This window comes from Ranitomeya imitator, chromosome 2 (genome assembly GCF_032444005.1).
Source record: "Ranitomeya imitator isolate aRanImi1 chromosome 2, aRanImi1.pri, whole genome shotgun sequence".
NCBI classification, from domain to species: domain Eukaryota; kingdom Metazoa; phylum Chordata; class Amphibia; order Anura; family Dendrobatidae; genus Ranitomeya; species Ranitomeya imitator.
The window spans coordinates 194,097,896-194,386,253 of NC_091283.1; the positions used below are offsets into that span (position 1 = coordinate 194,097,896).

Sequence of the window (288,358 nt, forward strand, 5' to 3'; positions counted from 1 at the left end):
TATACTGTATGGAGCATTGTGTGGGTTCATTATACTGTATGGCACTATGTGGGGTCATTGTACTGTATGGAGCACTTTGTGGGGTCATTATACTGTATGGAGCACTGTGTGGGGTCATTATACTGTATGGATCACTGTGTGGGGTCTTCATGCTGTATGGAACTCTATGTTGGGCCATTATACTGTAAGGAGCACTATGTGGGGCGATTTTACTGTATGGAGCACTAGTTTCGGTCATTTTACTGTATGGAACACTATTTTGGGTCATTATACTCTATTGGGTCATTACACTGTATGAAGCACTATGTTGGCCATTATTATGCTGTATGGAGCGCCAAGTGGGGCCCATTATGTTGTACAGAGCACCATGTGGGGCTCATTATGCTGCATGGAGCACCATATGAGGCTTATTATGCTGTATTGAGCACTATGTGGGGCCATTATACTGTTTGGAGCACTGTGTGGGGTTATTATACTGTATGGACCACAATGTGGGGCCATTATACTGTATGGAGCACTATATGGACCCATTATACTGTATGAAGCACTATATGGGCCCATTATTCTGTATTAAGCACTATTCGGTGTCCTTTGTACTGTATGGAGCACTATGTGGGGTCATTATGCTGTATGGAGCACTATGTGGGGTCATTATACTGTATGGATCACTGTGTGGGGTTATTATAATCTATGGAGTACTATATAGGGCCATAATACTGTATGGAGCACTGTGTCGGGAAAGTATACTGTACAGAGCACTGTCTTCCCATTATACTGTATTAAGCACTATGCAGGGTCCTTTGTAGTGTATGGAGCATTATGCAGGGTCCTTATACAGTATGGAGCACTATGTGGAGTCATTATAATTTATGGAGCACTATGTGGGGTTATTATTCTGTATGGGCACTTTGTGGATTCATTATTCTGTATGGAGCACTATGTGGGGCCATTATTCTGTATCGGGACTATGTGGGGTCATTACACTGTATGGATCACTGTGTGGCATCATTATACTGTATGGAGCACTATATGGGACTATTAAACTGTATGGAACACTATGTGCCATTATGCTGTATGGAGCACCCTGTGGTACCATTATGCTGCATGGAGCATTATATGGGGCCAATATTGTTTGGAGCACTATATGGGGTCATTATACCGTATGGAGCACTATGTGGGGCCATTATACCGTATGGAGCACTATATGCATCCCATTATGCTGTATGGAGCAATACATGGGGCCAATTATGCTGTAAGAGCAGTATTTGGGGCCATTGTATTGTGTGGAGCACCATGTGAGGTCATCACATTGTTCCATACAGTATAATGGGCCTCACATAATGTTCCATACAGCAGGGGTGTCAAACTGCATTCCTCGAGGGCTGCAAACAGGTCATGTTTTCAGGATTTCCTTGTACTCCCAACTCATTATTTGTGTAGGTGATTAAATTATCACCTGTGCAGTACAAGGAAATGCTGAAAACATGACCTGTTTGCAGCCTTAGAGGAATGCAGTTTGACACCCCTGCCATACAGTATAATGGCCCCACATGATGTGGGGCCCATTAAAGTGTTTGGAGCACTATGTGGAGCCATTATACTGAATGGATAGCTGTGTGGGGATTACAGTTGGAGAATCATACTGTGATGGTTGGGGTCAGCATTCATTGTCGGGGTGATTGAAGGAAGTGGGGTACAATAGGGTCATCATACAGTGTGTGTGGAGGGTACTGTGGGGGTATCATACTGTATTTGGGGGCACTTTTGTTTGCATCATACTTTAGTATCTGTATTTAACATTTTTTATCCTTTGTTAGTACATTTTTAAATTGAGCCATATGCTTTTTACTAGTGTTACATAACATATAATAGTATTTTTATTTTAAGATCTAGTAATTAAAATGTCCACATTTTTAATTTTGTCCCTGTGTCTTTGAGTTTGACATCTCTGCTGATTGTCTCATGCTCCATAATGGTTACAAAGGTCTTGTGGAGTTAATACCTTGACAGGTTAGAGCTATTTTTTGGGGTACAGACTTGAACCCCACAATATTAGGTGCGTCTAATATGACCGGTGTATGTATATGTATCATTAACTACTTGTCTGTCATTGATTAGATCAGTGACGAGGAATAACGTCCACATCTGTCTGCATGCAAAGCACGTCCAGCGATCAGTTATGGAGGACACTTTAGCCCGGTCTTCAGGAATTCTGCAGATGCCACAAGATCAGGTAGGGTTGTAATGATTGGATTATTCTCTTTAATTTCCATCAGTAACAGAGAAACCATCAAACGAAATGTGATCGGATCCACAAATGAAGAGTGGAGAATCCCTAGCGCAAGGTTCATAAAGCCTGTAGAAAGGGAAGCCTTCTGAGACTTAGAATAGGCGGCCTCACTGTAGCAACTCGCCGGCGGCTGAACAGCTACTGTGTGTAATTAAGACATTATGGAAGTCAGCGAGCCGCACAGCGAGGATGAGTCTGTTTTCCCCAAGCTTTCAAAACATCAACCCTCTACTCCAGAATATAGACAAAAGCCACGCCGTAGACTCCTGCCCCAGGTAATGAATGTTTTATGCACATAATCCATAGTATGGATTACCAGAACCCAGTATTTTAATGCAGTGAACAGATGCGAGCGGAGGGGTTTGCCAGATGTTCCCGTGCCCCGCAGTGTCACATCTGTAACTCTATACATTTCCTGGTAATTGTATGTGTAATGACGAACCACAAATGTTCCACTTAAATACCCCAAATTATATGGCTGGTTGAACCGACACAACACCGGTCAGAGGATACTATAGGTTTATTAAGCTGGATGTACAGGATAATGTCGATAACATGCTGGATGAATATACAGACAATCTGTTCATGGAGCGTTTCCAGATGTGCAGGAGGTGAGGTGCGTGGTTAAATCTAAAGGAAAGGACTACAAATGTTAAAAACAATATATATTAATAATAATAATTTTTATTTATATAGCGCCAACATATTCCGCAGCACTTTACAATTAAGCGGGGACATGTACAAACAATAAATTCGGTACGAGTTAAGACAATTTAAACAGTGACATTAGGGGTGAGGTCCCTGCTCGCAAGCTTACAATCTACAAGGAAATGGGACACAATAGGTGAAAAGTGATTGTTATTTCAGGTCTGGGAATTATAATAAATAGGGATTTTCATATAAAGCTGCATGATCCGGTCATCAGCCCATGTGTTTAAGTGCAATAGTCAAGTATCAAGTGCAGTTATGTGCATGGAGGGTGTGGAGACAGATGAATAGTAGGGTGCAGATTCAGAGTAATATTTGGAAGGAGGGAACAGGGCAAAGTTAGTTTACTGAGTAGTTGATGTGGTAGGCTTGTTTGAAGAGATGGGTTTTCAAAGCGTGCTTGAATAGGTCGGGGCTAGGTATCAGTCTTATCGTCTGGGGAAGTGCATTCAAGAGAGCTGGCACAGCACAAGAGAAGTCTTGGAGACGGAGGTGTGAGGTTCGGATTACGGGGGATGTTAGTCTTAGGTCATTTGTAGAACGGAGGGCATGTGTAGGGCGATAGACCGAGATGAGAGAGGAGATATAAGGCGGTGCAGAACTGTGGAGAGCTTTGTGGGTGAGAGATGAGTTTATACTGGACCCTGTAGCGAATGGGTAGCCAGTGTAATGACTGGCACAAGATGGAGGCATCGGTGAAGCGGATGGACAGAAATATCACCCTGGCTGCCGCATTCAAGATGGATTGGAGAGGAGAAAGTTTGGAAAGAGGGAGACCGATCAGAAGAGAGTTGCAGTAGTCCAGACGAAAATGAATAAGAGCGACAGTAAGAGTCTTAGGCTGGGTTCACATTGCGTTAGTGTGAGTCCGCTGACGGCATTCGTTACATAGCGGCAGTAACGCTATGTAACGGATCCGTTAGCGCACCCATTCACCGCCATTATGTAGCGCATCGCTAACGCATGTCATAATCGGCATGCGTTAGTGATGTGCCGTCATTCTGTGACGGACCATCGAACGCTGTCTGAAGCGTTTTCGGGTCCGTCACCGCTAGCGCAGATAGAGCATCTGCGCTAGCGCGATCGCATAAACGCTATCCTTTTTCGGCAATTATGTTAGCGCAGTGCAATCCGTTCAGCGCATACGGACTAACGCAATGTGAACCTAGCCTTAGCAGTTTCAAAGGTGAGAAAAGGTCGGATTCTGGAGATGTTTTTAAGATGCAGGTGACAGGAGCGAGTGAGTGATCGGATATAGGGAGTAAAGGAAAGTTCGGTGTCGAATATGACCCCAAGACAGCGGGCATGCTGCTTGGGAGTTATGGTTGAACCCTCCAGGGTAATTTCGATGTTGAGTAGAGTGAGGTTAGTAGAGGGGAGAAACACAAGAAGTTCCGTTTTGGAGAGATTTAGTTTCAGGTAGAGGGAGGACATGATGTTAGAGACAGCAGACAGACAATCCTTGGTATTTTGAATTAGGGTAGGGGTGATGTCGGGGGAAGAAGTGTATAATTGGGTGTCATCAGCATAGAGATGATACTGGAACCCAAATCTGCTGATTGTTTGTCCAATAAGGGCCGTGTAAAGAGAGAAGAAGAGGGGGCCCAGGACTGAGCCCTGCGGAACCCCGATAGTAGGGGGACGAGGAGAGGAATAGGAGCCGGCAAAAGATACAGTGAAGGAGCGGTCAGAGAGGTAGGAGGAGAACCAGGAGAGGGCTGTGTCCTTGAGGCCTATGGAGCGGAGCATAGTGAGAAGGAGCTGGTGATCCACAGTGTCAAATGCGGCAGAGAGATCCAGGAGAATCAGCAGAGAGCAATGACCTTTGGATTCAGCTGTTATTAGATCATTAGAGACTTTAGTGAGAGCAGATTCAGTGGCGTGTGAAGAGCGGAAACCAGATTGTAAGGGGTCGAGAAGAGAGTTATCCGATATATTAGGAAATTGCAAACCCAATCGGTGAAATATGTATGTTCTTAGGTGGTCATTCACATAAAAGAGGCTCTTTCGCCAATATTTACATGATGAACTGGTCACTTCATGAAGTGGCTGAAGATCTGATCAAAACTTAGATATTTTATATTGGTGTGTAAAGTTTATATGCTAATTTCCACCACCACCAAGAAGTATTAACTGATTTTTCTTCGAGGGTGTTTAATTTCTCTACAGCAGGACGTTGCCCAGTCATAAGAAGCAGCGTCATACTAGGGTGGGAGGAAGAAAACTCACCCAGAAGAGGTCAGACCCCGCTTTCTCTGTGTGATTAACCCGATCACACAGATCTCACTATGATTAAAAGTGCAGGGAGAGGACCGCTGCTATGTAATGACCTTACATACATGGCTTACATGTATCCCAGGGGAATAATGCCATGATACCTGGAATGGATGCATGGAAATTTATGTGATACTCTGCAGCTCTCATCTCACAGCAGTGACAGTGCAGGGGGAGGAGAGCAGACCCGTGTGTCATTGCATAAGCCGATCAGCATCTATCCCAGATACACAGCTCTGAGAAATCTCATTGAGAAAGCCAGTTCTGATTTCCTTGGGGGTGTTTTTCATTTTCCCCTGTATGATGCTGCCTGCTTATGATTGGTCAACATCATGCAGGAAAAAAACTGAGATTCTCTGCTAAGACCCCTGTAGTTACAGTTATATGAAAAAGTTTGGGCACCCGTATTAATCTTAATGTTTTATAAAAATTGGGTTTTTTGCAACAGCTAGTTTCATATATCTAATAACTGTTGGACACAGTAATGTTTCTGCCTTGAAATGAGGTTTATTGTACTAACAGAAAATGTGCAATCTGCATTCAAACAAAATTTGACAGGTGCATAAGTATGGGCACCCCACCAGAAAAGTGACATTAATATTTAGTAGATCCTCCTTTTGCAAAAATATCAGCCTCTAGTCGCTTCCTGTAGCTTTTAATGAGTTCCTGGATGAAGGTATTTTTGACCATTCCTCTTTGCAAAACAATTCCAGTTCAGTTAAGTTTGATGGTCGCCGAGCATGGACAGCCCTCTTCAAATGATCCCACAGATGTGTAACTTCAAACGGACTGTAACTGTACACGCAAAGAAACTGTAGACTTTACTGGAAGGGAATTGATTATTGTGTTGGTACTTCCAGCTAAGGTAAAGGAGAAAGAGCTGTATCTGGGAATATGTGCTTACATGGTTGGTATTCGAATGGTGACATCCCATGCACCTCCATTCAAGTGTAACCTAAGAAAGTTCGCAATGCTTTGGTCGGGCTAGCCTAGAGTACTAAATGTGATGCCGTACCAGGGTAGTGCAAACCGTTTTACTCATCTCTAGTGCACATCACTTATCTACCAGAACTAAATAGACTAAAACTCTCAAGTTATCAGGAAACGTCCACTGGGTCATCAAATGCTCTGATTCGGAGCAGGGAGTGATTACATGTGCAACTGCCCTATAGTAGAAATGCCTCTCCCTCCTCCTTAAAGAGGACCTGTTAGCAGGTCTAAGAAGGATAATGTTTGTTCTTCCCTTCTATATTTTTTTTTAAGGGAATCTGTCAGCAGGATCAGCCCTTATGAGCCGTCTATATGGGCATGTAGGTAATAGTAAGCTGAATAAAATGATATATTGATATCTGTGATCTGATGTCTTATTCCAGAAAAATCCACGTTTTCTTAAATGAGCCATTAGGATCTATGGGCCGGACATAGATCTCCCTGAGGATCTGCCTCCAGAGGTTATTGTAAATGAAAGGGGGGTGCTAATAGTGTGAGACATGTAGATCACGACAGCGGACTGTTAGTCATTACATGTCTCACATAAAGATAACATAAATTATTCTATGCCACCAAAAGATATAATATATATATATAATGTATAATTATTTACACCTCTGTTTTTTCGTACCATTTCCATTTGACCCAAAAAATAAAGATAAAAAAGCCGGTGATTCTGTACAACTTTAGGACAAAACATTTTATTTATTATCAGTTTAATATCATACATCCTTCACAAATGTATTTATTAATATTACAGTCTCTGTCTTCATTTAAAAGTTCTGTATTTCATCATCTACATCTCCCCTAGGACCGGAGGCTTCCTACCTCTGTGGCCAGATAAGACTTTCTATACATGGCTGTGCCTACTGGCAGTAAAAGAGTTAAGTTATCTGTAAATGAGGTAACATTTCACAGTACAATTTTCTTCAAGTTGTAAAGAACTAAATTTTGCTTTTTTTTAGGTTTGTTTTTCTTTTTTTGTTAAAATAAAAAAGTAGGAAAAAAAGGGTCTTTACAAAGAAAAATCCCACCGTCAAAGAAAATATGCTCCATCTCCGACATTCTGGACACTGTCTGGTCCAATGTGTGTGTGTTAAAAAAAGGAGTAGTGGGGAACTGGATATGCTGGAAACTTCATAACTGGTAATAGAACCATCCTCTTGGGGATACCTGAAAATAAATAATATCACAGTAAGTACACCGGCCTCACCGTACCACAGTCAGGACTTTGGACCTCTCCTCTTTTTCCTCCCAGCTGATTTTAGCTCATCTTTGTGTTGGGGAGCTTGTATCTCCTCTCTGCTGATTTATGATCACCCATCAGAGCTGAGCTCACACACTGAGTCCCACTTAACTTATATTGCAGCCAATATATTTGCAGGGAAGCAAAGGGCCAAATGGTGCAAAATTTGTAACGGAACGTACTTGAAAATACGTTTAAAAGGAAAGTGTAATCAGAAAATGACATCGATTAAATGTGTTTTTTAATATCACAATAGGTATGAAAAAAAAAATTCCCAATGATCACTGGGGCTATTTTAGACTATAATTTCCTGTCTTTTTCGGAAGAGTTTTCAGCAGTTTTGTTATCATCAGAGGCAGGTTTACAATGATAGATCACACCTCCATATATTTGGATACGTGCTCACGATCAGTGGCGGGCTTTCAAGCAGCTGAATTTCTGCTGGAATCCCGAACCTTAGGTAACTTGCGTTTTTCTTTGCGCATTTGTCTCGCTTTGGTTGGATAGATTACATGTGCAAAGATATAGATAGAGAGATGTCCATGAGATCAGTGCTGTGTGTGTAGTTTACTGTATATGTATTAACCTAATTAAAAAAATAAAATAAAATGTGCTCCCCCCTATTTTTGATAACCAGCCAAAATAAAGCAGACAGCTGCAGGATGATGATAGGATGGGAAGGTCCATGGCTATTGGCCCCCTCCCAGCCTAAAAATACCAGCAATCAGCCACCCCAGAAATTGAGCATCACATTAGATGCGCCAATTCTGGCGGTTTGCCCGGCTCTTTCTGATTACAGTAGCAATAACGGTAATGGTAGTTGGGGTTGATGACAGCTTGTGATTTGGCAAAAAAACACAGCTGTCATTAGGCCACAGGGTTAGTAATAGAGAGGTGTCTATCAGACAGCCCCATTACTAACCAAGTAACAAGAAATTAAAAAACACAGGAAAAAAAATATTCAAATAAAGGGTCCAACACTATCTCTCATTTACCAATTTACTTTAAAAACAAACAAACAAAAAAATATCCCATGATGGTCCGAAGTAATCTACCGAATACGAAGTAGCCCAAAAAAGGATAACTGAAATACCTAAAAATACAGAAAAAAAAACCCAACAGACATTAACTCATTCATCAATTTATTACCCAAAATGTTCCCACGAAGCTCCGATGTAGCCTATGTTCCCCGAATCTGTCTCCACGTATAAGAATACCAGTAGTGTGTCCACTATTCACAGGCGCCGGGTAGTGACGTCAACGCTCATCAGAGCCGCCAGGTCTTGCTGCGCACTGCAAGAGCCAGCGACGACGATGTGTTGTTGTCAGTACCCGGCACCTGTGAATAGCAGTCACCACACTGCTACTCACAGGTGCCAGAGGCAAGGAACGTAGACTACATCGGAGCTTCGTGGGAACTTTTTTGTTAATAGATTGGTGAACGAGGGACAGTCTCTTGTTTTTATTTCTGTCTTTCAGGTTTACATTTCTGGACTACTTAGGATTTGGTGGATTACGGCGGACCTGCGTGAGATATATATATATTTTTTCCAATAAATTGGTGAACGAGGGATAGTGTGGTGGCGTCTTTAGTCAAATAGTGTTTTTTCTTGTGTGGTTTTTATTTTTGTAATTACCAGGTTAGTAATGGGAGAGTCTGATAGAAACCTTCATTACTAACCCCAGGGCTTAAAGGGACTCTGTCACCTGAATTTGGCGGGACTGGTTTTGGGTCATATGGGCGGAGTTTTCGGGTGTTTGATTCACCCTTTCCTTACCCGCTGGCTGCAATATTGGATTGAAGTTCATTCTCTGTCCTCCATAGTACACGCCTGCGCAAAGCAATCTTGCCTTGTGCAGGCGTGTACTATGGAGGACAGAGAGTGAACTTCAATCCAATATTGCAGCCAGCATGCAGCCAGCGAGTAAGGAAAGGGTGAATCAAACACCCGAAAACTCCGCCCATATGACCCAAAACCAGTCCTGCCAAATTCAGGTGACAGAGTCCCTTTAATGGTAGCTGTGTTTGTTGACAAATCACAGCTGTCACCCTCCCCAATACCATTACCCCGATTGCCCTGGTGCGGTGGAAATTGGGAATAGCCGGGCAATTGGTGTATCTAATGTGATGTGCCAATTCTGGGGCGGCTGTGGGCTGGTATTTTTAGGCTGGGAAACGCTCAATACCAAAGGACCGTCCCAGTCTAATAATATCAGCCCCAAAATGTCTGCTTTACCTTGACTGGTTATCAACAATAGAGGGGGCCCACATCATTTTTTAAAATTTATTAGGTTAAACAAGGCTAAAAATGCCTGCTTAAATGCGCTTAAAAAAACACATGCGTTACAACTGCGGATTTTCAGGATCTCAAGCAAGTTTATGGGGAAATTCTGCACAAAAGACTGAGCGTTCCTGCAAGAGAAATTCACATGCTACGGCTCGGAACCTGCACCGTAGGTGATTTTACGCACCATAAAAAAGCACAATGGGCATGGGATTCCTATTCCTCCCATCCACTGTGGTTGTACTGTAAAATGCAGAATACTAGTATTACTGATCGCGGGCACGCGGTCTTAGAGGTTGTTAGAGAAGACTGCTCCTCTACAAGAGCCTTTTCACATCAATTTTCGATATTCCACTGCCTGTATGTATAACCATATATAACACATCCTGCAGGACGGACTTGCGCTCCCAATGTTCATTCTTTACGATATTCTAGAAAATAATTGGTGACAACACTATACTGACTGGGCAGCGGATACAAGAACTGCTCCGTGTACATCCAGGCCGCAGCCTCATCAAAAGACAAAATGTCATTATTCTTCTTCGTATGGCTATTGTTCTATGCTATTGTACATGGGAATAATGGCAAACCGAAGGGTGCAGTCTCCCCGCGGTGTGTACTGGCACCGCCGGGCTACGGCAAAAACAAGTGTTTATGCAACACAGCAAGGGAAATGCAAAAAGTGGAGTGTTAACCGGAGAAGCCGGCGCTGAAAAGCGGGGACACAGCATGGCGTTAGAGTAAAAGTCCACACAAATAGCAGAATTTCAAGTTTTTCTGGGCAGACATAAACACATACTTTTTAGTATATTATATGTGAACTTGTTGCCGCCGGCACCTGTAATCACCTGTAATAATGATAGCTCTTCTATTAGTAAGTGCTATGAATAAGATGCAGATTATTACTAAACCTTATCTCATTGCCGCCAGAAAGTCCATGATGATGGAGTGGGTGACTACAGACTCTCTCATGTCAGAGAAATTGTCCGATGATATAAAAGACACTTGGATCAAACTTTTGAGAATCATCTTACTGTGATCCGATTCTCTCGGCTGAGAGAATTGTATCACAGGGAAGAAGAGGGAGAACTTAATGTTTCCATCTTCTCCATTGTCTGCACTCAGATGACATCAGGGTACACTTCAATGGTTGACACGAACCCATAGACTTGTATGGACGTGCTTGATCTGATTATTAGAGACACTCACAGCATGCAGAAGAAAATAATCGCAGATCTGAACTGTTCCATAGTATAACATTGGGCAAAGTGCTGTCCGATAAAACATCAGAGAGGACTCGGCCATGTTCTACGCTCGTCTGAGTGTGGCCTAAGCGAATGCCCCCATCTACTAAGCGGAGAGTGGCCACATGCTCTTTCCTTGCACTGCTCTGTATCTGCCTTGTTTCTCCAAAATAAGACCTAACACGAAAATGAGTCCTAGCATGATTTCATAGGATTCTTGGAGTTAGCCCTAGTTATAGTTAGGGGGTGAGGATGGTGGCAATTGCCCACTCTCTCTTAGGTGACCCCAGCATTTCTATTCCAAGGTTAGGACTGTGTAAGGACCTTGGGTGACAACTTAGCAAAAGAATTGAATTTGCCTGCATTAAAATTTCAGTTTTCTTTCATCTCTTTATGTGAGGACAAGGACTGCTGAAGCAAACCGTTCTGTGTCACAGTGACACAGGACCATGTTACAGAACGGTTTGCCTTTCTTCGATGTCGTGTCCAAACCTGCACCCCTTTGGTCGTACCCCTAAGCAAATTCTGCTTCTTCCCCACCAAGCGTGTCCCACATATAAACATTAGTGGATGCTACAGTTGTCTAGTTCATCCCCCAATGGTGCCCTCCATTTAGCATAAACCCTACATTAGTACTGTGCTTCATGAATCCCATCGGAGTCTCTTGGAGGTGAGTACAAGACGGGTGAGGAGAGCTGGCAAAGGAACTCAGAAGAGGCTAGAGCCATCACGGTCCACACATAAGGAATAAAACAGAACATTTCATTTCTGTGCTACTGATTGGTGCAAATGGATTTGCAGAACCTGGTCCATTGGCCAAATCCGTGATCTCTGACTGCTGGATGGGAGCCCTGAGAGCCGGCTCTTACCGGACAGCATCCCGGGCTTCTCTTGTGACTAGCCGGCCTGGGGCAACCACATGAAGAGTCACCAGGAGGTAGGATTCAGTCCTCAGGGCTCCCGGCCAGCAACCACAGATTGCTCACATGGCCGATGGACAGAGTCCTGCGAATTGATTCGCACCAACTGGACAAGTAAATTGTACATATTAGTTTAGGTTCTCTTGCTTTAACTTATACTTTGGATTGTGAGAATAATGGATGCCGCAGCACATACGTGTACATACCGTAAGCAGGTGCAGCAGCGCTGTATCCATAGGGGGCTGCGTAACCTAAAAAGACAAACAAAGTCCTGAATATCCTATTCCATGTATATAGGGTTACATCAGTGTGGAGTAGACATAGGAGAATCAATTAGCATCGATTAGCAGGACTCCGGTCCATCGGCCAGGTCAGCGATTGCTGCACAGGACTCCTGCAAATCTCCTCGCCTCCCTGCTCTTGTGATGGGCTGGTGCGATGTGTGTAGGTCCCACTACAGTGATGATGGCGCACCAGCCCGGCTGATCAATAAGAGCAGGGAACTCCGGCAGATGAGGACATTAACAGGTCTCCTGTCCTGCAGTCACACATTACTGACCTGGCGATGGAGCGGCGTCCTGCAAATCGTCTCTTCCAGCTCTAGGGAGGACTATATAGAACGCCCATGTCTGTTAGAAATACTGGGGTCCCTGTGATCAGTACCTTGACATTGGAAAGATGAGGCTCACAAACACATTAAGGGCCTGGTTAATTAATTATGGTATTTCACTTGCAAGCGTTAATTATCGGAATCAACTACGTAAGATGCGTCCAAATAAGAAGTGCACGCCGCTTGATGAAATAGACTAGCAGAAAAACACCACCTTACAAAATATTTGTGCAACCTTTGAGTTGTGGAATTTTTTTACGACCTATGAAGGCATTTCATGCCAGAAAACTGGAGACAACACCTTCACGACCCGGGGCCCATAATATAAAAATACCCGGCATCATGTATTCTGCACCGATCAGTCACAGCCAGCAGTATAGTGCAGAGCTGCAGTTACAAAGCGTCAGCGTGGAGATACGAGGCTATCACACACCTGTACGCTCCACAGTGTGGGCGAGGGCTGTATACTTCTGCATTGTGCCTTCAGTATGTGTATATATATTTTATAAAAAATATATACACACCTAAGATTATCGGCCAATGCTGCAGACAAATGGCAACCAGCAGGACTATGAGTTCAGCTCTGCCGTATAATGCTGACTGTAACTCAGGAACAAGTAATGTAATTACAGAGTTTTGTTCAACTTTTTCACTAATATTAAATCAATATGTAAAATAGTGATCAATGGCGCAGTGAAACATTACATTTCCAGGATTTCCTCAGTATTGGAGGACATAATGCCATCATCTATACAATAGAAAGGAAATCCTGGGAACATGATCTGTTGGTGGCTCCACAGTGTTAGAAAAACAGCGATTGGGCATATGAAAGTCCAACATGCCCCATCCTTGCTTTCTCTGACAATAGACATCAAGATCTGGTCGGGCTGCACTGATACACATTCAATAGTTAATTGCATCTCTACAAAATGCCTTCATTTGATGTGTATGGCCAATTAAGACTCATTTTGAAATAGACTGTATACCTGGAGTAATGTAACCAGGAGCAGCTGCAGCGCCCACAAAAGTTCCCCGCGTCAATGCCACTCGTCCACGTCCCCGGGCTGCCTGCACGGCCGCAGATACCGCTGTGCTGACCACTCCTTTTGTCTGGGGGGATAAAAGTGAAATAATTAACCAGAGAGAGAGCAGCGCAGACTGCGGCTCACCATGGAGGGCCGGTCTGTGAAATCATTTACATCCATGTATTATTCTTGGTGAAACACTCAGAAAACAGATGTCTGTAGAGTACGGCGCTTCCTAGACTAATGCAGAAATAACCCCCGTTTCCTACCGGTCTACTTAACAGCTGCCCAGGGAGAGCGCAGAGCTTTACTTTGCTGCTTCCTGTTCAGACTGGGGACAAGTCGTACACCAGCGAAATGATCTCCCGCAACACATTAACTTCTCCATCCAAATGGAAGCGGAGCGCGCGGGGAAAGATAAAGTGGCTGAATTAATCTCCTCACTGTCTTTATAATGAAAATGAACAGTTAACTACATAATTAATGCAATGTATCTGTGCTCTATAAAAGCCCCTGTGTAACACTCGGGAAGCATCGGCCCGTTTTGGCCTCATTTACACGCCACAACACGAATGGTCGGACTCCTTAATGTGCTGCTTTATGGAGATCCTGCAGGCAAAGAAATGGCAGGATAAACGTGAGAATCGTGATTACACTCCAGAACTATACGAATATCTAATCACTGTTACTGAACATTTTATGATGCACAATTGCTGCTTGCTTGAGGGGGATTTTTACTTACAGGTTTGAGGGGCATTAATGGGGGCAAAGATCTCGCCCACTTCAGCTAATCTGTATTTATGTTAGCGGGAGGATATGTTTATTTTTTCTTTATAACAATTCTTTTGCTTCTCATATTTGCTGGTCCGGCAGATACATAGACGACATTTAGATTTTGGACGGGTGATGTATCGTCCTCTTTCCAATATTTATCTCCTATTTCAAAATAATTGTAATCTTTTTGGAACTTTTTGGGATATTATGTATAGAAAAGAAACAGCAGCCAACACATTGCTTCGAGCTACCATCCACCACATACCATTAAAGGGAATCTGTCAGCAGGTTTTTGCTATACAATGTGAGAGCAGCATAATGTTGGAGCAGAGAGCCTGATTCAAGTGATGTCAGTTGCTCAGTAGTTTGCTGTCGTTTTAATACAATCAGTGTTTTATCAGCAGGAGATTACAACTGAAGGACTAGGTGTCACATGCAGGCCAGTCAGGCTAATCTGTAACTCCACCCCTACCACTTTTTGGCAGCTTGCTGACAATGCACAGTGTATACAGAAATCGGCCAATCAGTCGCGTGGGCAGGGTTATACACAGCTCAGCATTCTGAGCACTAGCAGAGAAAATAGGGATTCTAGCAAAACTGCACCAAGCAGCCCAGTAAGTGAAAAATCACTGGAATCAGGATCTCTGCCCCTACATGATGCCGCTCTCAGATTACATGGGAAATACCTTCTGACAGACTGCCTTTAAATACATTCCTGTGGAGCCTGCTCTAACACTAACCAAAACAAGAAACATATTGTAGATACAGTGGGGAAAGTAAGTATTTGATACTCTGCCGATTTTGCAAGTTTTCCCACCTACAAAGAATGGAGAGGTCTGCAATTTTTATCGTAGGTGCATTTCAACTGTGAGAGACAAAATCTTAAAATAAAGAACAGAAAATCACATAGTATGATATTTAAATACTTAAATTGCATTTTATTCATATATTGGCCACCTCCCAGACTAAGAACATAAGCCTTCAGCCGCCCCAGAAATGGCGGATCCAGTACATGTGCCAATTCTGTAGCTTAGCCTCCACTCTTCCGACTTGCCCTGCTGGTGTGGTGGCAAGTGGGGGTAATAATAGGGTTGATGTCAGTTTTGTAATGTAAGCTGACATCAAGCCCAAGTGTTATTAATGGAGAGTCGTCTATAAGACACTCCCATTACTAACGCCGTAGTCAAATGTAATAAAAACACACAGAAAAAAAGTCCTTTATTTGATCTTACTCTGGGAGGAGGCCAATACCCATGGCCCCTTCCTGCACTCTTGCGGCTCTGCCTGCTCTGTACCTTTGTGGCTTGATCTCTACTCCGCACTCCTGAGGTTCTGCTCCATTCTGCTCTGCTCCGGTTGCTGCACTAATCTCTTGCTGCAGCTCCTTTCCGCAATCCTTGCGGTTCCACTCTGCTTAGCTTCAGCAGTATCTCTTGCTGCAGCTCCTCTCCACATTCCTTGTGGCTCCGCTCTGTTTAGCTTTTATTGCTGTGCTATCTCATGCTGCTCTACCGCTCCTATTCGCAGCCTTACAGTTCTCTTCCAGTCTGAACAGGTCCCAACCTGTTCCCTCTTACTTCTTTCATACTACATATCCATACCTGCACCTCCTGTGTGAACAGGTCCCTACCTGTTCCTTCATATTACATTTCCGTACCAGCACCTTCAGTGTGAACAGGTCCCTTCCTGTTCTTCCTAACTACATATCCGTACCTGCACCTCCAGTGTGAACAGGCCCCTACCTGTTCATTCATACACCACATCAACCAGTCCTGTGTTCTCTGCCGTGCCCTCCAATCCAGTGTTCCTGTCAGTCCTGCCGTGCCTTCCAGTCCTGTGTTCCTGCCTTCCTTGCCAGTCCTGTGTTTCCTGCCGTGTCTCTGCCAGCCCTGTGTCTCAGCCGTGCCAGCCTACTCGTCTGAGTTTCAGCCGTGCTCTTCTGCCAGTCCTGCCTGTTGCCCACACCAGTCCTGGTGTTCTTGTCTCCCAAGTGGGATGAGCAGCCACAGCCAGACACCACCCTGGAGTAGCACCTGGCAGCTGCCTGCTGCACAAGCCTGTCCTCACCATCAGAGGCTCCAGTGAGAACCCAGGCAGCTGTCATAGTCACGCCCCTTCCAGGGTAGTCTGGTTTGTGGCACAGTGGGACCACAAACCCCCCGAGCTCACGCCCACCAGTCAGGGCGTGAGCGTGACAGCCATTAATATCAGCCTGCAGCTGTCTGCCTAGCCTTTGCTAGTTATTAATTATAGGGGAGACCGCACGTCATTTTTTTTTGTAGGGGGGGATCACTCCTTGTTAATAACCAGTAAAGGCTAAGTAGACAGCTGTGAGCTGATATTAAGTGCTTGGGAAGCTCCATGTTTATTACCCACCTTCCCAGATAATAAACAGCCCCCAGCTGTTGGCTTTCCCTCAACTGGTTAAGAAAAATTACGAGGGACTCCGCACCATTTTTTTTCCTTGTATTTAATTATCTACATACATGTACAGTAAGCTACACACGCACTGCAGTGATTACCGTATATACTCGAGTATAAGCCGAGATTTTCAGCCCAAATTTTTGGGCTGAAAGTGCCCCTCTCGGCTTATACTCAAGTCACAGTCGGCGGTGGGGTCGGCGGGTGAGGGCGCTGAGGCATACTTACCTAGTCCCAGCGATCCTGGCGCTCCCCGCCTGTCCCACGGTCTTCGGTGCTGCAGTTCTTCCTCTATCAGCGGTCACGTGGGACCGCTCATTAGAGAAATGAATAGGCGGCTCCACCTCCCATAGGGGTGGAGCCGCCTATTCATTTCTCTAATCAGCGGTAACGGTGACTGCTGATAGAGGAAGAAGCTGCGGCACCGAAGACAGCTGTCCGGGGGAAGGAGCCGGACGCCAGGACCAGGTAAGTATGTAATATTCACCTGTCCGCGTTCCAGCCGCCGCTCCATCTTCCCGGCGTCTCTGCGCTCTGACTGTTCAGGTCAGAGGGCGCGATGACGCATATAGTGTGCGCGGCGCCCTCTGCCTGATCAGTCAGAGCGGAGACGCCGGGACCGGACGCTGGGAGCTGCAAGCAAGAGAGGTGAGTATGTGTTTTTTTTTTTTTTTTTTACTGCAGCAGCAGCAACAATGGCAGAGCTTTCTATGGGTCAATATGAACGGTGCAGAGCACTATATGGGGCAGAGCTTTCTATGGGGCAATATGAACGGTGCAAGAGCACTATATGGGGCAGAGCTATAGGGCAATAATGAACGGTGCAGAGCACTATATGGGGCACCGCTATAGGGCAATAATGAACGGTGCAGAGCACTATATGGGGCACAGCTATAGGGCAATAATGAACGGTGCAGAGCACTATATGGGGCACAGCTATAGGGCAATAATGAACGGCGCAGGGCACTATATGGGGCACAGCTATGGGGCAATAATGAACGGCGCAGGGCACTATATGGGGCACAGCTATAGGGCAATAATGAACGGCGCAGAGCACTATATGGCACAGCTATGGGGAAATAATGATCTATTTTTATTATTGAAATTCACCGGTAGCTGCTGCATTTCCACCCTAGACTTATACTCGAGTCAATAAGTTTTCCCAGTTTTTTGTGGCAAAATTAGGGGGGTCGGCTTAAACTCGGGTCGGCTTATACTCGAGTATATACGGTATATATCTCAATGACCTCTATCAATCCATCTCTGTATATAAGATTGTTTTATTAGCTAGTAAACTAGCTTGAAATGACAGAGAATGACTGTATGTAAAAAGCGGATGTTAAAAATGCGTTGCATACAGATGCTAGGTGAGAAAAATTGCGTTGTACTTGCATGACACTAGTCCGACTTTTCAGGAACATCGATCGGATTGTTTTAATTTAAGCTGATGTGTGTGAGCCGTAAAAATGAGAATACCGGAGCATATTGCAGACAGTTCACACTTTCAATTTTGTCTGGCCCAGAGATCTTAACAGCTCATTTACATTTTAAGAAAAACGTGTATTTCTCTGGGATAAAACATTGTATCACAGATATCAAGGCATCATATTATTCAGCTTCCTATGAGCTATATTCCCATAGACTGCTTAGGGCGGTTGATACTACTGCCAGATTCCCTTGAAAAGTTCGCTAGACTCAAAATGCGTCAGTATTTTCCTATGCTATTATTTGAGTTTTTGCTTTTAATTTGCTGACCTGGATTCAGAATCCTTTCTCCTCCCTTTGAACAGAGCTGCTTGATACCTCATAAGCCTTATCCCCAGGAACCAGACTGAACACCGCAGATATATTGGATGGGATGAGCTGTATCCACAAACCTTCTTATGCTACTATCTCAGTAAAGCCGGGATCACACACAGCGAGATACGGCCGAGTCTCGCAGGTTAAAACCAAGCTCTGGCACGGCGTGCGGCCGCATAGCAATACATGGAGCCGCACGCTCCGCTCCGGAGTGCCGGTGCCAGAGCTTGGTTTTAACCTGCGAGACTCGGCCATATCCCGCTGTAGTGTGTCTCCGGCCTAAGAGGGTTTATCCATCTGGTCGTCACCTGTGTGCACACTAGAGTTCACCATTTTAGGGGTAAACTAATATGGGGCGTTCGCTAAGGAATTCAGCAATCAAAACCACCAAGAAACATACAGATTCTGTAGTGATGGCTTCGATATTCAGAGAGGCGCCTTAACGGGGTGAACCAAGGTTTAAGAACACGGCTGCATTCTAAAAAGAAACCAACTAACCCACCGCCGGTCGACAATTGCTTGTGGTATTACAGGTCTGCAACATTTACCTTAATGGAGAGAAGATGCAATACCAGAAACAACCTGTAGGCCATTTTGGTTTTGTGTTTTTTTCCTACTCCTAAACAATCTGACGATCACGCGATCACTGGCAGTAGTGGCCGCCCTGCTGCCTTTCTTGTATGTCCAGCACTGTGTATAGAAAGATGAGTGACGCAGAGACTGTATCGTACCGTCACTGACGCGGGCGCACCCCACCTTTAGTTGCACGATTTCCCTTATAGTTGTTATTCCATGGTGTTGTAAAATGCGGCATGTTAGAAGTAAAGAACAAACTAAGATATTCTTCATTATCGCCTGGATTTAGTTTAGCTCAAGAGTAGAAAAAACAAACAAACCAGACAATATCCCTACAACTATACTCAGCAAGGCTTTGGCATAGAGAACACAGGTAGCTCCACGCTGCAAACGAGATTCCCCCAGGCAAACCGCGCAACAGCAAAGTCAATACATTCCCAGCCGGGGATCAAAGAGGAAGCAGGAGAAGAATCTGTCTCCAGACACTTCCAACTTGTAACCTCAGTATCACTATGGCGCTCTGGCTTTTAGACGACCCCTTCCCCTCTACTTTTCACATAACACTTGTCTTGAAATGTGTGATTATCCAACGCGAGAAAATTGCTGTTATAATTTATTTTTGTGTCTTTGGTCCCCATCTGTGTCCTTTTAAAAAATCCAAGGGGTAAAGTTTCTCCTTATGTAGAGTGACATGCCAAAGTGAGGAGACTTTTAGGCTGCAATGCTCCTCTGGGTAATATGCAAATTATCTCTTCAATAATGGCACATCACTAACTTTGAAGCTCTGGTGGAGGTCTACATCATCCATGACAGAAAAACCTATGCTGCTGCATCTTCCATGACTGGAGTATGAACAATGGGGGCCGTTTTACTAAGATACACGCGACAGAGGCCTAGATGATCTCCAATAATGATGATCGACCTGTAGGTAGGTCACTGATATCAGATCGGTGGCGGCAGCCCCAATATAACTGCTAGTAGCTCCGACAGCGGCCAGATGTAGACGTTGTGAAGAAGAGGACCCCAGTACTGATAATGGCCGCTCATGGGCCCTCGGTCAGCTCATATTCATTTCATTTGCAGCAGCCACTAAACAGTGTGATGGAGTGAGCGGTGGCGGTCCTCTCGGTACTCCAATTACATCTGGTCCCAGCCGGTGCTATAAACTCCTGATCGATGGAGGATGCGGGTGCCAGCTCATACAATAAGCTGACTTTGACCTATACTAAGAGCTTATGGAGACATCCGTGCAAATCGGTCAGAGTACAGACCACCAATGCACTGACTAACCGCGGGTCTTCCAGAAATGCATGAAGCTGTCATGCTTCGGTCAGGATAGCCGAGGCCAGTCTGTGTATTGTGGTCCGATTTTGCACCATTGTTCATGGACATGTGCATGATCCGTAAGGATAGATCAATGTGGTGAAAACCCCATTTAAAAGGGTTGTTCACTACTTGGACAATCCCTGGTACTATATAGACAGCCTGTACTCCCCTCCGGTGCCGACATCACTCCAATCGTGTCTCTTACTGGATGATCTCCGTCACTAACCTAAGGTGCACGGTTCCTGCTAACGTATACATATAACGTAGAAATCTGCCTTACAGTCGTCTGGCTACAGACTGTGCAGCTAAGCAGATGACTGCACTACAAATCCCCATTTGGACAACTCGTTCATAGTAAACGAGTATTTCTTACAACCGATTATTGGCTTGTGTAAAATATATAATGGCATGTCAAAGAAGAAATGACTCATTTGTCGTGTGATTGGATCGTTCTCACAGCGACATCATCCTGTGTAAACAGGCGAACTGCGGCAGAGAACAATAGCACTATGTGCACAGAACAATTGTACTCACTATTGTTCCGGTCGGCCTAAACGGGCCATTTACCAACCACCGATTAGCTTATTTATAGCTGATCGGTCGTCAGGTGCAAATGGACCTTTAGACTAAACTGTCAGAGAATAAAACCTGATTTTATTATTAATGGTAATCTCAGATTACTGGCACCTGTGGAATAATCTTTTTCTTCTTGATATTCGCTGCATTCGGCCCAGAGAATAGTTTTTCGAGAGCAGCGAGTGCAGCACTGGCTTTTGCGACTTTCTTGTTTGGACCGGCGCCTCTGAACTTCTGTGCGTCCACTTCAACCTGTGATACAAAGGAACAGAGATTCTGATTGGAATCAATTTTTAACTAATCAAAATCGGTCTATGCTGGGACCATGTGCCGAATTATTGGAAATGCTAGACTAGCACCGATATGTACAGATTAGTGTATTCTTTGCTGATGAGGTGCACATCAAGCCTGGCACAAGTTATCAGTGGCTAAAATAATGACGTAAAAATCAACTATCTGCTACAGTCCGGTGCCTCGGGCTGCAGGTATCAATCAGGTCCTTTATATTGTAATCTGGAATGGAATTAGTTTTGTCCAAAAAATGATCAGAATCAGGTGTTCGGTTGAAGGGCCTCTCCTATAAGATGTCCTAGACGTGGACTCCACCATGAACCACTGGGCAAAAAATGACCAGTACCTAAAAATATCAGCGTATTAAATAACTTAAAAGGGGTTGGTCCGAATAATAGAACAGGTCTGCTTTTTTTTCTTGTTCATGGGTCGTCTTTGGTATCACAGCTGTAATACCAAACATAGTCCTTCCACAAGGGTGGCGCTATTACTTTAAAAAAAAATCCTAGACATCCCCTTGAAACATAGGGGGTTGAAAAAAAAAAAAAAAAAAGTAGTAGATAAATCCATATCCCACAGAATCCGTAACTTACCTCCATTACGAATCGCTTATCATGACTCCCCCCACTCTCCGATATCAACTCGTATTTCAGCCCTCTTCTCTTCTCATTTAGCTCCATGACGGGATTTTTCCCGCTGGCCGTGAGAATGGGACCCTGAGTCCTGACCTGAGGGGATACATCACACATCACACGTTACCCAAGAACAATTCTAGAAATAAACCTGATCACTAATGATCGTCTGAGCGTGTACGACGCCAGAGAAGAGACATCTGGGTGCATGTTGACTATTTTAATTAAATTACTTATTCACCGGGTTAATTAGAGACTGTGATAATTTATTGTGTCGATTAGATGCAATTACTATGATTGTACAAATTGCTTCAGAACATTAGGTAACCTAACAGAAAAATGGAGCTGGTCCAGAAGAACTCTGTATGGTGCATTTCCTCTGTCATTCCTGTAACAGATAATTATATCTATTATGGAAAGGTGCCCTTGGAAGATTCCAGGCATAAATACACTCACATGATAAGATCACAGAAAGCTAATTGATGGGGAATATGACATGACTCTGTCCTGGAGCCAGGTCCAGTAATTGCAGGTTATGGTCAGTACCCGGGGAATATGACATCACTCTGTCCTGGAGCCAGGTCCAGTAATTTCAGGTTATGGTCAGTACCCGGGGGAATATGACATGACTCTGTCCTGGAGCCAGGTTCAGTATTTGCAGGTTATAGTCAGTACCCGGGGAATATGACATCACTCTGTCCTGGAGCCAGGTCCAGTAATTGCAGGTTATGGTCAGTACCCGGGGGAATATGACATGACTCTGTCCTGGAGCCAGGTTCAGTATTTGCAGGTTATGGTCAGTACCCTGGGGAATATGACATGAATGTCCTGGAGCCAGGTTCAGTATTTGCAGGCTATAGTCAGTACCCGGGGAATATGACATGACTCTGTCCTGGAGCCAGGTTCAGTATTTGCAGGTTATGGTCAGTACCCGGGGAATATGACATGACTCTGTCCTGGAGCCAGGTTCAGTATTTGCAGGTTATGGTCAGTACCCGGGGGAATATGACATGAATGTCCTGGAGCCAGGTCCAGTAATTGCAGGTTATGGTCAGTACCCGGGGAATATGACATCACTCTGTCCTGGAGCCAGGTCCAGTAATTGCAGGTTATGGTCAGTACCCGGGGGAATATGACATGACTCTGTCCTGGAGCCAGGTTCAGTATTTGCAGGTTATAGTCAGTACCCAGGGGAATATGACATGACTCTGTCCTGGAGCCAGGTTCAGTATTTGCAGGTTATAGTCAGTACCCGGGGGAATATGACATGACTCTGTCCTCTAGCCAGGTTCAGTATTTGCAGGTTATAGTCAGTACCCGGGGGAATATGACACGACTCTGTCCTGGAGCCAGGTTCAGTAATTGCAGGTTATAGTCAGTACCCGGGGGAATATGACATGACTCTGTCCTGGAGCCAGGTTCAGTATTTGCAGGTTATGGTCAGTACCCGGGGGAATATGACATGAATGTCCTGGAGCCAGGTTCAGTATTTGCAGGCTATAGTCAGTACCCGGGGAATATGACATGACTCTGTCCTGGAGCCAGGTTCAGTATTTGCAGGTTATGGTCAGTACCCGGGGGAATATGACATGACTTTGTCCTGGAGCCAGGTTCAGTATTTGCAGGTTATGGTCAGTACCCGGGGAATATGACATGACTCTGTCATGGAGCCAGGTTCAGTATTTGCAGGTTATGGTCAGTACCCGGGGAATATGACATGACTCTGTCCTGGAGCCAGGTTCAGTATTTGCAGGTTATGGTCAGTACCCGTGGGAATATGACATGACTGTCCTGGAGCCAGGTTCAGTATTTGCAGGTTATGGTCAGTACCCGGGGGAATATGACATGACTCTGTCCTGGAGCCAGGTTCAGTATTTGCAGGTTATAGTCAGTACCCGGGGGAATATGACATGAATGTCCCGGAGCCAGGTTCAGTATTTGCAGGCTATAGTCAGTACCCGGGGAATATGACATGACTCTGTCTTGGAGCCAGGTTCAGTATTTGCAGGTTATGGTCAGTACCCGGGGGAATATGACATGACTCTGTCCTGGAGCCAGGTTCAGTATTTGCAGGTTATGGTCAGTACCCAGGGGAATATGACATGAATGTCCTGGAGCCAGGTTCAGTATTTGCAGGCTATAGTCAGTACCCGGGGAATATGACATGACTCTGTCCTGGAGCCAGGTTCAGTAATTGCAGGTTATGGTCAGTACCCGGGGAATATGACATGACTCTGTCCTGGAGCCAGGTCCAGTAATTGCAGGTTATGGTCAGTACCCGGGGAATAGGACATCACTCTGTCCTGGAGCCAGGTCCAGTAATTGCAGGTTATGGTCAGTACCCGGGGAATATGACATGACTGTCCTGGAGCCAGGTTCAGTAATTGCAGGTTATGGTCAGCACCCGGGGGAATGTGACATGACTCTGTCCTGGAGCCAGGTTCAGTATTTGCAGGTTATGGTCAGTACCCAGGGGAATATGACATGACTCTGTCCTGGAGCCAGGTTCTGTATTTGCAGGTTATAGTCAGTACCCAGGGGAATATGACATGACTCTGTCCTGGAGCCAGGTTCTGTATTTGCAGGTTATGGTCAGTACCCGGGGAATATGACATGACTCTGTCCTGGAGCCAGGTTCAGTAATTGCAGGTTATGGTCAGTACCCGGGGAATATGACATGACTCTGTCCTGGAGCCAGGTTCAGTAATTGCAGGTTATAGTCCGTACCCAGGGGAATATGACACGACTCTGTCCTGGAGCCAGGTTCTGTATTTGCAGGTTATAGTCAGTACCCAGGGGAATATGACATGACTCTGTCCTGGAGCCAGGTTCTGTATTTGCAGGTTATGGTCAGTACCCGGGGAATATGACATGACTCTGTCCTGGAGCCAGGTTCAGTAATTGCAGGTTATGGTCAGTACCCGGGGAATATGACATGACTCTGTCCTGGAGCCAGGTTCAGTAATTGCAGGTTATAGTCAGTACCCAGGGGAATATGACACGACTCTGTCCTGGAGCCAGGTTCTGTATTTGCAGGTTATAGTCAGTACCCAGGGGAATATGACATGACTCTGTCCTGGAGCCAGGTTCAGTAATTGCAGGTTATGGTCAGTTACCTCCCTGGCACTTATGACTTCCCTGCATTGTCGGTGTGTCAGCAAAGCCTTGTGCTCCAGAACTGTATTGTTTCCTGAGTATTCTGCTTCCAGAAATGATATTGATTCTTACTCTGCACACTATTTCCATCTTCTATTATCACAGGCGGTAAAGCAATCTGTCTGTATTAGACTATTCCGGTTTCTGCTTTGCTTCCATATGATATTTATAATGTGCTGGGTTAGCGTTAATCTGATTAGTGCCGGCTAATTATAATCTGTCATTGTTATGATATTTATTGGCTCCTATGACTTGGTCAGAGTTTAGGCTTCATCCTAAAGAAAACGTCAATCGAAAACTTTTGCCTGGTGTCATTGCTAAATATGGCAGCTCATCCAGCCTTACTACAACCATATAATTTTTGTACATGTGAACAAATTCTTCCAGCGGTCCAAAAATATTTAAAGAGGTATTCTCTTCTACAGCATGCGTGCCAATTTTTCACAAACTCCCACAGAAGTTAATGGATAGAGGTCACCACCTCCCCATTCCTGCACGCAGCTCAGTTCTCAAAAACACATGTGAATTCCAGCAGTGGGTCCCACATCTATCAGATATTTATGGCTTATCCTTTTATCTGAGTTGGGACAACCCCTTTAAATAAAGGCAGATTAAAACCTGGCTGATTTGCGAGAGAAATGGCTCAAATTTAGATATGTTCGGAAAACTCTTAAAAGGTCTTGTCCAGGACCTTTAAATTGATGGTCTATCCCTTAGGATAGGTCATCAATATTAGATCGGAGGGGGTATCCCTCGCTAATCAGCTGCTCTCGGGAATAAAATATGCTCACAGGCCAAGAACGAATAATGGAATACTACCAGCCCATTTCCATCCTCATTGCCGTGTAAGTTACGATCATTGAGGATAAGCCAATGTGAACTTCAGAACTCGGAACGCCACAACACAGTGTAGAACCAGCAGATCGATAGAGGTGTTGGGTGTTAGACTCCCACCAATCTGATATTAATATCCTATCTTAGGGTCATCAATATTCATGCACTGGACAACCTCTTCAGTACTTGCTTCTGAGTTCACCCACATAAGTAGAACATTCTCAAGTTTCGCAAGGAGTGGCTTCCTCCAGTGCATGTCTGATTACTATCCACCCAAGGTCATGTGTTCACAAACTTGTGCCAATATAGCAAAACATATATTCTGAATATTTATGTTTTGCTACATTAGCACAAGTTTGTGAGTACAAGTCTGTGGAATACAAGGAGGGTGGCTAGTAATAAGTTAATCAAGCCTGGAAGAAGCCATTTTCGGCAAAACTTGAATCGGCAAAGTGGTTTTATTGGACATCGCTCAACTTCACTATCGTGGGTTGCGGGTTATGTTCTTTTTTTCTGTATAGGAGGAAGAAAACACCTAGTAAAGTGTATCTGCTTGGATCAGTGCAAGTACAAACATTGATGGTTCTCATATAGCTGGAACCCTCAGGCTATGTGCCCACGTTACGGATTTTTTTGCATTTTTTTAAGCGTTTTTGCGGCGGTTTTCTGCTGCGGAAACGCTTAAAAACCGCTTATAATAAGCATCCCATTATTTTAATGAATTCCACAATTTTTGTGCCCATGCGGCATTTTTTTCTGCAGCGGAAAAAAACGCATGTTCATTAATTTTACCAAAAAATGAGTATAAAATACCCACAGACCACTATAGCAAAAAATATCATAAAATCAATAAAGTTTATTGAAAAATTCATTTAAAATTAATACATAGTACCATGTGAAAATTTTCAAAGAGAACAAGACAAAAGACCATGTACAGTGAAGATGTCATATATAGCTGTAATATTTGGCATTGAAACCCCTTAGTAATAAACCCGCCCAATATAAGATTCCCAAAAGCATCCTATAAGGTAATTGTATATATCTAGTACCTGGATAATGAGACTCATAACATACAGGGCATTGGTAAAAGTATAGAAAACAGGTTCAATGCTTACCCATTGTGGTGTACACTGCACAGGAACGCCCCTGTAAGCATTGAACCTGTTTTCTATACTTTTACCAATGCCCTGTATGTTATGAGTCTCATTATCCAGGTACTAGATATATACAATTACCTTATAGGATGCTTTTGGGAATCTTATATTGGGCGGGTTTATTACTAAGGGGTTTCAATGCCAAATATTACAGCTATATATGACATCTTCACTGTACATGGTTTTTTGTCTTGTTCTCTTTGAAAATTTTCACATGGTACTATGTATTAATTTTAAATGAATTTTTCAATAAACTTTATTGATTTTATGATATTTTTTGCTATAGTGGTCTGTGGGTATTTTATACTCATTTTTTGGTAGTCATATGTATTTGTCCACTATTCTTTATATGGTTGGATATTAGTAATGGAGAAGCAATTATGAGAATGCTTCTGGCCGAGATTGGTTATATCTGCCTTTTGTATCTGTATTTTGATATGTTCATTAATTTTGCGGAAATCCGCGGTTTTCCCCCTATAGAATTGTATTTGGACCATTGTAAAAAAAAAAAAAAAAAGAAAAATGCTAGAAATCTGCAAAAAATGTGATAAATAAGAGCAAAAAAGTGATAAAAACGCAAGCGGATTTCCTGCGAAGGGAGTCCGGATTTTATCAGGAAAATTCTGCATACTATCCAGAACGTGGGCACATAGCCTCAAGATAAAGCCTAAGTCTACTTTGAGATATTTATTAGATGGTATTAAAAAATAAAAATAAAACCCGTAACTACAGTGGCTTTTGAGTCACAGAAAAATAGATTAATAGAGAGAATAAATTAAATTTATATCCTCATTTATTTGTATTATTATTATGATTTCGCGGGTCTCTCTATCAACCTTCATAATCACAGTGGTGAAATAATTACCCGGAAATTATAAATTCTTGGGTTATCATATTTCCCCAGAGCCACAACCACCATGAGAACCCTGGATGATGGCCACCTTTACAGTTCCTATAAGGTCCGTCATACAAATTTTCTGAACAGCCGATCTCCCTCATTATGCAGCATTATGGGTGCAGGGCGGACATAATACTACAACATTTCTTAATTACCTATTCCCAAGCCTGATTAATCTGAGTGATCACTGCTGCCTGTAATGAACTCTCAGAAGGGAACACGGCAAGCCCTCAATGACCGATTATCCTATGATTCATCCAATGCTTATGGCCAACAGTGGCCGTGTAATGTCAGCTGACCCGCTTACCCAGTGGTTGGCCTACAGGTAAGTACGGTGTATCGCCAGCACTATTCCTCAGGAGGGCTTCTTACCTCTAGCGTATTGGAGCCATCGGTGCTGGAGCTGCCCGTATTACTGCTCGAATTGGAAGAGACTGTCTCATTCTTTCCTTCGCTGTCCGATTTTTCATCTGAACTAAGACATTCCATATCTGTGTCAAAACCGGTAGGGTAACCCATAGCTTGTAAGACCTGTATAGGAAAAAGGTCATCATAAGACCACCAGAGGAACCCAAACACAGGCACTAAAGGGCCCCATTACAGAGGATTGAATCAATTCACAGGACCCTGGTCCAAAGGCCACATCAATGGTCTTCGCCCGCCGGATGGGAGCCCTGCGAATCTCCTTCCACCTGCTGGCAACCTGACTAGCCGGCCCTGGTGCTTTCATCCTACAACGATGATGTTGGGCAGGGCCTACAAACAAGAAGAGGCGCTGAGGAATCCGTCAGGTAGGATGTGGTTTGCATGCCTCCCATCCAGCGGCTACAGACTTTGCCGCTCTTCGGTCAATGGCTCTGTCGCCTGCATGGACGTAAATGCACAGCTGAGTGCTTTCAGTGGGGAGAAATGTGCGGCTAGTCCTTGCAAGCTGCGGCTTCTCTCCACTGAGAGAAGAGAACATCAAGCTTTTCAACTCCAAAGGTTGAATCCTGCTCTGCCCAATATCATCTGCTGGGGGAGTTCCTGCCCAAATCGATGGGTTTTGCCAACTTTAAGATAACGTTTATGGGGTCTTTATGCCCCAAATCCTTTTTTTTCATATACAGAATAGAATTGAAACAGCATTGATGAAAAAAAAGCTGTAGATGTGAGTCCTGGGACAATTACCCCAAATGTCCAAAAACGTATAGTCCAAGGAAAAAGAGGTTGCACTGAAACACCTTTCGAGTGATAAAATGACTTTTTTTTTTAAAACTAATGGGAGAATAAAATATTTTTTTTTTCACCTGCATGGCATTGCATTGCAGTTTCTTTTTCCTTGGACCATTATTTGTATGTAGCTGGAAGGAATTGTTCTATTAAATGCTGCACTGAAACACAAGGCAAAAAAAGAAGCTGCACAATGAAAGTGTATGTCATATGAATGAGTCCTGTTGTGCAGAAAAAAGTGCACTTCCGCTGAAAATGTTACCCCAGTCAGGGCACTGGAGAACATATCTGGTGAAATATTAATAAGATATAGGGCCAGATTAGCCTTACTCCGTTCTGCTCATTTTAGCAAGGCCTGCGACTAGTTTCTCCATACAGTAGGCGTTTTGAAGCTTCATCACCAACACAGACTTTTGTACTAAGTATTAATTACATTTTCCTGTGTTCGTTCTCATAATTACATATAATTTATGGACATCTATGGCGATTTTTTTGCCAGTGTGGACTGGACGGGTTGTTACCGACATCTGGTGAGAATTTCAAGTGAATAGCACCTTTAGAAATATAGTTACTTAGAAAATTGTGATGTTTTCAATACTTATTTCGCCCGCTGTGTTTTGAATGTGCACCCTCCTCACATGTACAACCCCAGAGAATGTGCTTTAAAAAAAATAAAACTGTATAAAAACCAAAATTTGTCATTCTCAAAACATTTGGCCACGACTGTGTGTTTTCCAGGTCGGGATCCTGACCTCAGTCTGCCCGCCATAAAGTAGGGGTGAGAATTCCTTGTGTGTCTGGTAGTGTTTCTCTGCCCCTTCATGTGTATTCAGAGAGGTGCAGGGACCTGGGGTCGGATCCTCCCCTCAATCATGCATTGTAAAATATAAAGGTAGCCATGAAGCTGCCTATAATTACAGAAGTAAAACTCTCCGATATGATAATGATGCTGGGACGCAACAGTAGAGTGTTTAGATGGAGCAGTCCAGTAATGATATCACTTATCCATAGGATGGGGGTCCTGCTTCCCTGTTTGGATGGAGCAGGGCCGCCGCATATGTGCTGCCATTCAATTCAAAGCCTGACGAAGATCGCCTGTCACTGCGGCTATCTCCTTCAGTCACACAGAGGCAGAGACCACTTTGGCAATCGGTGGGACGCCCAGTGATCTAGCGACTCTTCCTGCAGTTAGAAAAATGAGATGTTGCAAATCAATGAGGAACGTTACTCACCTTTACTGCGACGTGAAGCTTGGCCGTCTTCTTGGATGGCCCAGAGGCCTCATGAGTTGTGCCGTCCACATCCACTGACATGGTGAACACCGGTGCGTGCACTGGGCCGGACTGGGACAGCAGCTTGTACTGCAGACCAGGCCGGATCTGGTTGAGTCGCATCAGTGCGTTCATTGGCTGGTTTGATTCTATGGCTTTACTGTCCAAAACTGGAGGTGAAGAGCGCAGTATTAAATACAAGGTACGCGCAGCAGTCTATGGAACTGTAGAAGTATTTATCCGTCTTTCTATCACTTTTCTGACGCTACAGTATAGAGTTATTTGCTACCTTGTGAGCTGCAGGTAAAGGATCTTACTTTTGCGTAAGTTGCGCCTCATTTTCTTATTTGGATCTTTGTCATCACAAGAACCGTCGTCGTATGGCCTCTTCAAGCCTGAAAAGTAGAAGGAGAGAGCAAAAGGTAGTAAAATCAACACAGGAGAAAAAAAACACGTCCAACTGTTACTGACACTGTGCTTTCATTCTGCAAAAGTTATCTGCCGAGGACCATTTTACTTATATCTTATGCATAGACTTAGCACTAACTGGAATCTGTCACGTCCCCCACCGCTAATAGACCAACACGCATGGAGATTTCTTCTCACTGGTGAGGTTTATATTACGCACTAACGCTGCAGTTTTTGAAAAATGAACTTTAATCTTGCAGCAACACATATGTTATTGAGGCAGGACTAGTCCGGTGACGCGCCTCTTAATCTAATCTAATGTGTATTTTTTTTTATATAGCGCTAACATATTCCGCAGCGCTTTACAGTTTGCACCCATTATCCTCCAGACTAGTCCTTGCCTCCCCGAGTGTAAACAACAACCTGCAGGCAATACTCGCCATGGTCGGACCGCCGTACAGGTCATCAATCACACCCGTGAGGCATGACTGGGGGAGATCCAAGGCAGAACTACACAGCTGGACTAATCCGGTCTCATTAGCACATACGACGCAGCAGGACTATAGCACGGGATAAGCGGCGGTTCTGGTTGCGGCAAAAAAACCTCTCTACTGCACTAATCATTGTGACCCCTAGGGTACTGCAAGATATAAATGACCCAACTTTTTACAGCTTAGGGTCACAAAGCGACCCCATTCATATGCCTTGCTGCGCATGTTTGCGGGCAAAGTCACTGTGCGACTCCAATCTAAGGTTTATTTTCATTTTCCAATAGTGCAATAAAGGAGACCATTTCAGGATTTCCCGAAAAATATCAATTTATGGTGCTTGGTCCTACGTCTCCTACAATCTAGCAGTCAGATCTGTGATCTACAGCCGCGGACTCTGGGGAGAAGGTAGAGACGGCTTATTACCGCTTCTGCCTTCTCCTTTCCTGGCTGCAAAGTGATCAATGAGTACAGTGTACAGAGGCGTCCGCGATCACCAGGTGTCTGCGTGCTCCGGGCACACCTAGATCCCCATGAGTATGGGGTGGTCAAATCAGTGGACTGTCCCTTTAATTCTTCCGTTTTCCATTAGATTTATGACATCACGTTATTAAAAACAGACAAGCTGAATCCTTTTAAGCTAAATGTAGAAATAGGGTGGTCAATTTTCCCTGCATGAGTCACTGCAAAGGGGAGGAGGGAGCAGCTGGGTCAGGTGACAGGGGAGTGATAAATGCAGGGACATGACACTTCCTGTTTCTACATAGAGCAGAGAAAAGAGAAGAATTAGCCGAGTAGAAAGTAACAATGAGCATTGTAAGTACACAGTGCTGTATAACATGATGACTGCAATATATTAAGAGGATAAAAGCTTTGGTGGGAGGAAGAGGGCATCTGTAATTTGATTTAGTGCTTTACTAGCCCAAATTTTATGTGTGTGTATGTACATTATATATATACAGTCCAGACCAAAAGTTGGGACACATCTTCTCATTTAAAGATTTTTCTGTATTTTCATGACTATGAAAATTGTACATTCACACTGAAGGCATCAAAACTATGAATTAACACATGTGGAATTATATACTTAACAAAAAAGTGTGAAACATCTGAAATTATGTCTTATATTCTAGGTTCTTCAAAGTAGCCACCTTTTGCTTTGATGACTGCTTTGCACATTCTTGGCATTCTCTTGATGAGCTTCAAGAGGTAGTCACCGGGAATGGTCTTCCAACAATCTTGAAGAAGTTCCCAGAGATGCTTAGCACTTGTTGGCCCTTTTGCCTTCACTCTGTGGCCCAGCTCACCCCAAACCATCTCGATTGGGTTCAGGTCTGGTGACTGTGGAGGGCAGGTCATCTGGCGTAGCACCCCATCACTCTCCTTCTTGGTCAAATAGCCCTTACACAGCCTGGAGGTGTGTTTGGGGTCATTGTTCTGTTGAAAAATAAATGATTGTCCAACTAAACGCAAACCGGATGGAATAGCATGCCGCTGCAAGATGCTGTGGTAGCCATGCTGGTTCAGTATGCCTTCAATTTTGAATAAATCCCCAATGGTGGCACCAGCAAAGCACCCCCACACCATCACACCTCCTCCTCCATGCTTCACGGTGGGAGCCAGGCATGCAGAGTCCATCCGTTCACCTTTTCTGCATCACACAAAGACACGGTGGTTGGAACCAAAGATCTCAAATTTGGACTCATCAGACCAGAGCACAGATTTCCACTGGTCTAATGTCCATTCCTTGTGTTCTTTAGCCCAAATAAGTCTCTTCTGCTTGTTGCTTGTCCTTAGCAGTGGTTTCCTAGCAGCTATTTTACCATGAAGGCCTGCTGCACAAAGTCTCCTCTTAACAGTTGTTGTAGAGATGTGTCTGCTGCTAAAACTCTGTGTGGCATTGACCTGGTCTCTAATCTGAGCTGCTGCTAACCTGCGATTTCTGAGGCTGGTGACTCGGATAAACTTATCCTCAGAAGCAGAGGTGACTCTTGGTCTTCCTTTCCTGGGGCGCTCCTCATGTGAGCCAGTTTCTTTGTAGCGCTTGATGGTTTTTGCCACTGCACTTGGGGACACTTTCAAAGTTTTCCCAATTTATGGGACTGACTGACCTTCATTTCTTAAATTAATGATGGCCACTCGTTTTTCTTTACTTAGCTGCTTTATTCTTGTCATAATACAAATTCTAACAGTCTATTCAGTAGGACTATCAGCTGTGTAACCACCAGACTTCTGCACAACACAACTGATGGTCCCAACCCCATTTATAAGCCAAGAAATCCCACTTATTAAACCTGACAGGGCACACCTGTGAAGTGAAAACCATTCCCGGTGACTACCTCTTGAAGCTCATCAAGAGAATGCCAAGAGTGTGCAAAGCAGTCATCAAAGCAAAAGGTGGCTACTTTGAAGAACCTAGAATATAAGACATAATTTTAGTTGTTTCACATTTTTTTTTGTTAAGTATATAATTCCACATGTGTTAATTCATAGTTTTGATGCCTTCAGTGTGAATGTACAATTTTCATAGTCATGAAAATACAGAAAAATCTTGAAATGAGAGGGTGTGTCCAAACTTTTGGTCTGTACTGTACATACTAGATGGTGGCCCGATTCTAACGCATCGGGTATTCTAGAATATGTATAGTATATAGCACAGCCCACGCAGTATATAACACAGCCCACGTAGTATATAGCACAGCCACGTAGTATATTGCCCAGCCACGAAGTATATTGCCCAGCCACGTAGTATATTGCACAGCCACGTAGTATATAGCACAGAGACGTAGTATATAACAGGCAACGCAGTATATAACACAGCCCATGCAGTATCTAACACAGCCCACGTAGTATATAGCAATGTGGGCACCATATCCCTGTTAAAAAAAAGAATTAAAATAAAAAATAGTTACAGTGGGGCAAAAAAGTATTTAGTCAGTCAGCAATAGTGCAAGTTCCACCACTTAAAAAGATGAGAGGCGTCTGTAATTTACATCATAGGTAGACCTCAACTATGGGAGACAAACTGAGAAAAAAAAACCAGAAAATCACATTGTCTGTTTTTATTATCATTTTTTTTGCATATTATGGTGGAAAATAAGTATTTGGTCAGAAACAAACAATCAAGATTTCTGGCTCTCACAGACCTGTAACTTCTTCTTTAAGAGTCTCCTCTTTCCTCCACTCATTACCTGTAGTAATGGCACCTGTTTAAACTTGTTATCAGTATAAAAAGACACCTGTGCACACCCTCAAACAGTCTGACTCCAAACTCCACTATGGTGAAGACCAAAGAGCTGTCAAAGGACACCAGAAACAAAATTGTAACCCTGCACCAGGCTGGGAAGACTGAATCTGCAATAGCCAACCAGCTTGGAGTGAAGAAATCAACAGTGGGAGCAATAATTAGAAAATGGAAGACATACAAGACCACTGATAATCTCCCTCGATCTGGGGCTCCACGCAAAATCCCACCCCGTGGGGTCAGAATGATCACAAGAACGGTGAGCAAAAATCCCAGAACCACGCGGGGGGACCTAGTGAATGAACTGCAGAGAGCTGGGACCAATGTAACAAGGCCTACCATAAGTAACACACTACGCCACCATGGACTCAGATCCTGCAGTTCCAGACTTGTCCCACTGCTTAAGCCAGTACATGTCCGGGCCCGTCTGAAGTTTGCTAGAGAGCATTTGGATGATCCAGAGGAGTTTTGGGAGAATGTCCTATGGTCTGATGAAACCAAACTGGAACTGTTTGGTAGAAACACAACTTGTCGTGTTTGGAGGAAAAAGAATACTGAGTTGCATCCATCAAACACCATACCTACTGTAAAGCATGGTGGTGGAAACATCATGCTTTGGGGCTGTTTCTCTGCAAAGGGGCCAGGACGACTGATCCGGGTACATGAAAGAATGAATGGGGCCATGTATCGTGAGATTTTGAGTGCAAACCTCCTTCCATCAGCAAGGGCATTGAAGATGAAACGTGGCTGGGTCTTTCAACATGACAATGATCCAAAGCACACCGCCAGGGCAACGAAGGAGTGGCTTCGTAAGAAGCATTTCAAGGTCCTGGAGTGGCCTAGCCAGTCTCCAGATCTCAACCCTATAGAAAACCTTTGGAGGGAGTTGAAAGTCCGTGTTGCCAAGCGAAAATCCAAAAACATCACTGCTCTAGAGGAGATCTGCATGGAGGAATGGGCCAACATACCAACAACAGTGTGTGGCAACCTTGTGAAGACTTACAGAAAACGTTTGACCTCTGTCATTGCCAACAAAGGATATATTACAAAGTATTGAGATGAAATTTTGTTTCTGACCAAATACTTATTTTCCACCATAATATGCAAATAAAATGTTAAAAAAAACAGACAATGTGATTTTCTGGATTTTTTTTTCTCAGTTTGTCTCCCATAGTTGAGGTCTACCTATGATGTAAATTACAGACGCCTCTCATCTTTTTAAGTGGTGGAACTTGCACTATTGCTGACTGACTAAATACTTTTTTGCCCCACTGTATATACTCACCTTCTGGCGGCCCCCGTATCCAGCCCAGGCGTTCCCAAGAATGCATTGCGATTGCGGCAATAACACGTGATGATGTAGTGGTCTCGAGAGACCGCTACGTCATCTCCGGTCATTGCGCAATGCATTCTTGGGATCGGAGTATCGCGAGGAGCGGGAAAGGCACCGGGAGGTGAGAATATAATGATTTTTAATTTTTTAAAAATTATTTTTAACATTAGATCGTTTTACTATTGATGCTGTATAGGCAGCATCAATAGTAAAAAAGTTGGTCATACAGGGTTAATATCAGCGATAACGGACTGCGTTACACCGCGTTATGCCACGGTGTAACGCAGTCCGTTTAACGGACTGCTAAAACGCTATGGGGCACTGACTGGAGGGGAGAAGGGAAGGGCGAATTCGCGGCCGGATAAACAGACGGAAGTGACCCTCAGACGATTATATAGTAGATGTATATGTATGTATGTATATATATATATATATATATATATATATATATATAATAGCACTACCTGAGTGGGTTGGGGGAGCTCGCTTGGCAACGGGATTAAAGCACTCAGGTACGGTTTCTACACAAACAGTCTATCCGGTTTATTAATCATCATAAACCGCACCACGAACAGTTCATTATTTACATCAACGGAACACATTAACCACCGACGGTCTGTTCAAATGGCCGTAACCCCCTTTATCTGGAGTTACCTTAGAGTAGCTCCGGCTCCACACACTGACTCCTGTCAGTCCTGCTTCCCAGAGAACAACTGCCTCACTGGGATCACCGTCCTTGTGACCAGTGCACCTTGGATAGTCTAGCCCTGCAGTAGGAACTGTAGCTTCCCAACACAGTAGCCGTCCTAGGCTCTGCAGATACGGCCTCTCCGTGCGCTATTCAGGAATTCCAGTCCCAGGCACTTCCAACATACAAGCCTTCAAGTCCATAGCCTCAGCAGGTGCTTCCAGGAATCCAGTCCACTCCAGGACATGCAAACACACAGGCTATACAGGAACTCACACTCTGAACATGTGACCCAATCCATGTTTACATTATGTACCTGTAACCACCCCCATAGGTGGGAGGTGTGTGTGGCTAGCCAGTCCCGCCCAGCTCACCAGCTTGTGGAACTACTTGTGGAACTACAGGTCCCAAAACAATAATACTACAAGCTTACAGTGCAGACTCCTTCTGCGACACATACCGGCCATTTACAACCAAGCCAGACACTGTTTCAACATCACCATTACAGATGAGCCCCGATGCTTATCCTGAGGAGCATATACAGCACCCCCTGGCTCTAACATGGGTTAGTACATCACAATATACACTGCTCAAAAAAATAAAGGGAACACTTAAACAACAGAATATAACTCCAAGTAAATCAAACCTCTGTGAAATCAAACTGTCCACTTAGGAAGCGACACTGTTTGACAATCAATTTCACATCCTGTTGTGCAAATGGAATAGACAACAGATGGAAATTATTGGCAATTATAAAGATACCCTCAATAAAGGAGGGGTTCTGCAGGTGGGGACCACAGACCACATCTCAGTACTGATGTTTTCTGGCTGATGTTTTGGTCACTTTTGAATGTTGGTTGTGCTTTCACACTCGTGGCAGCATGAGACGGACTCTACAACCCACACAAGTGGCTCAGGTAGTGCACCTCATCCAGGATGGCACATCAATGCGAGCTGTGGCAAGAAGGTTTGCTGTGTCTGTCAGCATAGTGTCCAGAGGCTGGAGGCGCTACCAGGAGATGTGGAGGGGGCCGTAAGAGGGCAACAACCCAGCAGCAGGACCGCTACCTCAGCCTTTGTGCAAGGAGGAACAGGAGGAGTACTGCCAGAGCCCTGCAAAATGACCTCCAGCAGCCCACATTGTGCATGTGTCTGCACAAACGGTTAGAAACCGACTCCATGAGGATGGTCTGAGGGCCTGACGTCCACAGATGGGGTTGTGCTCACAGTTGGCATTTGCCACAGAACACCAGGATTGGCAAATTCGCCACTGGCGCCCTGTGCTCTTCACAGATGAAAGTAGGTTCACACTGAGCACATGTGACAGACGTGACAGTCTGGAGACACGGTGGAGAGCGATCTGCTGTCTGCAACATCCTTCAGCATGACTGGTTTGGCAGTGGGTCAGTAATGGTGTGGGGTGGCATTTCTTTGGAGGGCCGCATAGCCCTCCATGTGCTCGCCAGAGGTAGCCTGACTGCCATTAGGTACCGAGATGAGATCCTCAGACCCCTTGTGAGACCATATGCTGGTGCGGTTGGCCCTGGGTTCCTCCTAATGCAGGACAATGCCAGACCTCATGTGGCTGGAGTGTGTCAGCAGTTCCTGCAAGATGAAGGCATTGAAGCTATGGACTGGCCCGCCCGTTCCCCAGACCTGAATCCGATTGAGCACATCTGGGACATCATGTCTCGCACCATCCACCACTGTCATGTTGCACCACAGACTGTCCAGGAGTTGGCGGATGCTTTAGTCCAGGTCTGGGAGGAGATCCCTCAGGAGATCATCTGCCACCTCATAAGGAGCATGCCCAGGCATTGTACAGTAGGGAGGTCATACAGGCATGTGGAGGCCACACACACTACTGAGCATCTTTTTGACTTGTCATGAGGCATTTCTACTGAAGTTGGATCAGCCTGTAGTATGATTTTCCACTTTTATTTTGAGTATCATTCCAAATCCAGACCACCGTGGGATATTCATTTTGATTTACATTGATAATTGTTATGTTTTATTGTTCTAAACACATCCCACTATGCAATGAGTAAAAATTTGCAACTGGAATATTTCATTCAGTGATATCTAGGATGTGGTATTTTAGTGTTCCCTTTATTATTTTGAGCAGCATATATTATTTTAGTTTTTTTTTAATTTTATTTTCTGCGATCACATTTTAACAAGCAATACCTTTGATGAAGGCCAAGCAAATATAGCAACCACCGTCACCATCTAGTGATGTGGAAAAGCCTGTCCACGTGTATCACGTTTTCACGCAGGGACCTGTAGGTTTGGATTTCTTTTCCTTCATTTATACACTGCATTTTGCGATTACTTGTGTTGTCTTGGTCTAATATTTACATATGTTTTCTGATCTGAAACATTTAAGCGTGACAAACATGCAAAAGAATAGGAAATCAGGAAGAGGCAAACACTTTTTCCCACAACTGTATGTAATGTAGCACCAGCGAAGACCGCAAAGGAGCCTGCCTCAATTTTTAACCTTCAGTGCCTACTGTTCCCGCGATCATCCGTGTAAGGACAGAGATTTCTGTAAATTAGAAAAACATCAAGGACTTTGCTGCAAATGAAAACTGAACATGACACCTTCTTCAGGCTATGCGCACACGTTCAGGATTTTTCGCGTTGTTTCGGCAGTTTTCTGCGGGAAAAATGCTTAAAAAACGCATACATAAGTATCCCATCATTTTTAATGCATTCTGCAATTTTTGTGCACATGATGCATTTTTTTCCGCGGAAAAAAAACGCATCGTGGTAAAAAACGCAGCATGTTCATTAATTTTGTGGATTTTTTGCGTTTTTCCTGCTATTTAATGCATTGGGAAGCTCCGGAAAAAAAAACACACAAAAAACGCGCGAAAAATACGCATGCGGATTTCTTGCAGAAAATGTCCGGTTTTGATCAGGAAATTTCTGCAAGAAATCCTGACGTGTGCACATAGCCTTACGCTACACCACCGAACGACGATTTCTTTTTCTTTCTCATGTCTTTAAATGCTTCATTCGTCTTATTAATTTTAGGGAATTCATTTTTGAAGTGTCGTCTAATAATTAAATTCCAGCACATTGGTTAAGTATCCTGAGACAATGGAAATCTTCAAAGGGTTGTCCGGCTTACATCACAGTTTAGTATTGTACATCGGTCGCCATGATAATAGTAATGAATTAATGTATTAATTTATATGTACTGAAAATGACTGTACTTTCATGTCTGCCGCCGCTCAGCCCGATGCCTCTCTGTACGAGACTGTCTACAGATCTGGTGCTGACCACTATCCGATCTATGGGGTGTACCGAGGGAGGAAGGCGGAGGGCATTTATGGCCGTACATCACAGTGGCAGTGTTCACACACAGAGCATAAACGGTGCAACATTTTTTTTATTGTAACAAGTACTGTAGTGAATTCACATAGCATCCAGATTATCCTCTCGCCTTATTCCACATATTAGGATATATCTTTGGAAGAGTTTGGTTAGACTTTAAGAACTCATATCTTACCTTCCCTGTCTGTGCTTGACCACGAGTATTTCTGGAAGGGCTTATTAGATGGGAGTGGGTCCATTTGCAAGACTTTGTATATTTGTCCAAAAGCTAATAAACGCAGCGCATGCTGTGATGGAAGAGACAGAAAATGTTTAAGACACAGGAAAAGTTACAGTTCTCAATAATAAAGTATTTAAAGGGGTTTTCCCAACATCCTCATATATGGAACTTGTCGGATAGAACTTGTAAAAACAAGCGCTTTTGCAATTCACTGCTCATTAAAATTTGCAGCCGTTCTTGAGATATTAACACTTTTGTTTTGTTTATAGCTCATTGCCTAGGAGACCGACCACCGCTGCTGTCTAGCTTCCAAGTACTACAACTGAAGCTGTCCAGGATAAGCAGGTAATGGCACGCTGCAGCGATCCCAGCCATCTTCAAACCATTGTTTAAAAGCTCTATAGAGAGGAGATTGTAAGCACTGGGCAAGGTCTGCTGTCTAGAAGCGGTGGTCGATCTCTAAGGCAACGAGCTGTAAACAAAAATACTAATATCTAACGAACAGTTGAATATTTTAATAAGCTGTAAACTGCAAAATTGCTTGTCCGACGATACCTTTTAACCAATTTGTAATAGATTGCAACAAATATTCCAGAGTTTACAAAAAGCAAAATCTGCTAAAATCAATACAAATATCTACTGAAATAGTAGAATGACACAGTCAGCTCTGATGTACTGTACCTCCCCCCTACACTGCCTGTCTGCAGCTGTGTCAGTAATCACACTTATTTCTGTTCTTCTGAAACAGTCACATAGATGTGACTCCTCTCTGGATTGGCATTGTGGTGGAGGGGCAGTACAGCAGAGCTGACAGTGCAATGAGAAGCGCTACTAGAAAGGTTTGTAATGTGGCGCAGCTAAGCTCAGATGTGCTGTGCTGCCCCTTACACTACAGGGACCTTATCTGAAAGGTGTAAGTCATCTGTACTCTACTTTCTAATCATGAAGGAGGTGAGACCAGGAGATCATGTATCCTTACCTGTCACCTACTGAGAAACCTAAGCTATGGTGGGTGTTGTGGTGCCCTCCCACTAAAATGTTGCTCCCTGCTTACAATTGGGAAACTCATACAGGAAGATGTCCACGCCTCCAGTGAAAATTGTCTGATTACACTAACTAGGACTTAGTATTTGCAACCTGATGAGTTACCTTTTGTTATGATTGCGAATAACTCTGTAAGAGAGAAGAAATAAAAATACAAAAACTATGTTTTATTCCGCTTTGCGTCCACTATTATATCATGTGTCCAGTTCAACGTGAAACATTTTGTGTCTTTTAAAGGTCCTCTTTAAAAGAAGCAACAAAAGAACAACATGCACAGCAATGTCTTTTTAGCATTGCTGTGCATTATTTTCATTTTTTTTTATGGTGGTCTTGCGGTGCTTTTTCAGGCAGATTGTTGAAGGCATCACGCTGCCCAATAACTAACAGCACAAATCCTTCTTTCAACATGGAGTGGTCACTGACCGGGTAGAATCGATGTATCATATATCTCCTCGTAGAAAGAAGCCTGGTGTGTTACAAACGGGAAGGTTTCTATATAGGAATCATTATACAATAGAAGGGAGCGTTGACATCCTCGCCCCATAAATAGTTGTCCTCCTCTGACTCTCTGGCTCATTTCCAATGACAGTGAACGAAGCCAAAAGATCTCATCCAAGACTGACGGACAGTTGTTTTCTCAGCAATGGAAGCATTTAACCGAAAAAAAAAAGTCTAGAAAACAACCGGTCTCGGAGAGTAAACTGCACCCCCGAGCGGCAGCTCCTAATGTGTCGTCATTCATGCAGATGGTCGCTCTCTTGTAAAGTGATTTCTCCAAGAAGGAATTTCTTGTAAGACATTAGCTATCAAATTCCTTAATGACATGATATAGCAGCAAATGGTCTGAAGGATTTGGTATCACTGGATCCCAGACCGTATCTTACGGACGCTCTTTTAATCGCTGTCCAAAGGCCCCCGCCGCTCGATTCTGAGAAGGTGAGAATGACACCAGATCTGTCTCATTGGGTTTCGCAGTTGCACAAATGAAAGATTGGTCGCAGCAGGGCCAAAGGTTCCAGCAATAGATTACTACGTGATGCCTAGTAGACAGCGACTTCTCCTAAGACCCGAACAGTATATATAAAGTTCCGGAGAAAGGCTGACGCATCGTTTTGGTGACCCCCGAGGAACAGGAATAAAGCAGAATCCAGAAAACGTCACCGTCCGCTTTGAAGTCATCTATAATGCCTAAATTCGTCCTGATATTTATATGGTGACAAAGTAGCTCCTGAGGTCACCAACTTCTGGGTGAAACCGTTGGCACGCAGAAGAACTTTCACTCCTACACGTGGGATTAGGTTCAGAACTGGCTGCAACCACCTTCATGAACAGCAAAACATGCACCTCACTGTGCAAAATGACAGAACTAATCCTCATCCATCTGGCTACCGAACTTTCCACGCCCAGCACATTAATCCATGCCACTTCTGGAGGTGCCTGTGACCAAAGCCGGCTGTTTAAGGAATGGTCTCGGAGCCCTAGTCACTCCATGTATGCACTGCACTGCAGACTACGTGGGTGCTATAGAGACGGCCAGAATATATAAATAAATGAACGGTGCGTTTCATTACCTGTGCACTCTGCGTGATCTCCTCTCGCTCTTTCGCGGTCATGTAGGCCAAGGCATCTGTGGGTTCTCTTTCACATGGATCATGTAGTCCGGGCCCTCCTGCATTACACACATACAATCTAATTATGGAGGGTGGTGGCTTACATCCATTGCAATTAACCTAGAAGCTTCTTCCAAGTAAGAGAAGCGTGAACTCGCTACAATCCTAAAATGTAACATTCTACTTTATTTTCCTATAAATCTTTTTTTAAATTAATCAACTGCTTCCTAAGTAGCTGCAAGAAGTGGAAACAAATGGCTTTAAAAAGGAATCATCAGGTTTTTGCTACGTAATCTGATGTAGGAACAGAGAACCTGATTCCACAGATGTATCAATTACAGGGCTGCTTGGTGCAGTTGTGTTAGAGAGTAACATGACGTATGGACAGAGAACCTGATTCCAGAGATGTATCACTTACAGGGCTGCTTGGTGCAGTTGTGTTAGAGGGTAACATGACGTATGGACAGAGAACCTGATTCCAGAGATGTATCACTTACAGGGCTGCTTGGTGCAGTTGTGTTAGAGAGTAACATGACGTATGGACAGAGGACCTGATTCCAGAGATGTATCACTCACTTACAGGGCTGCTTGGTGCAGTTGTGTTAGAGAGTAACATGAAGTATGGACAGAGAACCTGATTCCAGAGATGTATCACTTACAGGGCTGCTTGGTGCAGTTGTGTTAGAGAGTAACATGACGTATGGACAGAGAACCTGATTCCAGAGATGTATCACTTACAGGGCTGCGTGGTGCAGTTGTGTTAAAATCCCCGATTTCTCTGCTGCAGATATAGCAGTTCTCTAAATGCTGAGCCGTGTATAACCCCGCCCACATCACTGATTGTCGTATTTCTGCCTATGCACAGTGTAAACAGAATTCTGTCAATCAGCGGTAAAGGCTGGGTGACACCTGAGCGGTCACAATGGCTTATATGTGTAGTGAGTCCATATAGGTAAACACAAGCCCCCCACACAATCCACGAGACCACTGCTTGACGGCCAAATCTATTTTTATACTGGATAAAAGGGGTTTTGATGAATGCAAGTTATAGCATATAAAAAGGCGAGTGGCCGGGGTCCAGCTGCTAAGGCCCTGCCCATCCCGAGAACAAGGGGAGCTGGGTCAGTCTCCTTTGTAGTGAAGATCTAGAAATAGGAGACAAGACCTTGTTCTTTGTCTTGGTGGTGCCTCCAGCAGTATCCGGCTCATGGCGCACCTTCACCATTGATGCGACGGAATATATATTTAGCAGTGGGGATTACTGGACTCTGAATCTCTACCATGTTGTCTTTAGGACATCACTTTGTACCGCTACATCCTTTATGTATCATTAGAGCAGTTTTTATATTACAAAGCCCCAATAACACGCCATTATGGTGTTACTAAACTTTACATTTAAGAATTTTGATCAGCAAGAAAAGTTATGAAACTTTTGCAAATCACTTTTCATATGTCTTCATTCCTATAAAAAATAGCCTATAAGTGGCTCATATGGAGTACAGATGATGGCAGTGATGGGTCACTAACTCCGGGGATAAGCTGCGGCAACAGATCATTCAGAACCCCACTGTTGCCCAGACTAATTTCCTGCCATCATCTGCAGTGATATCAGAACGTCCTCGTTTGGAGTACAGATGATGGCAGTGATGGATAAGCCCAACACTCAGGAGGAGACAGGAGCTGATCCATCACTGCCATCATCTGTACTCCATATGGGTATGATATCAATGCAGATGATGGGCAACAGTGGCGTTCTGAAAGCCACTTACCTGCATTCTTTTTTTTTTTACAGGAATAAAGACAAATCCCTTAATAAATTGATGTGCAAAGTTTCATAACTTTCCCTGCTGGACACAAAGAAAAAAAATGACAGTTTAGTTACTCTTTAAAATACAATAAACGAGTCTGTGCATTTACATGTATAATTTTTGGACAGATCTAAAAATTACCGACCCCAATCAATAAAAAATATCTTCTATTTCTATCGCAGGTATTGGTGTATATTTCTGTATACAGTGAGCTGTGACATCTGGCAACAACTGGTGACAACTCATGGCCTTACACTTTATGCTCCCAGGATTATGGGAAACAAAACCTAAATTGCATTTAAAAAAAAAAAATATATTTTTAAATAAAGTATATTTATGAAAAATATTTTTTCCGGGGAATAAATTATTAACACATTGTAATTAAATAAATTAAACAAAATGGTATTTCAGTAAATTTCATTTCCAGCTGTATTTGTTAACATATTCCACAATAAAACCCGTATACTTTATTAAACAGATCTCTTAGACCTGATAAGACTGCTGTACTTACTTTGAAAATCCGTGACAGAATGGCTTTATAGTCCTAATAATATGAGAATTTTATGAATCCAGCTATAGAGTGAGAGGGCTCATGAGCCCAAGTGTCCACAGTCTCCTCCCACCCAGCCTGACCGCTGCAGCTTGTACTGAGCAATGTAAAGTCGCAGCAGCAACAGGGAGGAGGGACTCTGAGGAGCTGTCAATCATGCTAGGTGTGCATAGATTCAGCATCTGCACAGAGGAGGCACCCTGAGATGTCAATAAGGCAAGAGCACAGATTCAGCAGCTGCAGGGAGGTGGTACACTAAGAAGCTGTCAATCAGGCTAGGTGGGTAGAGATTCAGCACCTGCACAGAGGAGGTATAATGAGGGGCTGTCAATCAGGCTAGCTGGGCAGAAAACCAGAGGAGGCACCCTAAGGAGCTGCCAAAGCTAGGTTAGCGGATATTCAGCAAATGCAAGGAGGAAAGACTCTTAGGAGCTGTCAATCAGGCTAGGAGGATGGAGATTCAGCCGCAGCAGGGAGGAGGTATACTGAGGAGCTGTCAATCAGACTAGGAGGATGGAGATTCAGCCGCTGCGGCGGCTGGATATACAAATTTAAACATTTATTCTGTTTGTTTCAATGTATTCATGATCTTTGATATATGTTATCAGATCTCATAGTTTAACTTCGTGGATATATATATAATTATTAAAAAGTGCGTATATCCGCCCCTCTTCATTTCTAAGCCCTGAATGAAGGCCCCTGTACGGTGCTGAAACGTATAGCCCTAATAAAGTGCCTGTACCTCTACTCATGAGCCGTCTTTCTTCCAGCTAAACCCAGTGGTTCCGTTTTTCTTCCACATCCTGCATTACTCATTGGGTATAACCGGCACAAGGAGGAGCAACACCCGGTCCACTCTTTACAAACTATTACACAGAGTGTTGCCTGCTGTAAGCACATCTCACCCAGGTGAGCAGTTCCGCTTACTCAGTCACTGCATTTACCTAAAACATCTACACTATGGAGCAACACCTGTATATTGCCATTTTTACATGGATTATCAAAGTAAATACATCAATACCATCAGGTCCAAGAGGTCTATTTAATAATGTACGACGTATAGTGATAAATCCCCTTCAAAGGTATTGTCCACAGGATAGGTGATAGGGGTCCAACTGCTGGGACCTGCACAGATCGGCAGGACAGGACACTTATCTGCCGCTCACTGTCCCAGCGGTCGGACCCCTTTTCACGGGGCAGCCCCTGTAACGGTACATCATTACAAACTACACAGCCAGGACACTGTGTTGTGGTAAAGCGACATCCTAATGACCCTGATCTTACCAGGCAATATGATGCCGGACGCCAGGCACTCCATGACTCTGCGCAGCGCCTCCCCCGCACCCAGGGGTCGGTTACACGTTCCTATTGCTTTTTCGCATATGATTTCTAGCGGCTGAGAAAAGAAATGGTTGAGTAGTTGAGATCAGATCTGCAGAGGACCGAGAATAATATTACTGACTGTAAGATTCCTTAGAAAATCTTGTATTTACTGCAAATAAACAATCAGGAACCCGGGGAGTCGTTACTCACCCTCCCCAGGTCCAGTCTTGCCTCTCCACCGCTGCTCCAATCTTTGATGGTCAGTTGCAGCGCTCGTAACCGCTGCAGCCAATTGCTATGTTCGATGGGTAATGTAAAGTCTACAGTGCTTGTAACTGCTGCAGTCAATCACTAAGCTCAGCGGGCAACGTAACATCTAGTGTCTGAAACCACTGTAGTCAATCACTAAGCTCAGCGTATAGCGTAATATCTACAGTGTTCTTAGCCGCTGCAACCAAGCGCCAAGCTCAGCGGGTAACATAATATCTACAGTGCTTGTAACTGCTGCAGCCAATCACTAAGCTCAACAGGTAAAGTAATAACTACAGTGCTCGTAACCGCTGCAGACAATCACCAAGTTCAGCGCTTGTATTTGCTACACTGAATCCTTGAGCTCAGAAGGCCACAAAGTGTACTGTGTTCAAAACTGCTGCAGTCAATCACTAGTCTCAGTAGGTAATGTAATGTCTACAGTGCTAGTAACCACTGCAGCCAATCGCTAAGCTCAGTGGGTAACATATATAGCTCCTATGTGCTAAAGCCAATCACTGAGCTCAGCAGGTAAAGTCTCCAGTGCTCACAACCACTGCAGCCAATCCCTAAACTCAGCAGATAACCTACAAAGCTTGCATCTGCTACAGCCAATCACTAAGCTCAGAAGGTAGTGTAATGTGTAGCAACTGCAGCCAATCACTAACATCAGCGTGTAACATAACGTCTACAGCACTCGTAGCCGCTGCAGGCAGTCACTGTGCTCAGTCTCTTGCCTTCTACACTGGTAGAGCTGCGGAGCCTAGTGATCGGCTGCAGCAGTTATGAGCATTTTAGACATGACGGCACTGCTACCATCAATCACCAAAGACCAAGCAGCATCGGAAAGGCAGTGCAGGACCCGGGGAGGGTGATAACAGATCCGTTCTTTTAGATCTCTGTGACCTTAGTGTGTAATATAAATTTAACCCTGTTAAAACAATGGCAATTATTTAATGACTATTGGATCCCACCCGTCCCCCCAGAGACGGACTCACCCATCCTTTCAGCTGCGCCCAGGTGGGGACTCGGTTGCACAAATCGCGCAGAATGCGGAGCACAATTACACAAGATTTTAATCCGTTTGCTCTTGCCTGGAATAGACAAAACGGTTCCAGTTCTGCTGCCATGTTCAACTCTTTCCCCTTAACCTACAGAAAGGCCTCGGACAGATTCTTTAAAATGTGATTACTGAGTAGTAGATGATTAAAATTCATGCAAAGAAAGTTACAGAATGGCGACACATCCGTGTTTAGAGAAGGTCAGGCTTTACCTAGTATGGAACGGGAAAGCTTCATGGAAAGATTGCTTTTGTAGCCTCATGATCATGACGTTGTCAGCTGGCGCTACCGTACCTACACCCATGGGGACGGCGGCAGTGCCACCCATGGGGGAAAATGGCGGAAACCGTACTGGCTGTACGTCCACATGGGGGGGGCAAGTAAATCTACAGTGACGTAACTACTCAGATCTTATCACAACGGATTACAGAGTGCATGAATTCATGAGGTCGGAGAGAAGGTTACAGGGAAACCTCATAAGGCTACAATAACAATAAGGTAAGAACAAATAGCCAACCTGAAACCATTTGGCATGTCGCAGAGACGCCAAGGCGTTCAGGCATTTCTGCCTGTCCAATAAGTCCGGAGGATCTTTCATCGCAACATTTTCTACTGATAAGATGGGACAAAAAAAAAAGACAGATACAATTTGACCAAGGGGATTCTGTCACAGGAAAGAGTATGGCAGCATCTGAACAAGCTAATAAGACTCCCAGAGAAACTGAATGGTTCACAAAGTGCACGGCGGTTATATTCTCCAAAAAAAGGCCATTCAAGTAGTAATGTGCAACACAAAGCAAAGGAGGCATTCACTTCCAGTTTACAGATCGATAACAGCTACGCACCATCTGGGATCTTATTAAAAATGCACAACATGTCTCAGGACGCGGAAAATAGGCAGATAGCACTTCTCGACCGTCCCTGCAACAAAGCGTTCCCGAATACCTTCCCAAGGGTTGGCGAACGGAATTTTTTTAATTTTTTCTAAGTAAAAATAATATAAGTGAAATCGTGTACGGCTGATAGGGTGAGTTTAGACATATTACCGCGCCGCCTTAGTAACGTTTAATACAGTTAGGTCCGGCCCGCAGCGAGGAGAAAATGAACGCTATAAATCCGTACGGTAAAGATGAGCGGCCCGCTGCCATCAGATCCGACGATATTTCACCGGCCATCGGCGCCGGAGGAAACGCGGGATTACATCATTGGGATAACCAGGCAGACTGTGATGGATGTGTATTAAGGGAGTAAAAAAAAAAATATATATATATAATAAAATAATGCATGTTGATATATAAGTTTTTTTCCTTCTATAAAGACAAAAACTACGCGAGAAATCTTGCAATGCGATGATTTAAAAAAAACAAACAAATATTAAAATGAGTCCACAGAGGCAAAAAAAACCTTAATCGTTGTTTAGTTTTGTCTTTTTTGCAGATTTTGTTATGGAAATGCTGCTGATTTCACCCTTCAGATTGCAAAAGGGCAAGATCCACAACATAAATTGATATGCTGCATATCATATCCGCAAGGCAGGTCCATTTCTGCAGCGTTCGGATTAAAATCTTAAAATAAAATCCAACATTCATGTGCAATAATACAGAGCAGATTTGCATAAGGAAAATATGCAGCGTATCAGTCTCTAAAGGGAGAATTATATGCAGACATGTCTTATATTGCATAAGAATGGTCTGTGGAGTCCAAATAAGATTTGGTGGTATTCATTTTCCCAAGTTATGGAATCTGTCATCAGGTTTTTGCCCCCTAATCTGAAAGCAGCATAATATAGGGACAGTGACCCCGATTCCAGCGATATATCACTTACTGAGCTGCTTACTGTAGTTTTGATAAAATCACAGTTTTCTCTGCTGCGTATCTAGCAGAGCTCTGAGTGTTAAGCTCTGCATAACCCCGCCCACACCACTATCTACACAGAAAGCAGCCAATCAGTGATGTGGGCGTGGCTGTACAGAGCTCAGCATTAAGAGAAAACTGTGATTTTAGTACAACTGCATCAAGCAGCCCAGTAACTGATACATCGCTGGAATCAGGCTCTCTGCTCCGACATTATGCTGTTCTCAGATGGGGTGTAACAAAAACCTGCTGACAGATTCCCTTTAAAGGTAGAAAAAAAAATGATGTGCTACATTTTTTTCTTCTTCCATGAATTACTATCTTGGTGATCAAAAACAGGAATGCATAATCCAAAATGAAGTTTTGTAACAGCGATCTGACGGCAGGTATATGTGTCTAGATAAAGGAGGCTGATGTATCAAGGTGACGCGTGCCATAAGCTCCGCACAGACACGTGCTTCCCGATGAGTGCGCACATAAAAGATGTGGATTTGATGCATTTATTTTTGGGGAAAATGTCAGATTGTTTAATCGTTAAGAGACTTGATTAGTGGCGTCTGCGAATTCCGATATTCTCCCTCGCTAATGAAGCTCGCAGGTTGAGAGCGAAGACATCAAAATGAAATCCTGCCTTCTAAAAATGATCAAACGCTTCAGGACTCCATCCATTAATATTGCATTGTTTAGAAAGCCAAAGCCCCCATTGCTAAACGTGCGCTACGAGGAGAGGGGGGACGTGCGGATTCTCCGCGTGCTACCCATGAGAATTGTTTGGCCCCGGCGTCAGAAGTGCTACAGACATATTTTCCGCCCTGACGAACTCCGCAGCAGATGTTTGCATTGCATTGTTTCTTGTGAACATGTTCACAGCTCAGATTAGACACTCCCGGCCCCCTCAGTGGGGGATCTAGGCACTGGTTTAAAGGTGCAGTCCAATTAATCAAACACACGGGGGTGCAGGTCAGGAATGGCGATGCCGGTTACGTGCTACAGGAACTTGGAGGACATGGAATAAATGCTTTGTGGTTACAATAATTAAGACGTGACCATCTAGTATGGACCTTACAGAAGGTATGGACTGTCGGCTATGGGTTCTGGAAGATCTTACTGCCATTGTTGGTATCCGTTGGGGGGCATTTAGTCTATTTTGTGGAATTATTAAAGATGATGCAGACTATGACGTTACACATCCCAAAAAGCTTGGTGGACACCAACTTGATACTGAAGTCAACATACAACTGCAATGGCTATGTTCACGTCAACATCAGAGGTGCCTCTCCGATCACCCATCGTGGTCCGTCCAAGGACTGACACACGGACATCTGAATTTAGTAGGCCCCCTATAAACATTAGACTGGCTTTGTCTGAATCCGCCGATATCGACAGTTTGGCTGCTACTCTAATGTATACGGGGACAGCGGCCAACTGATTGTTGGGGAAGATGTCAAGTGGGTATGTCCAATTTCGACTGTTTTCCCGGAGATACGATGTTCCAGACATGTCTGCTAGAGGCTTTCTCATCATGAACGCTTTAGCGCTTGGTCCGATCAAACGATTCTGTGAATGGGGGAGATGGCCAATATAGCTGTAGGCAGAACGATAAGACACAGCATTGACATCCAATGAGGCTTTACTCGTAGGCTTGGAGCAAAGTAGGCCCAACAGCAAATAATATATTGATGGTGAGATCTAGATGATTTTTTCAGGGTGAATCTGGCCATACACATGAGATAGCTGGTGGATGAAGGTTCGATGGGCAGACAGTCATCTCTCCTGACTTCTCCATACACATAGATGCTCAGCTGAGAACTCAGGCTTTCAACAAGGAGACACCTCCTTCCTGAAAACCAAAGGATCGGTTCTTGAAATTCCCAAGTACCCAATCCTTCTCTCTCCTAATATCATCTATGGGGGAGGGGGAGGATTGGGAGACCCCCATACACATCTGATGGTCGACTGGTTCCACCAAAATCGGCATGTTTGTAAAATTTCATCTAATCTGCAGGGTGTATATACTCTTAACTACCACCAAATCACACAAAATACAATCAAAGCACGTTTAAACTTTACCAATATACAATTATTAACACAACCACAAAAGACAAAATCTAAAACCTTAATAAAAGGAAAATGGGCAGTGTGATCAGATTAGTAAATAGCATGAAAATACACTAAAAATCAGGCCGTATAAAAATCGACTGATGACACTGCCCCAGTACTGCCTGAGGAAGCTGCACGTGAAACGCGCGTCGGGGTACTGGGCAGTATAGTCAATTAGTAAATAGCATGAAAATACCCTAAAAATCAGGCAGTATAACAAAATAATAGGGGCACTGGAATACAGTCCTTACAAATTATAGAAAACATGGAGTTTATAAAATCGCACAATAGCTAATAGTATAACCATTCCCTGAATATAGATAACTGATGATCCCAATTAACAATCCTATCACTGGGAGATATAAATTTGAAGAGCTACGAGATCCCCTGCATTAGCGCTGATAATATATCAAATATCAATTAAGACATACTGAAGCCTATACCAACCATGGACCATCATGCATAAAGACCACACCACCCAGTGCCCCAACGCGCGTTCTGCATGCAGCTTGATCAGGGGTTACTGGGGTAGTGTTATCAGTCGATTTTTATACGGCCTAATTTTTAGTGTTTTTTCATGCTATTTACTAATCTGACCACACTGCACATTTTCCTTTTTTGGGGGTTTTAGTTTTTTAAAAAAAATGGTTTTCTCTATTGTAGTTGTTTTAATAATTGTCTATTAATAAAGTGTAAACATACAATTATATAAATTCTGTACTTTATTTTATTATTTTATGTGATTCGTTGTCGATATGTATTGTTTTTTTGGTACTCCCTAAATCTAATTAAATTAGGTTATTTTGAAGGGTTTAATTTCCAGTTTTGGCTACTAATGAGCAGGGGGGCGTTCTGATCAGAAGACCTGGTCGGTTGTATGAAGCTGGAGCAGAAAATGGCATCATTCCTAGGATCGTAGATCAGGGGGAAAAGGGAACGTACCTGTGTAAAAAAAAAATAAAATTCTCTTATGCCATGTTGAGGACCGACTGGTGGACCAGCTGATCCTGTGACCTGAATGGTCCAGAAATTAAAAAATAAAAAAGGTCAGATTGAAGGACTGCACCTTTAAACTGGGCGTAGTTTGCGAAGCTCATGGATTTAGCAGTTTCATTTCAATGAGAACATCTGCTCCAAGTTCACATACAAATTGGAAAGAAACTACAGTAAATGAGTGGTTATGAAGAACTGAAATCACAAGACTGAAAGGCTGCAAAAATGTGCTAAGATCCAGAAATCATCACTTTTCGGGTATAGTAAAAGTATTTTTTCGGCGGTGAGACTGGTTTTGAAGATGTAGACGGGCACTGGGAGCTGCAGAGCCGACATATTCCGCTAATCCATCTAATAGATTTCCGGGGGCTTGCATTGCAGATCGCAGGTGGGAAAATACAGGCTTAGCCTAGATAGGAGAAGCTACAATGCCACAGGCATCGGGGCAGCATTTCTAGCCTAGCCTCGAAAGATCCGCGAAATAATGAGCGGGCCGCTTACACACGCCGCCGTCTTCCTAAATGGCAGTGGCAGGGCAGATAAGACATTAATTATTACTCATTACTCCTCTGATCTCTGGGCAGTCAGTGCATGCTATAGCTAAGCCTTCCTCCTCGCAAAATGTTAATTTCAAGCATTTAAAGCTTGTTTAACACTCATTAGGGAAGCCTGTTATGTTTGGCGGGGTCCTGGAGGCGCAGTTTTTGTGTCACTCTGTCTATGCAGGGCAAATAGCGCTAACGTGGAGAGTAGCCTCTTCCCCAGCAATAACAGGATGTATGAGCAGACTTGCTGGCCGGTGTGATGTGGTTGCAGTCTGGTACGTTTTAGCTGGCGTTCTTGGCTCCCACCATTACAGCCCTTGTGATGCAGCACGCCGCGGCGGCTCTACCTCCCAGTGCACAGCGGGACATCAATTATGGGATGTCGTTCATTTATTACCCTCTGGAGCAGCATTTTTGTGCAGCCAGTCAGCAACCTGTGTGCAGAATCCTATCCAAAGTACAGATGAAAGGAACATGGGGTGAGGGCAAGAAGAAAACAGACTTGCATATCAGACTGTCTTGTACATTAACATCATTAGAATGAAGTGTCTTCATGCTCTGCTAGGAGGCTAGGCCCAGACTTCTTCACAAGAGGCTTTTCAAAAAAATTTTTGGGATCATCAGCTCTTATGAACGGGGACCAGTTGCACATAGTCTGAATGTATTAAAGCAGAATATATTGATCTCAAGTCTTTTAATCAATCCATGAACACTATAAGTCTACGCTTGAGCCTTAGTGTCATAAAACAGCAAAATAAAACAAATAAAAAATTGTCCAAAATTCTGTGCTGATTATTATTTTTTTTATACAGAGGTCAGTGCTCCAAATCCACTGCATTATAGAACCTATTGTGACTTCCTGTCGTCACCACTAGAGGGAGCTCATTTCTGCTACAGCTCCATGCATAAACAGTATGCAGTAAGGCTCCCTCTAGTGGTGGCCGGAGACAAATGGAATATTTAGAGCTTAGTTTCAGGAAAAACTGAACTCTGACCCCAAATCATTTCTATATATTGTGGAAGATTTGCTGCTTAGTGGTAGGAAAAATGGGATCACTACAGCCAGACAGATGTTAGGACTCTCCTTTTCTTTAGTCTACCAAAATCATGTAAAGCCTTTACACGGAGGTGTAAAACACTGACTATACAAGTGGCCCACTACTACCAAGCACCAGTGTAAGAAGCACAGTGAGAACTGAGCCCTATGGCTATGTATAGAGATACCTAATAGATTCCCAGACCCTACAACATATACTGCCTTCCCCGGGGGGACCATCAATGGCCACGACCAGAGTACAACAGAAGATGTGCAGGAAGGTCCCGTTACATAACGGAGCGTGACGCCAGCAGAATGAGATAATAATGAGGTCAGCCCATGAAGACACAAGCGTCATTCTGACTGCATGAAATACACACAGGACAGGTCCACTGCACCTACGCTGCTCGGTGTTGTTAGGATATAGATTAGCAGACTCAAAAACCATACCTGGGGAAATATTGGTCAGTTATACCCATGTCATGACGGATGTGTGAATTGAGCCTTCTATAACATAGGTGAATGCAGATACCACTCCTGACCACGAGAGAGAAACGTGCGCCGGGGCTGGAAATCATGCAGTAATTGCTATTGAAGCTTTTACATTTTTTGGACGCACGATGCCCCAAAATCTAAAATATTATTGTTTCATTCTTCAGTCATAGGTATTCCCCCGAAATATACCTCCAACATAGGCTTCTGTCACGGTATGGGCCATGGCCTCCGAAGAAAATCAGACTTGGCCATTAAAGTCAATGGACGGAACACAGAACACAGACTTTGTGCTGCAGAATTCCGTCCGAGAGTCTTCTGTTTTTCGCTGATACCTTGCTAAGGGTCAACGGGTCAATGAACGTTCTGACAGTCTGTGTGTAGACGGATGAGAAGGAATTAGGATGTAAATAGAAGACGCAGCTGTGTGCATGTAGCCTCAGTGACATGTCCGAGGAGCCCGACGCTACAGTGGATGATGCAGAAAGGCCACAATAACTGCTCAGAACTTAAAGAGAATGTATTGGTGATTAATTTTGTGTTTCAATAATGCAAAAAAATAAATAAAAATTACCCGCACAATAAGCTGATTTTGCCACTACATTTAGGCAAAACAGCTGCAAATCAGCAGCAAAATCAGTACTTTTAACATGTGCAAACGATGTGCTATACAACTGGATATGTTTGGCTGTTGAAGTCTGCAGCATGTTGCTGAAATTTAGAAAGATCTCATCTACATTTCTGCTGCTGTGGATCTGTTTGGAAATCCGTGGCAAGATAGGTCTCTCGGGGGGCATGATTCCTAGTGCAAGCAATGGCGATCGGTGCCAACTATCAGCCCTGGAGTAGTATCTGCATTCCCCTAGTAATGTCTGTAGCGTTAATCATTGGTGGTCCGGGATGCCTCCTAGATGGTCCCGCGGACCTTCCTAACTGACCAACATTTGACACTGTATAGCTGATGTTTGTGGGAAGGACAGAAAGTAGAGGGTGGGGGGCTAGAAAGATGGGAGGAGCGACAGGGAGTCCATCTTGCCCAGGTGGGCCGGCTGCCTCAGTTGACATGACAGAGTGTGGCCTGTTGGTCAAAGGTCTGACATAGGTCCAGTGTTGCTTGGCAAGTTTGTAGGGACAGGCTTGGGAAGCTGAAGCAAATATTAGAGACCATAAAATGAAGAGGAATGGGGAAGGATGGGGGAGAAAAAGAGAGAAAAAAAATAAAGAAAATCATGACCACATTAGTACTATGTTACGTATGACTTACCCAACCTCATAGCTGCTACAAGCACATTAAGAAAGGGCGGAATTCGCATTGGCTAAGGAATGAATAAAAGGTTATGTGATATAGCAGAGGCGGCTCGGGAGGGCTATGCTACCATTCACACTAACGCCATGTTACTTTAGGGCCCAGAACCAGCACTGAGGTTGTGTAGCAGAATCTGTTCAGTACCACAAAAAAATGAAAGACTTTATAAAAAGACAAAATTAGGTAACAGCGTTTACTATCGGAAAGTGATCAATAGGTGGGGTCAATGTGCATCTCAGAGACCGTAGGAGGAGGAAGAAGGAAAGCAGGCGACAGGATGGACCTCTAAGCGCTAGACCACCCGACAGAAGAAAGCCCAAGTACCTTCACCCGCTCGCTCCTCCTCTTCACGGAACGCGGGAGACGTCAGGATCACTTTAAGGGTTAGCTTGGGCTCCTTTGAGTTCTGTATGATCATGGATGCGTCCTCCATGGAGTGTTCCACCTGGTACGCCTCCTCCGTCAGTTTCTGAATAAGAAGAAAGGAGGTTAAACCACTCAAACAACGCCTACCGGCAGCGAGAAGGATCAAAAGGCGCGGACGCCGGGCAAGATAGAACAGCGCTAGCAAGCTATGGAGACATGACGGCAGCTCTGGTGGGAAGGGGGAATCGGCACAGACTGGAGTTTATTGGTGAGCTCTACTAACATGTCCGTTTAGGTTAATATTTACATTTCCCATAGAACAAACGTTTTTATAAACAAGCTGCGTTCCTCTGTTATTCATCCTGGAACAGTACAACAGCTGCAGGCTTGGGCTGTGGGAACCATATTGAGTGGTTTTAACTGCTAGAGTTTGTTAAAGGGAATCTGTAAGCATGTTTTTGCTATATAATCTGAGATCACTATGTTGTAGAGGCAGAGGCCCTCATTCCAGCGATGTGTCACTTACTGGGCTGCTTGCTCCAATTTTGATATAATCTCTGTTTTCTCTGTAGCAGATCTAACAGTTCTCTGTATGCTGAGCTCTGTTTAAAGCAGCCCACACCACTGATTGGCAGATTTTTGCCTATGCACAGTGTAAATAGAAAGTGGCCAATCAGTGGTATGGGTGGGGCTATTCACAGCTCAGCATTTAGAGAACTGCAAGATCTGCAGCAGAGAAAATTGGGATTTTTATCAAAATGACAGCAAGGAGCCCAGTAAGTGATACATCACTAGAATCAGAGTCTCTCTCCCTACATCATGCTGCTCTCATGTTACATAGAACAAACTTGCTGACAGACTCCTTTAATACTGCACTGTGTGACCTCTCTGGATCTGTTCTCTTCCTGTAATCCTCCATGTTGTGGTGATGTAAATATTGGTTGCTGTATTTCCCAAGTAAAACAGATAATTCTTCCATAATTTCTAAGTTCTCATGATTCTGCTGAAAGCTGAAATCTGCAACAGATGTCACCAATCTCTTCGTTGACGTGATTTTTACCTACAAACTATACAAGGATACACACTGTGTAGAGATTCAGCTTACTGACGGGAAGAATTGTAATGGACGTTTTCAATTACGTCATTTGTTCCCAGGAGGAAAAACAGAAGAACAGCACAATTTAGTACAAAGGAGGCTCCAGGTTTGTTTTAAGGGGAATGCGATTATTTTCTAAACCAAACTATACAAGCTGTACGTACATCGCTGAGGATGGCGACACAGGACAGAGGCCATCAGTTAGTGGAGGAAGGGAGCTGGCTGGCTGGTTTTTCTCTCTCTTTTTTTAATGGCCTTTGTATCGACGTGGCGACTTGATGAGTGCTCCGTAGGAAGATCAACCTTGTGCAAGCCTAGGTAGGTCCAACAGGGTCTTCTCCACCGTTATCTTGATTGTATCACGCCATTGGGTTGCTGGTTTTCCTCTTCACCATGTTCCTTCTATTCTTCCGACCATGATGTCCTTCTCCAGATTGATGTGTCCTGAGCAGGCAAGTCGCAGCTTGGTGATCCTTGCTTCGAGAGACATGTCTGGCCTGATTTGTTCCTAGACTGATTAGTTTGTTCTTCTTACCATCCATGGTGTTGATAACATCCTTCTCCAGCACAACATTTCCAAGGCATCAATTCTTCTTCTGTCTTTTTTTTCCATCCAGGTTTAGTATCCATATGTCACCACAGAAAAGACCGGACAATGTACGAGCAGTATCTTCATCACCTGTGAAATGTTCCTCGATTTGAAGACCTTGACCAGTAACTTCATTGTTGATTTGCCCATTCTCCTATTGACTTCCGGTGTCTTTGCTGCATCTTGCGTGATCATCGATCCCAGTAGGTTGAAGCCCTTTACAACTTCTTTCCGTCCATCTCAAATGTGTCCCAGCTGAACCTGGCAGTAGTCAATATCTCCGTCTTCTTTGTGTTGAGCACCAGTCCCAGTTCGAGCTTTCCACCTTGACACTCAGTAATAAGTCCTTCTTTCCATCTACGCTTTTCTGGCAAGTCCAGCCTTCCTGAAAACAACTTCTATATATTAATAAATTGAAGAGAAATAGTGACAGCATGCAGCCTTGCTCTACTTTGACCATGCCGGGTCACCGTGTTCCGTTTGGACTGTTGCTTCTTGGTTGATGTAAAGGTTCCAAATGAGGCTGATCAGATAGTTTGATGCACCCACATCCTTCAAGGTATTCCAAAGTTTCTGGTGATCAACAAGGTCAAAGGCTTTGCTGTAGTTGATGGAGCAAAAACGGATCTTCTGGTTGTATTCTTTGGCCTTCTCCATTCTCCATCTAATGTTAGCAATCACATCTCTTGTTCCCCTGCCGTTTCTGAATCCTGCTTGTTCCTCTGGCAGCTCCTTGCCAAAGTAAAGCTGTAACCGTCTGTGTAGGCTCTTCAGTAGTAATCTTACATATTCTAATTATATAAGACGGATATTTCAGTATCTTAGCGACAGAAATCAGCCACTTTATACACATCACTGATCTCCTGTGTGGGAACCAAGCCAAAGGGAGCTGATATTGGGGCACTTTTCTTACAGACGTTGCCCCTATTTCAGAAAATAGTCTGCCTACAGGTTATGCTCATTGCAAAAAAAAAGAGACACAGCGCTGGACCTCAACAAAGTTTTTTGAAAAGGGGCGACCTCTTTAATTCAATGAGATAAGTATTTTATTTTTGCACTTTGTACGCATTAATACATTATATTTTTCATCTAGAGAAATCGTTGAGCATGAATAATAAAAATTAAATAAAACCTGATTGCAATGAGAGTAAAACCTTAGTCCCTCTACCATCTTAATGGATCCCATTGACTTATTGGGACTGTGTTAATCTTGCTGTCATAAAGACCAAAAAAAAAGTGAAATGACTAATGTGAACTCGGTCCTATTTATAATAAAACATTATTAATAATTCCGTTGCCGGCTGATATGGTCCTCACCTGGATCTGCAGAGGGAGATTTTCACGGACTGTTACTAATAAGCTCTCTGTTGGTTTCTCCTTACACAGGAGAACCAGCTCCAGCTCCATATCGTCTTTAATGAGTAAGCCTTTGGCAACGAGGCCAATTCTCATGACTCCACACAGCACCCGACCACTCTCATCCCTGAAAAACAAGCAGAGTGGGATCAGACAATCACAGCGGCGGATTCGCAGAGAGCCAATGAGTAGAGATTCACCGTTATTTAATAACTGAATAGGGCACATGAAAATAGGAAACTTTATAATATAGCTCATCAGAGAAATCCGCCTCTTTCTCCTCCTGGACTGATCATCTGCAATTAATGGGTGAATCTGTAGTCAGTGAAGACACAATTTCCCATTCCTGAAATAGGAGATGGCAGTTGGTGCGTATAAATGTCTATGAAGAGGGGCGGAGCTAGCGGAATTCACAGATATTCCGCAGAGACCTCTCCATAGAACTCTATGAGCTCCGACTGTCATCTCCCATCTCAGTGATGGAAGCACCTGCATTCACTTAAGACTCATTTACCACTGAACTTAGAATAAATGATCCGTCCAGGGTGAGAAAGAAGCCGAGTTCTCCAATAATAAATATAACAAAGCTTATTATTATGATGTATACTATTGAGTTATGAAAAAAGAATAAGAGAACCAAAGTAGTGAGCTGGAGCACAGTGTGTAGGGTCACATTGTCACTGTGACCATTAAACATAACCTAGGATTAAAAAAAAAAATGAGCGAATACCCTGCAGTAAGTAAATAGTAATACATGTAAATAATATAGCTGATAATGCTTTGATCAAAAAAGTGCAAAAGCCATCAGCCACGACAAGGTGACCCCATCGGGACGGTCCTATCTCTAGTATTAAACCTCTCTATGTGCCAGCAGGCCTCAATAGATGGGGGCAGAGTGTGACCCAGGCCTGACTGTTTAACCACCTGCCCATGGGAAGCCCAAAAAGGTACGTACAAAGTACAAAAAACTAAGGCAAAACCAAAGAAAAGAGCTGCAGCACAGGTTGGTATAAGTGCAGCGTGTAGGTGCACAATCGCACTGTGGCCATTAACAAACAGAACCTCGGAGAAAAATTGGTCCAAATCAAAAGTGTCTGCCGGCCTTGGAAAGATGTTTATTTTGTTCTAATGTCTATCAATAAGCATTATAAATGACAGGAAGCGATGAAAAAAACAGTAATAAAATGACTTTATTCTCTCCTGTCCTTACACCGCCTCCCCAGGACCCCAGTCCTCCATGCCAGTCTTTGGTTCATCCGTGATTGGCCTCATGCTGTCACATGGGGGCAGCGGATGTGACATCAGTGACGTGGATCACCATGTGACTGGGTAAGGCCAATCACTGTCCACAGCAGTGGAACGGAGCCCTGGGCAAGCCAAGGCAATGCACCCTGGGATTGGACCATGCAAATGAGTAAATCTTCTCCGAGAAGTAGTAAGCTGACTCAATGCTGGCGAGGACCACCCAACCTCCATGGAAAGTCTGCCTGTAGGTTCAAATGTTGACTTGTGGGCTTGAATCAGGAATGGCAATTTGCTGCTAATTTGCTATATGTACTGTGCGTCTACAGGCAGCCACTAACTGAGGGGCTATATGGACCAAGGGAGGAGCAAAAAATATATTTTTTTAAAGGGGTTGTCCAGTGAAAACAAGTGGGTAGGTGATGAAATATGGATTGGTAGGTGTCCAAGATCTTGTACCTGCACTAGACGGGGCTATTTTATCCCCGTTGTAATGGTGTGGTGGTACGCAAGTCCGATCACCCCTTCATCCATTCCCTATGGCGTTGCTGATTTGGGCAGCCCCATAGGGGATGAATAGTGCCGCTAGCCGGGCATGCGCACTACCACTGTATTCTAATGAGGATGAAAGTGTCCCGTTCTGACACTCGCGATCACTCCTCCATCGATGCGGTAACCTATTTATCGCCACTTTAGTAAATAGGATACCGTCCACCCTACCGAAAATTATGAGAAGCCTAGAGGTCATTGAGGGGTTCCTTAAACAAAGCTAAAGGACATGAAACTGTAAGATGATTTCTAGATTTTTTTTATTCATAGCATTTATTATTTCTTATATTACACCTCTGCTGCTGCAGAACATCTTGATGAAAGGTAACACGGGAAAGGAAACTTCCCAGAAAAGTGCAGCTCATCTACAGCATCCAGTTGTGGCATCAGAAAGTGACTTTCTATCGTCAGGACGTGTTAATGGCACTGGACGGCTTTGTAGCATGTCGGTGCAGTATACACCTCATATACATCAGTGCCAACAATCCTCTGGGGGACGAGTGAGCACATGAAGCTCCGCATAGAGATGCACACTAATCAGTGCCGGGGGCGAGGGACTCATCTATTTATACACCGGTGTGTCGAGACCTAAAATGATCCTGAAAATGGCGCACACCACTCCGAGCGCTCATTGCTGAATTTGTCAGTATTTGTTTCCCTTTTTTTGCATTCTTAAAGCCGTCTGCAGAGAGTCCTGAATTTAGGAAGGAGCTGGGTCCATAAAGGAGGATAATAACCTCTCTGACTATTGTGAGAGCAGTCATTAAAATGAGCGGAGTGCGGGGCCGGCTCGGAGGGATTACACGGACAAAAGGAGCGGCAAAGAAGCCAAACTGTAAACAGGAGCGCCGCCATCTGTGAGACTGGCATTTATTTCAAGTTGAGAGATTGCAGAGGGTTACTAAATCCCACTGGGAAGATCATTCTACCTGCGCTCTGAATAATAGGCTGCTCGCGAGGTGGATAGTGCTTAGTCTGCAGGAAGCGCAGCGTGAGGACGCCTCTAAGTACACGAAGCCTAGACGCGCGTCTGCTGGCTCAGCAATGTCCCTCACTTAGGCACAGAGATGAGCGACTCGCAGCCAGGCATATTAACATTTATTTAGTAATGCAAAATAAACACGCACACAAAAAATATATACATACATAATTATTTGCCTGGGAAATCAACCGAGCGGCAATTAAAACATTTATTAAACCCTTTAAAGGGAACCTGTCAAAAACGTTTACCTCTCCTCCCCTCCAAACCATTAAAGACCGTGTAGCTCTTTAAAAGATAAACCAGCTGATCCCTTTAGGACCCCAAAGTAACGATCCAGTTGCCAGGAATTGTGTTTTAAAGCAGTGTTTGGAAGTGCATTGGGGCGTGACGATGCACTTACCGCCTCTCAGCCTTAGGGTGCGATCAGACGGCCGTATAAATCGGACTGAGATCGGAACGCAGTGCATAGACTGGTCGGTGGCTCTCCTGACCCGAGCGTGACAGATTCAGGTATTTGTATGCAGCTGTCACGCTCAGCAAAGCTGCCAGCCAGTCTGTGCACTGCCTTAGGATCTATGCGGCTGTCTGACTGCACCCTAACCCTGTATTCCCTAACTAGCGGCACCGTCTCCTGGCTGATTGACATGTCTGCTTTGGTACTTGGCCACTGAGCTGTCAATGTGATGCACTGTAAATTGGAAATACAGCGGGAGGCTGAGAAGCTACAAGTGCATCGTGAAGCCCCAATGCACTTCCAAACTTCAACACATGCTTTCTTGCTGCCTGAGCAGTTCCTTGGGGGGGGTGGGGGTGGGGGGAGAGAAAAGAGCTTTTTTTTTGCTGTCTGATCAGTTCTTTGGGGCGAGAGCACAGAAAATGTCTAAAACACTTCTAAATATGATGAAAGTCAATAGACAGTTTTTCACCAAGGTCTACATGCAAATGTAATTTTCACTTTTGCACGCTATACTTGGTCATACATCTTTCCCTACTGAGATTCAGAACTAGTAAAACATTGTAGGAGCAGATACCCCTGATTAAAAGGAGAAAAAGATGACTTAAAGTAGACTTACCGTATTTTTGAGAAAATCATAAAAAGTGTCAGCAGATGGAATTCTAAGGCTATGTGCCAACGTTGCGGAATGGAGTGCAGAATTTTCTGCACAAAATCCGGATCTCCTGGCAGAATCCGCAGGTGCAGATTTGCCGCGGATTTTGTGCAGTTTTTATGCAGAACTGATGCTGATTTTGTGCGGATTTTCTGTGGTTTTTACCCCTGCGGATTTCTTTAATGGAAGGGTGCAGAAACGCTGCAGATCCGCACAAAAGAAGTGACATGCACTTCTTTTAAATCCGCAGCGTTTCCGCACGGATTTTTCCGCACCATCTGCACAGCTTTATTTTTTTTTTTATTTACATTGTACTGTGAATCACAGTGCGGATCTGCAGCGTTTCTGCGCTGAAAAATCCGCTGCGGATCCGCACTAAATCCGCATCGTGTGCACATGGCCTAAGTCTTTTCTCGAATACGTATCATTAATAAATCTGAGGTTGGCTCTTAATATTACACTGGGATGTACTAACAATAAATGATGAAAAGGAAGCCAAGAACTGACAGTAAGAGGTGAAAGGATTTACCGTTGTTGTTGCGACTTCTTGCCTCCTCCTTTCCCCCTGCTGCTCCATAATACACAGGAATACATCTTACATAACTACATCCAACATGAAGTCATCCACAGCACAGATCTTCCCTGTATTCGCATGCTGCACACTCCTAGTTTCCCCCATACAGAGTGGTATCTTCCAGCTCAAAGGCAAGAAGTCTCATAAAGCTGTCACAATAGTGAGACAGTGGAGAAGCAGATTTTGTCTAATCTTTCTTAAAAGGGACAGTTTTTTTTTATCCCTAAATTAGATGAGATTTTTTCCACCACATCATATATATTTTAGAAAAATTGGGTATTTGGGTATTTTCAAGTTTTCTAGGAGGCGATAGGTTCTCTTTAAAGCATTTTCCAAAGAGGTTGATGAGGCTGAAATTGGTAGGCGTCACACTAGGCGTTTTTGCAGCTTTTTTTTTTATGCAAATTTTCAGCTGCGTCCGGCAGACCCATAGACAATGAATGGAGAGAAGGTCTGGCATGTGCATCTCTGCTCCCGTCAAGATGAAATAGGTAAACACGTAATTTTTGCAGGAATGTTCAAGTCAAGATAGAAAAATATGTACCCCTTTAGTCAGAAATCACAATGAGGGTGTTCTAAGTGAAAGATTGCTGCCATATCCTTGTATCTTTGTGACAACCGTTGAATGGAGTATCTGGAATACATTATGGGCCTCGAAAAGAAAATCATCTTATTGCACAATTGTGTAAATGTAGGCGGCAGTAAACGCGGAGCCGAGAGTCACGACAGGTATATTGTGAAATCTAGTGATGGATCCGCTATAAAGGGCGGCGAGGGACTTACATTAGAAGAAACTAATAATATCTGGAAATCGTGGGCTCCAAAGCTTCTCATTTTCTCATGAAAATTAACAAGTTTCCAATCATGTTATTTCCCATTGAAAATAAAACATTGTATATACAGTGGGGAGAACAAGTATTTGATACTCTGCCGGTTTTGCAAGACTTCTCACCTACAAAGAATGGAGAGGTCTGTAATTCTTATCGTAGGCACACTTCACCTGTGAGAGACAGAATCCAAAAAAAAAAACAAAAAACAGAAATCACGTTGTATGATTTTTACATAATTAAAGGGGATCGGTCACCCCCAAAATTGATGGTGAGGTAAGCCCACCGTCATCAGGGGCTTATATACAGCATTCTGTAATGCATTCTGTAATGCTGTAGATAAGCCCCCGATGTTACCTGAAAGAGGAGAAAAAGACGTTAGATTATACTCACCCAGGGGCGGTCCGGATGCAATGGGTGTCGCAGTCCGGGGCCTCCCATCTTCTTACGATGACGTCCTCTTCTTGTCTTCACGCCGCGGCTCCGGCGCAGACGTAATTCTCTGCCCGGTTGAGGGCAGAGCAAATTACTGCAGTGCGCAGGCGCCGGAAAGGTCAGAAGCCCGATAAAAATGGCAAATCAGTACGCCTGCGCTGGAGCCGCAACATGAAGACCAGAAGAGGACGTCATGGAATGAAGATAGGAGGCGCCGGAGCGGACCTGAGACACCCATCGGACCGGACCAGGACCGCCACTGGGTGAGTATAATCTAACCTCTTTTTCTCCTCTTTCAGGTAACATCGGGGGCTTATCTACAGCATTACAGAATGCTGTAGAAAAGCCCCTAATGACAGTGGGCTTACCTCATCATCGATTTTGGGGGTGACAGGATCCCTTTAATTTGCATTTTATTGCATGAAATAAGTTGATACAATAGAAAAACATAACTTAATATTTGGTACAGGAACCTTTGTTTGTAATTACAGAGGTCAGACGTTTCCTGTAGTTCTTGACCACGTCTGCACACACTGCAGAAGGGATTTTGGCCCACTCCTCCATACAGATCTTCTCCAGATCTTTCAGGTTTCAGGGATGTCGCTGGGCAACATTGAGTTTCAGCTCCCTCCAAAGATTTTCTATTGGGTTCAGGTCTGGAGACTGGCTAGGCCACTCCAGGACCTTGAGATGCTTCTTATGGAGCCACTCCTTAGTTGTCCTGGCTGTGTGTTTCGGGCCATTGTCGTGCTGGAAGACCGAGCCACGAACCATCTTCAATGCTCTTAACTGAGGAAGGAGGTTGTTAGCCAAAATCTTGTGATACCTGACCCCTTCCATCCTCCCTTAAATACGGTGCAGTTGTCCTGCCCCATTTGCAGAAAAGCACCCCAAAAGTATGATTTTTTTTCCCAACACCATGCTTCGCGGTTGGGAGGGTGTTCTTGAGGTTGTACTCATCCCTCTTCTTCCACCAAACACGGCGAGTGGAGTTGAAACAGAAAGTTCTATTTTGGTCTCATCTGACCAAATGACCTTCTCCCATGCCTCCTCAGGATCATCCAGATGGTCATTGACGAACTTCAAATGGGCCTGGACATGTGCTGGCGTGAGCAGGGGGACCTTGCGTGCCCTGCAGGATTATAATCCATGACGGCGTAGTGTGTTACTAACGGTACTATTTGAGATTGTGGTCCCAGCTCTCTTCAGGTCATTGACCAGGTCCTCCCGTGCAGTTCTGGGCGCATTCCTGTTCTTTCTTAGAATCAGCCTTACCCAATGAGGCAAGATTTTGCATGGAGACAAATGTTTCTTCCATTTTCTAACAATTGCGCTAACAGTTGTTGCCTTCTCACCCAGCTGCTTGCCTATTGTCTGTAGCCCATCCCAGCACAGGTCTATAATTTTGTCCCTGGTGTCCTTAGACAGCTCTTTGATCTTGGCCATGGTGGAGAGGTTGTCAAGTGATTGAGTGTGTGGACAGGGGTCTTTTATACAAGTAACGAGGTCAAACAGGTGGAATTAATTCAGGTAATGAATACAGAAGAGGAGGCTTCTTACAGAAAGACTAACAGGTCTGTGAGAGACAGAATTCTTGGTGATTGGTCGGTGATCAAATACTTATTTCATGCAATAACATACAATGTGATTTTCTGGTTTTTATTGTTAGATTCTGTCTCTCACAGGTGAAGTGTACCTACGATACAAATTACAGACCTTTCCATTATTTGTAGGTGGGAAAACTTGCAAAATTGGCAGAGTAACAAATACTTATTTTCCCCACTGTATATTTCTTATAAATGTTATTACCTAGTATTCCTATAATATACATATAACGCACCACTCATATCTAATATATAAAGCTGAATGTGTGTGTGTGTGTGTGTGTGTGTGTGTGTGTGTGTGTGTGTGTGTGTCCGGGATTGGCATCTGCACCGTCGCAGCTACAGCCACAAAATTTTGCAGTCACACGTCTGGACCCAGAGAGCGTCATAGGCTATGTTGTGAGGCGAAATTTTAACCCCGCGCGTTCCAATTCACCAAACAATTTTGCCCCTATCTACATAATGGGGAAAGAAGTGAAAGGAAAAGTGTTGGAGGCGTCGCAGCTACAGCTACAAAATTTTGCACAGTCACACGTCTGAACCCCGACAGCGTCATAGGCTATGTTGTGAGGTGAAATTTTAACCCCGCGCTTTCCAATTCACCAAACAATTTTGCTCCTATCTACATAATGCGAAAAAATGAAAGGAAAAGTGTAGGAGGCAAATTGACAGCTGCCAGATGTGAACAAGGGGGACTTAAAGAATGAGAGCGATGGCGCCAAAGAATATATACCGTACAGTTGCTAAGGTGGGGCCCCGACATGGGATACTCACCACACACGGGGATATGAACACACACACAAAATGCGCCACACACTACCACATGCTTGAACACATATACCACCCTCAGCACACATTTCACCACACATACACCAACCTCGCCACATAAAAGTCGAAACACAAAAGTCGCCGCTCAAAACTCACCACGCGCAGAACTCACCACATGCAAAAACTAGGCTCTTGCAAAACTCGCCACAAGTGCAAAACTCACCTCACGGAAAACTCGCCACACGCAAAACTTGCACACGCTGAAAAATTGCCACATGCACAAAAGTTGCAACACATGCAAAAGTTGCCTCACACAAAACTTTCACATACTCAAAAGGCACCACACATAAAACTTGCCACGCGCAAAACTCGCCATGCGCAAAACTTGCTGCACACAACTTGCTACACTAACCTGTCACATGCAACTCCACACACAAAAAGTTGCTACACGCATGTTGCCACACAAAACTCATCTCACAAAAGTCGCTACATGCATGTCGCCACACGCAACTCAACACACACAACTTGACAAACGAAACTCGCCCTAAAACGCACACAAGTCTGGTATTATCCTTCAAAAATAAAAATCTGATTAATAAGCAGACAAACTTCAACAAATGTACCATTTAGGAAATACGGCAGCTGTCAGTCACATGACCTGTCTATTATGTGTATGTGTGAGCTAATATATACTGCCAGGGGAGAGGGCTTCCTGTTGGCTCGGGATTTATCAGGCTGCCAATTTATCTTACAAATACTGAGGTAAAAATACGAAGCAAATAACGTGTGAACGAGGTCTAATACAGGAGGAGATGACACACAGGTATATACTATATACAGGGGAGATGACACACATACATATACTATATACAGGAGAGATGACACACAGGTATATACTATATAGAGGAGGAGATGACATACAGGTACATATATATACAGGAGGAGATGACATACAGGTATATACTATATACAGGAGGAGATGACACACAGGTATATACTATATACAGGAGCAGATGACCTACAGGTATATACTATATACAGGAGGAGATGACATACAGGTATATGCTATATATAGAAGATGACATGCAGGTATATACTATATACAGGAGGAGATGACACACAGATATATACTATATACAGGGGAGATGACACACAGGTATATACTATATACAGGAGGAGATGACATACAGGTATATACTATATATAGGAGATGACATTCAGGTATATACTATATATAGGGGGGATGACACACAGCGAGTATATACTATATACAGGGGAGATGACATACAGGTATATAGTATATACAGGAGATGACATACAGATGTATACTATATATAAGGGAGATGACAAACATGTATATACTGAGGTGATGAGGTGAAAATGAGAGGTGTGAGGTGAAAATGAAAAGGCGTGAGTGCAAAATGAGAGGAGTGAGGAAAAATAGTGGAGTGATCAGAAAATGACAGATGTGAGGTTGAAATGACAAGTGTTAAGGGGGAATGAGAGGAGTGAGGGAGAAAATGAGAGGTGTGAGGGGGAAAATGAAAGATGTGATTGGGAAAATGAGAGGCGTGATGGGAAAATAAGACAAGTGAGGTGCTATAACTAACCACAGATATTTACTATGCCCAGGCAACGCCGGGCTCTTCAGCTAGTACACAGATAAAACTGTTCAGGACATGAAAAAAGCCTGGTGATCATATCTATTTTTGCCTGTCCTAGTGAGACAAGGGATGTACGGTAACGCCTCATTTTCCACTGTATAAGGACACTTAAGTCTCCATTTTGCAGGAGCAACAAACTCCAAAAGGTCCGTTACACTTGACCTGGGAAGAGCTTAAGGGATTGATTAAGTCCTTAGGTTCCCAAACAACTTTTCCAAAGTGACATTTGGAACTTGTGGCTCTTATCCAAAAATGTTGGTAGTCCTTGAGAATCTGACATTGATATCGGTGTAGCACGATTCAGTTTTCCAAGCCCCCTAAAAATACTAAATGCCTTGGTGATGATACAGGTATGCGACCATCAGTAGACTAAAGCTTAATGCCACACACTCCTCAACATTGCAAAACCAAGACGGTAAAGTCATGAAATTATGGAAATCACCGGATAGATAGACGTGCAAATGATGAAAAAATGGAAACAAACATCTCAAATTAATCAGTATCAAGTATTAGCGCCACGTGCAGAAATCTCCGCACTTACACGTCTTGGCTGCTATCAATGGTCGTCTGAGGAGTATTCTGCGCTGAATGCACTTGGACAAATCATCAAAATCCGCTGCTGGCGGCTAAAATTGCAATTGCTCAAAAATGACATCCCAGATGTCCTTGATTGGAGACTGGTCCATGGACACTGTACCACATTTAGGCCTCACAGTGTTACAAGCAACGTGCAGCCTGGGGTGGTCCTGAATTGATCCGTTCTAGTATGCAAGTGAAATGGGACATCACGTAAAGTCTAAGGTGTCTACACAAACCATCAGAGGGCAATGGAGGCTGGAATGGAGGTCTATCCTCTCCAGCGATCAGTCCCACTATTGTCTTGTACACAATGATAATCTGAATTTGGTCTGGAGACCACGTGGGTAACCATGAAGAAACCTTCCTGAGGAAACCTCAGCCTGGTCCTAATCCTGGGATTATGGTGTGGGTTGACATAAGATACAGTAGCCGGACCTCTATAGTCTTCATTCCAGGTACAGTAACAGCTCAGAATTACAGTGATTGGTGGTGGAACCAGTAGTACGACCATTTCTCCAAAGTGTCCCGGGAGTCATTTTTCATCACGACAACACCAGGCCGCATGTTGCTCGTACTACTGTGAGCAGCCTGTGTGGCCTAAACGTGCTCCCATGGCTGCAGCGCCTCTGGACTTGTCTCCCATTGAGAACGTCATTACAAAGTGAGCTGCCAGCAGCGGATCTTGATGATTCCTGAGCCAAAGTGAATGTGGCGCTGCCGAACATCCCTCAGTCGACCATTAAAAACCTCATTGATAGCAGCCATCGCCTTTACGTGGGGGATTCCTGCGCGTGGCTACTCCAGACTGAATACATTGAAAAGTTTTGTTTCCAGTTTTTCATCATTGGCAGGTCCGTAACACGACTATCCATCTTGCGACTTCAATTATCCCACAACTTTACCTTCTTGTTGCTGCAATTTCAATTTGGAGGAGAGTGTTTACAGGGCTACATAACACGCTGCCAGCGGCCATAAGTGACACTACATTTATTTTGACAGACCTTTTATAGCAAAGTCATCCTTTCAAAGCTCTGACGAAGTGTTTACTACCAGAGAAGCGAGAACTAACTGTAATCTCTACTGCACCCGGGGGCACCATGTAAATGTGCAGGAGAAAACCACTGAACTCCCAGGATTAAAAGTCCGACTGGACAGATTTCATGCCTAGCTGCACCAGACAGCCAACACACGGAGTTCAATGATGGCTGCCGCCCCGGCTGACCGGTCAGCGCTGTAAGGTCTGTTGCTAAGAAGCAAATATTCCATCTCTGCACTGCTCTGACGTGGTGTGGAAGTGGCTGATGTCTATACTGGGTTTTCTCATGGCCAGGAAGGAAATTAAATACTAATAATATGGCATAATGAAACGATGGTGGCAGAGAGTCCGTCAGTGTAATGGGAGATAACATTTTCATGCATGGTTCGCTATAAACCTTTTTAGAAAAAAAAAGCCCAAAAGCAAAAATGAACATGTTAGAAAAATAGGATAGATGCAAAGCAAAAGAGAAATATACATAACCCCATGCAAATCATGGCCGGACAGGTGCACTGACCAGCTGAACACAAAATTTAACACACTTTGCAATTAATGAAACTTAGTAGTTTAAAAAGCAAATTCAAGACTTTCCTTTTATTGAACCAATTGTTTCATAGGGAATGTATCCCTAAGGTTTTATTCTTCCCGATCTGAGGGAGCCATAATATAGGGGCAGAGACTCTAATTCCAGTGCTGGGTCACTTACTGGGCTTCTTGCTGTAGTTCTGATATCATCACTTTTATCACCTGGACTAAGTCTAGAAGATCCGCAACAGATAAAGTCCTGTTTTATCAAAACTGCAGCAAACAGCCCATTAAGTGACACATATCTGGAATCAGGGTCTCTGACCCTACATCATGCCACTCTTAGATAGGCTAGAAAAAAACAAACATGGTCAAATAATCTCTTTTAAATCGGTTTTCCAATGTATGTTACTAAAAAGGGGTATTCCAGCAAACCTATCTACTTGGACAAATCAGGGGGTCTCAGACCATCCCTCCACAGCAAACCAACCAAAAGGCTGAGTGGAGCAGTGGTCAAGCATGCACGATACTGATCCATTTATATCACAAGTGCTCATCCTTATAGGTGGGGTCCCAAAAAATTATACCGCCAACCTAAAAGGATAACACCATAAAAATATCAAAAATCGTAAAAAATTAAAGCAAAACTTCAATTTTTTTTTTTTTAGACTCCAACCAAGTCTGTTCTACTAAATACTTGTACTTAATATTTGTATTGTTTAGTACTTGTTATTTTATCATTCTGTACAGTACCATTCTGCCTTTATTCCTACTGGAAATGTAGGAATAATCTGACATTGCTCTCATTTCCTTTGACTTTTACGTAAAATACGGTCATTTTTTTTCTGTAACCCTTAGATAAGTGCAGACCCAACTTACACAGCATTTTCTTCCTTTTCTTCTGATTTACTTTGCAGGTCATTTTCTGTCGAAGGTTTGGTGCGTTCATCCATCCAATCGGAGACGTGCTTTAGGGCACACTCCACCGTGGATACCATGTTCTGGACAGCCTCCAACTCTTCTGGAGATGGGTATATGGTAGAGTGTTTCGCCATGACATGGCGGTCATCATTAGCAAATGATCGAATGGATCTCTGCGAAGGAATGCAAAAAGATCAGAAATAATTCATCATCTCTGAAAATCAAACAAACACTGTACATGTATGTATGTGTGTGTGTGTGTATATATATATATATATATATATATATATATATATATATATATATATATATATATATATATATATATTCCACCACTATAGTGATGAGACACACCTATGAGTAGAGACACCTACAGAGTACATTAATTTAAAGGGGATTTTTCACTGGATTTTTTAAATTTAAACGGAGTCCCTCCTCCAATTGCCACTGCCCCTCTGATTCTGGATCAGTTTTTCTTTTTTTCTGTGCCCTTCCATTCTAAAATTATGCCCCCTAGTAATAATGATGCTAATTTTCCCTTCAACAAACTGGGCGTGAGCCACAGAGCCACTCCGGGGGCGTGGCTGTGTTTTGATTGGTCAGCATCAGAGGAGAAAAGGTAAATGCTCACACAGAAGTCCTGTGGTCTACGCCCAGTGGTTAATGAGAAATTTTACACAATTTCTACAAGGGTTCATAACTTCAGATCAGAGGGGCACAGCATAAAAAGAAAAACAGTTCCATAATCAATGGAGCAGTGGCAATTGGAGGAGGCACTCAATTAAAAATAAAAAAATCTAGTGAAAAGTCTCTTTAAGGAGGTTTACAAATATATATATATATATATATATATATATATATATATATAAATATATTTATATATTAACAAATAAAAGGTGTCTGCTGTCTGTGAGGTGCTGCCTCAAAAAGATAGTATTCTTTGTAAGCTTCCAACTGTAGAAAAAAAAACGCACAAGAAATTGACACATTGGGGATATCGAAAGCGCTCCACAGGTCAGTTTGCTCTGCGTAAAAAAAAAAATTAAAAGAAGCACAATGGACATGGGATTCCTATAAGTCCAACACACTTTGCTGAGACTGTAAGACCAATATATGCAGCATCAAAAATGCTAAAAAAAGAAAAAAATAATTGTGGGAACTTAGCTTTAAAGGGATCGACCGGAAACACAGCGGGTGAAATAAGTATTGAACGCGTCACCAATTTTCTAAGTTCATACATTTCTAAAGGTGCTACTGATATGAAATTCTCAACAGATGTTGGTAACATCATATGCAATCCACATAGGCAGAAATCACAATAGATCTTCTTCATAAATTAAGTTATGTGAAATAATGATGTGTCCAATAGGTAAAAAGTATTGGACACATGAAGAAAGAGAGGAGCAAAAAGCCATGAAAATCATTACACCAGCTGAAAACAATCTTGCCGCTTAGTGGAAAATATCAGCTAGTTCAATTGATGGCCCTATAAAAAGGTGTCTCATTACCAAGGTGAAAACATCTCATGATGGCTAAAAACCAGTGACCTTTCTCAAGACCTTCACAACCTTATTGTTGCAAAACATACTGGTGGTATTGGTTACAGATACATTTTTAAACTACCGAAAGGTTTTAGTGAACATTGTTGGGGGCACAATCCTGAAGTGGAAAAAAAACATGATTTCACCCTAAACCGGCCACGACCCGGTGCAAGATTTCAGACAGAGGAGTAAAAAGAATTATCAGAAAAGTTGTGCAAGAGCTAAGTAGCACCTGTGGAGAGCTACAGAAAGAACTGGAATCAGCAGGTACAATTGTTTCAAATAAAACTATAATTAATGCACTCAACTTCCATGGTCTGTATGCACGCTCACCACACAACCTCCATGGCCTGTATGCATGCTCACCACACAAGACTCCATTGCTGAAGAAAAAGTATGTTCAAGTGCGTTTTAGTGATTGCTTCAACAACATTTAGACAAGCCTGTGAAATACTGGGAGAATATAGTCTGGTCACACGAGACCAAAATTGAATTCTTTGGATGACATAATACTAGTGATGAGCGAGTATACGCGTTACTCGAGATTTCCAGAGCATGCTCGGGTGGTCGCCGAGCATTGGGCATGCTCAGAGATTTCGTTTATGTTGATGCAGCTGAATGATTTGTGGCTGCTAGACAGCTTGAATGCATGTGGGGATTCCCTAACAAACAGGCAATCCCTGCATATATTCAGGCTGTCTAGCAGCTGCAAATCATGGAGCTGTGTCGACATAAAATAAATCTCCGAGCAGGCCAAAATACTCTGAGACCACAGGAGCATGCTCAGGAAACATCGAATAACGAGTATACTCGCTCACGTTTGGAGGCCAAAAGGCACTGCATATAATCCCAAAAGCATCATACCAGCAGCGAACTTTGGAGTTGGGAACAACAGGCTATGGGGACAATTTTCAGCTTACAGCACTGGCAACTTCATGTAATTGAAGGAAGAATAAGTGGACAAGTGTAGCGTGACATTCTTGATAAAAAGATCTGTCATCTACCAGTATGATGAAGATGAAATGAGGGTGGAGATTTCAGCAAGACAATGATCCCAAACAAACAGCCAAGGAAACTCTCAACTGGTTTCAGAGAAAGAAAATAAAGCTGCTAGAATGGCGAGCCGATCACCCGACCTGCATCCGATAGAAAATGTATGGAAGGAACTAAAGCTCAGAGTTCATAGAAGGACCCACAAAGGATTTTGTACGAAATACTAAATAAATTTCAAGAAGCGTGTTCAATACTTTTTCCCTTTGTAATTCCTCATTATTACACATAATTTATGGATACCTATGGATGATTTATTTGCCTGTTTTGATTAAACAGGGTTGTTATCAACATCTGGTGCGAATGTCATGTCAATGGCGCCTTTATAAAGACATTTACTTAGAAAACTGGTGACGTGTTCAATACTTATTTCTCTCGCTGTAACTTTCTTTACTCCATTGACCTGCACTGGTCCACGAGATGCGATTTAGTAGGATTGTTGGCAGATTGTTTGGTTCTTCTATTCGGCGTACGAGATAGATATTTTCCATTCTTCCACTGCAGCGCACGTTAATAGGCCACCATCGTACAGAGCAGAACGGAGGGATGAAGGACAGGAGGTCGGACAGTACAGAAGACCACTAGCACTAATAAATGCATCTATATTGAGGCCAGTTTACCCTTCGCTTTCCCCCTTTACCCCATCGCTTTGCCTTTCTTGTCCTTTAAGTGCAGCTGGCATTACATTGTATAACGGGCCAGGTGAATACGATAATAGGGGGTGAAGACGATGACATTACAGACGTTCTTTATGCTTCTCTTCTTCGCCGTTCCCAGTCCCGATATTTTATTTAACGCTGGAGAAAGACTCAGCAGATGTGTCTGCAGGAGAAAGGGCGAATGCTATTCACACAGGGACGGCTGCAGAGGATTGAAGTGCTGCTATGTATTCAGGACGCCTTCCGGATGCAGATTCTCGCTTTGCACCAGGTTTCTGTGCCTGACGAACATTTTGCAGGAGTCGTGACGAATGTGTTACGATTCCGGAATGTCCTAGAGTATAATGCATGCAAATATTTGTTCTATCTTTTAGATGTGTTTCTGAAGCGGCAGCGAAATTTTCATACACTTTGCATAATTCCTGCAAAATAAAAAGCGTCTGCCGTCTGAGCCAAATGCGTGCGCTACGAAACCATACCCCGAACTCCGTCACCTAAGGACTGGCTGCGTAGGAGCATGGATCGCCGTGATTTTTGCTTTCCGGAATTTTGCACGCTTACTGGCCCCTGCGCAACGGGAATAGCATCTGCAAGGGGAAATCCTGTCTACGGTCGTTTGACTATGTGGTCGACAGTGTAGGTCGGATAGATGTAATGGGGATTGTCATTGGAAGCAGGGGGGAAGTACACAGCAGAGACCCTCCGTGTAACAGCAATATGGCCCCTTGCACAACGACTTGGCCCCCCTCTCAAATAAAGCACCCACTGCAAACTGAAGCCAGAGAAAGGTCCCCATAGGCAATCTAGTAGGAGCAATGCCCACCCTCCATGGAATATACAGCTCCGCACAGATGTCAATAGAAAGGCCATGGCCACCTCACCATTGACTTCCATGGGAAACCCCTGGTGATATCCTATTAATCTGAAAATCCAAAATTGTCTACTCCTCTAGGGCCAAGTTTTCTTTGCTCTTTATTGGATGGGGGGCGCAGCAAATTACTGGTCTACGTGGACCACTGCAGCCAGTAACTGGCTGCAGCGTTCAAGTGACTGATGGACTGGATGTCTGCAGTTTTGTACTGGCGGTGACCAATTGGGCTGAAGCATCAGAACGAAGTGGCAGAGAAGGGGGTAAGTAACGGCTCGATCGTTCCCTAGAAAGTGGGGATAACCCAGCATATGTCCCCAATAAAAGCAGGAAGAGATCTTATTAACCCCTAAAGGGCAGGACAAACAGAATAAAATAAAGATAATCCAACCCTGCACATCAGGTTTGCGGCAGTCTTTGAAAGTCACCTTGAGCGCGGCACCGTCTGCGGGTGACATTCAATCTGAAAACCGTCTTTGTTAAATTCTCCTTTCGCGCTGTTCAATAATTCATCTCTTCGGCTCCCAGCACCAAGTGAAATAATCAGATTTAATGCGGCTGGTTTACAACGGGGGCCGAGAAATCCTGGGGACCATCGAGGAACGATTGTAAAATCACGTTTTGCAGCGGAGTTTAACCCAAATGGTAATTGCTGCCTCATGGTTTACCACTAAATGTAATTTACCGGTCCGTGCAGGATTCTGCAATGTGCGCAGGAAATGTTATTACGCCGGAGGTCACACTGCGGTGCTGCTGCTGGTGGTCTGTCAGCACAAGGTGCAGCAGGGGATGAAGCAGTCTATATCCCGTCCTCTACGCCAAGGTCACACATGCACCGCTATTGTCTGTACAGACCGGTAGTCAGCGAGCAGAAGAGGCAGCAAACGTGGCTCTGCCTCATCACATAAAGCAGCGCGTCCTTCTCCAATGACCCTGTGTGCACAGAGAAGCACACGCATGTTCCCACCGTGCAGAGAAACGCTGCCAGCCTCCAGCAGAATTTCTGATGCACAATCTAATCAAACTTTTGGAAAAATTCTGAATTTATGGGCCACCATGTAGTAGGCTTTTTCTCTTTTTGCAGATTTTGGGCTCAGATTAGACACCGATGATCTGCAGCCAAGCATACGAATGAGTTTTCTTTACAGGCTTTATATCTGACAGCTGCCGCTTTTCCTATCTACAACATGCCCATAAAGTTACAGATTGTTCTGCCTCCTCTGAACTCATAAGTGACAAATCGCTGGAATCAGGGTCTGAGTGTCTACATTATGCAGCTCTCAGATTAGAGAACAAAAATGATTCCCTTTAAAAGGGTTGTCCAGGCTGATGATCTAGCCTTAGAAAGGTCATCAATATTAGATTGGTGGGTGTCTGACATCCAGCACCCCACTAATAAGCTCCGGCCTAAAATAAATGGTGTACATAGCAGGAACACCACAGCTCCACTTACTGTGCAGTGGACATTGCCATCTGAATAGGGGCTGAGCAGCCGTTCTCCGCAATGGCAACTGCATGGTGAAGCTCCAGCTCTGTTCTCTGTTATCACCCACGTGTGGTTGGTGCTGAAAACTGGTGGGGGTTATGGCTGTAGGACCACCTCCTATCTGATTTTCATGACCTTTCCCAATTAATATAACAAGTCTGGAAACCCTTTTCATATATGAGCTCGGAGAAATATGCCTCTTTCTCCACTCATGAGCCACTTTCTTAACCTTCCCAACTAATCACTCAGTCTGGAAAATTGCTAGCATCCATCAAAACAAGACAGACTGCAAGTTGTCTGAAGTGACAGATTCCAGCTACCTATTGAAGTCTATCGAGAGGGAAAGAGGATGAGCAGAATGAAAGATTACTACTTTTTTGGATTTGTTTTTGTGCGGAATCACAGCTACACTGCTCAGTACACAGTACTACTGTATGATGTCCTCCATGCCGATACATATAAACAGCAGAGCTGGAATCCCTCATGCCTGTGTGTGCTGGGCATGGGAGGCATCATAGTAACTAGTCTACGACTGCAAAGGGTTTAACACAGAGGGAAACTGGTGAAAAAAGCAGGATACAAATCATATAATGGTCAAAAGTCGTGCCAATTCTTCTAGTAAACACACAAAATTGTATCCTGGAGAGGGACACCAGAGTTAGGGGAGGGACACCAGAGCTGGGGGAGGGACACCAGAGCCAGGAGCGGGACACCAGAGCCGGGAGCGGGACACCAGAGTCGGGAGCGGGACACCAGAGCCGGGTAGAGACACCGGAGTCGGGGAGGGACACCAGAGCCGGAGCTGTGGCGTTCCTTATGCTAAAAATCTTACTCCAGTCAGAAACTAGAGTAAGATTTCTCGTATGGTGCACCTCATCAGGTGTGTCTGTACATTCCCATCATCAAGGCTGGCAAGAAAAATCACTGGTTTTAATAAATCAATACCAATGTGTTTATATGTAAAGTACACAATGGATTTTATGAAATTATTACAATAAAGTTTTTTTTTTTAATTTGACTTCCTTAACCCCTTTACCCCCAAGGGTGGTTTGCACGTTAATGACCGGGCCAATTTTTACAATTCTGACCACTGTCCCTTTATGAGGTTATAACTCTGGAACGCTTCAACGGATCCCAGTGATTCTGACATTGTTTTCTCGTGACATATTGTACTTCATGACAATGGTAAAAATTCTTTGATAGTACCTGCGTTTATTTGTGAAAAAAACGGAAATTTGGCGATAATTATGAAAATTTCGCAATTTTCCAACTTTGAATTTTTATGCAATTAAATCACAGAGATATGTCACACAAAATACTTAATTAGTAACATTTCCCACATGTCTACTTTACATCAGCACAATTTTGGAACCAAAATTTCTTTTTGTTAGGGAGTTATAAGGGTGAAAATTTGACCAGCAATTTCTCATTTCTAAAACACCATTTTTTTTTAGGGACCACATCTCATTTGAAGTCATTTTGAGGGGTCTATATGATAGAAAATACCCAAGTGTGACACCATTCTAAAAACTACACCCCTCAAGGTGCTCAAAACCACATTCAAGAAGTTTATTAACCCTTCTGGTGCTTCACAGGAATTTTTTGAATGTTTAAATAAAAATGAACATTTAACTTTTTTTCACAAAAAATTTAATTCAGCTCCTATTTGTTTTATTTTACCAAGGGTAACAGGAGAAAATGGACCCCAAACATTGTTGTACAATTTGTCCTGAGTACGCCAATACCCCACATGTGGGGGTAAACCACTGTTTGGGCGCATGGCACAGCTCGGAAGCGAAGGAGCGCCATTTGACTTTTCAATGCAAAATTGACTGGAATTGAGATGGGATGCCATGTTGCGTTTCGAGAGCCCCTGATGTGCCTAAACATTCAAACCCCCCACAAGTGACACCATTTTGTAAAGTAGACCCCCTAAGGAACTTATCTAGAGGTGTGGTGAGCTCTTTGACCCACCAAGTGCTTCACAGAAGTTTATAATGTAGAACCGTAAAAATAAAAAATCATATTTTTTCACAAAAATTATCTTTTCGCCCCCAATTTTTTATTTTTCCAAGGGTAAGAGAAGAAATTGGACCCCAAAAGTTGTTGTACAATTTGTCCTGAGTACGCTGATACCCCATATGTGGGGGTAAACCACTGTTTGGGCGGATGGGAGAGCTCGGAAGGGAAGGAGCGCCGTTTGACTTTTCAATGCAAAATTGACAGGAATTGAGATGGGACGCCATGTTGCGTTTGGACAGCCCCTGATGTGCCTAAACATTGAAACCCCCCCACAAGTGACACCATTTTGGAAAGTAGACCCCCTAAGGAACTTATCTAGAGGTGTGGTGAGCACTTTGACCCACCCAGTGCTTCACAGAAGTTTATAATGCAGAACCGTAAAAATAAAAAATCATATTTTTTCACAAAAATTATCTTTTCGCCCCCAATTTTTTATTTTTCCAAGGGTAAGAGAAGAAATTGGACCCCAAAAGTTGTTGTACAATTTGTCCCGAGTACGCTGATACCCCATATGTGGGGGTAAACCACTGTTTGGGCGGATGGGAGAGCTCGGAAAGGAAGGAGCGCCGTTTGACTTTTCAATGCAAAATTGACAGGAATTGAGATGAGACGCCATGTTGCGTTTGCAGAGCCCCTAATATACCTAAATAGTAGAAACCCCTCACAAGTGACACCATTTTGGAAAGTAGACCCCCTAAGGAACTTATCTAGATGTGTGGTGAGCGCTTTGACCCACCAAGGGCTTCACAGAAGTTTATAATGGAGAGCCGTAAAAATAAAACAAAAATTTTTTCCCACAAAAATTATTTTTTAGCCCCCAGTTTTGTATTTTCCCGAGGGTAACAGGAGAAATTGGACCCCAAAATTTGTTGTGCAATTTGTCCTGAGTGCGCTGATACCCCATATGTGAGGGGGAAGCACTGTTTGGGCGCATGGGAGGGCTCGGAAGGGAAGGAGCTCCATTTGGAATGAAGACTTAGATGGAATGGTCTGCAGGTGTCACATTGCATTTGCAGAGCCCCTAATGTACCTAAACAGTAGAAACCCCCCACAAGTGACACCATTTTGGAAACTAGACCCCCTAAGGAACTCATCTAGATGTGTTGTGAGAGCTTTGAACCCCCAAGTGTTTCACTACAGTTTGTAACGCAGAGCCGTGAAAATTTAAAAAAAAAATCTTTCCCCCCAAAATTATTTTTTAGCCCCCAGTTTTGTATTTTCCCGAGGGTAAGAGGAGAAATTGGACCCTAAATGTTGTTGTCCAATTTGTCCTGGGTACGCTGATACCCCATACGTTGGGGGGAACCACCGTTTGGGCGCATGGGAGGGCTCGGAAGGGAAGGAGCTCCATTTGGAATGCAGACTTAGATGGAATGGTCTGCAGGCATCATATTGCGTTTGCAGAACCCCTAATGTACCTAAACAGTAGAAACCCCCCACAAGTGACCCCATATTGGAAACTAGACCCCCCAGGGAACTTATCTAGATGTGTTGTGAGAACTTTGAACCCCCAAGTGTTTCACTACAGTTTATAACGCAGAGCCGTAAAAATAAAAAAACTTTTTTTTCCCACAAAAATTATTTTTTAGCCCCCAGTTTTGTATTTTCCCAAGGGTAACAGGAGAAATTGGACCCCAACAGTTGTTGTCCTATTTGTCCTGAGTACGCTGATACCCCATATGTTAGGGTAAACCCCTGTTTGGGCACACGGGCGAGCTCGGAAGGGAAGAAGCACTGTTTTACTTTTTCAACGCAGAATTGGCTGGAATTGAGATCGGACGCCATGTCGCTTTTGGAGAGCCCCTGATGTGCCGAAACAGTGGAAACCCCCCAATTATAACTGAAACCCTAATCCAAACACTCCCCTAACCCTAATCCCAACGGTAACCCTAACCACACCTCTAACCCTGACACACCCCGAACCCTAATCTCAACCCTATTCCCAACTGTAAATGTAATCTAAACCCTAACCCTAACTTTAGCCCCAACCCAAACTGTAGCCCTAGCCCTAACCCTAATCCTAACCCTAGCCCTAATGGGAAAATGGAAATAAATACATTTTTTTTATTTTTCCCTAACTAAGGGGTTGATGAAGGGGGGTTTGATTTACTATTTATAGCGGGTTTTTTAGCGGATTTTTATGATTGGCAGCCGTCACACACTGAAAGACGCTTTTTATTGCAAAAAATATTTTTTGCATTACCACATTTTGAGAGCTATAATTTTTCCATATTTTGGTCCACAGAGTCATGGGAGGTCTTGTTTTTTGCGGGACGAGTTGACATTTTTATTGGTAACATTTTCGGGCACGTGACATTTTTTGATCGCTTTTTATTCCGATTTTTGTGAGACAGAATGACCAAAAACCAGCTATTCATGAATTTCTTTTGGGGGAGGCGTTTATACCGTTCCGCGTTTGGTAAAATTGATAAAGCAGTTTTATTCTTCGGGTCAGTACGATTACAGCGATACCTCATTTATATCATTTTTTTATGTTTTGGCGCTTTTATACGATAAAAACTATTTTATAGAAAAAAATAATTATTTTTGCATCGCTTTTTTTTTTTTCATTATTTAGGAATATTTTTTTTTATTTTTTTTTTTACACATTTGGAAAATTTTTTTTTTACTTTGTCCCAGGGTGGGGACATCACAGATCGATGATCTGACAGTTTGCACAGCATTCTGTCAGATCACTGATCTGACATGCAGCGCTGCAGCCTTCACAGTGCCTGCTCTGAGCAGGCTCTGTGAAGTCACCTCCCTCCCTGCAGGACCCGGATCCGCGGCCATCTTGGATCCGGGCCTGGAGGAAGCAGGGAGGGAGGTAAGACCCTCACAGCAACGCGATCACATCGAGTTGCTGCGGGGGGCTCAGGGAAGCCCGCAGGGAGCCCCCTCCCTGCGCGATGCTTCCCTGCACCGCCGGCACATCGCGATCATCTTTGATCGCGGTGTGCCAGGGGTTAATGTGCCGGGGGCGGTCCGTGACCGCTCCTGGCACATAGTGCCGGATGTCAGCTGCGATAGGCAGCTGACACCCGGCCGCGATCGGCGGCGCTCCCCCCGTGAGCGCCGCCGATCGCGCTGGACGTACTATCCCGTACGTGGTCATGGGGGCCCACCCCACCTCGACGGGATAGTACGTCCGATGTCAGAAAGGGGTTAAAGGGCATTTATCATCAGGTTTTTACCATGAGAGCTGCATAATGTAGGGGCAGAGACCCCGATTTCAGTGATGAGTCACTTACTGGGCTGCTTGCTGTAGTTTTCATAAAATCAGTTTATCATAAGGAGATGATCACTAAAGGACTAGCAAACCTGTTGTGAGGTAGCTCTCCATACTTCTGAGCTCCGAATAACCCCGCCCCCAAAATTTGTTGGTAGCTTCCTGTATACACTGTAAAGCTACCAATCAGTGGAGTGGGTGGGGTTATGTAGAGCTCAGCATTCAGAGAACTGCTAGATCTGTGATTTTATCTAAACTACACCAAATAGCCCAATAAGTGAAACATTTCTGGACTCAGGGTCTCTGCTCCTACATCATCCTGCTCCTGATTTTGGCAGTATTTCATTTTTTAGCTTCTAAAAAATATCATGTATTTTATACCATTTACGTCCTACAGAGAAGCCTATGGCAAAAGGCATTAGAAGAACACCATGCCTACAGGAAAAAACACCATGCCTACAGGAAAAAATACCATGTCTACAGCAAAAAACACCATACCTACAGGAAAAAACACCATGCCTACAGGAAAAAACACCATGCCTACAGGTAAAAATACCATGTCTACAGCAAAAAACACCATACCTACAGGAAAAAACACCATGCCTACAGGAAAAAACACCATGCCTACAGGAAAAACCATATCTACAGAACAAACACCATGCCTACAGGAAAAAACACTATACCTACAGAAAAAACACCATACCTACAGGAAAAAACACCACACCTACAGGAAAAAACACCACGCCTACAGGAAAAAACACCACGCCTACAGGATAAAACACCATACCTACAGGAAAAAACACCATGCCTACAGGAAAAACCATATCTACAGAAAAAACACCATGCCTACAGGAAAAAACACAATGCCTACAGGAAAAACACTATACCTACAGAAAAAACACCATACCTACAGGAAATAACACCATGCCTACAGGAAAAAACACCATGTCTACAGGAAAAAACAACCATGCCTACAGGAAAAAACACCACACCTACAGGAAAAAACACATCAACATAACAAGAAAAACAAAACTAAAACAACGAAGTAGTGCTTGTCCTATTTTCATACTGAATTCACGCCAAGATTTTACAGTAACGCCTAAACACGCTCGGAAAAAAAAATGCACCAATTTTTCAAGAGCTGCAACGTGTGAAATCAGTCTATTCCTGCAGCTTCTTCTGACTGCAATGCAGCCATTCTTTTTTTACTTTCTGAGAAATGGAGACATTGGCCTGCTTGCCGGTGAGCCTTGGGACGTCTTATTTCGGTAACAGTGCTACCTTGTACAGAGCCAGCGACTACTCACCATCCTGATGAATGGATCTCACTGTTGCTTCACGGCTCCTCTCTCTGCAGGTGTCCACAGGAAAGCTACTGTGTGGCACACACTCCACATACGTCTCGGCTCCTCACACATCAGACGCACAGTCAGCTACTTTTATCAGTTTGCAGCCAGCCATAAACCCCTGAAAAAATACATATGAATCATTACAACATAATAAAACAAATACTAGTTTTATCACCATACAACTGTACAGCGAATGTGATACACTGGGAAAAGAAAAGGAACCAAAAAGGCTCCATCATAATTCTCTTATTCCACGCAAATTCTGGAATAAATGAAAAACCAAATAAGAAGATCGTCCAACATCCGACTCTCCGAATCCCAGAACGAGGGAGTGTTCGGTCAGAAGCAGGTATAACGATTAGGGCGAGTTCTCACGGGGCAGAGTCTCCCGGCTGGAGTCTCCAGGTGGAACGTTTGCAGAGTATGATACATTCACATTGATTGTGCTGGTGCTGTGGATTTTTTTTTTCGTAAGATCACCAAGCTGTCATATAGCAGGAGTCTGAGGCTATGTGCACATGTTGCGGGTTTCCTGCAGATCTGCAGCGTTTTTTACCATGCAGAAACGCTGCAGATCCGCAAGTGATTTACAGTACAATGTAAATCAATGAGAAAAAAAAAATGCTGTGCTAATGGTGCAGAAAATTCCGTGCGGAAACGCTGTGGATTAAAAGAAGTAGCATGTCACTTCTTTTTTGCGGATCTACAGCGTTTTTGTACCCATTCCATTATAGAAATCTGCAGGGGTAAAAAACGCGAAAAAAACGCAGCAAATCCGCACAAAAAAAGCGTCAAAGCCGCACCTGCGTTTTCTGCCAAGAGATGCAGAATCCACACCAAAACTTCCTTCCTAAGCCTAAACCGCAACGTGTGCACACAGCCTTATAGTTCTTACATTTTGTTACCTTAGAAAATTGCTCATCTACCACATCTCCTTCAAATATCTTATGCAGATCGAATGATTATCTGTTATTGCTATTGCAGACGTCCTAAAGTAATGTTCTCTTGTCCCAGCTGAGCATACGCATAAGACCATTGTTATTTTCCTAAGCGGTGCTCTTACTGCCCACACACCGAGAGTAAGCTGCCCACAGACCGAGCGTAGGCTGCCCACAGGCCGAGCGTACGCTACCCACAGACCGAGCGTAAGCTGCCCACAGTAAGAACGTACGCAGCCCACAGCAAGAACGTACGCAGCCCACAGCAAGAGTGTACGCAGCTCACAGCAAGAGTGTACGCAGCTCACAGCAAGAGTGCACACTGCCAACAGACCGAACCACCAAGAGCTCATGGGAATCACAGTTTATGAACATAAAACACCGGTTACACATCCTCACTCCCATGCAAGACCATCCACTTCAAACATAGAATGTAGACAGGACCACTCAGGGCACAAAATCAGACAACTACAACAATAAGCAGTGTCTGGGTGCACCTTCCAGTGTAATTTAAATAAGAGGGTACAGGGGCTCCCAAAAAAACTATCAATTGTAGGATAACCTCTTAAAACACCGTTTCTTGATCTCTCCCTAGTGGGACCTGTATTGATTGGCGGGCAGGACACCAATTTATCATGGCCTGAAGTGGGATTGCCATAATGAAGTGCCTCGTAGTATAAGCCCTAATACACTTTTTTTTCCCCCACTCGTGTTTACGTGGGACCCTGACAGGGTCCGATCTTCTGGCCAGCAGGACCCTGGCTCTGAGGTCTCAAGCCAAAGTCCCCTCCAAAAAACATCTGCCCAATATCAACAGAGCAGTGCTGTAAGTGACAAGTGTTATTGAGGGGCCTGATCAATTTCACATTTTTAGGATCTTTGAACTACACTTCAGCAGGTATGAAGTTCAGAAATTAGGGGGAAAAAACTGAATATTAAGTTTTAAATGAATGTACAAATAAGTAACCAAACCAAAGAGCCTAAACAACGAGGAATGGTGAAACCGACTCACGGCAAGTTCTCGGAGACTCCTCGCCGTTCTCCTACACGCCCGCGTCACACAGTAGCAAGTAACTAGATGAATCCTTACTCTTCTCTCATTTTTCTCATCCTCCCGATTATTGACTCCCTGGGACTGAGGCTGGATGGCGAGGTTATTGCACTCATTGATCACACTGCCTACTTCTAATACCTCAGCGATCCAGCTTCCATGAGTAACTGCGCGGAGGGAAGAGCACCGGCACTTAGTGGCTGATCGCAGCAGAAAACTTTTCTTAGGAGAGCCTTGGGTATACACATGGGGGATCAACCGGTGGATCGATGAGTGGTCACTAAGCACGGCACATGTTCTCTGTCACCTCTCAGCACATAACCACAGGCTAAGCCTCAATTACAGCTGCAAGTTACATTTGTGAGTATATATTACACATATTAGCAAAGCCAGGTAGGACTGGGTTAAGTGCTAGCACTGCAAGTCTTGATTAGATGCATCTGACTAGCTTTAACTAGTTAGTTTACTAACCATGGCCTGTATTCACTACGTGTCAGTCTGCTGGATGGAGCAAAGTCGAGTGTGCCGCTGGTGAGTGACCTGCCAAAATGTGAGCTGTAGCTGAAAGAGATGCATGCCAAGGTCTCCCTCTGAATAGAGACTGCATGGGTCAGTTAGGAAAGCTGAGCAGTCTGTGTGTTGAAGCTGCAGAGAACCGTTTGGAAGCTGCAGCCTGTTCAGTGTGAACTGTCCCCAGAGTTGAACACTTCTGTTTGGCGCTGGAAGCTCAGGCTGAAGGGGATACCAAGACATGGTAGGACAGTACCTCTTAGTTGAGTACATTGAGAAAGGACTGTAATCTGATCGGGTGAGCCCGCACTAAGGCTACGTTCACATTAGCGTTGCGTCGGGGGCAGCCACGGCGACGCATGCGTCCCTATATTTAACATGGGGGGCGCATGGACATGCGTTGCTCTTGCGTTTTGTGATGCATGCGTCACTTTGGCGCAACTGTCAGGGCGCAGAGGACACTGCATAATGCAGTTTTTTCTGCGCCAAAAATCATGAAAAAATGAACGCATGCGTCACAAAATGCTGCATTGTGCATGCGTTCACATTTGCGTTGTGTCGCCGACGCTGCACCGCACAACGCAAATGTGAACTTAGCCTTACATATATGTGCCTGCTGAATGCCGTTTATTTGCTGTGATACCTTTGTGCCCAGAAGAGGCTGTTTTGGTTTTGAAACCTTTAGGCTATGTGCACACGTTCAGGATTTCTCGCAGAAAATTCCTGAGAAAAAAACGGACATTTTCTGCAAGAAATCTGCCGCGATTTTGCCGCGTTTTTTTCCGTACACTTCCCAATGCATTTTGTAGTGGGAAATCCGCAAAAAAAACGCAAAAGTAATGAACATGCTGCAGTTTTTACCGCGATGCGTTTTTTTTTTCGCGGAAAAAACGCATCATGTGCACAAAACATGCGGAATTCATTCTAAATGAAGGGATGCTTATTGTATGCGTTTTTTTGCGGTTTTATAGCGTTTTTATCGGGGGAAAACGCGAAAAAAACACGAAAAAAACGCAACGTGTGCACACAGCCTTAGAGTTTTATGAAAGCAATAAAACTGCACCTGTTTGGACAAAATGCCTACCTGAGAGAGTGAATCCCTGCACTGTACATATGGTATATCCACCCCGTGTACTCGAAGGGTCATCATCCTCAATTGACAAACATGAAGGTCTATGACGGTTGTTATTCCGGATGACAACACCCACCATAAGCCGCAACATCAACAATCAATCTTTGCCTTGACTTGTGCTGAGAGTTTTTTCCTTAAAGGGATTTTCCATTTTTACAATATGTAATCTATCACTAGGATATGACATAACATTATGATTAATTGGGGTCTAAAATCTAGAATCTTAAACATTCAAATAGTAAAAAAAGTAAATCAAAGGCTTGAGCTAATGGAGGCCACACGCCTAAAAATAATTGCAGGGCAAGTCCATGTTTGACATACCAGCTTTTCTCCTGATCTTCCAACAGCCATACATACATATTCAATTTGACAATCCATTCAATAATGCAGTTTTGTCAGCGGTAGCTTATCGCTCTTAAAAACAAAGGATCGGGCATGTTGAAATTCAACATGATTGATCCTGCCATCTCCCCCACCCCTTCTCTGATATCCGTCCATAGAACTAAAAAAAACATGAAGTGGTCAGCCAAACCAGGAGAACTTACTGGTTACTGAAGTTAGCCCAATGTGTGTGACCACTTTTATCCTCTGTACAGTAGCGCCCACCACCCCCCACCCCCAAGTATCTAACATGGCTCCATTCAATCACTTTATTGGGAATCCGTGACCACATCAATTGTTCAACATAAAAGACCCAGTTCAGGCCCTGGTTATTTACCAACGTTCCTAAATGGCCACATTTTTGTTTTTTTCCATGCATGTGGTTATACCAATGCCAATTTTTTTCTCATTTGGATATTCAAATAATTTTTGTGGGTTTTTTTTAGATTCAGGGTGCCAAATTTTTATGTCGTTGTCACGCTCTTGTTTTTGCTGATATAAGGAAATACCGGTTGGAACTTAAAGGCAATATATGTCTGTTATTCACATTATTAGATAGTGACCACTAAAATACTATTTACAATGAATTCCCCTTTCTGTAACAATTATATTTATATATCAAACACATTTTTCGATAGGGGAAGGGCTAGTAACAGGGATTTGGATTGGCTTTGTTTTTTTAGATTATTTATTATCTACCTAATTTTTATTTTCTACCTAATTTTTATTTATTTTTCATTTAGTTCACTTTCACAGACTTTGTCCATAAAGTTATAGAAGACCTTTAGGAGAATTTCAAGGTTTAAATACTTTTTTTTTTTATCTGATTTCCCCTGTAACTGGGGCTGCTAGATTAGCCCCAGTTACAGTAGAATACAGGCTCCTGGCTGACTGGATCACGCAAGTCCTGGCACCTCCTGCTCCCTCCCTGACCCAGTCACCTCCTGCTCCCTCCCAAACCCAGGTACCTCCTCCTGCTCCCTCCCTGACCCAGACACCTCATGCTCCCTCACTGACCCAGACAGCTCCTGCTCCCTCCCTGACCCAGACACCTCCTGCTCCCTCCCAGACCCAGTAGCTCCTTATCCCTCCCAAACGCAGGCAGCTCCTGCTCCCTCCTTGACCCAGGCAGCTCCTGCTCCCTCTGACACAGACACCTCCTGCTCCCTCCCTGACCCAGACACCGCCTTCTCCCTCACTGACCCAAACACCTCCTGCTCCCTCCCTGACCCAGACACCTCCTGCTCCCTCCCAGACCCAGACACCTCCTGCTCCCTCACTGACCCAGGCAGCTCCTGCTCCCTCCCCTGACCCAGGCAGCTCCTGCTCCCTCTCTGACACAGACACCTCCTGCTCCCTCCCAAACCCAGACAGCTCCTGCTCCCTCCTGACCCAGGCAGCTCCTGCTCCCTCCCCTGACCCAGGCAGCTCCTGCTCCCTTCCTGACCCAGGCAGCTCCTGCTCCCTCTCTGACACAGACACCTCCTGCTCCCTCCCAAACCCAGACAGCTCCTGCTCCCTCCTGACCCAGGCAGCTCCTGCTCCCTCCCCTGACCCAGGCAGCTCCTGCTCCCTCCCTGACCCAGGCAGCTCCTGCTCCCTCCCTACACACATGATCACTGAGTCAAGAGGAGAAATTGTAGTTAGTGCACACTATTACTATGTACACAGCGCTTCTTCAGCGCTGTGTATACAGTGATTGGAAAGGCAAAGACAGACAGAAACCATTCCAGCCTTCTTCATGGGGTGCTCAGCTGTGCTTGTCAGTTGTCTCTCCACTCCCACATGATCGATTTTGAAGATCGAAGATAGAGGAACCTTCCTTATTGTGGAAATTACAATACCCCATTTAAGGGGAGTCTGCGGCAGAAAATCAGTTTTTAAACCAAGCACAAGAACTCTGTGCAACCTTGGAGGTTTAAATGCACTGTCCAACCTACAATCTCCACCCTCCCGTGAAAATCCAGAGATGTCAATCAAGTAAGAGGAGGGCGGCGATAGATGCAAAGCAAGTAGGTGGCAAGCTGCTCTAAGCCAAGGGTGCGTGCTTTGAACAGTCATTTTGTGCCGATGCCCTTTATCTGCTCATATATCACAGCTTTTTACAGCAGTATGTGCTTTGGAGCCCCACTGCTGGAGATGACAATTTGCAAATGTCCTGTTTCTGGTGACAATATTCCTGTGCACTGCCCTACTTAAGAGTCACATAATTCCCTTCTACCCGTGGTCTTAACGTCCCATCTGTGATGTGCAGACTAGATTAACGGGTAGCCGGCTCTGAAACTAAGCCAGAAATGAATAAGTGGAGCTGCATCTTGAAAGCAATCAGTAAAAACATAAGCCTCTTACGATGTGCAGCCCACTTAGACAAATGGCTCGCAGTCGGTGCTGTCAGGAAATCCACCTATTGTGTGGATCCACCGGCTCGTAAAACTATTTGCTCCATCTAAGTAAGCAGCGCCCTCCAGAAAGCATTTTATTCCGGAGTCAAATATTTGGATGGCACCCCTAATTAGAAGCAGCGGCAGCGTTGACTCTGAGCCGGCACCGGGAGCCTTTGCAGGTAATTTTTCACAGGGCACTTCGCTGCTAAAGAATTAAAAATAAAATGTGCAAAGTTCTATTGCTGTATAATTTTATTCCTGGCGTTGAGCCAGCATTCGCTCTGGAACAGCTTCCACCACTGTAGGAAACTGCATAAGTAGGTCAGGAAAGAGAAGAAGGTTTTCAGAGCTCCTGGCAGGAGTATCAATCAAGTCTTTCAGCAATTTCTATTTTACGATGCAGCTGATCACTTCTCCCATTCATTTCTAGTGCTGTATTAACCAATAATTGAAAGCTTTTAGTCCAGTCTACCCAACTGGCTTCCAATCTGGCACTTCTAGTTCTCCAACTTATTAAATACGGCAATGTAGGAGAAGAAAAAAAAAATTGACGAAAATGTTTTATTGGAAAACAATCAATCGTCCCCCAATGTCTGCAATCTGGGAACCTTTCTCATACATGGCCAAAGTTCATTATATACTGCATCTAGTAGGTCTGACTAGCGTGAGTCCGTTCACATGGGCAGACAAAGTGCCCACAACGAGCGCCGATCGATGATGTAAGAAGACGACTGCCGATCAATAATGTAAGAAGACAACTGCCGATCGATGATGTAAGACGAGGGCCAATCGATGATGTAAGAAGACGACTGCTGATCGATGATGTAAGAAGACGAGCGCCGATCGATGATGTAAGAAGACGAGCGCCGATCGATGATGTAAGAAAATAAAAAATTGACCAAAATGTTTCATTGGAAAACAATCAATCGTCCCCCAATGTCTGCAATCTGGGGACCTTTCTCTTACATGGCCAAAGTTCATTAAATACTGCATCTAGTAGGTCTGATTAGCGTGAGTCCGTTCACATGGGCAGACAAAGTGCCCACAACGAGCGCCGATCGATGATGTAAGAAGACGACTGCCGATCAATGATGTAAGAAGACGACTGCCGATCGATGATGTAAGACGACTGCCGATCGATGATGTAAGACGAGGACCAATCGATGATGTAAGAAGACGACTGCTGATCGGTGATGTAAGAAGACAACTGCCGATCGATGATGTAAGAAGACGACTGCCGATCAATGATGTAAGAAGACGAGCGCCAATCGATGATGTAAGGCGAGCGCCAATCGATGATGTAAGACGAGCGCCGATCGATGATGTAAGACGACTGCCGATCGATGATGTAAGAAGACGACTGCCGATCGATGATGTAAGAAGACGACTGCCGATCGATGATGTAAGAAGACGACTGCCGATCGATGATGTAAGAAGACAAGCGCCGATCGATTATGTAAGAAGACGAGCGCCGATCGATGATGTAAGAAGACGAGCGCCGATCGATGATGTAAGAAAATAAAAAATTGACCAAAATGTTTAATTGGAAAACAATCAATGTCTGCAATCTGGGGACCTTTCTCATACATGGCCAAAGTTCATTATACACTGCATCTAATAGGTCTGATTAGCGTGAGTCCGTTCACATGGGCAAAGTGCCCACAACGAGCGCCGATCGATGATGTAAGAAGACGACTGCTGATTGATGATGTAAGACGAGGTTAATCGATGATGTAAGAAGACGACTGCCGATCGATGATGTAAGAAGACGACTGCCGATCGATGATGTAAGAGGACGAGCGCCAATCGATGATGTAAGAAGACGAGCGCCGATCGATGATGTAAGACGACTGCCGATCGATGATGTAAGAAGGCGAGCGCCGATCGATGATGTAAGAAGACGAGCGCCGATCGATGATGTAAGAAAATAAAAAAATTGACCAAAATGTTTAATTGGAAAACAATCAATCGTCCCCCAATGTCTGCAATCTGGGGACCTTTCTCATACATGGCCAAAGTTCATTATATACTGCATCTAGTAGGTCTGATTAGCGTGAGTCCGTTCACATGGGCAGACAAAGTGCCCACAACGAGCGCCGATCGATGATGTAAGAAGACGAGCGCCAATCGATGATGTAAGAAGACGAGCGCCAATCGATGATGTAAGAAGACTATTGCCGATCGATGATGTAAGAAGACGATTGCCGATCGATGATGTAAGAAGACGAGCGCCAATCGATGATGTAAGAAGACGAGCGCCAATCGATGATGTAAGAAGACTATTGCCGATCGATGATGTAAGAAGACGATTGCCGATCGATGATGTAAGAAGACTATTGCCGATCGATGATGTAAGAAGACGACTGCCGATCGATGATGTAAGAAGACGACTGCCGATCGATGATGTAAGAAGACGACTGCCGATCGATGATGTAAGAAGACGAGTGCCGATCGATGATGTAAGAAGACGACTGCCGATCGATGATGTAAGAAGACGAGTGCCGATCGATGATGTAAGAAGACGACTGCCGATTGATGATGCAAGTAGACGAGCGCCGATCCATGATGTAAGAAGACGAGCGCCGATCGATGATGTAAGAAGACGACTGCCGATTGACTTGCGTCATTTTCGTTTTTATAGAAATGACTTGTCCCGTTTTCATTGTTGTCGGCAGCACGTCCTCGATTCACGACAATCAATTATATTTTTTTCTCCCCGCGTAAAAGAAGTGATGAAAGACAAAGTGTTTACTCATTTCATCGCTGGGCAAGTTTACACCGGGCAAAAATCACTGTCCTGTATAAAAAGCCCTTAAAGGGGTTGTCTGGGACTTTAACACCTTAGGATAGGTCATCGATGTCTGCTAGGCTTCGATCAGCTGTTTCTGGTGTCGGTGGCGCCAGAACTGTACTGCACTGTCGACAGAATAGTGGTCGTTGCGGATACTGCAGATCCATTGCCTATTGATTTGAATAGGTGGCGGATGTGCAGTAGTCGACCACTAAACAGTTGACGGAGCTGAGCTGAGCAGCAGGGGCGACGGGTGTCGCACTCCCATCAATCAGACATTGATGACCTATCCTAAAGATAGTTAAATGTTAAAGTCCTCGACAACCTTTTAAAAGGGAATCATTCATCAGGTTTTTGCTACCTAATCTGAAAGCAGCATAATTTAGAGACAGAGACCCTGATTCCAGTAATGCATCACTTAATGGGCCGTTTGCTGTAGTTTTGATGAAAACAATATTTTATCAGCAGGAGATCATAACTAGAGGACCAGTAAATCTGCTGCCATGTAGTCTTCCACATTCATGAGCTCTGTATAACCCCGCCCCCACCACTGATTGGCTGCTTTCTGCCTATGCACAGTGTACACAAAAAGCTGCCAATCAGTGGTGAGGGTTGAGTTCACCATTCAGAGAACTGCTAGATCTGCAGCAGAGAAAACAGTTTTGAATCAAAACTACAGCAATTACAGCTTACAGTAAAGCGATACATTGCTGGAATCAGGGTATCTGCCCCTACGTTATGCTGCTCTCAGATCGTCACTACAATCATTCAATGCACATATATAGCCTCGTTATCGGCAGCACATCTTCTGCTTACACAGGGCGATGTGCTGGCTTTAATGCCAGCATGAACGAGCCACTCGCCCCAATTAACGAGCTTTGCTTTTGTTCGCTGGGTGATTGCCAGCATGTTTACAGAACGCGATAATCAGTGAAATATTGTGCTTTCTTATTACTAATTATGGTCTCGTCTTTAGAGGTTTTTACTGTTTGGAAACACAAAAAGGTTTTTCTTTAAGCAAATCAGTGGCCACAGCTGTCCTGTGCCATACACCACTGGCATCACCGCTCAGCGATGGAAGTCATGATGTCAGTCGAGTTGGCAAGTGACTGCCGAGGACACTTATCAGTGATCAATCCTTTATATGGTGGACAAACACACAAAAATAAGCCTGGGGTGTTACATTTGCATAATCTAAAAAACAAGACAAACAAAATGGCATGTACACCTAAGAAAAAATCTACCACCTTTATGAGAAAGCCAAATGTCAATTTACAAGAAACAATACAAACTGCAATTGGGCTAAAAAAAACACACAAAAATAACAGACACACAAAAAAGAAATGTGTGAACTAGACAACAAATCGCAATGGGGTAATCCATGAAAAATGAGCGAGATCAGAGGTCCTTTATAAGACCAAATTTCTTTAGAAGAAAAAAAATTAGGGTCAAAATTCTAAATTTAGAGGTGTGGAATAAAGATAGGACACTCAAGTGAATATATGCAACATATAATAAAATATACAAAACGTATACCTCTTAAAGGGAATCCATTAGCAAGATATTGCGCCCTCATGTCAGAGCAGCCTGATGTAGGCAAAGAGAAGCTGAATCCAACGATGTATCACTTAGTTCACTGTGAGCAGCCTTTCTGATACAATCAGACTATTTACATTTAGCAATGCAGCAGAGCTAAGGAAGCTAACCCCGCCCACAGAACAGCTAACCCCGCCCCCAGCAGGCTCTGTATATACAATGTCTAGAGAGTGAGGTGCCTATCACAGGAGGGGGCGTGTCAGACTAGCATGTACACACTGCTGTGTCTCAGCAATGGTAAGCTCCTAGTACTAACCCAATTATTGCAAGTAAACAACAGGAGGGAGCTTGATAAGAGAGGCATTGTTGAAATCTGTGTTTTATCCTCTACAAAATGCTGTCTTCATATTACATAGCAAAAACCTGCTGACGGATTCCCTTTAAGATCAAAATATGAAACCAAAATCTCTATAGATTGCAAAAGCCGTGCTAAAATCCCACCGCGTTTCGCAGCTAGTCCTGGCTTTGTCAGGGGCTTTCATTCACTGGCTTTTTTTTGACATTTTTGGGCAGTCAGCGCTCGCTCCAAGCAAGTCATGGCTGTCAATCCAGCAAAGGAGGCGGATACATGCAAAAAAAAAGTGGGCAGAACGGCGCACTTTTGAGTCTCTTGGCCACACTCAGGGTGCACCGAGCACCCTAATTAACATATTTGGTTAAACTTAATTTTCTGCAGAACAGAAGCAGCTATTAGATCACTAAAAGTGAGATTTTTTTTATGGCCAAGATCTTAGTTTATACGGTCAGCTTGTGCTGTCAGACTCTTTTTAAGTGGCTGAATCTCAATACATAGTTAGTTTAGAGGTGGGTTATAGTTATGGGTTAGAGGTGCACGGCTCGTTCCAGGCAATTTAAGGTTTCATTCTAAAATTAAATGGGCTGAAGCTTAAACTCCAGAACGTCTACGACTGCTGACAAAGTGCATTATCGCTCTAATTCATGTCATTGAGGCTTTTCTAAATAATACATGCAATGGGAAGCAGACCTTATGACTGTGTCGCATTGAGAATGGATTCAGGTCAATAGGAATGAGACCAAAATATAGAAAAATACCTATGGTGTTTTTGTTTTGTTTTTTTGTTATAAACCCAGCTTTCAGCCTGGAGCTATAAGCCCTCCGCAGGGAACATGCTGATGCTCACTATATTTTTAATAAATAGGTTACCAACACGTCATTACAGGAGAGATGAACCAAGCACCACCTCCAGCAATAACACTAAATAATGCTACAGTACAGAATGCAGCTTTCTCCGACATCCAGGGCCCTTACCTATCTGTATGGTACAACCTTACCTGCCACAGGGGACACCTGTTCTGCCCATCGCTGCAACATACTTTAACTCTACAGATACATAATCCTTGGCAGCTGCTGGTGTACACAGGCAATGTCTCTGGTCCACCAAGGCTAGATTTGTCTTCTCTATAGACTTCCACAGGACTCGAAACAAGAAAAGGCATAAAGGTAAATGAAAAGAAACAGTCCATACACTGGCGGTCAATGTCCAGCAATGCAGGCTCACCTGTATTAAATCAAAGTCCATCTCTTTCAAACAGTGGCCGAGGCTGTCCAAAACTACAGAGGTTCCACCTCCCATGCACAGACTTCCTTAAAAAGGATATGGAAAGCAAAGACTGGTGCTACGGGAGCGACCATTCCCACCCAAGCTCTTCTGGGCATTCCTAAACCCTGGACCCAAAGTCCTGTACCATTAAAAACTTCTCAGCAACCTATTGCTGCTGTAACCTTTCATTTCCAGGACTTATATCACTGAGGCTCGCCACCTCTGTGACACATACCTCCTATCCAAGACTCCATTATACATACAATACACGTAATGTAGCAATAGTGTCTGAACGGGCAATGTGGAGCTAGCAGGTCAAGATATTTACCAAAATATAACCAGTGATTAAAACCATCTTGCCCCTAAAAAGTCACTTCATACTTCTGGCCACTGGGTGTATCCTTTATCTCCAACTTGCCAAGTAATCTGTTCCAAGCTGAAATGTTTTAGGGGGATGGACTTTGTCTTTGCTCCTGCTCTCCTGTCTGCATACAGTATAAAACTATATTCACACATCAGTCATTTTTTTAACCACTCCTGGTTCTGGCATACAAACACTGATGGAAAATACTGACATGTGAATGAGGTCTAACAGAGACAGGATGCCTTTTAGTTTCGAAACAGGCATGCTATTGGGACAGCGGCAGGAGAAAAGCTGGGAAAAGGAAGTTCCAGCACCTATTGCGCTGGAAAGAAAGCAGATGAAGAGGAACTATCTACTCAAATTAGTGGCTGGCAAGTCACACAGCTTGTGACTGACGTCTAATGGAGGAAGAGAATCAGCGCTTATATAGCACTACATGGCTTTGTAGAATCATCAGGTTGACATCAGAATGTAATGTTTCTTAATAATTACTGAAAAACTCACAGGCTCCCGCTTACTATTTTCGGCTTGCATGGGTTCTACAAGCAGCCTTCCCATCAGAAGGTGTTTGCCATTTTACAATGGTATGTACACTGCCAGAAATCAGAATGCTGTAAAATAAAGTAAAATCTGCTTTGGAAAGTTAAAATGAATAGTACAAAAATCTAAAAAAAAAAAAAATAAACAAAACCCGAAAACCTGGGAAATTGAGCATTAACTTTTCCAGCTAGTAGAAACCCACACGTGGCACTGCCAAGGTTAAAGTAGCTGAAGCAATATTGTATTCCAACCCCTGAAACAAAGTAAATGAATCCTACATTATGTCATAACTTGGAAAGGGGAGCTCAGAACAAAAACAGCTTTCACACACTACTCGCTGCATGTAATTACATTTAGCAGAAACTTCTTGTTTTTTTTCCACGTCTTGGGACTTACCTGATGAATTTCCATTTAAGGATTTAGAGCTTGTACAATATTTGATAAAAGCAAAGCTCTATTAAATATTGCAAGTCTAGGTTGGCCTGTACACTAAATCTATGCTTTTAGTGTATTAAATATTAAGCCGCTGCACTCGGATCCCTTTTCAACAATATCCTGCTCCACCAATCTGCTGCATTAACAACTGAATGTTTAAAGGGATGCAAATAGTCATCGACTCGAAAATAAAAAAGCCCTGTGGGTGGAATGCTTTTTATAGCAATCACAAACTATAGAAAATTGACGGAGCGGTCTTTTTACAAGAATTTTAAAGTAGAAAAAAAAAGTAGTTGGTGATGCATGATAATTCCATAACCAGATGCCTTATTAGGGAATGATCAGCTCTGTTCATGGCCGCCCTTATCATCTGTTGCCCAATCCTGCAGTGTCTTTTGTTCTGCCCAATCCTGCAGTGTCTTTTGTTCTGCCCAATCCTGCAGCGTCTATTGTGTTGCCCAATTCTGCAGTGTGTTTTGTTCTGCCCAATCCTGAGTCTTTTGTGTTGCCCAATTCTCCAGCGTCTTTTGTGTTGCCCAATCCTGCACTGTCTTTTGTTCTGCCCAATCCTGCAGCGTCATTTGTGTTGCCCAATTCTCCAGTGTCTTTTGTTCTGCCCAATCCTGCAGTGTGTTTTGTGCTGCCCAATCCTGCAGTGTCTTTTGTTCTGCCCAATCCTGCAGCATCTTTTGTGTTGCCCAATTCTCCAGTGTCTTTTGTGTTGCCCAATTCTCCAGTGTCTTTTGTATTGCCAAATCCTGCAGTGTCTTTTGTTCTGCCCAATCCTGCAGCATATTTTGTGTTGCCCAATACTACAGTGTCTTTTGTGTTGCCCAATCCGTCAGTGTTTTGTTCTGCCCAATCCTGAAGCGTGTTTTGTGTTGCCCAATCCTGCAGTCTTGTCTTCTGGCCAATCCTGCAGTGTGTTTTGTTCTGCCCAATCCTGCAGCGTCTTTTGTGTTGCCCAATTCTCCAGCGTCTTTTGTGTTGCCCAATCCTCCAGCGTCTTTTGTGTTGCCCAATCCTGAAGTGTGTTTTATTCTGCCCAATCCTGTGTCTTTTGTGTTGCCCAATTCTCCAGTGTCTTTTGTGCTGCCCAATCCTGCAGTGTGTTTTGTGCTGCCCAATCCTGCAGTGTCTTTTGTGTTGCCCAATTCTCCAGTGTCTTTTGTGTTGCCCAATCCTACAGTGTCTTTTTTGTTGCCCAATTCTCCAGCATATTTTGTGTTGCCCAATCCTGCAGCATATTTTGTGTTGCCCAATCCTCCAGCAGCGTCTTTTGTCCTGGCCAATCCTGCAGCATCTTTTGTGTTACCCAATCCCGCAGTGTCTTTTGTGTTGCCCATTCCTGCACTACGTTTTTGTGCTGCCCTATCCTGCAGCACCTTTTGTGTTGCCCAATCCTGTACTACCTTTTGTGCTGCCCACAAGTACTCAGTCTCCCTAAATTTTCCTACGACAGATTAAATCTGACTTCAGGTCCGAGTTGTAGCATTCAGATAATCAAAGTGATGGAAAAAAGGCTGATAATTCAGCAACAGAGCGGCCGGTAAGAAAATTGCCTATTACCTTTAACATGATGCACTTTAAAAAAAGGAGGCAAAAAATTCTGCAATGATAAACTACACAATTTGCAATAAGACTGCGGTTTTGATGCATTTTTGTCACTATGGCCAAAATGGACTCATAAATAGACCAATAAAGTGTTCTTGCTGTGACCTGTCCCCCCACAAGGGGGTGATGAGCTTTGCATCTGAGGCTGTTGCACACAATCTGGACATATAAGCAATGAACGCTTTCACTCAGTCACTGCAACAAGTGAACAGAATGTAAAGAATGGAAGGAATGCCACCATTCTTGTATTAAACAGCATTGTCAAATGACCCCATTTGTACCTGTTTGTTCCACCTTGTTTTGTATTACAGTAAGGTAGTTGTCAATGCGCTTCAGACTGGATCATACAGAGTTAAATATGACACTCTGAACAAAAAAAAAAAAAGTTCCTTGCTCCCCAGCTCTCTCCTCTCAGGAGGGATCTGGTGTCACATGCTGGGCAGCAGATACTATGGTGGGGAAAACACTATGTGGAGAACTGCAGAACAATGTATTGGTAGCATATCTGAGTTCTCTGTGCAGACAGGGAATAATTTCACCACTATATAATACAAGCTTTAAATAGAGTGAATGTCTGCGATGGAGCTATCAGGAGAACTGAAGACCTTCACCTTGGTAAATCTAACCCACAGAGGCCCCGGAGGTAACAAAACAAAGGCGCAGGGGGCATGAAATTGAGAATTAAAATAAAGGATAATTATTACTGAGCTGTGGTGAGAGCATTCAGACACGTTTAGGTCCTCTTCTGTATTTTTTATAAGCTCAGAAAACCCTTTAACCTTCCTAGCAATTCAGAAAATGTAAAAAATAAAGGATCATTACACAATGTTAAGACTTAAAGGGTGACTATTGTTCTATTTTTTTTTATTGTTCTGTGTAAACAGGACTCGTGCTGCCGAGAACAATGGCAGCCCTCATGCATTAGATGTTTTATTGCTGATCATCAGGATTGTGGTCTGTGCTATCAAATGTCGACAGGTCAGCACACACACAGCAGATTGGAGGTCGCTCAGGGTCTCCGATCGTTAGGTGTAAACACACTTTGAATGTATTAATCCGCCACGGCAGTAGAGGGAAGGGAAATGTAAGAGTTGGCGAGCAGTGAGACACGCGGATAATCATCCAGTAACAGAAATATTGAGAGGAAGTGTGAGCAGAGAGTGAGAAGACAAGGTGTCGGGCTGATAACCTTGTGGATAAAATTAGGAAATGTGCGACTGCAAAAATAAAAGATCACACGTGAAATAACGCCATAGTTTCCCCCATTGTTAACATCTTCTAGATCCCACGTATGACATCGTAGCGAACAGTGACGACGCTATTAATGTCAGAAAAAAAAAATGACAAAAAGCAAAGACAGATGAAAAGTGCCCGAGACCAAGCATAAACCAAGGCCCCCGATCAAGTCCGGATAACTGCAATGCAAACTACGCTGCATATTTATACCATTTTTTACCAGTTCTAGGCACATTTTTGAGTTTTTTAACAGCTCTAAAAAAATTCTATTGGGCTAATTTCAGCCTTTGACCCAGCAGCTCCTGTCCCTCCTACTCTCAGTGATGAAATTATCACTGGGTGTGGAGAAGGAAGCACTGTCAGTGTTACTGCTTCCTACTCTAAATACAGAAGAGCGATGTGTATACACTATATAAATAAATAATAATAATAATAATAATAATACAATGACTGAGAAAGGAAACATGGTAGTAAACCATGGTTATCTCTTCTTTAGAGAGTCTGGCTGTGTCTGACAGCAGCTTCATCCCCCCACAGCTGCACGATCTTGTGAAAGCTGCTTAGACTCCATTGATGTTTTAGAAAGTCAGTGCAGGGATAAGTGTGGAAAGGCAAGAGATTTATAGTTTATGGGAGGACTAGAAATAGTCTATTTTCAGTGTTAGGCCATGTTCACACAGTGCGTTTTTTACTGCGGAACCGCCGCGATTATGCCGCTGCGGCTCCGCAGCTGTTTTCCATGCAGGGTACAGTACACTGTACCCTATGGAAAACAGGAACCACTGTGCACATGATGCGGGAATTAACTAAAAAAGCTGCGCTGAATAGCTGCGGTAAAAAAGAAGTACCATGTCACTTCTTTTTGCGGAACTGCAGCGGTTCTGCACCCATAGACCTCCATTGTGAGGTCAAACCCGCAGTAAAACCCACAGATGAAAAAAATATCTGCGGGTTTTCTGCGGTTTGTGGTGCAGAACCGCTGCAGTGTGGCTGCCCCCCCCCCCCCCGTGCCCCAATCCCACCCCCCCATGCTCCGATGCCACCCCCCCGTGCTCCGCCGCTTCCCCACCCCCCCGTGCTCTCATCTTCCCCCCTTATACTTACCCAGCCTCCCGGTGTCCGTCCGTCCGTCTTCTCCCTGGGCGCCGCCATCTTCCAAAATGGCGGGCGCATGCGCAGTGCGCCCGCCGAATCTGCCGGCCGGCAGATTCGTTCCAAAGTGCATTTTGATCACTGAGATATAACCTATCTCAGTGATCAAAATAAAAAAAATAGTAAATGACCCCCCCCTCCCCCTTGTCACCCCCATAGGTAGGGACAATAAAAAAATAAAGAATTTTTTTTTCCCCACTAAGGTTAGAATAGGGTTAGGGTTAGGGTATTTTCAGCCATTTTAACCCTAAAAAACTTCCTTAAAAAACACACAGACTCTGCATAGAAAACTGCATAAAAAACGCACTAAAAAACGCATCAAAAAACGCACCAAAAAAAGGACCTGCGTTTTCTGCCAAGAGCTGCGGTTTTTAGTGCAGAAAAAACAGCAGGGAAATCAGGAACGTGTGAACATGGCCTTATTGGCACTATAATATCCGCAAAAAGAACATTTTGAAAATTTCAGTTTCTATTTTTTTTTTAATAATGTAAACTCAGTTCCTGCAACTCCACTAGATTGTGATACAGAGAGGAATGCAAATGATGTTCAGATAACCGCTAATATGTCATAGATGATGCAGATTTCAGCACCCAAGACATTGTGGGAGAATTATTTTACTTGGGACATATAACAGCCATTCTTCATAACATCATCATCAACAGGGAGGATTACAGGAAAGAACGATGACACAAACAAACCACTGAGAAGTCACACAATACGTCTAAAATGCACACAGTAATCTTTAACAGTTATCACAGCGTCATATGATGACTATACAGCCTAAGCCTGCAGCTGTTGTATACGCCAACAATCAAAACATATCAGAAGGTTTCACTGGTAGAGGTAGGATTTCAAGACTTTTAACATTTGTTAGAACAAAGATACTAACTTACTGGAAACTTACTAGAAACTTACTGGTAGGTACCTATTTTGGCCTGTGGTCATGGTCCGGTCCTCCCAGCGATTCCGCTTCCTATGATATCATGTCAACAGAGCAGCTCCTTCCCTTCCCTCCTGCTCCGTCGCTGAAGCGTCACTGCCAACGTCATGCTGATTGACAGCTGGCTCCCCGCTGCCTAATTGCGGGGAGCCGAGGGTCAATCAGAATGATGTCAGCAATAAAACCCCATCGACAGAGCAGACTGCAAAAGAAAGAGCTGCTCTGTTGATAGGAGGTCAAAGGAAGCAGGAAAATTGCTGCCTGAGTCGGAAAAAATCGTGGTAGGGCAGAACAAACAAGTAGTTAGTAACTATACCTGCCAGTAAGTTCTTGGCTCCATATGAAATCCCCAAAAAGTTCTGAGTAACCCCTTTAAATGCATTTACTCTCTGCTAAAAGTTGAGCTAACTGAGAATCCATCAGCGAGCTCATTCAAACGGCCCAATCCTATCTAATAAGTTGTATCTGTATTTTTTTTTAGCTCCTCTTAGCTGTTTTTTTTTGTTTACTACAGACCGCATCGAAACTGAATGAGCAGGGAAAGAGAGAATGTAAAAGAAAACGATGCAACATTTTTAACAAAAACAAATTGCAAAAATGATTTTTAGTCCCAAACACATTCATTTAAGTTAAAAAAAAAATATCTTCAGAGATGGACAACCCCTTTAGAAAAAGCCCCATTTGACAGCATGAAAGACTTACCAGCATGAAGGTTTCTTTGTAATCCGTGTCTCCAGGTAGAAATTAGCCCGTTTGCTTTACAAATGCTGAATGTCATCCATTCATTTGCTTGCTGATCAGATTATTAATCCTCGCTGTAAAACAAGAAATGACAATATGTAATGCATGCATAATACCTGCTGCGATAAAGGAAGGATCTGGGGGTATATTTTGACACTATCAACCCCTCTTTCTTCGCAATGGAAAATCACTTTCTACTTTCTCACATAATCGGTGGTTATTGTCTCACAATGTAACACCGTAGGAAATCACGTAAGCAGCTTCCTGTCGCAGGCCACAAATACATCAAGGTCAACGACTGCACAAGCGCATCTTTACACCGAGGTGAGAAACTGATGTAGGAGCAGGAAGAAATAACTGCAGGGGCTCAGTCTTTCCCCAGATCTGTGCGCCTCTACATATCAATCACAAGAAGGATCCAGCAGGACACGGCCCAACAGCAGGACTACTAGTGGTTACATGTCTGGAGATGACAACAAATAAGAAAGTATATAACCTGAAAAGGTCAGCTCAAGAATCATAGACTAGGTATTAGTAGTGAGTTCTTGTGCAGCACAATGAAGAAAATAATTAGCATTACAATAAATAAAGTCTGCAGAAAGCTGATCTCTGCAGCCAGGTTTACAAGATGAGGAAACCTCAATATGCCCTGTAAGACAGAAAGTGAAGAGATTCAGGCTGTCCGGACCATGGACGGCATGAATAAGATACGTATGTATCACACCGTGGACTAATGTTGGCAGAACCCAACGATATCGATGGGCTTTGGCTGACAGTCTAATGTGTCGGGGTGGAGATGACGATTGGACATGCCCGATCTCGTACTGCCGATCGCTTCGTTCTCCCAGAGATAAACCGCTCTGGTCATAGAGACAAAGCTTCGTTCAGACGACAGCCATCAAAAGTGTCTGAAATGATACAGAGTTTCTGATAAAACATGCCTAGAAAAAGCAATAAATTACTTGGCACTCAGGAGATATATTTGAAAGGTGAGAAGTGAACAATTCGTTTATTCAGTGCATCCAGCTCAACAATTTAAACGTTTTCGGTCTAATCACAAGACCTTCATCAGAAACAGTTTTGGAATACTGGAGCAGTCTGTAGGTCCGGAGGCAAAGCGCTGCAGAAGGGCGATACTCGCAATGGCGGTAGCGCTGTGTCCTCAGGGGGCATCGGCACCGGGCGGGAGGAGACGCTATCTCTCGGGACAGTTTAAATTGTTGAGCTGGATGCACTGAATAAACGAATTGTTCACTTCTCACCTTGCAAAAATATCTCCTGAGTGCCAAGTAATTTATTGCTTATATTTGATGGGTTGGATACCCAACTTGTGCACCTCTAAGAAGCCAAGAGTGCCGTGCTTACTATTGCTACATGCCTAGAAAAAGGTCGGGGACTGTGTGTCTGGAGTGATTAGTCCTAGAGGCGGGTGGACTGTGTGTCTGGAGTGACTAGTCCTGGAGGACGGGTGGACCGTGTGTCTGGAGTGGCTAATCCTAGAGGCCGGGTGGACTGTGTGTCTGGAGTGACTAGTCCTAGAGGCCGGGTGGACCGTGTGTCTGGAGTGACTAGTCCTGGAGGACGGGTGGATCGTGTGTCTGGAGTGGCTAATCCTAGAGGCCGGGTGGACTGTGTGTCTGGAGTGACTAGTCCTAGAGACCGGGTGGACCGTGTGTCTGGAGTGACTAGTCCTGGAGGACGGGTGGACCGTGTGTCTGGAGTGACTAGTCCTGGAGGACGGGTGGACCGTGTGTCTGGAGTGGCTAATCCTAGAGGCCGGGTGGACTGTGTGTCTGGAGTGACTAGTCCTAGAAGCTGGGCCACACTGGCAGGTCTCTCCGTCTGTGTGTGTACAGAGAGCGCCGTTCGTCTACCTGAGTGGTTGTAAACGTGACTTTTTTACTAGTCACCTCGACCCCAGCCGAAAGCTCAACTCAAAAAAGATTGTTCGGGCAGTGTGTCCAGTTTTTACCCTCAGTGTTCTATTCAGTGAGTTTGTGTTCTACAAAAAAACAAACAAATATGTAGTGAAAAAAAGATAAATGACACAAAAGTAAAAATAAAAAAGTCATATCCCATCAAAAAAATGCAAGTATTTACTAAAACAGACATGTCCAAAGCAGCTGCCTATTGCATTGATTTGGTGGTGTAACCAGTGGTACGACCATTTCTCCAAAGTACACCAGACAATGTCAGATGACACGTTGCTCGTCTTACTGTGTGGCGTAATCATGCTACCAGACTTGTCTCCCATCGAGCACATCTGGGATGTCACTGCTCCACAATTACAAAAGGTGCTGCCAGCAGCGGATCTTGATGATTTACCCAAGTGCATTCAGCGCAGCAGACGACCATTGATTGCAGCCGAGGCTGTAAGTGTTGGGGATTGCAGTAACGTGTCTATCCTGCCTGTGATTTCCATAATTCCATGACTTTCCCTTCTTGGGGTTGCAGTGTCAGTGTTGAGGAGTGTGTGCACATTAGGCTGCATCTCACGGTGTAATTGTTCATGTAAGAAGATGAGTAAGATCAGGAGCCCTACTGATGACTTGTTTACCCGGCACAGAACTGGTGACGTATGTGAGGTGTGACTACGGTAGAAAATATGGTTTTAACTTTGCGTGGAGCTGTCAAAACAATGTCCAAAGTGCACTGGGAAGGGTCAGCAATAAAAATCACTAGTGCCTGGTTCAGATTACGGTGGAAGCTGCCTCAGACAGTAATAGCCGTGTACACTAACACTCTGTGATGGACGCAAATTACTTTAAATGCATTACATCTATTTATAGTGAGGATGCCCTTAACACTTGCCTGGAGCTTTTATACTTGCTTATTGTTGGCGCAGGATTAATACAAACCACCGAGTAAGAAGTCTCATTAATCAAGAGGAACGTAAATGACATCTCGTAATGAACATCTTCATGTAATAAGTGCCTGATACCTGCAGAAAGCGGCTCACCAACTAGGGACGTTCGGTCAAAAATACATTCAAATAAATCAATAAGAAAGCCGAGCTTGGCATATTGGATTGTTTCTTTATCCTGTTCCTCAAAAAGGGGTTGTCAGTATATATCCTTAAAAAAAAAAGAAGGTACAACTAAGATTTCCAGATATCGGCTTTGGTTCCAGGTCCAAGCAGCGTCCTTTCTGTCTTGAGCTTGAAACTTTTCTTGCATTGGCTGCATGTCAAAAAGGTTGACAAAATAGCTCATATCATTATCAAAGCCAGCCCCCTTCTCTATCGCAACATACACACAAAATTGAACAGGCATGAAATGCGCCAGCCCCCTTCTCCACCGCGGCGTACACAAAGAAGGGAGCAGGCTAGAAATGCGCCAGTCAGCCAGCCCCTTCTCTATCGCGGCATACGCAGAGAAGTGAACAAGCTTGAAATGCGCCAGTCAGCCAGCCCCCTTCTCTATTGTGGCGTACACCGAGAAGGGAGCAGGCTTGAAATGCGCCGGTCAACCAGCCGTATAGAAAAGACATGTTCTAGGTAGGTGCTGGGCTCAAATCCCACCAAGCATATCTGCCAGGAGTTTGCATGTTCTCCCCATGTTTGGTGGGTTTCCTCCAGGTACTCCAGTTTCCTCCCACACTCCAAAAACATACTGATAGGGAATCTAGATTGTGAGCCCCAATGGGGACAGTGATGAAAATGTGCATAAAGCCCTGTTCAATATGGTGGTGCTACGTAAGTAAAACAAATACAGCCAAAACATGTCAGTCCATCCATCTCACAAAGCCAAGACTTCTGACCGTTTGAGCCCACTGCACCAAAGCTGGTACACAGGACTTCCATAGCTGGTCACACACATTAGATGGTGGTTCATTTCTCTGCAGATCAAATGGATCCTGCGACTGAATGACAACCGTCCAATCCTTGGTTCCTCGACATAATCTGCAGGAGATAGCTGGGAAGCTTCCACACTAGTTGGCCTATCCTGCCAAAATCAGCAGATTCCTTCATCCTTTATGTAATATGTATGGGGGCCTTCAGAGTGTAGGCTACAAGCTGCAGAGTAAAGTGCATTTCAGAGGCGAGCGGTGGTTACCAATTCTGAATTTTGATTACTATATTATTTAATGGCCTTCAACGCAATCTTGAGCCATGGCGACTTGATAAACGCTCCTTAGGAAAATCGATCCTGTGCAAGCCTAGATAGGTCCACCAGGGTCTTCACCGTTATCTTGATAGTATCAAGCCATTGTTTTGCTGGTCTTCCTCTTCGCTTTGTTCCTTCTAGTCTTCCGACGATGTTGTCCATCTCCAGTAATCACTCTCTTCGTATGTTGTCCTTCTCCCGTGATCGCTCTCTTCGTATGTTGTCCTTCTCCAGTGATCGCTCTCTTCGTATGTTGTCCTTCTCCAGTGATCGCTCTCTTCGTATGTTGTCCTGCTCCAGTGATCGCTCTCTTCGTATGTTGTCCTTCTCCAGTGATCGCTCTTCGTATGTTGTCCTTCTCCAGTGATCTCTCTCTTCTCATGTTGTCCTTCTCCAGTGATCGCTCTCTTCGTATGTTGTCCTTCTCCAGTGATAGCTCTTTGTATGTTGTCCTTCTCCAGTGATCGCTCTCTTCTCTTGTCCTTCTCCAGTGATCGCTCTCTTCGTATGTTGTCCTTCTCCAGTGATAGCTCTTTGTATGTTGTCCTTCTCCACTGATCGCTCTCTTCGTATGTTGTCCTTCAGTGATCGCTCTCTTCGTATGTTGTCCTTCAGTGATCGCTCTCTTCGTATATTGTCCTTCAGTGATCACTCTCTTCGTATGTTGTTCTTCTCCAGTGATCACTCTCTTCGTATGTTGTCCTTCTCCAGTGATCGGTCTCTTCGTATGATGTCTTTCTCCACTGATCGCTCTCTTCGTATGATGGGTGGATTTTGATATTGGACCCTATAACGTACAGATAAAGAGGTCACTTTGTCAGAACTGTTGGACAAAAAAGAGAAGTCTTAAAGGAGAGTTCAGGATCTAACTGAGATGGGCATTCAGCCTATATGTGATGTCCAGTCCCTGCCTGGCTCACGTACATCAATAAAATATAAGAGGCAGGGTCGCAGCAACTTGTGTCGATATTACCTGGCGCAAGTTCTGCACCTTCCTCCATCAGACCCAGCGAGATATAAGGGACGGAGGGGACGTTAGATTTACAGGACCCGTCTGCATAGGGATCACGATATCACATATCCCCAGCCGTAGCTGCGCTCCACTGAGTAATGCATTTACTTTCAGTGTCTAAATTGTGTTAGGCAGATTAGCGTTAATTACTGACTTTACATTTTCACAGCTAGTAACGAACTACAATTACGGTACAATCAGCTGCAGGCTGACATTATACACACTGATACACAAAGCAATGAAAGGAGAGTGTTAAAGATCTACCATTATTATGAGGAAGATGTCTAGATGAAGCGCAAAGGCCAGCGAATCCCTCAGCACCATCGGAGCGAGCCACGTGGAATTTTTGGCTAGAGTCAGTTCCCAGCGAAGTACATAGGAAAACCGGCAGTGAGCCTAACTGGAGTAATAAGTGAAGTGGGGGAATAGCATGTGTGGCCGGCGAGCATGGCAGGTGTGGCTGGCGAGCATGGCAGGTGTGGCCGGCGAGCATGGCAGGTGTGGCCGGCGAGCATGGCAGGTGTGGCCGGCGAGCATGGCAAGTGTGGCCGGCGAGCATGGCAGGTGAGGCCGGCGAGCAGGGCAGGTGTGGCCCGCGAGCATGGCAGGTGTGGCCCGCGAGCATAGCTGGTGTGGCCGGCAAGCCAAGCTGGTGTGGTCGGCGAATAAAGCTGGTGTGGCCGGCGAGCATAGCAGGTGTGGCCGGCGAGCATGGCAGGTGTGGCCGGCGAGCATGGCAGGTGAGGTCGGCGAGCATGGCAGGTGAGGCCGGCGAGAATGGCAGGTGAGGTCGGCGAGCATAGCAGGTGAGGCCGACGAGCATAGCTGGTGTGGCCGGCTAGCCAAGCTGGTGTGGCCGGCGAGCATACCAGGTGTGGATGGCGAGCATGGCAGGTGTTGCCGGCGAGCATGGCAGGTGTTGCCGGCGAGCATGGCAGGTGTTGCCGGCGAGCATAGCTGGTGTGGCCGGCAAGCCAAGCTGGTGTGGTCGGCGAACAAAGCTGGTGTGGCCGGCGAGCATAGCAGGTGTGGCCGGCGAGCATGGCAGGTGTTGCCGGCGAGCATGGCAGGTGTTGCCGGCGAGCATGGCAGGTGTGGCCGGCGAGCATAGCTGGTGTGGCCGGCAAGCCAAGCTGGTGTGGTCGGCGAACAAAGCTGGTGTGGCCGGCGAGCATACCAGGTGTGGACGGCGAGCATGGCAGGTGTGGCCGGCGAGCATAGCTGGTGTGGCCAGCAAGCCAAGCTGGTGTGGTCGGCGAACAAAGCTGGTGTGGCCGGCGAGCATAGCAGGTGTGGCCGGCGAGCATGGCAGGTATGGCCGGCGAGCATGGCAGGTGTGGCCGGCGAGCATGGCAGGTGTGGCGGCGAGCATGGCAGGTGTGGCCGGCGAGCATAGCTGGTGTGGCTGGCTAGCCAAGCTGGTGTGGCCGGCGAGCTTGGCAGGTGTGGCCGGCGAGCATGCCAGGTGTGGCCGGCGAGCATGGCAGGTGTGGGCGGCGAGTATGGCAGGTGTGGCCGGCGAGCATAGCAGGTGTGGCCGCCGAGCATAACAGGTGTGGCCAGGTAACATAGCAGGTGTGGCCGGCGAGCATGGCAGCTGTGGCCGGCAAGCATGGCAGGTGTGGTCGTCGAGCATGGCAGGTGTGGTCGTTGAGCATGGCAGGTGTGGCCGCCGAGCATAACAGGTGTGGCCAGGTAACATAGCAGGTGTGGCCGGCGAGCATGGCAGCTGTGGCGGGCAAGCATGGCAGGTGTGTTCGTCGAGCATGGCAGGTGTGGTCGTCGAGCATGGCAGGTGTGGCCGGTGAGCATGGCAGGTGTGGCCATGGAGCATGACAGGTGTGGCCAGGTAACATAGCAGGTGTGGCCGGCGAACATGGCAGGTGTGGCCGGTGAGCATGGCAGGTGTGGCCATGGAGCATGACAGGTGTGGCCAGGTAACATAGCAGGTGTGGCCGGCGAACATGGCTGGGGTGGCCGGCGAGCATTGCAGGTGTGGCCGGCAAGCATGGCAGGTGTGGCCAGGTAACATAGCAGGTGTGGCCGGCGAGCATGGCAGGTGTGGCCGGCGAGTGGCTTGTGCGTGCCCAACAGCTCACACACTACAGTTGTGCAGAAGTAACAGCAGCACTAGTCGCGAATAAAGACAAGGCTGGAAATTAATTTGACACTGGCAAATGTTGGCAGCCATGATGATCACCACCTGGAGCCATGTGTAAGGCCTCCTTCAGACGGCCATTTGTCTCGTGTACGATAAATACAGACTGATTATTCTGATCACAGCGTGGTCTGAGAGTCAGCAGTTTTTCTCGTATGTGGATAAAAAAAAAAAGGAAAAGGTTTCTCCACCACCTCCTTACAGGCCATGAAAATCGGACCGCACTCGGATGTCTGTTTTTTTTCATGGACCCATAGACTTTCATTGCTGATTTTGATCCAACACTCAAATCAAAATTTGACACGTTTCAGCAATTTTCTGTGGAAACTCGGGGACATGTGAATAGCCCCATAGACTATCACAGGTACGAGTGCTGTCCGTGAGAAATGGACGTCTGAATGAGGCATAAAGCAGATTTCCAAAAAGAAAGTAAGCAGAGGATGGCATGACTGTACAGATTTCATGCGGCGTTATTTAATTGCTGCTGCCATTCTGCATTGACAAATACAACTGTGCTTTTTTTTGCATTAATTCTTTTCAGGTTTCCATCTAGATCGGTCGCTTGAGTAAAAAAAAAAAACTACCGGTAATGTAGTATTAGGGTATGTGCACTCCTTGGGTATTTGCAGCAGATTTTTCAGTGTTAGCAGGAAAAATGCTGCATAAAATAAGTGCATTTTTTACTTGCTTTTATTTGAACGGGTGAAAAAATGCTAAAAAAATTAACACGCTGCAGATTTGGGGAAAAAAAAAAAAATTTGATGGCTCAAATCTGCAAGTAAAAAACATAAACCGGCTTAGGAATTGCATGCACTTTCCGGGTTGTGGAAAACACTGCATTTTTTTTTGTGTGTGTGTTGCAAAAATGCACAAGCCCTAAGGGACTAGTTTACGTGTTTATTGCATGTATCTCTGCCTCCGTTTCCATACAGACCGACATGAGTGGATGCACTGATGACAAACGAGCATCTTTTTTTTTTTTTTTAAAGAAAAATGTGATCAACGACGAATGAGCAAATTATCGCCCTGCGTGAAATTCTAAGCGAATCCCCATCCAACACATGCGGATTTGTGTCGCATTAGTGAAGGCATCCAAGCAGCACCCCGATCCTCCACCGCGAGGACTGCTCCATCCACACTGCTGGAATACCTCCCTACAGCGCACAGGTTTTATTTGTTTACAATAAGAGGTGACTTCGCTGGCGGTAATGAGACTTGTTTACAGCGCCATAATGTGGCCTTTTCTGCTTATGCGGCATTTATTGATCACCGATTACACCAGGAAGCCGCCGGTTGATTTTTACCCGAGTGCTCATCAGATACCGGCTTATTCTAACGTCACACATTTCCAATAAATACATAACGAGCATTTCAATCACTCGCTCAACAAGCACAGCTAGGGCCGTGTTCACACGCAGCGGAATCGCTGTGCTTTTTATTAGCACCTTTTCTTCAGGTGTCCGCACTGAAATATGCAAACCAGGGCTGTGGAGTCATTAAGAGAAAATCGGACATCTGAACGAGCCCTTGTATGTTTAATAGGCTCACTTATAAAAAAAAAAATGCACATTTCAACGGCATCTTTAGGGTTTTCATGAAATCCCATCCACTTTGCTTGGACAGTTAGGACGTGTTCACACGCAGCACTTTTGACTTTTTTTTTTCCTCTGCACAAAAGGATCTTGGCTTTTGGAAATCTCATAAGAACGCTTGTTTTGTTCCCCCCTCCGGACTGAATGTGAAATCTGCAGTGTACCAATTCTTACAGTGCTTTTGCAGCAATTTTTTCAGATTAAAAAAAAAAAATGAGAACATGCAACAAAAAAAAAAAAAAACATGCATTTTTTTTTAGAGGATAAAATTTTTATTAACATATGTATTGTAGTTAAATCACACAGGAAATCTGCACACACACACAAAAAAAAAGGAGCAGCACCTGTTTTGGCTACAAAAAAGGAAAAAAAAAATCAATGCAAAACCTCTGTGTGTGAACCTAGCCTTGGCTGATCGACCATATGTCAGGACGACAATGACTGAACAATTAATAGGATCGTTCCGTCCCCCTTCAGGTTGCACAGCACAAAATGTATTCCCCCCCAAAAAAAAACGTGTTATCTGGAAATTAACAAAATCTGCACAGGACAAGTAACCAGACTGGATGTACAGCAAGGATAATTAATGCCCTGGTAATGACACGGGTGGTGCAGGCGGTATGTGGCACCAAGACGTTCCCTCAATAATATACCGTATACTCGGTCACTTATCACAAGTGATGCGGCATGCAATGCAACATTAATGGCGGACCAGCTACAACGTGTCCCGTTTGCAATGCTGAAGGGCGATACTTCCTGCAGATGGGTGTAACGTAATGCATTGGTGACGGACTATGATGACTCTCGGTAAGAAACGATAACATTAAACCGTAAGTCATTTAAAAAAAAAAAAAAACCTGTCGGAATGAGAAAAAACAAAAAAACTAAATGTTCCCTATATACAAAGTCAGGCTTGGACTGGCCCACAGCATAGCAGGGGAATCCTCTGGTAGGCCCCCTGTGAAGAAGCGCTAATGAGTAGTGCAGAAAATGGTATAGTATTACATAGAAGGAAAAGTAATTGTGTGTACTGGGGTCAGGTTATTTTTGCATGTGGCCCCAAGAATCACCGTTACTAGCGGGGGGGCCATTGTCGGTCCAGTCCGAACCTGCACTTACTCAATGGGAAACGACAATCAGCAATTTCCTAATATGTCCCCTCTAATTGAAACCACTGGGCTTACAGTCGGAGCGCTCCCATAATAACAGGCTTGCAGGGATGAGGGTTATTCACGTTCTCGAGTCTTTCAATCCCATTAGCATTTATAGACATTGCCATTGTGTTACAGGCAGTCCACGGATGTGGAAATTCATCAACAGTGAAGGAAAACAATGCAAAAAAACAGAAAGATGATAAATTAATCTCACAGCGATGGCTCTGGTTTCTATAGATTACCTCTTCTGAGCTTTACCATCACCTTATTGTCATATTTTACACACACAAAAGGCTAAAAACACAATATCCAAACTTTACACTGAGGGGAGGGGGGGGGTTGGGGGGGGGAGCAACACGGTAGTCCTATAGGTGCAGATATGGTCTGGATAAACAGTCGTGCCAACTGTGGCCACCGAGACTAGACGATGGCTACGTCCCCATTTCGCCTCATGGCGGACATCATTATGGAATGCATAATTGCATCATTTACAATGCAAAGAGTAAAATGCGCACCTAAATCTGCAGCATAAATTAACATGCAGCTCCGTTCAATTACCGCTGCGGATCTATTTCGCATCATGTGCATGTGATTTCCTAAATTGTGCTGGTAAATTTGCTGGGTTTTTGCACAATGGGAATTTAGACTAATAGGTAGCACTTGCTTTCTTCTTACACGGTGTAGAGCTAGTTTTCACACCATGGGAATTTAGACTAATAGGTAGCACTCGCTTTCTTCTTACACGGTGTAGAGCTAATTTTCACACCATGGGAATTTAGACTAATAGGTAGCACTTGCTTTCTTCTTACACGGGGTAGAGCTAGTTTTCACACATTTTTTCCACTTTGTATTCCAAACCCCATAAATAATATTCTTTACCCATCTCGGCACGGACCTTTCCCTGCAGGTCCGGCATCCGGCTTCTCCCAGGCAGAGATTCATTCTGGCATTAAAATCTTTCTTCGCTATCCTGGTATCAAAGTGGGATCACATGGCCAGTGTGCAGGTGATCATTCATAGATCGGTAAGGGGCCGACTGCTGTGTCCCACACCAACCATCAGAACATTACCCTTTAATCCCAGTCAGCATAGAGTTGTGAATATGCCGGACTACTGCTGCTACATTCATTCCCTATGGGGGCGCCAAGTTTTTTTGAAAGCCTTATCAAGAATAAATGGCGGGTACGTCATGAGCACTGCCGCTCCATCGATCGGTGGAGGTCTGACCACCGAGACCTGTGCCAATTGATCCCCGTTTGGAATAAAATGGTAGTGCACATATTGAACAAGGCTCTATTTATGGAACTTTTTCAGGTAGCACAATAAAAAAAAAAAAAAACGAGTAGCGCAGGTCCGGGCCAAGAAAAGTAAACATGCACCCAGAGAGCATGATCTGAAAGTCGCCTGAACCTGTCGATTTCAGTGCGGCTGATGTGTATGCAGGCCTCCCAACACTACCTCATCCGTCGGGCAGGACTGGGCATGGGGATTCCCAATGCTGGATCCTTTTGTTTTCGGTTTCCTCTAATGATAATCCATAAGACCTCTTGGCCAAAGCTGAGCGCTCGTGTATTGGGGACTTCGAGAGAAATGGCCGTCTGCTAGATGAACGTATGAGCGACGGCCATCTCATGTCCTAAAATAACGGAAGAACCAATATTTCCCCCAATACCGATCCCCCGCTGGTCTGGGAATGGTCTCTGTACGTCCATCTCCAGTGATGACGGATATGTGACCGCTGCAGGTTACATTGGGGATGTCATCGCTGAAACACGAGGCGCTGACCTTCTTGGAAAACCTCCTTTAATAATAATAATAATAATAATTTTTATTTATATAGCGCCAACATATTCCGCAGCGCTTTACAAATTATAGAGGGGACTTGTACATACAATAGACATTACAGCATAACAGAAATACAGTTCAAAACAGATATCAAGAGGAGTGAGGGCCCTGCTCGTAAGCTTACAAACTATGAGGAAAAGGGGAGACACGAGAGGTGGATGGTAACAATTGCTATAGTTATTCGGACCAGCCATAGTGTAAGGCTTGGGTGTTCATGTAAAGCTGCATGAACCAGTTAATTAATTTTTTTTTTAATATAGGCCACACAGGGATCGTTAGGTTAATGCATTGAGGCGGTAGGCCAGTCTGAACAAATGAGTTTTTAGGGCACGCTTAAAACTGTGGGGATTGGGGATTAATCGTATTATCCTAGGTAGTGCATTCCAAAGAATCGGCGCAGCACGTGTAAAGTCTTGGAGACGGGAGTGGGAGGTTCTGATTATTGAGGATGCTAACCTGAGGTCATCAGCGGAGCGGAGGGCACGGGTAGGGTGGTAGACTGAGACCAGAGAGGAGATGTAGGGTGGTGCTGAGCCATGGAGTGCTTTGTGGATGAGGGTAGTAGTTTTGTACTGGATTCTTGAGTGGATGGGTAACCAGTGTAATGACTGGCACAAGGTAGAGGCATCGGTGTAACGGTTGGTGAGGAATATGATCCTGGCAGCAGCATTCAGGACAGATTGGAGCGGGGAGAGTTTGGTAAGAGGGAGGCCGATTAGTAGAGAGTTACAATAGTCCAGACGAGAATGAATAAGTGAAACAGTAAGAGTTTTTGCAGAGTCGAAAGTAAGAAAAGGGCGAATTCTAGAAATGTTTTTGAGATGCAGGTAAGAAGAGCGAGCCAGTGATCGGATGTGGGGGGTGAATGAAAGGTCAGAATCAAGGATGACCCCAAGGCAGCGGGCATGTTGCTTTGGAGTAATGGTGGAACCGCAAACGGAGATGGCAATGTCAGGCAAAGGTAGGTTAGTAGAAGGAGAGAACATGAGGAGTTCAGTTTTTGACAGGTTTAGTTTCAGATAGAGGGAGGATATATATTTTTTTTACCATTGTACGGCAGATCTATCAGCACTTTCTAAATACAAAACGTTTACGATTAAAACAGATCTCTTAGACCTGATGACGCTGGTGTGCTTACTTTGAAAAATTCATGTGAGAATGGATATATAATCCTTTTGGAAACTTTTCCCTGCCTGAATATTAAAGGGACACTGTCACCTGAATTTGGAGGGAACAATCTTCAGCCATGGAGGCGGGGTTTTGGGGTTTTTGATTCACCCTTTCCTTACCCGCTGGCTGCATGCTGGCTGCAATATTGGATTGAAGTTCATTCTCTGTCCTCCATAGTACATGCCTGTGCAAGGCAAGATTGCACCTTGTGCAGGCGTGTACTATGGAGGACAGAGAATGAACTTCAATCCAATATTGCAGCCAGCATGCAGCCAGCGGGTAAGGAAAGGGTGAATCAAACACCCAAAAACCCCGCCTCCATGGCTGAAGATTGTTCCCTCCAAATTCAGGTGACAGTGTCCCTTTAAGGAAGGAATCCAGCTCTTAAAGTATCGGGGTTAAAAAAAAAAAAAAAAAAAGAAATTCTGATATCAATTTTTAAAGCAAGTACACCAACTTGATCGGGTCTAGGAGGACCGTTTAATGATGATGTGAAATCTGAGGACAGATTGGCTTTAATCTGAGCAAAAAGGCAATATATTTTAGCGCATGCAGAATTGGGTGTGATCTGTGGTGTAATGGTGACTTTCTGTGTGGGGCTGTGCATTAGACACATAGGTCAGCAATCTTATCCACACTGCAGAGTGTGAACAGCTGTCTAACACTACATATGGCCCCCGCTCATCATCGCCAGTGATACACGAGAGCCACTGACTTACAACACTCTCGATAGATGAAATTGAAATGACAACACGAGTCCGGAAAACAGGTCCAACATTCTCTGTTCCGGGAGGTGAGGTGTAAGACGAGCCGGCGCTCAGCCCCGGTAATACACAGATCCATTGCACCCCCAGTCTGTGCTTCATTCAGCAAACACTGGGTCTCCACAGTGCCGTTACATATAAGAACACCTCCACGGACAATAACCGCTCAGTCTTCTCCGCCTGGAAGAATGCGTCTGTTGTAGCCGTTCTGCGGGGATGAAGACCATCTCTGTGCCGGCTGCGCGGCGGGGCTCGGTGCATTTGTAAACCGAGCTCCGGTTACATAACAGTGAGCTATGTGGAAACCCCAGAGAAACGACCGTGCACGCCAACAAAGGTGTCTGCTGGATGGAAGCAGAGTTTAATGCAAAACATCAGCTGTGCACGGCACACAGGACGGAGCGCCGCTGCCATTCAGGGCCACACGGACAACGACAAAGCTTGGGGCGGATGCTGGGCTATCCCATCCAAAATACCAGACATTAAAAGATACCGTCTATCTAAAGTTCCAACTCCCCAATACACACTCTGATTAGCGGAGACGGCATTTGTGGGAACTAGAGGATCGTGCACAGAAATTCCGAAAGCCTGCCGATCATCTGACGTGTGTGGACGACTCCCTAAACAAAATAACTGATAGGTCCCAGAGACTTCAGCAAGTTGCACGAATATTAAAGTGACTCCATCACCAGGTTTTTGCCACCTAATCTGAGTGCAGCATGATGTAGGGGTAGAGACCATGGTTCCAGCGATGTGTCACTTACTGGGCTGCTTGATGTAGTTTGGGTAAAACGTATTATCACTAGCGGACTAGTAAACCTGCTGCCATGTAGTCCTCCATAGTCTTGAGCTCTGTATATCCCCGCCCCCTCCACTGATTGGCTGCTTTCTACCTATGCACACAGAAAGCAGCCAATCAGTGGCGTGGGTGGAGTTATACACAGCTCAGCATTCAGAGAACTGCTAAATCTACAGCAGCTTAAAAAGTGATTTTTATCAAAACTGCAGCAAGCAGCTCAGTAAGTGAGATATCACTGGAATCAGTGTCTCTTTCCCTACAACACTGTACTCTCAGACAGGGGTAGCGAAAACCTGGTGACAGATTCCCTTTTTATCTGTATATGGGAGTCTTACAGGCCAAGACGGCCTGAGGACGTATTCCTTTCAGCTACAGCATGTTTCCGCATGTGACACTTCCTCTTATAAAGCGATAGGTCATGTTTACACTTGTCACTCCTGAGTGTGATGAGCCTGAAAGTTGTTTGAGGAAAAAAAAAAAACGGAAATCGATGTTCCCCAGGGCAATGAGAAGTATTGGGGAGGTGCACCAAACCTGCAGCGGTCGCCCTGGCATCCTTAGCATTAGATTTCATACATTCACAATATTTTTTTTTTGTTCTTTTGACTTTAATTTGCAATAAAGTATGAAAATAGCAAAACAGGAAACAAAATAAAAAAAGGTAATGCGGAGGTGGCAATATGGCGCTGGTCCGCTCTACAGGCAGCCCGCCTATCATAGCTCATTACCAAGCGCTGTGCTAACCCTGCATGCACCGACCACTCCCCAACAACACAACATGACAAGTTACCAGTGAAGTGATGGATTTTTGGACTGCATTAAGTGACGTGTGGCCTGAATTTTCTTCCACCACCAGGGCTGACGCAGGGTAAGGTTTCATATCCATTTCTATACGGAATATTCCCTTTTCCATTGCAATGTTTGGATTCAGCTCCAAGTCCTGGTACTGATGGGACACTGCCTTCTCTAATCCATGGACTTTTATAGGCACCTGGACCTAATGTAATCACTGCTTGTTGCCAAGTGTAATCCTGGCCTGGTAGCATGGATGGTGACAGATTATAGCAGGGGTCTCACACACATGGGCTGCATGCAGCCCCCGAGGCTCCACTATATGACCTTCGGGTCCCTGGGATTATTGCAGCCTGGTCCAAAGGTCGCCAATGCCTGCTCTTATGTATTGCGGTGCAGAGACCGGCTCCCTGCACCGCAAAGTCAGCACCAGCCACCGGCCAATCAGAAGCTGGAAGCTTGACATCGGCGCCGATTACACGAAGGGGACACGGATGGGGACATTACTACAAGAAGGGGACAATGATGGGGCATTAGTACAAGGGGATAAGTATGGAGGCATTACTACAAGAAGGGAACAAGGATGGGGGCATTACTAAAAGAATGGGACAATGATGGGGGTATTACTACAAAAAGGGGACAGGGATGTGGGCATTAGTACAAGAAGGGGACAATGATAGGACATTACTACAAGAAGGGGATGGGGGCATTACTACAAGAAGGGGACATGGATGGGGGCATTACTACAAGAAGGTGACATTACTATACGATTGAAACCATTACGGGGACATTACTATAAACCGGGGACCAGGATAAGGATATTACTACAAGAAGGAGCCATTAATAGAGAACAAGAGACATTATTCCGGGATGGGGACAATAACACTGGATTCGGGACATTATTACAAGATGCGAGCCAGAATTACTATAAGGAGCTAATTGTACAACAATAATACTGTATGGGGGCGATGGGAGGACGAAAAAAAAAAAAAAATCAAGTAAGGTATGACGCAGTAAAGGAAAAACATCTGTGAACTAAAAATGCTTTTTTTATGTAAAAACTGAAGTAAAGGAGAAGACCTGTACCATAACCCTTATGACAAACACCAATAAAGAGAATTGAATAAATTACTAAGTATGAAAAAAATAAAAATGTTCATAAAACAGTGCATGAGGCGATGATTAGTAATGCAGGAGCTGGAGCCCTGTATGAATGTGACGGCGATATTTATGGGATTTCACACTCTGGACACAAAGATACACATGGCTGCTGGAGAGAACACAAAGTGACACATTTACAGAAACACCAGGGCTAGAACCAAGGACAGTTCCTCCGAGAAACGTGCAGGGATAGGGATTTAGGGATTCTTTTGTTTGTTTGTTTTTATTTACAAATGTAATAATCCTGAATTACAAGCATTTTTTGGAGGTGTCCTTTGCAGAAGTTTATAGGAAAAATGTATACCATATTCATGGAGCATGAAAAAGAAAAATAACCTGCCGTGGATCGCATAGCATTGCCCCAATGAGATGGTCTTGCCATCCTCATCCAACAAGCTTTAACAAGCTATGGGTGCACATCACAGCGACACATCAGGCAACTGTCCAGATCATCACACTCTTATAAACTGCCATCTTTTTAAATGGGAGGTTCCTTTTCATCAGAATTCTGCCAACACGATAGGTGCTGGAACGTCCTTTCCCACTGCTCCTGCAGTTGTCTAAACAAAGAGGCCTCCTCTCTTTGTAAGGGCTCATTCAGACATCGGGGCAAATCAATCCAATCTCAGACCGCATTGCACGAACTGGCCACGGCTTGGTATATTTCTAGGAGGCTGTGATGGTCAGGAGAGCCGCCAGCCAGTCCGATTTACACCTGACTGTGCCTTTAGATTGAGAATTTTACTTAGCAAGTTGTGTCACGTGTCCCATAAACCTTCCAGATCACGGATTTCATAACCCTCTGTGGCTCATCTTGCAGTGAAAGAGATCTCGCTCTTTCCACCAATCCAGCGTTGTCACATACTTTATTAAATGGAATCCGTCAGCAGGGTGTTTTATGTAATCTGAGGACAGCATGATGGAGGGGATCACGGGATTTCATAACCCTCTGTGGCTCATCTTGCAGTGAAAGAGATCTCGCTCTTTCCACCAATCCAGCGTTGTCACGTACTTTATTAAAGGGAATCCGTCAGCAGGGTTTGCTATATAATCTGAGGACAGCATGATGGAGAAGTTAAAGCACTGAATTCAATTATGTGTTACATTGTCAGGCTGTGAGCGGTTTACGCACAATGAAGGCTTTATCACCAGGACATTATCATTGATGGGACTAGCTAGCGCACGCCTCCTGTGATAAGCAGCTCACTGCCAATAGGTAATGTACATAGAGATCTTAGTGAGGATGGCGTTTGCTTTCTGAGCTCTGCCTCATGTTACATCTAAGGATAACTTCACACAGGGTGTTTTTGCTGTTTTTTTTCTGAGGTAAAACCTGATGATCTTGACAGGAAAGAAGCTGCGTCAAAAACGCAGGTTTAGGTGCGTTTTTTGTTGCGCATTTGGTGCGTTTTTTTGCTGCTTTTTTTCTCTTTGTCCTTGAATTTTCAACAGCAAATAATGATACCTGCGTTTTTTCAACACCAATTCAAGTCAATGGGTGAAAAACGCTGAAAAAAACGCAGCAAAAACACTGAAAGAAGTGACATGCCCTGTGTCCAAAAAACACAGCAAAGCACAAAATACTGATCTCACAAAAAAATCAATGTGTGTGCAGGAGATTTCCGAAATCTCATAGGCTTTGCTGGTACTGTAAAAAGCAGCTGAAAATTAGCATAAAAAACGCAGCAAAAACGCCCTGTGTGAACTTATCCTAAGAACTATAATTGTATCACAGCTGCACCCAGCAACCTAAGTGACACATTGTTGGATTCATCTTTTTTCCTACACGCTGCTCTCAGATAAGGTAACAGAAATCTGCTGGCAGATTCCCTTTAAGTGGTTTCTGCATGATACCATCACAGTGGTTACAGTTTGTTCACAACTCAGTAAGCACGTGACAATATGAGCTGCGCAGGTTTATGGGATGCCGCTCTGCCTGCCTGGATCAAGCAACCTGGATGTTTAGGCCTAACTTTGGTTGCAAGTCGGATCTTTTGGGGACATTTCTAAGAACTTTTATCATCAAATTATTTAATAAAATCAGTATGGAGCACCTTATTCTCTTAAAGAAAATGACAGCAGCATGATATAAGGACAGAGACCCTGATTCCAGTGATGTATCACTTAGGTTACTGGGTGCAGAAGTTGTGATACAAGAGCTGTTTTCTCTGCTGCCAGCAATCGGTAGTTTTGTGTGTACACTGTGCATAGGCAGAAATCTGCCAAATCGCCAAATCGGTGGTGGGTGCGTGCTTGGCCAGGGAGGAATGAGACACCTAGTCCTGTTGTGAACCAGCAAACCAAAGACCAGTAACGTGTGCATGAGACTTCAGGATTCCCATTCAGTTTGCTGGCATCAGGAAACCCTTCAGGCTTTGTGATAAATCTGCACCGTGTGCACAGGCCCACAGGCTTCTCAGTGCTGCTGCTATGTAGTTTGTCTCCATTGGAGGAAATCAGGAGACTGCAAAAAAAAAAAAAAAAAAAAATCTTCAGGAAAGTGAAGTCACGCTGATCGCCGCCATACTTTGAGAAGGCTTCGGAAAAAGAGTAATCATTGACAAAGCATACTGCTGACTATAATTTCACAAAAAAATCATTTAGATTCTAAAACAGAGAACAGAAAAAGGATGACCTGAAAGACTGGATTAAAGACAGCAACGAAATAATGAATGGGAAAAGAAAAAAAAAAAAAAACACGAGTCGGTGAGGGAAATCCGACAACTATTATAGACAGTAACACAGAGAAAGAGGATTAGGAGACACTGTCAGAAGCCGGGAAATGAAGTGCTGGTCAGGCTCATCTGCCTTCTCCATGGGCCTAAATAGTGGCAGGAATTTATCTTGCAACAACCAATTAATCAAATCAGCACAAGCCGCTGTAATTCTGTGTTCAAGACGTACGGTTATACAGATTAATGTGATTTCTTCAAGAGCAAAGAAGGTCAAATACGCTGCAGTCTGCAAACGATGCCGGATCACAGCGCTGGACACCGAGGAGGCCGGGACACGGAGATCGTGCACCCAATGTTATAGGTTATGTGCATCTGTTAAAATAAAAAATATCTACTTAAGAAAAAAGCTACATGAACCTTGCAGCCCCGTCCCGCTTCCCGCAGACCCGTCTCGCTTCTCGCAGACCCGTCTCGCTTCTCGCAGACCCATCTCGCTCCTCGCCTCCTGCACGCAGCCCCGTCCCTCTCCTCGCCTCCCGCCCGCAACCCCGGCCCGCTCACCTCCCACCCCTCACCCGCAGCCCTGTCCCGCGCCTCGCCTCCTCGCCCCTTCCTGCTCCACCTGCCCGCAGCCCCGTCCGGCTCCTCACCGCCTGCCCGCAGCCCCGTCCCGCTCCTCGCCTCCCGCCTGCAGCCCCATCCTGCTCTACCTGCCCGCAGCCCCGTCCCGCTCCTCGCCTGCAGCCCCATCCTGCTCTACCCGCCCGCAGCTCCGTCCCGCTCGCAGCCCCGTCCTGCTCTGCCCGCCTGCAGCCCCTTCCTGCTCCTCACAGTTCCCAGCAGCCGGACAACCACAAAAGGGAAAGTTTCAGCAGGTTTTTGTAATGTAATCTGAGAACAGCACGATGTAGGGGCAGAGACACTGATTTCAAGGATGTATCATTTGTTAGGCTGTGTGCAGTTGTTGCAATACAGTAAGTGTTATCATGACTGCCGGACTAGGTGCCACATGCCTCCTGGTCCAATCACAACACCAAGCATTGATTAGCAGCTTATTATCAAAATACAGTGTACATAGAAAGCTGTGGTGTGGCCGGGCTCAGCTTTCTAAGCTCTGCTACATCTACAGCAAAGAAAACTCTGCACCCAGTAAACTAAGTGACCCATCGCTGGAATCAGGGTTTCTGGCTCTCAGATAAGGTAGCAAAACCCCTTTAATCCACAATGATGGCACTTGAGACAGTGCCTACAATCTTTTACCGTGCCATAGTGACATGTCAGACGTTTGATCAATGGGGGTTTGAGTGCAGAGACCCCAAACCATGGGTAAAAGGAAGGGGGACGATGTACTGTGCTGAAAGCTGTGTTCCTTTCGTTACAGAAGGCAAAAGCAAGCAGCGACTTTCTACGATCTTTACAGCGTGTTGTCTGTGATTGGTTCAGTTCCAGGTGCAGAAACTTATATCGCTCAGCCACTATGCCAGCGGAGAGATCTGTTACAATGGAAATGTTGGAAAGCCCCTGTAATATTCATCTTTACCACACTGGAAAGAGAATTCAGAGCACTTCCCATCCATGAGCATGCTACTACCACCATCTGCTCTTGGGAGTCAATCGTCTTGTTCACACGCCGCATTTTATTGCAGGGAGGGACAAGACTTTCCTCCACCTTCTCAAATCTGTCAGTCCGTGAAAAATCACATCATCCGAGCGCGGTCAGATTCTTTTTCATGGACCCATAGAATTGCATTGTAGATATTGATCTGACATTCGGATCAAAATTGGACAAGTCTCTAATTTTTTCGGCGGACCACTTGGTCTGATGACAAAAAAGAAAAAACGGATCTGTGCAGAGCCCCATAGAATATGGTATGTACGAGTGCCATCCGTGAAAACCATAGCTAGCAGTAGTCAGAGAAAAATCAGATGTGCACAAGCCCTTAGGGTACATTCCAACGACCACATAAATCGGACGGCGATGCGCGGAGTGGCCGGCGGGTCTCTGTACTAGAGCATACATTTCTATGGAGAGGTCAGGAGACCCGCTGGCCACTCAGTGCATCAGGCTGTCGTCACACTAGCAGTATTTGGTCAGTATTTTACATCAGTATTTGTAGCCAAAACCAGGAGTGGAACAATTAGAAGAAAAGTATAATAGAAACATATGCACCACTTCTGTATTTATCACCCACTCCTGGTTTTGGCTTACAAATACTGATGTAAAATACTGGCCAAATACTGCTAGTGTGACGACAGCCTTACTGTCCGATGTCGGCCCCATTTATACGGTGGTGTTGACTGCACAATTACCGTGAGCATTAACAGGATGGGGATCCGCTACAGTATCATATCAAAGCGCTGCAGCCGTCCATCACCCACCAATGCCAGATTTTATATTCCATCACTCTTTGATCGGTCACTGAATGAGCGCAGATGTGCGACATGAGAAGTTTACGCACAGAGGCCGATATAAGTGCATGCGTTCTCTACAAGAAGGTGCAGCACGACCTACTGCTACATAGTATCCATCAATGAAAAGTATAAACATAATATCTGGTTTCAAAGCACAAGAAAATAAGTCACAATGCCAGAAAACTGCTGCTCTCTTCACTATCGAGGGCCATTTATTAGGAAATTCTTCTAGGTTGTCCGTAGACGCCAGACGAGATGTGCACACAACTTAGACAAGGAGGAACTCAATAAAATGCGCAACCATTCAACGACGGGACAAGTTTAGAAAGCGCAGCTATAAAGATTACACAGACATTCATTATAATGGCGTGCGAGCCATGGCAATACAGTGCGCGGAGCAAAGAAAGCAGAAGGCAGGATCCGTCCTCCCGAAATGCAAGAGCCCTGGTATACACAGCGGTCTGTCAGTGACCCCCATCATTGCCGCAGTCAGATAGGAGGTGTACTCATGTAGCATGTCTGTGTAAATGGCGCCAATGTGATGGCGAAAAACTCCAAGATCGAATCCTGTTAAAAGAAATGCAGCAAGTTCCCCAAATCACCAGTGACATTCGGTCTATAAGCTGTTATCCGTCACCTCGATGCAGCTCAGTCTTCGCTTGATGGCTTACAAAAGTGACAGGAGAAAACGGGCACGATTACAGCTCCCGCAGGGACTGTCAAAAAGTTTTACCAATGTTACATTTACCCTCTCACGCAGATCATAAGGCAATGATATTGTGAAAGTCCCGCTTTTGTCCTTAAAGAGAATCTGTCAGCAGGTCTATATGTAATCTGGTATTGGGGTGGAGACGCCAATGCCAGGATGTATCACTTACTGGGTTGTTGTGTAAAATCAGTGTTTTATCAGCAGGAGATTATCACTACTGGACTAGGTGTCTTATGCCTACTAGTCAACTGCTGTGTAACCACGCCTCCATCACGGATTGGCCATTACACTGTATGTATTAACTAATCAGTGGTGTGGGCGGGGTTATACAAGGTTCAACATTCTGAGCACCACGCCCCCGTCAAGGATTGGCCATTACACTGTATGTATTGACTAATCAGTGGTGTGGGCGGGGTTATACAATGTTCTGAGCACTGCTGAATCTGCAGCAGATAAATTAAGGATTGTATCACAATGACAGCACGCAGACTAGCAAGTAACACATCGCTTGAATCTGGGTCTCGGCCCCTACATCATACTGCTCTCAGATTAACCGATCACAGATTCTCTTTAAAGATCATCAACAGGTTTAAAAGGGAAAAAAAAAATATTATACAGATGCAAGTGTTCAATTTATTTTTGCAGAGGAAGCACAAAATCTGGTGAGGAACTCAGAATGGTGCCATGTGTAGGGGAGAGGGAGCCGATTTTGTACAGTATCTGAATGGTAAGTGGAGCCTTGTGCTAAGATTTGGTCAGATTCAGGGCGAACAGATGAATTTTCCCGTTTTGTTGTGTGGTTGGTCAAAATAATAAAAAGGGAAAAAGCCATTCCTTTATTTCGCTCATTAAAAAAAAAAAAAAAAAAAATCAATCAACAAAAGGGAGTACAAAAGTGGTAAATTAATTCTCCAATACATCCAAATAGGCAGGGAGTCAGCAAAGCATAAATCAGATGAAAAAATATCTGTAGTCTTCACTTTACAAATAATAATATTTTGCATTAAGTAAAGACAAAATAGTCTTCTCCTGTGTATTGCGCTGAACACAACATCTCTTAATGGTTAATCTTCAAAGGGAAGACATAGCTGCACCTAAAAGGTAAATCTGCAAAAGCAGGACACTGCTGCTTGTAAAAGTAGTAGTCCGAGTCCATCACTCCATACAAAGTAGCCAACTGCCAAGATGAAGAGAAGACAAAGGATTTACCTCCACTTCTGCTCCAAATACACAGGAATCCATCTTACATTGCTCTTTATATAACATTCAGGAATTCCATTTTTTCTGCTCCATTATAGTAACAGAACTTATTTTAGGAGTGGATCTGTCATATAATGGCCAGGTTGTGCTGCCGAGAGTGATTATTAAGCAATTTAAGCAATTTCACCTGACGAACAAGAGTTTTGCACCTTCACAGGTTGTTTGGCACTCACTTTACCAGAACAAAGTAATGCTGCACCATACGCTACCTCTTCAGGAAAAAAAAAAAAAAAAACAACATCTGAGATGATCAAATGCAGATTTAAAACGAATATATATTTTTTTTAATGCAAAAAAAAAAAAAAAAATTCCTGTGCAATTGGAGAAATGACTGCATGCTGCGGATACAAATGGAATCTGCATCTCAGACAGTGATATTCGCTCTTCCGGTCCTTGCCGTTACAAGCAGGTCAGGACAGGACAAGGAGCAGATTAGTTATGGTTAATGTTCAGGGTCGGGGCCTGCAGAAAAACCTAGTAAATTGAAACAGCACCCAGGGGGCCCGCTTTAAAATGGCTGCTCCATTCTGTGCAGTCAGCTAATAAATCGTTAACCCTTACTGACACATACAGCGGAAAGGACCCATCAATAAAGGCCAAGCAGCGAGCACCACAAGGACACTTTGGTTTCCTTCTAGTTAGCTGCGGAGTAAAGACTGACTTTTCAGCTTAGGCTACTTTCACACTGGCGTTTTTTTCAATACGTCATAATGCGTCGTTTAGGGGAAAAAACGCATCCTGCAAAGTTGTTTGCAGGATGCGTTTTTGACCCATAGATTAACATTAGCGACGCATTGCGATGCATTGACACGTCGTGTTGTGGCGGACCGTTACATGTAACGTTTTTTGCTGCCGACGGACCGCTTTTTCCGACCGCGCATGTGCGGCCGGAACTCCGCCCCCACCTCCCCGCACCTTACAATGGGGCAGCGGATGCGCAGGAAAAATGCATCCGCTGCCTCCGTTTCACTGCTAGCGTCAGAACCTCGGCCAGACGCACTGCGACGGGCCGAGTCCGACGCTAGTGTGAAAGTAGCCTTACACCCCACAGCGATCTCATGCTGGACAAGTCTGGGGCATCTTAGATTCATCTTATTGTACCACCGCTATTGGTTCGCTTTGTTTTCACCTAAATGTGAATTCGGGTGCAGGTTAGGCCATGCTCCTTTCTTACGAAGCCACTCACTTGTGAACTCCTGAAAAACCTGGCGCAAGTCGCCTACACTGGGGTTTTGGTGCAAAATGGAGCCACCATTCTGTAAATCTCCATCAAAGGGAAGACATAGCTGCACCTAAAGGGTAAATCTGCAAAAGCAGGACACTGCTGCTTGTAAAAGGAGTAGTCCGAGTCCATCACTACATACACAAAGTAGCCAACAGCAAAGATGAAGAGAAGACAAAGGATTTACCTCCAGTTCTGCTCCAAAATACACAGGAATCCATCTTACAAATGCTCTATATATAGCATTCAGGAATTCAATTTTTTCTGCTCCATTATATTAACATAACTTATTGTGGGAATGGATCCGTCATATGACGGATATATAACATATAACTCATGGAATTTATTTTCAACACACAGAAGCAAGGCCCAGCAGCTTCTCCTCACCCGCTGCCCTTAATTGACATGTCTCTCTTCGTGCATGAATTGGGAGAGACCAGTCACTCACTGGCAGCCACTGAGGACCCACCTGTCCAACTAGTCTCCCGTGTGGCTTCATACCCGGCCTCCTCCACTTCTTCCGGCTGCTCATTACATCCATAGGAGTGACTGGCTGCAGGGATTGCATGACGTAACAACCTGAATACAAGCGTTAGTAATTTAGCAGGGGGGAGCCCGAGTAGTCGACAGTCCAAGTGCTGTCAATTTTTTTTTCCACAGACATCACATCACAATGACAGATCTAGGACCAATGTTATTTAATTGCACTTTTCAGCTCAGCCTCTCCCCCCAAGGATCAAATCTGCTTGTGAAGGAAAGAAAAAACAAAATCTCAGCAAGCGCAACTTTCCTCTGAACCATATATCCAAAGGTTAAGGTGCTGAAAGAGCAAACACTGGCACAATCTAGAGACAGGTATCTAGACTCTTAGGATCATTATCACGTAACACACACACGTTGCTTAAATAGCGCCATCATATTCCACAGCACTGTACAGCTATCGTTACAATCAAAAGTCACAATCAGAATCAGCATGTTTGGGGAAAATCCACGCAAACACGGAGAGAACAAACTCCTTGCAGATGTTGTCCTTGGTGGGGTTTGAACTCAGGACCCCAGCACTGCAAAGGCTGCTGTGCTAACCACTGAGCCCCCATACAGTGCTAACCACTGAGCCCCCATACAGTGCTAACCACTGAGCCCCCATACAGTGCTAACCACTGAGCCCCCATACAGTGCTAACCACTGAGCCCCCATACAGTGCTAACCACTGAGCCCCCATACAGTGCTAACCACTGAGCCCCCATACAGTGCTAACCACTGAGCCCCCATACAGTGCTAACCACTGAGCCTCCATACAGTGCTAACCACTGAGCCTCCATACAGTGCTAACCACTGAGCCTCCATACAGTGCTAACCACTGAGCCCCCATACAGTGCTAACCACTGAGCCCCCATACAGTGCTAACCACTGAGCCTCCATACAGTGCTAACCACTGAGCCTCCATACAGTGCTAACCACTGAGCCTCCATACAGTGCTAACCACTGAGCCTCCATACAGTGCTAACCACTGAGCCTCCATACAGTGCTAACCACTGAGCCCCCATACAGTGCTAACCACTGAGCCTCCATACAGTGCTAACCACTGAGCCACTGTGCAGCTGCCCACCCATGTTATGTCGCAGGGATGCGGCATTGCACGATAATTGGCTGCAGAACTCACATGGTGGAGCATGTAATGAACCAGCCCTTTAACCCCTTCAAGACCCAGCCTATTTTGACCTTAAAGACCTTGCCGTTTTTTGCAATTCTGACCAGTGTCCCTTTATGAGGTAATAACTCAGGAACGCTTCAACGGATCCTAGCGGTTCTGAGATTGTTTTTTCGTGACATATTGGGCTTCATGTTAGTGGTAAATTTAGGTCAATAAATTCTGCATTTATTTGTGATAAACACGGAAATTTGGCGAAAATTTTGAAAATTTCGCAATATTCACATTTTGAATTTTTATTCTGTTAAACCAGAGAGATATGTGACACAAAATAGTTAATAAATAACATTTCCCACATGTTTACTTTACATCAGCACAATTTTGGAAACAAAATTTTTTTTTGTTAGGAAGTTATAAGGGTTAAAATTCGACCAGCGATTTGTCATTTTTACAACGAAATTTACAAAACCATTTTTTTTAGGGACCACCTCACATTTGAAGTCAGTTTGAGGGGTCTATATGGCTGAAAATACCCAAAAGTGACACCATTCTAAAAACTGCACCCCTCAAGGTACTCAAAACCACATTCAAGAAGTTTATTAACCCTTCAGGTGCTTCACAGCAGCAGAAGCAACATGGAAGGAAAAAATGAACATTTAACTTTTTAGTCACAAAAATTATCTTTTAGCAACAATTTTTTTATTTTCCCAATGGTAAAAGGAGAAACTGAACCACGAAAGTTGTTGTCCAATTTGTCCTGAGTACGCTGATACCTCATATGTGGGGGTAAACCACTGTTTTGGCGCACGGCAGGGCTTGGAAGGGAAGGAGCGCCATTTGACTTTTTGAATCAAAAATTGGCTCCACTCTTTAGCGGACACCATGTCACGTTTGGAGAGCCCCCGTGTGCCTAAAAATTGGAGCTCCCCCACAAGTGACCCCATTTTGGAAACTAGACGCCCCAAGGAACTTATCTAGATGCATAGTGAGCACTTTGAACCCCCAGGTGCTTCACAAATTGATCCGTAAAAATGAAAAAGTACTTTTTTTTCACAAAAAAATTCTTTTAGCCTCAATTTTTTCATTTTCACATGGGCAACAGGATAAAATGGATCCTAAAATGTGTTGGGCAATTTCTCCTGAGTACACCAATACCTCACATGTGGAGGTAAACCACTGTTTGGGCACATGGTAAGGCTCGGAAGGGAAGGAGCGCCATTTGACTTTTTGAATGAAAAATTATTTCCATCGTTAGCGGACACCATGTCGCGTTTGGATAGCTCCTGTGTGCCTAAACATTGGCGCTCCCCCACAAGTGACCCCATTTTGGAAACTAGACCCCCCAAGGAACTAATTTAGATGCCTAGTGAGCACTTTAAACCCTCAGGTGCTTCACAAATTGATCTGTAAAAATGAAAAAGTACTTTTTTTTCACAAAAAAATTCTTTTCGCCTCAATTTTTTCATTTTCACATGGGCAGTAGGATAAAATGGATCATAAAATTTGTTGGGCAATTTCTCCTGAGTACGCCGATACCTCATATGTGGGGGTAAACCACTGTTTGGGCACTCGGCAGGGCTCGGAAGAGAAGGCGCGCCATTTGACTTTTTGAATGGAAAATTAGCTCCAATTGTTAGCGGACACCATGTCGCGTTTGGAGAGCCCCTGTGTGCCTAAACATTGGAGCTCCCGCACAAGTGACCCCATTTTGGAAACTAGACCCCCCAAGGAACTTATCTAGATGCATATTGAGCACTTTAAACCCCCAGGTGCTTCACAGAAGTTTATAACGCAGAGCCATGAAAATAAAAAATAATTTTTCTTTCCTCAAAAATGATTTTTTAGCCTGGAATTTCCTATTTTGCCAAGGATAATAGGAGAAATTGGACCCCAAATATTGTTGTCCAGTTTGTCCTGAGTACGCTGATACCCCATATGTGGGGGTAAACCACTGTTTGGGCGCACGGCAGGGCTCGGAAGGGATGGCACGCCATTTGGCTTTTTAAATGGAAAATTAGCTCCAATCATTAGCGGACACCATGTCACGTTTGGAGAGCCCCTGTGTGCCTAAACATTGGAGATCCCCCAGAAATGACACCATTTTAGAAACTAGACCCCCAAAGGAACTAATCTAGATGTGTGGTGAGGACTTTGAACCCCCAAGTGCTTCACAGAAGTTTATAACGCAGAGCCATGAAAAAAAAAAAAAAAATTATTTTCTCAAAAATGATCTTTTAGCCTGCAATTTTTTATTTTCCCAAGGGTAACAGGAGAAATTTGACCCCAAAAGTTGTTGTCCAGTTTCTCCTGAGTACGCTGATACCCCATATGTGGGGGTAAATCACTGTTTGGGCACATGCCGGGGCTCGGAAGTGAAGTAGTGACGTTTTGAAATGCAGACTTTGATGGAATGCTCTGTGGGCGTCACGTTGCGTTTGCAGAGCCCCTGATGTGGCTTAACAGTAGAAACCCCCCACAAGTGACCCCATTTTGGAAACTAGACCCCCAAAGGAACTTATCTAGATGTGTGGTGAGCACTTTGAACCCCCAAGTGCTTCATAGAAGTTTATAATGCAGAGCCGTGAAAATAATAAATACGTTTTCTTTCCTCAAAAATAATTATTTAGCCCAGAGTTTTTTAATTGTCCCAAGGGTAACAGGAGAAATTTGACCCCAATATTTGTTGTCCAGTTTCTCCTGAGTACGGTGATACCCCATATGTGGGGGTAAACTACTGTTTGGGCACATGCCGGGGCTTGGAATTGAAGTAGTGACGTTTTGAAATGCAGACTTTGATGGAATGCTCTGCGGGCGTCACGTTGCGTTTGCAGAGCCCCTGATGTGCCTAAACAGTAGAAACCCCCCACAAGTGACCCCATTTTGGAAACTAGACCCTGAAAGGAACTTATCTAGATGTGTGGTGAGCACTTTGAACCCCCAAGTGCTTCATAGAAGTTTATAATGCAGAGCCGTGAAAATAATAAATACGTTTTCTTTCCTCAAAAATAATTATTTAGCCCAGAATTTTTTATTTTCCCAAGGGTTACAGGAGAAATTGGACCCCAAAAGTTGTTGTCCAGTTTCTCCTGAGTACGCTGATACCCCATATGTGGGGGTAAACCACTGTTTGGGCACACGTCGGGGCTCAGAAGGGAAGTAGTGACTTTTGAAATGCAGACTTTGATGGAATGGTCTGCGGGCGTCACGTTGCGTTTGCAGAGCCCCTGGTGTGCCTAAACAGTAGAAACCCCCCACAAGTGACCCCATTTTAGAAACTAGACCCCCCAAGGAACTTATCTAGATATGTGGTGAGCACTTTGAACCCCCAAGTGCTTCACAGACGTTTACAACACAGAGCCGTGAAAATAAAAAATCATTTTTCTTTCCTCAAAAATTATGTTTTAGCAAGCATTTTTTTAGATTCACAAGGGTAACAGGAGAAATTGGACCCCAGTAATTGTTGCGCAGTTTGTCCTGAGTATGCTGGTACCCCATATGTGGGGGTAAACCACTGTTTGGGCACACGTCAGGGCTCGGAAGTGAGGGAGCACCATTTGACTTTTTGAATACGAGATTGGCTGGAATCAATGGTGGCGCCATGTTGCGTTTGGAGACCCCTGATGTGCCTAAACAGTGGTAACCCCTCAATTCTAACTCCAACACTAACCCCAACACACCCCTAACCCTAATCCCAACTGTAGCCATAATCCTAATCACAACCCTAACCCCAACACACCCCTAACCACAACACTAATTCCAACCCTAACCCTAAGGCTATGTGCCCACGTTGCGGATTCGTGTGAGATATTTCCGCACCATTTTTGAAAAATCTGCGGGTAAAAGGCACTGTGTTTTACCTGCGGATTTTCCGCGGATTTCCAGTGTTTTTTGTGCGGATTTCACCTGCGGATTCCTATTGAGGAACAGGTGTAAAACGCTGCGGAATCCGCACAAGGAATTCACATGCTGCGGAAAATACAACGCAGCGTTCCCGCGCGGTATTTTCCGCATCACGGGCACAGCGGATTTGGTTTTTCATATGTTTACATGGTACTGTAAACCTGATGGAACACTGCTGCGAATCCGCAGCCAAATCCGCACCGTGTGCACATAGCCTAATTCTAAAGGTATGTGCACACGCTGCGGAAAACGCTGCGGATCCGCAGCAGTTTCCCATGAGTGTACAGTTCAATGTAAACCTATGGGAAACAAAAATCGCTGTACACATGCTGCGGAAAAACTGCACGGAAACGCAGCGGTTTACATTCCGCAGCATGTCACTTCTTTGTGCGGATTCCGCAGCGGTTTTACAACTGCTCCAATAGAAAATCGCAATTGTAAAACCGCAGTGAAATGCGCAGAAAAAAACGCGGTAAATCCGCCATAAATCCGCAGCGGTTTAGCACTGCGGATTTATCAAATCCGCAGCGGAAAAATCCGCAGAGGACCAGAATACGTGTGCACATTCCTAACCCTAACCCTAACCCTAGCCCTAACCCTACCCCTAACCCTACCCCTACCCCTAACCCTAACCCTACCCCTACCCCTAACCCTAACCCTAACCCTACCCCTAACCCTAACCCTAACCCTACCCCTAACCCTAACCCTATTCTAACATTAGTGGAAAAAAAAAAATTTCTTTATTTTTTTATTGTCCCTACCTATGGGGGTGACAAAGGGGGGGGTCATTTATTATTTTTTTTATTTTGATCACTGAGATAGATTATATCTCAGTGATCAAAATGCACTTTGGAACGAATCTGCCGGCCGGCAGATTCGGCGGGCGCACTGCACATGCGCCCGCCATTTTGGAAGATGGCGGCGCCCGGGAGAAGACGGACGGGACCACGGCTGGATCGGTAAGTATGATAGGGTGGGGGGGGGGGGACCACGGGGGGGGGGGGATCGGAGCACGGGGGGGGGAATCGGAGCGCGGGAGGGGTGGAACGGAGCGCGGGGGGCGTGGAACGGAGCACGGGGGGGCTGGAACGGAGCACGGGGGGGTGGAACGGAGCACGGGGGGGGGGTGGATCGGAGTGCAGGGGGGGTGATTGGAGCACGGGGGGGTGATTGGAGCACGGGGGGAGCGGACACGAGCACGGGGGGGAGCGGAGCACAGGGCGGAGGGGAGCCGGAGCAGTGTACCGGCCAGATCGGGGGGCTGGGGGGGGCGATCGGAGGGGTGGGGTGGGGGCACACTAGTATTTCCAGCCATGGCCGATGATATTTCAGCATCGGCCATGGCTGGATTGTAATATTTCACCCGTTATAATGGGTGAAATATTACAAATCGCTCTGATTGGCAGTTTCACTTTCAACAGCCAATCAGAGCGATCGTAGCCACGAGGGGGTGAAGCCACCCCCCCTGGGCTAAACTACCACTCCCCCTGTCCCTGCAGATCGGGTGAAATGGGAGTTAACCCTTTCACCCGATCTGCAGGGACGCGATCTTTCCATGACGCCGCATAGGCGTCATGGGTCGGATTGGCACCGACTTTCATGACGCCTACGTGGCGTCAAAGGTCGGGAAGGGGTTAAACTAGTTAAAGGGTTACAGGATATTTTTCAGGCACCATCTGCAGGTCTGTTAAATGAAGTCAGTGAATAAAAAAAAAAAAAGAAACCTTCCTGCAAATCCAGAAGTTACATTTATATAAAGGTACTTTGTAAAATCATGTTGTCACTGACACCACTGCTGTAGAATCCTCTCTTAGCATTATTGTAAAGGGAAAAATATGTGATGACTTCTGCACATAGAATTGACAGGCTGCAAATTGTAATATCGTGTCTCCCAAGAAAATTTCCATAACGTGTACTTAAATTGTACTGTATTCTACATGCAAATGTGTGCAGAAAACCTGCAGCCAACCCGCCACGCTTACATACAGACGTCCTCGTCACAGCCGACTAGCTTACCATCATGGGATCTAGTCGCGGCAATGCACACCAATGGGGTCAAATTGTCTGTAGCGCAAAACGTTTCCAATAACTTTGCCCAAGATCGGCTGACACTACCTTTATTTGGCACGATTGGCCAGTTCTGCGTTTCATCGTGCTAGTCACCAGTGGGACTGATCTCAAAGGACTGTATATTCTCTCACATGGGAGAAGTGCTAGGTGCCCAGGGGATATTACTTTCTGGAGCCAAACAAAACAGATGTTAAACATAAAACCGTGGATCTGAAAACACGAAAATGTATTAGAAAGTTGGAAAGATTTCTTGGCATCAAACCTATGAATGGAATTTTGTGAACACCGGTAAAATGTTACACAAGCTGGAAGAAACAATATGGGCAGGCAACAGTTTCCTATATGGTTATGGGGGTCAACTACTACAAAAAGGTCACAGCGCACAGTTCTGGGTATGTACGCAAACATCTGATGGATGAGAAAAATCAGCTAGGACAAGTATCGCACACAATGCAATCTGGAGATTTACAGAAAAAAAAAAAAAGACACCGGACAGGGGCAAGATCCAACCTACACCACGTTTGTCAGAGGAGCCTGCCGACATTGACTACACATCTGCCAGCTGAAAGTATCATTTATCTTTAGGCAATAACTTAATATACTCTAGGTTTAAGGCTATGTGTACACGTTGCGTTTTTTGCTGCGGATCTGCAGCAGATTTGAAGCTGCGGATCCGCAGCAGTTTCCCATGCAGTGTACAGTACAATGTTAACCTATGGAAAACAAAAACCGCAGTGCACATGCTGTGGAAAATTCCACGCGGACACGCTGCGGAAAAAAAGAAGTAGCATGTCACTTCTTTCTGCAGATTTCGCAGCGGTTTTCAACCTGCACCAATAGGAAAGTGCAGTTGAAAACCCGCAGAGGAATCCGCAGAAGAAACCGCGTGAAAATCCGCAGTGAAAACCGCAGTGGTTTTGCACTGCGGATTTTCCAAATCCGCTGCGGAAAAATCTGCAGCAAAATCCGCAACGTGTGCACATACCCTAAAGCATCAATTGCCCAATATCAAGGTACAAATCAATCTAGGTATGGGAGCAGGGTCAGTGTTAATAGAGGACATCCTCATGTTACCGTCCGATCACTTATCCTGCTGAAGCAGCCAATGTGAAGTAAAGCATCATGGTGGGGAATTGCCATTTATGCAACTTCTGGACAGAGTTCATTTGGTCATCAGATGCATTTTCTAATATTTCTGGATACCAGACATATTGCATAAAAAAAAAGAAAAAAGAAAGAAACAGCTGCCTTAAAGGGAACCTGTCATGTTGAACACTGTCTGATCTGCATTCTCAGGAGTCCACTGGGCGGTCATACACTATATAACTATCAATCTCTTCGGTTATTTCAGATCTAAAAAATTCTGATGGCAGATTTATCGGGATAATAATAATAATAATAATACACACACTCATCAAGACGTATTGACAGCAAACATCACCTGGAAGTGGCTTACAAAGCACTACACTATAAAAACAAGGCATATTGCATAGGTATTGTAAAATTGAGGAAATCAAAACCAGTAAATAAATATACAATTAACAGAAGATAATGTAAAAAAAAACAAAAAAACAACAGATTCAACTTGGTAATAAGAAAACTGCTTGTACATACACAATCCTGCTGTTTGGCAGCTGCACCAGGAAAATCCCAGCACACAGGGAGGCCATGTACTGGATGCAATTGCAGGTCACTTACAGTAAATGTGTCAATCATCCGGAGCATCTTAAGCTGTTCAGAGCCAGCAAAACATACATCATCATCAAGATGTCTCTGTGAAGTTTGGATGGACACAAGAGCAGTGAAGACAGTGGCGACTGTCGGATGAAAGGATTCCCATACACCACACACAATAGCAGGCTATCTAACATGCCCATTATGCACATACACCATTACTGGCACATGGATCCACCATGCCTACAGCACCTCACCAGAAACAAGTAATAGTAGGCTACATTACAAATCTATGGGTAAAGACACAGCAATAAGCGGCTCTTGGCATCTGAAGTGTCATTGCTTCCCATTGTGATAGAGTGGTTCATTATGGAGGCAGGAGCAGCTCAGCAGTCCCCGGGGTCAGCCTCCCCCGTACATGCGCTCATCTGTAATTGGATTATTACCAACAGCTCAAAAACTGTAGATCTCCAAAAAAAAGGTGCATAATTCAGTCATATTGCCTGCAGTCTTCCTCTGCGACTTTACCATACGATTACAGGATCATACAATGGCCACATTATACAGCTTAATAAGAAATTTGGCAGTGTGGCTGCAGCTCCTTAATGTGCTATCTGTACTATAACCCCAGACACCTATTACTAATGTAATGCGCTCCCTATAAAACGGAGAAGCAGAAGATCTGCGCTCTGCTCCCACAGAATTACACATCTCCGGGGAGAAGAAAGTAAATAACAGCCTCGTGAGCACTGGGGTGTTTAACACAGACATCAATAGGTGCAGATCAGGCAAAACCACAAGCATGCATTTTAAGCAATGGAAACATACAGGATACAAAGTCTCAGGGATAAAGAGATAAGACAAAAGGGACAACTGGAGAGGACTGAAAAACAGCAAAGACCAATAATAAAGAGAAAACAAAAAAAGCCACTACCATTCTGGTCGGGTTACTAATTCATTACATCAAAAGAAGGATCAGTAAGTGCAGCTCATTTCAAACCCAAACTTACAAAACCGCCTGGATCAGTCTGTCAACCTCTTACATCCGCTGTCAGCAGCAAATCTTCAGTATGACTTATCCCCACAGAAGAGGATACATGTTTAGCATGACGTATACCCACAGGAGCAGGGACGCGTTCAGTTCAACATATCCCCACAAGAGCGGGTATAACATTTAGGACAAAGTATGCACAGAGGAGCGCGTGCACGCTTAGCAAAAAGTATGTTCATAAGAATGTGTGAATGCTTAGCAAGACGTACGCCCATAGGAGCGTGTGCACACTTATCAAAACGTATGCCCAGAAGAGCGTGTGCAGACTTATCAAAACGTATGCCCATAAGATGTGTGCACGCTTAGCAAGATGTATGCCCATAAGAATGCGTGCACGCTTAGCAAGATGTATGCCCATAAGTATGCGTGCACGCTTAGCAAGATGTATGCCCATAAGAATGCGTGCACGTTTAGCAAGATGTATGCCCATAGGAGCGTGTGCATGCTTAACAAGACGTATGCCCATAGGAGCGTGTGCACACTAAGACGAATGCCCATAAGAGCATGTGCACGCTTAGAAAGACATACACCAATAGGAGTGTGCATGCTTACCAAGTCGTATGCCCATATGAGCGTGTGCAGGCTTAGCAAGACGTATGCCCACAGGAGCACACACACATGTAGCAAGAAGCAAATCCACAGGAGCATGTACACGTTTAGTAAAAAGCATGACCATGGCGAGTACACGTTTAGCAAGAAGCATGCCTACAGGAGCGCATACAAATGTAAAAAAAAATAAAAAAAATCACAAGTTACATTAACAACTTCAAAGACGACAAATGAGATCGCAGACCATTAACACCATGAGAACTAAGAAACAGTCCAGCAAATGTAACAGTAGAAAAAGGCAATTACTGTAAATATTTACAAATAAGAAAACATTTTAACACAGAGACAGACCACACAGAGAACACAAGAAGAGCATAGGTACGCGGAAGACTCCACCGGCCGATCTCAGGTCTGACACATAATAATTGGTTTCCATCACCCTCACGACCACAGAGCGGGTACCTGGGCTTCATTTTCCATTCATTCTTGCAGTTCCTCTCAGCACAGTCTGTCCCGCAGCAGCAATGTGAGAAACTGACTGGAGTCTGAGGGACACCATCTGGCAGACCTGCTGGGGGGAGCAGCGCGCATGTGCAGCAGCCAGAACAAATCCCTATTCATCAAGAGGTGCTCAAAAGAAGGAGCCCAAGCAAACAAGTCTGGACCATGGCGGGCCGAGCACTCACCACAATGCACATGTAATGGAGAGCTGCACCACATCTCAGCATACAACCTGCCACCATCCATGTCAACGCTCTGCACAAAACTACAGCTGGAAACCAGGGATTTCAGTGCAGACCAGCAGCAGCCATGACAACATTATCCAACAGCAACAAAAGTGTGCAAACACCACAAACCGTAGGAAGCAAGAAGCGAGACAGATGGACGAATAAAGCCAATTATCCATTTCATGTTGCCCTACAATTATTCACAATAGATCTAAATTCTTTTTTTTTTAATTTATTTATTTTTATTTTACGGGAGGAAAACAATGCAAACTCCATGCAGTTGTCGCTTTTGGTGGAAGTCAAACCCAGGATCCCCAGGCCATACAAAGCAACGGCGCTAATCAGAGTCCCAGAAAAGAACTGCAAAATGAGAAACCCACCAAAAACACATCATGGGAACACAGCCTTACAAAAAGCAGAAACCCACTGAATTATCCATTTAATTAAAGCAATCTCTATATACATTATCTAAAGGGTGGTGGGTGGGTGTGGGTGTGTGTGTGTCTAAGCGTCACTTCTGTCTTTCTGTCTGTCACGAATATTCATTGGTCGCGGCCTCTGTCTGTCATGGAAATCCAAGTCGCTGATTGGTCGTGGCAAAACGCCCACGACCATTGCCACGACCAATCAGCGATGGGCACATCGCAGTCAATGCCCGCTCCGTACTCCCCTCCAGTCAGCGCTCACACAGGGTTAATGCCAGCGTTAACGGACCGCATTATGCCGCGGTGTAACGCACTCCATTAATGCTGCTATTAACCCTGTGCGACCTACGCAGCATCAATAGTAAAAAGATCTAATGCTAAAAAAAAAAAAAAAAAAAAAAAAAAAATCATAAAACTCACCTTCCGGCACCTTTCTCGCTCCTCGTGACGCTCCGGTGACCAGTCCATGCATTGCGATCTCGCGAGACCGCAATGCACTCGAGACCGGAGCGCGCAAGGAGCATTGGTAAACGCTACCTGGATCCACGGAAGGTGAGTATATAGCTATTTTTTTTTTTATTTTAATTCTTTTTTTTTAACAGGGATATGATGCCCACATTGCCATATAGTACATGAGCTGTGCAATATACTACGTGGACATGCATATTCTAGAATACCCGATGTGTTACAATCGGGGATATGATATATATATATATATATATATATATATATATATATATATATATATATATATATATATATATATATATATATATATTATATCATATCCCCGATTGTAACACATCGGGTATTCTAGAATATGCATGTCCACGTAGTATACTGCCCAGCCACGTAGTAGTACACTGCCCAGCACAGAGCCACGTAGTATAGAGACTTAAAAAATAAATAAACATATACTCACCTTCCGAAGGCCCGTTGAAGTCCTGCTATACTCAGCATCCGCCACCTTTCCCGCTCCCCGCCACGCTCCTGGGATCGCTCCATTGCAAGCGGCAGCTTCCGGTCCCAGGGCTGGTGTGAGCAGGACCTATGATGACGTCGCGGACACATGACCGTGATGTCACGGCAGGTCCTTGTCGCACACCAGCCCTGGGACCGGAAGCTGTCACTTGCAATGGAGCGATCCCAGGAGCGTGGCGAGGAGCGGCAAAGGCGGCGGATGGCGAGTGTAGCAGGTTGTGTTTTTTTTTTTAATTATTTATTATTATTATTTTTTATTATTATTATTTTTAACATGACATTTTTATTATTGATGCCGCATAGGCAGCATCAATAGTAAATAGTTGGGGACACACAGGGTTAATAGCAGCGGTAACGGAGTGCGTTACACTGCGGGCTGTTACTGCTGCCATTAACCCTGTGTGAGCGGGGAGTGGAGGGGATTACAGATCGGGCGCTGGGCGGGGAGTAGGGGAGGGACTAATCAGACTATGCCCGTCGCTGATTGGTTGAGGCAACCTTTATGACATCGTTGCCATGAGGGAGAGGGAGAGAGGGGGAGAGGGGGAGAGGGGGAGAGGGAGAGAGGGAGAGAGGGAGAGAGGGAGAGAGGGAGAGAGGGGGAGAGGGGGAGAGGGGGAGAGGGGGAGAGGGGGAGAGGGGGAGAGGGGGAGAGGGGGAGAGGGGGAGAGGGGGAGAGGGGGAGAGGGGGAGAGGGGGAGAGGGGGAGAGGGGGAGAGGGGGAGAGGGGGAGAGGGGGAGAGGGGGAGAGGGGGAGAGGGAGAGAGGGAGAGAGGGAGAGAGGGAGAGAGGGAGAGGGAGAGAGAGAGAGAGAGAGAGATTTTTTATTTGCAAGGTCAATGGGAGGAGTGCAAGATCAGTGGATGCAGCCAACATCCAATAACTAAATAGAGAAAAAAACCAACCAGCACTCCTAATGTGAACACGTGCAAGCTGCAAACTGCAATAGAGATAAAAAAAGAACACAGCAGCACATGTACATGATGTACATGAATCTAGGCCATGTTACAGACAAATATTCAGAAGGAGATCACCTTGCCGTGGTTGATGGGCACATAGACAAATACTACGTGGCCTGTGCTATATTCCAGGGGTGTCAAACTGCAATCCTCAAGGGCTGCAAACAGGTCATGTTTTCAGGATTTCCTTGTACTGCACAGGTGATAATTTAATCACCTACACAAATAATGAGTTGGTGATTAAATTATCACCTGTGCAGTACAAGGAAATCCTAAAAACATGACCTGTTTGCAGCCCTCGAGGAATGCAGTTTCACACCCCTGCTATATACTATGTGGCTGCTATATACATACATATTATAGAATACCCGATGTGTTAATACAGGCCACGCAGTATATAACAGTGGCCACGCAGTATATAGCAGTGGCCACGCAGTATATAGCAGTGGCCACGCAGTATATAGCAGTGGCCACGCAGTATATAGCAGTGGCCACGCAGTATATAGCAGTGGCCACGCAGTATATAGCAGTGGCCACGCAGTATATAGCAGTGGCCACGCAGTATATAGCAGTGGCCACGCAGTATATAGCAGTGGCCACGCAGTATATAGCACAGCCCACGCAGTATATAGCACAGCCCACGCAGTATATAGCACAGCCCACGCAGTATATAGCACAGCCCACGCAGTATATAGCACAGCCCACGCAGTATATAGCACAGCCCACGCAGTATATAGCACAGCCCACGCAGTATATAGCACAGCCCACGCAGTATATAGCACAGCCCACGCAGTATATAGCACAGCCCACGCAGTATATAGCACAGCCCACGCAGTATATAGCACAGCCCACGCAGTATATAGCACAGCCCACGCAGTATATAGCACAGCCCACGCAGTATATAGCACAGCCCACGCAGTATATAGCACAGCCCACGCAGTATATAGCACAGCCCACGCAGTATATAGCACAGCCCACACAGTATATAGCATATAGCAAATCATAAGACACTGCAGGGCTGGGATTCACAAGCAGGGCGGCCACACAGGCGCAGTCAGCGAGACTGCATATGAGGACAGATGGGCAGCGCTCACTGCGTCTGCCCCAGGCATGACAAAAGAGCGCAGGCGCCGGCAGATTTCAAAACAAACAGCGCTGAGGAGGCAATAACTAAAAGAGCCACCTTGTCAGAATGCATTACTGCTGCACAAGATGGCTCTTTTAGTTTCAAACGCCTGGGGGGGGGGGGGGGGGGGGTGACAGGTTACCTTTAACCCTGTGTGAGTGGTGGAGGGTATGGAGCGGGCGCCGGGCACTGACTGCAGGGGAGTAGGGAGGGACTAATTCTCGGCCGGACTGTGGCTGTCGCTGATTGGTCGCGGCAGCCAGGACAGGCAGCTGGCGAGACCAATCAGCGACGCGGGATTTCCGGAACAGACAGAAAGACAAACGGAGGTACCCCTTAGACAATTATATAGTAGAGGCAGATAGATATAGAGATTAGAATATATATATATATATATATATATATATATATATATATATATATATATATATATATATATACACACACACACAAATCAGTCTTGAGAAAATTCTCTTGTGTTATTTGTCATGTTGAAAGTCATGTGATTTTCAAGACAAATTCCCAACCCTAAGGCCCCATTCACACGTCAGTATTTTCCATGTACACAAAAAAAGGCCCAAATTTTTTTCTAATTTGACTGTCAGTTTTTCTCGTACATGAAGATATGAAAAAAAAAAAGTTCATCCACCTCCTCCTATGCGCCAGTCTAAAAATCAGACATCTGGGTGGAGCCCCATTTTTGTGCAGGCGTGTACTACGGAGGACAGAGAATGAACTTCAATCCAATATTGCAAGCCAGCATGCAGCCAGCGGGTAAGGAAAGGGTGAATCAAACACCCAAAAACCCCGCCCCTATGGCTGAAGATTGTTCCCTCCAAATTCAGGTGACAGTGTCCCTTTAAAGTAATGATGGCCACCTGTTTTTCTTTACTTAGAATTTGTATTAGGGCAGTCTCACGTCCAGATAATTCCGGTACCGGAATTATCCGTGTGCTTCTGTGGCACATCAGTGTGGCACACGTGTGCCGCCCATGTGCCCACTGGGTACCACACGCACCGTGCTGGGTACCACATGTACCAGCATCTGGTGCTGAAGCCACGATTCATATCTTCCCTGCAGCAGCGTTTGCTGTAGAGAAGATATGAATATTCCTTTTTTTTTTAGTTTCTCGTGTTTAAAATAAAGCTCCATGTCCCCACCCCCCACTGTTCCTAAAATACTAACCCGGCTCCCTCGCTGGCTGGCGCTGCTTCCTGTCCTGGCCGCACCTTCTACTGTGTGAGCGGTCACGTGGGGCCGCTCATTTACAGTAATGAATATGCGGCTCCACCCCTATGGGAGGTGGAGCCGCATATTCATGACTAATCGGCGGCCCCACGTGACCGCTCATACAGTAGAAGGTGCGGCCAGGACAGGAAGCAGCGCCAGCCAGCGAGGGAGCCGGGTGAGTATTTTAAGAACAGCGGGCGGGCGCACAGGGGGTGGGAGGGGGGTGGGGACATCGAGCTTTATTTTAAACACGAGAAACTAAAAAAAAAAAAAGGAATATTCAGATCTTCTCTACAGCAAACGCTGCTGCAGGGAAGATATGAATCGCGGCTTCAGCACCAGTGGGGGGGACAGCGCTTACTGTAGCGCTGTCTCCTGCACGGCACACGGACAACGTCCATGTGCGGTACGAGTTTTACACGGACCCATTGACTTTAATGGGTCCGTGTAATCCGTGCGCTTCCACGAACACTGACATGTCTCCGTGTTTGGCACACGGAGACACGGTCCGCAAAAAATCAATCACATCTGCACAGATGCATTGATTTTAATGTGTCTACGTGTGTCAGTGGCTCCGGTACGTGAGGAAACTGTCACCTCACGTACCGGAGCCACTGACGTGTGAAACCGGCCTTATGACAAGAAAAAAAGCAGCTAACAGTCTATTCAGTAGGACTATCAGCTGTGTATCCACCAGACTTCTGCACAACACAACTGATGGTCCCAACCCCATTTATAAGGCAAGAAATCACACTTATTAAACCTGACAGGGCACATGTGTGAAGTGAAAACCATTCCCGGTGACTACCTCTTGAAGCTCATCAAGAGAATGCCAAGAGTGTGCAAAGCAGTCATCAAAGCAAAAGGTAGCTACTTTGAAGAACCTAGAATATAAGACATAATTTCAGTTGTTTCACACTTTTTTGTTAAGTATATAATTCCACATGTGTTAATTCATAGTTTTGATGCCTTCAGTGTGAATGTACAATTTTCATAGTCATGAAAATACAAAAAAAATCTTTAAATGAGAAGGCGAGTCCAAACTTTTGGTCTGTACTGTACCTCCTCAAATTTGGCAGACCCTTTAATTGCCTGCAGACAACTATGAAGACAGGAGAGAACGACTCCTGTCTGAGGGTGCGCACACAGGGGATACAGTTTCAACAGCAAGCTCAGGATTTGTAAAGATGACTGCTCACAATTAAAAGTACTAAATACCAGTGTCATCTACTATATAATTGTCTAAGGGGTATTTCCATCTGTCTGTCCCGGAAATCCTGCGTCGCTGATTGATCTCACTAGCTGCCTGTCCTGGCTGCCGCGACCAATCAGCGACGGGCACAGTCCGGCCGAGAATTAGTCCCTCCCTACTCCCCTACAGTCAGTGCCCGGCGCCCGCTCCATACCCTCCACCACTCACACAGAGTTAATGCCAGCATTAACGGACCTCCGGTAATGCTGCTATTAACCCTGTGTGCCCCCATTTAACATGTAATGTTAAAAATAATAAAAAAACAAACCTGCTATTCTCACCTTCTGTAGTCCGCCCAGGCGCGCGCGGCTGCCGCCAGCTTCCATTCCCAAACATGCATTGTGAAATTATCTAGAAGACTTAGCGGTCTCGCGAGACCGCTAAGTCATCTGGGTAATTTCGCAATGCATCCTGGGAACGGAAGCTGGCGGCAGCCGTGCGCACATCGGCACAGCTTCGCTGGACGCCGGAGGGCGAGTATATAACTATTTTTTAATTTTAATTTTTTTTTTTTAACAGAGATATAGTGCCCACACTGCTATATACTACGTGAGCTGTGTTATATACTGCGTAGCCACTGTTATATACTGCGTGGCCTGTATAAACGCATCGGGTATTCTACAGTATGTATGTATGTATGCATGCATGCATGTAGCAGCCACATAGTATATAGCACATACATGGCTCCTATATACTATGTGGCCTGTGCTATATACTATGTGGCTGCTATATACATACATATTCTAGAATACCCGATGCGTTAGAATCGGGCCACCATCTAGTCAGGCAATAAAGGGTTACAACAAAGCAGCAGATCTACTGCATGGTGACTGCTCAGCAACAAGTGACCTGTCCTAGAAGATAAGGACAGGGAAGAAGAAAAGCACAGATGTCACTGGACACCTATTACTACAGCACAGGAGCTGTGTACACTACACCAGGGGTGTCAAACTGCATTCCGCGAGGGCCTCAAACCATGCGTGTTTTCAAGATTTCCTTAGCATTACACAAGGTGCTGGAATCATTCTGTGCAGGTGATTAAATTATCACCTGTTCAACACATGGAAATCCAGAAAAGATGACCTGTTTGCAGCCCTCCAGGAATGCAGTTTGACACCCCTGCAATACACTATATACAGCCCCACATCACAGGAGCTGTGTACACTACACTACATACAGGTCCACATCACTACAGCACAGGAGCTGTGTACACTACACTATATACAGCCTCACATCACTACAGCACAGGAGCTGTGTACACTACACTACATACAGGTCCACATCACTACAGCACAGGAGCTGTGTACACTACACTATATACAGCCTCACATCACTACAGCACAGGAGCTGTGTACACTACACTACATACAGGCCCACATCACTACAGCACAGGAGCCGTGTACACTACACTACATACAGGCCCACATCACTACAGCACAGGAGCTGTGTACACTACACTACATACAGGCCCACATCACTACAGCACAGGAGCCGTGTACACTACACTACATACAGGCCCACATCACTACAGCACAGGAGCTGTGTACACTACACTATATACAGCCCCACATCACTACAGCACAGGAGCTGTGTACACTACACTACATACAGGCCCACATCACTACAGCACAGGAGCCGTGTACACTACACTACATACAGGCCCACATCACTACAGCACAGGAGCCGTGTACACTACACTACATACAGGCCCACATCACTACAGCACAGGAGCTGTGTACACTACACTACATACAGGCCCACATCACTACAGCACAGGAGCTGTGTACACTACACTACATACAGGCCCACATCACTACAGCACAGGAGCTGTGTACACTACACTATATACAGCCTCACATCACTACAGCACAGGAGCTGTGTACACTACACTACATACAGGCCCACATCACTACAGCACAGGAGCTGTGTACACTACACTACATACAGGCCCACATCACTACAGCACAGGAGCTGTGTACACTACACTACATACAGGTCCACATCACTACAGCACAGGAGCTGTGTACACTACACTACATACAGGCCCACATCACTACAGCACAGGAGCTGTGTACACTACACTACATACAGGCCCACATCACTACAGCACAGGAGCTGTGTACACTACACTACATACAGGCCCACATCACTACAGCACAGGAGCTGTGTACACTACACTATATACAGCCAGTCATTGGACGTGGTATATCTCGATTTTTTCCAAAGCGTTTGATACCGTGCCGCACAAGAGGTTGGTACACAAAATGAGAATGCTTGGTCTGGGGGAAAATGTGTGTAAATGGGTTAGTAACTGGCTTAGTGATAGAAAGCAGAGGGTGGTTATAAATGGTATAGTCTCTAACTGGGTCGCTGTGACCAGTGGGGTACCGCAGGGGTCGGTATTGGGACCTGTTCTCTTCAACATATTCATTAATGATCTGGTAGAAGGTTTACACAGTAAAATATCGATATTTGCAGATGATACAAAACTATGTAAAGCAGTTAATACAAGAGAAGATAGTATTCTGCTACAGATGGATCTGGATAAGTTGGAAACTTGGGCTGAAAGGTGGCAGATGAGGTTTAACAATGATAAATGTAAGGTTATACACATGGGAAGAAGGAATCAATGTCACCATTACACACTGAATGGGAAACCACTGGGTAAATCTGACAGGGAGAAGGACTTGGGGATCCTAGTTAATGATAAACTTACCTGGAGCAGCCAGTGCCAGGCAGCAGCTGCCAAGGCAAACAGGATCATGGGGTGCATTAAAAGAGGTCTGGATACACATGATGAGAGCATTATACTGCCTCTGTACAAATCCCTAGTTAGACCGCACATGGAGTACTGTGTCCAGTTTTGGGCACCGGTGCTCAGGAAGGATATAATGGAACTAGAGAGAGTACAAAGGAGGGCAACAAAATTAATAAAGGGGATGGGAGAACTACAATACCCAGATAGATTAGCGAAATTAGGATTATTTAGTCTAGAAAAAAGACGACTGAGGGGCGATCTAATAACCATGTATAAGTATATAAGGGGACAATACAAATATCTCGCTGAGGATCTGTTTATACCAAGGAAGGTGACGGGCACAAGGGGGCATTCTTTGCGTCTGGAGGAGAGAAGGTTTTTCCACCAACATAGAAGAGGATTCTTTACTGTTAGGGCAGTGAGAATCTGGAATTGCTTGCCTGAGGAGGTGGTGATGGCGAACTCAGTCGAGGGGTTCAAGAGAGGCCTGGATGTCTTCCTGGAGCAGAACAATATTGTATCATACAATTATTAGGTTCTGTAGAAGGACGTAGATCTGGGGATTTATTATGATGGAATATAGGCTGAACTGGATGGACAAATGTCTTTTTTCGGCCTTACTAACTATGTTACTATGTTACATCACTACAGCACAGGAGCCGTGTACACTACACTACATACAGGCCCACATCACTACAGCACAGGAGCTGTGTACACTACACTACATACAGGCCCACATCACTACAGCACAGGAGCTGTGTACACTACACTATATACAGCCTCACATCACTACAGCACAGGAGCCGTGTACACTACACTACATACAGGCCCACATCACTACAGCACAGGAGCTGTGTACACTACACACAGCCTCACATCACTACAGCACAGGAGCCGTGTACACTACACTACATACAGGCCCACATCACTACAGCACAGGAGCTGTGTACACTACACTATATACAGCCTCACATCACTACAGCACAGGAGCTGTGTACACTACACTATATACAGGTCCACATCACTACAGCACAGGAGCCGTGTACACTACACTACATACCCATTACAGGCGCCGTGCACACTACACTATATACCCATTACAGGCGCCGTGCACACTACACTATATACCCATTACAGGCGCCGTGCACACTACACTATATACCCATTACAGGCGCCGTGCACACTACACTATATACCCATTACAGGCGCCGTGCACACTACACTATATACCCATTACAGGCGCCGTGCACACTACACTATATACCCATTACAGGCGCCGTGCACACTACACTATATACACACTACACTATATACACAGTACAGGCACCGTGCACACTACACTATATACACAGTACAGGCACCGTGCACACTACACTATATACACAGTACAGGCACCGTGCACACTACACTATATACACAGTACAGGCACCGTGCACACTACACTATATACACAGTACAGGCACCGTGCACACTACACTATATACACAGTACAGGCACCGTGCACACTACACTATATACATTACAGCTCCTGTGCACATGGCGCGGCGGGCTGTGAGGTGCGGACGGCTGTGAGGTGCGGGGGGCTGTGAGGTGCGGTGAAGTGCGGACGGCTGTGAGGTGCGGTGAAGTGCGGACGGCTGTGAGGTGCGGACGGCTGTGAGGTGCGGTGAAGTGCGGACGGCTGTGAGGTGCGGGGGGCTGTGAGGTGCGGGGGGCTGTGAGGTGCGGGGGGCTGTGAGGTGCGGCGGGCTGGGCTGTGAGGTGCGGCGGGCTGTGAGGTGCGGGGGGCTGTGAGGTGCGGGGGGCTGTGAGGTGCGGGGGGCTGTGAGGTGCGGACGGCTGTGAGGTGCGGACGGCTGTGAGGTGCGGACGGCTGTGAGGTGCGGACGGCTGTGAGGTGCGGACGGCTGTGAGGTGCGGACGGCTGTGAGGTGCGGACGGCTGTGAGGTGCGGACGGCTGTGAGGTGCGGACGGCTGTGAGGTGCGGACGGCTGTGAGGTGCGGACGGCTGTGAGGTGCGGACGGCTGTGAGGTGCGGGGGGCTGTGAGGTGCGGGGGGCTGTGAGGTGCGGGGGGCTGTGAGGTGCGGGGGGCTGTGAGGTGCGGCGGGCTGTGAGGTGCGGACGGCTGTGAGGTGCGGACGGCTGTGAGGTGCGGCGGGCTGTGAGGTGCGGACGGCTGTGAGGTGCGGAATGTCCCGGGGTCGCTCTCCAGCATCCCTCCCCGGCAGCCCCGCACATGAGGGGATGCTCTCGGCACAAAGGCTCGCAGTAAGTTGTGCAGCGGACGCTCCGCCACACGCGCATCCCCAACACACGGGAGGACGGAGGATGCGGATGGCGCAGAGGAGCCGCTGACAGGTCGCACTGCGCCCGTCCCCGCTGCTCCCCTCACACGGTGCCCGGACTGCCGCGGATGCCCACTCTCCGGACAACTCTAAGCACAGGCTATCCGCAGCCTCACGCCTCCCCGGCAGAGGCTCAGACCCCAGTCCCCGCGGTATTCCCCCCGCCCCGGTGACCTCCTCGCCGCAGCACTAGTTACCGGTCTCCCGGTGATGCTCCGCCGCCTCCTCCTCCTTATCCTCTTCACACACTAAACAGGGCGCGAGCCCAGCTCCGAGCACGTGACGGCGCTAATTGCTCTGATTGGTCGCCAAGCCTCCTGCAGCCCCGCCCCCTCCTCCTGCACCTGAGGGGAGCGCGCAGTGAGCTCGCGCACTGGGCAGGCACCTGAGCGGGGGAGCGCGCCTGACGGACGAGGACGAGCCTGCACCTGAGGGCGCGCTGCCGCCTGTACCGCCGCTGCTAGTCGTAGGACCGCTCCAGTACCACATTCACTGGCCGCGACTATTGATGTGTCGGTGCGGTATCCGGTCACAGCATGTGTAGGGTCAGGGGGCTGTGCAGGCGGGAGCCTACCGGAGTGTATACACTGTGTGTGTCTATAGACGGTATATATAGCGTGTGTATATATATACTAGATGGTGGCCCGATTCTAACGCATCGGGTATTCTAGACTATGCATGTCCACGTAGCATATTGCCCAGCCACGTAGTATATTGCCCAGCCACGTAGTATATTGTCCAGCCACGTAGTATATTGCCCAGCCACGTAGTATATTGCCCAGTTACGTAGTATATTGCCCGGCCACGTAGTATATTGCCAGGTCACGTAGTATATTGCCCAGCCACGTAGTATATTGCCCAGCCACGTAGTATATTGCCCAGCCACGTAGTATATTGCCAGGTCACGTAGTATATTGCCCAGCCACGTAGTATATTGCCCAGTCACGTAGTATATTGCCAGGTCACGTAGTATATTGCCCAGCCACGTAGTATATTGCCCAGCCACGTAGTATATTGCCCAGCCACGTAGTATATTGCCAGGTCACGTAGTATATTGCCCAGCCACGTAGTATATTGCCCAGTCACGTAGTATATTGCCAGGTCACGTAGTATATTGCCCAGCCACGTAGTATATTGCCCAGCCACGTAGTATATTGCCAGGTCACGTAGTATATTGCCAGGTCACGTAGTATATTGCCCAGCCACGTAGTATATTGCCCAGCCACGTAGTATATTGCCCAGCCACGTAGTATATTGCCCAGCCACGTAGTATATTGCCCAGTCACGTAGTATATTGCCCAGTCACGTAGTATATTGCCCAGCCACGTAGTATATTGCCCAGTTACGTAGTATATTGCCCAGTCACGTAGTATATTGCCCAGCCACGTAGTATATTGCCCAGTTACGTAGTATATTGCCCAGCCACGTAGTATATTGCCCAGCCACGTAGTATATTGCCCAGTCACGTAGTATATTGCCCAGCCACGTAGTATATTGCCCAGTCACGTAGTATATTGCCCAGCCACGTAGTATATTGCCCAGCCACGTAGTATATTGCCCAGCCACGTAGTATATTGCCCAGTTACGTAGTATATTGCCCAGCCACATAGTATATTGCCCAGCCACGTAGTATATTGCCCAGTTACGTAGTATATTGCCCAGTCACGTAGTATGTTGCCCAGTCACGTAGTATATTGCCCAGTCACATAGTATATTGCCCAGCCACGTAGTATATTGCCCAGCCACGTAGTATATTGCCCAGTCACGTAGTATATTGCCCAGTCACGTAGTATATTGCCCAGTCACGTAGTATATTGCACAGTCCACGTAGTATATTGTCCAGCCACGTAGTATATTGCCCAGCCACGTAGTATATTGTCCAGCCACGTAGTATATTGCCCAGCCACGTAGTATATTGCCCAGCCACGTAGTATATTGCCCAGCCACGTAGTATATTGCCCAGTTACGTAGTATATTGCCCAGCCACGTAGTATATTGCCCAGCCACGTAGTATATTGCCCAGCCACGTAGTATATTGCCCAGCCACGTAGTATATTGCCCAGCCACGTAGTATATTGCCCAGCCACGTAGTATATTGTCCAGCCACGTAGTATATTGCCCAGCCACGTAGTATATTGCCCAGTCACGTAGTATATTGCCCAGCCACGTAGTATATTGCCCAGTTACGTAGTATATTGCCCAGCCACATAGTATATTGCCCAGCGACGTAGTATATTGCCCAGTTACGTAGTATATTGCCCAGTCACGTAGTATGTTGCCCAGTCACGTAGTATATTGCCCAGCCACGTAGTATATTGCCCAGTTACGTAGTATATTGCCCAGTCACGTAGTATGTTGCCCAGTCACGTAGTATATTGCCCAGTCACATAGTATATTGCCCAGCCACGTAGTATATTGCCCAGCCACGTAGTATATTGCCCAGCCACGTAGTATATTGCCCAGTCACGTAGTATATTGCCCAGTCACGTAGTATATTGCCCAGTCACGTAGTATATTGCACAGTCCACGTAGTATATTGTCCAGCCACGTAGTATATTGCCCAGCCACGTAGTATATTGTCCAGCCACGTAGTATATTGCCCAGCCACGTAGTATATTGCCCAGCCACATAGTATATTGCCCAGCCACGTAGTATATTGCCCAGCCACGTAGTATATTGCCCAGTTACGTAGTATATTGCCCAGCCACGTAGTATATTGCCAGGTCACGTAGTATATTGCCCAGCCACGTAGTATATTGCCCAGCCACGTAGTATATTGCCCAGCCACGTAGTATATTGCCCAGCCACGTAGTATATTGCCCAGCCACGTAGTATATTGCCCAGCCACGTAGTATATTGTCCAGCCACGTAGTATATTGCCCAGCCACGTAGTATATTGCCCAGCCACGTAGTATATTGCCCAGTCACGTAGTATATTGCCCAGCCACGTAGTATATTGCCCAGTTACGTAGTATATTGCCCAGCCACATAGTATATTGCCCAGCCACGTAGTATATTGCCCAGTGACGTAGTATATTGCCCAGTCACGTAGTATGTTGCCCAGTCACGTAGTATATTGCCCAGTCACATAGTATATTGCCCAGCCACGTAGTATATTGCCCAGCCACGTAGTATATTGCCCAGCCACGTAGTATATTGCCCAGTCACGTAGTGTATTGCCCAGCCACGTAGTATATTGCCCAGTCACGTAGTATATTGCCCAGCCACGTAGTATATTGCCCAGCCACGTATATTGCCCAGCCACGTAGTATATTGCCCAGTCACGTAGTATATTGCACAGTCCACGTAGTATATTGCCCAGCCACGTAGTATATTGCACAGTCCACATAGTATATTGCCCAGTCACGTAGTATATTGCCCAGTCACGTAGTATATTGCCCAGCCACGTAGTATATTGCCCAGCCACGTAGTATATTGCCCAGTCACGTAGTATATTGCCCAGCCACGTAGTATATTGCCCAGCCACGTAGTATATTGCCCAGCTACGTAGTATATTGCCCAGCCACGTAGTATATTGCCCAGCCACGTAGTATATTGCCCAGTTACGTAGTATATTGCCCAGCCACGTAGTATATTGCCCAGCCACGTAGTATATTGCCCAGTCACGTAGTATATTGCCCAGCCACGTAGTATATTGCCCAGCCACGTAGTATATTGCCCAGCCACGTAGTATATTGCCCAGTCACGTAGTATATTGCCCAGCCACGTAGTATATTGCCCAGTCACGTAGTATATTGCCCAGCCACGTAGTATATTGCCCAGCCACGTAGTATATTGCCCAGTCACGTAGTATATTGCACAGTCCACATAGTATATTGCCCAGCCACGTAGTATATTGCACAGTCCACATAGTATATTGCCCAGTCACGTAGTATATTGCCCAGTCACGTAGTATATTGCCCAGCCACGTAGTATATTGCCCAGCCACGTAGTATATTGCCCAGCCACGTAGTATATTGCCCAGCTACGTAGTATATTGCCCAGCCACTTAGTATATTGCCCAGCCGCGTAGTATATTGCCCAGTTACGTAGTATATTGCCCAGTCACGTAGTATATTGCCCAGTCACGTAGTATATTGCCCAGTCACATAGTATATTGCCCAGCCACGTAGTATATTGCCCAGTCACGTAGTATATTGCCCAGTCACGTAGTATATTGCCCAGCTACGTAGTATATTGCCCAGCCACGTAGTATATTGCCCAGCCACGTAGTATATTGCCCAGCCACGTAGTCTATTGCCCAGCCACGTAGTCTATTGCCCAGCCACGTAGTCTATTGCCCAGTTACATAGTATATTGCCCAGCCACGTAGTATATTGCCCAGCCACGTAGTATATTGCCCACTTACGTAGTATATTGCCCAGCCACGTAGTATATTGCCCAGCCACGTATATATCCCAGCCACGTAGTATATTGCCCAGCCACGTAGTATATTGCCCAGTCACGTAGTATATTGCTCAGCCACGTAGTATATTGCCCAGCCACGTAGTATATTGCCCAGCCACGTAGTATATTGCCCAGTTGCGTAGTATATTGCCCAGCCACGTAGTATATTGCCCAGTCACGTAGTATATTGCCCAGTCGCGTAGTATATTGCCCAGTCACGTAGTATATTGCCCAGCTACGTAGTATATTGCCCAGTCACGTAGTATATTGCCCAGCCACGTAGTATATTGCCCAGCCACGTAGTATATTGCCCAGCCACGTAGTCTATTGCCCAGCCACGTAGTCTATTGCCCAGTTACATAGTATATTGCCCAGCCACGTAGTATATTGCCCAGCCACGTAGTATATTGCCCACTTACGTAGTATATTGCCCAGCCACGTAGTATATTGCCCAGCCACGTATATATCCCAGCCACGTAGTATATTGCCCAGCCACGTAGTATATTGCCCAGTCACGTAGTATATTGCTCAGCCACGTAGTATATTGCCCAGCCACGTAGTATATTGCCCAGCCACGTAGTATATTGCCCAGTTACGTAGTATATTGCCCAGCCACGTAGTATATTGCCCAGTTACGTAGTATATTGCCCAGTCACGTAGTATATTGCCCAGTCACATAGTATATTGCCCAGTCACGTAGTATATTGCCCAGCCACGTAGTATATTGCCCAGCTACGTAGTATATTGCCCAGCTACGTCGTATATTGCCCAGCCACGTAGTATATTGCCCAGTCACAAAGTATATTGCCCAGTCACGAAGTATATTGCCCAGACACGTAGTATATTGCCCAGACACGTAGTATATTGCCCAGTCACATAGAATATTGCCCAGCTACGTAGTATATTGCCCAGTCATGTAGTATATTGCCTAGCCATGTAGTATATTGCCCAGTCACATAGTATGTTGCCCATTCACGTAGTATATTGCCCAGACACGTAGTATATTGCCCAGCCACGTAGTATATTGCCCAGCCACGTAGTATATTGCCCAGTCACGTAGTATAGTGCCCAGCCACATAGTATATTGCCCAGTCACGAAGTATATTGCCCAGACACGTAGTATATTGCCCAGACACATAGTATATTGCCCAGCTGCGTAGTATATTGCCCAGTCACGTAGTATATTGCCCAGCCACATAGTATATTGCCCAGACACGAAGTATATTGCCCAGCCACGTAGTATATTGCCCAGACACGTAGTATATTGCCCAGTTACGTAGTATATTGCCCAGTGACGTAGTATATTGCCCAGACACGTAGTATATTGCCCAGACACGTAGTATAATGCCCAGTCACGTAGTATATTGCCCAGCTAAGTAGTATATTGCCCAGACACGTAGTATATTGCCCAGTGATGTAGTATATTGCCCAGTCGCGTAGTATATTGCCCAGCCGCGTAGTATATTGCCCAGCCACATAGTATATTGCCCAGTGACGTAGTATACAGCACAGAGTCACGTAGTATACAGCACAGACACGTACTATACTGCCCAGTCATGTATATTGCCCAGCCACGTAGTATATTGCACAGCCACGTAGTATACTGCCCAGCCACGTAGTATATTGCCTAGCCACATAGTATATTGCCCAGTGACGTAGTATACATCACAGAGCCACATAGTATATTACATCCCACGTAGTATGTTGCCCAGCCACATAGTATATTGCCCAGTGACGTAGTATATTGCGCAGCCATGTAGTATATTGCCCAGTCACGTAGTATACAGCACAGACACGTAGTATACTGCCCAGTCACATAGTATGCACCATATACCAATTAAAATAAAAAATAGTTACTCACCTTCCGGAGCCTCCCAATCGAAGCGGCCGGTTACCGATGGTCCTCGCGCGTTCCGGTCTAAAGAGTGCATTGCGGTCTCGCGAGATGATGATGTAGCGGTCTCGTGAGACCGCTACGTCATCATCTCGCGAGATCGCAACATGGACCGGTCACTGGAGCATCGCAAGCGGGAAAGGCCTGTTGTGGATCCGAGGGGCTGACGGACGGTGAGTATATAACGATTTTTTTTTTATTATTATTTTTAACATTAGATCTTTTTACTATTCATGCTGCATAGGCCGCATGAATAGTAAAAAGTTGGTCACACAGGGTTAATAGCAGCGTTAATGGAGTGCGTTACACCGCGGTCAACACTGCCATTAACCCTGTGTGAGCGGTGACCGGAGGGGAGTATGCGGGCGCCGGGCACTGACTGCAGGGAGGAAGGAGCGGCCATTTTCTTCCGGACTGTGCCCATCGCTGATTGGTTGTGGCTGTTTTGCCGCGACCAATCAGCGACTTGGATTTCCATGACAGACAGAGGCCGCGACCAATGAAAATCTGTGACAGACAGATGGAAGTGACCCTTAGACAATTATATAGTAGACTAGCTGAAGAGCCCGGCGTTGCCTGGGCATAGTAAATATCTGTGGTTAGTTATAGCACGTCACTTCTCTTATTTTCCCATCACGCCTCTCATTTTCTCCCTCACACCTCTCATTTTCCCCCTCACTCCTCTCATTCCCCCCTAACACTTGTCATTTCGACCTCACATCTGTCATTTTCCGATCACTGCACTATTTTCCCTCACTCCTCTCATTTTGCACTCACACCTTTTCATTTTCACCTCACACCTCTCATTTTCACCTCAGTATATACATGTTTGTCATCTCCCTTATATATAGTATACACCTGTATGTCATCTCCTGTATATAGTATATACCTGTATGTCATCTCCCCTGTATATAGTATATACCTGCTGTGTGTCATCTCCTCCTATATATAGTATATACCTGTATGTAATCTCCTCCTATATATAGTATATACCTGTATGTCATCTCCTCCTATATATAGTATATACCTGTATGTCATCTCCTCCTATATATAGTATATACCTGTATGTCATCTCCTTCTATATATAGTATATACCTGTATGTCATCTCCTCCTGTATATAGTATATACCTGTGTGTCATCTCCCCTGTATATAGTATATATCTGTGTGTCATCTCCTCCTGTATATAGTATATACCTGTATGTCATCTTCTATATATAGCATATACCTGTATGTCATCTCCTCCTGTATATAGTATATACCTGTAGGTAATCTGCTCCTGTATATAGTATATACCTGTGTGTCATCTCCTCCTGTATTTAGTATATACCTGTATGTCATCTCCTCCTGTATATAGTATGCCTGTATGTCATCTCCTCCTCTATATAGTATATACCTGTGTGTTATCTCTCCTGTATACAGTATATATCTGTGTGTCATCTCCCCTGTATATAGTATATACCTGTGTGATCTCCTGTATTAGACCTCGTTAACACGTTATTTGCTCAGTATTTTTACCTCAGTATTTGTAAGATAAATTGGCAGCCTGATAAATCCCCAGCCAACAGGAAGCCCTTCCCCTGGCAGCAGGGGCGGATTATCAGAGGGTCAATATGGGCGGTAGCCCAGGGCCCAGTGGTCTGGGGGGGCCCTGGGCTACCGCACAGATTGACCCTCCACTAATTGTCTGAATGCCCGCCGGCATTTGTGTGCCCCCGGACCCGGTGGGCAGAGAGAGGGGGCCCGCATTGGTTGGGAGGTGCGTGTATCAGCCGGTCAGCTGAGAGCTCCGAGTCCCTGCACCAGGCCTGCACAGCAGCACACCACATAATGGCTGCTCTGTGCACAGGACCTGTGATGAGGTCACAGGATGGGAGGAGTCAGGGGTCACATGATCGGGAGGAGGACCTCCGTGTACAGGACTTTGCTGGTTGCCATGGCGCCAGAGGAGGGTAAGGCAGCATATGTGTGAGGTCAGGAGGTGTTTACAGGGTGGATGTAGCAGAGCCGTGTGTGTGTATGAGGTGTATGGATCAGAGCAGCGTGTGAAAGGTCTATGGAACGGAGTCGTGTGTGTACGATGTGTACGGAGCCGTGTGCATGAGGTGTACGGAGCGCAGCCGCGTGTGTACGAGGTGTACGGAGCGGAGTCGTGTGTAAGAGGTGTACGGAGCCATGTGTACAAGGTGTACGGAGCACAGCCGCATGTGTACAAAGTGTACGGAGCGGAGTCGTGTGTAAGAGGTGTACGGAGCCATGTGTACGAGGTGTACGGAGCACAGCCGCGTGTGTACGAGGTGTACGGAGCGGAGCCGTGTGTACGAGGTGTACTGAGCACTGCCGCGTGTGTACGAGGTGTACGGAGCCCAGCCGCGTGTGTATGAGGTGTACGGAGCACAGCCACGTGTGTATGAGGTGTACGGAGTAGTGCCGTGTGTGTACGAGATGTATGGAGAGGAGCCATATGTGTATGAGGTGTACGCAGCGGAGCTGTGTGTGTGCAAGGTATGCGGAGCAGTGTGTGCAATGTGTATGGAGCGGAGCGGTGTGTGTATGAGGTGTACGGAGTAGTGCCGTGTGTACGAGATGTATGGAGCGGAGCTGTGTGTGTGTATGAGGTGTATGGAGCGGAGCCGTGTATGAGGTGTATGGAGCGGAGCCGTGTATGAGGTGTATGGAGCGGAGCTGAATGTGTACGGAGCGGAGCCGTGTGTGTATGAGATGTATGGAGTGGAGCCGTGTGTACGGAGCGGAGCCGTGTATGCAAAGTTTACGGAGCGCAGCCGCGTGTGTAGGAGTAGCTATGTGTGGCCATTATCATGTGCGGCCAATATACAGTAAGGAGCATCATGTGTGGCCATTATACAGTATGGAGCATCATGTGCGGTCATTATACAGTATTATTGAGCATCATGTGCGGTCATTATACAGTATGGAGAATCATGTGTGGCCATTATACAGTATGGAGCATCATGTGCGGTCATTATACAGTATGGAGCATCATGTGCGGTGATTATACACTATGGAGCATCATGTGCGGTCATTATACACTATGGAGCATCATGTGTGGTCATTATACAGTATGGAGCATCATGTGCGGTCATTATACAATATGGAGCATCATGTGCGGTCATTATACAGTATGGAGCATGATGTGCAGTCATACAGCATGGAGCATCATGTGCGGCTATTATACAGTATGGAACATCATGTGCGGTCATTATACAGTACGGAACATCATGTGCGGTCATTATACAGTATGGAGCCTCATGTGCGGTCATTATAAAGTATGGAGCCTCATGTGCGGTCATTATACAGTATGGAACATCATGTGCGGTCATTATACAGTATGGAGCCTCATGTGGGGTCATTATACAGTATGGAGCCTCATGTGCGGTCATTACAGTATGGAGCATCATATGCGGCTATTATACAGTATGGAACATCATGTGCGGTCATTATACAGTATGGAGCATCATGTGCGGTCATTATACAGTATGGAGCATCATGTGCGGCTATTATACAGTATGGAGCATCATGTGTGGCCATTATACAGTATGGAGCCTCATGTGCGGTCATTATAAAGTATGGAGCATCATGTGTGGCCATTATACAGTATAGAGCATCATGTGCGGTCATTATACAGTATGGAGCATCATGTGTGGCCATTATACAGTATGGAGCATCATGTGCTGTCATTATACAGTATGGAGCATCATGTGCTGTCATTATACAGTATGGAGCATCATGTGCAGTCATTATACAGTATGGAGCATCATGTGCTGTCATACAGTATGGAGCATCATGTGCAGTCATTATACAGTATGGAGCATCATGTGCGGCTATTATACAGTATGGAGCATCATATGCGGTCATTATACAATATGGAGCATCATGTGTGGTCATTATACAGTATAGAGCATCATGTGCGGTCATTATACAGTATGGAGCATCATGTGTGGCCATTATACAGTATGGAGCATCATGTGTGGCCATTATACAGTATTGAGCATCATGTGCGGTCATTATACAGTATGGAGCATCATGTGCAGTCACTATACAGTATGGAGCATCATATGTGGCCATTATACAGTATTGAGCATCATGTGGGGTCATTATACAGTATTGAGCATCATGTGGGGCCATTATACAGTATTGAGCATCATGTGGGGTCATTATACAGTATTGAGCATCATGTGGGGCCATTATACAGTATGGAGCATCATGTGGTGCCATTATACAGTATTGAGCATCATGTGGGGTCATTATACAGTATTGAGCATCATGTGGGGCACTTATACAGTATTGAGCATCACGTGGGGTCATTATACAGTATTGAGCATCATGTGGGGCCATTATACAGTATGGAGCATCATGTGTGGCCATTATACAGTATGGAGCATCATGTGTGGCCATTATACAGTATTGAGCATCATGTGGGGTCATTATACAGTATTGAGCATCATGTGGGGCCATGATACAGTATTGAACATCATGTGTGGCCATTATACAGTATTGAGCATCATGTGGGGTCATTATACAGTATTGAACATCATGTGTGGCCATTATACAGTATTGAGCATCATGTGGTCATGTGGGGTCGTTATACAGTATGGAGCACTGTGTGGCCATTATACATTATCGAGCACTGTGTGGCCATATTTTTTTTTTATAATTATTCTTTATGAACAGTGTGATCAGCAGTGCTAAATGGGTGTGGTTGAGACATGGATATGACTAGTGAATGGGTGTGGTCAGAGGTGTGTCCTAAAATTTGCTGCGGCGCGCAACGCGCGCCGCAAACTTTGTCCCTCTTTCCCAACTTCAAAAGTTGGGAGGTATGGTAATATGTGGTCTGGAAATGGTGCGGTGGTATTTGTCCCTTGTATGTGCTATTATTCGATCACTGTGGTTATAATTTGTGGTCTGGTCATGGTGCGGTGGTATTTGTTCCTTGTATGTGATATTATTGGTCAAGATATACCTAAATTGTATTGCAGATTTTAACAAATATTTCCTAGGTTACAGTAGAGTAGGGCCCGGCCCTTTTTCTGGAATAATCTGGTTCGGGTATATCATGACCCCCGTCACATGACCGGGGGGGCCCACAGTGTGTGAACAGCCCGGGGCCCTGGCTACCCTTAATCCACCCCTGCCTGGCAGTATATATTAGCTCACACATACACATAATAGACTGGTCATGTGACTGACAGCTGCTGTATTTCCTATATGGTACATTTGTTGCTCTTGTAGTTTGTCTGCTTATTAATCAGATTTTTATTTTTGAAGGCTAATACCAGACTTGTGTGTGTTTTAGGGCGAGTTTCGTTTGTCAAGTTGTGTGTGGCGACATGCATGTAGCGACTTTTGTGAGATGAGTTTTGTGTGGCAACATGCGTGTAGCAACTTTTTGTGTGTCGAGTTGCATGTAATAGGTTAGTGTAGCAAGTTGTGTGCAGCAAGTTTTGCGCATGGCGAGTTTTGCGCGTGGTGAGTTTTATGTCTGGTGCCTTTTGAGTATGTGCAAGTTTTGTGTGAGGCAACTTTTTCATGTGTTGCAAATTTTGTGCATGTGGCAATTTTTCCGCGTGTGCAAGTTTTGCGTGTGGCGAGTTTTCCATGAGGTGAGTTTTGCACTTGTGGCGAGTTTTGCGTGAGCCTAGTTTTTGCATGTGGCGAGTTTTGCACGTGGCGAGTTTTGAGCGACGACTTTTGTGTTTCGACTTTTATGTGGCGAGGTTGGTGTATGTGTGGTGAAATGTGTGCTGAGGGTGGTATATGTGTTCAAGCACGTGGTAGTGTGTGGCGCATTTTGTGTGTGTGTTCATATCCCCATGTGTGGTGAGTATCTCATGTCGGGGCCCCACCTTAGCAACTGTACGGTATATACTCTTTGGCGCCATCGCTCTCATTCTTTAAGTCCCCCTTGTTCACATCTGGCAGCTGTCAATTTGCCTCCAACACTTTTCCTTTCACTTTTCCCCATTATGTAGATAGGGGAAAAATAGTTTGGTGAATTGGAAAGTGCGGAGTTAAAATTTCACCTCAGAACATAGCCTATGACGCTCTCAGGGTCCAGACGTGTGACTGTGCAAAATTTTGTTTCTGTAGCTGCGACGCCTCCAACACTTTTCCTTTCACTTTTTTCCCCATTATGTAGATAGGGGCAAAATTGTTTGGTGAATTGGAAAGCGCGGGGTTAAAATTTCACCTCACAACGTAGCCTATGACGCTCTCAGGGTCCAGACGTGTGACTGTGCAAAATTTTGTTTCTGTAGCTGGGACGCCTCCAACACTTTTCCTTTCACTTTTTTCCCCATTATGTAGATAGGGGCAAAATTGTTTGGTGAATTGGAAAGCGCGGGGTTAATATTTCACCTCACAACATAGCCTATGACGCTCTCGGGGTCCAGACGTGTGACTGTGCAAAATTTTGTTTCTGTAGCTGCGACGCCTCCAACACTTTTCCTTTCACTTTTTTCCCCATTATGTAGATAGGGGCAAAATTGTTTGGTGAATTGGAAAGCGCGGGGTTAATATTTCACCTCACAACATAGCCTATGACGCTCTCGGGGTCCAGACGTGTGACTGTGCAAAATTTTGTTGCTGTAGCTGCGACGCCTCCAACACTTTTCCTTTCACTTTTTCCCCATTATGTAGATAGGGGCAAAATTGTTTGGTGAATTAGAACGCGCGGGGTTAAAATTTCACCTCACAATGTAGCCTATGATGCTCTCAGGGTCCAGACGTGTGACTGTGCAAAATTTTGTTGCTGTAGCTGCGACGCTTCCAACACTTTTCCTTTCACTTTTTTCCCCATTATGTAGATATGGGCAAAATTGTTTGGTGAATTGGAACGCGCGGGGATAAAATTTCGCCTCACAATATAGCCTATGACGCTCTCGGGGTCCAGACGTGTGACTGTGCAAAATTTTGTGGCTGTAGCTGCGACGGTGCAGATGCCAATCCCGGACATACACACACACACACACACATTCAGCTTTATGTAGTAGACTAGCTGAAGAGCCCGGCGTTGCCTGGGCATAGTAAATATCTGTGGTTAGTTATAGCACGTCACTTCTCTTATTTTCCCATCACGCCTCTCATTTTCCCAATCACATCTTTAATTTTCCCCCTCACATCTCTCATTTTCTCCCTCACTCCTCTCATTCCCGCCTAACACTTGTCATTTCGACCTCACATCTGTCATTTTCCGATCACTACAATATTTTCCCTCACTTCTCTCATTTTGCACTCACACCTTTTCATTTTCACCTCACACCTCTCATTTTTATCTCAGTATATACATGTTTGTCATCTCCCTTATATATAGTATACACCTGTATGTCATCTCCTGTATATAGTATATACCTGTATGTCATCTCCCCTGTATATACTATATACCTGCTGTGTGTCATCTCCCCTGTATATAGTATATACCTGTATGTCATCTCCTCCTATATATAGTATATACCTGTATGTCATCTCCTATATATAGTATATACCTGTATGTCATCTCCTCCTATATATAGTATATACCTGTATGTCATCTCCTTCTATATATACTATATACCTGTATGTCATCTCCTCCTGTATATAGTATATACCTGTGTCATGTCCCCTGTATATAGTATATATCTGTGTGTCATCTCCTCCTGTATATAGTATATACCTGTATGTCATCTTCTATATATAGCATATACCTGTATGTCATCTCCTCCTGTATATAGTATATACCTGTAGGTAATCTGCTCCTGTATATAGTATATACCTGTGTGTCATCTCCCCTGTATATAGTATATACCTGTGTGATCTCCTGTATTAGACCTCGTTAACACGTTATTTGCTCAGTATTTTTACCTCAGTATTTGTAAGATAAATTGGCAGCCTGATAAATCCCCAGCCAACAGGAAGCCCTCCCCCTGGCAGTATATATTAGCTCACACATACACATAATAGACAGGTCATGTGACTGACAGCTGCCGTATTTCCTATGTGGTACATTTGTTGCTCTTGTAGTTTGTCTGCTTATTAATCAGATTTTTATTTTTGAAGGCTAATGCCAGACTTGTGTGTGTTTTAGGGCGAGTTTCGTTTGTCAAGTTGTGTGTGTTGAGTTGTGTGTGGCGACATGCATGTAGCGACTTTTGTGAGATGAGTTTTGTGTGGCAACATGCGTGTAGCAACTTTTTGTGTGTCGAGTTGCATGTGACAGGTTAGTGTAGCAAGTTGTGTGCAGCAAGTTTTGCGCATGGCGAGTTTTGCGCGTGGTGAGTTTTATGTCTGGTGCCTTTTGAGTATGTGCAAGTTTTGTGTGAGGCAACTTTTGCATGTGTTGCAAATTTGGTGCATGTGGCAATTTTTCCGCATGTGCAAGTTTTGCATGTGGCGAGTTTTCCTTGAGGTGAGTTTTGCACTTGTGGCGAGTTTTGCGTGAGCCTATTTTTTGCATGTGGCGAGTTTTGCGCGTGGTGAGTTTTGAGCGGCGACTTTTGTGTTTCGACTTTTATGTGGCGAGGTTGGTGTATGTGTGGTGAAATGTGTGCTGAGGGTGGTATATGTGTTCAAGCACGTGGTAGTGTGTGGCGCATTTTGTGTGTGTGTTCATATCCCCGTGTGTGGTAAGTATCCCATGTCGGGGTCCCACCTTAGCAACTGTACGGTATATACTCTTTGGCGCCATCGCTCTCACTCTTTAAGTCCCCCTTGTACACATCTGGCAGCTGTCAATTTGTCTCCAACACTTCCTTTCACTTTTCCCCATTATGTAGATAGGGGCAAAATTTTTTGGTGAATTGGAAAGCGCGGGGTTAAAATTTCACCTCACAACGTAGCCTATGACGCTCTCAGGGTCCAGACGTGTGACTGTGCAAAATTTTGTTGCTGTAGCTGCGACGCTTCCAACACTTTTCCTTTCACTTTTATCCCCATTATGTAGATAGGGGCAAAATTGTTTGGTGAATTGGAACGCGCGGGGTTAAAATTTCGCCTCACAATATAGCCTATGACGCTCTCGGGGTCCAGACGTGTGACTGTGCAAAATTTTGTGGCTGTAGCTGCGACGGTGCAGATGCCAATCCCGGACATACACATACACACACACATACACACACACACACACACACACACACATTCAGCTTTATATAGTAGACTAGCTGAAGAGCCCGGCGTTGCCTGGGCATAGTAAATATCTGTGGTTAGTTATAGCACGTCACTTCTCTTATTTTCTCATCACGCCTCTCATTTTCTCCCTCACACCTCTCATTTTCTCCCTCACACCTCTCATTTTCCCCCTCACTCCTCTCATTCCCCCCTAACACTTGTCATTTCGACCTCACATCTGTCATTTTCCGATCACTGCACTATTTTCCCTCACTCCTCTCATTTTGCACTCACACCTTTTCATTTTCACCTCACACCTCTCATTTTCACCTCAGTATATACATGTTTGTCATCTCCCTTATATATAGTATACACCTGTATGTCATCTCCTGTATATAGTATATACCTGTATGTCATCTCCCCTGTATATAGTATATACCTGCTGTGTCATCTCCTCCTATATATAGTATATACCTGTATGTCATCTCCTCCTATATATAGTATATACCTGTATGTCATCTCCTCCTGTATATAGTATATACCTGTGTGTCATCTCCCCTGTATATAGTATATATCTGTGTGTCATCTCCTCCTGTACATAGTATATACCTGTATGTCATCTTCTATATATAGCATATACCTGTATGTCATCTCCTCCTGTATATAGTATATACCTGTGTGTCATCTCCTCCTGTTTTTAGTATATACCTGTATGTCATCTCCTCCTGTATATAGTATGTACCTGTATGTCATCTCCTCCTCTATATAGTATATACCTGTGTGTTATCTCTCCTGTATACAGTATATATCTGTGTGTCATCTCCCCTGTATATAGTATATACCTGTTTGATCTCCTGTATTAGACCTCGTTAACACGTTATTTGCTCAGTATTTTTACCTCAGTATTTGTAAGATAAATTGGCAGCCTGATAAATCCCCAGCCAACAGGAAGCCCTTCCCCTGGCAGTATATATTAGCTCACACATACACATAATAGACAGGTCATGTGACTGACAGCTGCTGTATTTCCTATATGGTACATTTGTTGCTCTTGTAGTTTGTCTGCTTATTAATCAGATTTTTATTTTTGAAGGCTAATACCAGACTTGTGTGTGTTTTAGGGCGAGTTTCGTTTGTCAAGTTGTGTGTGTTAAGTTGTGTGTGGCGACATTCATGTAGCGACTTTTGTGAGATGAGTTTTGTGTGGCAACATGCGTGTAGCAACTTTTTGTTTGTCGAGTTGCATATAACAGGTTAGTGTAGCAAGTTGTGTGCAGCAAGTTTTGCGCATGGCGAGTTTTGCGCGTGGTGAGTTTTATGTCTGGTGCCTTTTGAGTATGTGTAAGTTTTGTGTGAGGCAACTTTTTCATGTGTTGCAAATTTTGTGCATGTGGCAATTTTTCCGCGTGTGCAAGTTTTGCGTGTGGCGAGTTTTCCATGAGGTGAGTTTTGCACTTGTGGCGAGTTTTGCGTGAGCCTAGTTTTTGCATGTGGCGAGTTTTGCACGTGGCGAGTTTTGAGCGGCGACTTTTGTGTTTTGACTTTTATGTAACATAGTAACATAGTAACATAGTTAGTAAGGCCGAAAAAAGACATTTGTCCATCCAGTTCAGCCTATATTCCGTCATAATAAATCCCCAGATCTACGTCCTTTTACAGAACCTAATAATTGTATGATACAATATTGTTCTGCTCCAGGAAGACATCCAGGCCTCTCTTGAACCCCTCGACTGAGTTCGCCATCACCACCTCCTCAGGCAAGCAATTCCAGATTCTCACTGCCCTAACAGTAAAGAATCCTCTTCTATGTTGGTGGAAAAACCTTCTCTCCTCCAGACGCAAAGAATGCCCCCTTGTGCCCGTCACCTTCCTTGGTATAAACAGATCCTCAGCGAGATATTTGTATTGTCCCCTTATATACTTATACATGGTTATTAGATCGCCCCTCAGTCGTCTTTTTTCTAGACTAAATAATCCTAATTTCGCTAATCTATCTGGGTATTGTAGTTCTCCCATCCCCTTTATTAATTTTGTTGCCCTCCTTTGTACTCTCTCTAGTTCCATTATATCCTTCCTGAGCACCGGTGCCCAAAACTGGACACAGTACTCCATGTGCGGTCTAACTAGGGATTTGTACAGAGGCAGTATAATGCTCTCATCATGTGTATCCAGACCTCTTTTAATGCACCCCATGATCCTGTTTGCCTTGGCAGCTGCTGCCTGGCACTGGCTGCTCCAGGTAAGTTTATCATTAACTAGGATCCCCAAGTCCTTCTCCCTGTCAGATTTACCCAGTGGTTTCCCGTTCAGTGTGTAATGGTGATATTGATTCCTTCTTCCCATGTGTATAACCTTACATTTATCATTGTTAAACCTCATCTGCCACCTTTCAGCCCAAGTTTCCAACTTATCCAGATCCATCTGTAGCAGAATACTATCTTCTCTTGTATTAACTGCTTTACATAGTTTTGTATCATCTGCAAATATCGATATTTTACTGTGTAAACCTTCTACCAGATCATTAATGAATATGTTGAAGAGAACAGGTCCCAATACTGACCCCTGCGGTACCCCACTGGTCACAGCGACCCAGTTAGAGACTATACCATTTATAACCACCCTCTGCTTTCTATCACTAAGCCAGTTACTAACCCATTTACACACATTTTCCCCCAGACCAAGCATTCTCATTTTGTGTACCAACCTCTTGTGCGGCACGGTATCAAACGCTTTGGAAAAATCGAGATATACCACGTCCAATGACTCACCGTGGTCCAGCCTATAGCTTACCTCTTCATAAAAACTGATTAGATTGGTTTGACAGGAGCGATTTCTCATAAACCCATGCTGATATGGAGTTAAACAGTTATTCTCATTGAGATAATCCAGAATAACATCCCTCAGAAACCCTTCAAATATTTTACCAACAATAGAGGTTAGACTTACTGGCCTATAATTTCCAGGTTCACTTTTAGAGCCCTTTTTGAATATTGGCACCACATTTGCTATGCGCCAGTCCTGCGGAACAGACCCTGTCGCTATAGAGTCCCTAAAAATAAGAAATAATGGTTTATCTATTACATTACTTAGTTCCCTTAGTACTCGTGGGTGTATGCCATCCGGACCCGGAGATTTATCTATTTTAATCTTATTTAGCCGGTTTCGCACCTCTTCTTGGGTTAGATTGGTGACCCTTAATATAGGGTTTTCATTGTTTCTTGGGATTTCACCTAGCATTTCATTTTCCACCGTGAATACCGTGGAGAAGAAGGTGTTTAATATGTTAGCTTTTTCCTCGTCATCTACAACCATTCTTTCCTCACTATTTTTTAAGGGGCCTACATTTTCAGTTTTTATTCTTTTACTATTGATATAGTTGAAGAACAGTTTGGGATTAGTTTTACTCTCCTTAGCAATGTGCTTCTCTGTTTCCTTTTTGGCAGCTTTAATTAGTTTTTTAGATAAAGTATTTTTCTCCCTATAGTTTTTTAGAGCTTCAATGGTGCCATCCTGCTTTAGTAGTGCAAATGCTTTCTTTTTACTGTTAATTGCCTGTCTTACTTCTTTGTTTAGCCACATTGGGTTTTTCCTATTTCTAGTCCTTTTATTCCCACAAGGTATAAACCGCTTACACTGCCTATTTAGGATGTTCTTAAACATTTCCCATTTATTATCTGTATTCTCATTTCTGAGGATATTGTCCCAGTCTACCAGATTAAGGGCATCTCTAAGCTGGTCAAACTTTGCCTTCCTAAAGTTCAGTGTTTTTGTGACTCCCTGACAAGTCCCCCTAGTGAAAGACAGGTGAAACTGTACAATATTGTGGTCGCTATTTCCTAGATGCCCGACCACCTGCAGATTTGTTATTCTGTCAGGTCTATTAGATAGTATTAGGTCTAAAAGTGCTGCTCCTCTGGTTGGATTCTGCACCAATTGTGAAAGATAATTTTTCTTGGTTATTAGCAGAAACCTGTTGCCTTTATGGGTTTCACAGGTTTCTGTTTCCCAGTTAATATCCGGGTAGTTAAAGTCCCCCATAACCAGGACCTCATTATGGGTTGCAGCTTCATCTATCTGCTTTAGAAGTAGACTTTCCATGCTTTCTGTTATATTTGGGGGTTTGTAACAGACCCCAATGAGAATTTTGTTACCATTTTTCCCTCCATGAATTTCAACCCATATGGACTCGACATCTTCATTCCCTTCGCTAATATCCTCCCTTAAAGTGGACTTTAGACAAGACTTTACATAGAGACAAACCCCTCCTCCTCTCCGATTTTTACGATCCTTTCTAAACAGACTGTAACCCTGTAAGTTAACTGCCCAGTCATAGCTTTCATCTAACCATGTCTCGGTTATTCCCACTATGTCAAAGTTACCTGTAGATATTTCTGCTTCTAGTTCTTCCATCTTGTTTGTCAGGCTTCTGGCGTTTGCGAGCATGCAGTTTAGAGGATTTTGTTTTGTTCCAATCTCCTCACTGTGGATTGTTTTAGAAATGTTCTTACCTCCCTTCTGAGTATGTTTTCCTGGGTCGTCTTTGTACGAGTCTAATGTTTTTCTTCCCGTCCCCTCTTCTTCTAGTTTAACGCCCTCCTGATGAGTGTAGCGAGTCTTCTGGCGAATGTGTGTTTCCCAGGTTTGTTGAGGTGTAGTCCGTCTCTGGCGAGGAGTCCATCATACCAGTAATTCACACCGTGGTCCAGGAATCCAAATCCTTGTTGTCTGCACCATCGTCTTAGCCAGTTGTTTGCTAAGACGATGGTGCAGACAACAAGGATTTGGATTCCTGGACCACGGTGTGAATTACTGGTATGATGGACTCCTCGCCAGAGACGGACTACACCTCAACAAACCTGGGAAACACACAGGCGAGGTTGGCGTATGTGTGGCGAGGTTGGCGTATGTGTGGTGAAATGTGTGCTGAGGGTGGTATATGTGTTCAAGCACGTGGTAGTGTGTGGCGCATTTTGTGTGTGTGTTCATATCCCCATGTGTGGTGAGTATCTCATGTCGGGGCCCCACCTTAGCAACTGATCGGTATATACTCTTTGGCGCCATCGCTCTCACTCTTTAAGTCCCCCTTGTTCACATCTGGCAGCTGTCAATTTGCCTCCAACACTTTTCCTTTCACTTTTCCCCATTATGTAGATAGGGGAAAAATAGTTTGGTGAATTGGAAAGCGCGGGGTTAAAATTTCACCTCACAACATAGCCTATGACGCTCTCAGGGTCCAGACGTGTGACTGTGCAAAATTTTGTTTCTGTAGCTGCGACGCCTCCAACACTTTTCCTTTCACTTTTTTCCCCATTATGTAGATAGGGGCAAAATTGTTTGGTGAATTGGAAAGTGCGGGGTTAAAATTTCACCTCACAACGTAGCCTATGACGCTCTCAGGGTCCAGACGTGTGACTGTGTAAAATTTTGTTTCTGTAGCTGGGACGCCTCCAACACTTTTCCTTTCACTTTTTTCCCCATTATGTAGATAGGGGCAAAATTGTTTGGTGAATTGGAACGCGCGGGGTTAAAATTTCGCCTCACAATATAGCCTATGACGCTCTCGGGGTCCAGACGTGTGACTGTGCAAAATTTTGTGGCTGTAGCTGCGACGGTGCAGATGCCAATCCCAGACATACACACACACACACACACACATTCAGCTTTATATAGTAGTTAAACGACTATGTCACTATGTGTATATATATGTCTATACAGTATCTGACATAAGTGAGTACACCCCATGTAGATAGGTATATACAGTATCTGACATAAGTGAGTACACCCCATATATATAGGTCTATACAGTATCTAACATAAGTGAGTACACCCCATATATATAGGTCTATACAGTATCTGACATAAGTGAGTAGACCCCATATATATAGGTCTATACAGTATCTGACATAAGTGAGTACACCCCATGTAGATAGGTATATACAGTAACTGACATAAGTGAGTACACCCCATATATATAGGTCTATACAGTATCTAACATAAGTGAGTACACCCCATATATATAGGTCTATACAGTATCTGACATAAGTGAGTACACCCCATATATATAGGTCTATACAGTATCTGACATAAGTGAGTACACCCCTCTCATTTTTGTAACATTTTCTATCTTTTCATGGGACAACACTGAAGATCTGACTTTTTTTTCCAATCTTCAGTAGTCACTGCACAACTTGTGTAGACAACACCGCTATTAATGTAGAAACCACTAGCAACAAAAGTGAGTACACTCCTAAAAATGGCCAAATTGTGCCCGAAGGGTGAGTACTTAGTGTGGCCGCCATTATTTCCTGCACTGCCGTAGCTCTCTTGGGCACGGAGGTCACTGGCGGCCCCTGGAATCCTCTTCCCTCCTCCACATCACGGATCTGGTGGATGTTAGACACCCGGCGCTCCTCCACCTTCTGTTTGAAGATGCTCAATAGTTTTCATGTCTGGAGACATGCTTGGCCAGTTCAGCACCTTTACCCTCAGTTTCTTTAACAAGTCATTAGTAGTCTTTGGGGTTATCATGTTGGAATACTTCCTTGCAACCCAGTTTCCGGAGGTAGGGGACCATGCTCTGCTTCAGTATGTCACGGTACATGTTGGCATTCATGGTTCCCTCAATGAACTGTAGCTCTCCACTGCCGGCAGCTCTCATGCAGCCCCAAACTATGACACCTCCTCCACCATGCTTGACTGTAGGCAGGACACACTGTCTTTGTACTTCTCACCTGGTCGCCGTCACACACACTTGACACCATCTGAATCAAATAAGTTTATCTTTGTCTCATCAGACCACAGAACATGGTTCCAGGAATCCATGTCCTTAGTGTGCTTGTCTTCAGCAAATTATTTGCCGGCTTTCTTGTGCATCATCTTTAATAGGTCAGAAGGCGTTTGTGGATAGTCTCCGCTCTGCCAACAGGATTTAAGACCTATATTCCAGTGTAGTAAGATGATGGTTTATTTTGACATGTTTCGATGTACAAAGTTACTTCTTCAGGAAAAACCACAAGTGCATAAACATGAAGGTAATCCCTTCACCCCTGTAACCTCTGCAGCAATGTGTATCATCTGAGCACTGACAGGCGATCTCCCCACCCCTGTAACCTCTGCAGCAATGTGTGTGGTCTGAGCACTGACAGGCGGACCCCCCACCCCTGTAACCTCTGCAGCAATGTGTATCATCTGAGCACTAACAGGCAGACCCTCACCCCTGTAACCTCTGCAGCAATGTGTATGGTCTGAGCACTGACAGGCGGTCCCTCACCCCTGTAACCTCTGCAGCAATGTGTATGGTCTGAGCACTGACAGGCGGACCCCCCACCCCTGTAACCTCTGCAGCGATGTGTATGGTCTGAGCACTGACAGGCGGACCCCCCCGCCCCTGTAACCTCTGCAGCAATGTATAATAATCTTTATTTTTATATAGCGCTAACATATTCCGCAGCGCTTTACAGTTTGCACACATTATCATCACTGTCCCTGATGGGGCTCACAATCTATCGTCTGAGCACTGACAGGCGGACCCTGCACCCTTGTAACCTCTGCAGCAATGTGTGTGGTCTGAGCACTGACAGGTGGACCCTTACCCCTGTAACCTCTGCAGCAATGTGTATCTTCTGAGCACTGACAGGCGGACCCTCACCCCTGTAACCTCTGCAGCAATGTGTATCGTCTGAGCACTGACAGGCGGACCCTCCACCCCGTAACCTCTGCAGCAATGTGTGTGGTCTGAGCACTGACAGGCGGACCCCCCCCCCCACACCCCTGTAACCTCTGCAGCAATGTGTATCGCTTGAGCACTGACAGGCGGACCCTCCACCCCTGCAACCTCTGCAGCAATGTGTATATTCTGAGCACTGACAGGCGGACCCTCACCCCTGTAACCTCTGCAGCAATGTGTATCGTCTGAGCACTGGCAGGCAGACCCTCCACCCCTGTAACCTCTGCAGCAATGTGTATCGTCTGAGCACTGGCAGGCGGACCCTCCACCCCTGTAACCTCTGCAGCAATGTGTATCGTCTGAGCACTGACAGGCGGACCCCTCACCCCTGTAACCTCTGCAGCAATGTGTATCGTCTGAGCACTAGCAGGCAGACCCTCCACCCCTGTAACCTCTGCAGAAATGTGTATCGTCTGAGCACTGACAGGCGGACCCTCACCCCTGTAACCTCTGCAATGCTGGCAGCACTAAAATGTCTATTCTGACCAGACGTTCTCTGGATATGACACTAAGCACCTGCACTCACTTTCTGTTGTCGTCCATTGCGAGGCCTGATCTTAGTGGATCCTGTCGTGTTACACTGCTCTACGGCCTTGGCCACCGTGCGGCAGCTCAGTGTCGGGGTTTTGGCCATCTTCTCATAGCCTCGGCCATCTTTATGTAGAGCAACAATTCTTGTTTTCAGAGTTCCTTGCCATGAGGCGCCATGTTGAACTTCCAGTGACCGGGATAAGTGCATGAGAGCGATAGCACCAAATGTAACACACCTGCTCCCCATTCACACCTCAGACCTTGTAACACTAATGAGCCACATGACTCTGGGGAGGGAAAATGGCTAATTGGTCACAATATGACCATTTTCACTCTACGGTGTACTCACTTTGTTGCCAGCAGTTTAGACATCAATGCCTGTGTGTTGAATTAAGAGGACACCAAATTTACACTGTTACACAAGCTGAACACTGGCTACTGTACATTGTATTAGAGTGTCCTATCTTAAGTGTTGTCCCGTGAACTCTCTCTTTTGAATGGCTACTGAAAGTAACATCCTGTGATCTGTTTGCTTGTAATCAGTGTGTGCATTAAAGCTGAGTGAGTTTCTGGGATCCAGACAGACTCCTGCATCTTTCATCCAGCCACTGACGGTTCTGGATTGGGAGTCATGGGGAAAGCAAAAGAATTGTCAACGGATCTACGGGAAAAGGTAGGTGAACTGTATAAAACAGTAAAGGGAAAAAAAAGATCCAAGGAATTGATAATGCCAGTCAGCAGCGTTCAAACTGTGATTAACAAATGGAAAATCGGGGGCTCTGTAAACACAAAACCACGGTCAGGTAGACCAACAAAAATGTCCTCCACAACTGCCAGGAAAATTGTTCAGGATGCAAAGAAAAACACAAATAACATCAGCTGAAATACAGGACTCTGAAAACTAGGGATGTGGCTGTTTCAAGATGCACAATAAGGAGGCACTTGGAAGAAAAATGGGCTGTATGGTTGAGTCGCCAGAAGAAAGACATTACTGCACAAATGCCACAAAGTATCACGCCTACAATGAGCAAAACCGCACAGAGACAAGCCTCAAAACTTCTGGAACAAGGTAATTTCGAGTGATGACTCCAAACTTGAACTTTTTGGCCACAACCATAAATGTTACATTTGGAGAGAGGCCAACAAGGCATATGATGAAAGGAACACCATTCTTACTGTAAAGCACGGAGGTGGATCGCTGATGTTTTGGGGATGTGTGAGCTACAAAGGCACAGGAAACTTGGTCAAGGTTGAAGGAAAGATGAATACAGCACGTTATCGGTAAATACTGGAGGCACATTTTCACTCATCAGCCCCAAAGCTGCGCATGGGAAGTGCTTGGACGTTCCAACATGACAACGATTCAAAACACAAGGCCAAGTCAACCTGTCATTGGCTACAGCAGAACAAAGTGAAGGTTCTGGAGTGGCCATCTCAGTCTCCTGACCTCAATATCATTGAGCCACTCTCGGGAAATCTCAAGCGGGCAGTTCATGCTAGACAGTCCAGGAATTTACAGGAACTGGAGGCTTTTTGCCAAGAACAGTGGGCAGCTTCCCATCTGAGAAAATAAAGAAAGTCATCCACAACTACCACAAAAGACTTCAAGCTGTCATTCATGTTATAGGGGGCAATACACGGTATTAAAGGGAATCTGTCACCTCATTTTTCGCATATAAGATGCGGCCACCGCCATTAGGGGCTTATCTACAGCATTCTGTAATACTGTAGATAAGCCCCCGATGTATCCTGAAAGATAAGAAAAACAAGCTAGATTATACTCACCCGGGGCGGTCCGGTGTGGTCCGGGTCCGATGGGCGTCGCAGGTCCGGGTCTGGCGCCTCCCATCTTCATGCGATGACATCCTCTTCTTTGCTTCTGTTACGGCTCCTGTGCAGGCGTACTGATTTGCCCTGTTGAGGGCAGCGTAAAGTACGGCAGTGCGCAGGCGCCGGGCACTCTGACCTTTCCCAGCGCCTGCGCACTGCAGTACTTTGCTCTGCCCTCAACATGGCAGAGAATTACACCTACGCAGGAGCCACGACAGAAGCAAGGAAGAGGACATCATTGTATGAAGATGGGAGGTGCTGTACCCGGACCTGCGACGCCCATCGGACCCGGACTGCACCGGACCGCCCCCGGGTGAGTATAATCTAGCTTGTTTTTCTTATCTTTCAGGTTACATCGGGGGGGGGGGGGGGCTTATCTACAGTATTGCAGAATGCTGTAGATAAGCCCCTAAGGGTATGTTCACAAGTTCCTGATTTCCCTCCTTTTTTTTCAGGACTAAAAACCGCAGCTCTTGGCAGAAAACGCAGGTCCTTTTTTTGGTGCGTTTTTTGATGCGCTTTTTTATGCAGTTTTCTATGCAGAGTCTGTGTGTTTTCTAGGAAGTTTTTTAGGGTTAAAATGGCTGAAAATACCCTAACCTTACCCCTAACCCTAACCTTAGTGGAAAAAAAAAAAATTCTTAATTTTTTTATTGTCCCTACCTATGGGGGTGACAAAGGGGGGGGGGGTGTCATTTACTATTTTTTTTATTTTGATCACTGAGATAGGTTATATCTCAGTGATCAAAATGCACTTCGGAATGAATCTGCCGGCCGGCAGATTCGGCGGGCGCACTGCGCATGCGCCCGCCATTTTGCAAGATGGCGGCGCCCAGGGAGAAGACGGCCGGACGGACACCGGGAGGCCGGGTAAGTATAAGGGGGGGAGATGAGGGCACGGGGGGGTGGCATCGGAGCATGGGGGGGTGGCATCGGAGCATGGGGGGGTGGGATTGGGGCACGGGGGGCAGCCACACTGCAGCGGTTCTGCACCACAAACTGCAGTAAAACCCGCAGATATATTTTTCATCTGCGGGTTTTACTGCGGGTTTGACCTCACAATGGAGGTCTACGGGGGCAGAACCGCTGCAGTTTTGCAAAAAGAAGTGACATGGTACTTCTTTTTTACCGCGGCTATTCAGCGTGGCTTTTTTTCCCGATTCCCGCATCATATGCACAGTGGTTCCTGTTTTCCATAGGGTACAGTGTACTGTACCCTGCATGGAAAACAGCTGTGGAGCCGCAGCGGCAAAATCGCGGCGGTTCCGCAGTAAAAAACGCACTGTGTGAACATGGCCTAATGGCGATGGCCGCATCTTAAATGCAAAAAATGAGGTGACATATTCCCTTTAAGAAACGGGGTATGTAAACTTTTGATCGGGGTCATTTGGATGTTTTGGGTTGTCATTGTGATTTAAAAGGAATCTGTCACCCCAAAATTCGCCTATAAGCTAAGGCCACCGGCATCAGGGGCTTATTATCTACAGCATTCTGTAATGCTGTAGATAAGCCCCCGATGTAACCTGCATCATATGAACATTACAGAATGCTGTAGATAAGCCTCTGATGCTGGTGGCCTTAGCTTATAGGCGAATTTTGGGGTGACAGATTCCCTTTAAAAAGAGAAAACAGTAGTTTGACAATAATTGGCTTCACAAAACCACTAACCATGAGTGGAGAAAAAGTTTAGTCATATTCTCTGAAAAAAGGCCAAAAAAGCAAAAATTCTGCCAGAGTATGTAAACTATTGAGCATAACTGTATATATACAGTAGGTACAGAAAGTATTCAGACCCCTTTACATTTTTCACTCTTTGTTTCATTGCAGCCACTTGGTAAATTCAAAAAAGTTTATTTTTTCTCATTAATGTACACTCCGCACCCCATCTTGACTAAAAATAAACAGAAATGTAGTAATTTTTGCAAATTTATTTTAAAAAAACCTGAAATATCCCATGGTCATAAGTATTAAATAGAAGCACCTTTTGAGCTAGTATAGCCATGAGTCTTCTTGGGGATGATGCAACAAGTTTTTCACACCTGGATTTGGGGATGCTCGGCCATTCTTCCTTGCAGATCCCCTCCAGTTCCGTCAGGTTGGATGGTGAACGTTGAAGACACAAAAAAGCATAGTAGAACCAAAAACACTCAGTTTCAAAAAATCACAGTAATCCGCAAGTGTTAGTAAAAAGATGTAAAAAACAGGGTATTTGGTTGATTCGTTTTGTGCAAATAATGTATACTAAGCGGCTCCACCAAACGTCAAGGTATACCCATATCAGAGCAGTCCTAACTGATGTATGCAATCCCTATCTGATGTATTTAAAAACCTGATCATCTGTATATTACCTGTGTGAACAGGGTTCAGAAAGGAAAAGTCCATGTGGACATGCTGAGTGGAACAGCTTTTGTGCAGATAGCCCAAGAGGAGTGGTCGGTAACTCCCTAGTCTTGTAGACACAAGAGAACAATTATGGAAACAGGAACACATGGGCTACTTGCACAGTGAACAATTCTGGATGGTGAACGTTGGTGTACAGCCATTTTCAGGTCTCTCCAGAGATGCTCAATTGGGTTTATGTCAGGGCTCTGGCTGGGCCGGTCAAGAATAGTCACAGAGTTGTTCTGAAGCCACTCCTTTGTTATTTTAGCTGTGTGCTTAGGGTCATTGTCTTATTGGAAGGTGAACCTTCAGCCAAATCTGAGGTCCAGAGCATTCTGGAAGTGGTTTTCATCCAGGATATCTCTATACTTGGCCGCATTCATGTTTCCTTCAGTGACAACCAGTCATCCTGTCCGTGCAGCTGAAAAACACCCCCATAGCATGATGCTGCCTCCACCATGTTTCACTGTTGGGATTGTATTGTGCAGGTGATGAGCAGTGCCTGGTTTTCTCCACACATGCCGCTTAGAATTATCACCAAAAAAGTATATCTTCATCTCATCAGACCAGAGAATTAATTCTCATAGTCTGGGAGTCCTTCGTGTGTTTTTTAGCAAACTCTATGCAGGCTTTCATATGGCTTGCACTGAGGAGAGGCTCCCGTCGCGCCACTCTGCCGACTGGTGGAGGGCTGCAGTGATAGTTGACTTTGTGGAACTTTCTCCCATCTCCCTGTCGCATCTCTGGAGCTCAGCCACAGTGACCTTGGGGTTCTTCTTTACCTCTCTCACCAAGGTTCTTCTCCCACGATTGCTCTGTTTGGCTACACGGCCAGGTCTAGGAAGACTTCTGGTGGTCCCAAACGTCTTCCATTTAAGGATTATGGAGGACACTGTGCTCTTAGGAACCTTGAGAACTGCAGAAATTCTGTTGTAACCTTGGCCAGATCTGTGCCTTGCCACAATTCTGTCTCTGAGCTCCTTGGCCAGTTCCTTTGACCTCATGATTCTCGTTTGGTCTGACATGCACTGTGAGCTGTGATGTCTTATATAGACAGATGTGTCCCTTTCCAAATCAAGTCCTAACAGTTTAATTAAACACAGCTGGACTCCAAAGAAGGAGTAGAACCATCTCAAGGAGGATCATAAGGAAATGGACAGCATGTGACTTAAGCCCCAAGGGTGGTTTGCACGTCAATGACCGGGCCAATTTTTACAATTCTGACCACTGTCCCTTTATGAGGTTATAACTCTGGAACGCTTCAAAGGATCTTGGCGATTCTGACACTGTTTACTCGTGACATATTGTACTTCATGATAGTGGTAAAATTTCTTCGATATAACTTGGTTTATTTGTGAAAAAAAACAGAAATCTGGGCAAAAATTTTGAAAATTTAGCAATTTTCCAAATTTGAATTTTTATGCCCTTAAATTACAGAGATATGTAATGTAAAATAATTAATAAGTAACATTTCCCACATGTCTACTTTACATCAGCACAATTTTGGAACCAAACATTTTTTTTGTTAGGGAGTTATAAGGGTTAAAAGTTGACCAGCAATTTCTCATTTTTATAACACCAATATTTTTTAGGGTCCACATCACATTTGAAGTCATTTTGAGGGGTCTATATGATAGAAAATAACCAAGTGTGACACCATTCTAAAAACTGCACAGGAATTTTTGGAATGTTTTAACCCCTTCCCGACCCATGACGCCACGTAGGCGTCATGAAAGTCGGTGCCATTCCGACCCATGACGCCTATGCGGCGTCATGGAAAGATCGCGTCCCTGCAGATCGGGTGAAAGGGTTAACTCCCATTTCACCCGATCTGCAGGGACAGGGGGAGTGGTAGTTTAGCCCAGGGGGGGTGGCTTCACCCCCTCGTGGCTACGATCGCTCTGATTGGCTGTTGAAAGTGAAACTGCCAATCAGAGCGATTTGTAATATTTCACCCATTATAACGGGTGAAATATTACAATCCAGCCATGGCCGATGCTGAAATATCATCGGCCATGGCTGGAAATACTAGTGTGCCCCCACCCCACCCCTCCGATCGCCCCCCCACCCCCCCGATCTGGCCGGTACACTGCTCCGGCTCCCCTCCGTCCAGTGCTCCGCTCCCCCCCGTGCTCGTGTCCGCTCCCCCCGTGCTCCAATCACCCCCCCGTGCTCCAATCACCCCCCCTGCACTCCGATCCACCCCCCCCGTGCTCCGTTCCACCCCCCGTGCTCCATTCCAGCCCCCCCGTGCTCCGTTCCACGCCCCCCGCGCTCCGTTCCACCCCTCCCGCGCTCCGATTCCCCCCCCCCGTGCTCCGATCCCCCCCCCGTGGTCCCCCCCCCCACCCTATCATACTTACCGATCCAGCCGTGGTCCCGTCCGTCTTCTCCCGGGCGCCGCCATCTTCCAAAATGGCGGGCGCATGTGCAGTGCGCCCGCCGAATCTGCCGGCCGGCAGATTCGTTCCAAAGTGCATTTTGATCACTGAGATATAATCTATCTCAGTGATCAAAATAAAAAAAATAATAAATGACCCCCCCCCTTTGTCACCCCCATAGGTAGGGACAATAAAAAAATAAAGATATTTTTTTTTTCCACTAATGTTAGAATAGGGTTAGGGGTAGGGGTAGGGTTAGGGGTAGGGTTAGGGTTAGGGTTAGGGCTAGGGTTAGGGGTAGGGTTAGGGGTAGGGTTAGGGTTAGGGTTAGGAATGTGCACACGTATTCTGGTCCTCTGCGGATTTTTCCGCTGCGGATTTGATAAATCCGCAGTGCTAAACCGCTGCGGATTTATGGCGGATTTACCGCGTTTTTTTCTGCGCATTTCACTGCGGTTTTACAATTGCGATTTTCTATTGGAGCAGTTGTAAAACCGCTGCGGAATCCGCACAAAGAAGTGACATGCTGCGGAATGTAAACCGCTGCGTTTCCGTGCAGTTTTTCCGCAGCATGTGTACAGCGATTTTTGTTTCCCATAGGTTTACATTGAACTGTACACTCATGGGAAACTGCTGCGGATCCGCAGCGTGTGCACATACCTTTAGAATTAGGCTATGTGCACACGGTGCGGATTTGGCTGCGGATCCGCAGCAGTGTTCCATCAGGTTTACAGTACCATGTAAACATATGGAAAACCAAATCCGCTGTGCCCATGGTGCGGAAAATACCGCGCGGGAACGCTGCGTTGTATTTTCCGCAGCATGTCAATTCTTTGTGCGGATTCCGCAGCGTTTTACACCTGTTCCTCAATAGGAATCCGCAGGTGAAATCCGCACAAAAAACACTGGAAATCCGCGGAAAATCCGCAGGTAAAACACAGTGCCTTTTACCCGCCGATTTTTCAAAAATGGTGCGGAAATATCTCACACGAATCCGCAACGTGGGCACATAGCCTTAGGGTTAGGGTTGGAATTAGGGTTGTGGTTAGGGTTAGGGGTGTGTTGGGGTTAGTGTTGTGGTTAGGGGTGTGTTGGGGTTAGGGTTGTGATTAGGATTATGGCTACAGTTGGGATTAGGGTTAGGGGTGTGTTGGGGTTAGTGTTGTGATTAGGGTTATGGCTACAGTTGGGATTAGGGTTAGGGGTGTGTTGGGGTTAGTGTTGGAGTTAGAATTGAGGGGTTACCACTGTTTAGGCACATCAGGGGTCTCCAAACGCAACATGGCGCCACCATTGATTCCAGCCAATCTCGTATTCAAAAAGTCAAATGGTGCTCCCTCACTTCCGAGCCCTGACGTGTGCCCAAACAGTGGTTTACCCCCACATATGGGGTACCAGCATACTCAGGACAAACTGCGCAACAATTACTGGGGTCCAATTTCTCCTGTTACCCTTGTGAATCTAAAAAAATGCTTGCTAAAACATAATTTTTGAGGAAAGAAAAATGATTTTTTATTTTCACGGCTCTGCGTTGTAAACGTCTGTGAAGCACTTGGGGGTTCAAAGTGCTCACCACATATCTAGATAAGTTCCTTGGGGGGTCTAGTTTCTAAAATGGGGTCACTTGTGGGGGGTCTCTACTGTTTAGGCACACCAGGGGCTCTGCAAACGCAACGTGACACCCGCAGACCATTCCATCAAAGTCTGCATTTCAAAAGTCACTACTTCCCTTCTGAGCCCCGACGTGTGCCCAAACAGTGGTTTACCCCCACATATGGGGTATCAGCGTACTCAGGAGAAACTGGACAACAACTTTTGGGGTCCAATTTCTCCTGTAACCCTTGGGAAAATAAAAAATTCTGGGCTAAATAATTATTTTTGAGGAAAGAAAACGTATTTATTATTTTCACGGCTCTGCATTATAAACTTCTATGAAGCACTTGGGGGTTCAAAGTGCTCACCACACATCTAGATAAGTTCCTTTCAGGGTCTAGTTTCCAAAATGGGGTCACTTGTGGGGGGTTTCTACTGTTTAGGCACATCAGGGGCTCTGCAAACGCAACGTGACGCCCGCAGAGCATTCCATCAAAGTCTGCATTTCAAAACGTCACTACTTCAATTCCAAGCCCCGGCATGTGCCCAAACAGTAGTTTACCCCCACATATGGGGTATCACCGTACTCAGGAGAAACTGGACAACAACTTTTGGGGTCAAATTTCTCCTGTTACCCTTGGGAAAATTAAAAAATTCTGGGCTAAATAATTATTTTTGAGGAAAGAAAACGTATTTATTATTTTCACGGCTCTGCATTATAAACTTCTATGAAGCACTTGGGGGTTCAAAGTGCTCACCACACATCTAGATAAGTTCCTTTGGGGGTCTAGTTTCCAAAATGGGGTCACTTGTGGGGGGTTTCTACTGTTAAGCCACATCAGGGGCTCTGCAAACGCAACGTGACGCCCACAGAGCATTCCATCAAAGTCTGCATTTCAAAACGTCACTACTTCACTTCCGAGCCCCGGCATGTGCCCAAACAGTGATTTACCCCCACATATGGGGTATCAGCGTACTCAGGAGAAACTGGACAACAACTTTTGGGGTCAAATTTCTCCTGTTACCCTTGGGAAAATAAAAAATTGCAGGCTAAAAGATCATTTTTGAGAAAATAATTTTTTTTTTTATTTTCATGGCTCTGCGTTATAAACTTCTGTGAAGCACTTGGGGGTTCAAAGTCCTCACCACACATCTAGATTAGTTCCTTTGGGGGTCTAGTTTCCAAAATGGTGTCATTTCTGGGGGATCTCCAATGTTTAAGCACACAGGGGCTCTCCAAACGTGACATGGTGTCCGCTAATGATTGGAGCTAATTTTCCATTTAAAAAGCCAAATGGCGTGCCATCCCTTCCGAGCCCTGCCGTGCGCCCAAACAGTGGTTTACCCCCACATATGGGGTATCAGCGTACTCAGGACAAACTGGACAACAATATTTGGGGTCCAATTTCTCCCATTATCCTTGGCAAAATAGGAAATTCCAGGCTAAAAAATCATTTTTGAGGAAAGAAAAATTATTTTTTATTTTCATGGCTCTGCGTTATAAACTTCTGTGAAGCACCTGGGGGTTTAAAGTGCTCAATATGCATCTAGATAAGTTCCTTGGGGGGTCTAGTTTCCAAAATGGGGTCACTTGTGGGGGAGCTCCAATGTTTAGGCACACAGGGGGCTCTCCAAACGCGACATGGTGTCCGCTAACAATTGGAGCTAATTTTCCATTCAAAAAGTCAAATGGCGCGCCTTCCCTTCCGAGCCCTGCCGTGTGCCCAAACAGTGGTTTACTACCACATATGAGGTATCGGCGTACTCGGGAGAAATTGCCCAACAAATTTTATGATCCATTTTATCCTACTGCCCATGTGAAAATGAAAAAATTGAGGCGAAAATAATTTTTTTGTGAAAAAGAAGTACTTTTTCATTTTTACAGATCAATTTGTGAAGCACCTGAGGGTTTAAAGTGCTCACTAGGCATCTAAATAAGTTCCTTGGGGGGTCTAGTTTCCAAAATGGGGTCACTTGTGGGGGAGCGCCAATGTTTAGGCACACAGGAGCTATCCAAACGCGACATGGTGTCCGCTAACGATGGAAATAATTTTTCATTCAAAAAGTCAAATGGCGCTCCTTCCCTTCCGAGCCTTACCATGTGCCCAAACAGTGGTTTACCCCCACATGTGAGGTATTGGTGTACTCAGGAGAAATTGCCCAACACATTTTAGGATCCATTTTATCCTGTTGCCCATGTGAAAATGAAAAAATTGAGGCTAAAAGAATTTTTTTGTGAAAAAAAAGTACTTTTTCATTTTTACGGATCAATTTGTGAAGCACCTGGGGGTTCAAAGTGCTCACTATGCATCTAGATAAGTTCCTTGGGGCGTCTAGTTTCCAAAATGGGGTCATTTGTGGGGGAGCTCCAATTTTTAGGCACACGGGGGCTCTCCAAACGTGACATGGTGTCCGCTAAAGAGTGGAGCCAATTTTTGATTCAAAAAGTCAAATGGCGCTCCTTCCCTTCCAAGCCCTGCCGTGCGCCCAAACAGTGGTTTACCCCCACATATGAGGTATCAGCGTACTCAGGACAAATTGGACAACAACTTTCGTGGTTCAGTTTCTCCTTTTACCATTGGGAAAATAAAAAAATTGTTGCTAAAAGATAATTTTTGTGACTAAAAAGTTAAATGTTCATTTTTTCCTTCCATGTTGCTTCTGCTGCTGTGAAGCACCTGAAGGGTTAATAAACTTCTTGAATGTGGTTTTGAGTACCTTGAGGGGTGCAGTTTTTAGAATGGTGTCACTTTTGGGTATTTTCAGCCATATAGACCCCTCAAACTGACTTCAAATGTGAGGTGGTCCCTAAAAAAAATGGTTTTGTAAATTTCGTTGTAAAAATGACAAATCGCTGGTCAAATTTTAACCCTTATAACTTCCTAACAAAAAAAAATTTTGTTTCCAAAATTGTGCTGATGTAAAGTAAACATGTGGGAAATGTTATTTATTAACTATTTTGTGTCACATATCTCTCTGGTTTAACAGAATAAAAATTCAAAATGTGAAAATTGCGAAATTTTCAAAATTTTCGCCAAATTTCCGTGTTTATCACAAATAAATGCAGAATTTATTGACCTAAATTTACCACTAACATGAAGCCCAATATGTCACGAAAAAACAATCTCAGAACCGCTAGGATCCGTTGAAGCGTTCCTGAGTTATTACCTCATAAAGGGACACTGGTCAGAATTGCAAAAAACGGCAAGGTCTTTAAGGTCAAAATAGGCTGGGTCTTGAAGGGGTTAAAAAAAATTAACATTTAACTTTTTTTCACCAAAAATTTAATTCAGCTCCAATTTGTTTTATTTTCCCAAGTGTAAGAGAAGAAACTGGACCCCAAAAGTTGTTGTGCCATTTGTTCTGAGTACGCCGATACCCCACATGTGGAGTAAACTACTGTTTGGGCGCATGGCAGAGCTCGGAAGGGAAGGAGCGCCGTTTGACTTTTCAATGCAAAATTGACTGGAATTGAGATGGGACGCCATGTTGCGTTTGGAGAGCTCCTGATGTGCCTAAACATTGAAACCCCCCACAAGTGACATCATTTTGGAAAGTAGACCCCCTAAGAAACTTATCTAGATGTGTGGTGAGCACTTTAACCCACCAAGTGCTTGACAGAAGTTTATAATGCAGAGCCGTAAAAATAAAAAATATTTTTTCACAAATATGATTTTTTGCCCCCAATTTTTTATTTTCCCAAGGGTAAGAGAAGAAATCGGACCCCAAAAGTTGTTGTGCCATTTGTTCTGAGTATGCCGATACCCCACATGTGGGGGTAAATCACTGTTTGGTTGCACGGCAGAGCTCGGAAGGGAAGGAGCGCCGTTTGACTTTTCAATGCAAAATTGACTGGAATTGAGATGGGACGCCATGTTGCGCTTGGAGAGCCACTGATGTGCCTAAACATTGAAACCCCCCACAAGTGACACCATTTTGGAAAGTAGACCCCCTAAGGAACTTATCTAGATGTGTGGTGAGCACTTTAACCCACCAAGTGCTTCATAGAAGTTTATAATGCAGAGCCGTAAAAATAAAAAATCATATTTTTTCACAAATATGATTTTTCGCCCCCAATTTTTTATTTTCACAAGGGTAAGGGAAGAAATTGTACCCCAAAAGTTGTTGTGCCATTTGTTCTGAGTATGCCGATACCCCACATGTGGGGGTAAACCACTGTTTGGGCACATGGGACAGCTCGGAAGGGAAGGAGCGCCATTTGACTTTTCAATGCAAAATTGACTGGAATTGAGATGGGACACCATGTCATGTTTGGAGAGCCCCTGATGTGCCTAAACATTGAAACCCCCCACAAGTGACACAATTTTGGAAAGTAGACCCCCTAAGGAACTTATCTAGCTGTGTTTTGACAGCTTTGAGCCCCCAAGTGTTTCACTACAGTTTGTAATGCAGAGCCGTGAAAATAAGTTGGTTTTTTTTTCACAAAAATTATTTTTTAGCCCCCAGTTTTGTATTTTCCCAAGGGTATCAGGAGAAATTCGACCCCAAACGTTGTTATCCAATTTGTCGCCATTTGGAATGCAGACTTAGATGGATTGGTCTGCACGTGTCACGTTGCATTTGCAAAGCCCCTGATGCACCTAAACAGTAGATACTCCCCAGAAGTGACACCATTTTAGAAAGTAGACCCACAACGAACTTATCTAGCTGTGGTTTGACAGCTTTGAACTCCCAAGTGTTTCACTACAGTTTATAATGCAGAGCCGTGAAAATAAAAATTATTTTTTTCGCAAAAATTATTTTTTACCCACAGTTTTGTATTTTCCCAAGGGTAACAAGAGAAATTGGACCCCAAAAATTGTTATCCAATTTGTCCTGAGTACGCTGGTACCCCATATTTGGGGAAGAACCACCGTTTGGGCGCATGGCAGAGCTCGGAAGGGAAGGAGCGCCATTTGGAATGCAGACTTAGATGGATTGGTCTGCAGGCGTCACGTTGCATTTGCAGAGCCCCTGATGCACCTAAACAGTAGAAACCCCCCACAAGTGACACCATTTTGGAAACTAGACCCCCTAAGGAACTTATCTATTTTGTTTTGACAGCTTTTAACCCCCAAGTGTTTCACTACAGTTTATAACGCAGTCGTGAAAATAAAAATTAATTTTTTTCCCACAAAAATGTTTTTTTAGCCCCCCAAACTTTTATTTTCCCAAGGGTAACAAGAGAAATTGGACCCCAATAGTTGTTGTCCAATTTGTCCTGAGTATGCTGATACCCCATATGTTGGGGTAAACCCCTGTTTGGGCGCACAGGAGAGCTCGGAAGGGTTTTACTTTTTCAACGCAGAATTGGCTGGAATTGAGATCGGACGCCATGTCGCGTTTGGAGAGCCCTGATGTGCCTAAACAGTGGAAACCCCCAATTCTAACTGAAACCCTAACCCCAACACACCCCTAATCCTAACCATAACCCTAACCACACCGCTAACCCTGACACACCCCTAACCCTAATCCCAACTTTAAATGTAACCCTAACTTTAGCCCCAACCCTAACTTTAGCCCCAACCCTAACCCTAACGTTAGCCCTAACCCTAACGTTAGCCCTAACCCTAACTTTAGCCCCAACCCTAACTTTAGCCCCAACCCTAACTTTAGCCCCAACCCTAACCCTAGCCCCAACCCTAACCCCAATCCTAGCCCCAACCCTAACCCTAGCCCCAACCCTAATCCAAGCCCTAACCCTAGCCCTAACCCTAATTGGAAAATGGAAATAAATACATTTTTTAAATTTTTTATGTTTCCCTAACTAAGGGGGTGATGAAGGGTGATTCACTTTTATAGCGGGTTTTTTAGCGGATTTTTATGATTGGCAGCCGTCACACATTAAAAGACACTTTTTATTGCAAAAAATATTTTTTGCGTTACCACATTCTGAGACCTATAATTTTTCCATATTTTGGTCCACAGAGTCATGTGAGGTCTTGTTTTTTGTGTGACGAGTTGACGTTTTTATTGGTAACATTTTCGGGCACGTGACTTTTTTGATCGCTTTTTATTCCGATTTTTGTGAGGTAGTATGACCAAAAACCAGCTATTCATGAATTTCTTTTTGGGGGCGTTTATACCGTTCCGCGTTTGGTAAAATTGATAAAGCAGTTTTATTCTTTGGGTCAGTACGTTTACAGCGATACCTCATTTATATCATTTTTTTATGTTTTGGCGCTTTTTATACGATAAAAACTATTTTAAAGAAAAAATAATTATTTTTGGATCGCTTTATTCTGAGGACTGTAACTTTTTTATTTTTTCGCTGATGATGCTGTATGGCAGCTCGTTTTTTGCGGGAAAAGATGACGCTTTCAGCAGTACCATGGTTATTTATATCCATCTTTTTGATCGCGTGTTATTCCACTTTTTGTTCGGCAGTATGATAATAAAGCGTTGTTTTTTGCCTCATTTTTTTTTTTTACGGTGTTCACTGAAGGGGTTAACTAGTGGCACAGTTTTGTGGGTCGGGTCGTTACGGACGCGGTGATACTAAATGTGTGTACTTTTATTGTTTTGTTTTTATTATTTAGATAAAGAAATGTATTTATGGGAACAATATTTTTTTTTCTTTAATTAGGAATTTTTTTTTTTTTTTACACATCTAAAAAAAATTTTTTTTTACTTTGTTTCCCCTGTCACTGTATAGTGACAGATCGCTGATCTGACACTTTGCAGAGCACTGTGTCAGATCAGCGATCTGGCATGCCCTGCTGCTTAGTTACCAGAGACTGCTCTGGACCCGGAAGTACTCCCTGCAGGACCCGGAAGTAGCCCTGTGGCCATTTTGGATCCGGGGCCTGCAGGGAGGAGACGCTCGGTACAAGGTGAGCACATCGCCTTGTACCGATCGTCTCAGGGAAGCACGCAGGGAGCCGCCTCCCTGCGCGATGCTTCCCTATGCCCCCGGAACACTGCGATCATGTTTGATCGCGGTGTGCCGGGGGTTAATGTGCCGGGAGCAGTCCGTGACCGCTCCTGGCACATAGTGCCGGATGTCAGCTGCGATAGTCAGCTGACACTCGGCCGCGCTCCCCCCGTGAGTGCGGCCGATCGCATATGACATACTATCCAGTCACTGGGAATTAAGTCTCAAGTCACCTTGACGGGATAGTACGTCATATGGGATTAAGGGGTTAAATATGTGTGTCTGAGCAAAGGGTCTGAATACTTATGGCCATGTGATATTTCAGTGTTTCTTTTTTATTAAATTTGCAAAAGATTCTACATTTCTGTTTTTTTTCCGTCAAGATGGGGTGCAGAGTGTACACTAATGTATGTGTATGTATATATATATATTTCTATATATATACAGGTATACAGTATATACTTAATATATTGTGTGTGTATAATATATATGTAGCTTTTGAGTCTGATGGTGAAGTATTTCAAGGGGGGATTTAGGGCAAAATTGTGAACCTACTGTTACAATATAAAATCTCAAATGTCAAAATAAGAATGATAGTAACAATGTGTTACACCACAGGACTATGCTCTTAGTGTAAAAATCTGGATGCAATATCTTTATATGAAGAACGGAAAAAGTCATTTTCTAAATGGTTAGGAACGTTATATTTTTATAAATATACAGCAATGTGAAAAAGGTTTAGGCAGGTGTGGAAAATTGCTGCAATGAATGAATGTTTTCAAAAATAGAAGTGTATATAGTTCATTTTTATCAATTAACAAAATGCAAAGTGAATGAACAAAAGAGAAATGTAAACCACATCAATATTTGATGACCACCTTTTACTTTCAAAGCAGGATCACTTCTGCTAAGTACTCTCGCAGGTTCATAGTCAGATGTACAAGTAACCAATTATTCTATTTGGGTAATAAAGATCATCATTTTTTTATAGGTAGATTGAAACACAGTTACTATATGAAAAAGAAACAGCTGTGCAGGAGGCTTAAACCTGGGAACAGACAAACTGCTACAAGGGTGAGGTTGTGGAAAACCGTTTCGTGTCACAGGTCATAAGGTAGTTATACTGCATCAGCAAGGTCTCTCCCAGGCAAATATTTCATAGCCGATTGGGGTTTCAAGATGTGGTGTTAATGCGCTTCTGAAGAAGCACCAAGAAATGGGCAACATTGAGGAATGTAGATGCAATGATCGGCCAAGGAAACTTAATTCAGCAAATGATAAAAACATCATGATTATTTGTCATTGAAATCGGGAGTTGTCCAGCAGTGCCATCAGCTCATAACTTTCAGAAAACAGTTGGAGTCGACTACACCCATATACAGTTTGGTGAAGTCTGGCCAGAAGTTTTCTTCATGGAAGAATTGTGGCCCAAAAATTATACCTCAAATATGGAAACAAGGTCAAGTGACTCAATTATGCACAGAAACTTAGGAACTAGGGTGTAGAAAAATAGCAACAGCTGCTCTGGACTGATGGGGCAAAATGTGAAATATTTGGCTGTAGAGAAGGCAGTTTGTTCGCCAATGGGCTGGAGAGCGGCACAATGAGTGTCCGCAGGAACAGTGAAGCACGGTGTAGGGTCCTTGCAAGTTTATGGCTTTACATTTTGCAAATAGAGTTAGCGATTTGCTCATGATTAATGGTGTCTTGAATATTGAGAAATACAGACAGATATTTATCAGGCAATACCAACATGGAGGCATCTGATTGGCTCCAATTTTATTTTGCAGAAGGACAACAACCCCGAATATACAGGCAATGTCACTAAGATCTATGTGCTGCGTAAAAAAAAACAAGGAGTTATGGAAGTGATCTCAATATTGGAAGTACTAGCTAACCTTAGCTTATGCTTTTTTCTTAATATTGGCAATTAAAAAAATTAATTAAAAAAACTCAAATCTGTTTACAAATCTGTCAGCAGTGAGGGATCAAATTACACCTGTTTCCTATAAAACTCAATGGAAAGGGGAGTATAGAAATTAGAAGGAAACAAAAAATGGAAAGGCTGGCGAATTTTTGCAGTCATAAATTGACCTGTTTTGCAGATTTGTTTAGCTATTTTAGAGAGTAGATTTCACCCCTTTCAATGTTGCTGAGTTCAGTAGGAGAAAACTGGAAGACGATATCGCAAAATAGGGTTTTACCCTAATAGAGGATGAGAGGACGATAGGTGCAGGGATGTGCTCACCTGGCAGGCATGAGGGATCAGTAGAACGGCTGCTACCGATCCAGGATACATGCAATGGAGGGAAAAACCATGGAAGATGGATCTTTAACTGCGCTGCCGAAGACACCATATGAAGAAAAAGGAGATCCAAAGTTGATGCGGTTTTATTAGTCAACACGTTTCCAAGTTCACCAACTTAATTTTTTCAGCAGCGCATAATGTTACAGAGTTGAAATTCCCAATAAAATACATGCAGATTTTTCAACAGAAAAAACATATCTGATTTGCTTGCCCCACCATGCCAACCATCTAACAAATCTAAGCCAGAATTTTGAGTTATTTACCCATCCGTAAAAGAAATATGAGTAAGGATTGACTGGTAATGAAAGATTTTTTTTGGGTCCCTCCATGGCAATCAATTTTTTCATTTGGGGCATTGAATCAATTTACCAAGGTCTCAGTTTAAGCTGCTTCCAGCCAATGTTGGACTGGAGTGCCAAGGGCCCACCAGTAACCAACTCCACATTGTTATATGAATAAGATGCCGCCTGTATCTGTACATAGTGAATAAAGTATATAGAGCCAAGTAGTGCTCATATAAGAGGGTTGTAGCCCACTCCTGCACAGCGGCCCACCGGAGGATTCTCCTGTTCTCCTGAGGGCCAGTCCAAGCCTGATTCTAGCTATCTGAGAGTTTGTGTACTCCAATAATCTCTACTGTACGTGTGTAACGTATGGTGCCCATGAGGTAGCTTTAATCTTTTATCTCTAGGTTGTGGGCATGGAGGAATAAAAACAGCATGGACTACTTACATAAGTAGTGTGAAAGTCTGGTACACTAAAATGAGCAGCATCGTTCAGTTAGTCAATCGTCGGTCAGCAACACCTGGAGGGCTCAAATGTCAGTGTCTTCTGCAGAGAAAATTTAGCATTTTTTAAAGTAATATTTTTGCTGGTTGCTCGAATAAATCAGATGCACAGTTTGTGGAATTATTGCAAGGGGATGCTAGGGAGTTGCAATCAAAAAGTGACATTACTGTGCACATTATTGCCATATGGTCACATCACTTGTGGCTTTTACACTTGTGTTAGTTCACATTCATTATTACACCTATGTTGTGACATCACTGTGCTTATTATCCCTGTGCAGATGTATCACTGTTTATTATTTCTGGATTATGGGTGCCATTTATTTCCTAATATCCCTTCTTCTAGTATCCCTTCTCTGTGTTCGTTATCCCGGCCACATGACATAGCTGTATGCATTATCCTTGTTCTGTAATGTAACTATAACAATTATTCTTCTGCAGTGACATAACTGAGTGCAGATATCGAAATTGCTGGAATTACAGTCTAACCCGAGAACTGGGAACATTAGAAAGTCGAACTGTTCCTCTGCCATGTTCCACAGAGTTTTCCAAGAGGAAGATGCTACAGGACACATTGGCGTTGTTTATGCCCCAAAACATTTTTTTGGGGGTTGTTTGCTGAGCGCTTGCGTCATCATTTTTGGGTCGTCTTTTCTACTGACGTTTTCCGGTCATATATATATATTTTTTATCCATTCAACAGTGAAATTCCACTAGCAGTTTCTAAAGCAGAAACACTGGGAAAGCGCTCAAAAAGACTTCCAGGCATCTTTACAGCCTTCTCGTTGACTTTGTAAAGCATAGACGCCTAGAGAATGGTCGAGTCACTTCTATGTACTGCTCCCGTCTTTTCAAATTTGAGGCTGTTAAAAGACACTCAAAAGCCTGAACATGTGCACAGCAAGTCGTTTTTACATAGAAATGTATATGTTCATTCCTTTGGGCACTCGTTCCATCTCAAAATACGGTCCACTGTAAGCAAGGACGGCCTCAAACTGTCCCTGTAACTGGGACCCTAACTATCCCTGTCCTTGGGGGTACTCTTAAAGGTAGAGAGGCCTGAGTCTCCTACCTTACTATGTCCCTGTTAAACCCTGATCTGTCCCCTCTCTCATAGATGAGGCCTGGGACAGAAATATAAGGTAAACAAGACACAAAGACAACAGGAATAACAGAAAGCAACATGCAAACACCAAAAGTAAAGAGGTATATAGGGAAGACTAGGAATGTACCAACAATATGGGAATAGGACAATAAGGAAAGCAGACACCCAAAAACAGCATGCAACAATCTCCAGTAGCAACCACAGTTTCCTATTCAGCATGTCTCCAAGGAGCTAGGAACCAAAACTTTCACTGGCAAGACAGAGAAGGTTTGGTCAAGTTTTATAGGGAGAGGCAATGAACAGACAGATCAGAAGCAGCTGAAAATGGAGCTGCAAGTTTGTGACCAGCATAGAAAGGGTCGTTAACCTCTTCAGCACCAAAGGAAACCAAATCCATTTTTTAACATGGGACACAAACACACAGGTTTAATGGAAGATCTGCGATTCACAATACGTAGTAATCTTCTATTCCCAGGTCTTTCAGGAGGGCGTGACACACTCGCGACATGGGATTTGATTAATGGGTTGACAAACTCAAGTATGAAGAACCATCTTAATTTCTTGTACCGGAGCCCACTCTGAAATGTAAAACTTTTTTAACTACTTCCTGATACATTTGTGGACCATCATTTTATAGAAAATCATATATGATTCAATATCTATTAGTTACTTTTACAAACCTTGGCAGCTGTGTTACTCCTCTCTGTCTACCCCTGCCAGCTCTCAGCGTTGTAAGCCTGCTGTCTCATATTGCTGTTTCCTCTCCCGTACTCCCTTTTGACAGTCGGTCAGAGTTCATTGCAGGACAGTAGCCCGGCCAGCCACCGGCCAATGATAAAATTGGATGATACTTCTCTACAGATAATCTCATGTATATTGTTATTCGGACACTTTCCACACTTCTTACATGTTACGCCATGCAAATGGTTTTATATAGGCAATATATCAGAATGTAGTCCAGAATGAAATATGGTTTCATACTAGAGGTTGGTTTCCAGTGACACATTCTTGTAAGTGTCACTGGAAATGTTATGCCGTAGGGGTTTATAACCTTTCTGGTAATAGATCAAGGTCAGGAAGGAAAGAAATACGTCAATATAAGACATGGACCTAGGATCTGACGGACTGATACGAAACGGGTCCCACAGGTATTACACTTACTACGTTGCATTTGGGGTGTACTTATTTATTGCAGACCTTGCACTTATAAATGACCAATGGATGTGGGTTATTTATGGCAATATGCCCCTTGGCACTGGCTTAGTGCCCCAATAGTCTGCTTATGCCAAAACAAATTTTGGATTTTCAACGGGCAAAATAAGGCAAATTTTAACGATTCACAACTACTAAACTCAGCAACATACGGCTAACTTATAACGATGAGCCGAATCATTATGATCTTTTTTGTTGTTGTTTAGTTTCTGGTGTTTTTAACTAAAAGTCTATTTCATATGTGTTTATTTTTAATGTTCGGCACTGTGGACGAGGTTTGTGGTTTCAACATGGTTTTGGGTGATTCATTAATTGTTAATTGTTTTTTTTTTTATATTTAAACAGTTGCAATTTTTTTTCACCAAATATATTCTAGACCCCTCTCCAAACTGATTCATGGATATCTGAAATGGTTGCTGAAATTTTGCAATATTTAGTGGAACATGCAACTTTTTTTTTGCTAAAAAGTCACACAAAAAATGAAATACAAAAGTAAAGAGAATTTTTTTTTTCTTTTGAGCAAAATTTATGAACTACGTGCGCAATTTGGAGCACAAAAAAGGTCAGCAAATATGGCAAGACGAAAACGGAAAAGTACGGTAAATTAAAAAAAAACAAGAACGCAAATGATAAATTGATTTGAATTGGGGGCAGATGGGGAGGACCCAATCACAGCTATTATACTTTTCATGGAGATGTGCTGTACAGCCCCGCAACTTAACACTTCTGGCCAGCACTGGGAACAGTGGATTCACACTGGGCATTTTTTTATGCAAATTTTCAGCTGCCAATTTACAGCACCAGCAAAGCCTATGAGGGTTCTGAAATTGCATGCACACACTTTTTTTTGTCCTCAGTATTTTCTGCTTTGCATGGTTTTTTGAACATGCCATTTCTTTCAGCATTTTTTATCCATTGACTTGAATGAGTGGTGAAAAAGAAAGCGCCAAAAACGCAGGGATCGGGTTTTGCTTTGTTTTTTTGTGCCAAAACCTGATTTTTTGGAATAGGACTTTTTTTCCCATCACCATGCACAAGAGGCAAATCTAGCATGCCAAAACCATCGCAGCTTCTTTCCTGCCAAGAGATCAGGTTTTGCTGCAGAAAAAAACATGCTGAAGAAAACGATTAGTGTGAACTTACCCTTACTGAGCAGATATTGATGACCTATCCTAGTTTTTAACAAAACCCAATGGTAAAAATTATTTTAGTTAAAGATTCATACATTTAAGAAAAAAAAAGTGTCCCAAAAAGTGGACACGATGTTAAAAACGTGGCGTGAACAGAGCCTTACACTACCTCCCTTGCCTCTCCATCTTGATCACATACAGAGAGGCACAGGATCAGACTTTACACAGATTTTAATTGTAACCATGACATCTGCATAGGAGCTGTGAACACTAAACAATAATCTATATTAACCACCTTTAACCAAGAATATTTGCATAGTTGATTAACGTAGTTCAAATGCTTTGGAGCAATAAACAAAAATTGGTTGCAAAAGTGCAGATAATAAAATCCTTTAAATATCAGCTAGAAGAGTGCCCTTGTCAATGTGGGTGCTGGGGTCTTGTAAAGAGAGGTTCTAGCCCTGGTTGGTTCTGTCGCCTTTGATCCTGGTTGTCGAGAACCTGTGCAGAATGTTCTTCTATAGAGAAACTGCATTGTCAGCAAACTAAGGTGTGCAGTGTTGTCCCAAGAGCCATGGAAAGGGCTGAGAAATAATAACATCAGCTAGTCTTTTCTGGACTGCTGGAAAATGTATTAGAATTAGGGCTGCATCTGATCTAGCCTAGTGAGCCCCCTCTCTTTTATTTACACCGCTGATCTGGCACCCACATAGTTCCTTTGATGTTTAAGTAAAATAATAGGTAAATGACTAATCATTTTGTCGGCAGGATAGGTGTCATGATAAGGTGATTCAGTACCACAATCGTCATTGAGGTCAGAGCACATACAGTGACCTGACAATAACCCAAAAACATAGAACGAGCTCTGAGATGTGGAAACTCTGCTGACCGCAATCCCTAATCCTCTCCAACACACTAAAGGCAGCCGTGGATTGCGCCTAACGCTCCCTATGCAACTCGGCACAGCCTGAGAAACTAGCTAGCCTGAAGATAGAAAATAAGCCTACCTTGCCTCAGAGAAATACCCCAAAGGAAAAGGCAGCTCCCACATATAATGACTGTGAGTAAAGATGAAAAGACAAACGTAGAGATGAAATAGATTTAGCAAAGTGAGGCCCGACTTTCTAAACAGAGCGAGGATAGAAAGGTAACTTTGCGGTCAACACAAAACCCTACAAAAACCACACAAAGGGGGCAAAAAGACGCTCCGTGCCGAACTAACGGCACGGAGGTACACCCTCTGCGTCCCAGAGCTCCCAGCAAGCAGGAAAAAAACAATAGACAAGCTGGACAGAAAAAAACAGCAAACAAAATAGCAAAGCGGAACTTAGCTATGCAGAGCAGCAGGCCACAGGAACGATCCAGGAGGAAACAGGTCCAATACTAGAACATTGACTGGAGGCCAGGATCAAAGCACAAGGTGGAGTTAAATAGAGCAGCACCTAACGACTTCACCACATTACCTGAGGAAGGAAACTCAGAAGCCGCAGTACCACTTTCCTCCACCAACGGAAGCTCACAGAGAGAATTAGCCGAAGTACCACTTGTGACCACAGGAGGGAGCTCTGCCACAGAATTCACAACAGTACCCCCCCCTTGAGGAGGGGTCACCGAACCCTCACCAGAGCCCCCAGGACGACCAGGATGAGCCATATGAAAGGCACGAACAAGATCGGGAGCATGGACATCAGAGGCAAAGACCCAGGAATTATCTTCCTGAGCATAACCCTTCCACTTAACCAGATACTGGAGTTTCCGTCTTGAAACACGAGAATCCAAAATCTTCTCCACAATATACTCCAACTCCCCCTCCACCAAAACCGGGCCAGGAGGATCAACAGATGGAACCATAGGTGCCACGTATCTCCGCAACAATGACCTATGGAATACGTTATGTATGGAAAAAGAACGTGGAAGGGTCAGACGAAAAGACACAGGATTAAGAACCTCAGAAATCCTATACGGACCAATAAAACGAGGTTTAAACTTAGGAGAGGAAACCTTCATAGGAATATGACGAGAAGATAACCAAACCAGATCCCCAACACGAAGTCGGGGACCCACACGGCGTCTGCGATTAGCGAAAAGTTGAGCCTTCTCCTGGGACAAGGTCAAATTGTCCACTACCTGAGTCCAAATCTGCTGCAACCTGTCCACCACAGTATCCACACCAGGACAGTCCGAAGACTCAACCTGTCCAGAAGAGAAACGAGGATGGAACCCAGAGTTGCAGAAAAACGGCGAAACCAAGGTAGCCGAGCTGGCCCGATTATTCAGGGCGAACTTAGCCAAAGGCAAAAAGGACACCCAGTCATCCTGATCAGCAGAAACAAAGCATCTCAGATATGTTTCCAAGGTCTGATTGGTTCGTTCGGTCTGGCCATTAGTCTGAGGATGGAAAGCCGAGGAAAAAGACAAGTCAATGCCCATCCTACCACAAAAGGCTCGCCAAAACCTCGAAACAAACTGGGAACCTCTGTCAGAAACGATATTCTCTGGAATGCCATGTAAACGAACCAAATGCTGGAAGAACAATGGCACCAAATCAGAGGAGGAAGGCAATTTAGACAAGGGTACCAAATGGACCATCTTAGAGAAGCGATCACAGACCACCCAAATGACTGACATCTTTTGAGAGACGGGAAGATCTGAAATAAAATCCATAGAGATATGTGTCCAAGGCCTCTTCGGGATCGGCAAGGGCAAAAGCAACCCACTGGCACGAGAACAGCAGGGCTTAGCCCGAGCACAAATCCCACAGGACTGCACAAAAGTACGCACATCCCGCGACAGAGATGGCCACCAAAAGGATCTAGCCACTAACTCTCTGGTACCAAAGATTCCAGGATGACCAGCCAACACCGAACAATGAACCTCAGAGATAACTTTATTCGTCCACCTATCAGGGACAAACAGTTTCTCCGCTGGGCAACGATCAGGTTTATTAGCCTGAAATTTTTGCAGCACCCGCCGCAAATCAGGGGAGATGGGAGACACAATTACTCCCTCTTTGAGGATACCCGCCGGCTCAGATAAACCCGGAGAGTCGGGCACAAAACTCCTAGACAGAGCATCTGCCTTCACATTTTTAGAGCCCGGAAGGTACGAAATCACAAAGTCAAAACGGGCAAAAAACAGCGACCAACGAGCCTGTCTAGGATTCAACCGCTTGGCAGACTCGAGATAAGTCAAGTTCTTATGATCAGTCAAGACCACCACGCGATGCTTAGCTCCTTCAAGCCAATGACGCCACTCCTCGAATGCCCACTTCATGGCCAGCAACTCTCGATTGCCCACATCATAATTTCGCTCAGCAGGCGAAAACTTCCTGGAAAAGAAGGCGCATGGTTTCATCACCGAGCAATCAGAACTTCTCTGCGACAAAACAGCCCCTGCTCCAATCTCAGAAGCATCAACCTCGACCTGGAACGGAAGCGAAACATCTGGTTGACAACACAGGGGCAGAAGAAAAATGACGCTTCAACTCTTGAAAAGCTTCCACAGCAGCAGAAGACCAATTGACCACATCAGCACCCTTCTTGGTCAAATCGGTCAATGGTTTAGCAATACTAGAAAAATTGCAGATGAAGCGACGATAAAAATTAGCAAAGCCCAGGAACTTTTGCAGACTTTTCAGAGATGTCGGCTGAGTCCAATCATGGATGGCTTGGACCTTAACAGGGTCCATCTCGATAGTAGAAGGGGAAAAGATGAACCCCAAAAATGAAACCTTCTGAACACCAAAGAGACACTTTGATCCCTTCACAAACAAAGAATTAGCACGCAGGACCTGAAACACCGTTCTGACCTGCTTCACATGAGACTCCCAATCATCCGAGAAGATCAAAATGTCATCCAAGTACACAATCAGGAATTTATCCAGTTACTCTCGGAAGATGTCATGCATAAAGGACTGAAACACTGATGGAGCATTGGCAAGTCCGAATGGCATTACTAGATACTCAAAATGGCCCTCGGGCGTATTAAATGCAGTTTTCCATTCATCGCCTCGCTTAATACGCACAAGATTATACGCACCACGAAGATCTATCTTGGTGAACCAACTAGCCCCCTTAATCCGAGCAAACAAATCAGATAACAACGGCAAGGGGTACTGAAATTTAACCGTGATCTTATTTAGAAGGCGGTAATCTATACAAGGTCTCAGCGAACCATCCTTCTTGGCCACAAAAAAGAACCCTGCTCCTAATGGCGACGATGACGGGCGAATATGCCCCTTCTCCAAGGACTCCTTCACATAACTCCGCATAGCGGCGTGCTCAGGCATAGATAAATTAAACAGTCGACCTTTTGGGAATTTACTACCAGGAATCAAATCGATAGCACAATCACAATCCCTATGCGGAGGTAGGGTATCGGACTTGGGCTCATCAAATACATCCCGGTAATCAGACAAGAACTCTGGAACCTCAGAAGGGGTGGATGACGAAATAGTCAGAAATGGGACATCACCATCTAACCCCTGACAACCCCAGCTGGACACAGACATGGATTTCCAATCTAATACTGGATTATGGACTTGTAGCCATGGCAACCCCAACACGACCACATCATGCAGATTATGCAACACCAAAAAGCGAATAACCTCCTGATGTGCAGGAGCCATGCACATGGTCAGCTGGGTCCAATACTGAGGCTTATTCTTGGCCAAAGGCGTAGCATCAATTCCTCTCAATGGAATAGGACACTGCAAGGGCTCCAAGAAAAACCCACAACGCCTAGCATACTCCAAGTCCATCAAATTCAGGGCAGCGCCTGAATCCACAAATGCCATGACAGAATACGATGACAAAGAGCAGATCAAGGTAACGGACAGAAGAAATTTTGACTGTACCGTTCCAATGGTGGCAGACCTAGCGAACCGCTTAGTGCGCTTAGGACAATCAGAGATAGCATGAGTGGAATCACCACAGTAGAAACAGCCCATTCAGACGTCTGTGTTCTTGCCGTTCAACTCTGGTCAAAGTCCTATCGCACTGCATAGGCTCAGATTTAAGCTCAGGTGATACCGCCAAATGGTGCACAGATTTACGCTCACGCAAGCGTCGACCGATCTGAATGGCCAAAGACATAGACTCATTCAGACCAGCAGGCATAGGAAATCCCACCATGACATCCTTAAGGGCTTCAGAGAGACCTTTTCTGAAAATAGCTGTGAGCGCACCTTCATTCCACTGAGTGAGCACGGACCACTTTCTAAATTTCTGACAATATACCTCTATCTCATCCTGACCCTGACACAGAGCCAGCAAATTTTTCTCTGCCTGATCCACTGAATTAGGTTCATCGTACAGCAATCCGAGCGCCAGGAAAAACGCATCGATATTACTTAATGCAGGATCTCCTGACGCAAAAGAAAATGCCCAGTCCTGAGGGTCGCCACGTAAAAAAGAAATAATAATCCTAACTTGTTGAACTGGGTCACCAGAGGACCGAGGTTTCAAAGCCAGAAATAGTTTACAATTATTTTTGAAACTCAGAAATTTAGTTCTATCTCCAAAAAACAAATCAGTAATAGGAATTCTCGGTTCTAACATAGAATTCTGAACCACAAAGTCTTGAATATTTTGTACTCTTGCCGTGAGCTGATCCACACATGAAGACAGACCCTTAATATCCATCGCTACACCTGTGTCCTGAAACACCCAAATGTCTAGGGGAAAAAAAAGGCAAAACACAGTGCAGAGAAAAAAAAATGGTCTCAGAACTTCTTTTTTCCCTCTATTGAGAATCATTAGTACTTTAGGCCTCCAGTACTGTCATGATAAGGTGATTCAGTACCACAATGGACATTGAGGTCAGAGCACATACAGTGACCTGACAATAACCCAAAAACATAGAACGAGCTCTGAGACGTGGAAACTCTGCTGACCGCAATCCCTAATCCTCTCCAACACACTAAAGGCAGCCGTGGATTGCGCCTAACGCTCCCTATGCAACTTGGCACAGCCTGAGAAACTAGCTAGCCTGAAGATAGAAAATAAGCCTACCTTGCCTCAGAGAAATACCCCAAAGGAAAAGGCAGCCCCCACATATAATGACTGTGAGTAAAGATGAAAAGACAAACGTAGAGATGAAATAGATTTAGCAAAGTGAGGCCCGACTTTCTAAACAGAGCGAGGATAGAAAGGTAACTTTGCGGTCAACACAAAACCCTACAAAAACCACGCAAAGGGGGCAAAAAGACCCTCCGTACTGAACTAACGGCACGGAGGTACACCCTCTGCGTCCCAGAGCTCCCAGCAAGCAGGAAAAAACAAATAGACAAGCTGGACAGAAAAAAACAGCAAACAAAATAGCAAAGCGGAACTTAGCTATGCAGAGCAGCAGGCCACAGGAACGATCCAGGAGGAAACAGGTCCAATACTAGAACATTGACTGGAGGCCAGGATCAAAGCACAAGGTGGAGTTAAATAGAGCAGCACCTAACGACTTCACCACATCACCTGAGGAAGGAAACTCAGAAGCCGCAGTACCACTTTCCTCCACCAACGGAAGCTCACAGAGAGAATCAGCCGAAGTACCACTTGTGACCACAGGAGGGAGCTCTGCCACAGAATTCACAACAGATAGGCACTGGAGCATACGGCCTCTGTACTAATCTCCATCCATTTCTTAGTTACAGCAGCTATTTCAAAGGATTTTTGCTGATATGCTTGTAAAAGTATGTAACTTCCTATGTAATTCATTTAGTGATAATACTATTATTATAATAATTATTATATAATACACCAGTCAACAATGAAATTGCAGCACCAAGAATGAAAAGATGTGAAGTTATGGGAATCACAGGATGGATAGACAATAGGGATTAGCTTGTACATTAGCTTGTTTGGACTGTATCTGTGTAAATTGCATACAGCTCTGGCAAAAATGAAGAGACCACTGCACAGTTTTATAAAGATCCGCTTCTCTACATGTCTGACAGCCATTCCATTCCAGTGTCAGTAGAATTCCTACCAGAGTAGACCTCCCTCTACTTAATGTGCTTCTGATTAGGTGATCACCTGAACCAAATCGTATTTAACAAAGGAAAGTTTTAAAAAAAACATTGCTGTGGTGTTGACAATCATCTTGCAATAGGACAAGCTGGATGGCAAATGAAGAGCTTGTAATATCCCAAAAGTAATAGAAATGAAAAAATAACTTTTAACCATGCCAAAGGAGTTGAAAAGAAAAGTCTTGAGTGAGGAAAAGAAGGGGTCAACTGGCTTTACTAGCAGAGGGACACAGAGCGTCATGTTACCTCCATCCTTTACAACAAGCAGTCCATTACAACAAGGTTAAGCAGCAGACATTGTGGACAACAAAGCTACAGTCCGGCAGAGGAAGAAAACGACTCTCCACTGACCGGGATGACCGTCATCTTATTCGAATGTCACTCAGCAACTGCAGGATGACCCCAAGTGACCTACAAAAGGAATGGCAAATGGCAGCTGGGGTGAAGTGCACGGCAAGAACAGTTCATAACAGGTTCTTAGAGGCAGAACTCAAGTCATGTAAAGCTAAAAAAAAGCCATTCATCAATGAGAAGCAAAGGAGAGCCAGGCTGAAGTTTGCCAAAGACCATAAGGATTGGACCGTAGAGGGCTGGAGTAAGGTAATCTTCTCTGATGAGTCTAATTTTCAGCTTTGCCCAACAACTGGTCATCTAATGGTTAGACGGAGACCTGGAGAGGCGTACAAGCCACAGTGTCTTGCACCCACTGTGAAATTTGGTGGAGGATCGGTAATGATCTGCAGATGCTTCAGCAAGGCTGGAATCGGGCAGGTTGTTCTTTGCGAAGGACGTATGAATCAAGCCACATACAAGGTTATCATGGAAAAACTGTTGATTCCTTCTGCTCAGGCAATGTTCCCCAACTCTGAGGACTGGTTTTTCCAGCAGGATGATGCGCCATGGCACACAGCTAGGTCAAACCCCTGTCATGGGCAGCCCAATCTCCAGACCTGAACCCCTTTGAAAACCTCTGGAATGTAATCAAGAGGATGATGGATAGTCACAAGCCATCAAACAAAGAAGTGCTGCTTACATTTTTGTACCAGGAGTGGCATAAGGTCACCTAAAAGCAATGTGAAAGACTGGTGGAAAGCATAACAAGACGCATGAAAGCTGTGATTAAAGTTCATGGTTAGTCCACAAAATATTGATTTCTGAACTCTTCCTGAGTTAAAACATTAGTATTGTTGTTTCTAAATGATTATGAAGTTGTTGTTTTTTTTTGCATTATTTGGGGTCTGCAAGCAATGCATTTTTTTGTTATTTTGACCATTTCTCATTTTCAGAAAATAAATACAAAGTTTATTGCTTGGAAATTCGGAGACTCGCTGTCAGTAGTTTGTAAAATAAAAGAACAATTTACATTTTGCTCAAAAACATACCTATAAAGAGAAAAATCAAACAAACTGAGAATTTTGCAGTGGTTTCTTAATTTTTGCCTTAGCTCTATAACAGAATAAACCGTCTTTAGCCAAATTAAACTTTATATTGTATATTTTGTGTTGACAAACTACTTTGGTTGGGGGAGAAAATCTGCTCTATCTTTAGAATTCAGGCAAAGAAACTACTGATAGATTTTGCCACCTAATCTGAGAGCAGCATGATCTAGAGGCAGAGACCCTGATTCCAGTGATGTGTCACTTACTGAGCTGCTTGCTGCAGTTTTGATAAAAATCCTTGTTTTATCTGCTGCAAATCTACCAGTTCTCTGAATGCTGAGCTATGTATAATCACACCCACACCACCTAATGGCTGCTTTTTGTGTACACTTTGCATAGGCAGAAAGCAGCCAATCGGTGGTGTGGGCGGGGTTGCAGGCTGAGCTCAGGATTCAGAGAACTGCTAGATCTTAATTATTGTATTATCTTTAACGTTGTTAGTTATGACTTGCATGTTAACTGATGAATTGTAAAGCGCTGTGGAATATGTTGACGCTATATAAATAAAGATTATTATCTGCAGCAAAGAAAACTGGGATTTTGTCAAACGTGCAGCAACAGCTCAGTAAGTGACACATAGCTGGAATCAGGGTCTCTTAGTTGGGGATAGCAAAAACCTGGTGCAAATTTCTTATGATATAGGTTCTTAAAAAATTGGAAGCACAAGGAAAAAGTGTCATTTAATACATCAGATATAGCATATCCATCGCTGTGCAATTCAGAGTATGTGCATTTCTTCCATGTATCTGGTGAGCGGTTCTGTGCTCCGAGCTTCCAAGGATGTCGATTATGGTGAGCTGGACTTTGATCTGGTTGGAATGCTCTGGGGATAATTCCTTACGTGTATGTTGCACTACTGTGTGCATTGCTGAATTGTGCTGCACTGTTCTATGGAACGACCTAGCCCTGGAACAGTGCGTGACCGACGTGACAAATAGCCAACGCCTGCTGTCATCCCTGGAGACTGACAACAGGTCGCTCCGGATATAATTAGTAAGTGGATCTGGCTGATATCATAACACTATCCTCTGTAACAATAACTCTTTGGTGTATCTTCGCGGGGCACTATTGTTGGCACAAGTCCTATGTCATCACACATTACTGCTCCGTGTTGTTGTGTGATGTGGCTTTGCCGGCAAAATTGCTCTGTGTGATCCGTCAGTGGTCACAAAGCCATAATGCTAGATTTTATATGTCATCATTTGTTTACTTCAAAGGGGTCAGAATATTAATGTCAGATACATGAGGGTCCGGTTCTTGCAGCCCGGTTAGTGGAAGGGTCTGCTGTTCTTGTGCCGTCTACTTTGCAGGTGCAGGGTATTGCAGGTTCATCGTGACACCATGCAATAGTATAAGTGTATTGTCACTTACTAATTGGTGGGGGTCTTCCTGCCAGGCACGCCTGACGACTCAGAACCAAGGGGCTGCAGAGCGATTTCATGATGAAGCTTTTTCAATATTCCCTGCACAGCATCGCTCTTGCCTACCTGCTGTGTAGGAAACCATATACAACGCCATCATGTCTTGCAATGACAGTATCCCTTTAATAGTCTACAAATTGTGCTAGGTGATAATGCTGCTACTGTTCTCACACTGCTGTGATCTGAGGATACTTACACATTTGGCAAATTGATTCAATCTAAAAAGAAGTCATGCTTAAAGGGGTCCTTCACCTTGGGTTCACCTTGGGGGTCGTTCACAAAATAAAGCAATTCTTATCCTTACTGATCTCCCGGTCCAACTCCGTGTGGTCCCTCGGTGGTCTCTCCTTCCTACTGCATTGATACTGTACTGGTACTTGATCTGTGACCTCTGCAGCCAATCACTGGCTGAAAGTAGATCGCCGCTCAATGATTGGTTTTGTCATCATGTCGTTTGGATCAAGAGTGGTCAGTGAGTCATGGCCAGCTGGGGATGCTTCAAAAGTCACAATAGTGATCCCCCTGATTTATTTTTTTTAAATTTTTATGCATTTTTAGTCTTTTATTTTAACCCCTCCATGATCTTTGACATACTTGTACTTGAAAAGTTGTGTCCCTGCCTTTGATGTGGGCTCGCATGCCAAGTAAAAAAATAAGAAATTTAAAAAAAAAATGTAAAAAAAAAAAGACAAATTCCAAATTATTCCTCTTTTACCCCATTAAAAATAAAACAATTTTTGAAAATACACATCTGGTATCTCTGTGTTCATAAAAGTTTGATCTCTCAAAATATAAAATAAATTAATCCGATTAGTAAGCGGCGTAATGAGAAGAAAAAAAAAACGCCAGGATTACGTTTTCATGGCTGCCACAACATTGCAATAAAATGACATAACAGGTGATCAAAACATCGTATCTACCCCAAAATGGTATCAGTAAAAACGTCAGATCACGGCGCAATAAATGAGCCCGCACCCAGAATTATTTGCCGAAAAATGAAAATGTTACGGGTCTCGGAATATGACCAAACAAGCTAAATATTTTTTCTTACAAATTTCTGGGGTTTTTTTTTCCACCACTTAAAAAAAAAAAAATAATACATATTTGGTATCTGCGTGCTCATTACGACCTGGAGAATTATATTGCCAGGTCAGTATAGTGAACATAGTAAATAAAAAAAAACAAAATTGTGGAATTGCACTATTTTTGCAATTTCAATGCACTTGGATTTTTTTTTCACTTTAATAAAATGTACGGCGTCATTCAAAAGTACAAACGGTCCCAGAAAAACAAGCCTTCATAAGGCTATGGGGACGGAAAATATACAGAAGAAGGAGAGTAAAAAAAAACAAATAACTGAAAATCGCAAGTTCGTGAGGGGGTTAAAAGGATTTAAGTGTAAAAATGGTATTATAGTACTGCAACAAGTTGATAGAATGATATCATATTCGCAAACAATTCAGATATCGTCAGGAAAAATCACGTATTCTAAATAGTATCGGTGGGGTTTATATTGATCGGGACAAAAAGTTGTAATTTTGGGGGTGTTCCTGGGTGATTTGGGGGTGTTTTTAGGGGGTCACAGAGCTAGGGCTTAAATATATTGGGAAGTGTGTGACAGGTGAGCATCGATTGTTGAGAAATGAGTCCCAAAAGTGACAAACGATCTGGCTTGTTACTTTTACAAAGAAATGCTCTAAGAAAAAGGAAAGATTCCGATATCTCTGATAGTTCCCCAAAATAAAATGCAATGCCTCTTTGCCATTTATACACTTTGTGTAAAAGTCTTCTTTGAGCTTTATTGACCCTCCGGTAGGTCTGTCCTTATTTTGTTTGGTACCTTGGTTGCTGAAAAATATTAAAATGTGGTCATTGTGTTCTGGGTATAAAACAATTGTTTCCATTGTGCTCTGTTACTTACATTGTATCCTCGGAAGCCTTGTCAATGTTATAGAGATCCTAATGTTTCCGATGGCCCCTGGAATGTAGCACATTCTGGCTTGTATCAAATTGCAGTATGTGTTGCATTACCAGGAGTGACACCAGTCCTTACATGGTTGGTTACTATCAAGGTCAGTTTGGGGGCTTCCACTTCAGCTCTCCCTCCGGTGTCATAACATGAGACGATAGAAATGTAACATCCTCACAAGTCTCTAAGGAACGTGCGGATACAATGCAAGGTTATTTCACGCCAGTCCAGAAAAGAATATCACAAAGTGTGTTTGTTGTACAGTACTCACCAAAAGTTTGGACACACCTTCTCATTTAAAGATTTTTCTATATTTTCATGACTATGAAAATTGTACATTCACACTGAAGGCATCAAAACTATGAATTAACACATGTGGAATTATATACTTAACAAAAACGTGTGAAACAACTATGTCTTATATTCTAAGTTCTGCAAAGTAGCCACCTTTTGCTTTGATGACTGCTTTGCAAACTCTTGGCATTCTCTTGATAAGCTTCAAGAGGTGCTGCTGATCCTAACTGTCAATCATCAGGCGCACACCACGCCTTAGCAAACAAGAAGCTAGAAGTAAGAGGAGTGGTGCATTCCTGAAGAAAGAAGATGCAACAAACCCTATAAAGTTAGATTCGTCTGATTGTCAATGCAAAGACTAACTCAATTTGCAGAATACCTAATTTGCCCAAAGTGACCCTTGAAGCCCCCAAAAAAACGTACCGGTAATCCAATGTGCCAGCCACTAGTTATCTCACTTCTTTCCACTGCCTGTTGTCAAATGCAATCCTTCTATAACAGCAGAGATGCCTAGAAGGATTACAGAAAAATGACGACTGTTTCTCTGTTCCAGTCTGTCAAGCAACATAGATCATGGCTCTCATTTCAAATCAGGCCAGCCATTGGATAGTGGCTGATATAATGCATGCTGGGAAGGGAGTGAACGGAAGTCCCAACACCTATAGTGCCGACAATATGATGTTAAAGAGGAACCATCCACTGAAAGAGTGGATCAAAAAGTTACAAAGCATGAGAATTAGGATCGTTCCTGGACATTTTAGACTAGAGTATGCATAAAAATATGTTTTATCTTGTGGGGTGTTATGATAGCAGGACCATGCTTTCACGCAGTCTGTTAGTGAGATCACAGGTATAATTTTAATGCTATCAGCACCAGTGTTCTTTTCTATAATTAAAACTATTCCCTTTGTTTTTATGCTACAGATCTCTAAACCCCTTGCTTACATTTACACAGCCATGCCAAACGTTAAAAAAGTTTAATATGGCGATTCTCTCCGCCTGCAGCCACAACACGGAGGAGCTGAGATTACTGGAAACAGATTTATTAAATGAAGATATGTAAATCTGTATCTTGTAAATGCTCCTTAGTGAATTCTATCATTTGACTTTATGGCTGTGTGAAGTGCAGCGGCAATTTGGAGATCTGTAAAAGAAAAATCAGGCTCCACGCAGTACAAAGATACGTTATAAAGTTAATCAACACAGAAATATGGAGCGAAAGACAAAATGATGATAACGGCTGGGGATACATGCAGCTGTAAATCTATCCGACAGTCAAACAAGAATATCATCTTGGGTTATATTTCTTGTCAAAACAAGTGGAAATAAAAAAATATATATATATCCTCGAGAGCCGTATAATGACTGGAAATATGATTGAAGATTGTATTCTCCTATTTGATATTACAATTTATTTAAATTAAAAAAGGATTATGTAAAGGGATAATAAATTGTAATAAACTTTGCATGAAATTAAGAAGAAACTGTTGTATTTCTTTGAAAATCTCACCCTTTAAAAAAAAAAATAAAATATATATATATATATATATATATATATATATATATATATATATATATATATATATATATATATACACACACACCAAGAAGCATTGTCAGACTAGGATGCCAAGGTTCAATGATTCTGAAGACCCACTGATCATCTACATGCAATTATTACAATATACTCATTCACAAATTAACTTTTCTTTCATATAATATACTAAGTACCATATATACTCGAGTATAAGCCGACCCGAGTATAAGCCGAGCCCCCTAATTTTGCCACAAAAAACTGGGAAAACTTAATGACTCGAGTATAAGCCAAGGGTGGGAAATGCAGCAGCTACCGGTAAATGTCAAAAATAAAAATAGATACCAATAAAAGTAAAATTAATTGAGACATCAGTAGGTTAAGTGTTTTTGAATATCCATATTGAATCAGGAGCCCCATATAATGCTCCATACAGTTCATGATGGCCCCATAAGCTGCTCCATAGAAAATATGCCTCATGTAATGCTGCACAAAGGTTACTAATGGCCCCATAAGATGCTCCATAGAAACATTTGCCCCATACAATGCTGTATAAAGGTTGATTATGGCCCCATTAGATGGTCCATAGATTATGCCCCATACAATGCTGTGTAAAGGTTGATGGCCCCATAAGATGCTCCATAAATTTTGCCCCATAAGATGCTCCATAGATTATGCCCCATACAATGCAGCATAAAGGTTCATGGCCCCATAAGATGCTCCATAGATTATGCCCCATAAGATGCTCCATAGATTATGCCCCATACAATGCGGCATAAACATTGATGACCCTGTAAGATGCTCCATAGATTATGCCCCATACAATGCTGTATAAAGGTTGATGGCCCCATAAGATGCTCCATAGATTATGCCCCATATGCAGTTGCTGCGATTAAAATAAAAAAATCACATACTCATCGCTCAAGCCCCCGACACTTGCAGTATTCACCTTACCCATTCCACCGCTGCGCGCCGCTCTGTCTTCCGGATCTCTGACTGTTCAGGCAGAGGGCAACACGCACTAACTACATCATCGCGCCCTCTGACCTTTACAGGCAGAAGATGGAGCGGCACACGGTGGTGGAACGAGGTCAGGTGAATATCGTGCAATGCTCTCCTTCTCCCCATTATACTCACCTGCTCCCGGCATGGTTCCTGGCAGCTTCTCACTGTCAGATGGTCTCTGGGCGCCGGCAGCTTCTTCCTACGTTCAGCGGTCACGTACCGCTCATTAAAGTGATGAATATGCATCCATATTCATTATTTTCATGAGCGGTACCACATGATCGCTGAACACATGAAGAAGCTTCCGGCGCCCGGAGACCATCGGAGATGCAGGGACTGCGCCAGGAGCAGGTGAGTATGTGACAGCCACCCTCTCCCCCGCCGACCCCCTGGGACAACGACTCGAGCTTAAGCTGAGAGGGGCACTTTCAGCCTAAAAAAATGGGCTGAAAATCTCAGCTTATAGTCGAGTATATACGGTAGTTTGTTAAATGAAGGTTTAGATGCTGCTTTGTATATAGTGAATCAAATGTATTTTGCTAACTACTGCTCGTATGTTGCACCTGTGCCTGCTGCCCCTCTTCCACGATAGAGACGCCGACTTACTCATCGCCACAGCCTCCATCCCATACTTCTCGTCTCAGCTGCTGATGCCTGGTGTGCGCCCACTGAGTGTAGATCCCCGAGCACTGTGCTTAGGTTGCGCGCACTTTCCTGTCCTTGTTTAGGGACAGCATGCACTGTCCTAAAGTGTTCCCAGCCAATGGCTGGGAGACACCCATTATTTAAGTCACCTGCACCTGAAGGGAGGTGCCTGTGAAACATAGTAAGTTTGTTCCTAAACACTCTTGTTAGTTCTCAGGTCCTAGTGCTCATATTCCTGTGTACATGGCTGTCTATCAGCCATGCCCATCTGTCTGTCTATTAGCCGTGCCTGCCTGTCTGTACATCAGCCGGTCCTGCACACTACTGCCAGTTTTCATCTCTACATCAGCCGGTCCAGTCCGCACCTTCCAGGGCTCATCTGTACATCAGGTGATCCAGTCTGAATTCTTAGTTCCAGCGTTCCTACAGAGCCTGCGTGCATCTAATATTCCTTCCTCCAGGCTGACCTTGCTACCCTACCCTACCCAAGGTCAGCCAGGTGGTCTTTGTTCTTGCCCTGCTTCAACTTCACTCTCCATTTTCGGCTGGCAGATAAAAACGTCAAGGCGGATGCTCTCTCCAGCTCCTTCCATGCTTCCAACCAGGAGGAGGACTTTAAACATATCATTGAGCCCTCCAAAATTATTACGGTCGCTCTGTTGGATTTGTCTTGTCTACCTTCTGGAAAGACTTACGTTGCAGAATATGATAGGAAAAGAGTTCTTCTGTGGGGTCATGACTAAGTTAACTGGTCATGTCGGACAGAAGAAAACAGCTCTCCTCATTCCCCAACATTATTGGTGGCCGAACCTGCATAAGGATATTGCTAATTTCGTCTTTGCCTGTCCCTCTTGTGCCCAAAAGAAGACTCCGAAACAGCTCCTGACCGGTCGGTTACTTCATAACATCTGCTCCCTGGCAGCAAATTGCAATGATTTTATTACTGATCTTCCAGTATTGGCCAGGTGTTCTGACATCTGGGTGGTAGTGGATCAAGATGTCCCATTTCACTCCACTGCCCGGTCTTCCGTCTGCTCCAGTGCAAAGAAGTTTATTTCACATATCTTCCACCTCCATGGTCTGCCCTTCCATATTGTCTTGGCTAGAGGTGTCCAGTTTACTTCTGGAGATCCACCTGCAGACTCTCTGGATTTCTATTTGGCCTATCATCCCTTGTCCAACTGCCAGGTGGAGTGGATGAATCAAATCCTGACCAACTTCTTGTGGCACTTTGTCAATAACCACCACAGTGACCAGGCCGAACTCTTGCCTTGGGAAAAATTTTCTTACAACAACCATGTCAGTGAATCCTCTGCCAAATCTCCATTTTTTGTGTTTTATAGTCAACATCCCAATATTATGTTCCTTGTTTCTGTTACCTCTGATATTCCTACTGCTGAATCCCTCGTCAGGGGTTTTTCTAGGATCTGGAAGGACACCAATTTATTAGTTAATTATTGAAGTCCTCTGAACATATGAAAAAACACGTAGACAAGAGACTTCTGGATCCGTATCTATTTCGTCGTGGGGACAAGGTCTGGCTGTTATCTTAGTATATCCGTCTCAAGGTGCCCTTCTATAAACTGGGCCCTCGATTAATTGGTTTAATTCAAGGTTCTGAAGCAGATTAATCCAGTAGCCTACAAGTTCAAACTCCCAGGCTCTCTTTGGATCCTCAATTCTGTTCATGTGTTTCTCCTGAAGCCTGTCATCCTCAGTCCCCTTTTCAAAGATCTTGGTGCCGTTCCAGCGCCATTCATCACTGAAGACGTTTTCAAGGTAGAGAACATTTTGGCCACCAAGACGGTAAGAGGAAAATCCTTTTTTCTCATGGACGGGAAGCAATTTGGTCTTGAGGAGAACATTCATGCCCCTCCCTCCTGGAAAGTGTTCTTGTAAGCTTGAAAAAGAGGGGACATAAAGGGACGGCTAATGTTGCGCCAGAGTCTCTGCCTTCTGCCCCTCTTCCCCTGCAGAGACCCTGGCTTACTCACCACTGCGGCATCCATCCCATACTTCTGGCTCTTGATGCCTGGGGTGCACGCACTGCAGTCAGATCCCCGGGCACTGTGTTTAGGGCGTGCGCTGCCCCTCTTAAAAGGAGAGCCCGCTCCGTCCTAAAGTGTCCCCAGGCAGTGGGCTTAAGGGAGGTGCCAGTGCAATGTAGTAAGTTTATTCCTGAACACTCTTGCTAGTGCTCAGGTCCTAGTGCTCGTATTCCTATATATCTGCCTATCAGCCGTGGCTGCCTGTCTGTACATCCGCTGTTCTTGTCTGCACCTGCCAGTGCTCTTCCATATATCAGCTGGCCCTGCTTGCACCTGCCTGTGCTCATCTCTACATCAGCTGGTCCAGTCCGCACCTGCCAGTTCTCATCTGTTGACCAGCCGGTCCTGCATGCTTCTGCCAGTGGGCATCTGTACATCAGCCAGTCCAATCCGCACCTTCCAGCGCTCATCTGTACATCAGCCGGTCCAGTTTGAATCTGTGATTCCAGTGTACCTACAGTGCCTGACTGCATCTACTATTCCTTTTTCTGGGTCTTCCTTGCTACCCAACCGTAGTTGGTCAACTGCCATCTACCCGAGGTGAGTCCTGGTGTTGCACCTGGTCCCAACTCCTTTGTCTCTCCTCGGATCGCGGTAGCGTCTGCTGCTGTGTATGTAAGGTCAGATTTGGTGAGGCACCTAGTTACACCCCTCAAGTTTTCCCTTGGGCCTCAGCGCAGTGGTTCCACCATACAGCCTATCCATCAGATTAAGAGAGCAGCTGCTAAAATACCATCACAAAGTAGCAAACAGGTATTTGAAGCTGCTAGTGCCTCTGGAGACCCATGAACATTAAGGTGTAGGATTCTCCAGAGGTTGCAGTTGTGCAAACACCTACAATTCGGCCAACCGTAAACAGTGCTCACATGCAGAAACAGTTGCAGTGGACACAGACATACATGAAGGCAAATTTGAAAACAGTCTTGTTTACTAATGAGTGCTGTGCAACCCTGGATGGTCCATATAGATATAGAGTCAGGTTTTGGGCCAAAATCATGGGGAGAGATCTGGTAGACACTTTTAGGGTCCATAAGGGTGTGAAAATACTACAAAGTATATGAAGTTTCTGACTGACCTCTCTTTTTTACAGTACAAAAAGAAGAACCGTATGTCAGTAGCAAAACCATGTTCATGCTGCAAAGAAAACCCTGAGTCACTGGCTGCTATGGGCATAAAAGGAGAGAAACTCATGGAGTGGCCACCATCTTTCCCTAACCTTAACCCTATTGAGAACCTTTGGACTAACCTCAAGGACAAGATCTATAAGGGTGAGAGGCCGATCACATCAAAACAGCGGCTCTGGGAGGCTATTCTGACTTCATGCAAAGAAATACAAGCAGAAACTCTCCAAAAACTCACAAGTTCAATGGAGGCAAGAATTGTGAAGGTGATATCACAGAAGGGTCCTATGTTACATGTAACTTGGCCTGTTAGGATGTTTTTGATTGAAAAAGGTGTTGAATTTAGTTAAAGTGATTTCTTACTGCTGAAACTTCAACAAACGACCATTTTCAGTTCTTTATAACCTTTAAGAGTTGTGATCCCTGTAAATGGGTTAATGGGTGAAAACCAGGGAATCCCTTTTCTTCTGCAGCTTGGCTATAGGCAGCCGAAGTGGAATTACGATGTAAACTGTCCACCACTTATAGCTGGGTCTATTTACACAGGAGCATGCAGAATTTTCTTATGAGATAATACTAGCTTTAGATAGCATAACACTGTGACAGAATGGCACTGGCTCTCCATTTCTCCAGTACTTCAGAGACAGAGAAGATTTCCTCTCATCTTTACACTTCCAAAGTAACTTGTTTTGCATTTACCTGTGCAATTCATGTAATAAGCCGCACTTCTAGGGATATTACATACTCACAGCTACAAAAGCACTGAAGTGTCATATGCTACAGGGGCAGCCCCAGCGTCCCCTCACATCCATATCATTATTTCTGCTTACAACTTATCTCTTGCCAAATAAGAAAACATCTCTGTACTCTTGGATCCTTACTTTGAATCTGAAGTCTTTCTTTTAAGCTTTTCTAGTTCATTTTCTGGCACAGGAAGAAGCAGTCATCTGGCAGCTGTTATCCATTGACATGACCTGGTCCATCGGTCACATCAGAGATGTATTGTTACTGTCCAGGAGTCCTGAGAAGAGTCTCCTAGCTGCTGGCAATGGCGGCTCTTCTTTGGATTAGCCAACCTGGCACTGCATCACATGTGCATCACACCGCAACGAAGATGGGGAATAGTATCAGGTAGGAGGCGATTCTCAGATCTTCCATCCAGCGGCCACATCAGAGAACCGTCCGTGGCTACTGTCCAGGAGTCCTGGGAAGAGTCTCCTAGCTGCTGGCAATGGCGGCTCTTCTTTGGATTAGCCAACCTGGCACTGCATCACATGTGCATCACACCGCAACGAAGATGGGGAATAGTATCAGGTAGGAGGCGATTCTCAGATCTTCCATCCAGTGGCCACATCAGAGAACCGTCCGTGGCTACTGTCCAGGAGTCCTGAGAAGAGTCTCCTAGCTGCTGGCAATGGCGGCTCTTCTTTGGATTAGCCAACCTGGCACTGCATCACATGTGCATCACACCGCAACGAAGATGGGGAATAGTATCAGGTAGGAGGCGATTCTCAGATCTTCCATCCAGTGGCCACATCAGAGAACCGTCCGTGGCTACTGTCCAGGAGTCCTGGGAAGAGTCTCCTAGCTGCTGGCAATGGCAGCTCTCCCTTGGATTAGCCAACCTAGCAATGCATCACACCACAACGAAGATGGGGAATATGATTCTATAGATTTACCAAGAGCATGATGCCCCATAACAGACATAACATCATTAGAGCACTATCAACGGAAATCGATTGCAGGTATGAACAAAAAGGGGGGACAAATATTGTCCGCATAAGAATTAATAGAGATTGCAATACCATATAAGTTCCACAGATCCCATGTTCATAGTATTGCGCTGAGTCCATGGCACTATATCCAGAGTTCTTGCAGTGACAAACAATGCTCCAAAATGCAGGAGGATCATCCTCTTTATTCACCATTCAGTCAGCCAGAGATCCAATTAGTACAAGATAAACATATTTACACAAAATGGGAGGGGAAGGATGTCAATGAGAAAATTGCAATCACGAAAAAACATAAATGAATAAAACCACAAACAACAATTAAAAAGGGGAAGAGGAAAAGAAAAGGAACATAAAGTCACTAGTACTGAACACCCCTATAGAAAAGGAACAAAAGACAATTTGTCATTGAGGCCATGCGGGGTCATGGTCTCCAACGATACTATCCAGTGGCATTCCAACTGCGCTAATATGCGCTTTATATCACCACCCCTAATGCCAGAAAGGACCCGATCAATACCCCATATTTTCAAAGCATCTGGATTGCAGTCATGGTGTAACCTAAAATGTCTCAGGATGGTTTTTTAACTCCGAGACATCATCAGCATCCCTGGCAGCCATGATGTCCCTAACATGTTCCCTGGCCCTGACATGGAATTCACGCAAAGGAAGGCCTACATAAATGGATGGGGAATAGTATCAGATAGGAGGTGGTTCTCAGAGCTCCCATCCATCAGTCAAATCAGAGAACTGTGGCTACTGTCCAGGAGTCCTGGGAACAGTCTCCTAGCTGTTGGCAATGGCGGCTCTTCTTTGGATTGGCCAGCCTGGCAATGCATCACATGTGCATCACACAGCAACGAAGATGGGGAATAGTATCAGATAGGAGGTGGTTCTCAGAGCTCCCATCCATCAGTCACATCAGAGAACTGTGGCTATTGTCCAGGAGTCCTGGGAACAGTCTCCTAGCTGTTGGTAATGGCGGCTCTTCTTTGGATTGGCCAACCTGGCAATGCATCACATGTGCATCACACCGCAACGAAGATGGGGAATAGTATCAGGTAGGAGGCGATTCTCAGATCTTTCATCCAGCAGCCACATCAGGGATCTGTGGCTATTGTCCAGGAGTCCTTGGAACAGTCTCCTAGCTGCTGGCAATGGCGGCTCTACTTGGATTAGCCAACCTGGCAATGCTTCACATGTGTATAATGCTGCAAGAATGATGAGGAATGCTTTCGAGTAGGAGCCATTTCTCAGGGCTCCCATCTAGAGGCCACAGTTTATTGTTGTGGCTTCTGCACAGGGTCCCGTAGATCTTTTTGCACCATCTCTAGTTGTCAGCCATTTTAGCACTTAAGTATCGTAACTGCTTTTTTGTCACCTGGTCACTATAAAGATCTCTCCTCCTCTTAGGTTCACTTTCATAGTGCAGAAACATTCCCATCTGTGCCTGCGGTGACGTTATTTAGGTAGACAGGAATTACTGTAACTTTCTACTTTGGTTTCATAGAAATAAATATAGTTGACTGCGTGGCACAGAGATACATGAAAATTAGGGTAAGGTTGGCCGAACACAAGAAACAGAAGTTGGTTGATTGTTGAACAACTGTTGAATGTTTTGCTGATGAAAACTGATGAAACTCTGATGTTAAAAACTGACACACTGACCAAATACTTATGTAATGCAATTTTACATTTGTATGATATCCATATGACATCTGTTTTTTACATCAACAATATAAAAAGTAATAAAAAGTAAAATACAGTTTAACAATTGAAATGGATCCGTAAAATCAGATGTGATGCGGATGGTAACAGCACTTGGATGTTTAATACACTTGTCTGAACATGCCCTTACTCGTATAATATATGAGTGAGATGCAATGCAGAAATACGCGTAAGCCATTGGGACTGATGTCACATGTTCTTGGCCATTTCTAACATGCAATAATAAATTAGATTAATCCCTTCACCCCCAGCCTGTTTGCACCTTCTTGACAAGGCAACATTTTACAATTCTGACCAGTGTGTCTTTATGTGGTAATAACTCTGGAACGCTTCAAAGGACCCCAGTGATTCTGAGATTTCTTTTTTTCGAGACATGTTGTACTTCACGATAGTGGTAAAATTTGTTTGATATCACTTGCGTTTATTTGTGAAAATATCGGAAATTTGGCAAACATTTTGCAATTTTCAAACTTTTAATTCTTGCCCTTAAATCAGAGAGATATGACACACAAAATAGTTAATAACATTTCCCACATGTCTACTTTACATCAGCACAATTTTTGAAACATGATTTTTTTTTGTTAGGAAGTTAGAAGGGTTAAATGTTGACTAACGATTTCTAATTTGTTAAAAACTTTTTTTTAAGGCTTTGAGGGACCTATATGACAAAAAATACCCAAAAGTGACACCATTCTAAAAACTGACCCTCTTAAAGTCCTAAGAGTATGTGCACACAATCAGGAATTGGCAGCACTTTGAACACAACACATGTCAGCTGTGTCCGAAGAGCTGCTGGCTATTGAACGCAGGTGAATCCGCATGTGTTAAACTTACCTGGAGCAGCCAGTGCCAGGCAGCAGCTGCCAAGGCAAACAGGATCATGGGGTGCATTAAAAGAGGTCTGGATACACATGATGAGAGCATTATACTGCCTCTGTACAAATCCCTAGTTAGACCGCACATGGAGTACTGTGTCCAGTTTTGGGCACCGGTGCTCAGGAAGGATATAATGGAACTAGAGAGAGTACAAAGGAGGGCAACAAAATTAATAAAGGGGATGGGAGAACTACAATACCCAGATAGATTAGCGAAATTAGGATTATTTAGTCTAGAAAAAAGACGACTGAGGGGCGATCTAATAACCATGTATAAGTATATAAGGGGACAATACAAATATCTCGCTGAGGATCCGTTTATACCAAGGAAGGTGACGGGCACAAGGGGGCATTCTTTGCGTCTGGAGGAGAGAAGGTTTTTCCACCAACATAGAAGAGGATTCTTTACTGTTAGGGCAGTGAGAATCTGGAATTGCTTGCCTGAGGAGGTGGTGATGGCGAACTCAGTCGAGGGGTTCAAGAGAGGCCTGGATGTCTTCCTGGAGCAGAACAATATTGTATCATACAATTATTAGGTTCTGTAGGACGTAGATCTGGCTATTTATTATGATGGAATATAGGCTGAACTGGATGGACAAATGTCTTTTTTCGGCCTTACTAACTATGTTACTATGTTACTATGTGTTCATTGAGCTATACTTATTTACCGCGTCCAATGCATTGTATGGTTGAAAACTTATCTTGCAGAGACTCGTGTCTCCGCAAAATAAATAGACATGCTACAGTCTAGAAAGACTCGTTGCATGTCCGTCGCTGCGGGCGTCTCTGGACGCATAGTGGGCATGGGATTTCTTGAAATCCCATCCATTATGCTGTAACATCTGGACTCTGCGGGTTGGATGCTGCGCAAGTAAGCAGCTTCCAACCTTCAGCATTTACTGATTGTGTGCACATACCATCAAAATCAAATTCAAGAAGTTTGGATGGAAAAATAAACATTTTACTTTTTTTCTCAAAAAATATACTTTAGCCCCATTTTTATATTTTCACCAGGGTAAGAGGAAAAAGTGCTCCACCTAATTTGTTGTGAAAATTGTCCTGAGTACTCTAATACCTCATATGTGGGGGAAAACTACTGTTTGGGTGCATGGCAGGGCTCAGAAGGAAAGGAGCACAGTTTGACTTCTTGAACGCAAAAATGGCCGGAATCAAGAGTGGACACCATGGGCCTAAACAGTGGAAACCCCCCAGCATTGTCCCCATTTGGGAAACTAGGCCCCTCAAGGAATATATCTAAATGTGTGGTGAGCACCTTGAACTCCCAGGTGTTTCATAGAAGTTTATAACACAGAGTTGTGAAAATAAAACATCAAATTTTTCCACTCATAAATGTTCTTTTAGACCAAAATTTTTATTTTCACAAGGGTAACAGGAGAAAATGGACACCAAAACTTGTTGTGAAATTTCTCCTGAGTACGACGATACTCCATATGTGGGGGAAAACTACTGGTTTGGCGCATGGCAGGGCTCGGAAGGGAGAGAGTACCGTTTGACTTTTTGAATGCAATAATGGCTGCAATCGACAGTGGGCTCTATGTTGCCTTTGGAGAGCCCTTGATGTGCCTAAACAGTGGAACCTCCCCACAAATAACTCAATTTTAGAAACTAGACTAGATGTTTGGTGAGCACCTTGAACCATTAGGTGCTTCACAGAAGTTTAGGTGCCAGAACAGTAGAACCTACAAAAGTGACAATACCATTTTACAAACGACACCTCTCATTTCACCTAGGTGTGCAGCGATCATATTGACACCACGGGTGTGTTACATAATTTTATACCATTGGTCAGTGATGAAAACATAATTGCATTTTTAACATAAAAATTTAGTTTTAGCCTCATATTTTACATTTACACACCAGAAAATAGGTAAAAAAGGCATTGAAATTTGTTACACAATTTTTGATAAATGTGGAAATACCCCATATTTGGCTGGACAGTACTTCTTACCAGTACAACAAGACTCGGGTGGGACAGAGTGCTATTTGCCTCCTGGAGCCCATATTTTCCCAAAATAGTTTGGGAACTACATATACACATCCTTCAAGTGCTAGAAGAGCAAAATATCCGCTACAAGTGACCCCATTTTGGAAACTATATCCCTGTGGGAATTTATCTACCGGCGTAGTGATCATTTTGACCCCATGGGTGTTTTCCATAAACAAGCAGCAGAGGATGTAGCTGAGTGAAAATTGCAAATCTGCCCAGTATGTTGTAGTCACCAGTACGTTGTAGTGACCAGTACATTGTAGTGCCAGTGCATTTTGGCCAGCTCATGCTTCGGAGGCATGCACCCATAAATTATGTGGGCTCTCATCGATACAGAAATGCCAAATGTGTGGAGGCTAAATGTGGTTTAGGTACACTGGAGCTCAGAAAGGAGGGGGCTATTTGGTTTTGGAAGTGCAGAATTCGTTAAATTTCTTTTTGGGGTCAAGGAGTCATAGTGATTTTCCAGCGCTTTTGTGTTACCAGTAACGTGGAAGCCCGCTATATTACTTCTGCGGGGTAAATGATTAGGCGACTTTATTCTTCAGGTTGATGTGATTACATCGATACCAGATTTATATCTGTTTGTTATGTTTGGCAGCTGTCACACAGTAAAAGATGCTTTTTTTGGCAAAAACAAGATTTTGCATCCCCATATTTTGATAGCAATAATTTTTCCATATTTCTGCCAATAGAGTCATGTGAGGGCTTGTTTTTTCCAAGATGGGCTGTTGTTTTTATTGGTACTATTTTTGGACACATGGCATTTTTTGATCGCTTTCTATTCCGATTTTTTGAAGGCAGAATACACAAAAAACAGCAATTCGGGATTTTTTTTTTTCATGCTGTTCCGCCTGTGGTAAAATTGTTAAGGCAGCTTTATTCTTTCGGTCAGTACGATTACCGCGATACCACATTTGTATAATTTTTTTTATGTTGTAGTGCTTTTACACTACAAAAACTATTTTATTGAAAAGAAAGGTGCATTGCTTTATTATACATATATGCTAGCCACCTTAGGGAGAGACCCAAGTTGGGCTAAATGTAGCGGGACGAAAGAGACCGAAAAGCCCTCTACTTAAAGGAAATACATAGTGGGTGCTTTCCTGAAACGGAAAGTACTTGCAAGCAGCATAATACAAAGAATAGCAGGTTTACCCAGAATCCTTTGCAGTAGGCGGAGCTATGCAAATCATCATTTGCATAGCTCCGCCTACTGCAAAGGATTCTGGGTAAACCTGCTATTCTTTGTATTATGCTGCTTGCAAGTACTTTCCGTTTCAGGAAAGCATCCACTATGTATTTGCTTTATTATGAGAGGAATGGGTTTTTTATTGTTCCTTTGATGGAGCTGTATGGCAGCTTAATTTTTATGGGATTAGATGACATTTTCAGCGATATATATGTTTTATTTACATTTGTCATTTTGATAGCGTTTTATTCAAATTTTTTGTTCGGCGGTATGATGAAAATTGTTTGTCGCCTTGTTTTTATTTTACGGTGTTCACTGAAGGGGTTAACTAGTACGACAGTGATATAGATTGAGTCATTCCGGATGTGGGGATACAAAATATGTGTATTTTTTTTTTACATAAAATATTTATAACTGCAATATATATACGGTATATATATATATATATATATATATATATATATATATACACACACTGCTCAAAAAAACAAAGGGAACACTTAAACAACAGAATATAACTCCAAGTAAATCAATCTGAAGTTGGATCAGCCTGTAACTTCATCTTCCACTTTGATTTTGAGCATCCTTCCAACTCCAGACCTCCGTGGGATATTAGTTGTGATTTACGTTGATCATTTTTAGGTTTTATTGTTCTTAACACATTCCACTATCTAATGAATAAAGATTTACAGCGGGAATATTTCATTCAGTGATATCTAGGATATGGGATTTTAGTGTTCCCTTTATTTTTTGAGCAGTGTATATATACACTGCTCAAAAAAATTAAGGGAACACTAAAATACCACGTCCTAGATATCTCTGAATTAAATATTCCAGTTTCACATTTTTATTCATTGCATAGTGGAATGTGTTAAGAACAATAAAATATAACAATTATAAATGTAAATCAAAATGAATATCCCATGGAATTCTGGAGTTGGAATGATGCTCAAAATCAAAGTGGAAAATCAAATTACAGGCTGATCCAACTTCAGTGGAAATGCCTCATAACAAGGAAAAGATGCTCAGTATTGTGTGTGGCTGCCACGTGCCTGTATGACCACCCTACTGTACAATGCCTGGGCATGCTCCTGATGAGGCGGCGGATGGTCTCCTGAGGGATTTTCTCCCAGACGTGGACTAAAGCTCCTGGACAGTCTGTGGTGCAACATGACATTGGTGGATGGAGCGGGACATGAAGTCCCAGATGTGCTCAATCGGATTCAGGTCTGTGGAATGGGCAGACCATTTCATAGCTTCAATGCCTTCATCTTGCAGGAACTGCTGACACACTCCAGCTACATGAGGTCTGGCATTGTCCTGCATTAGGAGGAGCCCAGGGCCAACCGCACCAGCATATGGTCTCAAAGGGGTCTGAGGATCTAATCTCGGTACCTAATGGCCGTCAGGCTACCTCTGGTGAGCACATGGAGGGCTGTGCGGCCCTCCAAAGAAATGCCACCCCACACCATTACTCACCCACTGCCAAACCAGTCATGCTGAAGGATGCTGCAGGCAGCAGATCGCTCTCCACAGCATCTCCAGACTCTGTCATGTCTGTCACTTGTGCTCAGCGTGAACCTGCTTTCATCTGCGAAGAGCACAGGGCGCCAGTGGTGAATTTGCCAATCCTGGTGTTCTGGGCAAGTGCCAAGCGTCCTGCACGGTGTTGGGCTGTGAGCACAACCCCCATCTGTGGATGTCATGCACTCAGACCATCCTCATGGAGTCGGTTTCTAACCGTTTGTGCAGACGCATGCACATTTGTGGCCTGCTGGAGGTCATTTTGCAGGGCTTTGGCAGTGCTCTTCCTGTTCCTCCTTGCACAAAGGTGGAGGTAGCGGTCCTGCTGCTGGGTTGTTGCCCTCCTACGGCCACGTCTCTTGGTGTACTGGCATGACTCCTGGTAGTGCCTCCAGCCTCTGGACACTACACTGACAGACACAGCAAACCTTCTGGCCACAGCTTGCATTGATGTGCCATCCTGGATGAGCTGCACTACCTGAGCCACTTGTGTGGGTTGTAGAGTCTGTCTCATGCTACCACAAGTGTGAAAGCACTACCAGCATTCAAAAGTGACCAAAACATCAGCCAGAAAGCATTGGTACTGAGATGTGGTCTGTGGTCCCCATCTGCAGAACCCCTCCTTTATTGAGTGTGTCTTGATAATTGCCAATAATTTCCATCTGTTGTCTATTCCATTTGCACAACAGCATGTGAAATTGATTGTCAATCAGTGATGCTTCCTAAGTGGACAGTTTGATTTCACCGAAGTTTGATTTACTTGGAGTTATACTCTGTTGTTTAAGTGTTCCTTTTTTTTTAGCAGTGTGTGTGTATATATATATATATATATATATATATATATATATATATATATATATATATATATAAATGAAAAGATGTGAAGTTATGGCAAAAATTAAGAGACCACTGCACAGTTTTATAAAGATCCGCTTCTCTACATGTCTGATAGTCACTCCATTCCAGTGTCAGTTGAATTCCTACCAGAGTACACCTCCTTCTACTTAATGTGCTTCGGATTAGTTTTAGGTGATCACCTGTAAAAAATCTTATTTAACAAAGGAAAGTATAAAAAACACTGCTGTGGTCTTCACAATCCTCCTGCAATAGGACAAGCTGGATAGCAAAACAAATGCTAGTAATAACCCAAAAGTAATAGGAATGAAAAAAAATAATTTTAGCCATGCCAAAGGAGTTGAAATGAAAAGTCTTGAGTGAGGAAAAGAAGGGCTCAATTCTGGCTTTACTAGCAGATGAACACAGTGAGCGACATGTTGCCTCCATCCTTAAAATTTCTAAGACTGCAGTCCATTACAACAAAGTCAAGCTGCAGACATTGGGGACAACAAAGCTACAGAACGGCAGAGGGCGAAAACGACTCTCCACTGACCGAGATGACTGTCATCGTATTCAAATGTCACTCAGCAACTGCAGGATGACATCAAGTGACCTACAAAACGAATGACAAATGGCAGCTGGGGTGAAGTGCTCCGCAAGAACAGTTCGTAACAGGCTCCTAGAGGCAGGACTCAAGTCATGTAAAGCTAGAAAAAAGCCATTCATCAATGAGAAGTAAAGTAGAGCCAGGCTGTAGTTTGCCAAAGACCATAAGGATTGGACCATAGAGGACCTGAGTAAGGTAATCTTCTCTGATGAGTCTAATTTTCAGCTTTGCCCAACACCTTGATGTCTAATAGTTAGACGGAGACCTGGAGAGGCGTACAAGCCACAGTGTCTTGCACCCACTGTGAGATTTGGTGGAGGATCGGTGATGATCTGCAGATGCTTCAGCAAGGCAGGAATTGGGCAGGTTGTTCTTTGCAAAGGACGTATGAATCAAGCCGCATGCAAGGTTATCCTGGAAAAACAGTGGATTCCTTCTGCTCAGGCAATGTTCCACAACTCTGAGGACTGGTTTTTCCAGCAGCACAATGTGCCAAGCTACACAGCTAGGTCAATCAAGACCTGAATCCCATTGAAAACCTTTGGAATGTAATCAAGAGGATGATGGATAGTCACAAGCCATCAAACAAAGAACTGCTGAAATTTTTGAACCAGGAGTGGCATAAGGTCATCCAGAAGCAGTGTGAAAAACTGGTGGAAAGCATGCCAAGAAAGCTGTGATTAAAAATCATGGTTATTCCACAATATATTGATTTCTGAAGTCTTCCTGAGTCAAAACATTAGTATTGCTGTTTCTAAATGATTATGAACTTGGTTTTTTTGCATAATTTGAGGTCTGCAAGCAATGCATTTTTTGTTATTTTGAACATTTCTCAGAACTTCGGAGACATGTCAGTAGTTTATAGAATGAAAGAACAATTTACATTTTACTCATATACCTTTAAAGAGAAAAATCAGACGAACTGAAAATTTTGCAGTGGTCTCTTAATTTTTGCCAGAGCTGTGTATATATATATATATATATATATATATATATATATATATATATATATATATACTGTATATATATATATATATATATATATATATATATATAATTTATTACTTTGTCTTTTTTTTTAATATTTTTACAATTTTTTTTCTACTTTTTTACTTGGTCCCTATACGGGATTTTCACCATTAACAATTTGACCGTGGTTATAAAGCATTGCAATGCATGGGCATTGCTGTGCTTTATTAATTGTCAGTTCTGCACTGATACACAAGCTTGTTAGATCATGTTCTGAGCATGTTCTAACAAGCATGCTAGCCTAGTCACCATGATGTCGTAATGATGACTTCAGGTCACCATGGCAATGTTCGGGCCCTCGCCATGACATTGCGGGAGCGCATATCGGAGGGGAGTGGGAGCCCCATCCCTCTCCCTGCGGGCACCGCTCCTGGCAGTGAGAGTCTGGTGTCAGCGGTGATGTTCGCTGAACACTTGCCGCTGATCACCGCACACAGCCCACTGCACTCAGGCGATCCCCATGTCCTTTCCTTCTATGGCATACAGTATATATAATGCAATTGTTGTGAATTGTTAATTTTATATATTGGCTTCATGTCACAGAGCTTCCAGTTTATTTGTGTAAATGAGACTAAAATTTGCTTTTGTAGTAAAATAATCCCCACCCCACTTCAGGACAATAATAAACTTTTTGCAGCCCAAAAATTATATTGACCATATTTACCAATATATCTATGTATCTTCTTTCCCATAACATATACTAAAATCACTTTATTCCCCCCTGAAATCTTTCTATTCTCTAGTGATTGTTGGGATTGACATACAGAATAATATAGCTATAAAGTAGTTTATCGCACAGATAAATCAATTTGTGTGCGGCTACATATACTTATGGTAAATCCTAAATCAGCCGCAGAATCCGATCCCTGTATATAGGATTCATGGATCATTCAGTGGTGATTCTGTTCTTGCAGGATTAAATCAAATGTTCATTTAATGGATGATCATTTATCAAAAACAAAGGATCTTTACAGTGTGATTACTCTCAGAAACGAGCAACCCCCAAAATAAGCCCCAAATAACTAAAACATAACTGTAATAACACCATGTAATTTTCTAACCATCTTATCGGCTTATGTAGAGGGTTTGGACCCACTGGTGTAGTACCAAGGGCTCACTAGTTGATGCGTAAGACCCACCCAAGCAAAAATTATTTGACCGGGGATAGAGGATGCTGTTTGATTTACTGCTTCTATTTTATGTAATTTCAGCCTATACCCCCCCCCAAATAATAAAATAATAGCTTGCTAAATAAATTAGATGATTTCTACTGGCTTTTCCTGGATATACTGCATCAAGTGTACTGTGCCAAGCACTGCTCCTGTCTTCCTGTGACATCCAGTAACTCTGCTGTCTATGGTCTCCAGGACCTCTCCTGTCTGCCTGCGACTTCCAATAACCTGCTACCTATCTGCGATGTCTAGGATGACTCCTGCCTTCCTGTGGCATCCAGTAACTGCTGTCTATGGTCTCCAGGACCTCTGCCTGCGACTTCCAGTAACCTGCTACCTATCTGCGATGTCTAGGATGACTCCTGTCTTCCTGTGGCATCCAGTAACTCTGCTACCTGTCTATGGTCTCCAGGACTTCTCCTGTCTGCCTGCAGCTTCCAGCAACCCTGCTACCTATCTCCGATGTCTAGGGTGACTCCTGTCTTCCTGTGGCATCTAGTTTCTCTGCTACCTCTCTGCGGTCTTCTGGACATCTTCTGTCTGCTTGCCACTTCCAGTACTCTGCTGTCTATTTCCTATGTGCCCCACCAATCAGCTGCACTGACGCCCGTGGCCCGTGTGTGCTCTCGACCTTGGACTTGGAGAACCCATCTCACCAGATGAGCCTAACAATAATAAGGCAAAGGGGAATGTGAAGAGACACTAAGCACAATTTCACAATTGTTTTTGCTACCCTTCATACAGAAAACTGGTTTTGTGAGTCCTGTCGATGACGCTATTAATTGCATATATGTTAGGCTTCACACCCAGTGGATTGAGATGGTAATAATTCCCTATATTCAGAGAGCGCAGGCGATATAGGTTAGGAGTCATACAGACTGAATCACATACCAGCCCCTCCTTATTGTTATGTTCCCCATGTTACAGCAATCAGGTTTTACTGGTCATAAATTCTTTCTATCCGTGGGTAATATTTTTCAAGATAAGACGTATACTAGTCACTCCCAGACTAAGATTCTTCTTTATATAATGCCTTTATTGTATTTTATTATCCTTCAATTCCGACTAAGCCAAAGTTTATTTCTTTCTCCATAAGTAATAATCCAGAGACACAACCTGCGCAGCTGCACATGAGCCCCGTGGTAGCCAATAAAAAAGATATATGCCATTAAATCCGGAAAACCAGGATGACAGGTTCACTATAACCTCATATGCACTTAGTTGTTTGACCCATAAGGCAGAACAAACTCCTTGGTCAACCGGGTACTCCAAAGATTGACTACTGTAACTGCTGAGAACCCTTTTGTGCATAACTGTCTATATAAATGCCTTTCCTCCACACCTACTGTAAATACTAATGCTCATTAGTAAGGTTGCATTTTTCCAAGTGTCTCACTGGAAAAGAGACCTCTCCATACCGCTCTGACTTTCGGGAAAGTATATAATTTTTTACAATGCAGAACCCCAATCTGCACCCTATATTGAAGGTGGTATCTTACAGGGTAGAAATGAAATATTACATTTACATCACTTCTTTAAAATATGTTTTTATAGACTTCAAAATCTTGCTTGCTTGTGCCGCTGCTGCTTGACATTGAGTGCTTCTGCTTAGTTTTCTGATAACCAATGTACAGGAAATCAGAACTAAACAGTGTGAGGTTATGTTAGTTACCGTATCCTAATATGTAAATTTTGTGAGTTTTTTGCCTTCAAAAGGATTTGTCAGTTAGACCAACCCAAACCACATATATGGACATGCAGTACTTTGAATTGTAAATCCACTGACACCTTTATATCTTTTATCTGCTGTTGCATTTCTGAGAAATTAGCATTAATTAATTGTTATCATTATAAATTAGCATTAATCAAATAATATATATACAAATTAGGTATTTAGTGCACAGTGCGTCGCAGAGCACTTAACTAGTCGTTGCCTCCCCAAGTTGTTTTCCCACCCAGTAGCAGCCTCTACTACAGTGAGCTATTAATCAACTAAAGATGTGGGTGCTGAGTGAGCAGTGACGTACTGCTAAAAGCGGTAGACCACGCGACCACTATAGGGCCTGTGAGTCAGGGCACCCCACTCCCGCTCGGCATTACACTTTCCACTGTATCGGCATCCTGCAGAGCTTCAGAACACACACTATGGAGAACACAGCACTGGGGGAATATGGAGAGGGGAGAATATTTTTTTCAATCAATAAGAGAGACATTATACAGTGCTGTATAGAAGGCTATATGGGACCCATTATACTACAGCTCTGGCAAAAATCAAGAGACCACCACATCAAATCCCTGTCATGGGCAGCCCAATCTCCAGACCTGAACCCCATTGAAAGCCTCTGGAATGTAATCAGGAGGATGATGGATAGTCACAAGCCATCAAAGAAGAACTGCTTACATTTTTGCGTCAGAAGCAGTGTGAAAGACTGGTGGAAAGCATGCCAAGACACATGAAAGCTGTGATTAAAAATCATGGTTATTTCACAAAATATTGATTTCTGAACTCTTCCTGAGTTAAAACAATAGTATTATTGTTTCTAAATGATTTGAACGTGTCTTCTTTGCATTATTTGACGTCTGAAAGCACTGGTTTTTTTTTTAAATTTGATAATTTTTCTTTGAAAAAAAAACAAACAAAAAAAATGTACTGCTTGGAAATTTGGAGATGTTGTCAGAAGTTTATAGAATAAAAGAACAATTTACATTTTACTCAAAAATCCTTCTATATTATTTCAAAACACTCTTTTTCAGTGATTCCTTTATATCTCCGTTCATACTGCACCCACAAACACAAATGATACACAATTTAAAAGGTAAACTTGCCCCTTTCAGCAAAAAAATAGCCAAACAAACCACGCATCCACGATGTGATCACAAAATACATTTTAAACATTAATTTTCATAAAATTGCAGTAAGGAAAAACGACCTGCAGGTGGCACCACACTACCCCAAAGCACAATAACCCAAAGCTGAAACAAATCCTAACATTTGCCTTGGGGGCTTTCCAGCTTGCTGAATTCCTTGCCCAGCCGATTTCAGACAGGTACATTTAAAATTTTGCTACATATGTGGAAGTAGAATAAAAGTAAAACTTTACCTGTTTAAGACTTCAGATTTAAAACTGAAGATATAAATGAATGCAGCCTAAAAGGGACCGGACAGGTTCTGAACCATCAGATTTTTCGTATTATTGGACAGTCATTGAAAAGTCTATCTTTCTTCTAAGGTTGCAGCTTATTGGTGACCTGGAGTCACCTCTGGTTCCAAGTAAAAAAACTGCAGCGTTGACATAACTCAGACTGTACATTGTTTCCCGATGGGAGAGAATGGTGGAAACAACCTTGTAAAAATTGGAAAAAAAAAATCCAACCGTAGGAACAAAAAGGTAAAATATTCTGCAGATATTACTTTTTTAAAGGGATATTACCAATTATTATACAATGGTGTAAATATGCTCAGTTATGAGGTCAATTCTCCTTCATCATTTTTACTGTCAAAGTGGCACTGCTGTACAGGGAGCTGCTCCATTCACATACATAGGGCTGTGCTGCACTTCCTTACACTGCAGATAGATAGCAGTGTTGCTGTGGAGGGGAAAAAATGCTGCTGCCCCTGTTCTTTTGCAAGATCCTGACAAACAGACCCCTTCTGATTAGTAAGTAAAATACCATTATGTTTAATGTTGGGGGATCTCCTTTAGGCTGGAGTCACACAAAACAAATAAAAAATCGGTCCGTTTTACACGGACGAGAATCGCAGAAATGTTCCCTGAACAGTGATTCGTGTGTCAGTGTGAGGATGCGATCTTCTTGCATGTAAGCATCCATATGACATCCTTATGGGGACATTTTCTCGCCGCCTTGCAAATTGGACATATAATGGATCTATGGGCTCAAACATTCGTGAAAACATATACTATATATATATATATATATATATATATACAGTATACACATACCTCTCTGTGTTCATCATCTCATTAAATACATTTACATTTGACCAGCTTGATTTTCCTGAAATTGCCTGTGCCCCCGGGCCAACTAGTATACCTATAAATAGAAAAATCAGACAAACTGAACCTTTTGCAGTGGTCTCTTAACTTTTGCCAGAGCTGTATATGGAAGGCTATGTTGATCCCACGATACTATATGGAAGGCTATATGGCACCCATTATACTATATGGAAGGCTATGTTGGTCCCTTTATTCTATATGGAAGGTTATGTTGGTCCCATGATTCTATATGGAAGGCTATGTTGGTCCCATTATACAATATTGAAGGTTATGTTGGTCCCTTTATTCTATATGGAAGGTTATGGTGGTCCCATTATACTATATGGAAGGTTATGTTGGTCCCATGATACCATATGGAAGGCTATGTTGGTCCCATTATACTATATGGAAGGTTATGTTGGTCCCTTTATTCTATATGGAAGGCTATGTTGGTCCCATTATACTATATGGAAGGTTATGTTGGTCCCATGATACTATATGGAAGGCTATGTAGGGTCCATGATACTATATGGAAGGCTATGTGGGGTCCATTATACTATATGGAAGGTTATGTTGGTCCCATGATACTATATGGAAGGCTATGTGGGGTCCATTATACTATATGGAAGATTATGTGAGACCTATGATGTTATGCGGAAGGCTATGTGGGGTCCATGGTACTATATGGAAGGCTATGTGGGGCCAATATAATATTTTACAGTATTTGCAGTAAACGGGGGCCATTATACTATATGGAAGACTATGCTCAGGGCCACAATATTGTTTGGAGGGCCATGTAGGGGCCATTATATTGCTTGAGGGGCTACTGGAGAACCATTATACTGTGGAGGGCTAGTGGTGGCCATTATACAATGTGGAAGGTTATGTTGGGACCATCATACTGTGTGGAGGGATGTGGGGTCCATTACACTGTGTGGAGTGTTGTGTGGGGGACATCATATTGTGTTGAGGGCTGTGTTGTGGTCACAGTTGGGTCATCATACTGTGTTGGGGTCACCATACTTTGCCGGGGTGAGGGGACATAGGGGTACATTAGGGTCATCATACTTTGCGTGTGGAGGATTCTGTGGAGGAATTCACTGTGGGGTATCATACTGTGTTTGGGGGAACTTTTGTTGGCGTCATATTTTATAGGGGCAATGAAAGAGGAATCTCTAGAGGCTTCAATAGGAGGAAAATTAGTTTGTAAGAGTGGAAAAGTTGTGACATGCTCTTCTGTGACTCTGCCAAATATTATTATGTTTTTTAGGAGGAGGGGCCCAATTAGAACTTCTGCTATGCGGCCTCATGATTTCTATGTAAGCCCCTGTGGAGAAGGAAACAACCTGAGTAGACAAAGGCTAGTTTAGTGCTCTATCAGGCCCAGAGCACTTAATCCCTCATTTGCGTATGAATTAAAACATTATTTTTTGGAAATGCAGTAACAGATAGAAGATATAAAGGTGTCATTGGATTGGCGTTACAGAGACCTGCATACCCTTATAAGTGGTTTGGGGGTTGATCTTAGTTACAGATTCCTTTTAACAACCAATGCTAAATGTAAGTTCCTGTTCTGTTCAGAATGTACACCTCTTCTATTTATAACATGACTTATTGTAAGGATATCTGCAAATCATGCACTTATGTAAATTTATGGAAACAGGAACATATGGGCTACTTGCACAGTGAACAAGTCTGTATGATCATGTTCACACACCACCAAGAAACCTGAAGACACAAAAGAGAATAGTAAAACCAAAAACACTCAGTTTGAAAAAATGTTGCAGTAATCCGCAAGTGCTAGTAAAAGATGTAAAAAACAGGGTATTTGGTTGATACGTTTTTTGCAAAAAATGTATACTAAGCTGCTCTACCAATCTTCACGGTATACCCTTATCAGAGCAGTCCTAACTAATGTATGCAATCCCTATCTGATGTATTTAAAAACCTGATCATCTGTATATAACTTGTGTGAACAGGGTTCAGAGAGGAAAAATCCATGTGTGCATACAGGGTAGAACAGCTTTTGTGCAGATAGCCCAAGAGGAGTGGTGGAACTCCCCAGTCTTGTAGACACAAGAGAACAATTATGGAAACAGGAACACATGGGCTACTTGCACAGTGAACAAGTCTGTATGATCATGTTCACACACCACCAAGAAACCTGAAGACACAAAAGAGAATAGTAAAACCAAAAACACTCAGTTTGAAAAAATGTTGCAGTAATCCGCAAGTGCTAGTAAAAGATGTAAAAAACAGGGTATTTGGTTGATACGTTTTTTGCAAAAAATGTATACTAAGCTGCTCTACCAATCTTCACGGTATACCCTTATCAGAGCAGTCCTAACTAATGTATGCAATCCCTATCTGATGTATTTAAAAACCTGATCATCTGTATATAACTTGTGTGAACAGGGTTCAGAGAGGAAAAATCCATGTGTGCATACAGGGTAGAACAGCTTTTGTGCAGATAGCCCAAGAGGAGTGGTGGAACTCCCCAGTCTTGTAGACACAAGAGAACAATTATGGAAACAGGAACACATGGGCTACTTGCACAGTGAACAAGTCTGTATGATCATGTTCACACACCACCAAGAAACCTGAAGACACAAAAGAGAATAGTAAAACCAAAAACACTCAGTTTGAAAAAATGTTGCAGTAATCCGCAAGTGCTAGTAAAAGATGTAAAAAACAGGGTATTTGGTTGATACGTTTTTTGCAAAAAATGTATACTAAGCTGCTCTACCAATCTTCACGGTATACCCTTATCAGAGCAGTCCTAACTAATGTATGCAATCCCTATCTGATGTATTTAAAAACCTGATCATCTGTATATAACTTGTGTGAACAGGGTTCAGAGAGGAAAAATCCATGTGTGCATACAGGGTAGAACAGCTTTTGTGCAGATAGCCCAAGAGGAGTGGTGGAACTCCCCAGTCTTGTAGACACAAGAGAACAATTATGGAAACAGGAACACATGGGCTACTTGCACAGTGAACAAGTCTGTATGATCATGTTCACACACCACCAAGAAACCTGAAGACACAAAAGAGAATAGTAAAACCAAAAACACTCAGTTTGAAAAAATGTTGCAGTAATCCGCAAGTGCTAGTAAAAGATGTAAAAAACAGGGTATTTGGTTGATACGTTTTTTGCAAAAAATGTATACTAAGCTGCTCTACCAATCTTCACGGTATACCCTTATCAGAGCAGTCCTAACTAATGTATGCAATCCCTATCTGATGTATTTAAAAACCTGATCATCTGTATATAACTTGTGTGAACAGGGTTCAGAGAGGAAAAATCCATGTGTGCATACAGGGTAGAACAGCTTTTGTGCAGATAGCCCAAGAGGAGTGGTGGAACTCCCCAGTCTTGTAGACACAAGAGAACAATTATGGAAACAGGAACACATGGGCTACTTGCACAGTGAACAAGTCTGTATGATCATGTTCACACACCACCAAGAAACCTGAAGACACAAAAGAGAATAGTAAAACCAAAAACACTCAGTTTGAAAAAATGTTGCAGTAATCCGCAAGTGCTAGTAAAAGATGTAAAAAACAGGGTATTTGGTTGATACGTTTTTTGCAAAAAATGTATACTAAGCTGCTCTACCAATCTTCACGGTATACCCTTATCAGAGCAGTCCTAACTAATGTATGCAATCCCTATCTGATGTATTTAAAAACCTGATCATCTGTATATAACTTGTGTGAACAGGGTTCAGAGAGGAAAAATCCATGTGTGCATACAGGGTAGAACAGCTTTTGTGCAGATAGCCCAAGAGGAGTGGTGGAACTCCCCAGTCTTGTAGACACAAGAGAACAATTATGGAAACAGGAACACATGGGCTACTTGCACAGTGAACAAGTCTGTATGATCATGTTCACACACCACCAAGAAACCTGAAGACACAAAAGAGAATAGTAAAACCAAAAACACTCAGTTTGAAAAAATGTTGCAGTAATCCGCAAGTGCTAGTAAAAGATGTAAAAAACAGGGTATTTGGTTGATACGTTTTTTGCAAAAAATGTATACTAAGCTGCTCTACCAATCTTCACGGTATACCCTTATCAGAGCAGTCCTAACTAATGTATGCAATCCCTATCTGATGTATTTAAAAACCTGATCATCTGTATATAACTTGTGTGAACAGGGTTCAGAGAGGAAAAATCCATGTGTGCATACAGGGTAGAACAGCTTTTGTGCAGATAGCCCAAGAGGAGTGGTGGAACTCCCCAGTCTTGTAGACACAAGAGAACAATTATGGAAACAGGAACACATGGGCTACTTGCACAGTGAACAAGTCTGTATGATCATGTTCACACACCACCAAGAAACCTGAAGACACAAAAGAGAATAGTAAAACCAAAAACACTCAGTTTGAAAAAATGTTGCAGTAATCCGCAAGTGCTAGTAAAAGATGTAAAAAACAGGGTATTTGGTTGATACGTTTTTTGCAAAAAATGTATACTAAGCTGCTCTACCAATCTTCACGGTATACCCTTATCAGAGCAGTCCTAACTAATGTATGCAATCCCTATCTGATGTATTTAAGAACCTGATCATCTGTATATAACTTGTGTGAACAGGGTTCAGAGAGGAAAAATCCATGTGTGCATACAGGGTAGAACAGCTTTTGTGCAGATAGCCCAAGAGGAGTGGTGGAACTCCCCAGTCTTGTAGACACAAGAGAACAATTATGGAAACAGGAACACATGGGCTACTTGCACAGTGAACAAGTCTGTATGATCATGTTCACACACCACCAAGAAACCTGAAGACACAAAAGAGAATAGTAAAACCAAAAACACTCAGTTTGAAAAAATGTTGCAGTAATCCGCAAGTGCTAGTAAAAGATGTAAAAAACAGGGTATTTGGTTGATACGTTTTTTGCAAAAAATGTATACTAAGCTGCTCTACCAATCTTCACGGTATACCCTTATCAGAGCAGTCCTAACTAATGTATGCAATCCCTATCTGATGTATTTAAAAACCTGATCATCTGTATATAACTTGTGTGAACAGGGTTCAGAGAGGAAAAATCCATGTGTGCATACAGGGTAGAACAGCTTTTGTGCAGATAGCCCAAGAGGAGTGGTGGAACTCCCCAGTCTTGTAGACACAAGAGAACAATTATGGAAACAGGAACACATGGGCTACTTGCACAGTGAACAAGTCTGTATGATCATGTTCACACACCACCAAGAAACCTGAAGACACAAAAGAGAATAGTAAAACCAAAAACACTCAGTTTGAAAAAATGTTGCAGTAATCCGCAAGTGCTAGTAAAAGATGTAAAAAACAGGGTATTTGGTTGATACGTTTTTTGCAAAAAATGTATACTAAGCTGCTCTACCAATCTTCACGGTATACCCTTATCAGAGCAGTCCTAACTAATGTATGCAATCCCTATCTGATGTATTTAAAAACCTGATCATCTGTATATAACTTGTGTGAACAGGGTTCAGAGAGGAAAAATCCATGTGTGCATACAGGGTAGAACAGCTTTTGTGCAGATAGCCCAAGAGGAGTGGTGGAACTCCCCAGTCTTGTAGACACAAGAGAACAATTATGGAAACAGGAACACATGGGCTACTTGCACAGTGAACAAGTCTGTATGATCATGTTCACACACCACCAAGAAACCTGAAGACACAAAAGAGAATAGTAAAACCAAAAACACTCAGTTTGAAAAAATGTTGCAGTAATCCGCAAGTGCTAGTAAAAGATGTAAAAAACAGGGTATTTGGTTGATACGTTTTTTGCAAAAAATGTATACTAAGCTGCTCTACCAATCTTCACGGTATACCCTTATCAGAGCAGTCCTAACTAATGTATGCAATCCCTATCTGATGTATTTAAAAACCTGATCATCTGTATATAACTTGTGTGAACAGGGTTCAGAGAGGAAAAATCCATGTGTGCATACAGGGTAGAACAGCTTTTGTGCAGATAGCCCAAGAGGAGTGGTGGAACTCCCCAGTCTTGTAGACACAAGAGAACAATTATGGAAACAGGAACACATGGGCTACTTGCACAGTGAACAAGTCTGTATGATCATGTTCACACACCACCAAGAAACCTGAAGACACAAAAGAGAATAGTAAAACCAAAAACACTCAGTTTGAAAAAATGTTGCAGTAATCCGCAAGTGCTAGTAAAAGATGTAAAAAACAGGGTATTTGGTTGATACGTTTTTTGCAAAAAATGTATACTAAGCTGCTCTACCAATCTTCACGGTATACCCTTATCAGAGCAGTCCTAACTAATGTATGCAATCCCTATCTGATGTATTTAAGAACCTGATCATCTGTATATAACTTGTGTGAACAGGGTTCAGAGAGGAAAAATCCATGTGTGCATACAGGGTAGAACAGCTTTTGTGCAGATAGCCCAAGAGGAGTGGTGGAACTCCCCAGTCTTGTAGACACAAGAGAACAATTATGGAAACAGGAACACATGGGCTACTTGCACAGTGAACAAGTCTGTATGATCATGTTCACACACCACCAAGAAACCTGAAGACACAAAAGAGAATAGTAAAACCAAAAACACTCAGTTTGAAAAAATGTTGCAGTAATCCGCAAGTGCTAGTAAAAGATGTAAAAAACAGGGTATTTGGTTGATACGTTTTTTGCAAAAAATGTATACTAAGCTGCTCTACCAATCTTCACGGTATACCCTTATCAGAGCAGTCCTAACTAATGTATGCAATCCCTATCTGATGTATTTAAAAACCTGATCATCTGTATATAACTTGTGTGAACAGGGTTCAGAGAGGAAAAATCCATGTGTGCATACAGGGTAGAACAGCTTTTGTGCAGATAGCCCAAGAGGAGTGGTGGAACTCCCCAGTCTTGTAGACACAAGAGAACAATTATGGAAACAGGAACACATGGGCTACTTGCACAGTGAACAAGTCTGTATGATCATGTTCACACACCACCAAGAAACCTGAAGACACAAAAGAGAATAGTAAAACCAAAAACACTCAGTTTGAAAAAATGTTGCAGTAATCCGCAAGTGCTAGTAAAAGATGTAAAAAACAGGGTATTTGGTTGATACGTTTTTTGCAAAAAATGTATACTAAGCTGCTCTACCAATCTTCACGGTATACCCTTATCAGAGCAGTCCTAACTAATGTATGCAATCCCTATCTGATGTATTTAAAAACCTGATCATCTGTATATAACTTGTGTGAACAGGGTTCAGAGAGGAAAAATCCATGTGTGCATACAGGGTAGAACAGCTTTTGTGCAGATAGCCCAAGAGGAGTGGTGGAACTCCCCAGTCTTGTAGACACAAGAGAACAATTATGGAAACAGGAACACATGGGCTACTTGCACAGTGAACAAGTCTGTATGATCATGTTCACACACCACCAAGAAACCTGAAGACACAAAAGAGAATAGTAAAACCAAAAACACTCAGTTTGAAAAAATGTTGCAGTAATCCGCAAGTGCTAGTAAAAGATGTAAAAAACAGGGTATTTGGTTGATACGTTTTTTGCAAAAAATGTATACTAAGCTGCTCTACCAATCTTCACGGTATACCCTTATCAGAGCAGTCCTAACTAATGTATGCAATCCCTATCTGATGTATTTAAAAACCTGATCATCTGTATATAACTTGTGTGAACAGGGTTCAGAGAGGAAAAATCCATGTGTGCATACAGGGTAGAACAGCTTTTGTGCAGATAGCCCAAGAGGAGTGGTGGAACTCCCCAGTCTTGTAGACACAAGAGAACAATTATGGAAACAGGAACACATGGGCTACTTGCACAGTGAACAAGTCTGTATGATCATGTTCACACACCACCAAGAAACCTGAAGACACAAAAGAGAATAGTAAAACCAAAAACACTCAGTTTGAAAAAATGTTGCAGTAATCCGCAAGTGCTAGTAAAAGATGTAAAAAACAGGGTATTTGGTTGATACGTTTTTTGCAAAAAATGTATACTAAGCTGCTCTACCAATCTTCACGGTATACCCTTATCAGAGCAGTCCTAACTAATGTATGCAATCCCTATCTGATGTATTTAAAAACCTGATCATCTGTATATAACTTGTGTGAACAGGGTTCAGAGAGGAAAAATCCATGTGTGCATACAGGGTAGAACAGCTTTTGTGCAGATAGCCCAAGAGGAGTGGTGGAACTCCCCAGTCTTGTAGACACAAGAGAACAATTATGGAAACAGGAACACATGGGCTACTTGCACAGTGAACAAGTCTGTATGATCATGTTCACACACCACCAAGAAACCTGAAGACACAAAAGAGAATAGTAAAACCAAAAACACTCAGTTTGAAAAAATGTTGCAGTAATCCGCAAGTGCTAGTAAAAGATGTAAAAAACAGGGTATTTGGTTGATACGTTTTTTGCAAAAAATGTATACTAAGCTGCTCTACCAATCTTCACGGTATACCCTTATCAGAGCAGTCCTAACTAATGTATGCAATCCCTATCTGATGTATTTAAAAACCTGATCATCTGTATATAACTTGTGTGAACAGGGTTCAGAGAGGAAAAATCCATGTGTGCATACAGGGTAGAACAGCTTTTGTGCAGATAGCCCAAGAGGAGTGGTGGAACTCCCCAGTCTTGTAGACACAAGAGAACAATTATGGAAACAGGAACACATGGGCTACTTGCACAGTGAACAAGTCTGTATGATCATGTTCACACACCACCAAGAAACCTGAAGACACAAAAGAGAATAGTAAAACCAAAAACACTCAGTTTGAAAAAATGTTGCAGTAATCCGCAAGTGCTAGTAAAAGATGTAAAAAACAGGGTATTTGGTTGATACGTTTTTTGCAAAAAATGTATACTAAGCTGCTCTACCAATCTTCACGGTATACCCTTATCAGAGCAGTCCTAACTAATGTATGCAATCCCTATCTGATGTATTTAAAAACCTGATCATCTGTATATAACTTGTGTGAACAGGGTTCAGAGAGGAAAAATCCATGTGTGCATACAGGGTAGAACAGCTTTTGTGCAGATAGCCCAAGAGGAGTGGTGGAACTCCCCAGTCTTGTAGACACAAGAGAACAATTATGGAAACAGGAACACATGGGCTACTTGCACAGTGAACAAGTCTGTATGATCATGTTCACACACCACCAAGAAACCTGAAGACACAAAAGAGAATAGTAAAACCAAAAACACTCAGTTTGAAAAAATGTTGCAGTAATCCGCAAGTGCTAGTAAAAGATGTAAAAAACAGGGTATTTGGTTGATACGTTTTTTGCAAAAAATGTATACTAAGCTGCTCTACCAATCTTCACGGTATACCCTTATCAGAGCAGTCCTAACTAATGTATGCAATCCCTATCTGATGTATTTAAGAACCTGATCATCTGTATATAACTTGTGTGAACAGGGTTCAGAGAGGAAAAATCCATGTGTGCATACAGGGTAGAACAGCTTTTGTGCAGATAGCCCAAGAGGAGTGGTGGAACTCCCCAGTCTTGTAGACACAAGAGAACAATTATGGAAACAGGAACACATGGGCTACTTGCACAGTGAACAAGTCTGTATGATCATGTTCACACACCACCAAGAAACCTGAAGACACAAAAGAGAATAGTAAAACCAAAAACACTCAGTTTGAAAAAATGTTGCAGTAATCCGCAAGTGCTAGTAAAAGATGTAAAAAACAGGGTATTTGGTTGATACGTTTTTTGCAAAAAATGTATACTAAGCTGCTCTACCAATCTTCACGGTATACCCTTATCAGAGCAGTCCTAACTAATGTATGCAATCCCTATCTGATGTATTTAAAAACCTGATCATCTGTATATAACTTGTGTGAACAGGGTTCAGAGAGGAAAAATCCATGTGTGCATACAGGGTAGAACAGCTTTTGTGCAGATAGCCCAAGAGGAGTGGTGGAACTCCCCAGTCTTGTAGACACAAGAGAACAATTATGGAAACAGGAACACATGGGCTACTTGCACAGTGAACAAGTCTGTATGATCATGTTCACACACCACCAAGAAACCTGAAGACACAAAAGAGAATAGTAAAACCAAAAACACTCAGTTTGAAAAAATGTTGCAGTAATCCGCAAGTGCTAGTAAAAGATGTAAAAAACAGGGTATTTGGTTGATACGTTTTTTGCAAAAAATGTATACTAAGCTGCTCTACCAATCTTCACGGTATACCCTTATCAGAGCAGTCCTAACTAATGTATGCAATCCCTATCTGATGTATTTAAAAACCTGATCATCTGTATATAACTTGTGTGAACAGGGTTCAGAGAGGAAAAATCCATGTGTGCATACAGGGTAGAACAGCTTTTGTGCAGATAGCCCAAGAGGAGTGGTGGAACTCCCCAGTCTTGTAGACACAAGAGAACAATTATGGAAACAGGAACACATGGGCTACTTGCACAGTGAACAAGTCTGTATGATCATGTTCACACACCACCAAGAAACCTGAAGACACAAAAGAGAATAGTAAAACCAAAAACACTCAGTTTGAAAAAATGTTGCAGTAATCCGCAAGTGCTAGTAAAAGATGTAAAAAACAGGGTATTTGGTTGATACGTTTTTTGCAAAAAATGTATACTAAGCTGCTCTACCAATCTTCACGGTATACCCTTATCAGAGCAGTCCTAACTAATGTATGCAATCCCTATCTGATGTATTTAAAAACCTGATCATCTGTATATAACTTGTGTGAACAGGGTTCAGAGAGGAAAAATCCATGTGTGCATACAGGGTAGAACAGCTTTTGTGCAGATAGCCCAAGAGGAGTGGTGGAACTCCCCAGTCTTGTAGACACAAGAGAACAATTATGGAAACAGGAACACATGGGCTACTTGCACAGTGAACAAGTCTGTATGATCATGTTCACACACCACCAAGAAACCTGAAGACACAAAAGAGAATAGTAAAACCAAAAACACTCAGTTTGAAAAAATGTTGCAGTAATCCGCAAGTGCTAGTAAAAGATGTAAAAAACAGGGTATTTGGTTGATACGTTTTTTGCAAAAAATGTATACTAAGCTGCTCTACCAATCTTCACGGTATACCCTTATCAGAGCAGTCCTAACTAATGTATGCAATCCCTATCTGATGTATTTAAGAACCTGATCATCTGTATATAACTTGTGTGAACAGGGTTCAGAGAGGAAAAATCCATGTGTGCATACAGGGTAGAACAGCTTTTGTGCAGATAGCCCAAGAGGAGTGGTGGAACTCCCCAGTCTTGTAGACACAAGAGAACAATTATGGAAACAGGAACACATGGGCTACTTGCACAGTGAACAAGTCTGTATGATCATGTTCACACACCACCAAGAAACCTGAAGACACAAAAGAGAATAGTAAAACCAAAAACACTCAGTTTGAAAAAATGTTGCAGTAATCCGCAAGTGCTAGTAAAAGATGTAAAAAACAGGGTATTTGGTTGATACGTTTTTTGCAAAAAATGTATACTAAGCTGCTCTACCAATCTTCACGGTATACCCTTATCAGAGCAGTCCTAACTAATGTATGCAATCCCTATCTGATGTATTTAAAAACCTGATCATCTGTATATAACTTGTGTGAACAGGGTTCAGAGAGGAAAAATCCATGTGTGCATACAGGGTAGAACAGCTTTTGTGCAGATAGCCCAAGAGGAGTGGTGGAACTCCCCAGTCTTGTAGACACAAGAGAACAATTATGGAAACAGGAACACATGGGCTACTTGCACAGTGAACAAGTCTGTATGATCATGTTCACACACCACCAAGAAACCTGAAGACACAAAAGAGAATAGTAAAACCAAAAACACTCAGTTTGAAAAAATGTTGCAGTAATCCGCAAGTGCTAGTAAAAGATGTAAAAAACAGGGTATTTGGTTGATACGTTTTTTGCAAAAAATGTATACTAAGCTGCTCTACCAATCTTCACGGTATACCCTTATCAGAGCAGTCCTAACTAATGTATGCAATCCCTATCTGATGTATTTAAAAACCTGATCATCTGTATATAACTTGTGTGAACAGGGTTCAGAGAGGAAAAATCCATGTGTGCATACAGGGTAGAACAGCTTTTGTGCAGATAGCCCAAGAGGAGTGGTGGAACTCCCCAGTCTTGTAGACACAAGAGAACAATTATGGAAACAGGAACACATGGGCTACTTGCACAGTGAACAAGTCTGTATGATCATGTTCACACACCACCAAGAAACCTGAAGACACAAAAGAGAATAGTAAAACCAAAAACACTCAGTTTGAAAAAATGTTGCAGTAATCCGCAAGTGCTAGTAAAAGATGTAAAAAACAGGGTATTTGGTTGATACGTTTTTTGCAAAAAATGTATACTAAGCTGCTCTACCAATCTTCACGGTATACCCTTATCAGAGCAGTCCTAACTAATGTATGCAATCCCTATCTGATGTATTTAAAAACCTGATCATCTGTATATAACTTGTGTGAACAGGGTTCAGAGAGGAAAAATCCATGTGTGCATACAGGGTAGAACAGCTTTTGTGCAGATAGCCCAAGAGGAGTGGTGGAACTCCCCAGTCTTGTAGACACAAGAGAACAATTATGGAAACAGGAACACATGGGCTACTTGCACAGTGAACAAGTCTGTATGATCATGTTCACACACCACCAAGAAACCTGAAGACACAAAAGAGAATAGTAAAACCAAAAACACTCAGTTTGAAAAAATGTTGCAGTAATCCGCAAGTGCTAGTAAAAGATGTAAAAAACAGGGTATTTGGTTGATACGTTTTTTGCAAAAAATGTATACTAAGCTGCTCTACCAATCTTCACGGTATACCCTTATCAGAGCAGTCCTAACTAATGTATGCAATCCCTATCTGATGTATTTAAAAACCTGATCATCTGTATATAACTTGTGTGAACAGGGTTCAGAGAGGAAAAATCCATGTGTGCATACAGGGTAGAACAGCTTTTGTGCAGATAGCCCAAGAGGAGTGGTGGAACTCCCCAGTCTTGTAGACACAAGAGAACAATTATGGAAACAGGAACACATGGGCTACTTGCACAGTGAACAAGTCTGTATGATCATGTTCACACACCACCAAGAAACCTGAAGACACAAAAGAGAATAGTAAAACCAAAAACACTCAGTTTGAAAAAATGTTGCAGTAATCCGCAAGTGCTAGTAAAAGATGTAAAAAACAGGGTATTTGGTTGATACGTTTTTTGCAAAAAATGTATACTAAGCTGCTCTACCAATCTTCACGGTATACCCTTATCAGAGCAGTCCTAACTAATGTATGCAATCCCTATCTAATGTATTTAAAAACCTGATCATCTGTATATAACTTGTGTGAACAGGGTTCAGAGAGGAAAAATCCATGTGTGCATACAGGGTAGAACAGCTTTTGTGCAGATAGCCCAAGAGGAGTGGTGGAACTCCCCAGTCTTGTAGACACAAGAGAACAATTATGGAAACAGGAACACATGGGCTACTTGCACAGTGAACAAGTCTGTATGATCATGTTCACACACCACCAAGAAACCTGAAGACACAAAAGAGAATAGTAAAACCAAAAACACTCAGTTTGAAAAAATGTTGCAGTAATACGCAAGTGCTAGTAAAAGATGTAAAAAACAGGGTATTTGGTTGATACGTTTTTTGCAAAAAATGTATACTAAGCTGCTCTACCAATCTTCACGGTATACCCTTATCAGAGCAGTCCTAACTAATGTATGCAATCCCTATCTGATGTATTTAAAAACCTGATCATCTGTATATAACTTGTGTGAACAGGGTTCAGAGAGGAAAAATCCATGTGTGCATACAGGGTAGAACAGCTTTTGTGCAGATAGCCCAAGAGGAGTGGTGGAACTCCCCAGTCTTGTAGACACAAGAGAACAATTATGGAAACAGGAACACATGGGCTACTTGCACAGTGAACAAGTCTGTACGATCATGTTCACACACCACCAAGAAACCTGAAGACACAAAAGAGAATACCGTATATACTCGAGAATAAGCCGAGATTTTCAGCCCAAATTTTTGGGCTGAAAGTGCCCCCCTCGGCTTATACTCGAGTCACGGTAGCGGTGGGGTCGGCGGGTGAGGGGGTGAGGGCGCTGAGGTATACTTACCTAGTCCCAGCGATCCTCGCGCTGTCCCTGCCGTCCCACGGGCTTCGGCGCTGCAGTTTCTTCCTCTCTTCAGCGGTCACGTGGGACCGCTCATTACAGAAATGAATAAGCGGCTCCACCTCCCATAGGGGCGGAGCCGCTTATTCATTTCTCTAATCAGCGGTGCCGGTGACCGCTGATAGAGAAAGAAGCTGCGGCACCGAAGACAGGAGGGGACAGCGCGAGGATCGCCAGGACTAGGTGAGTATAGCATATTCACCTGTCCTCGTTCCAGCCGCCGGGCGCCGATCCATCTTCCCGGCCGGCGCCTCCATCTTCCCGGCGTCTCTGCTCTCTGACTGTTCAGGCAGAGGGCGCGATGACGCATATAGTGTGCGCGGCGCCCTCTGCCTGATCAGTCAGAGCAGAGACGCCGGGAAGATGGAGGCGCCGGAACGAGACGCCGGGAGCTGCAATCAAGGGAGGTGAGTATGTGTTTTTTTTTCTTTATTGCGGCAGCGGCGGCACAAATTTATGTGGAACATCTATGGGGCACAGTGAACGGTGCAGAGCACCGTATATGGCACAGCACAGCTATGGGGCACAGTGAACGGTGCAGAGCACCGTATATGGCACAGCACAGCTATGGGGCACAGTGAACGGTGCAGAGCACCGTATATGGCACAGCACAGCTATGGGGCACAGTGAACGGTGCAGAGCACCGTATATGGCACAGCACAGCTATGGGGCACAGTGAACGGTGCAGAGCACCGTATATGGCACAGCACAGCTATGGGGCACAGTGAACGGTGCAGAGCACCGTATATGGCACAGCTATGGGGCACAGTGAACGGTGCAGAGCACCGTATATGGCACAGCACAGCTATGGGGCACAGTGAACGGTGCAGAGCACCGTATATGGCACAGCTATGGGGCACAGTGAACGGTGCAGAGCACCGTATATGGCACAGCTATGGGGCACAGTGAACGGTGCAGAGCACCGTATATGGCACAGCACAGCTATGGGGCACAGTGAACGGTGCAGAGCACCGTATATGGCACAGCTATGGGGCACAGTGAACGGTGCAGAGCACCGTATATGGCACAGCTAGGGGGCACAATGAACGGTGCAGAGCACTATATGGTTCACACTTATGGGGAAATATGAACGGTGCAGAGCACTATATGGCACAGCTATGGGGAAATAATGATCTATTTTTATTTTTGAAATTCACCGGTAAATGCTGCATTTCCACCCTAGGCTTATACTCGAGTCAATAAGTTTTCCCAGTTTTTTGTGGCAAAATTAGGGGGGTCGGCTTATACTCGGTTCGGCTTATACTCGAGTATATACGGTAGTAAAACCAAAAACACTCAGTTTGAAAAAATGTTGCAGTAATCCGCAAGTGCTAGTAAAAGATGTAAAAAACAGGGTATTTGGTTGATACGTTTTTTGCAAAAAATGTATACTAAGCTGCTCTACCAATCTTCACGGTATACCCTTATCAGAGCAGTCCTAACTAATGTATGCAATCCCTATCTGATGTATTTAAAAACCTGATCATCTGTATATAACTTGTGTGAACAGGGTTCAGAGAGGAAAAATCCATGTGTGCATACAGGGTAGAACAGCTTTTGTGCAGATAGCCCAAGAGGAGTGGTGGAACTCCCCAATCTTGTAGACACAAGAGAACAATTATGGAAACAGGAACACATGGGCTACTTGCACAGTGAACAAGTCTGTATGATCATGTTCACACACCACCAAGAAACCTGAAGACACAAAAGAGAATAGTAAAACCAAAAACACTCAGTTTGAAAAAATGTTGCAGTAATCCGCAAGTGCTAGTAAAAGATGTAAAAAACAGGGTATTTGGTTGATACGTTTTTTGCAAAAAATGTATACTAAGCTGCTCTACCAATCTTCACGGTATACCCTTATCAGAGCAGTCCTAACTAATGTATGCAATCCCTATCTGATGTATTTAAAAACCTGATCATCTGTATATAACTTGTGTGAACAGGGTTCAGAGAGGAAAAATCCATGTGTGCATACAGGGTAGAACAGCTTTTGTGCAGATAGCCCAAGAGGAGTGGTGGAACTCCCCAGTCTTGTAGACACAAGAGAACAATTATGGAAACAGGAACACATGGGCTACTTGCACAGTGAACAAGTCTGTATGATCATGTTCACACACCACCAAGAAACCTGAAGACACAAAAGAGAATAGTAAAACCAAAAACACTCAGTTTGAAAAAATGTTGCAGTAATCCGCAAGTGCTAGTAAAAGATGTAAAAAACAGGGTATTTGGTTGATACGTTTTTTGCAAAAAATGTATACTAAGCTGCTCTACCAATCTTCACGGTATACCCTTATCAGAGCAGTCCTAACTAATGTATGCAATCCCTATCTGATGTATTTAAAAACCTGATCATCTGTATATAACTTGTGTGAACAGGGTTCAGAGAGGAAAAATCCATGTGTGCATACAGGGTAGAACAGCTTTTGTGCAGATAGCCCAAGAGGAGTGGTGGAACTCCCCAGTCTTGTAGACACAAGAGAACAATTATGGAAACAGGAACACATGGGCTACTTGCACAGTGAACAAGTCTGTATGATCATGTTCACACACCACCAAGAAACCTGAAGACACAAAAGAGAATAGTAAAACCAAAAACACTCAGTTTGAAAAAATGTTGCAGTAATCCGCAAGTGCTAGTAAAAGATGTAAAAAACAGGGTATTTGGTTGATACGTTTTTTGCAAAAAATGTATACTAAGCTGCTCTACCAATCTTCACGGTATACCCTTATCAGAGCAGTCCTAACTAATGTATGCAATCCCTATCTGATGTATTTAAAAACCTGATCATCTGTATATAACTTGTGTGAACAGGGTTCAGAGAGGAAAAATCCATGTGTGCATACAGGGTAGAACAGCTTTTGTGCAGATAGCCCAAGAGGAGTGGTGGAACTCCCCAGTCTTGTAGACACAAGAGAACAATTATGGAAACAGGAACACATGGGCTACTTGCACAGTGAACAAGTCTGTATGATCATGTTCACACACCACCAAGAAACCTGAAGACACAAAAGAGAATAGTAAAACCAAAAACACTCAGTTTGAAAAAATGTTGCAGTAATCCGCAAGTGCTAGTAAAAGATGTAAAAAACAGGGTATTTGGTTGATACGTTTTTTGCAAAAAATGTATACTAAGCTGCTCTACCAATCTTCACGGTATACCCTTATCAGAGCAGTCCTAACTAATGTATGCAATCCCTATCTGATGTATTTAAAAACCTGATCATCTGTATATAACTTGTGTGAACAGGGTTCAGAGAGGAAAAATCCATGTGTGCATACAGGGTAGAACAGCTTTTGTGCAGATAGCCCAAGAGGAGTGGTGGAACTCCCCAGTCTTGTAGACACAAGAGAACAATTATGGAAACAGGAACACATGGGCTACTTGCACAGTGAACAAGTCTGTATGATCATGTTCACACACCACCAAGAAACCTGAAGACACAAAAGAGAATAGTAAAACCAAAAACACTCAGTTTGAAAAAATGTTGCAGTAATCCGCAAGTGCTAGTAAAAGATGTAAAAAACAGGGTATTTGGTTGATACGTTTTTTGCAAAAAATGTATACTAAGCTGCTCTACCAATCTTCACGGTATACCCTTATCAGAGCAGTCCTAACTAATGTATGCAATCCCTATCTGATGTATTTAAAAACCTGATCATCTGTATATAACTTGTGTGAACAGGGTTCAGAGAGGAAAAATCCATGTGTGCATACAGGGTAGAACAGCTTTTGTGCAGATAGCCCAAGAGGAGTGGTGGAACTCCCCAGTCTTGTAGACACAAGAGAACAATTATGGAAACAGGAACACATGGGCTACTTGCACAGTGAACAAGTCTGTATGATCATGTTCACACACCACCAAGAAACCTGAAGACACAAAAGAGAATAGTAAAACCAAAAACACTCAGTTTGAAAAAATGTTGCAGTAATCCGCAAGTGCTAGTAAAAGATGTAAAAAACAGGGTATTTGGTTGATACGTTTTTTGCAAAAAATGTATACTAAGCTGCTCTACCAATCTTCACGGTATACCCTTATCAGAGCAGCAGATAGAAGATATAAAGGTGTCATTGGATTGGCGTTACAGAGACCTGCATACCCTTATAAGTGGTTTGGGGGTTGATCTTAGTTACAGATTCCTTTTAACAACCAATGCTAAATGTAAGTTCCTGTTCTGTTCAGAATGTACACCTCTTCTATTTATAACATGACTTATTGTAAGGATATCTGCAAATCATGCACTTATGTAAATTTAGCCTAATGAGGTCTCTGCAGACAGATTATTTTTATATTGTCCTGGTATAATGCAGTAAAATAAGTGTAACATTTACTTTGAAGTGACATTTTATTCTGCTTCATATATTTCCCCTTGAAACTTTCCTACTAAACCCTCTAGAAAGAAATCTCTCCGAAATGGGGCTTACATCATTATATTATCTGAGCAATGTTGCAATTCAAATGCTTCATATTAACATTTCACAATATACCTATCATTGGCGTTACTATATGGTCACCGTACGGTGGTAACATCTCTTTTTAATAGCGTTTTTTTTAATAAATTTAGTAACAGTTCGGTGCAGTTCAGTCATTATATTAGTATTATTGATAATGTCCGATGGGACCCAGTGCAAAATTGTGACCTTGGCCCCCTGCATGTTTATCAGATGCATGGGCCCTTGTAGCATTGTAAATCCTATAGAGACATACATTTTCATCCCTCTCCAATTCATTATGTAGTAATGTCCCCTTTCCTCTACTAATATCCCCCATCCTGGGATTCTTCCTAGTATATATCTCCCCCATCCTGGACCCCTTCCTCGTATATATGTCCCCCATCCTGGACCCCTTATAATAATAATATAATTTTTTATTCCTTTAGCACAAACATATTCTGTAGCCCTTCCTGGTATATGTGCCCCATCATGGTATATATGGCTCCCTTCTTGGTATATATGTCCCCCTTCCTGGGCCTCATCCTGGTATATAAGTCCTCTATCCTGGAATATATGTCCCCCATCCTGAACTTCATCCTGGTATATATGTCCACCATCCTGGTATACTGTATATGTCCCCCATCCTGGTATATATTTCCCCCATCCTGAACCTCATCCTGGTATATATGTCTCCCATCCTGGTATATATATCCCCCATCCTGGTATACATGTCCCCCATCCTGGTATATATGTCCCCCATCCTGAACTTCATCCTGGTATATATGTCCCCCATCCTGGTATATAAATATTAGGAGAAAGACAGGGAGCGATCTTTGTCAAGGACATCTGCTGGGATGCAGGTAGGCAGAAATCTAGTAGAGTAATAATGTAAATCGTAAGATCTCTTTCATATCATGAAGGACCTGTGCGGAGCAGGAGCCGGGAATCGGGGAATGCGGAAAGCAGGATGTAAGGCTTGACATGAAAGAGATCTTACCATTTAAGTTATTGCTTTATTGTATGTATATATACATATATATACACACAAAAGGTGCACATATTTATATATACTGTATATGTGGCACCCCAGGAGTCCGGTTGCCACAGTGGCATTGCCTCTCTCACAGGGGGTGATGTCATGCCTGGAAGCAAGGAGGGGTCCCCTTATAAGGTAACACCAGCATCCAACATTTTTCCTACTCCAGACCAGAAGGGGGAGTTCTAACACCCGGTTTCAGAGGAGCTTCCCTATAAGTTCTGGCCTGGAGCCAGAGTTAGTGAGTCTAGTGAGTAGCCTGAGAATGAGAGGAGAGAAGTCAAGGAGAACCTGGGGAGTGGAGCTGTAACCAAGCTCACCCCAGAAGAGAGCGCTGACAAAGAGGACGCCTGAGTCCTTGGCTGTGTGGATGCTGTACGCCCCGACAGCCGAATCTGGAGGGCAGGGAACTGCAAGCTCACTGGCCACACCGAACACCCGGAGGCACCAAAGCAGAACCAGGGCTGCCAGTGAAAAGGCAGTGCTTGTGATAGGCTCACGCTGTCTGCCATACAGGTTAGAAGCAACACGCATTAGAAGAACTTGAGTAGAGCTTAAAGCAGCAAGGACCTCAGAGAATAGCGCAGGAGGAAAGCCTCCAAACCCACATGGCTAGGTGGATCCTAAGTTGCTTTCAGGCTGTTACCTGTGCCCCAGACTGCACCTGCTACTAACAAGTAAAGGTAATGGAAACTGCAATCCTTGTGTCCTTTAGTCATTTCCCGCATCCTAAGTCCTGCACCCCATCGTCTACGATCCTTTACCAACTGTACCGGTAGCCCTGGGGCCCCGCTCCACCTGTGGGGAGCTGAATCATCCCAGCTGCATCACCATGGGCCCCAGCGATCCCCTTAAGCAGGGTCGGCCACCCATTGCCGAACACCACAGGAGGCGTCACAAACTAACTCCCTATAGACTTTATTTCCCCTTCATTTCATTAATTTTATTGGACGCCCAGGACAACGGACCGGGTCACTGCTGCCGTGACAACCTCCTGAAGAACCGTCTGACCCAGCCCGAGAACCCCACGGCCTTAGCAGGCACTCCATATAAAAAAGCCATACATAACTTTAATATATAAATATAGAAAAGACATGCATAACGTACATATATATATATATATATATATATAAAAGAGGCATGCAGTACATAACCTACAAATATACATAACCTGTATGCCGTTTGGTGGTTTGGATCCTTACCCTCCTCCTTGCCATTTCTTAAAAATTAAGACATGTACTGTACATGTATGGCTTTGATCAAATAATTTTGTTTTCCAATTTGCCTTTTAAAAAAAATGCTGGCTGTGCATGATTTATTTTTTGGGGATAAGTTGTTTAGAAATAGAAAAAAGTCATGTTGGCAGTCTGGCCTCCTGGTGAGCTTGTGCTTATCGACATCAGACAATCAGAACATGCCGAGCTGCAGTATAAAGAATCACAGAAGGACAAAGCAACAGCGTGAGTCTGCGATTACGCAAAAAGTGCACTTTACACCATGTTAGACTCACTTTAGGGCAAATTTACAAACAGGTTTTGTAAAAATCTTGGCAAAAAAAACCTGATTTAGCCTCGCCGTGGGACGGCCTAAGCTCTATAGAAAATCGAAGGCAGGTAAGATTTGGCAGTACTCATACATCAGTACTGACAGCTTTTATTTTACAACTTTTTTCATTCTAATACTTAGGCTTTAGAGCTCTCCTTCAGCTAAAATTTGTTTGTTTAAAAATGTATTTATTCCAAATTTTTCTTTTTCGGAAGACCCAGAGTGCTGAGTAACAGCGATGGTGGGAGATGTAATGGGTCACTTGTTGGATATCACCCAGCTTTCCAAGAAACAGAAATGACAAAGATACAGCTGAATGGGATTTTCAGCCACACGGTAGGAGAGGACATTTCAAGGACTTATAACTACCAGTGAATGTCTAATTTTAGGTGGACGCGTTCCTTATCAGATACATCCTTCGCTGCATCAGGATGAGATAGGAATAAGAAAAATAAAATTTTCTCGCTCTTTTAGTTTTGTATCGTTTTTTTTCTTTAATGCAAACACGCCAGCTTCAAACAGCAGCCTTCTGCCGTACTGCGCAGAAATCCATAGCACGAGCAGCACTGCATATATATCTCCCACTGCTCTGCAGCACGCACACAGAGCTGCATCTGTTCACCGTGCCCAAGGACAGAGCTAGGTCACCGTTTCTGAGTATTAAGGCAGGAGATAGAGGAGCGGCTTTATGATGATGCCTCACGCTTTAAACATTTGGGAAATCATGTCTGGATGGATGGAACGGAAAGTTAAACCCGCTTAAATGAAAAAATTCTCATTATTTAATTGCTAAAGCTGTAGGTGGAATTAAAAAGAAGATTTCCAGGAGGCAAGGCTGCAAAACGTAGTTTATCCATGATATGCAAGCAAATGAAGGTTATTTATTACACATTATTTATATTTCAACAGTTGGATACTTTAGGTCAGGGTGAGCAACACGGACCGAAGGCGATGGAGCAGCAGGGCAGGACTTGCCAGACAACACATGGATTAGTGAGGACCGGGATAGAGGGGTATGCAGGATTGCAGGCAGACAAGTGGAACAGGAAACAATAAAAGACAAAGAGCCAGCAGTGTTGATATACTGAGGAACTTTAGATATGTTTTCAGTCCATAACTTGCAGCAGACAAAATGTTAATTGTAGAGTTGTATGTTATCAGCAGACAGATGGTCGATGACAGATATGAATCAGCTAACAAATGGTTAACCTCAGCAGGCATACTGGATACTTGATTGCACAGAATACAACTACCGTATTTTTCTGACCATAAGACGCACTTTTTTCCTCCACATTTGGGAGGAAAGTGTGGGTGCGTCTTATGGTACGGATGTAGCATGTGGGGAGGGGTCAGCAGTGAGTGGAATTGCACTGTTATCCCACTTCAGGATGTCCCCGCTGCCTGGAATCAGTGCTGGGGAAACCATGTGGTCCCGATGATTAAGTGCAGTGAATATTCATTAGCTACTCCCCGCCCACCTATCAGCTGAGTGGTGAGCCTGGAGAGGCAAATGAATACTGCACTTAAGCAGGGAAATACATGGCTTCCCCAGTGCTGATTCCTGCAGCAGCTGGGGAGATCTGTGATCTGTGTGTCCGGGGCAGGAGGAGGCAGCAGCAGCAGGGTCCGGGGGAGAGGAGATCGCTGTACCTTTCTGGGCTGGAGCTGAGTGCTGTGCAGTGTGCACAAGGAAAACCTGTGATGATGTCAAAAGTGGGCGGGCTGGAGCATCACATGGCAGCACAGAGCCCTCCCTCTTCTTGACATCATCACAGGTCCTTCAGACTCCAACACTAGAATCTTCTGGCTTCCATTACCTGTGCTGTGGAAAGGCAACAAGAGGGAGGGCTCTGTGTGCAGTCATGGGATGCTTTTACCTCACCACAGTGTGGCTGGCTGCCACAATTAAGAGGTTAGTCTTTCCAAAACAAAATAAAGCACTCTGCCACTTCTTTAGTGAACTATAACTCCCAGCATGTCATAGGATCTGCAGGACATGCTGGGAGTTATAGTTCTCCCATTGGATTTTAGAGCAGCACTCCAGTGTTATTTTGCAGTGCTGGAGTGGTGCTTTAAATATAAGCCCTGTGCCCCCATTCTTATACTCACCCTCCAGCATCTTCATATAGTACTGTACAGACACCACACTGGTCCCGCAGCTTCCAACATAATAACATACTATTATATGTGGTGTTATTATATATAATAGTATGTTATTAAATATTTTACCACTTTTTTTGCTTCAAATATTTTTTTCCCTATTTTCCACCTCTAAAACCTGGGTGCGCCTTATAGTCCGGTGCGTCTTATAGTCCGAAAAATACGGTAATTGTTGCAGCAGAATTGTAGTGTGAACAGCACCAGCAGCAGTAGCAGAGAAGAGTTTGTAATGCGTATGTAGGGGAATCGATAAAGATGTGGCAATAAGGAGTTAATGTGAAGTGTTATAGGATTATATGCTATGTTATATGTTGGATAAAGAGTGTTGCATTTTATCCTTATGGATAGTTTGTGTCTCGGTACTCCTGGAGGCTCTGCCTCAAGGCCGTTCCCGGGAATTGGGGAAGTCTGTCCACTAGAGGAACCATTACAAAAGATAGGGATATAGTTTTCATCACACAGGATAGTTTGCAGTTAGCAGCATGTGATTAGCCCACTACTTAGGAGGTGTTAGATCAGTTATTAAGGAAAGCACTTACTGCTTTAGTTAGAGTCAGGGAGAGACTTACAGTCAAGTTGAGTCAGGTGCGAGTGGAGTTCAGTCAGATGAAGTGCCAGACAATGACAGCGTTTACAGGTCAGAGGCGAAAAGGTTCTGTCAGTGCAAGTCTCCAAACAGTATGAGGACATATCTGAAGGTTCTTCAGGGGGCAGTATTGGGCCTAAGGCCCAGAAAAGGCATTGAGTGTCATGTCTCTGTCTCCCCTGAGAGGAAGATGTTGGCCGGGTCTCAGCGAAAGGGAAAGATGGTGGGCCTCAGGGAAGCGGTACTGCCGGATAGAAGGTATCTGGTGCCAACAGTGAAGGCTGAGGCAGGGCCAGGTCAAGCAGAATGGACTCAAAGACTGATTGTACAAAGGACAAAGGGAACATCAACAAAAAGGGACTCAGTCTCCATCTGTATGCTGCAGCCATGTGTAACTGAGTTGCCCCGTTAAAGCGGAGCATATTAAATCGGACCCAAGGACTCCTGTCATGGCTGTAGCTGTATCCGGTCCCATGGACAGGGAAGTAGAAAGGACTTCCGAATGACAAGTGAGTAGTGATCGAACCCCACAGCAAAACACACCAATGCCTGACTCCTGTTTAGAAGAGGGATTTTTGTGCAAATAGAACTTTTTTGTCCTGATGAAGAGGTCGTGCAGAACCTTGAAATGCATTGACTTGTCAAACCTGTACTATTAAATTCCTTTGATTTTATCTCGGCCATAGAGCTTTTATCAGCAGCGCAACTGAATGACACCACCTTTTGCACATCGTTTTTCCTGTGGTGTTTCTGACCAGTATCCTGCAGCAGCTGTTACATATGCCTTTCTTATGTTGCTAGTCTGCAACCTTATTAGGTGAGTGGTCTCACATTTCTATTTTCTCCGTACCATCGAATAAGACCCTATTGCGCTTTTTGTCTCCTAGCCTTCTCTCCATTACTGAATACTCAGGCAGCTCACATCTGTCTGAGTTGGAGTTGGCCAAACAATGCCTTGGGTGATGATGTCAAAGACAGTTGTCAGGTCACAGAAGAAACCTGGCACAGACTTGCACAAAATAAACTGCTTCCCCAAGGGAAGGAATTAAGGGAATGGTAGGTACATGAGCCAGGACAGGTGAGTTACAATTACATAGTGCTGTGCAGTAAATGCACTCACGTCTAACCTTGTCATCAGGGGATTAAGAATGCAATATACAGTTAGGTCCATATATATTTGGACAGAGACAACATTTTTCTAATTTTGGTTATAGACATTACCACAATGAATTTTAAACAAATCAATTCAGATGCAGTTGAAATTCAGACTTTCAGCTTTCATTTGAGGGTATCCACATTAAAATTGGATGAAGGGTTTAGGCGTTTCAGCTCCTTAACATGTGCCACCCTGTTTTTAAAGGGACCAAAAGCAATTGGACAGATTCAATAATTTTAAATAAAATGTTCATTTTTAGTACTTGGTTGAAAATCCTTTGTTGGCAATGACTGCCTGAAGTCTTGAACTCATGGACATCACCAGACGCTGTGTTTCCTCCTTTTTGATGCTCTGCCAGGCCTTCACTGCGGTGGTTTTCAGTTGCTTTTTGTTTGTGGGCATTTCTGTCTGAAGTTTAGTTTTTAACAAGTGAAATGCATGCTCAATTGGGTTGAGATCAGGTGACTGACTTGGCCATTCAAGAATATTCCACTTCTTTGCTTTAATAAACTCCTGGGTTGCTTTGGCTTTATGTTTTGGGCCATTGTCCATCTGTAGTATGAAACGATGACCAATCAGTTTGGCTGCATTTGGCTGGATCTCAGCACACAGTATGGCTCTGAATACCTCAGAAGTCATTCGGCTGCTTCTGTCCTGTGTCACATCATCAATAAACACTAGTGACCCAGTGCCACTGGCAGCCATGCATGCCCAAGCCATCACACTGCCTCCACCGTGTTTTACAGATGATGTGGTACGCTTTGGATCCTGAGCTGTACCACGCCTTCGCCATACTTTTCTCTTTCCATCATTCTGGTAGAGGTTGATCTTGGTTTAATCTGTCCAAATAATGTTCTTCCCGAACTGTGATGGCTTTTTTAGATGTTTTTTAGCAAAGTCCAGTCTAGCCTTTTTACTCTTGATACTTATGAGTGGCTTGCACCGTGCAGTGAACCCTCTGTATTTACTTTCATGCAGTCTTCTCTTTATGGTAGATTTGGATATTGATACGCCTACCTCCTGGAGAGTGTTGTTCACTTGGTTGGCTGTTGTGAAGGGGTTTCTCTTCACCATGGAGATTATTCTGCGATCACCCACCACTGTTGTCTTCCGTGGGCGCCCAGGTCTTTTTGCATTTATGAGTTCACCAGTGCTTTCTTTCTTTCTTAGGATGTACCAAACTGTAGATTTTGCTACTCTTAATAATGTAGCAATTTCTCGGATGAGTTTTTTTCTGTTTTTGCAGCTTAAGGAGGGCTTGTTTCACCTGCATGGAGAGCTCCTTTGACCGCATGTTTACTTCACAGCAAAACCTTCCAAATGCAAGCACCACACCTCAAATCAACTCCAGGCCTTTTATCTGCTTAATTGAGAATGACATAATGAAGGGATTGCCCACACCTATCCATAAAATAGCCTTGGAGTCAATTGTCCAATTACTTTTGGTCCCTTTAAAAACAGGATGGCGCATGCTAAGGAGCTGAAACTCCTAAACCCTTCATCCAATTTTAATGTGGATACCCTCAAATGAAAGCTGAAAGTCTGAACATCAACTGAATCTAAATTGCGTTGTTTAAAATTCATTGTGGTAATGTCTATAACCAAAATTAGAAAAATGTTGTCTCTGTCCAAATATATATGGACCTAACTGTATCTGCATTATTTCTATTGCATTACTGCAGTCTGTTTTTTTTGTAAATAGATTCACAACTTGTGCTTCTCTGTCACATGAACTAGACCTGGAAATGGTGTCAGACTGCTGACCTGTAGCCAGAGACTTGAACTGGACCTGGAAATGGTGTCAGACTGCTGACTTGTAGCTGGAGACATGAACTGTACCGGGAAATGGCGTCAGACTGCTGACCTGTAGCTGGAGACATGAACTGGACCTGGAAATGGTGTCAGACTGCTGACCTGTAGCTAAAGACATGAACTGGACCTGGAAATGGTGTCAGACTGCTGACCTGTAGCTGGAGACATGAACTGGACGTGGAAATGGTGTCAGACTGCTGATCTGTAGCCAGAGAATTCAACTGGACCTGGAAATGGTGTCAGACTGCTGACCTATAGCTGGAGACATGAACTGGACATGGAAATGGTGTCAGACTGCTGACCTGTAGCCAGAGAATTCAACTGGACCTGTAAATGATGTCACACTGCTGACCTGTAAGAGGGTGGTGCTGTTATAGACAGTAAGGAACACGCTGTCATTGTAAGAGGCTGCACCCCCTTGTCTGGCGTGATGGAATGTTCTGCTTCTCCCCTGCAATAAACATTGTAATGGACTGGTCTGCGCAGAGTGCAGGTGTGGAGCTGGAGCAGCGTGTGTGAGCTGAGGCTGCTGCAGAGAGGACTTTTTGTGCTGATAGCTGAAAGAGAGAAGAACAGTGTCCTAATATAGCTGCAAGAGAGCCACAAAAATACAGAGAAAGGGATTTACAGTTTCCAGGAGCATCCCTAGGATCCAGAAGCAAGGAGAAGACCACGTTTCACAGAGCTGACAGAAAGCCATGCGCACCACCGTATTCGACTGCTGGGGGCCCCCCTGGGACTGGACCTGATTCTCCAACATCACCGTGAGTTTGTTCTTGTTTGGTGCACCTGTAGCCGGAGACATGAACTGGACCTGGAAATGGTGTCAGACTGCTGACTTGTAGCCAGAGAATTCAACTAGACCTGTAAATTATGTCAGACTGCTGATCTGTAACCGGAGTCATGAACTGGACCTGTAAAAGATGTCAGACTGCTGATCTTTAACTAGAGACATGAACTGGACCTGGAAATGGTGTCAGACTGCTGACCTGTAGCTGGAGACATGAACTTGACCTGGAAATGGAGTCAGACTGCTGTCCTGTAGCCGGAGACATGAACTTGACCTGGAAATGGAGTCAGACTGCTGACCTGTAGCCGGAGACATGAACTTGACCTGGAAATGGTGTCAGATTGCTGACCGGTAGCCGGAGACATGAACTGGACCTGGAAATGGTGTCAGACTGTGGAGCTGTAGCCGGAGACATGAACTGGACCTGGAAATGGTGTCAGACTGTGGAGCTGTAGCCCCAGAACTATTGTATGGTACTATGACCATTGCTGCACAGTGTATAGTATCAATAGAGATAGTTTTCTTTTTTGGGTTCTGCAAGCTTTTCACATCAGAGAACTGCACACCAGCCTGGGATGTCTTAACTTGGGGCAGATACAGTATTCTTTTCCTCTCTGCTTGGAACATTATTTTTTAATGCACACCAATACAGTAAATGTTTTTACTGTTATATAAGCTTTTCAGCCAATTCAGTGGATTTACGTATTGCAGGCAATTAAACTGCTGCATCGGTTTCTCCGAAATTCCCACAACTTATCTTTTTTTTTCATGCAGTTTTGATGGAACCCAAGTGCCAGGAGTGGCTGGAATCTTTCTCCTTCACTGTTGTCACAGCTGAACTACATTTCTCAGCATCATTTCTTGCTCTTCAACTTGAGTTTGCTCCAGTTTTTCTAAGCAGTCCTTGATGGACAAATTTGGTTATTAAATAAATTATCACCTATACACTAGGTAGGTGATAACTGTTAGATTAGTGTGGATCAAAGTGCAGGAGCCCCCAGAATCACCATAATGGGGGGTTCTATGTCCCCTGTTTTCCCTGCAGTCAAGAGAACTCCATTCAAAGTGTTTGGCACTGATGAGTATAGTCAACTATGGCCAGTCTTTCACTCAGCTCCTGACCATGGTTAGGAGGCATTTATGAATACAGGACCTCTGTTTTGTAGATCACTGAGGGTCCTAGCAGTCAGACTACACAATTATCCCCTTTAGGACTCTCTCCCACTTGCGTATAATTATGCCAAGAAAAATGCAATAAAAAAAATCGCATTTCACTCACACCAATGTTTTTCAATGAAACAGTGCTCATGAGTTTTTCCTCAACTGCAATCGGGCTGAAGAAAAAATTGCAGCATGCTGCATATGGGTGTGTATATTGGACGACACTTGCCAATGTAAGTCAATGCGTGCGAGAAAAAGAATGGACGGCATTAAAGCTGAGCACAGACACACACTGCGGGCTTTCTGACCCCACTTCCTCCCAGCCCTTGCTCCCTGGTGACAATACAGCTGTAACGTGAAACTACAGTGTGGGACTCTGTCCCCTCTCCCTCTTGATTGCAGGAGTGTGCAGAAAACCAGTCCTTTGTCTGAAAGCATGTGCTCTTTTGTTCATGTACAAAATTAATAGTAAGGCATAACTTGACCCCAATTAGTGACAGAGATATGAAAGTTATATATTTGGTAGGTGCATCAGCCGGGCCATCACCCAGTGCATTTTCCAATGTCCTGTACCCTTGGTATCCGAGAAATGATTTACTGCTTATTTGCGATGCATAGCCAGGTCATGTTTGGTCTTAATAGAATGCTAGTCGCAAAACAAGATCAATGGTAATTCCGTTGTCGCTATACAAGGTTCCCTCCTGGAGCTACGGTAGATATGAATGTTCCATAACTCTGAGTCCCTCTGAGAAAGCAGAAGTGAATTCCATAGCTCCGCCCACTTAGTGATGTCACGACCAAGGAGTATAAGACCATGATAGCTTATTTTTCACTAGCTTTTACCAGGAAGCTAGCTGAGAGATGCTCTATAATGCATCTTGATGTATCGCCCCTCGCCCGCACCGCATGTTCTGCTGTGAAATGACATAAGGAACTGTAAGTGTTTTTTCAACTTTAATCCCATTTTATTTGTAATTGTTTGGAAATACGATACTTGTCTTCTTTTATAATATCTTTTTACCCTCTTGTAAACACTGCCTACCTTTCAGGAGTAAAATATATAAAATTACTAGCTTTGTTTCTTCTTGCTCTATAACATACTGTCACGTCCTCTGAAGTGAATTACGCTACTAATTGGGGTTGGCTCTGGACTTAATTAAGAAATCGGAGCTGGTGGCAGCAGAAATTGTCCTGCGTTTTTGGGGAAAACTGTCAGCAACGGATGGCATTGATAATTATTGTTCCCACCTGAGTGGGAGTAGTTATATAGCAGTTATATCACCCTGGCTGCAGTGTGCCCTGTTACGGATCTGCAACACAGGACTAAGGTAGAAGGGGGAAAATTGACCCTGCACTATGACGGAGTTGGCGACCCATTCCTTGCTAATAGACCCACTGACGATCCTAGGTTAATCTCAAGCGAAGACCCATAAATAAGGGGAAGGGGTACCCTAAAAGAACTAAGTACTGGGTACAAAAACAGGTGACCTCCTAGTAGAAACCACAGAGAAGGCTGCAGAAATCAATAGAAAACAGAAACTAAGGCTAGCAGAACCAGAGGTACCAGTACTGCACAAATAACACACACAGACCACTAAGCAAAGCACCTGGGAGGCAGGTGCTGGTTAATAAAGAGTGAAACAAACACCTGACCCAAGACAAACCCAGCACCAGAGGAAAAAGACCAGCAGCCAGAACTCCACAAGAAAATGGTGGATAGTAACAAACTAAACAGATTCTAACAGTACCTCCCCTTTAACGAGGATCCCACGGATCCTCTAGGCCAGGCCTAATTCAGAAATCTCCCGTGAAAAGCCTTAATTAACCTTGAAGCTGAGACTCCACAGCTTTCACCCAGGAATTGTTCTCGGGACCGAAACCCTTCCAGGACACAAGATACTGTAACCGTCCTCTATGCCACCTGGAATCAAGAATACGTGAAATCTCTCGCAGTCCTCATCAATTGGAGGAGCAGACAGCATAGCCACCTTATCTGGCGTGTCAACATTCTTCAGCAAAGATACATGAAAAACTGAATTATTTTTCCAGGACGAATGAATGTCTAATCTCACCGCTGCTGAATTGACAATGTGAACCACTTTGAAAGGTCCTACAAACTTCGGCCCCAACTTTTTAGATGGGATCTTCAAACGCAGATTCCTAGAGGGCAACCAAACCATGTCCCCAACAACATACCTCGCCTCCCTTCTACTCTTGTCAAAAAATTTCTTAAACCTCCTATTAGCCTATATAAGATTATTGTCATGGGGCTACCGCGACAGAGAGGTTCCAGAGAACCGCAGCGCTCTGGGCCTCGTTCACACACAGTGAACAGAAGCTCTTCTCCTGTATTCTGACCTGGCTGCTTTGTGCCAGCAGTGCAGGAGTTAACCTTGTTGCTGAGTTGCTGTGAGCTGGGTCTCTCAGCTGAAGTGGATTTTGTAATCTTCTCCTCTATATAGACCCAGCCTTGACTACAGCTATTGTCAGTGATCAGTTCTGCTGCCTGGCTTGGAGGTTGAAGGAGCGTAGTGTTGGAGCTTGGAGGTTTATTTACAGAGATTGGTGTCTGCTGTTTTGGTTGCATGTTAAACCTGTTTTCCTTCCTAGTTTTTTCTTTCTCTTCCCATCTCTGTGTTTCCTCTGTGGTTGTGTGAGCATTTGGTGAGTTTGAGACTTTTAGTTACCTTTTATGTATACCCTGTTTATTGTTGTAATTATACACTGGTGCAGTCCACCTCCCTGTGGGGGAGAGGGGGCCACTGATAGGGCCTGCACAGGAGACAGGGATACGCTGGCGGCTCAGACCTCCTAACCATCATAGGTACCCCTGAGATAAGGGAAAGCCAGGGACCAATTATAGTGGCAGGGACAGGTGCGGGTCCCAGTACGCCGTCCTGCCCTTATCGCCGTTATCGGTGTGACAATTATGGTGCACACTTGTCCAAGCCCTTTCCAAATTTCCAGAAAAACTCTCCAACTCAGGCACCGCCACCCCAATCCTAGAAAAAGGACCCAAAGATGGATTCTGTTGTGAATTCTGTTGTCAAGCTCCCTCCTGTGGTCATGAATGGTACTTCGGCTGGTTCTGTTCATGGGCTTCCTCTGGTGCTTGTGAGTGGGGCTGCGGCTTCTGAGTTTCCTTCCACAGGTGACGAGGTTAATTCGTTAGCTGGCTGCTCTATTTAACTCCACTTAGATCATTGCTCCATGCCACCTGTCAATGTTCCAGTATTGGTCTAGTTCACTCCTGGATCGTTCTTGTGACCTGTCTTCCCAGCAGAAGCTAAGTTCCTGCCTGTTTTTCTTTTGTTTGCTATTTTTCTGTCCAGCTTGCTATTTTTGATTTTTGTCTTGCTTGCTGGAAGCTCTGGGACGCAGAGGGAGCGCCTCCGCACCGTGAGTCGGTGCGGAAGGTCTTTTTGCGCCCTCTGCGTGGTCTTTTTGTAGTTTTTTGTGCTGACCGCAAAGTTGCCTTTCCTATCCTCAGTCTGTTCAGTAAGTCGGGCCTCACTTTGCTAAATCTATTTCATCTCTGTGTTTGTAATTTTCATCTTTACTCACAGTCATTATATGTGGGGGGCTGCCTTTTCCTTTGGGGAATTTCTCTGAGGCAAGGTAGGCTTATTTTTCTATCTTCAGGGCTAGCTAGTTTCTTAGGCTGTGACGAGTTGCATAGGGAGCGTTAGGAGCAATCCACGGCTATTTCTAGTGTGTGTGATAGGATTAGGGATTGCGGTCAGCAGAGTTCCCACGTCTCAGAGCTCGTCCTATATTATTAGTAACTATCAGGTCATTCCGTGTGCTCTTAACCACCAGGTCCATTATTGTCCTAACCACCAGGTCATAACAGTACAGGTGGCCCAAAGTATTAATGCATCTCAATAGAGGGATAAGAGAAGTTCTGAGACCATTTTTTTTCTTTGCAGTGCGTTTTGTCTCTCTTTTCCCCTTTACCTCTGGGTGGTTCAGGATACAGGTGTAGATATGGACATTCAAGGTCTGTCCTCTTGTATGGATAATCTCACTGCAAGGGTACAAAACATTCAAGATTTTGTGGTTCAGAATCCGATGTTAGAGCCTAGGATTCCAATTCCTGATTTGTTTTTTGGGGATAGATCTAAGTTTCTGAATTTCAAAAATAATTGTAAATTGTTTCTTGCTTTGAAACCTCGCTCCTCAGGTGACCCTGTTCAACAAGTGAAAATTATTATTTCTTTGTTACGTGGCGACCCTCAAGACTGGGCATTTTCCCTTGCGCCAGGAGATCCGGCATTGCGTGATGTTGATGCGTTTTTTCTGGCGCTCGGATTGCTTTATGATGAACCAAATTCAGTGGATCAGGCAGAGAAAATCTTGCTGGCTCTGTGTCAGGGTCAGGATGAGGTAGAGATATATTGTCAGAAGTTTAGGAAGTGGTCTGTACTCACTCAGTGGAATGAATGTGCCCTGGCAGCAATTTTCAGAAAGGGTCTCTCTGAAGCCCTTAAGGATGTCATGGTGGGATTTCCCATGCCTGCTGGTCTGAATGAGTCTATGTCTTTGGCCATTCAGATCGATCGACGCTTGCGTGAGCGTAAAGCTGTGCACCATTTGGCGGTATTATCTGAGCATAAACCTGAGCCTATGCAATGTGATAGGACTTTGACCAGAGCTGAACGGCAAGAACACAGACGTCGGAATGGGCTGTGTTTTTACTGTGGTGATTCCACTCATGCTATCTCTGATTGTCCTAAGCGCACTAAGCGTTTCGCTAGGTCTGCCACCATTGGTACGATACAGTCGAAATTTCTTTTGTCCGTTACTCTGATTTGCTCTTTGTCATCCTATTCTGTTATGGCATTTGTGGATTCAGGCGCTGCCCTGAATTTGATGGACTTGGAGTATGCTAGGCGCTGTGGTTTTTTCTTGGAGCCCTTGCAGTATCCTATTCCATTGAGAGGAATTGATGCTACGCCTTTGGCCAAGAATAAGCCTCAGTACTGGACCCAATTGACCATGTGCATGGCTCCTGCACATCAGGAGGATATTCGCTTTTTGGTGTTGCATAATCTGCATGATGTGGTCGTTTTGGGGTTGCCATGGCTACAGGTCCATAATCCAGTATTGGATTGGAAATCTATGTCTGTGTCCAGCTGGGGTTGTCAGGGGGTACATGGTGATGTTCCATTTTTGTCTATTTCATCATCCACCCCTTCTGAAGTCCCGGAGTTTTTGTCGGATTACCGGGATGTATTTGATGAGCCCAAATCCAGTGCCCTACCTCCTCATAGGGATTGCGATTGTGCTATCAATTTGATTCCTGGTAGTAAGTTTCCTAAGGGCCGACTGTTCAATTTATCTGTGCCAGAGCACGCCGCTATGCGGAGTTATGTAAAGGAATCCTTGGAGAAGGGGCATATTCGCCCGTCGTCGTCACCATTGGGAGCAGGGTTCTTATTTGTGGCCAAGAAGGATGGTTCTTTGAGACCTTGTATTGATTACTGCCTTCTTAATAAGATCACAGTCAAATTTCAGTACCCTTTGCCACTGCTGTCTGATTTATTTGCTCGGATTAAGGGGGCTAGTTGGTTCACCAAGATAGATCTTCGTGGTGCGTATAATCTTGTGCGTATTAAACAGGGCGATGAATGGAAAACAGCATTTAATACGCCCGAGGGCCATTTTGAGTACCTGGTTATGCCATTCGGGCTTTCCAATGCTCCATCAGTATTTCAATCCTTTATGCATGACATCTTCCGAGAGTACCTGGATAAATTCCTGATTGTATATTTGGATGATATTTTGGTCTTCTTGGATGATTGGGAGTCTCACGTGAAGCAAGTCAGAATGGTGTTCCAGGTCCTTCGTGCGAATTCTTTGTTTGTGAAGGGGTCAAAGTGTCTCTTTGGAGTTCAGAAGGTTTCATTTTTTCCCCTTCTACTATCGAGATGGACCCTGTTAAAGTCCAGGCCATTTATGATTGGACTCAACCGACATCTGTGAAGAGTCTGCAAAAGTTCCTGGGCTTTGCTAATTTTTATCGTCGCTTCACCAGTAATTTTTCTAGTGTTGCTAAACTGTTGACTGATTTGACCAAGAAGGGTGCTGATGTGGTCAATTGGTCTTCTGCGGCTGTGGAAGCTTTTCAGGAGTTGAAGCGTCGTTTTTCTTCTGCCCCTGTGTTGTGCCAGCCAGATGTTTCGCTCCCGTTTCAGGTCGAGGTTGATGCTTCTGAGATTGGAGCAGGGGATGTTTTGTCGCAAAGAAGTTCTGATGGCTCAGTGATGAAACCATGTGCCTTCTTTTCTAGAAAGTTTTCGCCTGCTGAGCGCAATTATGATGTTGGCAATCGAGAGTTGTTGGCCATGAAGTGGGCATTCGAGGAGTGGCGTCATTGGCTTGAAGGAGCCAAGCATCGCGTGGTGGTCTTGACGGATCACAAGAATTTGACTTATCTCGAGTCTGCCAAACGGTTGAATCCTAGACAGGCTCGTTGGTCGCTATTTTTCTCCCGTTTTGATTTTGTGGTTTCGTACCTTCCAGGCTCTAAGAATGTGAAGGCTGATGCCCTGTCAAGGAGTTTTGTGCCCGACTCTCCGGGTGTTCCTGAGCCGGCGGGTACTCTCAAAGAGGGGGTAATTTTGTCTGCCATCTCCCCTGATTTGCGGCGGGTGCTGCAAAAATTTCAGGCTGATAGACCTGGCTGTTGCCCAGCGGAGAAACTGTTTGTCCCTGATAAATGGACTAGTAGAGTTATCTCTGAGGTTCATTGTTCGGTGTTGGCTGGTCATCCGGGAATCTTTGGTACCAGAGATTTGGTGGCTAGATCCTTTTGGTGGCCGTCTTTGTCGCGGGATGTGCGTTCTTTTGTGCAGTCCTGTGGGACTTGTGCTCGGGCTAAGCCCTGCTGTTCTCGTGCCAGTAGGTTGCTTTTGCCCTTGCCGGTCCCGAAGAGGCCCTGGATGCATATCTCTATGGATTTTATTTCTCAAAAGATGTCGGTCATTTGGGTGGTTTGTGATCGCTTCTCTAAGATGGTCCATTTGGTACCTTTGTCTAAATTGCCTTCCTCCTCTGATTTGGTGCCATTGTTTTTCCAGCATGTGGTTCGTTTACATGGCATTCCGGAGAACATCGTCTCGGACAGAGGTTCCCAGTTTGTTTCGAGGTTTTGGCGAGCTTTTTGTGCTAGGATGGGCATTGATTTGTCTTTTTCCTCGGCTTTCCATCCTCAGACAAATGGCCAAACCGAACGAACTAATCAGACTTTGGAAACATATCTGAGATGCTTTGTTTCTGCTGATCAGGATGATTGGGTGTCTTTTTTGCCTTTGGCTGAGTTCGCCCTTAATAATCGGGCCAGCTCGGCTACTTTGGTTTCGCCGTTTTTCTGCAATTCTGGTTTCCATCCTCGTTTCTCTTCAGGGCAGGTTGAGTCTTCGGACTGTAGATACTGTGGTGGATAGGTTGCAGCAGATTTGGACTCATGTGGTGGACAATTTGACATTATCCCAGGAGAAGGCTCAACGTTTCGCTAACCGCCGGCGCTGTGTGGGTCCCCGACTTCGTGTTGGGGATTTGGTTTGGTTGTCGTCTCGTTATGTTCCTATGAAGGTTTCCTCTCCTAAGTTTAAGCCTCGTTTCATTGGTCCGTATAAGATTTCTGAGGTTCTCAATCCTGTGTCGTTTCGTTTGACCCTTCCAGCTTCTTTTGCCATCCATAATGTGTTCCATAGGTCGTTGTTGCGGAGATACGTGGCGCCTGTGGTTCCATCCGTTGATCCTCCAGCCCCGGTGTTGGTTGAGGGGGAGTTGGAGTATGTGGTGGAGAAGATTTTGGATTCTCGTATTTCGAGACAGAAACTCCAGTACCTGGTCAAGTGGAAGGGTTATGGTCAGGAAGATAATTCCTGGGTCTTTGCCTCCAATGTTCATGCTGCCGATCTGGTTCGTGCCTTTCATTTGGCTTGTCCTGGTCGGCCTGGGGTCTCTGGTGAGGGTTCGGTGACCCCTCCTCAAGGGGGGGATACTCTTGTGAATTCTGTTGTGAAGCTCCCTCCTGTGGTCATGAATGGTACTTCGGCTGGTTCTGTTCATGGGCTTCCTCTGGTGGTTGTGAGTGGGGCTGCGGCTTCTGAGTTTCCTTCCACAGGTGACGAGGTTAATTCGTTAGCTGGCTGCTCTATTTAACTCCACTTAGATCATTGCTCCATGCCACCTGTCAATGTTCCAGTATTGGTCTAGTTCACTCCTGGATCGTTCTTGTGACCTGTCTTCCCAGCAGAAGCTAAGCTCCTGCCTGTTTTTCTTTTGTTTGCTATTTTTCTGTCCAGCTTGCTATTTTTGATATTTGTCTTGCTTGCTGGAAGCTCTGGGACGCAGAGGGAGCGCCTCCGCACCGTGAGTCGGTGCGGAGGGTCTTTTTGCGCCCTCTGCGTGGTCTTATTGTAGTTTTTGGTGCTGACCGCAAAGTTACCTTTCTTATCCTCAGTCTGTTCAGTAAGTCGGGCCTCACTTTGCTAAATCTATTTCATCTCTGTGTTTGTAATTTTCATCTTTACTCACAGTCATTATATGTGAGGGGCTGCCTTTTCCTTTGGGGAATTTCTCTGAGGCAAGGTAGGCTTTATTTTTCTATCTTCAGGGCTAGCTAGTTCCTTAGGCTGTGACGAGTTGCATAGGGAGCGTTAGGAGCAATCCACGGCTATTTCTAGTGTGTGTGATAGGATTAGGGATTGCGGTCAGCAGAGTTCCCACGTCTCAGAGCTCGTCCTATATTATTAGTAACTATCAGGTCATTCCGTGTGCTCTTAACCACCAGGTCCATTATTGTCCTAACCACCAGGTCATAACAGGATTCTTCCCAGTACAACAAAAGAAGGGAGAACACCCAGCCAAAGAAGACGTATGATTATTGAGAGCAAACTCAGCTAATGGTAGATATTCTGACCACATCTCCTGATTGTCCGCTACAAAATGTCTAAAAAACTGCTCAACGTCATGGTTCTTCCTCCCGGTCTGTCCATTGGACTGCGGATGATATATGACAAATGAACCTTAAGTCTGTCACAAAAGGCACACCAAAAGCGAGCTACAAACTGTGGCCCCCTGTTGGAGACAATGTCCATGGGAACACCGTGGAGTATGACAATCTCTTTCACAAATGCCCTGGCAAGTGTCTTAGCGCAGGGTAATTTATTGAACGGGACCAGATGACACATCTTACTAAACCAGTCCACAATGACCCAGATAACAGAAAAACACTCAGAGACCGGCAGGTCGGTGATAAAATCCATTGCAAGATGCATCCATGGAGAACTAGGAACCTCTAACCGGCAAAGCAACCCTGCTGCCGGAGCATGAGAAGCCTTAGACCTAGAAAGCACACATGGTACACTGACGCACCCACTTGACAATTTCTCTTAGCCATCCCGGCCACCAGAAACTCTGACTGATCAACTTTCTTGTTTCGGCAATCCCTGGATGACCCCCCAAACAAGACTCATGACATTCCGTAAACAAAGCTCTCCTCAGGGCTTTAGGCACAAATAATTTCCCATACGAAGTGTTAGTTGGTGGCGCATCCTGGGCTTTAAGAATGCTGTTTTCCAACTCAGAACCTAATGCTGCCACAACCACCCCTCTCTGCAGAATAGATTCTTCCTTTTCAGTATTAACCGCTGGGGAGAAACTTCAAGACAAAGCATCAGCTTTAACATTTTTTGTCCCAGGGATATATGTCACAGAGAAATGGAACCGGGCAAAAACCAATGCCCACCTAGCTTGATGGGCATTCAAACGTTTAGCAGCATCCAGGTAAATCAGGTTCTTTTGATCAGTAAAGACTTGTATAGGATGTCTAGCGCCCTCCAAAAAATGTCACCAATGCTCAGACGCAAGCTTAATAACCAGCAATTCTCGGTTTCCAACATCGTAGTTGACCTTAGGTTCCTCAGAGTGGATTCCAGGGCAACTACTCACGTGCTGCTGTAAGCTGGCAACTTCCAACCCTTTAACCCTTGCAGATACTGAGCAAGATCTTGAACGCTGTTCATGCTGCTGAAATCCGGGAGTTTGTTTTTTTTAAATACTTCTCTCTGGCTGGACAAACTGTTACGGATCTGCAACACAGGACTAAGGTGGAAGGGGGAAAACTGACCCTGCACTATGACTAAGCTGAAACCCTGCGATGGAGTGGGCGACCCATTCCTTGCGAATAGACCCACTGACAATCCTAGGTTAATCTCAAACGAAGACCTATAGATAAGGGGAAGGGATACCCTAAAAGAACTAAGAACTGGATACAAAAACGGGTGACCTCCTAGTAGAAAACACAGAGAAGGCTGCAGAAACCAATAGAAAACAGAAACTAAGGCTAGCAGAACCAGATATACCAGTACTGCACAAATAACACACACAGAACACTTAGCAACGCAACAAGATAGAGCTCAAGCATATTAACACTGTTGTCCAGCAAGGACTGGGAGGCAGGTGCTGGTTAATAAAGAGTGAAACAAACACCTGACCCAAGACAAACCCAGCACCGGAGGAAAAAGACCAGCAGCCAGAACTCCACAAGAAAATGGCGGATAGTAACAAACTAAACAGATTTAACATGCTCATTAGCCAGTACAAAGTAAGGCAGCCTTTCTGGCGACTAAATATCCTAGGTGCAGTACCTTGCCTGACCTGAGGGTTAGAGGGGCGCCAAAGAGCTGCAAGTTCCAAACCGGAACTAGGAAGTGGGATATAGATAAATCCCCTTCAGAAAAAAATCGGGGCAACCAAACAACCCCGATTCAGAACATATTGGTGTGAGCGAAGGGGATGATTTTTATCCTCCCTGTGATTCGTGACAGGAACCAATAAATAGCATCAGCCAGAACCCTGAGAATAAATAGGTAGATATAGTTACCGTATTTTTGAATTATATATTACTATTTTCCCCCAAAACTTGGGAGGAAAATGGGGGTGCCTCTTAAAATCCGATGGTAGCCTACCAAATTGGGCAGCTGCAATATAGCGAGAAGGCAGATTTGCTGTTTCCGAAGGCTGGCGGTGGCAGGAATGGGGAGATCCTGCAGGCCCCAGGCAGTGCGAGGCTGAAGGCCCTGAGTTGTCATAAGATGTTGTGTGGAGTCCCCTTCCTATTGATTTCCCTGCAGTGGGCTTTGGGAAAAACTCAGCCAGAGGCGGCACATATGCAGATTGAGATCTCGGCATACAAGATCTCGGACAAGATCTTGTCTCCTGAAATCTTGGGCGAGATCTTGTCTCCCGAAATCTCAATCTTCACATGTGTCACCACCGGTACCTTTTTTGCTTCACAGAACCTCCATAGCCAAGTGACATCACAGTCCACAGAATAGCTAGTTTACCAGCAATTAGCTGACTGCGACAATACTGGCTGAAGCGCTGGAAGGAAAGACTTAGAGACGCTGCAGAACTTTCACATGGATAGTCAGAAGTCAGACTGAAGAGTACATCTAGTTGACCATATTGAATATCCACGGGACTTTTCATCTTGAACTTTTCATCTTCTGCTTAATTAAATCCAGTTCTAGTGCCTTGGAACTTGTGTAAAATCATATTTAGTGAATACGGTACGTGACCTGCAGTTCCGGATCATCAGATACGTTGTAATACCGGATCATCATTCATCACACTAGGAACTAATTCCTTTTTTGATCTTTTTGATATATGCAGAGATGTATTAATACTGACACTTCAGCGCACTTTGCATTAGTTATTTGGGTTCAGGACTGGTTGTAGACAAAGTGGGGCCCTGGGCAAAAATTTAAACTGGAGCCCCAAATGATCACATATTGCACCATCACACAGATTGTATTTATATGCACTGAGTTTAGGCCATTAACCGAGCATGATCAACAATATTGAAGTCGTTCAACGCTTGTTTCCCAGCCTCCCCATAGTCCTTCATATAGTATAATACAGTCCCCATAGTCCTCAGTATAGTATAATGCATCCCATAGTACCCGTATAGTATAATGCACCATAATAGTCCTCCATCTAGTACAATGCACTCACCATAGTATAATGCACCCCATAGTTCTTCATGTAGTATAATGCATTACAAATAGTCCTCCATACAGTTTAACGTATTCCAGGTAGTCCTCCATACAGTATAATGCACTCCCAATAGTCCTTGATAGAATATAATGCAGCTTCCATATAGTACACTTAGAATAATGCACTCCCCATAGTCCTTGATAGAGTTTAAAACAGCCCCCATAGAGTATAATGCAGCCTCCATACAGTATAATGCAGCCTTCATAGAGTATAATGCTGCCCCATAAAGTATAATGCAGCTCCATAGAGTATAATGCAGCTTCATAGAGTATAATGCAGCCCCATAGATTATAATACAGCCCCATAGAGTACAGTGCAGCCTCATACATTATAATATAGCCCCATATAGTATAATGCCGCACCCAATAGAATGGAATGCAGCCCCCATATAGTACACATAGTATAATGCACTCCTCATAGTCCTTGATGGAGTTGAATGCAGCCCCTATAGAGTATAATGCAGGCCTCATAGAGAATAATGCATCCCCATACAGTATAATGCAGCTCCATACAGTATAAAGCAGCCCTTTACAGTTGTGCTCAACAGTTTACTTACCCTGGCAGAATTTGTGCTTTCTTGGCCTTTTTTCAGAGAATATGAATGATAACACCAACATTTTTTCTCATGGTTAGTGGTTGGGTGAAGCCATTTATTGTCAAACTACTGTGTTTTCTCTTTTTAAATCATAATGACCACCCAAAACATCCAAATGACCCTGATCAAAAGTTTACATACCCTGGTGATTTTGGCCTGATAACATGCACAGAAGTTGACACAAATGAATTTGAATTGCTACTAAAGGTAACCTGTGACCTGTTTCGGTGTAATCAGTGTGTGTGAATAAAAGCTGAGTGAGTTTCTTGGATCCAGACAGACTCTTGCATCTTTCATGCAGCCACTGACGTTTCTGGGTTATGAGTAGTGTTGAGCATTCCGATACCGCAAGTATCGGGTATCGGCCGATACTTGCGGTATCGGAATTCCGATACCGAGATCCGATATTTTTGTGATATCGGGTATCGGTATCGGAAGTGTAAAATAAAGAATTAAAATAAAAAATATTGTTATATTCACCTCTCCGGCGGCCCCTGGACATCAGCGGGAGGATCCGGCGTCCGGCACGGCTTCTTTCTTCAAAATGCGCGCCTTCAGGACCTGTGGAATGACGTCCCGGCTTCTGATTGGTCGCGTGCCGCCCATGTGACCGCCACGCGACCAATCAGAAGCCGTGACGTCATTCCTCAGCTAAAGTCCTAGAATGAGCGCCTTCTAGGACCTGAGGAATGACGTCGCGGCTTCTGATTGGTCGCGTGGCGGTCACATGGGCGGCACGCGACCAATCAGAAGCCGGGACGTCATTCCACAGGTCCTGAAGGCGCGCATTTTGAAGAAAGAAGCCGTGCCGGACGCCGGATCCTCCCGCTGATGTCCAGGGGCCGCCGGAGAGGTGAATATAACAATATTTTTTATTTTAATTCTTTATTTTAAACTTTAATATGGATCCCAGGGCCTGAAGGAGAGTTTCCTCTCCTTCAGACCCTGGGATCCATGAGGATACATTCCGATACTTGATGTCCCATTGACTTGTATTGGTATCGGATATCGGTATCGGCGATATCCGATATTTTTCGGGTATCGGCCGATACTATCCGATACCGATACTTTCAAGTATCGGACGGTATCGCTCAACACTAGTTATGAGTCATGGGGAAAGCAAAAGAATTGTCAACGGATCTACGGGAAAAGGTAATTGAACTGTATAAAACAGGAAAGGGATACAAAAGGATAGCCAAGGAATTGATAATGCCAGTTAGCAGCGATCAAACTGTGAGTAACAAAAAGAAAATCAGGGGCTCTGTAAAAACAAAACCACGGTCAGGTAGAACAACAAAAATTTAATATACAACTGCCAGGAAAATTGTTCAGGATGCAAAGAAAAACCCACATATAACATCAGCTGAAATACAAGAATCTCTGAAAACTCGTTGAAGGAAAGATGAATGCAGCATGTTATCAGCAAATACTGGAGGCAAATTTGCACTCATCAGTCCAGAAGCTGCGCATAGACGTACTTGGATGTTCCAACATGACAACAATCCAAAACACAAGGCCAAGTCGACCTGTCATTAACTACAGCAGAACAAAGTGAAGGTTCTGGAGTGGCCATCTCAGTCTCCTGACCTCAATATCATTGAGCCACTCTGAGGATAGCTCAAGCATGCAGGTCATGCTAGACAGCCCAGGAATTTACAGGAACTGGAGGCTTTTTGCCAAGAATAGTGGGCAGCTTTACCATCTGAGAAAATAAAGAACGTCATCCACAACTACCACAAAAGACTTCAAGCTGTCATTGATGTTAAAGGGGGCAATACGCGGAATTAAGATATGGGGTATGTGAACTTTTGATCAGGGTCATTTGGATGTTTTGGGTTGTCATGATTTAAAAATAGAAAACACAGTAGTTTGACAATAAATGGCTTCACCCAAACACTAATCATGAATGGAGAAAATGTTTTGGTGTTATAATTCATATTCTCTGAAAAAAGGCCAAGAAAGCAAAAATTCTGCCGGGTATGTAAGCTTTTGAGCACAACTGTATAGTATAACGCAGCCCCCATAGAGTATAATGCAGCGTTATACAGTATAATGCAGTCCCATAGAGTATAATGCAGCCCCATAGAGAATAATGCAGTCCCATAGAGAATAATGCAGCCTCATATACTATAATGCAGTTTTAATATAGTGTAACGCAGCCCCATAGCGTATAATGCAGCCCCATAAGTATAACGCAGCCCCCATAGAGTATAATGCAACCCCCATAGAACATAACACAGCTCCCATAGAGTATGATGCAGCCCCATACAGTATAATGCAGCCTCATATACTGTAGTATAATGCAGCCTCATAAAGTATAATGTATCCTCATAGAGTATAATGCAACCTTATAGAGTATAATGCAGCCCCATAGAGTATAATTTAGCCCCATAGAGTATAATGCAGCCACAATAGAGTATAATAAAGCCACATAGAGTGTAATGCAGCCCCCATAAAGAACAATGTAGCCTCATAGAGTATAGCGCAGCCCCATACAGTATAATGAAGCACTCATATAGCACATATAGTATAATGCACTCCACTTAGTCCTTGGTAGAGTATAAGGCAGCCACAAAGAGTATAGTGCAGCCCCTATAGAGTATAATGTAACCCCATAGAGAATAATGCAGTGCCAAAGTGAATAATGCAATTTCATAAAGTATAATGCCGCCCCATCGAATATAATGCAGCCCACATAGAGTATAATGCAGCCCCCACAGAATATAACACAGCTCCTATAAAGTATACTGTAATGCAGATCCATAAAGTATAATGCAGCCTCACAGATTATAATGCAGCCCTACAGAGTATAATGTAGCTTCATATAGAATAATGCAATCTTGTAGATTATAATGCAGCCACAAATAGTATAATGCAACCCCTATAGAATATAATGCAGCCACCATAGAGTACAATGCAGCTCCACAGAGTTTAATGCAGTCCCATAAAGTATAATGCAGCACTTATACAGTACACATAGTGTAATACATTCCGCTAAGTCCTTGATAGAGTGTAATGCAGCCACAAAGAGTATAATGAAGCCCCCATAGAGTATAATGCAGCACCATAGATTATAGAGCAGCCCTATAGAATATAATGCAGCCCCATAGATTATAAGGCTGCCCTATAGAGAATAATGAAGCCCCACATAGTATAAAGCAGCCCCATAAAGAATAATACAGACCTATAGAGTGTAATGCAGCCCCATGAAGTATAATTTAGTCCCCATAGAGTATAATGCAGCCACTTCAGAGTATAATTAAGCCCCATAGAGTATAATGCTGCCTCCATAGAGTATAATGCAGCCCCACAGAGTATAATGAAGCCCTCATATAGTATATATAGTATAATGCACTCCCCTTAGTCCTTAGTCCTTGATAGAGTATAATGCAGCCACAAAGAGTATAATACAGCCCCATAGAGTATAGTGCAGCCCCTATAGTGTGTAATGCAGCCCCATGGAGAAAAATGCAGTCCCACAGAATGTAATGCAGCCTCATATAGTATAATGCAGTTTCATATATCATAATGCAGCCCAATGGAGTATAATGCAGCCCCCATAGAGTATAATGCAGCCCCCACAGAATATAACACAGCTCCCATAGAGTATAAGGCAGCCCCATAGAGTATAATGCAGCCTCACAGAGCATAATGCAGCCCTACAGAGTATAATGCAGCCCCATATAGTATAATGCAGTCCTATTGAGTATAATGCAGCCACAAAGAGTATAATGCAACCCGCATAGAGGATAATGCAGCCATCATAGAGTACAATTCAGCTCCAAAGAGTTTAATGCAGTCCCATAAAGTATAATGCAGCCCTCATATAGTACACATAGTATAATGCACTCCCCTTATTCCTTGATAGAGTATAATGCAGCCACAAAGAATATAATGAAGCCCAATAGCATATAATGCAGCCCCATAGAGTATAATGAAGCACCATAAAGTATAACGCAGCCTCATAAAATATAATGCAGACCTATAGAGTATAATGCAGCCCCATATAGTATAATGAAGCCCCATAGAGTATAATGCAGCCCCTATAGAGTACAATGCAGCCACATAGAGTATAATGCATCCCCATATAGTATAATGAAACCCTCATATAGTACACATAGTATAATGCACTCTTCTTAGTTCTTGATAGAGTATAATGCAGCCACAAAGAGTATAATGTAGCCCCCATAGAGAATAATGTAGCCCCATAGAGTATAGTGCCGCCTCTATAGAGCATAATGTAGCCCCATAGAGTACAATGCAGTGCCAGAGTACAATGCAGTGCCATAGAGAATAATGCAGCCTCATAAAGTATAACGCAACTCCCATAGAATATATCGCAGTCCCCGTAAAATATAGCACAGCTCCCATAGATTATAATGTAAGCCCATAGAGAATAATGCTGCCCCATAGAGTATAATGAAGTCCCATTAAGTATAACACAGCCTCCCAGAGTATAACACAGCCTTCTAGAATACAACGCAGCCCCATATAGTATAATGCAGCCCCATATAGTATAATGCAGCCACAAAAGTACAATGCAGCCCCCATTGAGTATAATGCAGCCACCACAGAGTATAATGAAGCCACATAGAGTATAATGCAGCCACCATAGCGTATAATGATTCCCCATAGAGTATAATGCAGCCCCCATAAAGTATAATGCAGCCCCTATAGAGGATGATGCAGCCCAATAGAGTATAATGCAGCCCTATATAGTATAATGCAGTCACAAAGAGTATAATGCAGCCCCCATAGAGTATAATGCAGCCCCATAAGTATAACACAGCCCCAATAGAGTATAATGTAGCCCCCATACAGTATATTACAGCCCTATACAGCATAATGTAGCCATCATATAGTACACATATAGTACACATAGTATAATGCACTCTCCTTAGTCCTTGATAGAGTATAATGCAGCTACAAAGAGTATAATGCAGCCCTCATAGAAGTATAATGCAGCCCCATAGAGTATTGTGCAGCCTCTATAGAGTGCAATGCAGTCCCATTGAGTATAATGCAGCCCCATATAGTATAATGCAGCCCCTTAGAGTATAATGCATCCTCATAGAGTATAATGCAGCCCAATAGAGTAAAATGCAGCCTTATATACCGTAATGCAGCCCTGTACAGTATAATGCAGCCCCTTATAGTACAATGCAGTCCCGTTATAGTATAATGCAAGCCCATAGAGTATAATGCAGCCCCATATAGTATAATGCAGCTCCATAGAGTATAATGCACACTCCATATTTCTCTAGTATTATTGACACCATGTACTCACTGATTTATAAATAAATAAATGCAATACTCATCTCTCCCCATTCCCCTGCTGCTATGGGCTCTGCAGTGTATCTACTCAGCAGTTATGTTTGTGTTATTCCTTATTAGGCTAAGTTTTAGCAGATACTCTGACGCTTATTGCAGCAATTAGGTGGGTGAGAGCGCCAGTATTAATTTTTAAAAAATTTTATATTGATGAAAATTAGATTTAAAATACTGATTAAACTCAGTCCGAATGAGAATGTGTTATCAAAGATTGAGTCTCACTTTCAGTGCGTGCACAAAATAATAATAATAATAATAATCTTTATTTATATAGCGCCAACATATTCCGCAGCACTTTACAGTTTAACAGTTTCAAACACAAAAGTCATAAGTAACAACGTTAACAATACAATAATTAAAGCAAAATAAGACGACCCTGCTCGTGAGAGCTTACAATCTACAATGAGGTGGGGGAGATGCAAAGTATTGGTGTGTATTTACAATGATGTATTTACAATCATGATCCAGCCATCTTCAGGGGTTGGGGAATAGATGGGGATAGTGAATGGGCTACACACACACACAGACATAAAATGACTTTGATTAGTGAACGTGATAGGCCGCTCTGAACAAATGTGTTTTGAGCGAGCGCCTAAAACTATGCAAATTATGGATGGTCCTAATATCTTGGGGTAGAGCATTTCAGAGGATTGGCGCAGCACGGGAGAAGTCTTGGAGTCGGGAGTGGGAGGTACGGATTAGTGCAGAGGTTAATCGAAAGTTATTTGCAGTGGTCTGTTAGGCTGATAGACAGAAATGAGGGAGGAGATGTAAGGGGGTGCCGCACTGTGGAGAGCTTTGTGGGTGAGAACAAGTACTTTGAATTGTATCCTGTAATGAATGGGTAGCCAGTGTAACGACTGGCGAAGAGCGGACGCGTCCGAGTAACGATTAGCCAGATGGACGACCCTGGCTGCTGCATTAAGGATGGACTGGAGAGGGGAAAGTCGAGTGAGGGGGAGGCCAATTAATAGAGCGTTACAGTAGTCCAGGCGGGAGTGGATCAGGGCGACAGTGAGGGTTTTAGCTGTCTCCATGGTGAGAAAAGGGCGGATTCTAGAGATGTTCTTTAGGTGTAAGCGGCACGAGCGGGCAAGAGATTGTATATGGGAGGTGAAGGAGAGATCGGAGTCAAACATAACACCCAGACAGCGCGCCTGCTGCCGGGGTGTTATTATGGTGCCACCCACGGAGAGGTTAATGTCAGATTTAGGGAGGTTAGTAGATGGTGGGAGCAGAAGAAGTTCAGTTTTGGAGAGGCTGAGTTTCAGATAGAGAGCGGACATGATGTTGGAGACTGCGGACAGACAGTCAGTGGCGTTCTGTAGTACAGCGGGGGTAAGGTCAGGGGATGACGTATATAGTTGTGTGTCGTCGGCATAAAGATGGTACTGAAAGCCAAATCTGCTGATGGTCTGTCCAATTGGGGCCGTGTAGAGAGAGAACAGAAGGGGGCCAAGGACTGAGCCCTGAGGTACCCCGACAGCGAGAGGAAGAGGAGATGAAGTGGAGCCAGAGAACAGAACACTGAAGGAGCGGTCAGAAAGGTAGGAGAAGAACCAGGAGAGAGCAGTGTCCTTAATGCCTAGTGACTGGAGCCTAGAGAGAAGGAGAGGGTGGTCAACAGTGTCAAAAGCTGCAGAAAGGTCGAGAAGAATGAGCAGAGAGTGGTCACCATTACGTTTTGCTGTCAGAAGGTCATTGGTCACTTTGATGAGTGCAGTTTCTGTCGAATGTAGGGGTTGGAAACCGGACTGTGAAGGGTCTAGGAGGGAGTGAGTGGAGAGGTAACGGGTAAGGCGGGAGTATATCAGGCGCTCCAAGAGTTTAGAGATGAAGGGGAGATTGGAGACCAGTCTGTAGTTGTTTGTGCAGGATGGGTCGAGGGTGGGTTTCTTTAGTAATGGAGTAATGATAGAGTGTTTGAAGGAGGAGGGGAAAATGCCAGAGGAGAGGGAGAGATTAAAGATTGTAGTTAGGTGACTTGTGACAACTGGAGAGAGAGACTGGAGGAGATGTGAGGGAATGGGGTTGGTAGTGCATGTAGTCGGACGAGAAGAGGAGAGGAGCTTGGAGACTTCTTCTTCTGTGATGGGATCGAATGTGGAGAGTGAGCCAGGGGCAATGAGGGGAGGGATGGGAGTCACTGAACTTAGTTGTTGGGAGCGGATTTCCTGACGGATATTGTCTATTTTCTCTATAAAGTGGGAGGCCAGGTCACCAGCACAAATATCTGTGATAGGGACTTGTGCTTTTGGCCTGAGGAGGGAGTGAAAGGTGTCAAAAAGTTTCTTGGGGTTGTTGGATAGTGAGGAGATCAGAGTGGTAAAGTAGGTCTGTTTAGCGAAGTGAAGGGCAAAGTTATAGGTCCTTAACATGAATTTGAAGTGTATGAAGTCTTCTGGTGTGCGTGTTTTCCTCCATAAGCGTTCAGCACACCTAGAGCATCGCTGGAGAAATCGGGTTTGCGATGTGAGCCAGGGCTGTTTTATTCTGTGTTTGGAGGTTCTGAGGGTGAGGGGAGCTACTTGGTCAAGGGTGCTTCTAAGAGTGTCATTGAAGTGATGTACAGCCAGATCAGGACAGGAAAAGGAAGAGATTGGGGACAATGATGAGCGTAGGGAGTCTGAAAGTCAGTGGCGTAACTACCGCGGTCGCAGCGGTCGCCAGTGCGACCGGGCCCGGCAGGTCAGGGGCCCGGGCCCGGCAGGCAGGCTCGGACTGGCAGTGCCTCCCCCCGCTCCAGGGCCTCCCCCCCCTTCCCCGCCGCCGCCGCCGCTGCCTTGAATACTCACCCTGCTCCAGCGATGGTCTCGGCGTCTGCACTGCAGCTCGTTCCTGCTTGAGCGGTCACGTGACACCGCTCATTAAGATCATGAATATGCGCATATTCATGATCTTAATGAACGGTGTCACATGACCGCTCAAGCAGGAAGAAGGTGCTGCGCCGGCGCCGCCGTCTGGAGTCGGGACAGAGCGCGAGGGATGTCGGCATGGCCGTGCAGCGGGAAGACAGGTGAGTATGAGGGACGAGGGACGGGGGGACGGGGGAACGGGGGGGGGGGGGGGATGAAGGAGGACATAAGCCGGCGCGCCGAGCAGGAGCGGAGAGCTAAGCCTGCATACAGGGGGGAATATGAGCCATGCAGGGGGGAATATGAGCCATGCAGGGGGGGATATGAGCCATGCAGGGGGGAATATGAGCCATGCAGGGGGGAATATGAGCCATGCAGGGAGGAATATGAGCCATGCAGGGGGGAATATGAGCCATGCAGGGGGGAATATGAGCCATGCAGGGGGGAATATGAGCCATGCAGGGGGGAATATGAGCCATGCATACAGGAGGGGTAATATGAGCTATGTATATGGGATAGGAGGGAGATGAGCCATGCATACAGGAGGGGGGTCATAATACAGTATTGAGCATCATGTGTGGCCGTTATACAGTATGCAGCATCATGTGTGGCCATTATACAGTATGGAGCCTCATGTGTGGTGGCCGTTATACAGTATTGAGCATCATGTGTGGCCATTATTCTATGGGGGTTACATTGAGTTGTATGGCAGGGCTGCAGGGGGGGGGCCCCATTTGGAAGTTCGCACCGGGGCCCCTAACTTTGTAGTTACGCCACTGCTGAAAGTGTAAGAGTAAAATAATCTGCAACCATGTGAAGTTGTGAATTCCAACTGCTTACAAAAAATACATGTGTGACAAATTCATGCTAATTAAATCAAAAACATCTGCGTTTTGACACATGTGCAATCTGACTGTTCTCTTCAGGCGGTTAACAGACTGGCAAGCAACTACCCGATATTCTCACCTTGAAGAAAATTTCAATTGTGTCAGCTATCATGCAACAAAAAGTATTCAGATAAAGGTTTCCCAGTTCAAATTAAAATAGTAAAAAATGCATAAAATCCAGATAAATAAAAAAAAAACAATCCTCAGTATTAAAATTGAAACATCAAGAAGGAAAAGTGGAAGTATGGAAATCACAGGATGGTTAGACGTGTAATTAGTGATTTTCAAATGAAGAAAAAAATGGAGACAAAATGTCCAAAAATTCTTAATTTATTCAGGATTGAGTATGAGTGCCATGTGCAAAAATACAGAGATGTTTTGAAAATGTTTTCACCATTTGCATATCAGTAACACATCTATCCATCCTGTGATCTCTATACTTCCACAACTTTTCTTTCTCAGAACAAACCATACAGCTGCGTTCCCTGTCATCAGCACAATTACAGACAGGTATGTTTTCACACAGTGCGTTTTTTACTGCGGAACCGCAGCGGTATTGCCGCTGCGGTTCCGCAGCAGTTTTCCATGCAGGGTACATAACAATGTAACCCTATGGAAAACAGTCACTGCTGTGCACATGGTCCGTAATTTCGTTTAAAAAGCCGCGCAGAATAGCTGCGGCAAAAAAGAAGGAGCATGTCACTTCTTTTTCCTGAACCGCAGCGGTTCTGCACCCATAGACCTCCATTGTGAGGTCAAAATCGCAGTAAAACCCGCAGATCAAAAATATATCTGCGGGTTTTACTGCGGTTTGATGTGCAGAACCGCTGCAGCAGGAAGTGCGGGGAAGCGGGAGGAAGTGCGTGGGCGGAAGTCCGTGGGCGGCGTGTGTGGTCCTGACTGTATCCCGAAGAGACTGTCATCATGGAGGCATACCGTCGCATGGGGATCGATGTCGGGCGTCTGATTGATCTGGTATGTCTGCGTGTCCGTCCCCATGCGACGATATGCCTCCATTGTGCTAAGTCGCCGTATGGGACTACTACTCCCATCCGGTATTTAGGATGGGAGAGTTGTCCCTGTGTCCGGCGACTTACACAATACTAAAGTTTACACCAAACACAAACACAATACACATACATGACACACACAGTACAGTACATACAACACATAACATAGAGTATATACTCACCATACACCACACTTGTAGGCGAAGCCCTCGATCCTCAAGGAAAAAATCCAAAAATAATAAACCAAATTCATACTCCCTGTCCGCAGAATCCATAAAACGATTGTCCCACGACGATCGGCTGCTCTCCGGCGATACACTGCCAGGAGCGAAGCTCCTAGCAGTGTATCGCGTACTGTCCCGGAGTTCAATGGCGCCGGCGTCTCGGTTAACGGCAGTACAGCTGCGTTGAACTTTCCCACGCAGCACTGCCGTTAAGCGAGAGTGCCGGGGTCAATGACCGCCGGTAAACTCGCTCGCGCATGCGCAGTAACACACCGACAGGAACTATGGCTCCTGTCAGTGTGTTTCTGCAGTCATGGAGAGCAGACACATCTCTGGATGTGTCTGTTCTCCATGGAAGATCTTCGTGGGACCCTCGATGGATTTCTGCGGACAGGGCCAGGGAGTATGAATTTGTTTTTTTGTTTTGCCTTTTTTTCAGGTCGAGGGTCTTCAGGACGGATTAGGCGTTAAATAAAATATGGTCAAAAAGTGGGTGTCTTTATTTCATTAAAATATTTTTTCTAGTCTTTGTGTTTTTTTTTGTTAACCCTCTCATTGGCTTAATAATGGATAGGCGTCTCATTGACGCCTCTCCATTATTAACCGGGCTTAATGCCACCTTACAATAGCAAGGTGGCATTAACCCCTCATTACCCCATATCCCACCGCTACACGGGAGTGGGAAGAGAGGGGCTAAGTGCCGGAATTGGCGCATCTTTTTGATGCGCCTTTTCCGGGGCGGCTGCGGGCTTATATTTGTAGCCAGGGGGGGGGCAAATATCCATGGCCCCTTTCCTAGGCTATGAATATAAGCCCACGGCTGTCTGCGTAGCCTTTCTGGCCTAAAAATATAGGGGGACCCCAACACGTTTTTTTTTTAGGGGCCCCCTATATTTTAGTGCCAGAAAGGCTACGCAGACAGCTGTGGGTTAATATTCATAGCCTGGGAACAGCCACGGGTATTTTAACCCCTTCCCGGGCCTCAAATATTGGCCCACAGCTGTCTGCTTAGCCTTTCTGGCCTAAAAATATAGGGGGACCCCAACACGTTTTTTTTTTTAGGGGCCCCCTATATTGTAGTGCCAGAAATGCTACGCAGACAGCTGTGGGTTAATATTCATAGCCTGGGAACAGCCATGGGTATTTTAACCTCTTCCCAGGCCTCAAATATTGGCCCACGGCTGTCTGCCTAGCCTTTCTGGACTAAAAATATAGGGGGACCCTATGTATTTTTTTAGGGGGTCCACATATATTATAGTAACCCTTTAATAGGATTAATAATGGATAGGCGTCTTATTGACGACTCTCCATTATTAACCGTGCTTAATGCCACCTTACAATAGCAAGCCTAAAGGATCCCTTTAGGGGTAGGGTTAGGGTTAGGATCCCTGTAGGGTTAGGGTTTGGATCCCTTTAGGGTTAGGGTTAGGATCCCTTTAGGGTTAGGGTTAGGATCCCTGTAGGGTTAGGGTTAGGGTTAGGGTTAGGATCCCTTTAGGGGTAGGGTTAGGGTTAGGATCCCTTTAGGGTTAGGGTTAGGATCCCTTTAGGGTTAGGGTTAGAATCCCTGTAGGGTTAGGGTTAGGGTTAGGATCCCTTTAGGGGTAGGGTTAGGGTTAGGATCCCTTTAGGGTTAGGGTTAGGATCCCTTTAGGGTTAGGGTTAGGATCCCTGTAGGGTTAGGGTTAGGGTTAGGATCCCTTTAGGGGTAGGGTTAGGGTTAGGATCACTTTAGGGGTAGGGTTAGGGTTAGGATCCCTGTAGGGTTAGGGTTAGGGTTAGGATCCCTTTAGGGGTAGGGTTAGGATCCCTGTAGGGTTAGGGTTAGGGTTAGGGTTAGGATCCCTTTAGGGGTAGGGTTAGGGTTAGGATCCCTGTAGGGTTAGGGTTAGGGTTAGGATCCCTTTAGGGGTAGGGTTAGGATCCCTGTAGGGTTAGGGTTAGGGTTAGGATCCCTTTAGGGGTAGGGTTAGGGTTAGGATCCCTTTAGGGGTAGGGTTAGGGTTAGGATCCCTGTAGGGATAGGGTTAGGATCCCTTTAGGGGTAGGGTTAGGGTTAGGATCCCTTTAGGGTTAGGGTTAGGATCCCTGTAGGGTTAGGGTTAGGGTTAGGATCCCTTTAGGGGTAGGGTTAGGGTTAGGATCCCTTTAGGGGTAGGGTTAGGGTTAGGATCCCTGTAGGGTTACGGTTAGGGTTAGGATCCCTTTAGGGGTAGGGTTAGGATCCCTGTAGGGTTAGGGTTAGGGTTAGGGTTAGGATCCCTTTAGGGGTAGGGTTAGGGTTAGGATCCCTGTAGGGTTAGGGTTAGGGTTAGGATCCCTTTAGGGGTAGGGTTAGGATCCCTGTAGGGTTAGGGTTAGGGTTAGGATCCCTTTAGGGGTAGGGTTAGGGTTAGGATCCCTTTAGGGGTAGGGTTAGGGTTAGGATCCCTGTAGGGTTAGGGTTAGGATCCCTTTAGGGGTAGGGTTAGGGTTAGGATCCCTTTAGGGTTAGGGTTAGGATCCCTGTAGGGTTAGGGTTAGGGTTAGGGTTAGGATCCCTTTAGGGGTAGGGTTAGGGTTAGGATCCCTTTAGGGTTAGGGTTAGGGTTAGGATCCCTTTAGGGTTAGGGTTAGGATCCCTGTAGGGTTAGGGTTAGGGTTAGGATCCCTTTAGGGGTAGGGTTAGGGTTAGGATCCCTTTAGGGTTAGGGTTAGGATCCCTTTAGGGTTAGGGTTAGGATCCCTGTAGGGTTAGGGTTAGGGTTAGGATCCCTTTAGGGGTAGGGTTAGGGTTAGGATCCCTTTAGGGGTAGGGTTAGGGTTAGGATCCCTTTTGTGGTTGGGTTATGTTTAGGATCCCTTTTGGGGTAGGGTGCTTAGGGTTATGAGCCCTAACCCTACCCTAACTATTTCAGGTTATAGTGTGTTTTTTACTGAATGTTGTTGATTGTCGCACGAACCACTCAGGATTGACGGCGACAGAGCTAGTGGTAAAACAACTGCACACAAACGTTTTTATTGGTGTTTGTGTTTTCAGTTTGTGCTTGTGTTCAATGATTAGGGGTTACTTTGAAATATTTCCAGCAATTGTGTAACATTACTTGGTCGTGCTATAGATTATGAGATGACACTATTGTATTTATTGTAGGTTCGTGATTATCCGGCCTTGTGGGACCCAGCCGATGAATCATACAAGGATAAATACTTCAGGGAACTAGCCTGGACAAAAATAGTGCGCGACCTTATCCCGGATTGGGACAAATATCCAGGGAGTACACAGCAGCAAATCGGTAATTTTAATTAAATTTATTTAGTAAACCTTGAGTAGATTAAAAATATAATTTGTTTAGATCTCACAAAAAATGTTGTTGTATTTTGTAACCTTTTTTTGGTAGATAACGATGTGAGGAAACGTTGGCGCTCCATCAGAGACCGTTTTACAAAGTTCCTCAATGAATGTTCAAAGAGTGGCTCTTCGCCAAGCAAAAGTAAATTCCCCTTTAGTGAAGAGCTGCAGTTTCTTGTGACCAGTAGGACATTGAGAAAGTAAGTTAAAATTCACTCCACATGATTATTTATATATAATATGTTGTGCGAAAAATTAATATTTTTTTTTTCACCAACAGGACGGAAGGAAACATGTCGGTAGCTGATTTGGAGGACAGCGACAAAGAGGATGGAGCAGGCAGTTCCTCTGGAGTGGGAGGGACCATCTCTACCTCCACTCCCACAGCTTCTGCTGAATCAGCATCCACTTCAGCAGCTGCTGCATCAACATCTAGTTCAGCAGCTGCTGAAGCATCTGATTCCGCAGAAGCTGTGAGAGTGGAGAAGAGAGCTGTCTATCCGGTGGCAGCAGAGAAAAAAAAAACAAAAACAAAGAAGAACCAAGATGACCAAACTGTCCAAATAGCTTGTGACACGTTAGATTTATTTAAAAAATCTAGTTCCGATGACCATTGCGACTCATTTGCACAAACTGTCGCAAGAAAAACACGCTCCCTGCCACCGGATAGACAATCTCTTTTCATGTCTATGGTCCAGATGTCCCTCACTGCTCTGGAGGACCCTGCTCCGATTTCTCCCTACAATGAGGTTCTGATGGGGGTGTTGGGACTTTTCAGGCCCCGACACCGAACACCGGAAACAACAGCTACCAGACCCCAGTATTTGGCCCACAGCCAAGGAAGTTCTGGAGACAGAGGCAGTTCGCAGCATATGGGGGGAGCACCATATCAATCTGAGGGATCAAATTTCCTCTATTCTCCCGAATATACATTTCTGAATTGAACGTGGGCAAAAGTTTTCAGTGGCACAGAGTTTTTTTTTGTTTTTTTTTTAGCTCCAGTTGCCTGTTGGTTTTGAAAGGGTTTTTTTTTTTTTTTCTAATTGAAAAATCTTTTGTAAAGATTACAAATAATTTGTGTTCTTTTAAATATATTATATTTCACACAAAATATTCTCTTCTTTATTACAATGCGGACAAGGCCTCTATCCTGGGTTTATGGGCTATCAATTAGTGGTTTATGTGTTGATGTGTTAACAATTGTATACGTCATACTGCTATTATTTTCGTA

The 288,358-nt window shown here is 44.1% G+C and overlaps 2 protein-coding genes across 6 annotated transcripts; one reads left to right on the forward strand and one right to left on the reverse strand.

Moving 5' to 3' along the window:
- Positions 1 to 6,947: 6,947 nt before the first annotated feature.
- On the reverse strand, positions 6,948 to 151,785 carry LOC138662619 (spermatid perinuclear RNA-binding protein). 5 transcript variants are annotated; one of them, XM_069748445.1, is made up of 19 exons: positions 151,733 to 151,785; positions 103,963 to 104,075; positions 84,592 to 84,751; positions 72,388 to 72,602; positions 59,576 to 59,741; positions 56,532 to 56,676; positions 48,399 to 48,493; positions 47,819 to 47,914; positions 46,533 to 46,644; positions 42,852 to 42,949; positions 40,192 to 40,303; positions 30,831 to 30,908; positions 30,475 to 30,683; positions 28,403 to 28,561; positions 21,950 to 22,084; positions 21,177 to 21,317; positions 13,554 to 13,677; positions 12,164 to 12,208; positions 6,948 to 7,435 (listed from the first exon to the last, which is right to left on the reverse strand). In XM_069748445.1, exons 3-19 carry the CDS (start codon positions 84,592 to 84,594, stop codon positions 7,359 to 7,361), a joined length of 2,010 nt encoding a protein of 669 aa, XP_069604546.1. In that variant the 5' UTR covers positions 84,595 to 84,751; positions 103,963 to 104,075; positions 151,733 to 151,785; the 3' UTR covers positions 6,948 to 7,358. The 5 variants fall into 5 exon arrangements, with proteins under 5 accessions (XP_069604546.1, XP_069604547.1, XP_069604545.1 ...); XM_069748446.1 differs by lacking the exon at positions 151,733 to 151,785 and adding an exon at positions 140,190 to 140,244 and having other exon boundaries at positions 7,233 to 7,435; XM_069748444.1 differs by lacking the exon at positions 84,592 to 84,751 and having other exon boundaries at positions 7,233 to 7,435; positions 48,399 to 48,490.
- A 131,704-nt stretch (positions 151,786 to 283,489) lies between these two features.
- On the forward strand, positions 283,490 to 288,116 carry LOC138666320 (uncharacterized). The gene is made up of 4 exons (XM_069754548.1): positions 283,490 to 283,540; positions 286,930 to 287,071; positions 287,177 to 287,327; positions 287,408 to 288,116. The coding sequence occupies exons 1-4, from the start codon at positions 283,490 to 283,492 to the stop codon at positions 288,069 to 288,071; spliced, it is 1,008 nt and encodes a 335-aa protein (XP_069610649.1). The 3' UTR covers positions 288,072 to 288,116.
- The last annotated feature ends 242 nt before the right edge of the window (positions 288,117 to 288,358 follow it).

What these genes read in the sequence shown, in the direction of transcription:
- LOC138666320 (XM_069754548.1), top strand. Translation starts at nt 283,490, where the DNA reads ATGGAGGCATACCGTCGCATGGGGATCGATGTCGGGCGTCTGATTGAT. An exon ending in GAGTACACAGCAGCAAATCG is followed by an intron (nt 287,072 to 287,176) that starts GTAATTTTAATT and finishes TTTTTTTGGTAG; the next exon opens with ATAACGATGTGAGGAAACGT. An exon ending in ACCAGTAGGACATTGAGAAA is followed by an intron (nt 287,328 to 287,407) that starts GTAAGTTAAAAT and finishes TTTCACCAACAG; the next exon opens with GACGGAAGGAAACATGTCGG.
- LOC138662619 (XM_069748442.1), bottom strand. An exon ending in GACATGCCAAATGGTTTCAG is followed by an intron (nt 47,915 to 48,398) that starts GTTGGCTATTTG and finishes TGTCTATTCCAG; the next exon opens with GCAAGAGCAAACGGATTAAA. An exon ending in ATAAGCGATTCGTAATGGAG is followed by an intron (nt 21,318 to 21,949) that starts GTAAGTTACGGA and finishes TTTGTATCACAG; the next exon opens with GTTGAAGTGGACGCACAGAA.